Consider the following 228,820-nt stretch of genomic DNA (forward strand, 5'->3'; position numbering starts at 1 on the left):
AGCCTGGGCAACATAGTGAGACCTCTACAAAAAATAAAAAAACAGAAAACTAGCTGGGTTTGGTGGTGTGTGCCTGTAGTCTTAACTACTCGGGAGACCAAGGAAGGAGGATCCCTTTAGACCAAGAGTTTGAGGCTGCCATGAGCTATGATTGTACCACTGTACTCCAGCCTATGCAGAGAGACCCGTCTCTTAAAAAAAAAAAAAGAAGAAGAAGAAAGCAAGAAAAAAAAAGAAACAAAAGGAGAGATAGAGAGAAAGGAAGTATTATGTCTGCTTTTTAGATGAGAACACAAAACTTTACAAGGGAAACTGCCTAAGCCAAGGGCATAGCAAATGAAAGGTAGAGAAAGGACTCAAACCCAAAGCTGCTGCGTAGCTGGGCAGATAGCTGAGTGTCAGACTAAAGTCAGACTGAAGTGTAAGTGAGTGGGTGGATGAGTTTTCAGCTCCTTGTTCAACAAAGGACTTGAGCCGGGTGTGGTGGCTCACGCCTGTAATCCCAGCAATTTGGGAAGCTGAGGTGGGCGGATCACCTGAGATCAGGAGTTCAAGACCAGCCTGGCCAACACCCTGTCTCTACTAAAAATACAAAAATTAGCCAAGCGTGGTGGCACGCGCCTGTAGTCCCAAGTACTCAGGAGGCTGAGGCAGGAGAATCGCTTGAACCTGGGAGATGGAGGTTGCAGTGAGCTGAGATCATGCCACTGCACTCCAGCTGAGGCGACAGAGTGAGACTCCAGCTCAAAAAAAAAGGCCTTGAGGCTGACTGATGTGCTCCTTCAAGATGTTAGAAATTGAGAAACTAATAAGGAGCTTCCCTACCTCTGCCCAACCAGAAATTAGAGTGTGATCCTTGACTCCTTTCTTGTTCACCTCACTCCTTAGCTACCTAGTCCCAGACTACCTCCTAAGTGTCTCCCAATAAAGTTGGAGGGGTAACCAGGAACGAGACCATGCTGGGCCTGGAGGGTCACGTAAGGAATTTGTTCTTCATCCCAGTATCAATGAAGAGGCTGAGCAGAGAGGTGACATGATCAGACATGCATTTGGAGAAGATGCTCTGGCGGATGTGTGAAGAATGGATTGGACGTGCACCAGAAGGGATGCAGACAGGAAGACCAATTAGGACATGGTGTCAGCAATTCAGAGGGAGGGATGATAACTGCATTCCAGAGAGAGGACACACAACAGCTGCAAAGCCAGGAAGGAAGGAAAGGGCACAATGCTTGGGGGAATTCAGATGGATCTGTGGCAAAAGCAGAGTAGTGGGGAGGGACTGGAAAGGAAGATGGGGCCATATCCTGAGGAAGCAGGCTCAGACAAGGCATCTCCCCATACGGCTCAGGGCCTGTTTTAGGTTTGTCTAACAAGATCTCCAGTCCCCATTTTCCTAAGGTGGGATTGTTGGTATTTATCACTAGGTGGACATTTCAATGTTATCTCTTTTTTTTTTTTTTTTTTTTTTTTTTTGAGATGGAGCCTCGCTCTGTCGCCCAGGCTGGAGTGCAATGGTGCGATCTCGGCTCACTGCAACCTCCGCCTCCCAGGTTCGTGCCATTCTCCTGCCTCAGCCTCCGGAATAGCTGGGACTACAGGCGACCACCATCATGCCCAGCTAATTTTTGGTATTCTTATTTTTAGTAGAGACGGGGTTTCACCGTGTTAGCCAGGATGGTCTTGATCTCCTGACCTCGTAATCTGCCCGCCTCGGCCTCCCAAAGTCCTGGGATTACAGGCGTGAGCCACCGTGCCCGGTGTCAAAGTTCTCATTTGTAATCAACAAAAACCAATTCTGGCAGACTTAAACATACAAAAAAATTATTGGCTGTATATTCAGGTAGCTGCCACTGCTGAACAATGGACACCACTGTTCACATCTCCACTATCTCCAGCACCAAACCCAGCCCCATTGCTGCCCCCAGAAACTAGATATGGCCACTGCTGCCTCTGTCACCATGATGGACTCTTTGTTGGCCCTACATCTTTGAGTCAAAGTCCCCCATGCATTTGATTGGCTGAGTCTAGGTTATGTGCTCCCACCCTTGCTTCAAGGATGCTGAGAAACTGTGTAGATGGCATTTGAGATTTCCATTCTGGGAGGTGGGCTTTGACTTACTGTAAGACTCATGGGATAGACAATTCCCCAAACATAAGAAAAGAGTTTAGAGGCTGAGCAGCCAAAAACAATTCAAGTATCCACTTCACTGTGAAATGCAACTGGGTGAGTTATAGGAATAGCTCAGAATGGGAGGCAACATGAAGGGATAGATGTCCTTGCTGACAGGCCTTTGCCAGGATGCCTTAGTATTGCTAGCTTTCTAAAACAGGGAGAAAATGATTCTGACTCTGTTAATTTTGGAGTATTATCCTCCACCATCTTCCAGATAACAATATAAATGTTGGACAAAATATAAAAACAAGGATTTGGCTGGGCATGGTGGCTCCAGCTTGTAATCCCAACACTTCAGGAGGCCAAGATGGGAGGATCGCTTGAGCCCAAGAGTTCAAGACCAGCCTGGGCAACATGCGAGACCCTGTCTCTGAAAAAAAAAAAAATTTTTTTTTTTTGCTGGGTACAGTGGCTCAAGCCTGTAATCCTAGCACTTTGGAAGGCAAGGCGGGTAGATCAGCTGAGGTCAGGAGTTCAAGACCAGCCTGGCCAACAAGGTGAAACCCTGTCTCTACTAAAATATAAAAATTAGCCAGGCATGATGGTGGGTGCTTGTAATCCCAGCTACTCAGAAGGCTGAGACGGGAGAATCGCTTGAACCCAGAAGACAGTGGTTGCAGTGAGCCGAGATCATACCACTGCACTCCAGCCTGGGTGGCTGAGTGAGACTCTGTCTCAAAAAACAATTTTTTTTTTTTAATTCGCCGGGCGTGGTAGCGTGCACCTGTAGTCCCAGCTACTTGGGAGGCTGAGGCAAGAGGATGGCTTGAGCCCAGATTTTGAGGCTGCAGTGAGCTGAGATTGCGCCACTGCACTCCAGCCTGAGTGACAGAGTGAAACGCTGTATTTGAATTAAAAAACAAAAACAAGGATTTGAAAGCACTGCAGAGTAAACAAAAACAGGCCGAAACTGGAGGGGATTCACCCTTGTTAGATGGGAAACACACTGAGGAAATCTCCTTTTCTATACTTTCCTCCTGAAGGTGCTACCCAATCTGGGCAGTGCATGGAAGCTAGGACTCAGGAAGAAATCTCTAGGAAGCAGGAAGCTGCTTGAGATATTAAAGGGTGGAATTAGGGGCTGCTAAAATGGCTAGAAATTGAAGAAGAAATCCTGGAAAGAAGAGGGGCACAAAGGGGGTAAGCCCCCAAATAAGTCTATATACAGATTTGGGGGCTTACCCACTCCATGCCCCTCTTCTTTCCAAAGGTCTGGCCTGACCCTTTAACATATAATCACAGCCAGGTGCAATGGCTCACACCTGTAATCCCAGCACCTTGGGAGGCCGAGGCAGATCACCTGAGGTCAGGAGTTCGAGACCAGCCTGACCAACATGGAGAAACCCCATCTTGTTTATATCTTGTATTTATATTTTTGTAGAGACAGGGTTTCACCATGTTGGCCAGGCTGGTCTTCTTTTTTTTTTTTTGAGACAGAGTCTTGCTCTGTCGCCCAGGCTGGAGTACGGTGGCGCGATCTCAGCTCACTGCAACCTCCGCCTCCTAGGTTCAAGCGATTCTCCCACCTCAGCCTCCCCAGTAGCTGGGACTACAGGAGTGCATCACCACACCTAGCTACTTTTTGTATTTTTAGTAGAGACGGGGTTTCACCATGTTGACCAGGCTGGTCTTGAACTCCTGACCTCAGGTGATCCACAGGCCTCGGCCTCCCAAAGTGCTGGGATTACAGGCGTGAGCCACCACACCTAGCCTATATCTTTTATTCTGAATAAACTGTGATAGGTTATGGAGGTATATTGTAATCCCTAGAGGAACCACTTAAAAATACAGGAAGTAGATATATTTAAATGAAGTACTAAAAATACTTGATTAACCTGAAAGAGGACAGAAAGGAAAAAGAGAACAAAAAACAGATGGGACAAAAAAGAAACACAGCAAAATTGTAGATCTAAATCTTACCGTATAAAAACTGCATTAAGGGGCAGGGTGCGGTGGCTCATGCCTGTTGTCCCAGCACTTTGGGAGGCCGAGGCAGGCGGATCACCTGAGGTCGGGAGTTCGTGACCCACCTGACCAACATGGAGAAACCCTGTCTCTACTAAAAATACAAAATTAGCCGGGTGTGGTAGCACATGACTGTCATCCTAGCTACTTGGGAGGCTAAGGCTGGAGAATTGCTTGAACCTGGGAGGCGGAGGTCACGGTGAGCCAAGATCGTGCCATTACACTCCAGTCTACGCAACAAGAGGGAAACTGTCTCAAAAAAAAAAAAAAAAAACTGCAGTAAGTATATATGGACTAAACCTTCTAATTAAAAGAATAAAAAAGCAAGGCTCAACTTTATACTGCCTTCAAAAAATGTACTTTAGGCAGGGCGCGGTGGCTCACACCTGTAATCCCAGCACTTTGGGAGGCCGAGGTGAGGTCAGGAGTTTGAGACCAGCCTGGCCAACATGGTGAAACCCTGTCTCTACTAAAAATACAAAAATTAGCCAGGCATGGTAGCACATGCCTGTAATCCCAGCTACTCGGGAAGCTGAAGCAGGATAATCACTTGAACCCAGGAGGTGGAAGTTGCAGTGAGCCAAGATCGTGCCACTGCACCCCGGCCTGGGCAATGAGTGAGACTCCATATTTTTTAAAAATGTAATTAATTAAATTAAATATGTATATGAAATAAAAGGCACAAAGATTGAGAAGAAAAAAGTAGAGCTGTCTATATTTGCAGATTACATGAATATTTACATAGAAAATATTAAGGAACATATAAAACTGCTAGAATTAATAAACAATATATGAAAATCTATTGTGTTTCTAAAAGGAAAAAAGAAATTGAGATTTAAATTTCTATTTATAATAGCATCAAAAAACACAAAGTACTTAAGAATAAATTTGGCTGGGCACAGTGGCTCACACCTGTAATCCCAGCACTTTGGGAGGCCAAGGCAGATGGATCACCTGAGGTCGGGAGTTCAAGACCAGCCTGGCCAACATAGTGAAACCCTGTCTCTACTAAAAAAAATACAAAAATTAGCCGGGTGTGGTGGCGCACATCTGTAGGCCCAGCTACTCGGGTGGCTGAGTCAGGAGAATCCCTTGAACCCGGGAGATGGAGGTTGCAGTGAGCCGAGATCGCACCACTGCACTCTAGCCTGGGCAAGAGAGTGAGACTCTGTATCAGAAAATAAATAAATAAATAAATAAATTTAACTAAAGACATGCAAGACCTCTATCTTTACACTGAAAATCATAAAACATTGTTGAAAGTAATCAAAGATCTAAACAAATTAAGAAACATAACAAGTTCATGGTTTGTAAGACACAATATTAAGCTGTTATTTTCCGAAAATTGTTCTATAAATCCAATACAATAAGCTTTGTTGTAGACATTTATATGGAAATAGCAAAAGCAATCTTGGTGGTGAGGGGGAAACAAAGTTGGAGGACACATACTACCTGATTTTAAAATTTATTCTCAAGCTACCATTATGAAGACTGAATGGGGCTGGGCACAGTGGCTCACACCTATAATCTCAGCACTTTGGGAGGCCGAGACAAGCAGATCACTTGAGACCAGGAGTTCCAGACCAGCCTGGCCAACATGATGTAATCCCATCTCTACTAAAAATACAAAAATTAGCTGGGCGTGGTAGCACATGCCTGTAATCCCAGCTACTTGGGAGGCTGAAGTATGAAAATCGTTTGAACCCAGGAGGTGGAAGTTGCAGTGAGCCGAGACTGCACTACTGCACTCCAGCCTGGGTGACAGAGCAAGACTCTGGCACACACACACACACACACAAAAAAAAAAAGACTGAATAGTACTAGTCTAAGGATAGACAAATAGGTTAATGGGATGGAAATAGCCCATAAGAATATGGTCAGTTGTCAGCATCCCCTTTTGGATTGTAAGCTTTGTATCTGTGTCTGTATTTGCCTGGTTTCTAACTGCACCCCCAGAGCCTAGAACAGAGCTGATTACTTAGTGTGTGTATTGTAACTGAATAATCAGAGCCTAGTACATAGTAGGTGCTCAATAAATATTCATTGAATAAATGTATTTCAAGAAATGGGGTGGACATAACAATCTGGTCCTCTCCCAGGGCCAAACTATCTGCTTTTTTAAAAAAAATTATTTATGTATTTATTTATTTATTTTTGAGACTGAGTCTCACTATGTCCCTAGGCTGATGTGCAATGGTGTGATCTTGGCTCATTGCAACCTCTGCCTCTCAGGTTCAAGCAGTTCTCCTGCCACAGCCTCCCAAGTAGCTGGGATTGCAGGTGCCTGCCACCACGCCCAGCTAATTTTTGTATTTTTCGTAGAGACAGGGGTTTCACCATGTTGATCAGGCTGGTCTCAAACTCCTGACCTCAGGTGATCCACCCACTTTGGCCTCCAAAGTGCTGGGATTACACGCATGAGCTACTGCGCCCAGCCCAAACTGTATGCTTTTAGACATGCTAATTCTGGAGGATGAGAGATCACCCTACCTTACTCTATTCCCAATTCTCCTAGTTCCCTTTGCTGGAGTCCTCTCTTGCCTTTCCTTTAACCATCCAGAAAATCAGCCCTACTGGCTCCCTGATCTGCACTGTCCCCAACCCCCCGACTACTGTGGACCCTCCAAAATTCAGAAAGCAGATCATGCTAGGGGCTCTAGAGGTTCTCCTTCAGCAGAACCAAGATGGACGAAGAATGAGAGGCTGGGCTGGAATTGCCCCCTTGGAAGGGTGACCAACTGCACAGGTTTCTGAGATGCGGGGGTTTCCTGGGACATAGGGCTATGAGTTTTTAAACTAGGACAGTCCTGAGGAAACCAGGGATTACATCCGCCTCCTGGGAATCCTCCAGCCTCCTTGATCAGAAAGGGATGGACTATACCTCTCCCATGGTGGGGACTGCCAACCCTAGGGTCAGCAGTCTTTTTGTAATGATGGTTTAAATATCCAGAGCAAAGATGGCTCCATATCCTCACCCCCAAAACAGGGTCTGAAGCTTAGGAAGCGCTAGGTAAATTGTTGGATGATGAGCGTGCTTAGGAGCAGAGGAAAGGGCCCTGCCCTCTGGGACCCCCTGAATCCAAGGTGGGCTGTTTTCTACAGCTCCAACCCCTCCTTCCTGCACACTTTGCACCTCTCCCAAGCAGGGAGACGCCTTTCTTGCCCCATCCAGCCCCATCATATCCCTGCCCACCCTGCACGTTCTATCAAGCACCAGCATGTTTCTGCAGTCAACATTTATGTACATTTTAATTATTTTTATAAAAGCATTACTTTTTAAAAAAAGTTTCAATACAGAATGTTAGTAAGGGAAAAGTCAAAGCCCCACCCAACCTCATCCCACGCTGCCCTATACCCCCTCTTTTTTTTTTTTTTTGAGACGGAGTCTTGCTCTGTTGCCCAGGCTGGAGTGCAGTGGTGCCATCTCGGCTCACTGCAAGCTCCACCCCCCGGGTTCACGCCATTCTCCTGCCTCAGCCTCCCGAGTAGCTGAGACTATAGGCGCCCAACACCACGCCCACGCCCAGATAACTTTTTGTATTTTTAGTAGAGACAGGATTTCACTGTGTTAGCCAGGACGGTCTCAATCTCCTGACCTCGTGATCAGCCTGCCTCGGCCTCCCAAAGTGTTGGGACTACAGGCGTGAGCCTCCGCGCCCGGCGCTTACCCCCTTTCTTAAAAAAACTTTATTTTTACCTTTTCTGCTTTTAGCTATGGTAGTTTGTACCACAAATCTGATTGATATGCATATACCTCAATTTCTTGATCCACTTGAATTAACATTTATTGACTCTTCTCATGAAAAAGGACATTTGCTCATTTACTTTAATGCTCATCTCCCAATCCTTTCTACATTGTGTTGTAGTGTTAGTTTATTCTTCCATTGATTGATAATTGCATAAAACCTTTACTTCCATTCCTATGCACTTTAGATAGTATCTGTCTTTTTTGTCTTTTTTTTTTTTTTTAATAATAGAGATGGGGCTCAACATATTGCCCAGGCTGGTCTCGATCTCCTGGGCTCAACTGATCCTCCTGCCTTGACCTCCCAAAGTGCTGGGATTAAGGCTTGAGCCAACGTGCCTGGCCAAGATAGTATCTCTTGATTTATACTATGTAAAATGAAAAAGCATCTGTGCAGTGTTTGATCTCTCCTCCTCTACTCCAGCCTTCTGACACTGATAGTTATACTCTTATATTGCTGAGAGTTATAATATTTAAATATATTCTGTAACTATAATTAAGTCTTCCATGCTTTATCTAGAGAGTAATTCTGCTCATTTAAATCCAATAAATAGCATTTTCAATATTACAATTAAAAACAAATTCTAATTTGAGATTATATTGGATTCATAAAACAAGAAAGAACTGCTAATAAAGGGATCAATTAGACAACATGAAAGAGTCCTGGAAAATAAAATACATGATTGCCCAGATAACAAATATAATTAAAAAGTCTAGAAGTGGCCAGGCACGGTGGCTCATGCCTGTAATCCCAGCACTTTGGGAGGCCGAGGCGGGTGGATCACGAGGTCAGGAGATCGAGACCATCCTGGCTAACATGGTGAAACCCTGTCTCTACCAAAAAATACAAAAAATTAGCCGGGCGTGGTGGTGGGCGCCTGTAGTCCCCAGCTACTCAGGAGGCTGAGGCAGGAGAATGGCGTGAACCCGGGAGGCGGAGCTTGCAGTGAGCTGAGATAGGGCCACTGCACTCCAGCCTGGGCAACAAAGCGAGACTCCGTCTCAAAAAAAAAAAGTCTAGAAGCTAGTGCCAGAAAATAAGGAAGCACTGAAAAAAAAAAGGAACCTGAAAGAGCTCTCAACAGCCAAAACCGGAACAGTATGAGCAACAAAATAAATAATGTCATATTGGATTATAACCCAAGGTATAAAATAAATAAACATGAGTCCATAGTGGTCTAAATAAATGGTTGAATAAATAAATACATGGTAGGAAAGGACAGATCTTCCTTACAGAGGAATACCAAATAATATATAGATATACTCTCCCCTCTAGATGGAGTTGAATTGGCCCTCCTGCCTTGAATGTGTGCTGGACTTAGTGACTCACTTCCAAAGAACAGAGTATGGATAGGGAAAAAAATAGTAACTTTAAAGTGGAGAAGTCTGGCAAACACTGCTTTAATGAAGTGATCAAGGTTACATCACCAGCTGATATCACGTGATGAGCCAGACACTCCACCGTTGTGATATTCTCCCCCAAGATACCTAACTCCAGCCTAATCATGAGAAAAATTCCAAATTGAGGAACATTCTGCGGAATACCTGACCAGCCCTCTTAAAACTGTGAAAATGATTTTAAAAACAAGGAAAGACTGAGAAATTGTCACAGAGGAGACCAAGGAGACATGAGGACTAAATACGGTGGGAAATACTGGAGTGGGTCCTGGAACAGAAAATGACATTAGTAGGAAAACTGGTGAAAATTTGGAGTTTCATTAATAGTAATATATGAATGTTAACTTCTTAGTTTTGATGGACCACAGTTATGTAATGCCACGGACCCTGGTGGACTGAACAAAGGAGGACGAATGTGGGAATTAAAAACAAAGACAAGGCCTGGCGAGGTGGCTCACACCTGTAATACCAGCACTTTGGGAGGCTGAGGCAGGCAGATCACGAGGTCAGGAGATTGAGACCATCCTGGCTAACATGGTGAAACCCCATCTCTACTAAAACTACAAAAAATTAGCTGGGCGTGGTGGCAGGCGCCTGTAGTCCCAGCTATTCGGGAGGCTGAGGCAGGAGAATGGCGTGAAGCCAGGAGGCGGAGCTTGCAGTGAGCCGAGATTGTGCCACTTCGCTCCAGCCTGGGCGACAGAGCAAGACTCCGTCTCAAAAAAAAAAAAAAAAAAACACACAAAGACAAAAGAGTATAATTGGAAGAAGGGGTTAGGGGGCTCCTTGCTTCAAGTGAACAAGGGCCCTGAGCTTCTAGAGCCCTTTGTATTTATTAAGTAAAGGAGATAAGGAGAAGGGGGTGGTTGTTGGTCAGCTGCTTGACTTAGTACACGGTCTGCATGACTGCATTCTTTTAAGAGTAGGCTCCAGATGTCCCCATAGATAACCTCAAGGAGCACGGCACCAGGGAGTGACTGCCCTCAGCATACCTTCTGGTAGCAGGTGCAGATGCGAGTTTGCCCACATTCTGTATTCATGATAAACAGTTTGCTGTTTGATCATATAGCCTCCAGTGGAATGCTGAGTTGGTCACAGCCCTCAGGCTTCGGCTCCCATCAATGTAAGATGCTCACATTAGAAGAAAGTGGGTGAAGGGTATATGGGAACTTTGTATATTATCTTTGCAACTTTTCTAAAAACCTTTTTTTTTTTTGAGATGGAGTCTCGCTCTGTCACCCAGGCTGGAGTGCAGTGGCACAATCTCGGCTCACTGCAGCCTCTCCCTCCCGAGTAGCTGGGACAACAGGCACCTGCCATCACTCCCAGCTAATTTTTGTGTTTTTAGTATAGATGGGGTTTCACCATATTGGCCAGGCTAGTCTTGAACTCCTAACCTCAAGTGATCCACCCGCTTTGGCCTACCAAAGTGCTGGGATTACAAGCATGAGCCACTGCACCCAGCCTTCTACAAATCTAAAATTATTCCAAAATAAAAAATTTATGTAAAAAAGTGGCCAGGTACAGTGGCTCATGGCTGTAATCCCAACACTTTGGAAGGCTGAGATAGACGAATCACCTGAGGTCAGGAGTTTGAGACCCAGGCCAATATGGAGAACCCCATCTCTCCACTAAAAATACAAAAACTAGCTGGGTGTGGTGGCGCATGCCTGTAATCCCAGCTACTCAGAAGGCTGAGGCAGGAGAGAATTGTTTGAAACTGAGGGGCGGGTGGAGGGGGCAGGTTGTAGTGAGCCAAGATCACACCACTGCAGTCCAGCCTGGGGCAACAGAATGAGGCTCTGACTCAAAACAACAACAACAAAAAAATTCATATAGTTCTCCAAAAATATAGAGACAAAAAATAATTTTTTGACCCGGCGCGGTGGCTCACGCCTGTAATCCCAGCACTTTGGGAGGCTGAGACAGGTGGATCACGAGGTCAGGAGATCGAGACCATTGTGGCTAACACAGTGAAACCTCGTCTCTACTAAAAATACAAAAAATTAGCCGGGCGTGGTGGCGGGTGCCTGTAGTCCCAGCTACTCGAGAGGCTGAGGCAGGAGAATGGCATGAACCCGGGAGGCGGAGCTTGCAGTGACCCAAGATAGCGCCACTGCATTCCAGCCTGGGGGACAGAGCAAGACTCCGTCTCAAAAAAAAAATAATAATAATAATAATAATAATTTTTTATTTTACCTTTTTTTTTTTTTTAAGACAAGGTCTCACTCTGTTGCCCAGGCTGGAGGGCAGTGGCACAATCATGACAGCCTTGACCACCTAGGTTCATATGATCCTTCCACCTCAGCCTCCCAAGTAGCTGGGACTACAGGTGCATGCCACCATACCTGGCTAATTTTTTACCTTTTATAGAGACAGGGTCTCACTATGTTGTCCAGGCTGGTCTTGAACTCCTGGGCTCAAGTGTGAGCCACCATGCCCAGACACAATTTTTTTAAATAGGGAGAAAAAAATCAAGTCATAAAGCATCAATTCAGGAGGTCTGATATCTGTTTAATGAGAATTCCAGAGAGAAAGAAGAGCCAGGTGTGGTGGCTCATCCCTGTAATCCCAGCACTTTGGGAGGCTGAGGCAGGTGGGTCACGAGGTCAGGAATTCAAGACCAGCCTGACCAACATGGTGAAACCCCATTTCTACTAAAAATACAACAATTAGCTGGGCATGGTGGCTCATGCCTGTAATCCCAGCTACTCGGGAGGCTGAGGCAGGAGAATTGCTTTAACCCAGGAGGCAGGGGCTGCAGTGAGCCGAGATCATGCCATTGCATTCCAGTGACAGAGCAAGACTCCATCTCAAAAAAAAAAAAAAAAAAAGAAAATAGAGGTAAGAAAATAATCAGAGAAATACTAGAAGAAAATTTCCCAGAGCAGTAACAACAAAAAAATGAGTCTTTAGATTAAAAGTGTCCATTGAATGCTGAGCAGAATCCTAGGGATTCATGAGGTTTCAGAAAGTCCAAGACCTTCTGGAAATTAGAAACAAATAAACATTATCTGTAAGGGAATAAAGATCAAATTAGCACTGGGCTTCTCTGAAGCTAGAAGCTATAAAACAATGGTCTGTATAGTTCTAAGGGGAAATGGTTTTGAACAGTTAAGCCACAAAACAAGCTTAGGGGCAAAATTCTGAGAACTAATAAAATTTACCTCCCACACATTATTTTTTTTTCTTATCTTTTTTTTTTTTTTTTTTTTTTTGAGACTTGCCCTGTCACCCAGGCTAGAGTGCAGTGACACCATCACAGTTTGCTGCAGCCTTGACCTCCTGGGCTCAACTGATCCTCCCACCTCAGCCTCCCAAGTAGCTGGGACTACAGGCGTACACCACCACACACTTGGCTAATATTTGTATTTTTTATAGAGATGGGGTTTCCCATGTTGCCCAGGCTGGTCTCAAACTTCTGAGGCTCAAGTGATCTTCCCATCCCGGCCTCCCAAAGTGTTGGGATTATAGGCGTGAGCCACCGCACCTGGCCAGCCACGTGCTTTTGCTGAAAAAATTACTTGAGATTGTAATCCAGAAAAAACAAAAAATCAGATATAATGTAGTGCTTTGATTCTCAAGATATCGTTCCAGAAACGGCATCTGGGAACATGTTAAAAATGCAAATGTAGGGCCCATCCCAACCTGTTGAGTCAGAAACTCTGGGGTTTGAGGGCAGCAGTCTGTGTCTTTACCAGCCTTCCAAGTGATGTAGTGCATGCTCAAATTTGCAGACCCCAGAGTTGTGGATGATGCTGTCAGTTCACTCAAATCCCCTTCACCAGGCTGCTGCACCCATTCCCAACTGCTGTGAGTTACTGTACAAAATGCCCCCTGTCTCAAGGTGGCACCAGGCTGAGACCAGTCTCCAGCCAAGAACACTTCCTAGCTTAGCTTTCTTCCCACGCCCTATCCTGCTTCCCTCCCTCCTCTTCTCCTGGGATCACTCCCTCAGTTGGTCACTGTCACCAAAATCCCTATCCCAGCCTCTGCTTCCTAGGAGGCTGGACCTAAGTCACATAGTAACCAAGAAACCACAGAACTAACTCACATGCACATTGAAAAAGAAGTCCCACAATGGTAACTGCCAGGAAGTATTTGATTTAAATTAGAACATGGAAACAGAAGACTGCGATAACAATGTCTTTTAAATGTTTTTTTTTCTCGAGGCGGAGTTGCACTCTTGTTGCCCAGGGTGGAGTGCAATGACGCGATCTCGGCTTACAGCAACCTCCACCTCCCGGGTTCAAGCCTTTCTCCTGCCTCAGCCTCCGGAGTAGATGGGATTACAGGCATGCACCGCCACACCCGGCTAATTTTGTATTTTTAGTAGAGATGGGGTTTCTCCATGTTGGTCAGGCTGGTCTCGAACTCCGGACCTCAGGTGATCTGCCCGCCTCCACCTCCCAAAGTGCTAGGATTACAGGCGTGAACCACCGTGCCAGGCGGGTCTTTAAAATGTTTTTAAGAAAAAAGGGAATTTCAGTCTATAGACAGTACAATTAAGAAGCTAGAAGCTCTTAGTCGTATGATAAAGAAAGCACACAGTTCTTCTCTCAAAAAGGAATAGGAAAAGTGTCAAGAAACTCCAGGAAAAACACAAAACTATACCAGAAAATTGTGATTCAAATATGAAACTGTGGCATGATTTTAAGCAATTGATGATATGGAAGGAAAGAGAAGAACTAGATCTGAACATTTGGAATATTTCATTTTTTTATTGACCTTATTTTATTTTACTTTGAGAAAAATTTCAACATATGCCTAAGTAGAAAAAAATTGCAAAATGAACTTCATGTACCCATCATCACTCAACTTCAATGGTTATCAAGATCAGGTCAATCTGAAATATCTAGTCAATTTTCAAATTTCTCTAAATATCTCATCTTTTTTCTTTTTACAGTTGGTATGTTTAAATCTGGACCCAAAGTATATTTATTGCATTTAGTTATACGTCTCTCTTAAATGTCTCCCAGGCTACAGTGGAACTCTCCCATTTGGACAGCCTCAGTTTAGGGACCTGGAATTACATTTCCTTCTTTACTGATCCAAACAGTATCCAAAATCTACAGTGACTATTTTGTTCTTGCTTGAAGGTCAAATCCCTTGTCTTTTTTTTTTTGAGACAGAGTCTCGCTCTGTCGCCCAGGCCGGAGTGCAGTGGCACGATCTCGGCTCACTCCAAGTTCTGCCTCCCAGGTTCACGCCATTCTCCTGCCTCAGCCTCCCAAGTAGCTGGGACTACAAGCGCCCACCACCACGCCTGGCTAATTTTTTGTATTTTTAGTAGAGACGGGGTTTCACCATGTTAGCCAGGATGGTCTTGATCTTCTGACCTCGTGATCCGCCCGCCTCGGCCTCCCAAAGTGCTGGGATTACAGGCATGAGCCACCACGCCCGGCCAAATCTCTTGTCTTAATCACTATTGCCTCTTGAAATAACCATTTGGATTGCCTTCAAGTTCAGGCTGCTTCAACCTCTCTCAAATCTTCAGGTCTTTTAGAATCAAAAAATTATCTCCAGTTTTTTTAGGTCTTAAAGGACCTTTTCTTGGGGGTCCAGTCAATGTAGAAATTTGGGATCCCCTGTTCCTGCATAAATACTGAAGCAGATGTCCAGGGTCTAGAAATCTTCTGTATTTTTCTGTTTACCAAACTTTGTTAAGAGCTCCCCTGGTTACACAGGCTATGGATACTTGAGTGCCAGATGGGATTGAAGATAGCCAAACAATGCTCTAATTTATCTCTGAACCTCTCAGAAAGTTCAGGAAGTTTAGGTTAGGAGCCAAAAGGTGTTTAGAGCTGCAGCCACAAAAGATCCTCAGAAACAATCTTCAGCCGGGGACCCCAGGTTTTGTTGTAAAGAGCCCTTGACCATGAACATGAATGAGGCGGCTGGCTTTGGGCATAGACTGCCTAATGGAAACTCTGCCTCCTGCCCAGCCCTGAGTCCTGGGGTCTGGACTTTACCCCTTCCCTCTCTTTATTGGGGTGGTTGGTTATGAGGGGTGGGGAGCAGGAAGGGCAGATGGGGCTGGAAGCAATGTGAAGGGAGCTTTAGTCTCAGCTGCTCAAGACCTCTCAGCTAGTAAGTTGTCAGGCCAGGATTTGAACCCAGACTGGTCTGGTTTCAGATTTTAACCCCTTCTCCTGCCTCCTCACTCCCATGGAACCTGGAAGACCAGGAGGGAAAAGCCCTAATGCTGACTTAGATATTCACTCACTCAAGGACTCAGAGAGGAACGCCTAGAATCAGAACGGCCAAGTTCCTTGCAGTTAAACAGTTGACTCAGACAAATATCAACAGACACACCCAGATAGATGAAAGCAAAAGTCAACAAACCAGCTAACAAAAACGGTCCTTTTGACAGATGAGGAAAAATCAAATAATTACTCAGGTCAACCTCTTCACTCTTGTTATAGATGCTTGGGGAACTTAAACCTTAACTAGCTAATTTTTTGTTGGGGGAGGAAAGGCGGGTAGACATTTGGAATGTTCCAGACACTGTGCTGAAAACTGGGACAGCAAGATGAGAAGTTACAGTCCCTGCCCTCAAGACAACTGTTCCTGGGTGCTTTATTCCTGTGAGTGATGAGCTCCCTTGACAGCAGGGACAATTTATCATCCTGTCTCCATCCTCATTGCCTGCATGGGGCTGGTCTGGCACAAAATTACCACTCACTCCATGAATGAATTTCACTTTTGAAAATTATCCCATTTTCTCTGACATCTGATAATTCTTCAAGTATTTGGTGATTTTGTAAATTGTTAGACAATAGGAAATTGGGCCAGGCACAGTGGCTGTCACCTGTAATCCCAGCACATTGGAAGGCTGAGGCGGGTGGATTACCTGAGGTCAGGAGTTCGGGACCAGCCTGGCCAACATGGTGAAACCCCATCTCTACTAAAAAATACAAAAATTAGCTGGGCATGCTGGCAGTCGCCTGTAATTCCAGCTACTCAGGAGGCTGAGACAGGAGAATTGCTTGAACCTGGGAAGCAGAGGTTGCAGTGAGCTGAGATCATGCCACTGCACTCCAGTCTGGGTGATAAGAGCAAAACTCCACCAAAAAAAAAAAAAAAAAAGAGGAAACTGTAGTCAAGGAAGGGAATTTAGAGGTGAAATGATGCATGCTGCTTGGTAGATATACTTTTTCTTTTTTTTTTTTTTTGAGACAACGTCTTGCTATGCTGCCCAGGCTGGTCTTGAACTCCTGGGCTCATGTGTTCCTCCTGCCTCGGCCTCCCAAAGTCCTGAGATTACAGGTGTCAGCCACCGTGCCAGCCGAGACATACTTTTTTTTTTTTTTTATTTGAGATGGAGTCTGGCTCTGTCACCCAGGCTGGAGTGCAGTGGCGCAATCTCGACTTACTACAGCCTCCACCTCCCAGGTTCAACCAATTCTCCTGCCTCAACCTCCTGAGTAGCTGGGACTACGGGTGCACACCACCACGCCTGGCCAATTTTTGTAATTTTAGTAGAGATGGAGTCTCGCCATGTTAGCCAGGCTGGTCTCGAACTCCTGACCTCAGGTGATCCACCCACCTCATCCTCCCAAAGTGCTGGGATTACAGGTGTGAGCCACCACAACTGGCCAAGACATACTTTTTTAATGTCTTCCTGAGTAAAGTAAGGGAAGCAGAGGGATAAAACAGCCAGGCCTTAGAATGGCACCCTGTATCAGCTGAAGAAAAAGCGCTGTGACTTCTGGAATAGGGGATGGGACCATCTGTTGCTTTCAAAGGTCTCTAAGGATCCATAGCCCTGTGGCTGTGAAGGAGACAGAATTTGAAATGGTTGTCAGAAGTAAATCTTCAAACTTCCAGGAGTGGGGCCATTCATTCATTCAACATGTATTTATTTATTTATTTATTTATTAGTTTTTGAGACAAAGTCTCGCTCTTGTCCCCCAGGCTGGAGTGCAATGGCACGATCTCAGCTCACTGCAACCTCCACCTCCTGGGTTCAAGTGATTCTCTCCCCTCAGCCTCCCGAGTAGTTGGGATTACAGGCACCTGTCACCATGCCCAGCTAATTTTTGTATTTTTAGTAGAGACAGGATTTCACCATGCTGGCCAGGCTGGTCTCAAACTCCTGACCTTGGGTGACCCGCAGGCTTCGGCCTCCCAAAGTGCTGGGATTACAGGCATGAGCTACCGCGCCCGACGTCAACATGTATTTATTGAGTACCTACTCTGTGCCATGTCTTTGTTTGAAGGACTGGAGATACAACAATGAGTACAAGTTTAAGAATCCCTGCTCTCCTATGGAACTTACATTCTATTCAGGGAGCAGGAAAAAATTAATACATACAATTACAAATGCACTTATTCCTTGACCCAGCAACCTCATTTCTGAGGCTTTAGCCTAGAGCTTTATCGGCACCGTAAAAAATGATACAGGCACAAGGTTATTCATTGCAGTACTGTTTGAAATAGCAAAAGACTGAGCACAGATTTGAATTTTGAACCACAAAACATATTATCCATTCAAATCAAAAGGAAAGTTTAGAAAATTGTAGTATAGGTTTTGTTGGATGGTGATAAATGTATTATGGAGAAAAATTAAGTAGGGAAGGAGATTCGGTAATGATGAGAGGGGACATTCCTATTTGAAAGTGATTGTTAGGGAAGGCCTAGTGGAGAAGGCCTGCATGTGAGTAAATATCTGAAGGAGATGAGGATATACTGGGGCATCCTTCAGGCAGAAGGAACAGCAAGGGCCAAGGCCCGGAGGCCTTTCAATGGCTGAAGAACAGCAAGGAGGCTAGAGTGAGCTGGAGTGGCCTAGTGGTGGGGAGACGGTGTCCCAGCATTGTCCCCCAGCCGCTGGGGCCTGAAGGCTTGCAGCTGGAAGGCTCATGGCCCTGAGGGACCACCACCATCTCCAGCTCCCCTGCCCACCTCCTAGTGCTGCTTGCAGTGACGGCTTCCTCTTGGAAATTCTCTTCTCCGTTGGCCACCTGACGACAATCCTGAGGTCTCCCTCTGGGTACTTCTTCTTTTTTTCTTTTTTTTTTTTTGAGATAGGATCTCGCTTTGTTACCCGGGCTGGAGCGCAGTAGCACAAACACTGCTCACTGCAGTCTCAACCTTCTGGGCTCAAGCGATCCTCTCGCCTCAGCCCCACAAGTAGCTGGGACTACAGGTGCGCAAGTCACCACTCCCAGCTAATTTTTGTATTTTGTAAAGACGGGGTTTCGCCATGTTGCACCAGGCTGGTCTCCTGGGCTCAAGTAATCCTCCAACCTCAGCCTCCCAAAGTGCTGAGACTACAGGTGTGCGTCACCCTGCCCCTCTGGCTGCCTCTTCTAAGTCTCCCTCACTGCCCTGAAGCCCCAAGCCTCCCGGTTCTGTCCTTGTCCTCTTCTCTCTTGCCGGCTCTTACCATTCCACCCTTCTCCGGGGCTTCTGCCCAGAGTCCACTCCTGAGCCCAGACCCACAGTTCTCCTGGCCTCTGGACATCTGCCTCGGATGTCTCAAGCATCTTGGACTCCACGTATGCCCAGAGCTGACCAAAGCACTCGCTGATCACCCCTCTGCCCCGCAGACCAGAAAGGCTCATCCTCTGGACTCCCACCGTGCATGTCTCCCCTCACAGATGGTGCTGATGGTTCCCCCTTCCTGCCTCCTCCATCTGCCCTGAGCAGGGGCTGGCTTGTTCTGTTTGTTTGCTGAGGCCTCCCCAGCACCCAGCGCAGTGCCTGGTACACAGTGAGTACTCAATAAACAAACTGAACAGGCCAGGTGCGGTGGCTCATGCCTGTAATCCCAGCACTTTGGGAGGGAGGCAGGTGGATCACCTGAGGTCGGGAGTTTGAGACCAGCCTGACCAACATGGAGAAACCCCATCTCTACTAAAAATACAAATAAAATTAGCTGGGCGTGGTGGTGCATGCCTGTAATCCCAGCTATTCAGAAGGCTGAGGCAGGAGAATCACTTGAACCTGGGAGGTGGAGGTTGCAGTGAGCCAAGATCCCGCCATTGCACTCCAGCCTGGGCAATAAGAGTGAAACTACGTCTCAAAAAAAAAAAAAAAAACTGAACAAATAACTGTACAGCTTCAGCCACTGCCTCCAGCTTCTGAATCTGCTCTCCTCTGCTACACCCAGGGGCCTGCCCTCCAGGGTCTCTAAGCTCTGGTGGGGGGCAGTCCCATGGTCCTGCCTCACAGCTCTCCCACACTCAGATGCGTGCTTCTTGCAGGAGATTCAGATTTCAGGAGGCCACCGGCCCCTTGCACCTGCCCCCTGGAGGCTTAGTGTCGCTCTTTTGGTTTCAGTGATTTCTGCCTGCAGGGGACAGAGTGTGACTAGGTCATGGACACCCTTGGGAAGAGCATTTTGAATAGGAGGAAAGAGAAGCGGAACCAGGCATTGGAGGGCCCCGCCTGTCGGGCCCTAAAGATCCATGGTGATGCCTCTCAGTGCAGCATCCTGATGTGTTTGTGTCCCATGATGAGACTGTAAGCCCTAGAGAGTGAGGATGGCCTCAGCTTCTCCTCTATGACTGGTGCCCTATGGCAGTGGTTCTCAACACAGGGCACTCCTCCACCCTCACCCCTAAGATTGCCAGAAAAATGCAGGCCACCCAGTGAAATCTTAGAATCAGATAAATAAGTACTTTTTCAGTATAAGTATGTTCTCTACTCAATATGTCATTTGGGGCATCCTTATACTGAACAGTTATTTGTAGGAACATTCATTCTGTTTTATAGAATGAGGTGTTGTCCAATCCTAGAAAAAAAATTTGTTATATGTATGAAATACAAATTCAAATTTAACTGGGTGGCTTGAATTTTTATTAGCTAAGTCTGGCAACCCTATCCCTGGGTGACATTTGGCAATGTGTGGAGACACTTTTGGTTGTCAAACTGTAGGGGGGTGCAGGGTGCTACTGACATTTAGTGAGAGAGGGGAAGGATGCTACTAAACATCCTGTAGGGCATAGGATACCCCCGCCACAACAAAGAATTCTCCAGACCAAAATGTCAATGGGTACTAGTGCACCCAGAACTCTCCACCTCATACCCTTGACGCACCTGCCTTCCTACCCCCAAGCCATTGTGGCAAGAGACTCATAGACTTACCACAGATGTTGGCTGGGCATGGTGGCTCATGCCTGTAATCCCAGCACTTTGGCAGGCCGAGGCAGGAGGATCACTTGAGGTCAGGAGTTCGAGACCAGCCTGGCCAAAATAATAAAACCCCATCTCTACTAAAAAATACCAAAAAAATTAGCTGAGCGTGGTGAGGGGTCCTTTCTGGACCAGCTCCTGCAGCCTGGTCCCCATGCCCATGCAGAGGTAGCTGCTGCTGCTGAGCTGATGTTGAGCATGGTAGGGACAGAGCTCTACCTTCTGCTTAGAACTGACACTGGAAAATGGGATCCTGTGGTCATGGGGGCAGTGTATTCTACTAGATACTGCTAAGTTGCTTTAAAATTAGCGGTATCAGCTGGGCACGGTGGCTCACACCTGTAATCCCAGCGCTTTGGGAGGCTGAGGCCAGCGGACCATGAGGTCAGGAGTTCGAGACCAGCCTGGCCAATATGGTGAAACCCCATCTCTACTAAAAATACAAAAATTAGTCGGGTGTGGTGGTGAGCGCCTATAGTCCCAGCTACTTGGGAGGCTAAGGTAGAAGAATCGCTTGAATTCAGGAGGCAGAGGTTGCACTAAGCCTAGATCACACCACTGCACTCCAGCCCGGGTGACAGAGCAAGACCCTGTCTCAAAAAAAAAAAAAAAAAAAAAAATTAGCTATACCATTATACTCTACCACCAGCAAGGTATGGCAGGACTGACACCAGGCTTTCAAATGCTGGCCAATCTGACACGCGAAAAGTAGCATCTTATTGTTTTAATTTGCATTTCCCTTACAATGGTAGAGATCGAATATCTTTGGATGTTCATTTTTATTTTTATTTTATTTTATTTTATTTATTTTTGGTGAGACAGAGATTTACTCTTGTTGCCCAGGCTGGAATGCAATGGCGTGATCTCGGCTTACCGCATCCCCGGCCTCCCAGGTTCAAGCGATTCTCCTGCTTCAGCCTCCCAAGTAGCTGGGATTACAGGCATGTGCCACCACGCCCAGCTAATTTTGTATTTTCAGTAGAGATGGGGTTTCATCATGTTGCCCAGGCTGATTTTGAACTCCTGACCTCAGGTGATCTGCCCACCTCGGACTCCCAAAGTGCTGGGATTACAGGCGTAAGCCACTGTGCCCGGCCTTATTTTTTATTTTTTATGTTTTTAAAATTTATTAACTCATATACCTGCACATCATACAACAGTCAAAAAGCATCAGTGAGCCAGGAACGGTGGTTCATGCCTGTAATATCAGCACTTTGGGAGGCTGAGGTAGGAGGATTGCTTGAGCTCAGGAGTTCAAGACCAGCCTGGGAAACATAATAAGATCTCATCTTTACTTTAAAATTTTTTTTAATTAGCCAGATGTGGTGGCACATGCCTGTAGTCCAGCTACTTGAGAGGCTGAGGTGGGAGGATCACTTGAGCCCAGGAGGTCAAGGCTGCAGTGATCTGTGATTGCACCAGTGCACTCTAGACTGAGCAACAGAGCCAGACCCTGTCTCAAAAAAAAAAAAAAAAAGTCAGTAAAAAGTAAATCTCCTTTCTATAGATCTGAAGCCAGCTCCCATTCAAAGACCGTGTCTCAAAGAAGTTTCTGGTGTTTCCTTCCAGAGATATTCAATGCATATATAAGCACTTGGATATACGGGCTTTCCTTTTGGTTTTTAAACAAATTGTTGGCCAGGCATGGTGGCTCATGCCTGTAATCTCAGCATTTTGGGAGGCCGAGGCGGGCAGACCACTTGAGGTCAGGAGTTCAAGACCAGCCTGGCCAACATGTTGAAACCCCATCTCTGCTAAAAATGCAAAAATTAGCCAGCCATGGTGGTGGGCACCTGTAATCCCAGCTACTCAGGAAGCTGAGGCATGAGAATCACTTGAACCCGAGAGGTGGAAGTTGCAGTGAGCCAAGATCATGCCACTGCATTCCAGCCCGGGCAACAGAACAAGACTCCGAGACTCCGTCTCAAAAAATAAACTAAACTAAACAAATTGTAACATTTTCCACACTGTTCTGCACTTTTCTCTTCTTTTTTTTTTTTTTTTATGATACAGGTTCTTACTCTGTCGTCCAGACTGGAATGCAGTGATCTCGGGTCACTGCAGCCACAACCTCCTGGGTTCAATCAATCCTCCTGCCTCAGCCCCCCAAGTAGATGGAACTATAGGCATGCACCACCACACCTGGCTAATTTTTTTTTTTCTATTTTTTGTAAAGATGGGTTTTTGCCCCATTGCCCAGGCTGGTCTCGAACTCCTGGGCTCATATGATCCTCCCGAAAATGCTAGGATTACAGGCATGAGCCACTGCACCTGGAATTTTTTTAAATCCTGGAAAATGGCTTATCCCAATACACATAGAGGTATCTCATTATTGTACATGATTCATAGTATCCCATCTGATGGCCACAGTACAATTTTGAACAGTTCCCTAGTGTTGGACATTTTGGTGGCTTCCAATATTTTGCTATAGTGAATATTTTTGTGCATATACAATATCTCACCTATAGGAATGTATTTGCAGGATAATTTCCTAGAAGCACTAGAAGCGCAACTGCTGGGTCAAAGGGCAAGTGTATTTAAAATGTTTAAGGTTATTACCAAGTTGCCTTTCACATCAATTCACTGTTTATGCTATCTTTTTTTAAATTCAGAGAAAAATGTGACACAGTCATTGTCTTTGATAATAAGAAACCACCATTTATGAAGCATCTACTGTGTATCAGGAACTTTACACATATTGCCAAAAACACTCAGGACCCCTCTGAGGCACAATGAATTAAGTATTTTGTTTGAGGCACCCACAAAGGAGGTGGCAGAACCAGAAACCAAGCCACAGTCTGTCGGGATCCTCAGCTTGGGTCTGGGCTTGCTCCTTGTCATCATGCAGAAGCTGACACCCTGGTATGAGGAACTAGATTCCAGCATAACTCACAGTGATGTCACATGACAGGTGTCTGCATGGAGGCCTGAACCAAGAGCTGGAACACAGACCCAGAGAACAGGGCAGGTCGGGTGGCGGTGGGGTGGCTGAAGGGGCTTCATAGAGGCAAGAGCCTTGAAGGTGAGGCCTAAGGGTTGAGGGAACAGATTTTGCTGGTGAAAAGTAGACAAGGCTGCTCAGGGGAGAGGGATCCACAAAGACATAGAGGCCTGAAAATCAACTGGGGAACAAAGAGCTGGTGTGCACAGAGCAGAGGTTGGTCTGGGGCTGAGGCTGGAAAGGTGGGGTGCAGGCAGGGGGTGAAGAACCCCTTGCAGGCCGCTCTGTGGAGCTTGGGCCTTCCAGTGGGAGGCTGCTCATCTGGGAGGCTGGACAGGGCACATGGCATGGGGTGGAGCTCAGACTCTGGAGCTAATCTTACCTCCACCCCTTCCTGGCTCTGTGCGCTGTCTCCTCCTCTGTGAAACAGAGAATCTAATTCATAACATTGTGGGAATTAAACGTGTTAAAACACGTTTAAAAAATAAAAAACACCGGCTGGGCGTGGTGGCTCACGCTTGTAATCCCAGCACTTTGGGAGGCCGAGATGGGCAGGACGGGTGGATCACGAGGTCAGGAGGTGAAGACCATTCTGGCTAACACGGTGAAACCCTGTCTCTACTAAAAATACCAAAAAAGTTAGCCAGGCGTGGTGGCGGGCGCCTGTAGTCCCAGTTACTCAGGAGGCTGAGGCAGGAGAATGGCCTGAACCCGGAGGGCAGAGCTTGCAGTGAGCCGAGATTGCGCCACTGCACTCCAGCCTGGGCGACAGAGCGAGATTCCGTCTCAAAATAAATAAATAAATAAATAACACCTGACACTTCACAAGCACTCAAGAAGTGGTAGCCATTTATTAGCCAACAATTGAATTGTTTTAAAAAGTTGTTTTTTTAAATGGATAACCTCTTTTTTTTAGGTTGTTAAGAAAAGTCTTAGTTGGCAGAGCATTGGTTCCATTTGGCAGGAGATGACGGGAGGTGATATCATAACAGCCCAGTCCAGGCACCACTGACAAGGGTTTTGATCAGAGAGATGTCAGGTCCATCTCTGGGCAGCACAGCTGCCGAGAGAGCTCTCAGTAGTTTATATGTGTTGCCAAACAATAATTGCCCTAAAGTGTTGAAATACTGTTACGCAAATGCAGATTTTAGAAAGTTAGCATTTATTTAGCTCTTACTATTATAATTAAAGTATCTAATCCTCACACCAACCTTATTGGACAAGTACTTTTATTATCCCCATTCTACAGATGACAAAACTGAGGTCCAAAGAGAGCTTTAGGCCATTTTCCCAAGGCTACACAACTAGGGTCCACACCAGGCTTTGTGAGTCCAGAGCTTGTTCTCATCTCTTTTTTTGTTTTTTGGTTTTTGGTTTTTATTAGAGACAAAGTCTCACTCTGTTTCCCAGGCTGGAGTGCAGTGGCACGATCTTGGCTCACTGCAACCTCCACCGCCTGGGTTCAAGTGATTCTCCTACCTCAGCCTCCCAAGCAGCTGGGATTACGGGCGTGCACCACCACGCCTGGCTAATTTTTGTATTTTTAGTAAAGATGGGGTTTCACTATGATGGCCAAGCTGGTCTTGAACTCCTGACCTCAAGTGACCCTCCCACCTCGGCCTCCCAAAGTGCTGGGATTACAGGCGTGAGCCCCCATGCCCAGTGCTCTCACCTCTTTTTGGATCTGCCTTTCCAGTGGGAAACTGAATCAAGAATCCAGTTGGTGGTGGTGGTGGTGGTGCCTTCCCAACACTGTGGTCTTTGAAGTTGAGCTATCTAAACTCTCCAACCTCCTGAATCCTGAATAGCTCTATTCTCAGACCAGAGGGGAACAGAGAGACAGGGGTAGCCACACAAGTTTCCTAATTTAGGGCATGGCAAGCTAAGCTGCATTTGTTATTTTATTATATATTTTAATTTTTTTGAGACAGGGTCTTGCTCTGTTGCCTAGGTTGGAGTGCAGTGGTGTGATCATAGCTCACTGTAACCTCAAACTCCTGGGCTCAAGTGATTTCCCTGCCTCAGCCTCCCCAGCAGGTGGGGCCACAGGTGCTATATATATATATATATATATTTAAATATAATTTAGAGACAAGATGTCACTATGTTGCCCAGGCCTGTCTCAAATGATCCCCACCGCCTCAGCCTGTCAAAATGTTAGGATTACAGGCATGAGCCACAACCCCAGGCCCATGCATGGCTAATTTTAAAATTGTTTTGTAGAGACGGGGGTCTCACTATATTACACAGGCTGGTCTCAAACTGCTAGGTTCAAGTGATGCTCCCACCTCAGCCTCTAGAGTAGCTGGGACTACAGACATGAGCCACCATACCCGGCTGAAGTTGTGTTTTAGAAAGTAGCTCTGATGTAGCAAGGAGGAGGCCTGAGGGGTGAAGAGAGAGACAGCAAGCGTCCAGGAAGTGTGTGGGGGAGGCGTTGGCTGGCAGGGCTGTGGGCAGGGCCAGGAGAAACCCTGAGCCTAGCCATCTCGCAGGGATGCTCTGAAATCCTCCTAAGCCCTTGTCCCGCAGCAGGTACTTACCTGACTAAAATTATCAATAGCCACAAGTGGCTACTGAGCCCTTGAAATGTGACTAGTCGAAATCGAGAAGGGCAAGAAACAAAAAACATCAGATTTCAAAGACTTAGTATCAAAAAAAGAATGTAAGGTGTCTGAATGATTTTTAGATTAATGGCATGTTGAAATGAGAACATTTTTGGATATATGGGGTTAGATTGAAATACCATTACAATTCAAGTCACCTGTTCCATTCTTTTTTTTTTGAGACAGAGTTTTGCTCTTGTTGCCCAGGCTGGAGTGCAATGCGTGATCTCCGCTCACTGCAACCTCCATCTCCCAGGTTCAAGCAATTCTCCTGCCTCAGCCTCCCGAGCAGCTGAGATTACAGGTGTCCACCACCATGCCCGTCTAATTCTTGTATTTTTAGTAGAGAAGGGGTTTCACCATGTTGGTCAGGCTGGTCTTGAACTCCTGACCTCAGGTGATCCAACCGCCTCGGCCTCCCAAAGTGCTGGGATTACACCGTGAGCCAATGCGCCCGGCCCCTGTTTCATTATTTTTTTCTATGATTCTCTTTTTGAAATTGAGTCTCGCTCTGTTGCCCAGGCTGGAGTGCAGTGGTGCGATCTCGGCTCACTGCAACCTCCACCTCCCGAGTTCAAGCTATTCTACTGCCTCGACCTCCCAAGTAGCTGGGACTATGGGCGTGCACTACCACGCCCGGCTAATTTTTGTATTTTTAGTAGAGGCGGAGTTTCACCATGTTGCCCCGGCCAGTCTCGAACTCCTGACCTCAAGTGATCCTTCGCCTCTGCCTCCCAAAGTGCTGGGATTACAGGCGTGAACCACCGGGCCAGGCCTACTTTACTTTTTTTTTTTTTTTTTTTAAGTGGCTACTAGAAAAATTGAAATTACGCCTATGGCTCACGATGGACAGAGCCACACTTCCCTCCTGGGAACCTGTCTTCCTTACCTTTCACAGAAGCTGGGTGCTCGGGGGCGAAGGCTCGGCATCAGAGGCGTCCTCCTGGGGCCAGGCTCTTTCTGGGTTCGCCCCTGCTGCGGAACCACAGCGCGGCTCCTGCAACCCGCAGGCTCTGCTGTGCTCTGCCGTCCCCTAGCGGCGCCTCTTCCAAGCTGCCCTCCCGCTCTTCAGCGACATCCCATCTTCGTTGATGTGACTGGGCTGGACTCCGTATCCTGAAGCATTTTGGGGTCCCAAGGCGTTCATTCCACTACCCACCATCCTGTGTTGATTTTAGTTGAAAGCCACTTAATATAAAGAATTTAAGGAAAAAATTAGAGTTTAAGGCATGTCCTCGTCCCAGGTCTCAACATAACGAAAATGTCTTAGGTATCTCTTCTCTGATTGTGGCTTCTGGTTGGTGAAGAGTTATCAATGATGTCTGGAAAGCAATATTGCGCCTACTCCATTAAACTCCAGGATGTTAATAAGTAATTTGATTTATGGGACTAGATATTTGGTCTTGGAAGGCAGTTTCCTGATTTTGGTAAAACAGGTTAGTATAGAGATCAGTTAAACTGTACCCTGAGGATTACGGGGCAATAATGTATATAAAGTACTTACAACAGTGCCTAGCACATTATGAACTCTCAACAAAAGTAGCTATTGATAGATGAATTGATTTTTTAATATATATATATGTATATATATAAACAAAAATCAGGCTGGATGTGGTGGCTCACGCCTATAGTCACAGCACTTTGGGAAGCCGAGGCAGGCGGATCACCTGAGCTCAGGAGTTCTAGACCAGCCTGGCCAACATGACAAAACCCTGTCTCTACTAAAAATACAAAAATTAGCCAGGCATGGTGCACACCTGTAATCCCAGCTACTCTGGAGGCTGAGGCAGGAGAGTCGCTTGAACCAGGGAGGCGGAGGTTGCAGTTAGCCGAGATCACGCCACTGCACTCTGGCCTGGGTGACAGAGTGAGACTCTGTCTCAAAAATAAATAAATAAATAAATAGTATAAACAATAATTGTAGGTTTGGGGAGTGTTACTTGCCCCTGCATGCATACTAGAGTCCTGGCTCAGAACCTTTTTGACGAGTAAACAAAGGGAGTGGAAAGAAACGAAATTTCCTTTTTTTTTTTTGAGCTGGAGTCTCACTCCGTTGCCCAGGCTGGAGTGCAGTGGCACAATCTCAGCTCACTGCAAACTCTGCCTCCCAGGCTCAAGTGATTCTCCTGCCTCAGCCTCCTGAGTAGCTGGGATTACAGGTGTACACCATCACACCTGGCTAATTTTTGTATTTTTAGTAGAGACGGGGTTTCACCATGTTGGCCAGGCTGGTCTCGAACTCCTGACCTCAGGTGATCCACCCGCCTTGGCCTCCCAAAGTGCTGGGATTACAGGCGTGAGTCACCGTGCCCGGCCAGGAAGTAAATTTCAATGGGTCACTGGGCTGGGAAAACATCCCGCTGGTCAGGCTCTTCCTGGAAAATTACCCAGTGAGACCAAACCGAAGTCAACTCGGCCACCCTGGGCAAGGGGAGCGAGTGGGGAAGAGGTCATGGATCAACTCCACAGAGAACTCTGGATTTTCCGGAGTGCATGAAGACATTCCCAGGGTTGTGCGGAATAGAAATATAAATTCAAGAAGGAAATGAAACAATGAAAAATGTTCAACTGTTCAAGAAAAGCTTATTTGTGTACTTGTGTATTTTTAAAAGTGGATGATTATGGGTATCAAATCACTGTGGCATTTATATTCCCATGGATACATTTTCATAAGTGACTAACTGCTTTAAAGTGTTGACATTAGAATAGTGCTGGAAATTGGCCGGGCGCAGTGGCTCACGCCTATAATCCCAGCATTTTGGGAGGCTGAGGCGGGCGGATCGTGAGGTCAGGAGGTCAAGATCATCCTAGCTAACATGGTGAAACCCCGTCTCTATTAAAAATACAAATACTAGCCAGGCATGGTGGCGGGTGCCTGTAGTCCCAGCTACTCGGGAGGCTGAGGCAGGAGAATAGCGTGAACCCGGGAGGCGGAGCTTGCAGTGAGCCAAGATCGCACCACTACTCTCCAGCCTGGGCGACAGAGCAAGACTCCGTCTCAAAAAAAAAAAGAATAGTGCTGGAAATTATAGACTTTGCAAGTTTATTTAAACTTACCGCGAAAAGTTCTGCCTATGTCAAGTTTCTACGTAACTTTTTAAAATTTTATTTATTTATTTATTTTGAGATGGGGTCTCACTTTGCCACCCAAGCCAGAGTGCAGTGGTGCCATCTCGGCTCACTGCAACCTCCGCCTTTCAGGTTCAAGCGATTCTCCTGCCTCAGCCTCCTGAGTAGCTGGAATTACAGGCACATGCCACCACACCTGGCTAATTTTTGTATTTTTAGTAGAGATAGGGTTTCACCATGTTGGCCAAGCTGGTCTGGAACTCCTGACCTCAAGTGATCCACCCACCTTGGCCTCCCCAAGTGCTGGGATTATAGGCATGAGCCACCCCACCCTGCCCAAAGTTCTGCATATAACTTTAAACACACAAAAAGAAAAACACATCCTTCAAATTCTTGGAGGGGGAATGTGAGCACACTCTGAATCCCAGGGCTCAGGCTGTATACCTGGGAGTGGTTCGTCTGGGTTGTAGGACTGCAGGATCAACATTCCTTAAGGATATACCAGACTCCACAAAGCAGCTGTGCTGCTGTATTTCCCCCCAGCAGGCTTGGCAAGACCCATTGTTCCACATCCCCACGAAGGGGTAAAAGACACGCCATCCCGAAATATGCCAGATTGGTATATTGATTATTGCAAGATGAAAACACTGGAGAAATTGTAGTTTCTGAAAGGGTGAGCTGATCTGTCTCTTGCTACATGAAGCAAGCAATAAAGATTCCTCTGGGAGGAGTCCCTTCTCCATACCAGACAGAGAAAATAACCATTATCACCAGAGACTGGGAATTGGAGGTCACCATGGACCTGAATAAACATACTTAACAATAACCTTTATCTTCCACTTGGTTCACAGCTCCCCACTACCATGTATCTCCTAGTGACTTCCCTAGAAAATCTACTGCCCCATAGCCAGATTTTCTTGGTCCTGTCATTTCTTCTCAAATGTATCACTCTATCTAAAAAGTATAAAAGTTTCTTGCTTTGGCCACTTCTTCATGCTTCACCCTCTAATGAAGATCCCCATATACATGTAAAATTAATTAAATTTGTATACTTTTCTCTTGTTAATCTGCCTGTTTTTGATTTCGTTTCTAGATCCAGAGGAAGAGCTCACTAAGAGCTAACAGAAGGGGTTAGAGGTGATCTCTGGCTCCCCGACACTCCCCAAGCTTGATGACTGGGTGGGGTCTTGCAGCATTCGTGAGGCAAACACATCCATCATCTCTTTAGGGAAGTCCAAACTAAGCAGAGGTTACTTGGAGCCAGGACCTCAGACTCCCAAGCCTGGTGAGTCAGGTTTTGGGGTTTTTGTATGTGTGTGTCTTGCTTTTTGTGTTTTTTTTAGAGACAGGGTCTTGCTCTGTTGCCCAGGCTGAAGTGCAGTGGTACAACCTTGGCTCACTGCATCCTCAAACTCCTGGGCTCAAGCAATCTCCCCACCTCAGCCTCCTGAGTAGCTGGGACTACAGGCATGGGCCACCATGCCTGACTAATTTTTATTATTATTTTTTTTTTTAGAGGTAGGATCTCACTATGTTGCCCAAGCTAGTCTTGAACTCCTGGCCTCGAGCCATCCTCCTGCCTTGACCTCCCAAAGTTCTGGGATTATAGGTGTGAGCCACCGTGCCTGGCCAAGAGTCAAGGTTTGAACGAGATTAGATGGTTCTAATAGCTTCTCTTTAAGAAAGCCCTCAGCACTCACCCCTAAGTTAAAGCTCTCTCTTCCCTGTCTTACCTGGTTCCTGTCCCTCCCTAGTCAACTTGGCTGCCTGCCAGTCCTTGGCTCTTCCCCTCCCCACTTGCCTCCAAGCTAACCAGCTGCCTGTTCACACAGCCTTATTCTGGGTAGGAAGCTGGGAAGTTGGTAGCATTGGCTTGTTAGTCTCTTGTTCCTGTCCTGCAGCTACCTTAGTGGAGTCACACAGTATATTCAGACCCATATGTGTGGATTTCACTAGTCAAATCCTGGGAAGCCAGCCTCCTGCCTGTTGTTTCTGTGGGGCATGCCCACCCCCCACTATGTACTGTTCTCCATGCTCAGGCCTTTGAATGGAGTTTGAATGGGGTTACCAATGGTGTCCACTTGGCTGGGGGCCAGGTTTGTAATGGCGATAGGATGCGGAGAGCAGCAGCCCCAACCCTTTCTGGGAAACAAATTGACCACATTGCTGTAGTTGGTTGTTATGACCACCAGAGGGCGCAGTATGCACAGTTTTGGGAGAGCCAGTTTAGCAGGGTGGCATTTTAAACCTAAAATTAAGTGATAGCAAAGACGGAACTGATGATGAAAAAAAAATGAAAATAAAATTAAACTGGATAAACCTACTGCCTCTGGGTATTCCAACTGTGTTCCCTGTCTTCAACCTGGGCTCAGTAACAGCGCTTCAAGAAGGGTCCAGCTGGTCTTTCTTACTGCCTAACCACTGAAACTGCCCTCCCGCTCCTGGCCCTTTTTGGCCCTGGGAAGGCCCTTGCAGCTGTCCTTGGGCCCCATCTCTCTAGAACAGATGCTGGTCCCATGCCCCTGCATGACGCCTGATGGGGTTGGGACATCCTTGGCCTTTCTGTTCCAGCAGTCTGATCTCTGGCCGACTTCTTCCCACATTTTTCCTTTGAAGGAGCTTTCTCTGTCCTCTACGTCGTGGTAGTATGGTCCTTTTGCCTGTAACGAAATAGCGCCTGCTGTGTGTAAGAATGAAAGGCTCTGGTGTCTTGTGGTCTTCCGCTAAGAGCAGAGATGTGAGCCACGTGTTTGTGTTGGGTAGCACCTGTTGAAACTGACTCGCTAAACAAAAACACTGAATATTAATGTAAACCTAAATGCCAAATTGTTTGTCTGCATTAAAAGCAATGATAAGCCGGGCGCGGTGGCTCAAGCCTGTAATCCCAGCACTTTGGGAGGCCGAGGCGGGCGGATCACGAGGTCAGGAGATCGAGACCCTCCTGGCTAACACGGTGGAACCGCGTCTCTACTAAAAAAAAAAAAAAAAAAATTTGTCGGGCGTGGTGGCGGGCGCCTGTAGTCCCAGCTACTCAGGAGGCTGAGGCAGGAGAATGGCGTGAACCCGGGAGGCGGAGCTTGCAGTGAGCCGAGCCACTGCACTCCAGCCTGGGCGACAGAACAAGACTCCGTCTCAAAAAAATAAATAAATAAATAAAAATAAAATAAAATAAAAGCAATGATAACCCATTCCATCTAAGAAGGATTTTCCATGTGCTAAGCACTAAGCTAAATGCTTTACAGATACCATTTAATTCAATCATAGAAATTCTATGAAATTAATGATAATTCCTCCATGTTATGGATGAAGACTCTTAGACTCAGAAAGGTTAAGTGACTTGCCTGAGATCACAAAGCTCGTAGGTGGCAGTACTGGGGTAGGAAATAGACTGAGCTGGCTTCCAGTTTGCCCTCTGTTTGCCTCCACCTGAGCTGCCCACTCCCTTTCCACCCTCCAGGCATGGCGCCAGCGTCCCTCACCGCCCGGTGTATTGTGGCGGCCCCATTAGTGTGATATTGCAGGTGCACATTGACTCCTCACAGTGGGTATCGACACCTAGGGAGAGATCCGGAAACTTGTCCCCCCGTAGTTTACACTGCCTTACCAGAACAGTGTCATTTTTATTTTCCTGGGTCTTTTTTCTTTTTTCAGAAAGGAGTCTCGCTCTGTCACCCAGACTGGAGTCTCGCTCTGTCACCCAGACTGGAGTGCAGTGGCACAATCTCAGCTCGCTGCAACCTCCACCTCCTGGCTTCAAGTGATCCTCCTGCCTCAGGCTCCTGAATAGCTGGGATTACAGGCACGCACCACCACGTCCAACTAATTTTTGTTAGTAGAGATGAGGTTTCACCATGTTGGCCAGGCTGTCCTCAAACTCTTGACCTCAAGTGATGTGCCTGCCTTGGCCTCCCAAATTCTGGGATTACAGGCGTGAGCCACCATCTCCAGCCTTTCCTGGGTAACTTTTATTTCCTTCTTTGTTCTTTTCAATATTTTTAAATGCAAGCATTTTATTGTTTAAATCAGAAAACTATTTTCATAATTCAGGGGTGTTCTCTTGCTCCCAAAGTGTTCAACCCATTTATGCTGCCTGGTGTGTCCACTACTCTGGTAAACACCTGAGCCTCTTGTAAGCCTCCACTGAAGAACTGGAACTCTGTGACAGCTTTTCCAACACCCTGACTTCCCCAATGCCTTCTCACTGTAATGCCCCTTATGATGCCTATCACACTCATTTATCTATATCCCCACTCCCAGCTCTGAGCTCCTGGAAGGCAGCAGCGGAGTCAGATTCTTCAGTGACCCTGGGATCTGGCATCGGCACTAGTTCCAAACAAGAATAACTAATGCCAATTGAATATACCACATCACGGGTGCTTTACAATGTGCTAAGCACTTTGCCTGTATTAATTCATTTACTCTTACAACTATTCCAGGGTGTGGGTTTACTATTATTTTCATCACATTTTACAGATGAAGTAACTGATGCAGAGATAATGCACCTGAGGTCGCCTAGCTGGTAACTATAAAAACCCAGACCAGGAATGCGAGACCAGGCTGTTGGGCTCAAACATACACCACACTGAAGAGGTACTTGGTAATGCTTTGCTAAATGAAAAAACCTAGAGTTTCTCCAAAGTATCATTCAATCTGAAAAGTGTTTTGAATACAGCCGGGAGCAGTGGCCACACCTGTAATCACAACTATTTGGGAGGCTGAGGTATGAGGATGGCGTGAGGCCAGGAGTTTGAGAACAGCCTGGGCAACATAGCAAAACCCTGTCTCTAAAATAAATAAATAAATAAATAAATAAAATTGGTCAGGGGGAGTGTCTTGAATAGTCCCAAAGGCAGGAATTTACGCTTATTTTTTTGTGTGTCTTTTTCTTTCTTCCTTTTTGTGAAGAATGGGGTCTCGCTATATTGCCCAGGCAGGTCTCGAACTCCTGGGCTCAAGCTATCCTCCCACCTCTGCCTCCCTGAGGGCTGGGATTACAGGTGTGAGCCACCCCGCCCGGCTTCAAAGGCAGGAATTTAAATCCACATCCCAGCCCGCTGTGCGGATCCAGTGGCCACACAGCCAGTTTGTTCAGGAAAACCTGAACAAGGTTAAGTGGTTGCACTCACTGAGTTCACCTCTCCTCATTTACCAAACCATTTGGACCTCAGTTTATAGAAGAGAAAGAACACGTATATGTGGGTGAGGGGCTGTGGTGGTCTCACTTTCCGGGCCTCCAGGAGCAATCCTGAACTTCGCTTAATCTGCCTCTTCCATCCTTATAAAGCTGATCTTCTAGGTCAGGGTGGGGTCCCAGGAACTCACCTGACTATGAAACTTAACTGTGAGTTTGCTATCAACTGTCTCTAAAAAAGAAAAAGCAAAAGGAATTGCCACAGTCACCCCAGTCTTCAACAACCACCACCCTGATCAGTCAGCAGCCATCAACATCAAGGCAAGATCTTCCACCAGCAAGAGGATGATGACTCACTGAAGTCTCAGATGATCATTAGCATTTTTTATCAATAAAGTATTTTAAATTAAGATATGTACATTTTGGTTTTAGACATAATGCTATTGCACACTTAATAGACTACAGTTAAGTGTGCAATGGTGCAAATATAACTTTTACATGCACTATAGTGTAAATATAACTTTGATATGCACTGGGAAACAAAACAAATTCATGTGACTCACTTTGTTGGGATGTGTCTGGAGCCAAACCTGCAACGTCTCTGAGGTATGCCTGTAGTTCTAAATGTTCTAGTAGCAAAAAGCAAAAAGAAACAGATGAACTTAATTGTAATAACATTTTATTTAACCCAATATATCTAAAGTGTTATTGTTTCAACATGTAATCAATATAAAATATTAATGAGACATTATATTCCTTTTTATATTTCCAAATCTAGTGTGTATTTTATACTTACAGCACTTTTCCATCCAGACTAGCCATTTTTACACGCTCAAAAGCCCCATGAGGTCAATGGCTATGGTATAAGACAGTACAAATTTATAGTCTGAATAACAGACTCTGAGTTTTTTTTTTTTTTTTTTTCCTGAGACGGAGTCTTGCTCTGTCGCCCAGGCTGTAGTGCAGTGGCATGATCTCGGCTCACTGCAACCTCCGCCTTCCAGGTTGAAGCAATTCTCCTGCCTCAGCCTCCTGAGTAGCTGAGATTACAGGTGTGTACCACCACACTCGGCTAATTTTGTATTTTTAGTAGAGATGGGGTTTCACCTTGTTGGCCAGGCTGGCCTTGAACTCCTGACCTCTGGTGATCCACCCGCCTCAGCCTCCCAAAGTGCTGGGATTACAGGCGTGAGCCACGACTCCTGGCCTGAGACTCTGAGTTTTCTATCATAGAACACATTGTAGGTGAAAAGAAAAGTTTTTTTTAAAAAAAGAGACTCTGAGTTTTCAGAAGAAAGGATTATGCCATTTTGTGTTGTAGGAAAAGACATCCCCATTGTTTCAGAAGTGGCCGCATGATCAGAAATCCATATATGTTCGTGTCTCCGTACATTTTTTTTCTTTTTTCTTTGTTTTCATTTCACAAGTAACACATGCATATATATATTTTTTTCTTTTTTGTTTTTTGAGACAGAGTCTTGCTCTGTCACCCAGGCTGGAGTGCAGAGGCACAATCTGGGCTCACTGCAACCACCGCCTCCCAGGTTCAAGCCATTCTCCCACCTCAGTCTCTTGAGTAGCTAGGACTACAGACCCACACGCCCGGCTAATTTTTGTATCTTTTTGTAGAGATGGAGTTTCGCCCAGGCCCGTCTCGAACTCCTGAGTTCAAGCAATCTGCCCACCTCAGCCTCCCCAAGTGCAGGGATTAAAGGCGTGAGCCACTACACCCAGCCAATATATTTTGAGAAAAGTCAAGCCATAAATTGCTCCTTAACCTCCCCTAATACTGCTGCATTCCCCAGAGGTAACCTTAGTTCTCTATCAGTTTAGTATAAATCCTTCCATGCATTTATATGCATAGATATGTTTTATTATATTTTACATAAATATTATAGAGTAATATTGCTCTGCAACTTGCTTTTTTTCACATAGCAGTATTACTTGGTGCTTTTTCCATGCAAGTAAACAGATCTATTTCTTTTTTTTTAGTTATTACATAATATTCCATAACCATTTTCCAACTTCGGGGCTTTTTGGCTGTTTATAATTTATTTTTTCACTATTACTAATAATGTTCTAATAAGCATTCTTGTAATCACCCCACATATATTGTGTGAGTGTTTTTCTGCAGTAGATAAAAAGAAATGTATTTTCTGGGCCAAAGGGAATCTACATCTTCAATTTTAGTGGATAATGCCAAGCTGCCCTCCAAAAAGGAAGTACCAATTCACACCTCACCTACAGAGTGAGGATGCTTGTTTTATCACACCCTTCCATACACTGAATCTTATTTTTATTTTAAGTAGGGGTATTCAGAAGTGTGAGTCTTTTAAGCAATGATACAAAAGCAGTAAAAAAAGATCTGTTCAAATTTATTTGACAGCATTCTTCTATGAATATGCAGAGACTCAATTTGAGACTGAGAGTGAGTCACTGATCAATTTTAACCAAATCACTGAGAATCAAATGACATCACTGTGTCTCTCTGGGGGTGTCAGACTCTAAAGTAAGTGACAACTGAATATGGTCGCTATTGCCCTACAACAGCAATCCCTTAACAGGTTTCATAATGGAGACCCATGTACCCTCTCTCTGTGAACAGTAGAAGCTCCTCTGTCCTCCCACCTCCCTCTGAGCCACTCTGGAGCAGCGAGGCAGGCACACCCACCCTTATTCCCATGACTTCAATTCTCTCTCTTTCTTTGCCAAGCTCATCGAGTGGGATTCAGGTAAGTTTTTCTCTCTTTCTTTTTTTTTTTTTTTTTTCCTGAGACAGAGTCTCACTCTGTTGCCCAGGTTGGAGTGCAGTGGCACAATCTCAGCTCACTGCAAACTCCACCTCCTGGGCTCAAACGAGTCTCCTGCCTCAGTATCCTGGGTAGCTGGGACTATAGGCCTGCCACCATGACCAACTAATTTTTGTATTTTTAGTAGAGACGGGGGTCTCACCATGTTAGCCAGGCTGGTCTCAAACTCCTGGCCTCAAGTGATCTGCCTGCCTTGGCCTCCAAAAGTGCTGGGATTACAGGCGTAAGCCACCATGCCCAGCCTTTGGATTCAGGTAAATTCAATGCTTTCTATGAGGTTCTACTGTTTTCAGACTGTTCCCAGAAACTGTGGGCTGTATTCATTCGACCAGGGCAAATCTCACCTTTGGTTTTCAGGAATTTCAGGAAAGTACCTTTGTGACGCTCAGAGGGCCCCTGCATAGCCCAAGTGTGGCCACAAAGCCATATGTTTCTCAGACACACACAGTCCTCTCTTCACAATCCCAGGGACAATTCTGGGACTCTGTGGGCTAAACAGATAAAGCTTTGCTTTCATTTTGGATACTCAGAGAGAGATTAAGGCACTCTCACTGTCCTTGCTCCTAATTACAACTCAGTGTATTACAACTACTATTGTTTTCATAGCATTATTTTGAGTACTATATTGCCTTTTTCTTATAATAGTCTTAGCAAAGGAAGGGCAGTATGATCAAGACAAAGGCTTCCTTCATGGACTTTCTCCTGGGACTTGGGGGTGACACTCAGGCAGGCAGCCTCCTGGCATCCCTGGGGAAGGGCAGCAGATAAGCTACCACATCATCAAGAGGCATTTACCTCCGAGAACTTGCCACTGTCTGATCCTCAGCTTTGAGCCTCCAGAATTTGGTTTTCTGAACATCCCAAAATAAGATACAGCATGTGCAGGCAAATTCATCTTAGTTCCATGCTACAAGGAACTATCTAAAAACCAGAATCCATGCATTGATTTGTTTGCTCTTCAAACTTTGACTGACACTGGGCCTGAGCCTGTCCAGATCCAAGCTCTGAATAGAATGAATAAAATAGGCTCAGTCCAGGCTCTTACAGAACCTGCAGTCTACTGAGAGAAAAACATAGACCATTCCAACCCAGGGAGATGATGTTACAGGAGGAGATGCACAGAACGCTATCAAAGCAATGAAAGGAGGCACAACCCTGAAGAAGTGGTGTATTTAACATGTGGGCAGCAGGAAAGGGAAAGAGTCAGTATGAAGCGAGATTACCACGGGCAACGGGGAGAATGATTGCTAGAGCAGGGTCTTAAGGAAACAGAACTAAACTGGGACCAGAACACAACAGGAAGGCTGGCCTTGGGAAGAAAGAGGGTCTCTTTCCTAAGCTAGGAAGGAAGGAGGAAAGGATAGCCAGGGACACAAGGGATTATAGGATGGGCGCGAGGCAGTTTCTGGTTGTACAATCTATTGGGGGGCAAGGGGCTAGGAGGGAGGTTGACTACTGAAAGTGAGGAGGAGGTTCTGGGGTTCAAGCTTTGTCAAAGATTATAATAGGGACCGTGGGAGAATGTGAGGCATATGGGAATGAAAAATAGAAGCGATTCACTGAGAGGGTCTAGGAGCCTGCTGTGATTTTACTCTGATCCCAGCACGCAAGGCCGGGTGCTCTCGTTCAGCACCCACATCTCTAGTGAATCCATAGGCAGGTGGATTTACCAGGCTCATGTTTTCAGCAACCTGGCCCCACTCTATAGACAGACCAAGGAGCTGGGTGAAGAGGCACATGAAGAGCAGAGAGAGATAACAGATGGGTGGGGGGTGGGGGGGAAGAAAAACAACCTATTCCTAGGTTCCTCATCTTGGTAAGGGTTGCCGCCAAGCATTCACAACTGAAGTCAGAAACTAGGGCATCTGCTGGGCACAGTGGTTCACGCCTGTAATCCCAGCACTTTGGGAGGCTGAGGCGGGTGGATCATCTGAGGTCAGGAGTTCGAGACCAGCCTGGCCAACATGGTGAGACCCTGTCTCTACTAAAAACACAAAAATTAGCCAGTGGTGGTGCATGCCTGTAATCCCAGCTACTCGGGAGGTTGAGGCAGGAGAATCGCTTGAACCCAGGAGGCAGAGGTTGCAGTGAGCCGAGATTGCGCCACTGCACTCCAGCCTGGACAACAAAGGGAAACTTTGTCTCAAAAAAAAAAAAAAAAAAAAAAGATAGATCCACAGCTACCATCTCTCTGGTTCTTTGGTTCATCCACTTCTTTTCTTTTCTTTTTTTTTCTTTGAGATGGAGTCTCGCTCTGTCACCCAGGCTGGAGGGCAGTGGCTTTGACCATGGCTTACTGCAATTCCACCTCCCGGGTTCAAGCGATACTCATGCCTCAGCCTCCCAAGTAGCTGGGATTACAGGCGTGCACCACCACACTTGGCTAATTTTTGTATTTTTAGTAGAGATGGGGTTTCACTATGCTGGCCAGGCTGGTCTCAAACTCATGACCTTGGGAGATCCACCTGCCTCGGCCTCCCAAAGTGCTGGGATTACAGACATGAGCCACTGCGCCCATCCACTTTTTGTCATCTTCCCTGGTCCCTCTGCTCAGCTCCCATAGAACTCTGTTAATTCCATGATTATAGGGCAGGTCACTTTACATCAGAGTTGTTTTAGTGCTGGAGTTAAACACTCCAATGGCTTCTAGGACCAGGAAATAACTGAGTGATGCTGCCAGGGAGTGTGGCACATTGGAAAGCCTCTTTTTGTATAACAGGGAAGGAGAGCACTGCCCATGAAGAAATGTGGGTTCACTATTTTGCTAGATGTTCTATATCCTTAAGAAAAATCTAAAATAGTTTTAGAGAGAAATACCCTGACTTTTAAATGAAGAAAACTATTCAAACTTAAAATAAAACTGTTGGCTGGGCACGGTGGCTCACGCCTGTAATCCCAGCACTTTTGGAGGCTGAGGTGGGCAGATCACAAAGTTAGGAGTTCAAGACGAGCCTGGCCAACATAGTGAAACCCTGTCTCTACTAAAAATACAAAAATTAGCTGGACATGGCAGTGCGTGCCTGTAGTCCCAGCTACTCAGGAGGCTGAGGCAGGAGAATCGCTTGAACCTGGGAGGTGGAGGTTACAGTGAGCCGCGATCGCGCCACTGCACTCCAGCTTAGTCAACAGAGTGAGACTTCGTCTCAAAAAAAATAAATAAATAAAATAAAACTGTTATTGAAGTGTTTAGGGGTAAAGTTTACCAATGTCTGCAACTTACTTTGAAATGCCTCAAAAGATGTATTGGTGGGTGGCTACAGGGATGAGTAGATACATGATAAAACAACAGGAAAATATTAATTGTAGCATCATTCTCAATCCCCCTCAGCTTGGTGATGCATACATGTACAGTTTTTTCAACTGTTCTGTAAGCTTCATAAAAAAATGAAGGGACATTTTTAATTTTTTTTTTTTTAGACTGAGTCTCACTCTGTTGTCCGGGCTGAGTGCAGTGGCACAATCACGGCTCACTGCAGCCTAGACCTCCTGTACTCAAGCAATCCTCTCACCTCTCCCTCCAGAGTAGCTGGGACTACAGGCACACACCACCACACCTGGATAATTTTCTTTTTTCACTTTTCATAGAGATGAGGGTGTCTCATTCTGTTGCCCAGACTGGTCTCAAACTTCTGGTCTCAAGTGATCCACTTGCCTTGGCCTCCCAAAGTGCTGGGATTACAGACCTGAGCCACTGCACCTGGCTATAATTTTTTTTTAATTGAAAAAGAAGGCCGGGCATGGTGGCTCATGCCTGTAATCCCAGCCCTCTGGGAGGCTGAGGCAGGTGGATCACTTGAGGTCAGGAGTTCAAGACCAGCCTGGCCAACATAGTGAAACTTCATCTCTACTAAAAATACAAAAAGTAGCCAGGTGTGGTGGTGTGTACCTGTAATCCCAGCTACTCAGGAGGCCAAGGCAGAAGAATCACTTGAACCTGGGAGGTGGAGGTTGCAGGAAGCTGAGATCATACTACTGCACTCCAGCTTGGGCAACGGCAGAGAAAAGAAAGAAAGGAGAGAAAGAGAGAGAGAGAGAAAGAGAGAGGAAGGAAGGAAGGAAGGAAGGAAGGAAGGAAGAAAGGAAGGAAGGAAGGAAAGAAGGGCCCATGAGCCACTCTCTGGGACTTCTGTTACAAATTGTAATGGACTTGATGAAAATAAGGTGAGGTAAATGAGAACAACATAAAGGACACAGAACGCAGTCCCTAGGACACTTAGTAAATATCAGGTTTTATTATTATTATTTGGAACGGAGGAAACGGGCACAGACTGGGGGACTGAGTTGCTTTGTTTGTTTGTTTGTTTTTTTGAGACAGAGTCTCACTCTGTGCCCAGGCTAGAGTGCTGTGGTGGGATCTCGGCCCACTGCAACCTCCATCTCCTGGGTCAAAGCAATCCTCCCGCCTCAGCCTCCCGAGTAGCTGGGATTACAGGTGCCCGGCACCACGCCCAGCTAATTTTTCTATTTTTAGTAGAGACGGGGTTTCACCATGTTCGCCAGGCTAATCTCGAACTCCTGACCTCAAGTAATCCGCCCGCCTTGGCCTCCCAAAGAGGAGTCTTAAATGAGTTTCACTGAGGGATTTCTGCAGATTTTCATTACAGTGTCCACTCTGAAAGTGTAGGGACCAGAGTTCCACGCTGGTTAACCTCTGTTGCTGTGTGAACTTATACCTGTAATTTCCACCTCTGCTCCTCACATTGCTTGTTTTTAAACTATGGGAATTGAACTCTAAGGTCCTCTGAGGTTTAGAAGTCCTGCTGGACTTCCTGTTCCTGCCTACACTCTTCTTTCCCTTGACGCCTTATTTACATAAAAACTACATTTCCCATGAGCACCCACAGGCGTCCACGTAGCGCAGCCCTTCGTCGTCGCTCGCGCCCTTTATACTCACTTCCGCCCACGAGCAACTTCCTTTCCTTTCAGCGGAGCGCGGCGGCAAGATGGCCGTGCAAATATCTAAGAAGAGGAAGGTGAGCCTCTGGGGAATGGGTTTGAGGAACGACGGCGCCGTGTGGGTCGAGGGCTTCTCGGAGTGCCACCCCGAGGCCTGCATTTCCGTGGCCTGCCCTGGGAAGCGGCTTAGGCTTCCTGGCGTTCCTGCGGGCCGCGGATGGCGGTGGATTGAGTGAGAGGCCCGAGCCAGGCGGGCGCTGTGTAGCCGGGGAAGGGAGAGACAGGTTTTTCTCTGGTTCCAAGTGAAGCGCAGAGAGATGGGCACCAGGCGCCCCTTCTGTCCTGGAGAAGGCGTTTGTGAGCATTTTTTGGTCAACGGAATTAGTAAACGTTGTATTTTGAGGGCGTGTGTCATTTCTCTCATGTCTTATCCCATGGTTTTAGGAAAGGAAGGCCGCACTGTATTCTTGCCTTAACTGGTCGTGTCTGGGTACAGTCTGCTGGCCCCAGGACCTCAACCTGAAGGGTTGCTGACGGTTGCTTGCTCCGTCTGGGGACCCCGGGAGGAAGCTGCCTCGGATTTAACGCCTTGTCATTCCATGGGGGAGAACTGTGTAAAAATCATTAGCTTTAAAAATAGACAGTTTGTCATTTCATATATACACTTCGATGTTAAAATTAAATCCACAACTTCTCGAGAGAGAGGATTTGCTAGCTCTGTTCGTACCGTAAGGCCAGATAACATGGCTGGGATTCTTTAGACGGTGCAGGTTGTGTCTACAAGTGAGAGAGCTTATATGGTAAGTTTACTATCTATTCCTTAACAGTGACAAGTACAGTGTCTTTGCTGTGCTGAGTGAAGTGTAAATAAGCCATTAGAGCAGTTTCTTGTTTTGCATGTGGAACTGTTTTAAATCCTTCGATGAAGAGATAATGACGAGTCTGACTTGGGGGTGTTCTCTTTGCCCAGGTGGCCTACTCTGTGCTGCGTTCTGTGGCACAGTTTAAAGGGCCCTGGTTGAAGTAATTTCCTAAAGATGACTTAGAGGCATTTGTCTGAGAAGGGTTGCTGCACTCCTGTTGGAACAAGGGTTTGGAACCATTGGTTGGAGGTATTTAGTCTTGGTGAGGGATGCATTGACTAATAAGACTAGACTGGCTCAGGCGAAAGTGAGCCTACACCGATGTCCTAATTTTGAACTTTGCTTTGTTTGGATTAGTTTGTCGCTGATGGCATCTTCAAAGCTGAACTGAATGAGTTTCTTACTCGGGAGCTGGCTGAAGATGGCTACTCTGGAGTTGAGGTGCGAGTTACACCAACCAGGACAGAAATCATTATCTTAGCCACCAGGTAAAACTCATTTGACTGGCCATCACCTATAATTGTTCTAAGTGTTAAGTTGGTTTATTTATTTTTTGAGACGGAGTCTTGCTCTGTCCCCAAAGCTGGAGTGCAGTGGCGCGATCTCGGCTCACTGCAAGTTCCGCCTCCAGGGTTCATGCCATTCCCCTGCCTCAGCCTCCCGAGTAGCTGGGACTACAGGCGTCCGCCACCACACCTTGCTAATTTTTTGTGTTTTTAGTAGAGACGGGGTTTCACCGTGTTAGCCAGGACGGTGTGGATCTCCTGACTTCGTGATCCGCCTGCCTCGGCCTCCCAAAGTGATGGGATTACAGGCGTGAGCCACCGCGCCCGGCCGGTTTATCCTCTATGAACTTAAGGGGACAGACAGACCAGTGAATCTGGGCTTAGTGAATGTAATTGCTTCTTGAAAGATAGATTTTAAGGCCAGGCATAGGATCACTTGAGCTCAGGAGTTCAATATCAGCTGGGGCAACATGGGGAAACCCCCTCTCTACAAAAAATAAAAAAGGGTGTGGTGGTGCATGCCTGTGGTCCCAGCTATTCCAGAGGCTGAAGCAGGCGATGGCTTGAGCTCAAGAGGTTCAGGCTGCAGTGAGCCATTGGTGTGATCCAGCCTGGGGGACAGAGTGAGACCCTGTCTCCAAAAAAAAAAAAAAAAAAAAAGCTGCATTTTAAAAATTTTAGTTTTTGCCAATGAAAATTATATGCTTTGTGGCAGAGATTTTGCTACCACACATATATGCAAGATTTAAAGTTACATCTAGCATTTGTGAGAATCGTGAATTGTCACTTTTTCCCCCCAGAACACAGAATGTTCTTGGTGAGAAGGGCCGGCGGATTCGGGAACTGACTGCTGTAGTTCAGAAGAGGTTTGGCTTTCCAGAGGGCAGTGTAGAGGTGAGTGATTCTGGCATATGCCAGAGATAATGGCTCTTCAGAATGATACTTATAAAAACTTTTCAACTTGGAGACTTTAATTGTTTGTTCAGTACAACTGGACTGGTATAACTTGAAATTCTCTTAATGAATAATGGGCTTAACTTTGTAAGCCTATTCTGCTAATGGCTGATGGTTAAAGGATTTTACATTCAACTTGGGTATAGAAATGATGCATATGATGGACTGACCATCCCCATTGGTGGACTTGGTGTGGCCAAAGGAGCCAGGGTGGGAGGGCAAGGAACCTGCATTGTGTGTAGGTGGTAGAAGTGCTTCAGGAATTGAGGGATACTGAAATTATAGGCTGTATGTGATGGTGGTGTCCAATCTTTTGGCCTCCGTAGGCTACATTGGAAGAAGAAATGTCTTGGGCCACACTACTGGTAGCACAAAAATCACGATGTTGAATTTGTGTTGGGCCACAATCAAAGCCATCTCCTGGGCAGCGTGCGGCCCGTGGGTTGGGCAGGCTTGGTGTAGAAAGTGATACTTGTGTGGCAAATGCCAAATTTTCAACTTTCAGTTGAAAATAATGGTGATGGTAACAGGATATCCCTTGCTTCCTTTAAAGCTTTATGCGGAAAAGGTGGCCACTAGAGGTCTGTGTGCCATTGCCCAGGCAGAGTCTCTGCGTTACAAACTCCTAGGAGGGCTTGCTGTGCGGAGGTAAGTGTCCTGAGACCTAATGGTCATGACCTTTTGTGTGTATCAAAATATATGTCTGCCATTTGTTAATTTAGCAGATGAACTGTTATAAAGTTACAGGATCTGCTAGTCTCCCAGGATTATAATAAAATACTAAGCCATGCCCTCACTGAACTGGCAGGCTAACAAGACTACTAAAGCAGCCAGAACCATAAAGGGTGGTCAGTCCTGTAATGGAGAAGTGTTCTGGGTGCTTTGAGAGTTAAACACAAATAGAACTCTCCAAGGAGGGGACCAACTCCTGTTGGAGAAGGCTTTACAAAGAGCACTGTTGGAGGGGGCAGGGCGGTGGGCAATGAGGAATAATTAGGCCTGTTACTGGGTGTGTGTTAGGTATCCCTAGGTAGAAGTGCCTTAGTACTTGTAGGATACCATGAAACTTCAGTAGCAATCATTCAAATCTGCTTAGTGTGTTCACTCTTAAAATGGTATTGTGAAGAGATAAGATAGACCTGATGAGAAATAGCTTAAAATCTAGACACTTAACCTCTGAGTTGCATGCAGATAGTAGTAGTGTGAGGGTCTACTGGTAAGATTTCAACAGGAAGTTCTTTGTGCAGTTTGACTGTATGTAAAGGCATTGAAATGCCTTGCCTGGAGGAATGACAGGAAAGCTGTGCTGTAGGAAGGTTGACTGGTAGGGATGGGTAGTGTAGGCAAGGCTCTAGGTAAGGACCTAGAAAAGACTGCTTACCTGGTTTGAGTGCCAGCTAGGCTGCTTAGAACAATGGTTCTCAGATTAGTGCCAGTCCCAGACCCACCAAATGAGAAACTGGATGTGTGACTCAGCAATCTGTCTTAATAACCCCTCCACATGCTGTTTGCACACATTGAAGCAAGTTAATGAACTTCGCAGCCTGGGGTCTCCTATCTTCTAAGGTGGACCGTTATACCACCTCTCAGTTGTGGAATATTAAGTAAGATAATGTGAAAGGGCCTGGAGGTGGCTAGCTCTCCAGTTAGTATCTCGCAGAGTGTAAACTACCGAATGAGTTGGGGGGTAGGTCATATTTTAAAATGTTTTATCAGTGTTCTAATAACAAGGTAGCCAGGATCCTAGGTGGGTTAGCTTTCCTAGTGAATGAGACTTTGGAGGTTGCAGAGTATTTCAAGGGACCACAAAGTGGGTAATTGTGGAGTTTAAATGTGGTTCTCAGTTTTGGTTATACATGAGAATCACCCAGGGAGCATTTTTAAATACATATTCCTGGACTTTGCCCATTTAATTGGCCTAGAGTAGGGCCTAGATGTCAGGGTTTCTTTTGTTTTTTATTTTAGCCTTCCAAGGTGATTCCAGTATGCAGCCAGGGTTGGAAAGTACATATTTAGGAGCTTGACATACTTGATGAATATTACCCAAAGGTTTGGAATGATGGGTGTGGAAGAGAATTGGTATTCTTGGGGCCAGACTCTGGTCAGATTTATTCTCCATTAAAGGAACATTGAAAACCAAGTCTTTGTTTTGTTTTTTACACTTGGTGGAGGTCCTTGACAATAACACAAGTGGCTTTCTTCTGTTCTTTTAAAGGGCCTGCTATGGTGTGCTGCGGTTCATCATGGAGAGTGGGGCCAAAGGCTGCGAGGTCGTGGTGTCTGGGAAACTCCGAGGACAGAGGGCTAAATCCATGAAGTTTGTGGATGGCCTGATGATCCACAGCGGAGACCCTGTTAACTACTACGTTGACACTGCTGTGCGCCACGTGTTGCTCAGACAGGGTGAGCAGCTGAGAGTGCTTGGCAAAGGGCATTTGTGGACAGATTTGGTTTTCCACAGACATCTAAGTATTTGGGGGAGTTTATCATGGAAATAGCTGGGCATGTTCATATTCCTTGGTGTATCGATTGCCACATTGATGTGTAAGAATCGAATTGCTAAGATCTGTCAGATCCAAGAGTTGGTTTGTCCTTGTTTTAGCCATCTGTGTACCCTTCAGTGATGACACGATGACGAGTCAGAAAGGTCACGTCCTGCTCTTGGTCCTTGTCAGTGCCATGTTCTGTGGTGCTGTGCACGAGTTCCTTTTGCAGAAGTGTCCTATTTATTGACCGATTTAGAGGCATTTGTCTGAGAAGGGTCCAGACCCAGGGGTGCTTGAGTAAACTGCTTGCTCTCTTTGGTCTTGTGTGATGGGGGCCGGTGAGACCCCAGCTGTGTGCTAACAACTGTGGGGTCCTCTAGGTGTGCTGGGCATCAAGGTGAAGATCATGCTGCCTTGGGACCCAACTGGTAAGATTGGCCCTAAGAAGCCCCTGCCTGACCACGTGAGCATCGTGGAACCGAAAGATGAGATACTGCCCACCACCCCCATCTCAGAACAGAAGGGTGGGAAGCCAGAGCCGCCTGCCATGCCCCAGCCAGTCCCCACAGCATAACAGGTATGTCTGCAGGGTCAGGGGCCTCTTGGGGCAGAATAGGGTCCTTCCGAGTCTTTCTGTTATTACTTGTATCACACATTCTGGTAAGCATTTGGTGAATAAAAATTTCATTTATTTGCTTTAGGTGGGAGAATACAAGTTGAAACCTGGGGTCTATTTAACCCTCGGTTCCATTGGGACAGGTGTTTGCCTTTATTCTTTTCAGAAAGAAGTTCCTGCTTTTACTCGTGTATATGAAATAGTTTTCCCTTATCCTCCCTTATTTGCTCAAATTTTTTGTTTTTTTGAGACAGCCTTGTTCTGTCGCCCAGGCTAGAGTGCAGTGGCACGATATTGGCTCACTGCAACCTCTGCCTCCCATGTTCAAGCAATTCTCCTGTCTCAGCCTCCGGAGTAGCTGGGATTATAGGCACCTGCCACCAAGCCCAGCTAATTTTTGTATTTTTAGTAGAGACGGGTTTCACCTTGTTGGCCAGGCTGGTCTCAGACTCCTGACGTCAGGTGAGCCACTGTGCTTGGCTGCTCAAGATTTTCTAGGCACTTTTGCTGTTTTGTCCTTTAGCAGCCCCTGTAAAACACTAACAAGCCTCCTATGGTCAACACTTGGGGTTTTTTTGTTTATAGGTGTTGTGTCTCTAGGTGCCTTGTGTTTTTTTTTTTTTTTTGGTATGAAAAAGGACAAACCTTTATGTATGTATTCTATTAATGTTGCTGCAAACCCTAAGTGGGAGTGTGTATCCATTTGGTAAATGAGGAACTTAATAACTCAGGTAAAGTTTCTTACTTTTGTGCTTTATTTGGTTTCAGGGTCTCCTTGGCAGCTGTACTCTGGAGTCTGGATGTTGCTCTGTAAAGACCTTTAATAAAATCTTGTACAAAGACACAAGGTCTGACTAGACTGTTCAGTATTCAGACTGAGGGGCACGTTGGCCTCTGGAGCATTACATATCTTCTTGGTTTTAACCATACTTGTGGTATTTGCAAGGGCCAGAACAGTAAGACCCAAGCAGAGCTAACCAGAGAAATATCTTTGTGTGATAGCGAAGGTTGTTAGCAAGCAAGGCAGCACCTTGATTCGTTGTCCTGTAGTTCAGGATTGTAGGTTTAGAAGAGTGATATATTTGAGTTTTTCCTATGCATAAGGCGATCCACGTTGCACATCGAAAGTGAATATAAATGGCCATGATATTTTGTGTCATGCTGTGCTCTAAGTGTTCTTTACATATGTACTCATTAATCAACCTCTCTAAAGTGTAAAGGAAATTTGCTTGCACCACTGAAGGCACTTAAGGCTCAGAAGTAAATTTGCCTAAGCAGTATAAAGCTATCATTAGAATCCACATTCCTAAGTTGTGTTCTCTTAGGGGATCATGGAACCAGTCATTGGTACTATAGGCCATTATGTTCTGGAGAACTGTAAAGAACATTTAAATTGTCTCTGATTTTATCTATAAATGTTTTGAAGTATTTTCTGCCAGTGTCTGTACAAGAAATTCGGCACGATTTTTTCAGGCAAAACTAGTGAGGGACAGGTTGGCTTGAAAATCATGAGACTGATAATCAGATTCTGGTTGATCACAGAGGGGACTTCCAGGGACAGCTGTTACGGGCCTGGAAGGCCTAATCAGGTGGCTGCTTCCTGGTGATGCAGCCTGGCTGATGAGATAACCCTGGCTCCATAGGCCGCTTAGCAGTTGCTGTGATGATTTGGTTGTCTTCTCAATTAGACTGAGCTGTACATGGTGTTTGTATTGCTTGGCACATGGTAAGGGCTTAATATTTGAGGTAATTATGTAGGGCGCACACTGACAAGTATCTGCCCCCCCTTCCTTTTTGACTCATAAATTGGTCATCTTAACCATTTAAGTGTATACTTCTATAGTGATAGAGTCAGCCCTCTGTCCAAGGGATTTGCGTTTGTGGATTCAACCAACTTTGGATCAAAAATAATCAAAAAGGATGGTTGTGTGTGTACTGAACATGTAGACTTATTTTTCTTATTTTCAAAATACTATATTTTCTTGTCACTTATGTTCTTGTACACTGCAGTGTAACAGCTATGTAGCATGTACATTAGGTATTAAAAGTAATCCAGCGAAGATTGAAAGTCTAAGGATGTGCCTAGGTTATCTTAGGTATAAATACTCTCCCATTTTGTATAAGGAATTTAAGCATCTGGGGATTTTGGTATTTGAAGGGGGTCATGGAACCAATCATTGGTACTGCAGGAAGACTGCTGTATATTCTCATTGTGCATCAATCTCCAGAAGTTCATCTTACAGATGTGCTGCCCCTCCCTCACCTTTTTGAAAGAGCCTTTGATGATTATATGGATTCCTGGTTGGTTTGTTTTTTATTTTTTGAGGTGGAGTTTCGCTCTTGTGTATCAGGCTGGAATGCAGTGGTGCTATATCGGCTTACTGCAACCTTTGCGTCCCGGGTTCAAGCCATTCTCCAGCCTCAGCCTCCCGCTAGCTGGGATTACAGGTACCCGCCACCATGCCCAGCTAATTTTTGTATTTTTAGTAGAGACGGGGTTTCCCCACGTTGGCCAGGCTGGTCTCAAACTCTTGACTTCAAGTGATCCCCCCACCTTGGCCTTTCAGAGGCTGGAATTACAGGCATGAGCACCCAGCCAGTTGAACTTACTTGAACATCTGCAAATTATTTTTTATTATTTTTATTTTTTGAGACGGAGTCTCACTCTGTCACCCAGGCTGGAGTGCAGTGGCGCGATCTCTGCTCACTGCAAGCCCCGACTCCCTGGTTCACGCCATTCTACCTCAGCCTCCTGAGTAGCTGGGACTACAGGCGCCCGCCACCAAGCCCGGCTATTTGTGTGTTTTTAGTAGAGACGGGGTTTCACCGTGTTAGCCAGGATGGTCTCGATCTGACCTCGTGATCCACCTGCCTTGGCCTCCCAAAGTGCTGGGATTACAGGCGTAAGCCACCGTTCCCGGCCAAACATCTGCAAATTAAGTGCTGGGAATAGGTTAAGACTATACTGCGCTGTATATCAGATTAGGTGATCTTTTAAATTCCTCATGAGTTTTCTCCAGTCCACTTGGAAGTTCAGTCGGTGGGAGAAGTTAGTGCTGTTAATTCCCACTAGGTGTTGCTGTAACAAAGGAAATGTGCAGTAAGAATAATAGCTTAAGGAGAAAGAAACTTAATGAATTGTGACAGAAAAGTATGCAGATTATTAGCATAATAGATTACTGAATTATTGGGAGAAAGTGCTGTTAATTACCACTAGGTGGTGCTGTGACAAAGGCAATGTGCAGTAAGAGGAACAGCTTAGGGAGGAAGAAATAAACTTAATTGTGACAGAAAAATGAAGATTATTAGTGTATAGATTACTGAATTATGAAAGTGAACACCCCTGTGTAACCATTTAAAAATGGCAAAATGTGTCCAGCTGTGCTGGCTCACACCTGTAATCCCAGCACTTTGGGAGGCCAAGGCAGGTGGATCACTTGAGCCCAGAAGTTCCAGGCCAGCCTGGACAACATGGTGAAACCCTGTCTCTACGAAGAGATTTTAAAAATTTGCCAGATGTGGAGGCTGAGGTGGGAGGATGGCTTGATCCTGGGAGGTGGAGATTGCAGTGAGCCATAATTGTACCACCACTCTCCAGCCCAACCTGGGTGACAGACCCTGTCTCAAAAAAAAAAAAAAGAGACCCCCAGATTTGCCCCCTCCCTTGTATCTAAGAAGATATGGGAGGCCAGGTGCAGTGGCTCATACCTGTAATCTTCAAGAGGCTGAAGTGGGGGATTTTTATTCTTTTTGAGACAGTCTTGCTCTGTCGCCCAGGCTGGAGTGCAGTGGCACAATCTCAGCTCACTGCAACCTCAGCCTCCTGAGTAGCTGCGATTACAGAAGGCCGCCACCACTCCTGGCCAATTTTTGTATTTTTAGTAGAGACGGGGTTTCACCATGTTGGCCAGGCTGGTCTGGAACTCCTGACCTCAAGTGATCCACCTCCCAAAGTGCTGGGATTACAGGCGTGAGCCACTGTACCCAGCCTAGTCTTTTACATCTTTTACAGAAAACTATATAAGACAAATGTAGAGCTCAGGTGAGCACTTGGTAACCAGAGTTTGAGAAGTTTAAATTATGCTGGGACTCCCTCTATATCCCACTCTAAACGCAGCCCCACCCTCCATAAGTTACCTTGATATTCTTTTTTGAGACAGGGTCTGGCTGTATTGCCCAGGCTGGAGTGCAGTGGTAGTGGCACAATTTCACTGCAAACTCCACCTCCTGAGCTCAAGCCATCCTCCCACTTCAACCTTCTGGGTAGCTGGGACTACAGGCATGTGCCACCATCTCTGACTAATTTTTATTTTTTTATTATTTTTTTTTGAGATGGAGTCTCGCTCTGTCACCCAGGCTGGAGTGCAGTGGCAAGATCTTGGCTCACTGCAAGCTCCGCCTCCCAGGTTCACACCATTCTCCTGCCTCAGCCTCCCGAGTAGCTGGGACTACAGGTGCCCGCCACTACGCCTGGCTAGTCTTTTGTATTTTTCGTAGAGATGGGGTTTCACCGTGTTAGCTAGGATGGTCTCCATCTCCTGACCTCGCGATCCGCCCGCCTCAGCCTCCCAAAGTGCTGGGATTACAGGCGTGAGCCACCGCACCTGGCCTAATTTTTATATTTTTAGCAGAGATGGGGTTTCACCATGTTGCCCAGTCTGGTCTCGAACTCTTGAGCTGAAATGATCCTCCTGCCTCGGCCTCCCAAAGTGCTGGGAATACAGATACGAGCCACTGTGCTTGGCATTTACCTTGATTTTCAAAGTAATTGCCTCCCTAGACAGTATAATAAAAACTACTAGCAATTATTTTATTTTATTTTATTTATTTATTTATTTATTTATTTTTGAGACGGAGTCTCGCTCTGTCGCCCAGGCTGGAGAGGAATGGTGTGATCTCGGCTCACTGCAGGCTCCTCCTATTTATTTATTTATTTATTTTTGAGACGGAGTCTCGCTCTGTTGCCCAGGCTGGAGTGCAGTGGTGTGATCTCTGCTCACTGCAAGCTTTGCCTCCTGGGTTTATGCCATTCTCCTGCCTCAGCCTCCCGAGTAGCTGGGAATACAGGCGCCTGCTACCATGCCTGGCTAATTTTTTTGTATTTTTAGTAGAGACGAGGTTTCACCATGTTAGCCAGGATGGTCTCGATCTCCTGACCTCGTGATCCACCCGCCTCGGCCTCCCAAATTGCTGGGATTACAGGCGTGAGCCACTGCACCCAGCCCTTAATATGTCTTAAGTGGGGAGGGAGAGTTGAAAATGCTTGTTGCTTGACCAAATGGCATTACTCTTCCAGCCAGGGCTATGCCACAGGAGTGCTATTCAGTAGAGGAATTAAGTGGTTCCCTGAATTTAGCTGCTGTTAGAGGAGGCGGGAAGACCTCTAAGGTAATTCTTAAAGGCCTTGTGGCTCTTGGTGAAGCAGTCTGACATTGTCAGTGTCCTTTAGGGACAACCATTCAGCCTTACGTATGGTGCTGGACACAGCCAGAGATCTTAGCCTGTAATCTGTGCAAGTAGATGGAATCCTGCTGCAGTAGTGATCATGGCCCCACCCTCAGGACTGCAAAAGGCTTCCAGTTAAATACCCAGGTAAAGCCCATCTACAGCACCCTTGAAGGAAAGGCCAAACAAGGACTCACCTTTCCCTCTTTGTGCTTTTGTACCTGGCTGTTTACACTGCTTGCACCCTTGTGACTGACTCCAGTAGAACTTAGTTGAAACTTGCCTTTGTGAAGCCTTCCCTGATCTGGCTCTTGCTGTTATGGACTGATTTATGTCCCCCCAAATTCTTATGTTGAAGCCCTAACCTCCAGCACGACTGTATTTGGAGACTTTAAGGAGGTATTGTGGCGCTGGCTTGGCTCTTGTCATGGACTCTATTGCCTTTCCTGGCTGGACCTCTCTGCAGCTCCATCTTTCCTACTTCCACAGTGGGGGCTTGATGAATGAGGAGAGACTTGCTTACTTTTAGCTCTCCTGAATGTTCTTCAAGCCAAGGCTATCACTACCTCTCTCTGTTCCTTTTCAATTCAAAATACGGTTTGGGAGAAGGGGGCAAGAAGAGGCATTAAATATGCAGATGGGGGTACATACTGCCCTCAGGGACTCCTGCCACCACCCCACCACACTGCCAGCTCTCCCATCCTCCATCCCACCAGTGATCCCAAAGTAATTGGATGTTCTCTGCAGGAGAGTAGGAGGCTCAGGCCAAAGGAGCCAAGGCTGAGGGCCAGGGGTCACAGGAAAGCTCAAGAGTCATTTTCTTTCTGTCAGGGCTTCAGATATAAAATCTGATTACCAGTGAAATAAAGATGATACTAATCTATGTGTTTTTATTTTTATTTTATTTATTTTTTCTGACACAGTCTCACTCTATTGCCCAGGCTGGAGTGCAGTGGCGTGATCTCAGCTCACTGCAACCTCTGCCTCCCAGGCAAGTGATTCTTGTGCCTCAGACTCAAGAGGTGGGACTGCAGGCATACGCAACCATACCCAGTTAGTTTTTGTAATTTTTCACAGAGATGGGGTTTCACCATGTTGGCCAGGCTGGTCTTGAACTCTTGGCCTCCCAAAGTGCTGGGATTACAGGCATGAGCCACCATGCCTGTCCTGTTTTTATTTCGACTTGTGAAAATTACATGTGTTCCAGATAATATTTTAAAACATGTTGGTCTATTCATAAACATGGTAAAATAAGCCCCTCTCCCACTGCTGAGCTAACCCTCTGCAGAGGCGCTCTCCACTGTGTTTCTTGTATATATGTATGTGTATGTGTGTATATATGTGTGTGTATATACATATATATATATATATATATATTTTTTTTTGAGACAGTCTTACTCTGTCGCCCAGGCTGGAGTGCGGTGGTGCGATCTCGACTCACTGCGATCTCAGCTCACTGCAAGCTCCGCCTCCTGGCTTCATGCCATTCTCCTGCCTCAGCCTCCCTAGTAGCTGGGACTACAGACATCCACCACCACGTCCGGCTAATTTTTTGTATTTGTAGTAGAGATGGGGTTTCACTGTGTTAGCCAGGATGGTCTCTATCTCCTGACCCTGTGATCTGCACTCCTCGGCCTCCCAAAGTGCTGGGATTACAGGCATGAGCCACCGCGCCCGGCCCTTCTTGTATATTCTTAAAGAGATACAGTCCATGTATACACAACTGAGTGTGTGTGTGTATTTTTATCTTTTCCCAGATGCTATTACCTTAAGTATGACAATACTGGCAGCTTAATGCACAATTTGTTCAGAAGCCATTTTAGAAGGAGCAGGCCTGCCCTCTCAGGGTAACCTCACCACAACAGGATTTTAGGGAAGACTCCCACATTGGAGGCAAGAACCCTCTGAGCTGGATGCCGTCCACAGCAAATTAGGTATTGTATCTGCAAGCAAAAGAAGAAACTGGCTAACATAAGCAGCATAGAACTTTATTGGAAGGATCTCAGATAACTCAGAATCTATGAGAAGCCTGGAAAACTCAGCTCTGAAATGAGATCTAGGGAGGCTGGCATCAGGGAACGCAGCCAAGGTCATGGCTGAAAAGCAGTCTGGTCTAGGATGTCATCACCAGACTCTCCCAGTGAATGATTTTTCAGCTGTCCCTTTTTCTTTGTGTCACTCTGAGGTTTAAAGTTGTGGGTGTGAGCATCTGATTGGCCAAGCCTGGTGTCTGACCCAGCTGCTGAAAAAGATAGCTTTGGCTTCTACAGTGGAAATGAGGCCCAGCCCAGTGCCATACTCAATGCCCCTCTCCCCCACCTAGGCAAGGTGTTGATGCTGGGTGGCCAAAACCATGTTGTGAAATTGTTCTTGGAACCCACTGGTAGAAATACAGCTATTGGCAACATGGAGACAAGGGCTGAAGCCTTTCATGGACTTCTCATCAAAGGTTACTGTCAGCCGGGTGCCGTGGCTCATGCCTGTAATCCCAGCACTTTGGGAGGCCGAGGGAGGTGGACCACGAGGTCAGGAGATCGAGACCTTCCTGGCTAACATGGTGAAACCCCGTCTCTACTAAAAGTACAAAAAATTAGCCGGGCGTGGTGGTGGACACCTGTAGTCCCAGCTACTAGGGAGGCTGAGGCAGGAGAATGGCGTGAAGCCAGGAGGCGGAGTTTGCAGTGAGCTGAGATCGTGCCACTGCACTCCAGCCTGGGTGACAAGAGCGAGACAAAAAAAAAAAAAAAAAAAATAGGTTACTCTCAGGCTCTGAAGAGTTAGGTTCTAGTCATTAGGTTTCCTGGCAGCTGGTGACAGACTGGGAGCTGCTTAACTGATCAGCTTGCCCATCAGGCAAGGAGAGAACACCTGCTAGTAATGTGAGTTCTTGGGGATGGACCCAGAGGGTGAGCCAGTCAGGGATGAAAACACCATTAGCGTAGAGAACCAGGAGAAGCACAATGTGTGCTGAGAGGACAGTGGATAAAGGGTTTTTTGGGGGATCCACTCCCAGACAGAAGCTAGGCTGGCAAGGCTGCTGAAGCCCACAGCGTAATATGATAATCTGGAGTCTGCTACCCGCATGTGTGACCTCACACCACCAAGGGGAAGTCCAAGAAATTTCAGCCACAGACCCCACCCAGCCCACCATCTCCAGTCAGCCATGCTCCGCACTCTTACCTGGGAAATTAAGCAAAGGCTATGAGTATCTCAGTGCTGCTGTGGTGGTGAGGCGAGTGGGAACACCTTCCTCTGCAGTGCTTTACTAAGGAGACTTGAGATGCGGGGAGAAGCTGAGCATTGCAATCAGAGACCTGGGATCAAATTCTGGCACCAGCACTGATTGAGTGAGTGGGTGACCTTGAACCTTTCTGATCCTCAGTTATCTCAGGGCTGTTGTGGGAGTTAAAGGAGATGTAACTATTAATACATGTTTCTGTGTTTCTTCTCTAGTGTTTATCATCTAGTATATTCCCTCTGTTTGGAGACATTATAACAGTTAAGAGCCCAGCTCTGGCGGGGTGTGGTAGCTCCCACCAGCATTTTGGGAGGCCTAGGCTGGTGGATCAGTAGAGGCCAGAAGTTCGAGAATAGCCTGGCCAACATGGTGAAACCCTGTCTCTACTAAAAATACAAAATTTAGCCGGGCACGGTGGCTCACGCCTGTAATCCCAGCACATTGGGAGGCCAAGGTGGGTGGATCACGAGGTCAGGAGTTCAAGACCAGCCTGGCCAAGATGGTTAAACCCCATCTCTACTAAAAATACAAAAATTAGCTGGGTGTAGTGGTGGGTGCCTGTAATCCCAGCTACTCGGGAGGCTGAGGCGGGAAAATCTCTTGAACCTGGGAGGCGGAGGTTGCGGTGAGCCAATATCGTGCCACTGCACTCCAGCCTGGGTGGCAAAGCGAGACTCCATCTCAAAAAAAAAAAAAAAAAAAATTTAGCCTGGTGTGGTGGCACATGCCTGTAATCCCAGCTACTCAGGAGGCTGAGGCATGAGAATTGCTTGAACCCAGGAGGCGGAGGTTGCAGTGAGCCACGATTGTGCCACTGCACTCCAGCCTGGGTGAGAGAGCGAGATACTCTGTCAAAAAAAAAAAAAAGACACCAACACTCATTGTAGAAAACTTGGACAATAAAGGAAAACATGGCTAAGAGAAAAATATAAAAGACCCCAGCTCTTCAAGCCCAACAGTTTGGATTCAGCACCGGGTATACAACTTAGCAGTATGAGCACAAGCACATCAGTTACCTCCCTGTTCCTCCCTTTGGTCATCTGCATGTAGAGTGCTTAACACAATGCCTGACCTATCACAGCAAATGCCCAATTAGTGCTAGCTGTTATTATTACCACTACTTAAGCATATCCTCTTGGATTTTAATAGCTAAATTCATGATATTGGATTCTCCCCATCCCAACTGTACATGAACTGACTACAGGTGCCATGCTTTCTGCTTCTACTCAAACGGTGGGCATAGCTGGGTAGATAATCAATATCCCCATTTTACAATGGTGAATTTGGCCTTTTACAGTGCCTTGTTCCATTTTCCATCTTGATTATTTGTAATTTTTTTTTTTTTTTTGAGACGAAGTCTCACTCTGTCACCTAGGCTGGAGTACAGTGGCATGATCTCGGCTCACTGCAACCTCCGTCTCCTGGGTTCAAGTGATTCTCATGCCTCAGCCTCCTGAGTAGCTGGGATTACAGGCATGCACTAGCACACCTGGCTAATTTTTAATTTTTAGTAGAGACGGAGTTTCACCATGTTGGCCAGGCTGGTCTGAAACTCCCAACCTGTGGTGATCCGCCCGCCTCAGCCTCCCAAAGTGCTGGGATTACAGGCATCCATCTAGTGATTATTTCTGAGATCTGATGTTGCTATGTATAAATGCAGCTGTTGTATTTCAAAGTAGGGCCTGCCAACATCAGAGCTGGAAAACATTGAAGTATCATAGTGAATATTTTCAACCTCAGAGATTGTTTTTCTTACTATTCTCCTCCTCAGGGACATTAGATTTTGATATTATTTTATCTACCAAACCATTCTCTTTTTTTCCTTATAACACCCAGACTGGTATGACTCTCTGTTATATTAGCCAAAGCTACATTTATAGCGTAAGCATGACCATGGTGAGAAGATAATTGTTATATGCCCTGAGCTTGCTGTAAACATTTAATCTTCGTGACATCCCTTATAATGGACAGATTTCATTACTAACCTCATTTTACAAGTTTAATCCATGCAGTACATCTTAGGGGGAACTGGTGATTTTTCTTAGGCTTTAAGAAATATTGGCAGGGTATGATGGCTCACATCTGTTATCCCAGCACTTTGGGAGGCCAAAACGGGAGAATCCTTTGAGCTTAGGGGTTCAAGATCAACCTGGGCAACATAGCCAGACTCCATCTCTTAAAAAATTTAGGCCAGGCGCAGTGGCTCATGCCTGTAATCCCAGCACTTTGGGAGGCCGAGCCGGGCGGATCACAAGGACAGGAGATCGAGACCATCCTGGCTAACACGGTAAAACCCCGTCTCTACTAAAAATACAAAAAAAATTAGCCGGGCGTGGTGGCGGGCACCTGTAGTCCCAGCTACTCGGGAGGCTGAGGCAGGAGAATGGCGTGAACCCGGGAGGCGGAGGTTACAGTGAGCTGAGATCACGCCACTGCATTCCAGCCTGGGCGACAGTGAGACTCCGTCACACACACACACACACAAATTTAAAGATTAGTCAGGCGTGGTGGCACATGCCTGTAGTTTCACCTACTGGGAGGCTGAGGTGGGAGGATCACTTGAGCCTGGGAGGTAAGAAACATTGGCCGGTCTCCTGGGCCCCTGCTGAGCCCTCCTGACCCCTTCCCAGAGCCACAGCCCCAGGCCCTTGCTTTCTGAGGTGCTGCTTGTCCCAGGGGACTCAACTGCTGGTGGTGTGCCCCAGGTGCAGGATATTGACACTGGAAAGTACACCTGTAAGGGGATGCTGGGGTCTTGGGAAGGAAGGTGACTGTTAACCTATGGAGATCAGCTTACTGTGTGAGCATTGGCCAAAATGACCAGGCTGCCCAGCCTCGGCCCAGATCAAGATCTAGAGGCCAGGAAGGAAGTGGGCCTACCTCCCCACCATGCCATGCAACTGGTCAGATAAGAGGTGCAGGTATGGGCTCCACCCCTCCAGGACCACCAACCCCCTAGGGTGTTTGCAGCCTCACAGCCTGGTTTTCCACAAGTCTGCCCCATCCCTAAGGCCACACAGCTGAAGTTTTGGCTCCGCTTTCATCCCAGGGATGGGCAGGCTGGCATTGGGCCACCTGCTGCCCCTGGCCCCAGACTCTCTGGGTGGGTGGCTATGTGATCCATCTGGCTGGGGCAATGCCAGGACCACCCCACCCATTTCAGTGTCCTAATTCTTACTTTGTTCTGCCATTGTGGCAATCTGGTGGTAAATATAACCTTTTGACAGAGTTTTTGAACTGCCTGGAACCCAAGATCCTAAACATTTTTTAACCGTATTTGGGTTATCTTTTATTTTGGTTTTTATCCCCAGTGGAGAAAAATCAATATGGAAAAAAAGTTATTTTAAAATACACAATGGGTGGCAGCAGTGGTGGTAGGGGAAAAAGGTAAAAAGAATTTTTTTAAATAAAAAAAAAAGTACAGGATGAAGTGAATTGAAAGATTTGTTTAATGCACTTTTCTTCAAGGATAGTATTTCTGTGTTCGTAAAATTTGAGAATAAATTGGTCTCTAAAAAAAAATATTTAGAATGTCAAGATCCTAACTTCCAATCTGAGAACATGTAACATGAGTCTCTGGATTGGGAATGACTTATGTGATCCCAAACCCTCATTTTCACAAAGAAGATGGAGCCCTAGTAGCTCTGAAATTCAAATGAAGCTATGCCTCTGCTGCCTGGTCCAGTGCTGTGCTAACCCCGCAGCCTGCCCAGGTACAGCTGGGTCTTTGTCCAGCTGTACAAAGGGAGTTCCACTGTGATGTATGCATCCCGCCCTCACTGGCAGGCCATTGACTACACCTGCAACCAGCCTGTTCTCACAGCCCTTTGTGTGGTGAGCAGGAGAGCTGGACTCTGAGCCCTCAGTTGCCTAGAGAGAGGGTAGAGCTGGCCTTTAATTAAGGACTTTTTGGCTTTTTAGAGTGAGCTTCCGGGGAAGCATAGCATAGCTTAGAGCCACTTTCCTGCCAGAGGGGGTGGGTGCCAAAGGAGGTGGATCTTTTGCTCACTGGTTTACCCTCAGCATACCAGGAAAAATAGTCATCCTGATTCACTGTTTGGTCCAGGTTTTTATCACACAGTATTGTGTGATGAAATCCTTCTTGTAGAATAATTTAACTGGATGAAAATAACCATGTTTGTTTTTTGTCTTTAGAAATATGTTACTGTGGCTGGGCATGGTGGCTCATGCCTGTAATCCCAGCACTTTGGGAGGCTGAGGTGGGTGGATCACCTGAGGTCAGCAGTTTGAGACTAGCCTGACCAACATGGTGAAACCCCGTCTCTACTAAAAATACAAAAATTAGCTGGGCATGGTGGCACGCACCTGTAATCCCAGCTACTAGGGAGGCCGAGGCAGAAGAATCTCTTGAACCCAGGAGGCGGAGGTTGCGGTGAGCTGAAATTGCACCACTGCACTCCAGCCTGGGCAACAGAGTGAAACTCCTTCTCAAAAAAAAAAAAAGAAAGAAAATCTATTATATCCATACGGTAATGAATGTTTCCTTTTATTTTGTTTTTATTTTTATTTTTTATTTTTGAGATGGAGTCTCCCTCTCTAGCCCAGGTTGGAGTATAGTGACACAACCTAGGCTCACTGCAACCTCCACCTCCCAGGTTCAAGCATTTCTCCTGCCTCAGCCTCCCCAGTAGCTGGGACTACAGGCATACGCCACCATGCCCGGCTAATTTCTGTATTTTTAGTAGAGATGAGGTTTTGCCTTGTTAGCCAGGCTGGTCTTGAACTCCTAATCTCAGGTGATCCACCCACCTCAGCCTCCCTAAGTGCTGGGTTTGCAGTCATTTTTTTAAAAAAATAAATCTTGTTCTTTGGAAGACCATTAAGAATAGTCATAAAATATCAATCCTTACAAATAGAACTGCTCAAAAAAGAAACTCAAAAACTAAATTTGGGTTCAGTGGCTTCTGAGGGTATACCACAAGTGAAGTCTCTATGTTCTCAACAAGGGCGTGAACGGCAAACCTGCACACCTGAGGGCTCCGTGCTCTCAGGACTCATGGCCTGGCTTCCTGCTAAGTGGTAGCAGGTCCCTCTCTTTCATTTGGACTGAGTGTCCAAAGTGCAGTGGATTGGGAGCCAGGGAGATCCTCCATTTTTGGTCTTTTGGTTTAACCAATAGTCCTAGGAGCTTGGCACACCTGGGGTGTCACTTTTTGCTTGTGTTTGTGAACCTCTCTCATCAGGGACAAGAACCATGTCTCCATCTAGCTGCAGGCCTCTAGGATGGGGACAGTATCCCATCAGACAGGGATTCCCCATGGTGCAAATGATGGTCTCTCTTCCTTCCACACATCTGTGCTGCACTCAAGCCATTTGTCAGGTTAGCAGAGCCTGGGGGAGGCAGTGTGGAGAGAGCTGGCTTCGGAGATAGCCGGGCCCAGGTCTGAATCCTGGCTCTGCTGCCACTCCGCAGCCCAGTGACTTTAGTCACTTCACCTCACAAGGCTGAGTCTGTTTCCTCATTTGTGAGGGGGCAGGTGGGCGTCAATAGTGCCTGCCTTACACTATTACAAGATTTAGTGCAGTCAGTGGGAAGCTTTGTTCCAGGCACTGGAGGACACAGGTGAAACTGACACCTTTCTTGCCTTAAGGGGCATCCTATGGGTGTGTCAGGGGAGACTAGAGAGGGCACATAAAAGAGACCTGGCCATGTGCCCGGTGATAGAGGAGGGCAGCAGATAAGGAAGGGGCACAAGGAGAAGAGGCAACTCGGGTTGGTTATAAGGTGGGCCTGGGCAGACAAAGCAGGAGAGGGCACGTGCACAAAAGCACACTAGAGGCACGAACAGTCAGCACGGGGGAAATGGGGCGCCCTGCCTGGCATGCGGGAAGGGTCCAGCCAGCTAAGATGCCCACGTGTTTGGGAGGAGCGTGCCCTGGATCTGCCCCTGCCTTTTCCCTGGGTAGGCCAGTGATACGGTGCCTTCTTTGCTTTGTCCTGAGCGTTCCCCATAGGGTGGGCACAGGCAGGCTAAGTGTCCCCACTCCCCTCCTCCACTGCCATTATCAGCTGTGTCCAGATGGTCACAGGCTCCCTAATCTGGGATAATCGGCAGGTCGGAGCTCAGCTGGGCCCCGGGCCTTTATGCCTGCCGTGATGGGCCAGCCCCAGCTGGAGAGACCCTGTAGACAGGGCCCTGGGGCTTTGGAAGATGGGGTGGGATGTGGGGCTGGCTCTGTGCTGAAGGGAGATGCAAGGAGCAGATGATCGCTCTTCTTCCAAAGGCAATCTGAGTACAAATGAGGGGGAGCCTGCAGCTGGGGCCTGGCCAGCTCCTCCAGGCCTCACAGCGATATGCACAGAGCCTCTCGGAATCTGACTATGGTGTCTTTTGTTCCCTTTCTCTCCCTCTCTGAGCTCACCCCTCCCTACCCAGCAGTTTGTTGCTGCCCCTAGAGCCCCAGGCTTATAATGACATCAGGGGCTTTTGCCCCCATTGACGTTGGACACCTGACAGGTTCAGGTGCAGAGCCAGGGTGACTGGCTTCTCAGAGGCCCATGGCTACAGTGCCCCCACCCTGGGCCTGCGGTTTGCTGTGATCCTCCACTCCGTAGTTGTTCAGGGATCCATAACTATTTTTGTTTTGTTTCAGCCTCTTCCATGAGTGGGGGAGCCCCCTGCTTGTCTCCAGCTCCTAGCAGTGAGTCCTGATAATCTCAAATTTAAGGACGGTAACTTCGTCTGGGATGAGCGTGGGAAAGGATGTGTTTGGGAACAGACGCGGGCCTACAGAGGTGTTTGTAACCATCTCTTTCTAAGTGGTGGGAAACAGACATTTTATTCTTTAACTGTTTATATATATAGTGTGTGTTTTTTATGCATGAAATATTTTATAGTTTTTTAAAATGCCCACACTACTATTTTGAAAGTAAATGAGGTAATGTATGTGTCAGAACCCAATACCCAAAGCGATCGTAGTAAGAGATGGGGCCTTTGGGAAGGCATTAAATTGCTTAGGGAATGAGGGTGGAACCCTCATGAATGGGATTAGAGCCTTATAGGAGAGGTTGAAGGGAGTTTCCCGGCCTCCCTCTCTCATGTGAAGACTCAGCAAGAGAACATTATTTAGGAAGCAGAGAGCCCTCACCAAACACCAGATCTGCTGGCCACCTGATCTTGCACTTTCCAGCTTGAGAACTGTGAGAAATAAATTTCTGTTGTCTATAAATCACCCAGTCTAAGATGTTTTGTGATAGTAGCCCAGACAGACTGCAATGGTATAAAAGTGCTTCATCAAGAGTAAACACAGGGAGCAAATATTAGACATTCCATCTTCAGGCAGGGCAGACTGCAGCTAGAACACAGACCCAACAAGGTTTTATTTATACAAGAAAAGGGACCATTAAGTTAAGGGCTCTTTGCTTGGAGGTGCCATGAGGGAGCAGAGTGTGCACCTGAGCTCCGCATGCCTCTCCGCCTCCTGGCTCAGGCTGTCCAAATCTGAGTCACCTGCCCAAGCTCTGGATGATGGTGACACAGCCGTGGGAGCTGGTGCAGCGCTGCAGGGATGGCTGGGCCTCCACCTGCCCACTGCTGGGGTCAAAGGTGAAGACCTTATCGGTGCTTTCTCCGCGATCATCCCGCCCGCCAAGTATGTGGACCTTCCCATCACACACAGTGACTCCACAGCTTTCCTGCGTGGACAAACAGAAAGACAACTATCAGGTCCAGCCTGGGGCTTCCTCTGTCCCTGCCTGGCCAGGCCAGATAATAGAACCTTGACCCACAGACTGTGAACAGGCAATCTGGACTGTAGAGAGGCAGGAAACTGGATGGACCTGAGTTCCAGCTCTAGCTTGACCCTTACTCAGTGAATGGCCTTAGGCAAGTCACTTAACCTCTCTGGACCTCAGTTTCCTCATCTGCAAAGGGAGAAGAACTAAAGTGCCTTCTTCACAGGGTTCCCTTAACAGTTAATGGAAGTTAAGCATGTAAAGCATTTTACATAGAGCCTGGAATGTGGTAAGCACACCAATAACAATAATCTCGACTGCTGCCATCTTAGAATCTCAGACTCAAGCCAGAAATCTCACCAAAGGTCAGAACTGGCAGAGACCACCAGTCCAACCATACCTGTGTAGTCTCTGGAGTTTCAGGGGATGGAGAAGGTAGGGGAGGCAGGGAACTGCAGGGGCCAGAGCTTCCAGGACTTGGGCCTCCCCGCTCTGATATCACTAGAGCAGAACTTAGCAACTCCCTTCCCCACATCTTACCTCATGATTGGTTACTAGCAGTGGCCTTTGGGGCAGGAGAGACCACAGGGTCATTTGGACCAAATCCCCACTCAAAGCTATAGCACTTGGGACTGCAGGGTTCTAGGCTCTGCCTTAATTAACAGGGCCTAGTTGTTGGCCTGGGCCAGGTGCTGAACCTCTCTAGGGCCAGTCCCCTCATCTGTGAAATGCATGGTTCACCACCACTGTGAGGAGGAGCTAGAGAGTGATGTATAATAAAACCACCTAGGATGGAGTCACACAAGATTCACAAACTCCAAGATCCAGAGCCGTAGAAGTGGGTTCCGCTTTCCTGCCTTGAAGCCTCCACTTACCACAGGGCTGGGGAGGATAGCTGCCTCCCCCCACACATCTGTGCCTGGATCATAGGTGAAGATTTTGCTCATGAGACCCCCCATGACATAGATGGTGTCCTCAAGGGAGATGGCCTCAAGACACCGCTGTGAGAAGGGTGCTGGTGACCGCAGGCTCCACCGGTCCTCCTTGGGGTCAAAGCACTGCACCTGAGGGGCAAGAGGAGCAGCGGTGATGAAGACTTACCACCCCCCCACAAATGCCCCACTGCCCCCATGCTGCCACCTCTCTCCCTGGGGGCACTCATTCAAAACGACATTTGCCAGTGTCCACCAGGCCCGAGCCAGCATCTGGGAGGGAGGGGGAGATAACACCATCCCTGCCCTCAAGGGCCCTTCATCTGGTCCTATGTTCTGTCCTCTGCCTCTGGACTCCCTTTGTCAAAAGCCTCCTCATCTTTCAAGGTCCTGCTCAAATGCCATCCCATCCTTAAAGGTCTCCCTGGTGTTCCCCCCACCCCCCAAAACACACACAGGAACAGTCTCTTCTTTGATGGAGAACACAGTCGCCTCATGTAAGATTAATCATAGAGCACATCATACTGAGCTGGGAGAGGTACTGTCTGCTTTAGGGTTATAGAGTCCTCAGAGCAGACCCCCGACGGGGATGTGTTCCTAGCTGCATACACTGTCAACTCCCTTCTCTTTTCCTGGTGCTCTCAGGTCATAAGATTCCAGCTGAGGTGTCTTGCTGCCCTATTTCTATAGCTGTCCACATGCCCATGGGTGTTTCTGATGCCCTTAACAGTTTCTGTATTTAGCTGCCTGCTCACCTCACTCTCTGTTTCCTCAACTGTTTCCTTGGAGACCCCCCTCCCCCCACAGCAGCCTATAACAAATCGGTGCTGCATGGATGGTGTTAAATGGGGCCTCCCACCATGAGTGTCCATCACTCAGCTCCAGGAGGGTTTGCTGGAAGAATGTGGTCAGGGAATAAGGAAGGGTGGGCACCCTAATTTGGGAAAGAGTCAAGTCCTAGGACCACAGGCTTATGAGGCCATCAGGGGAGGGAAGGAACTGCTATGATAAATATTTTTATTTGCAAAAAGCCTAAATGTCCAACAATAAAAGATGAGTAGACTCTAGTTCATTCACCATGTGGAATAGTACAGACATTGAAATGATGGCTGTAAAGTTGCTAATCACGTGGAAAGTGCTCATACCTAAATTAGAATAAAATGCAGAATGCAAAATTCTGACAGAAAACAAAACTGTAAGAAAGACAAAAATCAATTCAGTGGAAGCCTGTAAGGCAATGCACCAAAATATGAATAGCAGCTCTGCCTAGATGGTGGGATTATGGGTTATTTTTTTCTATTTTTCTGTGTTTTCTAAATTTTCAGTAATAAGTGTATTGTTTTTGGAATGGAACAAAAGCATTTTAACTATCTTGCCCTCAATTTTTAAAACGTATGAAACTTATATGGCACCAGCCCAAACATTTGAGTCCCAGTGTGCTGCTGACCCACTGTGTGATCTTGGGGTCATTTTTCTGCTCATTTCCTTCCCTGAAACATGGAGGTGACTGGTCTGGGCTGTTGATGGGATTAAGTGAATAAATGGACAAGGGCATGAAAACGCCCAATTCTGCGCCTGGCACACATTGGGCACCCCAGCCTTCAACGCCCTCTCGCGCCCGAGGCCCGCGCCCACCTTGTCTGTGTTGATGCCGCCCTGCCTGGCGCCCCCGATCACGAAGAGCTGGCCCGCGCAGGACGCCACCGCCGCAGAGCTCACGGCCTCAGGGAGGGGCGCGGCGGCCGCCCAGGTGTTGGAGAAGGGGTCGTAGCGCTCCACGCTGTGCAGGCGCCTCAGGCCGTCGAAGCCACCCACCGCGAACAGCTGCAAGTGAGGACATGGGCCGGGGAGCCGGGTGCCAGGGCCTTAGGCCCCTCGGCCTCATCGCTTCAGTCTTACAGTCTTTGAGCTGGAAACTATCCCTGTCCCCAACCCAGCTTCAGGACCAAACTGACCCCGGAGCCCAGTGCTGCCACCACCTGGGTGGCCTCCACCCAGTTGCTGTACCTCCCTGAGCCGGTTTCCTCTCATTTAGCGGGGATGAGACCTGTCTTTAGGATGGGTACTGAATGCGGGTTACAGCTGTAAAATACCTGGCACCAAGCTGATGCTTAATAATAATAACTAGTATTGAGACTTTACCACCCCACTTAATTGATTCTAAGAAGCATCTTTGTTTCTGAATTCGGAATGTGGCTTACAAAGATAATTGACAGATTTTTTTTTTTTTTTTTTTTTTTTTTTTTTTTTTTTTTTTTTTGAGACAAAGTCTCGCTCTGTCGCCCAGGCTGGAGTGTATTGGTGCAATCTCGGCTCACTGCAAGCTCCGTCTCCCGGGTTCATGCCATTCTCCTGCCTCAGCCTCCTGAGTAGCTGGGACTACAGGCACCCGCCACCACGCCTAGCTAATTTTTTGTATTTTTAGTAGAGATGGGGTTTCACCGTGTTAGCCAGGATGGTCTCGATCTCCTGACTTCGTGATCCGCCCGCCTTGGCCTCCCAAAGTGCTGGGATTACAGCCACTGCGCCTGGCCGACAGATTCTTTTATTCTTGAGTGGCACAGTCAAGATTCAAACCTAGACTGTATGGCCCCAGAGCCCACATCCTTGACCATCAGGCTGTTACTATTACAGTAATTGCTATTATTATTAGCATCAGCCATTATTATGTGACCTTGGACAAGTCTCCTTCTTTTTTGGGGGGACTTCAGACCCCTTCTTACAAAGAGAGGGTTTTAGAGAACCTCCTTCCAGCACATCCACAGATCTGTACCTTGGGTCCCAGGGCAGCCGCTGCAGCTCGTGCCTACCTGCCCCTGCACAACTGCCATCTTGTGCCTCCACCTGCCCTTGTGCAGAGAGGCTACCTTGATCCAGGTGTGCAGATGGGAGCTAAACATCCACACATCGTGACTGTTGATGTGGCCGCCTAGGGAGAGAGAAGCAGCTGTTGCCCACAGGCTCTCTTGCTATCCCAAGCATCCCCAAAGAGCTAGAAACTAGGGCACCCAGATCCAAAGGAAGGGTTAAGGGAAGGCAGTAGGAGGACTTCTTGAGCTGGTGTGAGACTCTGGACCTGTGACCCAGTGTGCTTTGAATAAGTAGTGGGAATGTCTGATTTACGACTCTCGAGGGGAGAAGCCTGACAGATTCAGGAAGAAAGGGCTGGTTTTCACCGGGCACCTTGTGGTGGTGGTGGTGGTGTGCCAGGCTCTGTGCTCAGGAAAGCAAAGAGGGGGCCGCTGTACTAAAGGTAAGAGTACAAAGGGTACCTAAGGCAAGCATCTGGAATGTACTGGGGATCCAGGAAAAGCAGAGCCAGCTGCACTGGGAGCCAGGAGAGGTAGAGGGTGACCCAACAACCCTCCCTCCCTTCTGCCTTCACCTGCACAATTTCATTTCTGATCTCATCCCTCCATGAGGTGTTGGGAATATTACACCCAGTTTACATATAAGAAACTCAGATGAGACTTAGAGACCAACAATGACCTGCTGAAGACTACATGGCTTTTTGTCAGAGCCAGAACCAGAGCTTCTGGCTCCAGGCTCAGCATTGGTGCTGCTGGAGGACATGGCATGCCCTATGGGGCCAGGCACTGGGGATGCAGGATGTGGACTCTCCCTTCCCATGTCTGGCCACCCTGGGGATCTTCGCCGAGGATCAACCTCTCAATGGGAGCCTCCCTGGGGACAACCCTAACTGCACCCTTCAGCCTGAGCCTGTGACCAGAGCCACATCTGTTTGGTAGCCCCCATCTTTGTTTATTCCTAGTGGCACCCAACAGAGGCCCCACATGTTGCTCAGAGCCATCAATGGCCTCGGATAAATTGTCCAGTGGTAATCTGTGGCCTGGATGGTCTGTGAGGCCTCCCTGGCTTATTCTCCTGCTCCTTACCCTTTGCAGGCACCCATATATGGTTCCTTAAAACATTAAGGTCAATCCACCTAGCCCCAGGCTCAATGCCTCCCTGATCTGACTCCTGACTCACCTGTGATACTCAACCTGCACTTCAGAGCCCTGAGTCCCCAGGGTTCCTTTCTGCATGTCCCTGCCCTTGTGCCTTTGCCCATACTGTTCCCTCCAACTTTCAAGGTCCAGCTGAAAAGTCTCTTCTATGAACCCTGGCTAGATTCTCTGAGTGGCATTCCAGATCATCTGGGGACTCTGAGAATTCTGATCACATTCTGCCTGGCAGTAAAAGTGAAGTCTCTCTCCTCTCCAGAACACTCCAGGGGAGCAAGGACTGTGTTTTATGCTTCTCTGAGTCTTTAAGGCCTGAGCCTCAGGAAGGACACAGTTTGTTGGTATCAAACAGATGTGTGTTCCTCCTAGCTTTGCCATTTTTGAGACAATGGGGGAAATTCTGAGCCTCTCCAAGCCTTTCTTATCTGTAAAACAGCATTGTAGGGGGATTTAATGATAAGGAATGTAAGCTTCTTAGCATAATGTTCGGCACATAGTAGGCTAGTTGAAGTGATTATTAATACTAATACGAATTGAATTTCCTAGGAAGCCGGCTCAGAACAAAAAGTAATCATACGAATTGAAGTTGACATTGCTGAATAAAGGGCGGGTCACACCCGTAGTTAGCTCTGCTCACTTCAGCCAATAACTGTAGGTTATCAGAAAACATCCCGCCCCTCTCTCCCGATTGGAGGCAAAAGCAAAGGGGGTGGAATGCGGAAGCCACAAGTGAATCCCGTGTGAGCTCCCGTTGCGGCTCCGCCCTCACCGGAGACGTAGACGTCATTGCGGAGAGCACAGGCGGCGAATTCCGAGCGAGTGTAGCCGGGCAGGCTGGGCAGTGGGGTCCACCGCTGGCTCTCTGGGTGGTAGGCATCGGCGAAGGGCAGCTTCAGGAGACCTTTGCGGTCGCAACCGCCGATGACCACGATCACTTCAGCTAGGTCCATGAATCTGGCGTGCGGATAAGCCCAGTGCCTGTTGGGCCACACCCAAGTTCGGCCCTCTCTTACCCTCTCGACCACACTGCACGGTCCCGCTGCCCTTTCAATGCGCTTCTGCCATCACCCCCGCCCACCCGATTCCCCGGCCCCAATCCCGCTAGACTCTGCCACTTCCAACTTTCCCTGTGGGTACTGGGAAGAGAATCGCTAATTCTTAACGCATTCTGCTGACCTCTAAACTACAGAAAAAAACAATCTTTACAGAGCCCTTGCCCTCACCTAGAAAAATCACCTCGTTTAATCCGTATGGCAGTTCTATTAGTAGGAATTATTACCCTTTTCTCAGGGGAGGAAACTGAGGCTCACATACTATGGCGTGCCCAAAGTCATGCAGCCATTAAGCGTCAGAGCTGGAATTCAAGCCCAGGTTTGTCTGTCGCTAACTCATCTTCAACACCCTTTTCTCGCCTCCAACCGCTGATTCTGCTGCCTCCCTCCTCGTATGACATCCCCTCATCCCTAATTCCATTAAGCCGGATAACTCACCCTTTCAGCAAATCATTCTTCCCTCTCATTGACCCCTCAGGCATCTGACCCCACCAGAATTTCCATATCCTTTAGCCACTGGTTTTCTAATTCCTTTGGCACATATTTGAGGATCTCTGTCCCAGGCCCTGTGCTTAGTGTTAGAGACAGTGTCGTCTCTGGGGGCATGATTAAGGGCTACTCTGCCCAGAGCCTCCCAGTCTGGCTTTCCAAAGGTGGAGCAGGCTGCTTTCACTCCTTTCCCATGCCCCTGCCTATTTCTATCCCTCATTAGACTGCGAGCTCCCAGAGGGCAAAGAGTGTTTTCAAATCACTTCCGCATCCCGGAACCCTGCACAGAACTTGAGTATAGTAGTAAGTACTCGGAATTACAGTTGCATGGGCCAAAGAGAGTGTGCGCAGGTGTGGGGTCTCTGCATCTCCCTCACTGGCTTGTTAACTCTTCAAGGACAGAATTATGGGCACCGAGCCTCTAAAATGTTGAACGAATGACTGAATATCATCAAGAGGCAGTACTAAAGGATGATGAAAGAATGAATTAGCGGTGGAAGCAGGCGGGAAGAACGGAGGGCGGGAGGCTAGGGGATGGCGGCCATACCTCCGCGGCCGGGTCCGCAGCGCACCGGCCTCGCGGCCCAGGATGAAGCAGGCGCGAGCCTCGAGCAGCAGCGGGCGGCACTCGCCGCAGGCCTGCAGCAGCTCGTCTGCCTCCACCTTCTCCAGGAAGTAGGCGGGCGCCAGTAGCGGCAGGCGCACGTGCTCCAGCAGGCGTCGTAGCTGCCCGCGGCGGGCCGGCACGTCGTGGCGCACCCAGCGCATGGCCGCTTCAAACACGGCCTCCTCCCGCGTCACGCCCAGCGCGGGGTCCGCCAGCAGCGCCGCCACCTCGTCAGGCGCCAGCTCCAGGAAGTCGGCGTGGCGCGCCACCTCGGCGAAGGCCTGGCGCAGGACGCGGCCGCAGCGCTCGGCCAGCGGGCCCAGCGAGAAGGCGGCGGCCACGCGGCGCAGCGCTAGGCTGTTGGCGGCGCGCAAGCGGCCCTCGAGGAAGCGCACACAGACCTCGCGCAGGCCCGCCACGCCCAGCCGCTCCGCCAGCGCCAGCACGGCCGCCGCCTCGTCCTCCGCGCGCAGCCGCACGCCCGCTCCGTACACGTAGTCGAGCACCACGGCCAGCGCCGCCGCCGCCCCGGCCGGGCTCGTGCCTGGCGCCTCGGGAGCCACCGGCACCACTGGCACCACGGCCGGGCGGCGCTCGGGCCGCCCGGCCGCGAACAAGCTGCGGAAGTAGGCGCTGCCCGCGCTGAGCGCCGCGCGGTGGCACGGAAAGTCGCGGCCTCCGGCGCGCAGCACCACGTCGGTGAGGGTGCCGCTCCGCCGGTAGGCGTTCAGGGTCTGCAGCACGCGCTGCGCGTGGCACGGACCCGCGCACGGCGCCTCGCAGCCCGGCTCCGACTCCTCCGGCCGATGGCCTTGCCGCATCCTGCCGGGGAGAGAACACAAACAGCGTCGGGGAAGCCACCTGGCTACGCCCGGGAGAGGCGACAGCCCTCATCCGTTTATTTCCTTCCTTGACCATTTGTTCAGCGACTCTCCCCTCCGTTCATCATCCAGGTTCCTTGTGGCTACAGTGCCGCAGCCCCTCCTCACCAGCGCGACATTCTGCCCTGCCTACCCACTCAGACACAGTGCCCTTTTCAGTTCTTCAAACTCGCTAAGCGTTTTCCTATCGATATCTGCAGGTGACAGATGGCACGCTCTCAAATAGGGTAATCGGAGGAGGATCTAATAAAGGAACTATTTTCAACAGCGGAGTAGGCGTTAGGGACTCCAGTAGGCGTAGGCTGTGCCCCAGGATACTAACAGCAGGGCACCTTGACCGCCCCGGGGTCTGTAGCGGGAGAGCAGGGAAGTTACTGAAACCTGGAAATATATCTGTGTAAGGAGGGTCCCATGACAGGAGCTGAAGCCCTGGGTCAAGGGACTCAGGCTGCCCCACAGAGACCCAGTGTGTGCATGTGCAGAGAAGAGAGGGTACAATAACTCGACCGCGCTCTGCTCAATCCAGCCTGTCTCCTGCCGATCTCCGGTAGGTGCTGGACACTGACCACACTCTGAGCACTCCCCTGATAAGACAGCATCATACACACAGCATTCGCGCAAACGAATTCGACAAGTATTTATTGGGAGCCCTTTACGTGCCAGGCAGTGAGCAAGGCAACCATAGTTTCGGTGTGCCCGGAGCGCCCAGCCTGGCGGGGGTGCCATGGGAAGGCACCGGGTGTTAGGGGAGTTCATAGAAGGGGCGCTGGACCCAGGTGGAGGGGAGTCAGGGAGGGCGTCCCTGAGGGGAACCTTCCAGCTGAGAAGGATGGGCGAATTCTGAGAGGATGAAAGGTTAGAGCCCAGACTGAGGGAAGCTGGCCCTCTCTCTAGTGAGTTCTCCTGGTGTTCTCCAGGTAGCACCGTCAGGAAGTGGAAAGAACTCTAGGGACAAATGGGGATTCTAACCCAGTCCCTGCCACTGGCTTACGGTGTGGCCGGGGCAAGTCACTCCTCTCACCTGCCCGCCCTGGCCTTAGTTATCTCATCTGAAATGGGATCATAATCCCTACCTCACAGGGCTGTGGTTTCATGACTATTACATGGGCTGTATGAAAAGTGCTAGTACACAGTACGAGCTACATGGGTGTTTCCCTATATTGCTTTTAGTCAAGAGGAAGGGAGGACACTGTGTGTGCCAGTTGCTTTTATAGACATAATTTAATTTCATCCTCACAACCTGAGAAGTTTCTTTAGCCCACCCCTTCCCCTTTAGTTTGTCATAAGGGAAACAAGCACACACAGGACACCTGCCCTTCAGAGGTTTGCGGCGAGGCTCAGCAGAGGGGTGTTTGTGAAGGCGCTCTGCAGACTGAGGGGTTGGGCCATGCTGGTTATGATTTGGCCATTATGAACACAAAGCCTCTGCTTGCACACCTCCAGGGACAGGGAGCTCCCTCCTTTTCATCAGCTTACTCTAGGGGGCTCAGGTCCACCCTCTGCGCCCTGCCTCTCCTTCCATCCTCCTGCTCCCAGCTGCTCTGCTGCCTCTGGAGGTCAGATCCTGCCTAGTGTCAGCCTGGCTTTCATGCCCTGGTCACCCAGGGCAGCGGATCCCTTGGTCAGCATCATGAGAGATGAGCTCCCTGGTGGGCAAGAAAGTTAACTACTTTTGCCCAAGTGGAGCGACTGGATCCTGAATCCACCTGGCTCCAGGGTTTGCATGCCACACTTGCCAGGGTGGGGGGTGTGCCCCAAGGAGCAGCCAGGACCGGTGGAAGGAAGTGAGACCGGTCATCACAGCACGCTGCAACCAGTCTGTCCTCCACTGGCCCAGAAAGCAACCACGCTCTGAGTTAAGACCCAAGAGGGCAGGTCTCATCAGCATAAGGATGGACTTCTTGCAAAGGTGCCCCACAGCACAAGCAGCTCCCTGGGGGAGAAAGAGTCCCCTCCTAGAAAGTGTGTCAGTACTTTTCCATTTTACTATCTACTGCGCTGGGCACTCTGGACACACAGTGACATCAGATCCAGCATTCACTCTGGGGATCCCCAGTCTGGGGGGTCGAACGACACCCAGTTGGAACACAGAAGGTAAAAATTCCCAGGTAGGGTTCAGTGGGTATCCTCCCTTCTTGGCTGAGTCTAGGCACTTCAAGCCAGGGGTCATGATGCAGATTGAAGGGCCCAGCCTATAGAAGCTGACTCGAACATGCCACCATCACTCTTTTACACACCCACATCCACTTGAAGCCATTACCCAAGCACCTCCTCCGCATCCTCCCCATCTCAGACTTGCGGACACCACGCAGCCCGGGCAGCCCTGCAGCCTAAGGCTTCCCCCATGCACTTGGCGCTTACCTGGCCACGCCCTCTCCCAAGTGCTCCGCAGCTGCTGCTCTCACAGGTATCACTCCCGTTTGTGCCTGCCGCCCGCACCCCTGGCAGCCCAAGCTCCAATGTTCGTGCTGCTCTGCCCAGACTCCCGTTTGCTGTTCGCTGGGGCTCAGCTGCGGGAGGACAAAGGGGCTGGACGCCAGGAGGAAGGGGAAGGGAGGGGAAGGGAGAAGCGAGTGGGGAGGGGGATGCTGGGCTTTTGTTCCACTCTTGGACTAGCCCTCGCAGGGAGGGAAAGAAAGACGGGGCATAAGAGTGGGATTGACTGTGTGTGGAACTCCAGGATTTGGTGTACCTGGGTTTGGGGGTGACCTGGTGCTGGCCTTGTCTCGGAATGACGATGGGTTTGAAGGTGTATGGTGCTGGAGTTGGGGTGTGAGAGGGGTGTCATCATGCAGTTGTGGGCATGTAGGTTCCAGGGTGACTGTGTGTGATTGTGGGGGTACATGGAGTGAAGTGACTGTAGCATGGGCTGCGTGTGGACATGTGGCTGTGTGACCATGTAGATGCCCATGTGACTAAGCATGTGGGGCAGGGGCACAGTGGCTCTGAGTCTTACTCCCTCGAGCTCAGGGAGAGGCAGGAGCTGACCTCTGTCCCAGGAAGCGGAGCACTTGCCAGACATTCAGTAGCGGGGCAGGAGGGCCAGTCCTCGAGGTTACTGTGGGGGCCCAGTGGAGCTTCCAACATTTGCAGGGGGCTCTTTTCTTTTTTACCTATAAGGTGCCAGAATCTCCTAGACCCCAAGAATTCTATCCAGAAGATCCCTGTTTGGAAGAGACACGTCCCTTGGCTCCCAGGAAGCATGGAGTTAATTTGATGCAGGCTGGAGCTGGGGCTCAGCTTCCCCCTTTTCCCTCAGGTCATACCCATGACCAGGCAGACTCTTAGGACAAAGAGGGGAGTTACAGGCCTGCTCTGACGCCACCACTGACCCCTGCCCACAGACAGCAGAGGTCCCAAGGACTGGAAGGAAAGGACACCTGTGGTCCCAGGGCTGTACTTTGGCTTTCAGCCCAGGTGCCCCCAGTCCTGGGCATGGGCATGGGCCCTCCTCAGGCAGGTCCAAAGCTCAGAGAAGTCAAAGCCAAACTCCTGGCATGGGGAAGAGGCCTCCCTGTGCTGAGGGCTTGTCCCAACATAGCCGGGAGGCTCAGAATGCCTTCGTGTGGCTGTGGGGGCACCTGCCAATCCCACTCCCAGCCCTACATTGGACCCAGGAGCCCTCCCCCTCTTCGTGTAATTCCTAGCTTATGGAATGACGCGGGTGCCATGGGGGTCATGGCGCACATATGCACTGGGGCCAGAGTCTGGATGGGATTCTGGCTTGGCCTGTTCTAAGCTGTGTGGCTTTTGGAGGTCACTGTACCTCTCCAAGACTGTCTCCCCATCCACCATATGAGGATACCGGCTCCCAGCCACTGGCACCATGGCAGACCCAGGAAAGGGGAGGCACCATCCTGCCACTTTCCCATTCATTCCTGAGAATGGTTCCTCCTCAGATCATAGGGTCAGAACTGAAACCTAGACCCAGCGCACTCGTCCCCACCCTCCTGCTGGCAATTCAGAGACAACACATATCAAGATGGCAGCTTTAATCACATTGGCCAAGGCCCTTGGGTTCCCTCTGTGCAGGCCTACTTAGCCACACACCCACCCTGACCATGTCCAGAACACTTCTACTAGGTGGGCCCTGCCCTGTGGCCACTGATGTGGAAACCTGAGGTCACATCAGTCTGTGGACTCCTGGGTTAAGTGACCCTTCTGCCTTGAGGTCTGCTGGACACCTGGGCATGGGATCCAGTAGTCCTGAGCTCACTCTTCTGGCCATCTCCAGCTGCTCCTAGGGGATGTGGCTCAGGCCCGTTCCTGGGGCAGGGGGTTGGCAGTGGCATGAGGTGGGTTGGGGAGGAGGATGTGTCTCCACATTGCAGCTGGCTTCCTCCTGGGCCGAACCTCCTTGTGCTTTGAGACTGACAGGAAGAGCAGAGTTGCTTCAGGTAGAGGCTTGGCCCAGGCCCTTGGGGCAGGATAACAGCAGAGAACTCAGGTGCCTCGTGGCACAGACAGGAGGACAGACGGCACAGGTGAGCATCCGCACACCCCATTGCCACAGGGGGCATGGCATGGCCCATGACCCATCAAAGCTTCCAGGTCGGGATACAGGAGAGGGCCTCAGAAGAGGGGGACCAAGTCCTAGGCCCCATACTTCCCAGAAGGAGCCCCAGGCCTGCAGGGGCATCTGAAAGGATGGAGTCCTGGCACAGCTGGGCCTCAAGGGACAGGGAGTCCCCCTCAAGAGAGGCTGCGGCTGACAAGGGGCTGGAGCCCACAAGGAGGCTGTGGAGCCCGCTCCCAGAGCACTCCGAGTTCAGACACACTTCCACCAGCTCTCCTAGGCTCCCCAGCTTCTGTGTCAGGTACAGGTGGGACAGACATGTCTTCAGCTAACGCCCACTCCGCTCTATGAGGGTCTTGGCGCGGCTGCCACCCCCTCGGGGGCACACAGGGGTGGCGGTGCTGTTGGCATATGTGTCATAACTGTTGTTTGAACATACGGAGAGCACATCGGAGGCCTCTACACCATCGCTGATCTCTGCTGGGCCAGAGGGAGACAGAACGTGAGTCGGGGAGGAGGCAGTCGTGAGGATGGGTGACAGATGGGGCAGGAAGGCTGCACCACACAGCGGGGCACCTGGAGGTTGATAAAACCACTGGGCTCAGGTCGACACTGAGCCTGGCGCTCAAGGCCCCTTTGGTGTCTGCTGAGCACTCTAGCTTCGCCTTCATCTGCTGTCCCCTGGGACTCCAAGAAAACCACCTGTGCCCCTGAGCTTGGCACCCATGTGTCCAATCTCCTCAGGGCCTTTGCATGTGTCGGCCCCTCTCTTAGGAGTGACTGCCCCAACAACACCTCCTTTTCCTACAGTCTGGCTCAAGTCTTCTCATCTGTCACTCAGCCTCCTGGGAGCCTCATTGGAGCCCTGGGCCGGGTTGGGGCCTCCTCATGGCAACTCCAGCCCCTGCCTCCTTCTGCCCTGGCCACATTCTGTATGGTTGCTGCCTGGGCCCCCAAAATACCTCAAGGACCGGGGTGGGTTCTGGGCATCTATGTCCCCAGGGCCTGGTAGAGTACTGGGCACAGAGCAGAGGCTCAAGAAAGCTCTGCTGAGTGGAGTTCAGCCCTATAGAGGGACACTTAATTCTGGGTGCCCAGGCAAGCGGTGCTGCTTTGCCACCTCTGCGCACGTGCCATGCCCACCTGGAATGCCCTTCCTTCCCTCAGCTCGCTCGGCCCTCATCTTGAAGCCATTACCCAAGCGCCTCCTCTGCATCCTCCCCATCTCAGTGTATCAGGCGCCCAAAGCCTTCCTCACTGCCCAGGCAGCTCTGACCACACCCTCCCCGCCAGCACTCCCGTCGCAGGAACTCAACTTTCCCTGCCTCTGTTTATATAAGTAGCTGCTGCTTCCGTCAGACTGGGAATGTTGACAGGGACTGGCAAAGAGCAAGGGTGAGGCCAATATTGTAGGATCCAAGTACGAACCAGGCAAAGGGGGATGGGCCTTCAAAACAGACTCCTCTCCCTACCCCACCCCTGCCCACCAACCATGGCACTGACACCAAGCCATGGTGGATGACAGGGTGGATGACTGTGTGTGTGGGCGTGTGTGTTTTCACACGTGTACTTATGCCTTTGTATGTGTGTGGGTATAATCCCGGTGGGTTTATGTACGTCTGTGCCCTTGTCCCTACCCGTATGTGCCGCATGTGAATGTGTGTGCATACATATCTGTTTGCATGTGGGGGTACAGAAAGCTGAGCCCAGGGCCTGCCTCCACCTGTCTGCAGGGCTGTGTACCTGAGAAAATGAGCTTCTCCTTCATGATGCTGACGTCCCGGCTGGTCCGGCGCACCGCAGCACTCAGCATGATCTGCTCAGGGTTGTAGCTCCGTATGCCACCCAGGCGCCACCTGCAGAGACGGCCCCATGGGCATCAGGTCCCTCCTCACCCCTCCCTTGGAGCAGAGACCCTGCCTACTTCCAGAGCCTCTCTGGATGTGGCCCGAGAGACCAGCAGGACTCTTTGTCCCACTGTACAATGGGGAAATAGGCCCAGAGAGGGCAGAGTTGGGACTTGAATCAGAGCCTGCTGACTCTCGGCCAGGGCTCCCTGGCCTCCCTCTTACCTCCAGAGCCATCAGTCAGCAGCCCTGGCCCAGGACTAGGGTTGGTTAGTTCTGTCTCAGGTGTCCCCAGTAATGCATCTGGCTCTCTTTGAATGGGACAGATTTGGGAGCAGGAGGAGCTTAGTAGGCATGAGTCTGTTGACCTAAGCTGGGGCACACACCAATCTCAGGGAGTCCCAGCTGATGTTTCTTACAGCTCCACCACCACGACCAGACTAAGCGAAGCCATGGGGGAGACCCCCTGAGAGGGAGGGAAGGAAAGCAGGGGGGTGGGGCCAGGTGGTAGGGGGCTTTGCCCAGAGCTGGTCTGCACAGGTTCCCAAGACAAGGGGGTTAGAGTGACTTGGAGTGGGGCCAACTGCCGCTCTGTCCTGGCAGTCCTAATGGGGAGGGAGGTCAGAGGATGAATCCCTCTGATGGCTGAGACAGGTGCAAGGTGGGGGTAAAATTACTCGAGAGTGGGCTGGGAGGTGGAGCATGCACAGGGCATGCAGGGACCAGGCACTAAGTGGAAAGGACTCAGGTTTCTGTGCCCAGCCCAGGCCACTGTCTTCACTATTGTCATTCCTCTGAACTAGCCCCAGTCCCTGGCCTCTGAACTTAGACCTTTCCTGGGATCTAGGCAGAAGGATCACTGGACTCTCACCCCTGTCCTCACCAAGAGGAGCGGGTGATCAGCTTGGGAAAAAGAACCCAACTGCCTCAGGGACTGAACCCTGCTTGGGGGATGGAAAGAGCCAAGACTACACAAGAAACCATTTGTGAGTTACTAGATGGGGTCAGCGCAGCAGAAGTGGACAGACAGATGGACAGGCGGATGGATGGATGAACAGAGCAGGCAGACAAGGGGAAAGCAGGAGGCGGGGAATGGCACGGACACCCTGGCGAGGCTGGCTGCCCTATGAATCGTTGAGGGCAGTGAGCAAATCTCTCTCTGTTCATCGCTGTGCCCCAGCACCATCAGTGCCTGCCGTGTCCCGGGAGCCTGACCTGTACTTGTTGAGTGAATGAATGGAAGAATAAGGCCCACAGGGAAATGGTATCCTCCCCCGGCCTTGTCCCCCAGGGTCTCTTCCTCCATCAAGCCTCTCCTGATTCCCAGGAGACAATGACACTGCCCTGGCTGTGTCTGAGCAGACCCAGCATGTCTGTGCCAGCCACTGAATCACCATGGGGCGGCCTCCCCAGCACACTGGGGCTCCATGTGAGAAGGCCCAACTCCTGCTGTAGACACAGCATCAGCAGCCAGCGTATGTGGATGCTGGACAACTGGGCGGACAGAGGAATGACTCAAGGAATGTCCCATAGCCAGGGACAGCATCTCCTCCTAGAAGCTGGTTGGTGAAGCTGCCTGACCCAGGAGGGGCTAAAACGGAGGGAGACATGGGTCCCTAAGCTCTAGGTCCCATCCTGGAAATTCATGTTGAAACCCAGAAGGACAGTGTCAGGCCAGGGTCTCTTGGCCAGGCACATCCAGAACAGGAAGCTCAGCCACTGTGGGGTCGTCTGAGGGGAATGAGGAAAAGGCTGTGTGTTGCGGGGAGCAAAGCAGGGATGGGTGTTGGAGACAGAATGTAAAGAAGAGAGAGAAAGAGATGAGAGAGGCAGAGAAAGGGAAACAGGAAGAGTGAACAGTGGGAGAGACAGAGCCAGGGAGGGAGACGATGGGAAGAGAGAGGCAGAAACTTGGTAGGGTCTGCCCTGGGCAAGTGGTGAAGGCCCCTGTGAGTACCAGAGGCAGGGGGATGGGGGTGCCCAGGCAGGGTCCCCTCCCCGAGGGAGACACTTTGGTGCAGAGAGAGGCCAGGTCAGGAAGCTGTCAAGGAAACACTGGTCCCCACCTGCAGAAACGGCCGTGGGAACAGGGAGCAGAGGGACACACACGGCAGTGGGACGGGAGGAGCAGAAAAGAGGATTGCAGGGGTAAGGGAGGCTTCAGGCAAGGGCGCTGTCTGTGAGGTGGCCCAGGCACAGGGCTTGGTGCACGGTGGATTTTTAGACAGAACTGGAGAAGGGGATGGCAAGAGGGAGAAAGAGGAACAGAAGGAGGAGGAAGACGACACCAGAATTACCTGATCAAGTGATAGCTGTGAGATGCCAGAGTGCAGCAGAGAGAGGGGGAGGGGGAGAGAGGAGGGACATGCGCCGATCAGAGCAGGATGGGACAGAGAGAGAACGTCAGTCAAGAATAAAATCCCAGCCCCTTGGTTCCTGGCTGGGTGGGGGCCCCAGGCTGGCCCTAGACCCTCCCTGGGACAACCACACCTCCCCACTGCGAGCACACCCCAGCTATCTTGCTGAGGGCTGGTGGGAACCCATGCCCTGGCTAACAGATGAGCAGGCCAGCCCAGAGAGGAGCTGAAATTCACCTAAGCCCACACAGCCGCTCAAGGCAGAGCTTGGCTCTGGGCTCCCAGCTGCATGTTCATTCCAGAAGCCACCCAGCCTCTGTCTGAGGGAGGATGGGGCCACCGGAGTCCTTCCTTCTTCCCTGGTCAGGCCTGCTCCTGGCTGAGGGCCCAGGGCTCAGGAGCGGGTTCACCTGGCTGGGGTGGGGGCTGGGCCTGCTGCAGGGTAGGGACAGCCATGGAGGTGGTCAGATCCTACTCACTTCTGGAGCACGAAGATGCCCACGATGAGGGTGAAGGAGACCAGGTCGGCAGTGACCCACATGAGACAGTACTCGTCCGGGGGCTGTGGACAGACGGCCCGAGGCCAACTTCCAGTCATGGCCAGTCCAGACTGAGGCTCCAGACTGAGGGTCCGTGGACCAGAGGACCCCACGTGGCCACTGGGGAAGGGCAAGGGAGGACCCTGAGACGGTCTGGGGGCTGAAGATGACATTTTGCAGGTGTGGGCTCCGGGCACTGTGGGCCAGGGGGCCAGGGTGTGTGTGTGCATATGTGTGCACTCTCAGGGTAGGAGGAGACTGTATGGTGCTCAGGGCAGAGGGGGTGTGTGCTAGGCCTGCAGAGTCTGTGTGTCCAGGGGCCTCAAAGCAGGAGCCAGATACTGAAAGACAGTGGCTCTGCTACCACCCCCGCCGACTCTCATCCATCGGTCTCTCCCTTTTCCCCAGGCTGCCTTCCCTTCACCCTCCTCTCCCATAGAACCATCCACAGCTTAGGTCTGATTCATTGGCACTGCATTCTCTCAGCCATAAGGATACCCTCCACCTGCCTTCCGCATGCTCAGGGTGACAGTGGAGCCACCACCTATCTGCAGGTGCCCAGTCAACCAGCTAAAATATTGCTTTATTTGCTGTTCTCTGAGCAGATTTTAATGTTTCCTATTCTTTTTTATTTTTATTTTTTGAGATAGGATCTCACTTTGTCACCCAGGCTGGAGTGATCACAGCTCACTGCAGCCTTGACCTGCTGGGCTCAAGCAATCCTCCCACTTCAGCCTACCGAGTAGCTAGGACTACAGGCGCGTGCCACCATGGCCAGCAAATTAATTAATTAATTATTTTTTTTTTGGTAGAGACAGGGTTTCCCAGGCTAGTCTTGTACCCCTGGGCTCCAGTGATCATCCTGCTTCTGCTTCCCAAAATGCTGAGATTATAGGCGTGAGCCCCGCGCCCCGTCAGTGCTTCCTATTCCTGTCCTTGTTGTTACCCTCCAAAGCAAAGAAACCCGAGCAGCTCTTTACTTCTCTAGAGCCCTTAGTGATGCTTTTCTCCCTGTGGATCAGGCCCAGGGTCCTCCCAGCACCTTAGTGCAGATCCCAGATGCCATGAAACCCTCATGCCTCAAGCCTGCACTCCCACCATGGACTCCCCACCATGCCAGAGACCTCCCAGGGACAGCCCCAAGCACAGAGCTTGCCGAGTGGTCAGGGCAGGCCATAGGCAGCTCCAGCACTGCCCCCCAGGGGCCCTCTGCCCCCCAACTCACCATGATCCAGAGCGGGGAAGGCACCTGGGACAGGGTGTGGGAGTTGTCAGAGGTGACGGATGGGACCCCCGCACACCACAGCAGGGAGAAGAGCCACGGCGCATTGACTGTGTAGAGGTTCACACTCAGGTTCCAGGACGCGTAGTCCCTGTGGGGCAGGGGAGAAGCAGGTCAGCATGCGGACCCTGGCAGCTCCGGGCCCAGTGTAGGGGCTGGTAAAGCACGTCCTCTTCATGACCTCACAGCCATGCCCGGGGGAAGGAATATCGGCTCCAGAGGGCCAAGCTCTGGGACAAGCCCGGGTCTGCCCGACATGCTCACCCTCTCGTCTTTGAAACATGTGTGCCTGATTCCTCTGTGTGCCCATCCCTCTGCCCGACTGTGCGTGTGTTGGGGGGTGGTGGTGGCAGGACTGGGAGAGACTCAGTCCCGCCCTCTCCTGGAGGAGCCCGGGGCAGGGCAGGCACCTGAGCTCCTGGCGGGACACCTGAGTGTAGCGCAGGTTCAGCCGCTGGATGTGGCCTCTCCGCAGGCTGGCGACTGCCTCCTTGGAGCCTGATGTCTGTTGGAAGCCGGGAGCCACCTTCCGCACCAGGGGCCTCTGCCTGCTAGGCAGCCACATGACCTGCAGGCAGGAGAGAGGCAGCCTCAGACTTCTCTTCTGCACAATGGGTAAAAGTACCTACTCCTCCTAGAGCACCTGTGGGGTTAAGAGACAGGACCTGGCAGGCGGTGAAAGCTTAGATGAAGTCATTAGCAGGGCAGGACTCAGTCCCAGCCAAGGCTGCAAAGTGCACTGGCAGCAACTCAGGAAGCTTCCCTTCTGGCCTGCTGTCAGTACGGGAGGGAAAACCCAAACAGCCACTATTCTGCACATGGCCACTAGCACCTCGTGTGCCGACCTAAACTGATGTCAGATTTCTCTGGTCCCAAATTATTACACCACACGACAGGGCAACACTTCACTGAAATAACTTGACGGCTTGGACCTTTCTACATTTTAAAGTGTTTTCTTGTTCCCCTCTTGTCCTATGATGACTCTGCCAGGGAAGTGAGGGGTATGTGATCCCTATTTTACAAATGGGAAAGCTGAAGTCCGGAGTGCAACAGGGAAAGGCTACGCAGCAGCAGGGCTCTAGCCAGGCCAGGGCTCCCAGGGGCAGAGCTGCGTTGCAGGGCCTCACCTGGTGCTGGGGGAAGCCGGAGTGCAGCACGGCCTCCAGAGTCACGTTGAGAAAACTGCTGCGGTAGGGGTGCTCCCGGGGCGGGTCGCGCAGGTTGAGCAGCAGTGTGGCATTGCCCTTGGCCAGCTCCAGGAGCTCTGCCAGGCTGCAGATGGACTGGTTCTGGGCCTCTCTGTGGTCGGAGGGTGACAGGGAGCTGGCCGTCCAGAAGGGGTCAGTCTGGCAGGGACAGGGACACACACATGGCTGTATCATCAGCCCTTTGGGGGCCCCCACATACCCTTCTGGCAACCAAGCGTGGAGACCCCTGGGCTGCCAGAGTCTGCTGGGGTCAGGCAGATTGATGGCTGTGGCCATATGGAGGCTGTAGGAGGCCCCAGCCCTAACCTTTCTAGCCCACACCCTGCTTACCAAGAGGACAGAGGACGGCTTGCTTGGAATCGCTCCCAGACCCACAGCATTTCTCCTTTTAGAGCATTTCAGACCAGAGAGCCAACCCCTCTCCAGAGTTTTACAGAGTTAACAATTCTATTCACTGCTCTCATCCCTGTCAACCTTTTCTAGTGAGGGAAATGGACCCAGAACAAGCAGTGACAACCACGAGTCTGGCAGCAGTGGCAGGAGCCTAGGAGGCCACTAAGCAGCTTGGGTGGAGGTCGGGAAAGCTCTGAGAGTGGGGGTCTCGAAGCTGATGGCCACCCTTGCACCTCTCACTCCTTGCAGTCCCTGCTGGTGTTTTCCATGCCTAAGATTGGGATCAGGTGCAGCCAGACCTTCAGGAACCACTGGCCAGCGTTGAGTCTCTGCAGGGTGGTCCAGTTGAGCATGGAGGCAGGCCTGCGGGCCAGCTCCGGGAACTCCTCCTCCACATTGGTGGTGCGCCGCAGGGTGGCGTCGTGCATGAGGAAGGGCACACCGTCCAGGCTGCAGGGAGGGTGGGGCCGCCGAGTCACTGACCCCCCAGATCCCTTACCTGCCCACCAATGATCGTCACCCCACACAGTCCTCCCCACCCAGCACAGGATCCCGGCTGGCTCTGCCCCTCTCTGGGCCTCAGTCTCCCCATCTGCACAGGGAAGACAGTGGGCTGGTGGGTGACCCTGAAAGGCCAATGCCTTCTGGCTCTCTGTGAGGGTCAGATGGGGGTGGGGACTGCCAAGGAGGGAGGGCTGGGAAAAAGCTGGACCTACTCTCTTAGCAACCTTGGAAGGTAGGTGCTGCCTCATTTGATAATGGAGAAACTGAGGCTGAGAGAGGGAAGTATCTAGCTCAAGGTCCACAGCCTGTAAGTGGTGGAACCCAGTTTGGAACCAAATCCCTGTGATGCTATGAGAACAGTGCAAATGTAGACCTCTTTGGCAAATTCCACCCAACCCCAATCTTTGTCTACTCTACCAGGGTTGCAAATAGCTCATGTGGTGCCTTAGTGTGAAACAGTAAAAGGTACCCGTGCCCTCTGTTCCTCAAGGCATTTTACCATCGTCTGCTAGAAAGTTGTGATAAACACACAATTCTGTCTATACTGGGAACAATGTCCTCATATATGTGATGCCCTTGTCCAGTGCGCAACCTGTACAACTATATATGACAGTGATGCCCTTGTCCAGTGCGCAACCTGTACAACTATATATGACAGTGATGCCCTTGTCCAGTGCGCAACCTGTACAACTATATATGACAGTGATGCCCTTGTCCAGTGCGCAACCTGTACAACTATATATGACAGTGATGCCCTTGTCCAGTGCGCAACCTGTACAACTATATATGACAGTGATGCCCTTGTCCAGTGCGCAACCTGTACAACTATATATGACAGTGATGCCCTTGTCCAGTGCGCAACCTGTACAACTATATATGACAGTGATGCCCTTGTCCAGTACGCAACCTGTACAACTATATATGACAGTGATGCCCTTGTCCAGTACGCAACCTGTACAACTATATATGACAGTGATGCCCTTGTCCAGTACGCAACCTGTACAACTATATATGACAGTCCTGCCCTTCTTCCCTTCTCAGATAACCTCTGTTATGAGATTAGTATGGATTCTTCTGGCCATTTATACTAATACCTACTTATATATGTACATGGAGAAAGTGTATATGTCACTTTTTTGTGGTATTTTAAAACGTAGCTGGAGTGACAGTGAATGTATCACTCTGCAACTTGCTTTATTTCCCCTATGAGAGTGTTGTAGCTCTATCATCTATTTTTCCCTTCAAGTGGCTCTATGGCAGTGCTCCTGCTTGCACCAACAGCATTTGTTCTTTCCTCTATTTTACATCCTGGAGTCTGCAGGAACAGGGTGCCTGCCCTGCTGTGGATAATCTAAGCCTCCCTCCTCCCATCTCAGAGGCTCTGAGACCAGAGGTTCCCCCAGCAGAGACCCAGGTGGATGCCGAAGCGTGTGGGAGAGTTAGAGGAACTATCTCCTCTCCACTACACCTACCTGATGGTAATGTCAGCCTGGAGCCCATACAGCTTCTGCTCGAGGGCCTTCCGGAAGGACATGAGTGTGTGCTCTGGAGCCAGCTGGGGAAGAAGGGGTGGTGAAGGGAGAGCCAAGATTCAGCTGATGTACCCTCCTCAGCCAATGGAAAGTCTTCCATGTTGGGAAGCTGGGCTAGGCCTGGTTCTAATTCTGGCTCCTCCATGGAGTAGCTGTGTGACCCTGGGCACCCACTCAGCTTCTCTGAAGTTCAGCTTCGTCATCTGTTAAATGATGCCTACCTCACTGGTTTCACTGGGGGCGGGGGAGGCAGGGCTGGTTAGTGTTGATGCATATAAATGCCTGACATGTAGCTAGCACTTGATACATGGTAACTATGGTCACTATGTTATCACTGCTCTATCCCAGGCACTGAGCTAGACACTGGGGCTGGAGGACTTTTTTACAGTCCTCTGTGGCTCTCTGGCAGTCTTGGGCCGGGGCTGAATGTGAAACTCCCTCTTGGTTATACCGTGAGACAAGTCCAGGGGGAGACCTGGAAGAAGAGAGGGTAGATGGGATGGTAGAGTTTCAGTGGGGGACCAGTTTTCTCATCTATATAAACATGACAGCACTATTTCCCTCCCTGGACTGTTATGTGAATTAAAAGCCTCTAGCACACTGCTTGATATATACAGTAAGTGCTTAATAAATAGCAACTGTTTTCCCCTTACATGATCCTGGTTCTAGCATTTTTTTAAGAGACAGGGTCTTGCTGTCACCCAGGCTGTAGTGCAGTGACACAATCACAGCTCACAACAGCCTCAAACTCCTGGGCTCAAGCAATCTTCCCGCTTTAACTTCCCAAATAGCTGGGACTACAGGTGCATGCCACCACACCCAGCTCTGGTTCTAGCCTTGACTCTGCCATTAACTATTGTTCTGACTTTGGGTATATTTCTCTGTGGGTCTCAGTTTCCCCGTGTGCCCCTTAGAGATGTGTACTCATGAGGGTCTTTATGCTTAGGACAGTTGGGGTTCAAGCCTCCTTAGTTGGGTCTCATCTGAGGACTGTCATACCCGTTGCTGCCACTGGGGGTCAGCACCAAACCAAGGATTGGGCTAAGACCAGGTCCATGAGGGATGGTCAGAGGGAAGGAGGGAGGGAGGACACCCCCGCTCCCCCACCCGCCCCGCCTCTGTCAGTGAAGGGGTGAGGTGGGAAGGATTCCCATGGCTGATTTCATTCATTCCCACTGAAGACAATCCTGTTCCCACCTTCTCTCCCTCTGGCCACGATGTTCCCCAGCCACTCCCCTCTTTAGTGACACAGCCTAGCACTGGGGAGCCAGGGAGTGGTGAGGGCTTTGGAACGGACTGAAAAGGTGCAGTTTCACTTCCCAGACACAGAGCTGGGGCCTCAGTTTCTTTAGCTGTAAAATGGGCTAACATTATCAACCTCACAGGTGAGATAACAAAAGTCACAGACCCTAGCCCAGGACCTGGCACACAGCAGGGTCTCAGTAATGAGTTTCTTTCTTCCCCTGTCCCTGGCACACAGCACTCTTGGAGGACATGTTACCTGTCTCCCAGTCCAGTGGGTTGTGTGAGGCACTCCCAGGGGGAGCAGGACTACAAAGGCATGGAGAGAGAGGCACAGACTCAGTGGAATACCACCCATCTCTAAATATCCTGTGGCCAGGCCTTCCATCAGTGGCCACTTGACAGGGGCCCATGCTCCCTGCTGCATGGGCTGGGGCTGCAGAAGGCAGAAGCTTGGAAGGGGTTATGAAGACCCTCAGGGCAGAGGAAGTGTTTGGGAAGGGGAAAGTCTTTTTTGGAAGCTTTTAGACACAGTTAAGTTCTCTCTGGGTTAGGTGCTGGCCTCCTGGAGAAAGAGATGTGGAAACCTGGCCCTCCCTGGCCAGACTCAGGACTCCAGGAAGGCCCCAGAAGCATACACGTTGCTGGGGTGAATTCTTAGTTCCCACCTCAGAGCTCGCACCTGCCTCAGGCCAGTCCAAGTGGGGTTCTGTTGTCAGGAGGGTGTGCATAGGTGGGTGGTGGTTACTCAGGTGGGCGGGACACTATGGTTAAGAGACCCAGATTTATAAAACAGCAACTCAAAGTACTATTAAAAAAGAGTCCTAGATTCAGAGTTAGTGCAATCAAATATTAAAGTACACGTACACATATGCACAGAGGGACAGGCCACATCTGCATAGGAACAACACATCCAGGGACACACAGACAGTCTCCAAGACAGAGATGTGCACTTGGGCTCACCACACACAGACATGTGGACCCAGAGTCAGAGCCCCCCAAGGCAATGCACAGGGACACACAGAGGGGACCCTTGCCAGCCCCTCAAAAACTACCACCAGGGCATGATCAGCCAGATGCAGAATGTGAAAAATCCCACAGGACAAATGACTCCATTTCTCAGGACAAATAAACAGCCTAAGGGAAAAAAGGGAGGGGGAATTTTTTTTTTTTTTTTTTGAGACGGAGTTTCACTCTTGTTGCCCAGGCTGGAGTGCAATGGCACAATCTCGGCTCACTGCAACCTCCACCTCCCGGATTCAAGCAATTCTCCTGTCTCAGCCTCCCGAGTAGCTGGGATTACAGGCATGTACCACCACACCCAGCTAATGTTGTATTTTTAGTAGAGATGGGATTTCTCCATGTTGGTCAGGCTGGTCTTGAACTCCTGACCTCAGGTGATCTGCCTGCCTTGGCCTCCCAAATTGCTGGGATTACAGGCATGAGCCACCGAGCCCGGCCAAGGGATTGTTACAGACCAAAAGGCACTCAGGAGACACGCCAACCAGATGCATGCTGTGGACTGCATTTGGATCCTGATTTTTAACAACTAAACTGTAAAAAGATATTTTTGAGACAATAAAGGGAAATTGAACATGGATTCCATTTTAGATAATATTAAGGAATCATTATCCTTAATATTGGCTGGGTGTAATAACAGCTTTGTGGTTATGCATCTTTCTAAAGTCCTCATGTGTTACAGATACATCCTGAAGTGCCTATGGGTAAGATGATGCGATGCCTAAGATTCGCTTTACTACCCCAGAAAAAAAAGTAGGGAACAGATGAAGCAAGAATGGCCAAACGTTGATAAGTATGGGATTGGATTCATTCCATCCTTCTTCATTATGTGAGTCATTATATGCTTTTCTCCACTTCTGCATATATTTGACCTTTTTCTACTAGAGAAAACCATCCTCGCGGGGGCCACCTTCCTGCTTCAGCATACCACTTGTGTCCCCTGGCTGCTGGAGGAAGCCCGGGAGATGGTAATCTCAGTCATGGAGACAGAAGGGGCCATCATTTTGAGCCCCTCAGAAGAGTTCCCCTGCCCCCACTGGGAAGGCTGGGCTCCAATTGGTCCTCACAATAACCAGCAGCATGGGCATCCATACCTTTGAGGCACAGAGGGGACTGGTGACCCCTCCAAGATGCACAGGCAGCATGTGGCCAAACTGGACACCAGATCCAGATCCCCACTGGCTGCCTCTGGGAGGGGCTGGGGTCAGCACTGGAGTCTGGCTCAGGGGCTGGAGTCTTATCGAGAAAATAACACCCACTACATGCAGGCATGCAGGGGGCCAAACTTCCAGAGTGAGTGGCAGCCCGGCAGACCCAGCACCTCCTTCCAAAGCAGTTATGTGAGACCCCCTTCCTACCCTGAGGTCCGACAACAGCCTGGAACACCAGGAAGCCAAGCCCTCAGGAAGTGCTCACACACACCCCCACTTGGCAGGGTGGGGGTGTGTACTGCCTCTGCTGAGAAGCCTGGGTTCAAGGCTTTCATGGAGCAGGAGACCCTGGTCCAGAGAGATGGCCCTGCCCAAGGTAACAGCAGCGTCTGCCTCTTACTTTCTGTGCACCATGTGCATATTTGGGCACTGCACACATGCTAACTCCTGCTCCTCATAGCCCCACAGCAGGTGCTCTCACTAGTCCCATGGTACAAGATAGGGGAACCAGGCAAAGAGATGGAAACTGCTGGGCCTCCCACAGCTGGTGAGGAGCTGTGCTGGGATGCTAACTCAGGCAGCATGGCTCTGGGGTCTGCCCTCTCACCGAAGCTCTCCTGCAGGGCTATGGGGTGCCCTGGTGGCAGAATGTGGCGCTGACTTTGATCCCTTCCTCTCTCTCCAACTCAAGCCGGTTCAGCCGTACTCACTGTCACAGTGGGCTCTGAGCTGCCTCCCAGCTCTCCTGGAGGGTTCTCCTGATGCCTGGTGGCAGCCCCCAGGCCCTACACTCAGCATCCATCTCCTGGGCCTTCCTAACTGGCACCTGGGTCTAGCCTGGGCCTGAAACCCTCCTGCATCTTTGAAGGGCACTTAGGACAAAAGTGAGATCTTTTTAGCAAGATGCCTTCAGGACGCTTCAAGATGTGCTTCCATCCCAGCACTCCCGGCCTTTTTACCAGTCCTTCCCATGTACCTCCCCTCAAAAAGCTACAAATGGTTTCTACCATTACATATATCCATTTCCCAAGAAGGTCCCCCCATCGCACCCCACCCCAACGGGGCTGTTAGGACCCTGAGGTGGCACTCACCATGGGGGCCCCACGGTGGCCAATGAGAGCAGGCTTGGGGCCGAGGTCCTTCTTCTCCATGATGCAGGGAGAGGAGATGGTGAGAGGGGCCAGGTAGAGGGCAAACACCACGGTGAAGAAGGTACAGAGAATGGTCACCTGGGAGGCTGCAGATAAGGGGCCGTGAGTGCTGCCTGGTGAGCCCTGGGTAGGTTGGGGTGTAATGCTGGACCCCTCTACCCCCAACCTGTCAGGATCCAGGTGCTCTAGGGGGCAGCCCTTATTCTTGCTGGGAAGGTGAACCCCGCCTGTAACTCACACAGACACAGGTGCATGCATGCAGAGAGAGAGACGTGGAGGAGCAATAGTGTGAGGCCGACTGAAGCTGTGACCCTCTGTGGACTCTGTGGGCCACTCTGAGCCAGAATCCCCCTCACTGAGTGCAGGGGCCCCACCCCATCCCCAGGCCACCCCCAGGGAAATCCCAGGTCAGGGCAGCGCCAGCTGGTCTTGGCACCTGCAGGGATTGGAGGGGCAGGCCCTTCACAATTCTACTCACAGGTCCGCTCTGCGCGGGCAAACTGTCCTGCCACGATCCAGGAGAGCATGGTGACTGCTGCCAGGGCCCCCACATGCAGGAATGGCGCTGTGCCCTGTTTGCAGGGAGAGGGAAGGGAGATCAGTAACGCCCAGCTCTGCCCAGACCCTGTGTCACCAGCCTCCTACTTCTACCTATGAGGCAGGCAACCCTGTCTCCATCTGCCAACTGAGGACACGGGGAGCCTCAGGACCCTGGTGTCCTCCCTAGTTCTGACCTGCTCTGTGACCCTGGGCCCCTCCCTGCCCTTCTTTGAGCCTTGGTCTGGAGAAAGGGAAGTGACAGAAAGGCTCTTGTTGTGAGGGTCCTGGGGGAGCAGCCGCCCAGGCCCCCTCCTCACTCACCTGCAGGGAGATCAGCAGCACCTCCCACTCGTCCTCCCACAGCTGGGCCACGGCCGACATGGCCACCACCGTGGAAGCCAGGATGACCACCAGCCCGATCTGGAGGGGGAAGAGTCACCAGACAGAGGCTCAGAGCGGGTGGGAGGGTTCCCAGTGTGTCTGTCTGAGAGAGGAGCCAGAGGGAGAGACACAGAGAGCAGGAGAGGCCGATGGAGCAGGGCAGAGGGGAGGGAGGAAAGAGAGGCATGGGCTGCCAGGAAACCAGGGACCGGCAGATGGACACGGCAGGGAGAGACTGAGGCAGGAGGAGGCAGGAGGAGGCCGGCAGACCCAGCGAGGAAGGGACAGTGAGAAATGGAAGGGAGGATGGGGACAGGAGGAGGAGGGAGCTGTGAGGAGGGAGGATATTCAGTAAGGGGGACCTCCCTGGGCCTGGCAGGTTAGTCACATCCAAGGTCCCGCCCAGCCTCCCTGCCACCTCAGCATGGCACAGCAGAGGAGGAAACCCACTTGTCCAGGCCATGCCCAGGCCTCAGGGGAAGGAGGCTGAGGACCTGGGTCTGCTGCAGGAGCCTGGAGTGCAGCCCAGCCTGGCACCCTGGGCTGGGCTCACAGTGGCACTTCAGGCAGGAGTGGGTGGTGAAACACATCACCACCTGCCCCATCTCCACGGCCTGCCCTCTCCCGGACTCCCAGCATCCTGGTCCGCCGTGATGGGGGCCATCCTCCTTGCAGCCTCCAGAAGAAAGCAAAGCACAGCTCTCACGGAGGATGAGGTGGTACCTCTAAGGGACAGAGATCTCTGGTGACAGGTAAGACCTGAAATCTTCAACCACGCGAAGCTCGGCACAGGTTTTCGGCTCCTCGGCCCCCAGCCCCTCGCCCCTAGCTGTGGATCTCACTCCACCTACCCCCCTCCACACCCCCAGGCATGCCTCCCTAAAGCCCAGGTTGTGGCTCTCCTCCAAAGCCTCCCGCAGCTCCCAGTCTCTGGAAGGGTCAGTCAAAGCCGCCACCTCCGTCTCCCTACTTTCTCCAGACTCGTCTCCCACCTCCCTCCAAAGGCCTGTCCTTCTCCCACAGCACTGCCGGCCGCCCTGCCTCCCTGGAGCCGTTCTCGCTGCTGGCAGGGCCCTCACCCCCTTTCTCCCGAGGCAACCTTTCCCAGAGGCAGCAGCGGCCAAGGGCCCTCTGACACCGAGCAGGGACAGTGGCATTTCTAGACGATGAGGGTGGGGCGGTGGCCAGCATCTCCGCTCCCTACCCAGGGACCTTCACTCGCTGGCGGGGAATGCTGAGTCTCGCCTGGGATGAAGTTTCCCTTTGGAGGCTTTTCATTCCAGCCCATCAGCCTGGAAACAAATGTTCCCCCAAGAGACCCGAGCGAGGCAGGTGAGGAGCTGGAAGGGCTGTGACATGCGGGCTCGGGGCGGGAAGAGGCACGGGCGTGCCTGGGCCTATGGGGGCGCTTCGCGTGGTCCCCAGGTTGGTTCCGCGAAGGCATGAGCATCCTCATCTCACACACGGGAAGCGAGGTTCGGGGAGCGGAACAGCTGGCTGGGTCACGGAGCTTTGAAGGGGCAGAACCAGAAACGAACACCTTCTGCCCATCTCAGGGGGTGAGGGGGTGTGCGCTTTCTTGGACAGACAGCACGCTGGTGTCAGAGAGGCTGCGCAGTCTCTGGGAGGCCCAGCTGCGCCTCCGAACCCCTGAGAACCCCGCCCTCGGCACTCAGGCCCCTCCTCCCGGCTGCCCCCGGCGCGCAGCTCCCCCTTGTGGCCATCGTGGGAGGAGGCCCTGCACACAGGGAGTTAAGGATGGTTTCCGGGAGCATCTCATCACAATACCTATTAATGGAAATGACTTGCAATAAAACTGATTCCCCAAACCCTAATACAATTAAAAATGTTATTATCTCTGAGTTCCACAGTTGCTTTGGTGGTAATCATCACGCTCAGCAGCATCACTGCATGTTCAGTGTCTGTGGGACTTCCGCTACCTTGCATCATTAAGTTACAGCAATAGCACTGACGCCCAACAACGCAACCACCATCGCTCCTGAAATCTGACTGAGAAGGATGAATCCCACCCTAGAGGCCCAGAGACAGACCACTGTCCTCCTCTGAGAAAGTGGCCTTGGGTTCTCTGTCCTCATGGGACTGTGGCTTGTGATAGCAATGGTGGGAACAGGGGATACAACAGAGTCTTTCATTCACTCAATGAGTTTGGCCTAGGTGCTGGGACCCGAGAGGATGTGGAACCCCGCCTTGCAGAGGTGCAACAGCTGGCCTCTTAGGGGTATCTGACCTCTGGGTTTTGCAGTCCAAACGGCAGACAGTTGGCCCAGGGTTAAGAGCCTCACTTGAATCACAGTCTTCAGTCAAATCCTGGCTCTGCTACCTACTGGGGATCTTTCCACATCCTCTCCTGGGACTTTTCCAGAGCTGTGAAATAGGGATAGTGAGTACCAACCTGGAAGGGGGTTGGGGAAGATCAATGAGGAAATGCAAGTGAAATGCTTAGTACAACGGCTGGCCAGAAGAAAATGCTTACTAAATCTCAGTGATATCATTTTAAAAAGTGAGCATGATACCATGGGAACAGGATTATTGTGAGGAGTGAAATGATTGTGAAATTCTGAGTGAAAGGTGCCTGACACATGTGGTCAGCACCCGATAAAGGATGGTTACTGCTGTTATGGTGAACGCAGTGCCTGGCACACACAGGAGGTGCTCAGTGAATGCGCCTTCCTTAAGGTGCTGCTGGAGGGACAGAGGCTGGACACCAGGAAAAACCATAAAGCTGGGGCCAGTGCATGGAGAGAAGTCTGAATTCACCAGGAGAGGTGATGAAGTAGACATAGCAGATGGCAAGCAGAGGCTGATGGAGCCTTGTAGGAGGCAGAAGCCCCAGCCCCAGCCCAGCCAGTAACTTGCCTTGGGGCCGTGTGGTACCCAGTGCTCCTCTCTGGGGCTCAGGTTGGGTCGCTGACAGACGCCTCCTCTGTGCAGGTCCTGGGCTGGGGGCTGCTGCCACTGAGGCAGGGGAGTCAGGCGAGGACACAAGAGCAGTGCAGTGTGCTCAGGGCAGCCTGGGGAGGTGTGAGCTATGACCAAAACACCTCACAGAGGGTGATGGGCGGGGCAGGAAGGGGGGCATCTCAGGGAAAGGGCCTCCTGTTTACTGTAAAGCTCCCAAGAACCCTTCAGCCTGCTCCCTAACCTCCTGGGTACCTCAGTTTCTCCTGAACACTCACCTGGGAGAGATTTCTGGGAAACAGGAGATTTTGGCAGACTGGGGAGGAGGAGGAAGGTCCCCACATGAGCACCAGATCTACTCAGCACCCAGCCTGCTGTGAATGGCTCCCTTTCACCCTGTCCTAAGCATCTCTGTCCTCCCCTCCTCAGGACCCAGGGGAACCAGAGACTCTCAAAGTTCATGATTAAAACATACTATAGGCCAGGCACGGTGGATCATGCCTGTAATCCCAGCACTTTGGGAGGCCGAGGTGGGCGGATCACGAGGTCAGGAGATCGAGACCATCCTAGCTAACACGGTGAAACCTTGTCTCTACTAAAAATACAAAAAAATTAGCTGGGCTGGTGGCGGGCACCTGTAGTCCCAGCTACTTGGGAGGCTGAGGCAGGAGAATGGTGTGAACCCAGGAGGTGGAGCTTGCAGTGAGCCGAGATCGTGCCACTGCACTCCAGCCTGGGCGACACAGCAAGACTGTCTCTAAAACAAACAAACAAACAAACAAAAACATACTATAATATAAAACTGTGGTCTTTAGAGTGCTATGTTGCTGATATAAGACCAGATAGATAAATGAAAATAAGCAAAAAATTCAGAAATAGATCCAAATACAGAAAGAAAATTTAGTATATGATAAAAATAGCATTTCAAATGAATAAAGGACAAATTCTCAGTAGAGAGAGTTGGGAACGTTGGGAAGCCATCTAAAAAGAACAGAGTAAGATCACACTATACCCCAAAATAGCTGCCAAAAAGAGAAAAAATTAAATGTTAAAAACGTGGAAATATATAATTACCAAGTGACACCACAGAAAAATTTTTATAATCTTGGAGTGGGAAAGACCTTTCTGAGTCTGACACAAAACCAAGGAGTCATCAAGAGATGACAGATTCAAGCACGTAAGAATAAAAAAATATATATCCCCATGGTAAAAACACAATGAGCAAAGTCAAAGGATGAATGACAAACTAGGAAGAATTATTTGCAGTTTGTTAGCCAAATGGCTAATTTCCCACATCTATAAAGAGTTCCTGCAAATGAATAAGCAAAAAGCAATGGCAAAAATGGCAAAAGATATGAAGAGACAGTTTTATAGAAAAGAAAACACAAGTTACTCAAACGTGAAAAATGCTGAATCTAACTCACCCGAAGGGAAATGCAAATGAAAACTACAGCAAGGTACCACTTTTCACCTATCAGACTGACAAAAGCCAATAAATCAGCTGATGCTTTATGGGCAAGGGTGTTTTTATAGAACAACTATCCATTGCTAAGAGAGCATGAATTGGAGGCATTTGGCAAGGAGGCTATTTGGCAAGATCAAAATGATGAAAGTACACATTCTTCACCCAGAAATTCCTCTCCCAGGTCACCGCCACATCGTCCTGGCAAAAGACAGAAAGCAGCTGGGATGTCGATCTGGTCTATCAACAGGGAACTGGCTAGATGCCTAGGGAATCAGGGAATATCCAGACCAGGGAGCAGGAGCAAGGGATGGATACCAACAGGGATGCTTTAACACAGCGAAGAAGGAGCTCCAAGAATTCTGTTAAGGTGCGGAACAGAGGGTGGAGTAGGCGACTGTTTGTGTTTAAAGAAAAAAGAAAAAGGAAATGCATATGTACATGTGCATGTGCTTAAAATCTGTCTGGAAAGATAGTGAGGAGACTTTCTTTGTATACTTTTTTGTGCTTTTTGTATTTTGAATCATGTCGATGTATTACATGGTAAAAAATTAATTAAAGCAAACAAAAAAGAATAAAGAGTCCTTAGAATTTTAGAATCAAATGACAGAATCTTGGAAACAGAAGAGAATTTCCAGGCCCTGCTGGAACACTCTGAGCTCTGGGGAACTCCCTCCTGGTGGGGCGGGTCCAGCTCTGGGTCAGCTCCACCTGGAAGGACCCTGCTCATGCTGCGATCTCACAGAGGGGGCAGAGGGCAGAGGAAGGCACCCTGGGAGCTGGCACCAGCATGGACAATGGGATCTGCTTCCTTGCGTTGATCTGCCAGCTCCAGCTGGCTCAGCGGCTCTATAGGCCCTCCACTAGAATCAAGCAGGTGTGACCTTACCTGCTGAGAGCCAGGCATGGCCCCAGAAGGTGACCACAGCATGTGCCAGCCCCACCCGGGGTGCCAGCTGGTGCAGTTCTTTCAAATGCCAGCTTTGCGGCCAGGAGAAGAAGCTCCCTCACAGAGGGGATGGTGGAAGCCCAGAGGAGGCCTCTGAGTAGAGTGAGGGGCCGGAGGAAGGTGGGGGTACCAGGGGCTGCTCACGGCTCCTACCACTCTAAGACTTCAGTCTCTGGGGTCTGACTCCCAAGCTCCAGGCCTGTGTAACAAACCGGCCTCGGTGCCTCCCTGGATGCTCACAGGCACCTCCCACTCCACACAGCCCAACCCAGGCTCATGCCGTCCCCTCTTCCTTTCCTGTTCCACATCCATCTTCTAGCTAGAAGTGAGCCCCTCCCCTTAGAGTCATTCTGGCCCCATCTCATAGGCTCATGGTAGTTTCTGAACATTTCTGCCCTTTCCTAAATGGCAGGCCCACAGGGAGCCAGGCTCTGGGGAAAGGGAGATGATCCAGATGTTCCTGGGAGGGAGGGGCTCTGCCTTGGTCAGCTCGGTACCACTCTGTGCCCACCAGGGCCCCAAGAAGGCCAGACATCAGAAACACACTTCAGCACTATGCCTGCAATGGACGTAAGGCAGAGAGTTAAGGCTCCAGAATGGGTGAAGCCTGTCTGCTTTGGGCCCAGCCCTGAGGGGGGCACTGGGAACAGGGAGATGGAGGTTAACTCTGGCCTGCAAGGAGCACCTCGACTGGGTGGGTCAGGGTCAGGGAGCCAGACGAATACTGAAAACACAAAAACACAGCTGTTCAGACATGTAGCAGGGGAGGCTGCAGGGGCTGAGGAAGTCCCGGGAGAGAATCCTGTGTATGTAGGGGAGGTACTGAGGAAGGTGTCTGAGAGAAAAAGGGAGGGCAAGAGCAAAGTGCTAAACGGGGGAAGGAGGCAGACATGCTGGGAGAGTATGAGATGTCTCATGTAGCAAAAGCTGAGGGTGGCTGTCCCATGACGGGTTGGGAGATCAGCAGGGGCCAGATCATGCCAAGTAGGGAAGTTTGGGTCATCCTGGGAGCGGTGGCAGTGGTGGAAAGGCTTTAAGTTGGGGAATGCCATCGCCAGATCAGGGTTTTCAAAAGAGCTCACCAAAGAAGGAAGAGGCAGGTGAGACCTGAGGCAGGGCCCCCAGAGGGTGGGTGCCACAGTATGAGCTGTGAGCTCTGCTGGTTAATCACACGACTACGGGACCCTGGATCTTCCATGTTTAAACTGGGAGACCTTAGGTAAGTCACTTAACCTCTTTGTACTTCAGTTTCCCCAGCCACAAAATGGAATGATAACAGTACCTACATCACAAGGTTGCTGTAAGGGTTAAGTGAATGAAGACAGGCGAGGTTGTGAGAAAAGTGCTTGGTGCATAGTGAGTGCTCAGCCTTAGCTATGAGAACAATTCTAATGGCGATCCAGGGGAGGGACACAGTGGCCAGGCCCTTTCTCTGCTGCTGCTGCCTCCAGCTTCCCGTGCCCTCTCCCAGCCCCGGCCGAGGCGACCCTTACCTTGTGCAGCCAGTGCAGGTTCATCTGCTGCCCCACGGCAATGTGACATAGTGCCAGGACCTGAGGAGGGACCCACAGGGTGATTGTCAGGCCCGTGTGGGCGGGAAGGCTTTGCCAGTTTCTCAGACACCCTGCTCCCCACTGCGGCTCTGGGCCTAACCCTGGGCAGAGGCAGCGAACCTCCCTCCAGGCGATGGGAATGCCCTGCCCTCCCCAGCCCAGCCCAGACTAGCCAGCCTGAGCCTGGCCTCCTCCCAGATGATTCCAGGCCTCTAGGCTCTTCCTCTGTGTGATTCCCCATCAAGAGGTCACTGGGTGCTGCTGTACTTGGACTACCCAGCTTCATTCATCAAACATTTTGGGAGTTCCAGTCCCCGGGATTCTGAAACAGACTTGAGCCTGTCCCCAAGGAGCCCCTAGTCCAGCATGGGGGATCCACCTGCGTCTCAGTGAGTGGAATATCGGGAGCAAGAGCCGGAAGCAGAGGCTCCTGGAAGAGGAAGCCTGCAGTGGGCCCTCTCGGCCAGGACAGCTCTCACTGGGTCTGGGGCAAACATTCCAGGAAGGGGCAGCCTAGAGAGACGGGCAAAAGCAAGAGGACCTCCTGCCCTGGGGGACCCAGGCCTCAGGTGCAGCAGCCCGAGAGGCCCTGGGTAAAATCTGAATTAATGTGCCATATGTAGCCAATTTCCTACTAGTGGCACAAAATAACTTCTGATTAGTTGCTATTATAAATTAAGATAAAAATGAAAATGTTATACATATCTTTCTGTATTTTTGATTACTTCCTTAGGATAGATTCCTACAAATACAATATTCCTACAAATACAGCTTTCCCCTTTATACCAGGGTGGGACCCTCCATCAGCCCGGCACAGGGCCAGTATCCCTTCCCCTGGGAGCAGGGCCACCTGCCCTCCGAAACAGCCCCATGTACCAGGAGGCCAGCAATGTAAGCGAAGGCAGCAGCTGTGGTCACAAGGATGGGCACGGGCCAGTCACTCCAGTAGCCCATGCGGTTGTAGAGGTACCTGCCAGGAGGAGAGGGGGCAGGGGTCAGACCTCCACCAGGCCACTACCTGGCCCAGGAATCAGGATGGCCTGAGCCTCCACACAGACGACAGGCTGGGCTCAGTGACCAGGCCCTGCCCACCCAGCAATAAGGCTCAGCGTCTGCCTGATGCTCTACCATGCCTGCTCAAGACAGCCACCCGGGGACCAAGAAATGTAAAGGAGAATATAATGCCCCATAATCCTACTGGCCAGAAGTAATCATTACCAAGGCTGTACTGGATCTTCCTCCTGTGGGTTGCCCCACCCCCATGCCTATATGTTTGTATAAACAGCAAAGCCAGGACACTGCTGCACAAAGCAACACGGTCAGGAGCACGGGCTTTGGAGTGAGGCACGCAGGCTGGATTCAAATCCCCTCTCGTCTCGGCTTTTCACTGTCTTGTAGGACCTTGTGGAGGACAGGCTTCACTGATTCTAAGATGCCATCAATTGTGACTGTCATCTCAACTTCAATGTTAAGATGTGAAAATGGGGGTCTTAGAATTGATCGAATGTAATATTTGACTTCTCTGAGCCTTAGTTTCCTCACCTATAGGATGGGGATAAGAAAGTGCCTTTTGAGGCCAGGTGTGGTGGCTCACGCCTGTCATCCCAGCACTTTGGGAGGCTGAGGCAGGCGGACCACGAGGTCAGGAGATCGAGACCATCCTAGCTAACACGGTGAAACCCCATCTCTACTAAAAATACAAAAAAAAATCAGCTGGGCGTGGTGGTGGGCGCCTGTAGTCCCAGCTACTTGGGAGGCTGAGGCAGGAGCATGGTGTGAATCTGGGAGGCGGAGCTTGCAGTGAGCCGAGATCGCGCCACTGCACTCCAGCCTGGGGGACAGAGCGAGACTCTGTCTCAAAAACAAACAAACAAAGAAAGTGCCTTTCGGCCGGGCGCAGTGGCTCACGCCTGTAATCCCAGCATTTTGGGAGGCCGAGGTGGGCAGATCACGAGGTCAGGAGATCAAGACCATCCTGGCTAACATGGTGAAACCCCATCTCTACTAAAAACACAAAAAATTAGCCGGGCGTTGTGGCGGGCATCTGTAGTCCCAGCTACTCGGGAGGCCGAGGCAAGAGACTGGCGTGAACCTGGGAGCCAGAGCTTGCAGTGAGCAGAGATTGCGGTACTACACTCCAGCCTGGGCAACAGTGCGAGACTCTGTCTCAAAAAAAAAAAAAAAAAAAAAGTGCCTTTCATGGGGTCTCATGAGGATGAAGTGAGGTGAGATTCATGGTAAGTACTCAATAAACTCTCTTTGTTTTTGTTTGTTTGTTTGAGACAGGGTCTCTGTCACCGAGGCTGGAGTGCAGGGATGCGAACTGAAGCTTTGACCTCCTGGGCCCAAGCGATCCTCCTACCTCAGCTGGGACCATAGGCACCCACCAAAATATCTGGCTAATTTTTTTTGTATTTTTTGTTGAGGCAGGGTCTTGCCATGTTGCCCAGGCTGATCTCAAACTCCTGAGCTCAAGTGATCCTCCTACCTCAGCCTCCCAAAGTGCTGGGATTATAGGTGTGAGCCACCACGCCTGGCCAACTGTCTTCTCAACACAAGCATTTACTTATGCCAGTAAAAATCCTGAGAAAATGTGATTTTTAAAACAGCCACGTGGTTTTCCACTGAATTAATGTACCATATGTAGCCAGCTTCCTACTAGTGGCATGAAACAGTTTCTAATTCTTCACAATTATAAATTAACATAAAAATGAAATTTTTATACATATCTTTCTGTATTTTTCATTACTTCCTTAGGATAGATTCCTACAGATACAATTATAGGGTCAAAGAGAATGAACTTTTTTTTTTTTTTTTGAGACAGGGTCTTGCTATGTTGCCCAGGGTGAACTTGAATTCCTGGGCTCAAGCAATCCTCCCATCTCAGCCTCCCCAGTACCTGGGACTATAGGCATATACCACTGTGGCTGGTGGGATTGAAATTTTTAAGGGGCATGACAGATACTGCTTAGATGCTCTCCAGAAAGAATGAACTACCCACATCCAGCCGGGCGTGGTGGCTCACGCCTGTAATCCCAGCACTTTGGGAGGCCGAGGCGGGCAGATCACGAGTTCAGGAGATCGAGACCACGGTGAAACCCCGTCTCTACTAAAAATACAAAAAATTAGCCCGGCGCGGTGGCAGGCACCTGTAGTCCCAGCTACTTGGGAGGCTGAGGCAGGAGAATGGCGTGAACCCGGGAGGCGGAGCTTGCAGTGAGCTGAGATCGTGCCACTGCACTCCAGCCTGGGTGACAGAAAGAGACTCTGTCTCAAAAAAAAAAAAAAAAAAAGAATGAACTACTCACATCCTCCTTGTAAAAGGGGGAAACTGAGGCCCAAAAGAGGCAGCAACTTGTTCAAGGTCATTAGAAAATCTGAGCGCCAGGCAGCTTCAGCCTGCTGTCATCTGGGACCTTGCCAGACAGCTGGGAAGGGACACCAGGAGGACCCACTGGGGCATCTGCCCTCCCTGGCCCTCATCCTCAGAGTCCAGGGGAAAATCTACTGCCTGGCAGATCACTGAATGCACTCACCTTACCATACAGTTAGGAAACTGAGGCCTGAAGAGGGGCAAGACTTGCTCCTGATAACTATTCCTGAAAGATGTTCTGGTCCCATTTGTCTCTCAAGTGTAACCACTTTTAGCAGGGAGTCCTTGAGGACAGCAACAGCCGAGACAGCCCTCCCTGGCCCTCCTCATCCAGTGCTGATCCCCGGCTGTCACTCACATCCTCTTACTGTATGAATTGAATTATTCCCAGAGATTCTTTTTTTTTTTTTTGAGACAGAGTCTCACTCTGTTGCCCAGCCTGGAGTGCAGTGGTCTCCCAGCTAGAGATGTGGTCTCCCAGGAAGCAGCCCTCATGTTTAGGTAGAGCTTTGAGCCCTCTCATGTTCATCATCTCATTGCATCCTCAGAAAGACCTGATGAGGTCAGAGTTACCCCATTTTACAGAATGGGGTAAAATGTGATCTTGGCTCACTGCACTGCAACCTCCACCTCCCAGGCTCAAGCAATCTTCCCACCTCAGCCTCCCGAGTAGCTGGGACCACAGGCATATATATGCCACCACACCTGCCTAATTTTTTGTAGTTTTTGTAGAGATGGGGTTTTTTCATGTTGTCCAGGCTGGTCTTGAACACCTGGACTCACGTGATCTGCCTGCCTTGGCCTCCCAACGTGCTGAGATTACAGGCATGAGTCATTGTGCCCGGTCCCCAGAGACTCTTGAGACCATCAGGACTGGGCCGGGGCATCCTGAACCCCAGCACTGACTCCAAAAAACTGAGGTGACAGGCTGAAGGAGCTGCAGGTCTCCAGGCATCCCTAAGTGCCAGGCAGGCCTCCCCTTGCCACCTCCTCGACAGGGCGGGAACCCATCCTCTGCTTGGAACTCCCAGTGACAGGGAGCTCACTCTCTGGGTAGAGTGGGTGGCTCCATGGACATGATACAGTCAGGCAGGCTGAAGTCCCTGTCCCAGATCCGTCTGCTTCTTGCTGTGCGACGCTGGAAAGGCTATTTAACCTCTCTAAGCCTTGGTCTCTTCAGTCTGTCCTTAATTCATGTTTTTGGCTCTAACTGGTTGTGTGACCATGAATGAGTCTTCACCCTCTCTGGGCCTCCATTTCCCCATCTGTACATGATGGGGGTAGACTTGATGATCCTCTAGGCAGCAGACTCCAGTTCGGAGGAACTGTCTGGGTCTGCAGTTGAGGGCCAGTAGGGAACGTTCCCATTTACTCATGACAGTGCCCGTGCTTTGGACATCTGCAAAGATGAATAACTGATTTATGGCATTTAATAAAGGCTAGAGGCCACCTCTGGGACTCTGCCGGGGCTCCGGCTCATCTTGCTTGGCTGCCGCAGGGCAGGGGTGGGACCACAGCATATTCTTGATTGTGCTCATTAATAAGAGAGGCACAGCCTGGTGCCATGCGGGGAAAAGTGGACACCCAGCTCCATGAGCGGAGTCCCAGGATCATCACAGAATCCTAACACCACAGCCTGTCAGAAGCCCACGGTCCTGAAAATCCCAAATGCTAACATCACGCTACCTTCCGGCTAGAGATGTGGTCTCCCAGGAAGCAGCCCTCATGTTTAGGTAGAGCTTTGAGCCCTGTTGTGTCCATCATCTCAGTTCATCCTCAGAAAGACCTGATGAGGTCAGAGTTACCCCATTTTACAGAAGGAGAGGCTTAGAGAGTACCAGAGACTTGCTCACGGCCACGCTGACCTGAACATCTGATCAAAAGGAAGGAACAGCAATGGACGGGGAGTGAGGAGCCAGGCTTCCAAGCCCCAGCTGTCCCCAACTGGCTGTGTGACCTGCGCCTGTTTCCTTATCTGTCAATAGAATCCGGGGTCCTTGCCCTCCTCCCGTGACCCCCATGACCTCTCCACTGCTTACCAAAGGCAGGCGATGGAATATGGTGAAGAGGAAAACAGGTGCCCCTCCTGTACCCAGGTAAGTGGCTCAGACAGCCCTGCCTTTGGATCTGAGGTACCCACAAAGGACCTTGAGCTGTCCCCAAACTCATCTGCCAGCCCTGCCCAGGGCCTACCTAAGGGAGTTAGGAGGCCTAGGATCCAGGGCTATCTCCTCTGCAGAGACCTTGGTCTCTCTGAGCTGTAGATTTCTTGTCTACAAAGGGGGTGACCAGAGGCCCTGGCCCCGGTTGAGCCCTGGCCCGGCCTTATGTTCCTATTTTCCATGGTCACAGCACTGGGAAGGAATGCTCTGTGTCTCCCCAGTGGGCTTCGGCTCCTGTAAGCCTTTGTTCTTTGAGGCTCCCCTCCACCTCTTTAGGAGGCCAGGAATGCAGGCTGAATCATCAATGCAAGCACCAAGGGGTCTCCAAGACCAGCAGCTAAAGTTCCCCAGGTTTCAATCCCAGCCATTCTTTAAGGCCCAGTTCCCATGCCTCTTCCTCCAGGAAGCCTTCCCTAAGTTCACAGTAGGACTCCCCTCAGGGCATGGATCTCTCTTTGTTTCCTCCTCCTCTTTCTTGCCAGTCTGCGATACAATCCTCACCCATACCTCTGGCACTTCCCACTATAGTCCCACACCAGCCTCCTCACCAAAGCCCTAGAGGTGAGCAGGACAGAGGCTCCCAGGGAGTAGGCCCTGCCCAGGGCCACACAGAGAGCTGGTGGCAGAGCTCAGAGGGCCAACCTGGGAGACAGGCTCTAACTCCAGCCCCCAGGTCCCAGCTACTGGATACCCAGCTCCGGGCTCCTTCCTCCCCCACCCACTGCCCCTACTCACCAGTTGAATTCATCATAGTCATTGTGGACTTCCCACCAGAAGTAAAGCCAGGTGAGCGTGAGGCCGAAGGTGAAGGTGAGGAGCAGGAACCAGAGGCGCTCCCACTGGAAGAGCAGAGGAGGAGGGGATTAAGTGGGTCAGGGGCCAGCCCCTTAGGCTGCCTCCCACCAGAATGTGTCCCCCTCCCTCCCACTTTGTAGCCAAACCTGCCAGGCAGGAATTCCTGCCCTCTTTACCCTGGGAGAAACTGAGGTTCAGAGAGGGGAAGTGACCTGTCCACCATCACCAAGCCCAAAGTCACAGAACGGTGGAGAGCCAGGGGCAGTCAGGGCTGCCCCCCCGGGGCTGTGCTCTTTTCACTGTGGCCTGCAGCCTTTCCTTCGTGTACTGCTCTCCCTATTCTGGGGACGGCTCCCTTGGCGCTGGCACAGTGATTGGCAGTCTGTGAAGACACATCCCTCACACACATGCCTACAAAGCAGGCACTGTTCTTCTCCACCTTTATCCTGTGCTACCGAGAAAAACACTGAGGCCCAGAGAGGCCAAGTGACTTGCCCAGGTCACACAGCAAGTTAGCAGAGGATTAAGGAAGAAGTACAGAAGTGCCATGTTCTGCTGCCTCCACTGGGCCAGATACTACTGTCTCCAGCCAGGTGGAAGTGGGGTGGCGGGGGACACTGACACCACCACTGCTGTTTCCTGAGGGGCCAGCTCAGGCGTCTGCAGGCACTTCCTCCTGGCCCTCCAGTTTCTCCCTGCTTTCATCCGTCCCCTTATCTTGGAAGCACAAAAAGCTTGGAATATCCTGCATCCCGGGAAACTGCTGAGATCATCAGAACAAGTCAACAGCCCTTGAGGGTAGGTCAGCGTGAGGAAGAACCAAGACTACATTTCCCTTGAGGGTGTGAAGTCACGGAGGCAGCCCTACATCTGGGCTCCCTGCTATGTTTCCAAACCATCCCAGTTTAACCTCTTCATGGCTCCTTACTGATAGCCAAGCAGGAGTGTGGCCCCCTGACCTCTCCAGCTTCGACCTATACAACCAGTTCCCGCAACCCGGAAGGGCCACTGCCTCTGGGCTTGTTCCCTGAACATTCCCACTCACCTTTCAAGTCAGCTCAAATATCACTGCCTCTGTGAAGCCTCCCTGGATCCACACTGCCACCCTCGTGCCCGCCGCGGTGCTCCCGCAGCATTGGCATCCCTCCGTTTAAACTCACACTCTGCACACCATGACCTGCTCACTGTGTCCCCCAGACAAGTGCAAGGACGGAGACTGAGCCGACTTCCACTCCACTAGTACTTTATGACCACATGCAGGATTGGGCAGGAAGGAGAAAGTCCTCTCACTGTCCAGAATCCCTCTATCCCACACCATGCAAAGATACCATCAGTCTGCCCGGGAACCTCAGATCCCTGTCACCACTTACAAGCTGTGTAACTCTGGGCAAAGTACTCATTCTTTCTGTGACTCAGTTTTCACCTCTGTGAAATGAGGGCAATACTAGTACTTATGCCATGGGGTTGATGGAGAATTAAATGGATAATACAAGTCAGGTGGCTTGGCGAGCACTCAGCACACTACCAGTGTATCTGTGACATCCTCTGCCTCTCCAGAATGTAGGAAAGGCCTTCACACCCTAATGGTCCACAACTCCGTACCCACTAAGGGCCTGCTCCGTGCCTCACCCTGGGCAAGAGGGCTGGTGCCTGGGTGACCCTCCTGCCCAGGTGGGTCACTCCAGTTGGGCGACTCATGCTTGGGTGAGCAGCTGCCACCACTCCTTGTCATGTGCAGAGCCAGACTGCCTTGCTTAGCCTCACTTTGTACATAAACAGAGATGCAAAGGTGACGATACCCTGAGGCCCAGTATTTCTAGCAGGTTTAGGCTTGGGGAGGTGGTGGCTTCTCAGAGAGTAGGCCACTTGTAGCTGCCCCAGCTGGACACAGAATGGCACAAGCTCCAGTTCCAGGCACAGCAAAGCCCAGCCTTGGTCAGGAATAGGGAAACCCTGGCTAGGAGCAGGGCAGGACATGTGCCCTTCTAGAGCAATCGAACCCTAGGAGCCACCACCCAGAGAATGGCTGAGTCCCTAGACTCAGTCCTGCCTCCCATGGAGGCAGTCTGGGTCTGCACATGACCGTCTCTCCACCACCCTCCAGCCAGCACCCCAGGACTAGTCCTTCTCAGAATCCCTCTTGCCAGCTCAAATTCTTATTTGCTCATAACAGCCTTCATTTCCTGCAGAGTGCAGCTGATGAGTCCCAGGCCAGCTTAAACACCTGAGTCTCCCAAAGGGTGAACCATGTCTTTAGACTGACACCCATCTGGTCACGTCATGCCCCAGCTTGAGAGTCCCACCGGCCAGAGCTTCCCAGTAGATGTCAGGGCCCACTCTGTCTGGCCCAGGCCAGCTCTGTGCTTTATGCCCCATGCACAGAATTACATACGGTTCCCCAAACAGGCTCTTCAGACCCCAAGCCTTCACACAGCTGGAGCCTCCATCTAGAAAGCAACCTTTCTCTGCTCCATGAGGCAAACTCCTACTCCTTCCAGAGTGTCTCCTCCCTGAAGACTCCCCTGTCTCACAGGGTGAATCCCATCTCCTCAGAGCTCCGTAACCCATGCAGCCATCTCACCTATGGCTCAGACCCCACAGTTCTAGAACTGTCTCTATACATGTCGGTCTCCCTGCTATACATAAATGCCTTGAGATCTGGGCAGTCTTCATGTTCCAGATGGCACAGGAACTTGAGAACGATTTGATAATGAAATGATAGGTGAGGAAACACCCTTTCTCCTACCCTGGCATGAGTACACCCACCCAGGAGAGATCTCCTTGAGGCTTAACACCCAATTCCCACAAAAAAAGTACCTAGTCTTCTATAGAGCCCACGCTGGCAGTGTTAGATGGCTGTCTGTCCACAGAGACCACTTTGCTTCCTCAGGGGCAAGGCCTATGTGCCTCTGACCAGCAGAGAAGGTTCTGAGAGGGACCTAGGCGAGGGGTGAGCCTCGGCCTAGGATGGGTCTGGTCCCAGGCAAGTAGCCTGGAGGTGGGAAGGTAGAGAACCTGCCGTAGGCGCCGGGAAGATGTCCTGTGACCGGGGTGATGCAGGGCCCAGGGGCAAGGCTGACAGGGGGCCAGGAAGACCACAGGGGCCGGGAGGGCCCATGGCAGCCAGGGTCCTATGCCCCAAAGGCCATTGTCCTCAAGTGTCCAGATCCTTACAGTGGAGCAAGGCAGGGCAGGAATGAGGGGCTGCACCTCCCACTCCTGGGAACCAGCCAAGACTAGAGCTGGCAGTGGCTGGGGGTGAGGCATACAGGCATGGAAGGAATGCAGGCAGGGGCTAAGCAACAAGGAGCCAGGAACCCCATGATCAGAACTAGCGCATGAGCTGGGGTTGGGGCAACCTAGGGATTAAAGCCCTGGGAGCTGAAGCCAGAGGCCACAGGGAGCCTGTAGATGGGGATGAAGAGGCCCCAGCACAGAGGGAGGCAGGCAGCGGGGGTCACTCTAAGAACAATCAGAGGAAAACACTGAATGGCAGGGGCTGGAAGGAAGGGAAGGGGAAGGTGAGGAAGTAGTCGGAGGAAGTGGCCTGGGGAGCAGCTCCACTGATAAAGAGGCCCCAATGGCACTAATGGTCCTTGTCAGGGCACATTACAGCAGAGAGAGGCCTGCCCGCTCCCCCCATTAGCAAGCCAATCTGGCCCTGCTTCCAGAGACGCGGAGCAGTGATCGCTGCCTCAATGCCCCGGCCACAGCCCTCCTTCATCTCTCACAGTCTGCATAACACTAGGGGTTGTTTATTTAGGGGTATCTACCCCCATTGCACAGAGGCTCAGAGAAGGGTCACCACATATGGCTGAGCAAGTTATGCACTGCCCCCTAAGAAGTGCCACTCACATCATGGTGACCATCAATGTGCATATTATGACGATTTGCTGGCACATGGCAGGCGGTTGTGTCCTAGAAAAGGGGTGCTTTTTGTTAATTTGCATAAAGGCTCAACACAGATGAGTGGAGAGGAGTCAGAGGGGTCAGCAGGTAGGGGAGGTGTGGCGATAAGATTTGAACCCAGGCATACTAACTAGACTCTGCAGGCCCCCTTGGGAGGCAGCCTGAACAGCTCCCCTCAAAACCCACCTTGCCCTCTGGGACCCAGTATGGCGAACCCAGGCCCAGCCTAGTTCCCTGGATTTCTCTCCTCCATCTCTCTGACCCCTAGGCCAGACCTGATGCTCCTTCAGGAAGCCTTTCCATCCCTCCAGGCCTCAAAAGGTCTCCCCTCCCTGACCATCCTGCACAGATTCTTGGCACCCACCACCGTGACCCTCAATCAAATTGTAAATTGTGGAGATAGAAACAGCACGGGCTCTAAAGAGCTGGCTCTGCCACTCAGCACGTCACTTGGCCCCTCTGAGCCTCGGTCTCCTCGCTGTAAATGGGAATAACAGCCCTTCCCTCAGAGGGAGGCTGTTAAACGAGCTGAAGGGCTTCAAGTGGCACATAGTAGGCGCGTAATGAGGGTGGCTCACTGGGCTGCGGGATCCCTCAGGACAGGGATGGCCTGAGCTGTCTCTATCTCCTGGGCCCAGCATCACGCCAGGCACAAGGTGGTGGTCACCTATGGCGTGAGGGATAGAAGGAGGTATGGATGTGAGACAGGGCGACAGAGGGGTGCTCAGGGCCAGCAGTGGGCAGGGCCATCGCGCAAGCCCCAGACTTACCCTCAGAGAGCAGGAGAAAAGCTGAGTGGGCTGGGGCTGAGGGAGCAACTGGCTCCTGGGGTAGGCACCAGGAGGAGTGTGCTGGAGACTGCCTAAGGAGGGACCAGACAGGGCGAGCAGCTGGGGCAGGAGTGGCCCCTGGCTGTGGATGGGGTAGGATGCTGATTCCTGCCCCAGGGGATGGAGGCTGAGGTCGGGGCTGCTGTGATGGAGAATCCTGGAGGCTCCAACCCAGAGGCCGCTGCGTCTCCTTCCATTCTTACCCTAACCCTCCAGAAACAGGAGCCCCTCCGTAGCAATCTGGGCAATTGTGGGTCAATTTTCCTGAAGGCCAGTCCTTCTCCTCACTGTCTCCTGAGGATGGTCATGTCTTCTCTTCACCCTTCCTTGTCTCTGTCCTGTCCCTCCCACCGCAGAGCCCTCTGTGTTCAGAGAAGAACACAGAGAAAGATCTCATGAGCAGCGGGGGCTCATACAGTCACAGAGCACGACTGCAGCTGCAACCCCGGCCCCACACAGGAAGCACGGGCATGGCCGCTGGGGTGGGACGGCTCTGCTGCTGCCTTTTGCCACTGGCTACAGGCCCCTGCCACTGTAGACTGCAGCCCCAGGCCAAAATGCACACAGCTGCCCCTCCCACTACTAGGGATCCTGAAGGTTATGGAGCACCTCCCCTGGGTCCCTTAACAGAACATGGGGTCTGAAGTCTGCACACATCACTCTGAATGTTACAGACTTTCAGAATCGCAGAGCTCCCCTGCCTGTCCCCTTGCCCTGAGGCAGAGAGCGTGTCTGCAGCTTCCAGGACAGGAGCTCACCCTGTTCTACTCCACTGGCTCCGGGGAAGGGGCCTCTCCTTCCAGATGCTGCCTAGTCCTTCTGGGGACTCAAAATTCTTCCTTCCAAGACATGGAGCCTGACAACGGGAGGCTGGGTTAAGGGAGTCTAGCAATATTGGGTTTGAATCCCAGACCGGCCACAGCTGAGTGACCTTAGGGAAGACATTTACCTTCTCTGCGCCCCAGCTTCCCGCTCTGTAAAATGGGGACAGTATCGGCATGCTGCCCAGACCACTAAAACCTCCCGTGCATGGTGTCTGGTGAGGCTAACCTTCCGGGCAGGGGAGTTACTGCCCTCCCCCGACGCCCCTCCTGGGAGGTAGAGCTGAAATCTGCCTCCTCCACTTCTCTCCTGCAGCTGGTTCTCTGATACCACACAGAACAAGGCCAGCCAAGGGGTAAGAAATATTGGGGTCAAATGACCACAGAGTGAATACACAAAAGAGCTGGATTTTCACCCAGGCCCTTCTCCCTACTGGCTGCGTGGCTGTAGGCCAATCACTCAGGACCTCTGACCTCAGCTTCCTCCTCTGTTCACAGAATGACATCACCACCACCTCACAGGAGGACTGCCAGGCCCCAGCACGATTACAGATGTAAGCTGTAAGTCGCCAAATCCAGGATCGTTCCTGTAATTATCGTTTCGCGTATGACAGCCCTTTAATTATGTGAAGACAGTGATCAAGCCTTTCCTCCCTGCTCTACACCACATCTCTCCAGCTGCTGAGGACAGCCAGGTTGATCGCCTTCCCCCAACCCAGGGTGGGTGCCATGGTCAGCCAGATGCAGAGGCCAGGCCTGGCTCTGTAGCTGCGGCCCTGGGAACCAGCACCAATGGAGGAAGAAGACCCTGGCATGGTAGCTGCCTGATCTCACTCACAGGCTGCATCCCGGGCTGTGGGGAACAGAGTCCTGTGTGAGCTCACTATGGCTTTGGGGGTGGGTGGGGATGGTACTCCTAAGAGACCTTTACTTGCTCCATCTCATCATCCCCACAGTTCTGCAAAGCAGAGGAAACCAAGTCTCAGAGGAAGGAAGGGACTTGCCCAAGGTCACAAAGGGCACACATAATAGTGGAACCACAATTCACAACCAGGTCTGTGTACCTCCAGTGTCCCCAGCTGTCTCGGGGCAACAAGGAGCAGGACATGTAAATTATCCTTGTCTGACCAAGGTGGAAACAGGCTCAGAGGGACAGGGCCTTGCCTAAGGTCACACTTTGAGTCACAGGCTGCGCCAGAGCAGGGACCCTGGGATTTCAGAGTTAACTAAGATGTCAGAGATTATCTCGCCTCATCTCCTAAAGATCCAACTAAGAAATGGTGGAACTGCGATCTAAAGAAGGAGAATGGCCTGGAAATGTGGGCAAGAGATTAGGACATTAGTATATTAGTGCAAAAATGATGGGGACTTCAACTTATGGTGTTGGGACATCTGGATATTTATTTGGTAACAACTATAATTAGACCCCTACCTCACACCCCGTACCAAACTAAATCTGTGTCTCTCCTCTACATCCTCACCACCCTTCTCTTCCAGTCATCTACATACAAGTGTTGAGCCCTTAGACACTCAGAGATAAATCAGGCCACCCTGAGCTAAGACTGGCAGCAAACAGCTCCAATCCTGGGAATTGGTGTGGTGAGCAGGGCAAACACAGGTTGCTTAGGAGCTCACAGCCCGGATCCTTAACACTGTCAGTTATAGGAGGAGGGGTGAGCTAGAAGCCTTCCTGGAGGAGGAGGCACCTGCAGCAAAGTGGAAGGAAAGGGCTTATTGAGAGAACAAGGTTGGGAAACCTCAATCCAGACAGAGAAAAGGAGCAGAGGGTATGACGGCACAGAGCAAAGCAGGCTTTATTTTGGGGAACTGGCTCTTTATAGGCTTATAAAAGCTTTCCCTATGTAAGAGAATTAGCCTTCATACACGCTGTATATTTTTTCTTATATATCATTTGAATTAATTTTATTTACCATGCTTTCTGTGTAGAAATTTAAATTTTTATGTAGTCAAATCTATCCCTCTTTTCCTTTATACATTTTGCCTTTGGTACTGGATTTAAGAAGGGTGGCCCAATATCATATATTTAAGTAATATTTTACACCCACGATTTCTCGGCTTCATTGTTTACATTTCAATCTGCAATCCACCCATCCATCGACATCCATCTATATATAGATCCATATGGATGTCACGTGTGCGGAGAGAGGTTTAAAAGCCTTATCTCTAAAGCATGAAGACTAGAATTTCTTTTACATCTTTCCAAGTTGTTTAAATTTTTTCAACAAATGCGTGCCTTCAAAATGGGAAAAAATTTTAAAAATAGAAAAAAATACATCTTAATCCATCTGGAATTTATTTCGGTGTGAAGTAAAAGGCAGGGATCTAATTTTACTTTCACCAAATGGATGCTTCAGCTGTCCCTACATCATTTGTGATACTGGTAGTAATTTCTACATTCGTTCACCACACAGTGAGTTCTCAGATGCCTGTGGTTGTTACCAGGTTTTCCAACCTGGCCCATGGCAGCCCTTTCCCCCTTGTGCGGGCTCTGCCTGGCACAGCTCCATCCTGCTCAGCCAAGCCCTCTCCCCAGTGGTTCCAGCTCTTCTTTGAGGTCCCAGAGCCCAGCTGCGCCCTCAGCACATGGTCCTACAGAGACCAAGAGGGAGAGATTGAGGAGTGCCTACTCCTGAATCTGCCACCTGCAAGCTAAATCTTGGGCACCTCAGCTCTTCCAATGGTCAGCCTGTTCCACCTTCACCAAGTTCCAAATGGGGGAACTGATGCATGGGAAAGCCTGGGAAATGTCAGCTGGAAAGGGTACAGGGAGCTCCCAAAAGGGAGAGATGGGCAGGCTATGGCAGGATTACCCTGGCCCTGATCCGGGATATTTGGGGGAGGTGGTGGCCTGGGGAGGTTGAAGAGATATTGCAGCATTAGGGCCGAGCAAGGAAAGGGATTAGAATCCCCATCCCCAGCCGGCTCCTGACAGCCTAAGAGGCTGGATTTATTTTTCTGGACTACAGAGAGCTGGGCAATCAGGCCTCTGTCCTTGCTTCTGCTGGGGTGCACTCAGAGTGGTTCATTAGGCAGGAGAATGCAATTAAGTCCTGCCTGGAGCACCCTGTCTCTCCCAGCCTATCCCTTGGCTGGCATCAGCCCCTTGGGGAGACATGAGCAGAAGGGCTGAGGGGCCCTTAGGAAGAACCATCCCAGATCCCTTCATAGGACCCTGACCACGTCACAGGGTGGGTGGCCATAGTCCCCTGGTAATGCCCCATCTCCTGCCCCACCCTTGCTCAAGGTGTTCACAGAGTGTCATCAACAAGACTTAGCCACTTCCCCTGGAGTGTGGCATGGTCATGCCAGGTGCCCTTGGTGCTATTCCGAGAGGAGCTAGGCAGGGTGTGGGGGTTTCTTAAGGCAAGAGACAGCATGGCTTTATTGCAGTGATAAATCCCCACCTCCTCATGCTGCAACAAACCAGCCCCTCCTCTCTCTCTCTCATGGATGTAATAATATCATCTCCTAGTTTCTTATCCTTATAGGAATCCTGCAATTTTAGAAGTGGGAAAAATAAAGCTCAGAGGGCCTCTCTCTCACCCCTGCCGGGTCTCTTTTCCTCAAAGCACTGAAGGAGAGAAAGCCATCACTTTGAAAGTTTGTAGGCAGGGCACGTTTTCTGCAGGGTTGGAACAATGGTCTCCTTGGTACAAGACAGGAGGCAGATTCCTATCCATGATCTAATTGTATCTGTAGGACATAGATTCGTACCTCCACTTAACCCACAAGCAAGCTCAGGCCCAGAGAGGGTCTGGGCCTGACCTGAGATCACACACTCAGTCACTGGGAGGCAGGGTCAAGTTCAGGCTGCAGCTCCCTTGCCAGGAATGCATAGTGGCATCTGGCTCAATCCAGCCACACCCTGGAGCCCATCTCAAAGGCTGCTTCACCACTGAAGCCTGCCCTGATTTCCTGAGTGGGATCCATTCTTTCCAGCTCCATATCCTGGACACAAATCCACATGGCTGACAGGACAAAAAGTGGGGGCCAGCTGGGAACTTATCTCTTCCTCCCTCTTGTGCACTGGCAGAGCCCAATCCCAGCTCCAAGGGTGATCTGGGAGATCCCTCTGGCTGAGGCAGCACCCTCCACTGCCAACCACCACCAGGAGCACAGGAGGCAGCACCAAGAACGCAGCACGCACCCGTCCGCACATGTACGCCTACATTCTCTGCCAGCTCATTAGGGGTCCGGCCGCCCCACCTGGTCAGCAAGATGGCAGTCACATCCCCTAACCGCTTCCTCTCTCACTCGTGAACACATATGCTCAATCCTCTTTCCAGTCGTTTATTCAGTAAATCTTGTCCGAGGACCTCCTCTGAGTCAGGTCCCTGGAGTGTGCAGGCCCAGGCCCTGTCCTAAAAAGAGTCCAGTGGGAAACAAAAAATCACAATCCACCTGGCCAGCACAGGTCAACGTGCTGTGGAACCCCAGGGGAGCGAGGAAGGTGGGGAGAGCGAGCAGTGAGGAGAGAAAGGAAGGAGGAGGGCTATTTTTTGGCAGAAGTTGGGGGCATGGAGGGGGATTTGCAATGAGTCTTAAGGGGCAGAGAGGAGAAAGACAGGGCATTCCAAGCAGAGGGAATGGCAGGAGCAAAGGCCCAGTGCTGTGGCGGGTGAGGTTATCCTGGGGATGCGGAGAAGCTCAGGGTGGCTGGAGTGGACGAGCATGGAGGGGAAGGGGCAGAGGAGCTGGGGATGGATTTCCCTACAGCGAGTGTCTTCCTGCCAGGGTAGGGTGATGGGGGGCTCTCATCATATCCCATCATAGGAGGCAGGCAACTGGGGTTAGGGAGGCTTATTTGTCATTCTGCCCACCCCTCCTGTGCTATTCCTGGACGCTACTGAGACCGCTGTACTCTCACTCGCTCCTGGGGCACAGCATGGGTTCCCATCTCCAGGACCGGCCTCCATCCACCCACGCTGGGCATCATGGGAGGATGGGATTCACTGTCAGATAGTCCTTCATCTGCACCTCAGTCCACAGCCAGTCTGTTGATACCTTCTAGGTGTCTCTGGAATGTCTCCCCGGCCTGCATCCCTGTATATACCTCCTCACTCCCCACACAGACACCTGAGGCCTCACTGGCCCTCCCACCTCTACCTGAGGGCCCTCAGCATCCCCCACAATTTGACCACAGTGTTCCTCACACAGCCCGAGCCTGGCTCAGGCCCCCACTGCCCAGGATGAAGCCTAGACTCCTCAATACAGCTTCAGGCTCAGGCCCACTGAGCAGCACCCTTCCCCGTCCCTGCACCTGAGCCGGTGGACTGAAATCCTTTCAGTTCCTAAACACATGACACTCTCTTGTGCACACAGTTCCCCCTACCCTGAACACTTCCCCTGTCTGGGGAGATGGGGCCGATCCTCCCAGAGGCCAGCTCAGGCAAGCCTTCCCTGCCCCCAGGGTTTCCCCAGGCCTCCAAAATGATCAACCTGGGTGGTCCGGGTGTGTCTGATCTTGTCTGTTCCCCCACAAGCCTGGGGGCCCTTCAAGGGAGGGGAGAACCATGTCTGATATACTTATGACCCCAGAGCAGGTGACAGGACAGGTCTGTTGATTGAATAAGTAATCAGGGCACCCCAGACAAGACTGTTTGGTGTGGAACAGATGAGAAGGCACAGGCCTGGGGGTGTGATCGGGGTCAGTGCAGGCTGTGCCCTCAGCCCCTTGGCCTGAATAACTCCCTTGCTCTTCCTGGAGGAAATCAATTAAGATTATAGCAGCCTTCAAAAGGTAAATGTACTATGAAAGTGCAAGAATTGGCTATGGTAGTCTGTCTCTTTCAATGTCTCTGGCTGGGAAGTTCCTCCAGGCATCTGACCTATATCCCTCTCTATAGAGAAGCTGGTTTTGACACTGCCTTTTGCAGACACAGTCTTCAGGGGACCCTGTGGGGATGGCCTGAGAACAGTCTTCTGTCCTACCAAGTCCTTAATTGGCAGTATTAGAGTAATGAGTCACAGACAACAACCAATTAATTATCCCCAGTTATAAAAAGCTCTACTTCCCCTTCCTGGCTGTTGAGTGAGCCTGGCCTCCTGCTGCCAGGCTCCTCCACGCCTCAGAACTGGGGGCAAGAGAAGAGGCTATTTCACCTCTCTGGTCCTTGGTTTCCTGCTTCTTTATTTGTTCAGTGTGTGTCCTGGGGGGCTGGGGGGCAAAGGCTTGGAAGAGGTGGGAATGTGTCAGGCTGGGGGACAGGAAGGAGGAAGACCAGCGTGGATGGAGAGGAAGGGGCCCTTCCCAGGCTCTCTCCACGCACCCTCTCCATTCCCCAGGATCCACTTCAGGGCCCAGGGCTGGATCATAACCAGGGAAACACTGAGGATTCCAAGCCTGGCATTCAAGGCCACTCCCCATCTTGTCCCAAATGCTCCTGGCCCAGTGCTCTTTCTCCTCCATCAGGCAACTTCCCAAGTCCCCTTGCCTTTCTTCTTCCAGCAAACTCTCACTTAAACCCACATCTTCAACACACGCTATCTTCCCTAGTCTCCAGCAGTTTAGACTGCAAATCTATCATCAGCCTGTGTGACTGATTTCTCCATCTGTAAAATGGGCACACAATTAAACATGGCCCATGGAGATGTTACAACAATGACTAGGGCAATGCATGTAAACGGTTTGCTCCCTGCATACAGTAGGTACTCAATAAATGTTAACAGATACTGTTACTTTCATACTTCATTTTCCAGCCTGAGAATGAGAATAAAATGCCTCGTGACTCTCCCACCTTTCAGCCCATTTCACAGATGAGACCCAGGGAGATCGGGTTTCACAGGAGTTGAACCCAGGCTTCTCTGAGTTGGGAGATACAGGGGGAGAATCCCCCCTGGGGCTGGGGTGGTGAGAATAAGGAGACACACCAGGCCCACTGGAAGAGCCCTCTCCACCACCCCTCAGCTCAGGCAGCTCTCCTCTCCCTACCAGCCCCCGCAGAGCTCACGCAAGACCTCTATTTGTTCAGCGAAATTTCTGGAGCCCCTACCCTGCACCAGCCCTGTCTTTGAGACACCAGATCGCTATTCCTTCATTGTGAGAGTCCAGCCCCACCGCTGCCCTCACTCAGCTGCCTCAGGGAGGAATAGGGAGAGAAAAGAGAAACGGGGAGAGAGAGAAAGGATGAGGGGCAGAGGCTGGGAACCAGGAAGTAGGAGGAGACAGGGGGCGGAGCAAAGTGAGCAACTGCAGGGAGAAAGGGGCGGGGGAGCAGAGGATGCTCATCTTCAGCTGTGAGTTTGGGGTCACCTGAGGTGAGCTCAGCCCTTTCTGCAGAGGCGCTGCCACCCAGAGCTGCTGTAAAGCCCTATACCCTCTCCTAGCCTAGCTCATGGCCCCCTGCTACCCCTCCAGCCTTGGCCCCAGACCCCTGCCTCAGATTGGTGACCCAGACCCTAGCCTTGCAGGGCACATTCTGTTCTGGTTCTCAGTCAGCTCAAAACCAGCCTCAGCCCACTTCCTCCACTCTGGGCCCTATGCTGGCTGCAGCCAAGACCATCACTTCCTGACTCCATGCCTATGACTGGCTGGCCTTGGGACCACCAAGGGGATGAGACTTCTGGGAGATACGCCTTCCCCAGCGTCTGCCCTGATGGCCAAGGGGCTTCCTGCCTCGGAGCTCAGCCATCCTTCTTCTTGCCTTAGCCTCAGCTGTCTCCCCACCCCATTCACACCAGTGGCTGCTGGACCTCCATTGCCCAGGTCCAGATCCAGAACAGAGTGTGGAGCACGGCAGAGTGGCCACAGGATTCTGAAGCCAAGATCTGGAATGACCTGTTTCAATGGCTAGTCATAGCTGGCACTGTGCCGGTCATGTTACAGCCCTCATCACATGTCATGGCCCAGCGGCTCCTTGAGAGGGGTGTGTCTCCCCTCCAGTTCACCGTTGAGGGAGCTCACAGGCAACTAGATTCAAGTAGAGGAGGCAACACCAAAACCTAAATCCATCTGACTCCAGAGCCCATGGCCTGTGCCCCTCCACATAAGAGGGAAAGCTGTGACATATGGTATCTCAGAGGGCTTCCCAGCGGGGGCCTGGAGTGGAGAGACCAGGGCTCTAGTACTGGCGTTGCCAGGGGCCTGCTCTGTGGCCTTGGGCAGCCCCTTCCCTCTCCTTTGCCTCAGTTTGGCCACTTGGCTCCTCTGTGGCCAGGAGTGGGGAGATGGCAATGAATCAGGCCTGGTGCCCACCCTGGCAGTTCCTGCATTTCACTATTTGGAGGTGATGAACTCAGGCTCCTCAGTCTAGGGCTCTATCTGTCATCAGCACAGGCAGAGGAGGGCAGGCAGGTGGATAATCTTCCCCAACCTCCCCAGACAGACAGCCAGGCCTACTGGGCCTCTGACATCAGCGGCAGCCACTGCTCCCCACCCCGGCCCACACCCTGCCACCCCCTGGCCACTCCAGCCTCTTCTGGGGCTGGCTGAATTTAGAGGCTGGCTTCTTTTTCAGACAAGCAGGAAGGAGGAGGAAAGTTGTTCTCCAGACAGTAAAGCTTTTAGATAAACACCACACAGGAATTGGGTTCCTTCAGAGAAGAAACTAGATCCACCGGCTGACAGCGCCCCAGGGACAGGAATGCAGCTTAGGTCTGGCCTGGGAAGCCCAGCACTGAAGGAGGCTTTCTTTATCCGGCTGTGCACCTGCTGCCAGCTCTGGCAAGCCTGTGGCTCAGGTGACTGAGCCCTGGTGCCAGACTGTGGCCCTGCCAGCTCCCAGGCTCCAGGATGGCCAGGCCCACCTCCTCAACCTCTCCTCCAGCACCCGCCTGTTTGCCTGCCTGCCTGCCTGTCAGGATCTGCCAGGCAGCTGAGGACTTCCGCTCACCTTGGGGTGACCCTTCCCTTCTGGAGCAGCCCAACCTCAACAACGTCCGAGGAGAGTTAACAACTTGTCAACAGGACGAACTCCTTCCCTGCCCTCCTGGTCAGTAGATTCTGGAATTACTATGAGCCCATTTTACAGAGAGAGAAACTGAAACCCAGAAAGGCCATTGGCCTGTCCAGGGCGAGTCAGCAGAGACAGAGCTAAGACCCCTCCCCCAGCCCCTCAGGCTTGCTGGGGCTCACTGGGTCCCTCTGACCCTGTTCCAGGGTGGCTCACCGGCGTGGTATCATCATGGGAGCGCTGGTAGCGCTTCCAACGGCAGCCGTAGATGCCCGTGAGGCAGGAGAGGCACAGCTGTGGCTCGTAGTACTGCAGGGGCTGGTGTCTCACCATACTCGTGCCCACGGCCCTGGCGCCTGGCCCTCAGGCGCCCATGGAGGCCCCCAGCTTGTCCTGCAGGAGGAAGCACAGGGCAGTGAGGCAGGGGAAGGGTGAGGAGTCAGGCACCACACAGCAAGTCATTGTAGCCTAGGTCAGGGAGGGTCACCCCTGCTCAAAGCACTGCAGTGGGGCTCCGTCTCACTTGGAGTCACAGGCCCACCCTTGCAGGTCCCCAAGGACCTGTCCTCTGCCTCCTACCCAGGCCCTCATCCTCCCTACTCCTTCCCCTCCAGCCACTCCTGACCTCTTCCATGTTCTTCACTGGCCTAGCATGCTGCTGTTCCCTCTGCCTGGAATGCTCTTCCCTTAGAAACCCACATGGCTTCCTCCTCTTTCCCCTCCTCTCTTCAGGTCTTAGCTCAAATGTCCTTTTCTTTTCTTTTTGAGATAGAGTCTTGCTCTGTCACCCAGGCTGGAGTGCTGTGACACGATCTCGGCTCACTGCAACCTCTGCCTCCTGGATTCAAGCAATTCTCTTGCCTCAGCCTCCCAAGTAGCTGGGATTACAGGTGCCCACCACATCTGGCTAATTTTTGTATTTTTGTAGAGCTGGGGTTTTGCCATGTAGGCCAGGCTGGTCTCGAACTCCTGACCTCAGGTTATCCACCCGCCTCGGCCTCCCAAAGTGCTGGGATGACAGGCATGAGCCATGGCACCTGGCCACATGTCCTTTACTCAATGAGACTGTCCCAGATCACCTTCTGTAAAACTGTAGCCCCTTCCCACATTTCCTAAGTTCCTTCCCACGTTCTCAGCTTTGTTTTCTCAATCATGTCCTTAAATATAACTTGCTTATTTTTCCTGTCTGTCTACCCTACTATAATGCAGTTTTCATGAAGGCAAGGATTTTTGTCTGTTGTATTTTCTGCTGTATTCCCAGTAACTTGAACAATGTTAGCACATAGCAGACTTTCAAAATAAACATTTTAGAAGAAATTATCATATAAGCTGAGATGTGTTGAGCACTTAAAATACACCAGGCACCGTGTAAATACTTTACATTTATTGTTCCATCTCATCAGCACAACCATCTGAAGTGGCAGGTTCTGTGTCCTAAACCCATTTGACAGTTCAACAAACCGAGGCTCAGAGAACAAGGAGTAATGCCTGGCTGCTGTCCCATAACTGGACTGTAGTCAATCTAGGAACTGCTCTAGTGTCCCAAAGTATTCATTCTCCAGACACAGGGAGCCCCCCTAGCCGGGTGGGGCCTGTGAGAGGATGGTATAGCAGCAAGAGGTGTCTTGAGGGTTGAAGTGTGGCTGCCAGAAGCTACTGCCCCAGCCCTGCTTGGCACCCTGGAGATATCTGTGGGAGCCTTGGCCTCTGGGGGCCAGTGTTGGTCAAGTGTGACCAGGTGGCAATGGGCTTGGGGCACCTCACACACCCTGAGTATCAGGTGTCATCCAGTCCTCCACACCACTGTGAGTTATTCTTATTCCATTTTGCCGATAACAAACCTGGGGCTCAGAGCAGAGAAACTACATGCCCAGAGGTGCACAGCTATACTGAGGTGTCAGGACTCCAACACTGGCCTGTGGGACTCCAGAAACTCAGTCATATGTTCTGTACCAGGCCCTGTCCGAGGCCCTGGAGACAATGTGAGCAGGACACACATAGGCTCCTAGGGCCCTGAGAGGGCCAAAGAGGGGAACAACCAGGCATTGTTCCAAGTGCTTTCCATGCAGAAACTATAACAGCAGCCCTAGGAAGGAAGGAAGTATTTGCATTTAAAAAATGGAGATATAATTCACATGCCATAAAATTTACCCTTTTAAAGTATACAATTCAGTATTTAATATACAGTATTCAATTTTTGGTATATTCACAAGTTGTACAACCATCACCACTATCTAATCCCAAAACAGTTTCACCATCCCAACAACCCCCCACCCCTTTCTCATGCACTGTCACTCCCTATTTACCCTGGCCTCACCCCTCTGGCCCTGGCAACTGCTCATCCACTTTCTGTCTCTATGGACTTGCCTATTCTAGAGACTTCGTATAAATGGAATCATACAATACGTGGCCTTTTGTGTCTTGCTTCTTTCACGCAGGATAATGTTCTCAAGGCTCATCCATGTTATAGCATGGATCAGCATTTCATTCCTTTTTATGTCTAACATTCTGTTGTATGGATCTACATTTTGTTTATCCACTGATCAGCTGATGGACATATGGGTTGTTATCACTTTTGGGTTGTTATACATAATGCTTCTATGAATGAGTTTTTTGTGTGAACGTGTGTTTTCATTTCTTTTGGGTACACATTTCTTTTGGGATAGAATTGCTGGTCACAGCACTTTGGAAAGCCAAGGCAGGTGGATCACTTGAGGTCAGGAGTTCGAGACCAGCCTGACCAACATGGTGAAACCCCATCTCTACTAAAAATACAAAAATTAGCTAGGCATGGTGGTGGGCACCGGTAATCCCAGCTACTCGGGAGGCTGAGGCAGGAAAATCGCTTAAATCTGGGAGGCAGAGGTTGTCAAGATCGCACCACTGCACTCCAGCCAGGGTGACAGGGCGAATCTCCATCTCAAAAAAAAAAAAAAAGAATTGCTGTGTCATATGGTAACTTTTGTTTTTGAGATAAGGTCTTGCTCTGTTGCCCAAGCTGGTGTGCAGTAGTGCAATCATCGCTGATGGCAACCTCAGACTCCAGGGCTCAAGTGATCCTCCTGTGTTGCTGGGACTACAGGTGTGTGCCGCCACACCTGGATCTTATGGTAACTTTTATGTTTAACCTTTTGAGGAACTGCCAAACTGTTTTCCAATGTGACTGCACCATGTTACATCCCCAAAGTATCATCATCATCATCCCCATTTTATAGATGAGAACTCTGAAGCACAGAAAGGTTGAGCCACTTACCAAAGGACACCCAGCAGAGCCAGGATTCATATCCACGCAGGCTGGCTCCAGGGACCTTGCTCTAACCCATGGGCCTGCCAAATCTGATCTGCCGCCTATTTTTGTACAGCCCAAAAGCTAAGAATAGTCTTTATGTTTTTAAATGGTTGTGAAGAGTCAAAACAAAAATATCTTGTGACATATGAAAATTATATGAAAGTCAAATTTCAATGTCCATAAATAACATTTCATTGGATGCAGCCATGCTCATTCATTTATGTATTGTCTACGGCTGTTTTAACTGTAACTGCAGTGTTGAGTAGTTGCCACAGAGACCATATGGCTTGCAAAGCCTAAAATACTGACTGTCTGGCCCTTTAGATGGAAAGTTTGCAGACTCCTGCAGTCACTGGGCTCTAATGGCCCACGAGCCTTATGGTAAGTGCAGTGTATGATGGAGGGAGGAAAGGGAGCCTGTGGGCACTGACCAAGGTGCAGGGAGGGTCAGAGTATGCTGCCTGGAGTCAGCACTGAGCCAAGGCCTGGTAGATGAGCTCCTAAGATGCCACTCTCCAAAGCCCCAGGGGCTGCACCGTAGGAGCACGCTGGGCTTCAGGCCCACTCACTACTTCCACCACCAGGTCTCACTCAGGGCCTCTGCCTGTCCCTCCAACACCACCACCCAATGCTGACTTCACCTCAGTGTGGAGATTACAGCCTCCAGTCCGAGGGGGAAGATGCATTAGCGGCTTGCTGGGAATACTGAATGACCCGGAGTCTCCTGAGTGCTGGGAATTGACTGCTGCAGCCTCTGTTCCGGGGAGCCCTGGGGAGGCATGTGGACTATGGTGCAGCTGCTGGGGCTTCCCTGAGCCAGGGCCTGGGGGACAGGCTGGGGTGGGGACACAGCTTGGCTCCCATGGGGCTAGAGAGACCATGGGTGGGGCTTGGTGTAGGGTGCTCTCAGCTTTACTATACTCCAGATTTGGGGAGTGTTGCGTGCCCACATAGGCACCCCCACATTCCCAGCCTTCCCACAGGGGTGGGAGGCCAGGGTCCACAGCCAGGGGAGCCAGATCTCACCCTGTGCACTCCCCAGATGGGGGTCTCTACTGTCATGTCAGCCACTGCATCTGCCCCCACCTCCCCAGGAAGGGAGGAGGCGGGTGCAATGTGGAAAGAAGCCTAGCTTCATGCTGCCTCGCATTGACTTGCTCTGTGGCTGGGGCCACTCAGGCTCTTCCCTGAGCCTTGGTTTCTGAATCTGTAAAAGCAGGTAACAGCTTCTGCCTTGACTTCTATAGGACACACAATTGGAGGCAGGGAGGGGGAAAGGTGCCAGGAGGTACTGCAATGCTGAGGTACAACAGGTGGACATCCTGCAATGCACGTGGGAGCCCGCCCCAGGTTCCCTTGCCTTCACACTCCTTTCCGGGGACTCCCCTGCCCCTGGGACTTATTCCCACATGTCCTCTGCCTGCCCCTCCCCTGTCCCCACGACTGCACGTTCCAACCCACCCAGGAATGGAAATTCCATTTCAAACCTGGAAAAGAGGGAAGTAGAAGTGCGTGCATCATGCCTCGGCCCAGAACTTCGCTGATTCTGGCTCTCAGAGTCTCCTCTCCCCCAGGTGCATTTTTGTCCTGTTCATAACTGTAGGGGATTCTCTGGGACGCAAACCTCTTCTCTTTCTTCTGTATGCTCTCCTGGCTGTGGCCATCTTGTCCACTCTCACGGCTTCAGTTACTAGGTGCTGCCAAGGCCACCCAGGCTCTGCCTCTGATCAAGATAGCCAGCAGCTCCTGGATGTCTCCAGCGGTGTCACCGAGGCCTTGCAGACCCTTTTCTCAAGGCCCTTTTCTCGCCATCCCCACAGCCACTCCCATGTTCAAGGCCTCATCTCCCCTGGCTGGGGACTCCTCCAGATTCCTTGCTATCAGCCCCATCCCTCCAATCCATACTCTTACCTGCAGCTGGACTGAACTTCTTAACAGGCAGTGACCAGGATCTGACCCCTACTGCTTTTCCAGCCTTGCTTCCCTTCACCTGGTGAACACCTCCTGATCCTTCAAGTGTCAGATGTTCCCTCCTCCGTGGAGGCCCGGTTTGGTTAGAGGTCTCCCCAGCCTTCCATATCCCTGGCATGTCCCTCCCTCTTACCTGGGCACACTGTGAGAGCACCGTGGACATGCCTGCCTCCCCCATGGGATGGTCTGCGTTAACCCCATGTCCCCAGGGAGCAACACAGGGCAGCAAGAGCAGGAAGCACTAGGGACTTCTTGGACCATACTTCAGAGAAGTTCCCAGAAGTTCTGCTAACAGAGGCATGCTGCTCACACCACACTCGGCAGCCAGGACAAGCTCTGAGACGGGACTCTCTCCACCATCCCTCACCAGCCCATCACCTCCCCTCCCCTTCCTGCCAGGGATAATGGCATTACTTAGGTCCAGTCGATTTCTCCAAGCTACGTCCCAGGGCTGCTGATACCAGCCAAGTTCCCAGGAAATCCCCTGCCAAGAGCTACTTCTGGCTCTGGGACAAGAGAACGCTCTCACCTCTGAGCCTGATGTCCAAGGCCCCTCCCCAGCCCAAAGTCCTATTTTCTGTCAGAATTCCTGGCCCCTACCCTGTACTTGCACAGCCTCCTGCTTGCACAGGGAAAAGCAAGAGTCCATGACTAAGATGGAGTAAACACGCACTATGGAGCAGAGGCAGGATGCTGGGATGGGCGTGCACCTCCGGCGTCCTGTCCCATCCTCACATCCCAGGACGAACCTGCCTGCTCCCCTACCCTTTTTCCCTCCCATAACTGCCAGGCCCACACTGTGCCCCGCAGACTGCACTGCACTGCTCTCAGCCCCTTTTCTGATCATGAAGTGCCTGGATTCTAGCCTGGTCACCCTCAACTGACTTGCTATGTGACCTTGGACAGGTCACTACCTCTTGCCTGAGCCTTACTTTACCCATCGGGGGAATGAGGACTAAATGGGGTAATACATGGAAGTGCTCAGGTCTGTAATAAAAAGGAATTGAGGCAACAACATGGATCTTGAAGACGTCATGCCAAGTTCACAAAAGGCCACATATTGTATGATTCCATGTATAAGAAATGACCAGAATGGGCAAATACTGAGACAGAAAGTAGCTCAGTGAATGCCAGGGGCTGGGAGGATTGGGGAGGAAAGGCAGAGTGACTGCTAATAGGTGTGGAGTTTCTTTTTGGGCTGGTGAAAATGTCCCTGGCCGGGCGTGGTGGCTCACGCCTGTAATCCCAGCACTTTGGGAGGCCGAGGAGGGTAGATCACTTGAGGTCAGGAGTTCGAGACCAGCCTGGCCAACATGGTGAAACCCCGTCTCTACTAAAAATACAAAAATTAGCCGGGCGGTAGTGGCAGGTGCCTGTAATCCCAGCTATTTGGGAGGCTGAGGCAGGAGAATCACTTGAACCCTGGAGGCGGAGGTTGCAGTGAGCTGAGATGGTGCCACTGCACTCCAGCCTGGGCAACAGAGTGAGACCCTGTGCGCCACCATCCAACCCCCCCACAAAAAAAGAAAATGTCCTGGAATTAGTGGTGATGGTTGCGAACTTTATCTCAATAAAACTTTTTTTGTTTAAGTGCCCAGGTCTGGAAGTCACATGAATGTCTGCACTAGTTGTGAGGTGCTGCGAGGTCAGTGGCAGCTGCACCAGAGGGGACAACAGCCTGGAAACCTTGGCTGTACCTGGGCCCCCTCCACTCCTACCCAGGCAGGGTCTTCAGACCCCTCAGATTCTGGAAACAACTCTAGTTCCTTCCAAGGAACTCTTCTGCCAAATTAACCTGAATTGTTTCTGTTGTTTGCAATCCCAAACCTTGATTGGTATGAGGATATTCACTGTGTTGCCAGCTTTTAACAGGTTTTAAACCCTCAATAAATGTGTTCAAGAACTGATTGAGGTCAGGTGCCGTGGCTCATGCCTGTAATCCCAGCACTTTGAGGAAGCCAAGGCAGGAGGATCACTTGAGGCCAGGAGTTCAAGACCAGCCTGGGCAACATGGTGAGACCTCCATCTCTAAAAAAATAATAATAATAATAAAAAGAACTGGCTGAGCTAACATATGTACAGTGTGAGTACTACCATGCACAATGGTTACTGTTTGTTGTGCTAGCACTTGCTGCTGGGTGGTGTGGGTACTCCAGGTCATTGCTAGGTACTGTGCTGAGCATTGCATAGGCGTCCCCTCCCCTTACAACCTTCCTGAGCAAAGGCCAATGGTCTTACTTAACAGATTGCAAACATGGGCCTGAACGAATGGGCAAACCAACCACAGTGCATCCCACACAATGAGGAATATTATTTGGCAATAAAAAGGAGTCAGCTACTGAGCCACAAAAAGCAATGGAGAGACCTTGAAAGCATATTGCTAAGTGACAGAAGCCAATCTGGAAAGCTATATACCGTACGATTCCAACTAAGTGACGTTCTAGAAAAGGCAAAACTATGGAGGTAGTAAACAGATCAGTGGCTGTCAAGGACTCAGGGGGAAGGGAAAAATAAGTGGTGCTCAAGGAATTTTGAGGGCAGTGAAGCTCTTCTGTATGACACAGTAATGATGGACATGTGTCAAACCCCATAGAGTGTGCAACACGAGGAGGGAACCATAGCGCAAACATGGACTTTAGTCAATCATAATTAACCAATATTAGTTCATCAGTTGTAATAAATGTACCATATTAATATAAGATGTAAAGAATAAGCCAGACTGTGGGGAGGGGGAAGGCGGAGGAGGGTATATGGAAACTCTCTGTACTTTCCAATCAATTTTACTGTAAACCTAAAACTGCTTTTGAAAAAGTGTATTAAATACACACGCACACACACACACACGCACACACACACACACACATGTGTGCACGCGCACCCAAGAGGTTAGGTAATTCACCCAAGGCCAAACAGCTAATCATGGAGGAGGGAGGATTTGAACTCAGGGCTGTTGACTCTAAAGTCCAGACTCTCCATGGTTGCAGCCCCACAGGGTGGGCCTGTTCACATTTCTATCACCTTCCACGTCAATGCCAGCTGCAGCATCTGTAAAACTGCAAATTGTACCTCAAAGGGCCAAGCTCAGTATTTTGGTTGGTATCAGGAAAGCAAGGCAGAATGAGTCTAGGAACATTGGGGAGGAAAGGAAAAACCCCCAACAGTGCCAGGGCTGGTGGGGATGGGAGGCCGACTTTTGGCATTGTGCTAGGGCCCTGGGGAAGGGGGGCAAGCATGCAGATGGAGAGACACCCCCCTTCTCCTTGGCCGTGGCTGCCCTCGCAGGGCCTCAACCCCAGCCCAGCCCTGGGATGATGGTCTGAGGCTGAGCTCGAACACCAGTAGGCTGAGTGACTGCCCCAAGCCTCTGGCCTCAGTTTTCCCATCTGTATCATGGGAGGGTTTGAGCACCCTTGGCTGATCTCTAAGGGCCTTTCCAGCACTCAACTTCTAAAACCCTTTAGCTACCCGCTCTCTCCTCACCCCCAGTAGCAAAGCAGAGAGGGGGCTGCTCGAGGAAAAGGGAAGGCCAATCCCTGATCCCTCCCTGGTCTGACTGGGGAAGAGCCCCCTCTGCTTCCACGGCTAATCACTGGGCATCCTGACAGTCACCCTCCTGGGACACAGTTCAAAACTTGGATGAAAGTGGCAGGAAGGCCCATACCAAGGTTAGGTGCCTGGTTGTCCTCAGCACCAGGGCAGAGCTCTGGCCTCCACCATCTTTGATAGGGATCAAGGTATAGGTACATTGTGGCCTAGATGACTCACAAATAGTGATGACCCCAAACTTCCCTTACAGTAAAATGCCAGGCATGAAAGGTGCAGGGCCATGGTGACTTGTTTCCATAGGGCTCCAGGATCATGGCCTTGGAGCAGGACCAGGGCCTTTCTGTGGTCCTTCCTCACCACTTCATCCATCCCTGCTCCCAACCCAGCTGTTCCTGTGAAACCACCTTAGCCCTGGAGCCCCTCCACCTATCCTCAATGCCTGGCAAACTCCTGCTCATCTCAGCTCAGGTAGCCCCTCCTCCAGGAAGCCCTTCCTGACTGGGTCACGATCTCTTCTGGATCCCACAAATCTGTGTTTCCTGACCACTGTGTAGGGGCTTCCGGGAGATGGTGAGATCGATGCAGAATTCAGAAATGAGAAAAGATTTGCAGCACAAAGGGGAGAAGGAAGGGCATTTTAGGTAAGGAGACAGCACAGCGGAAGCCTAGGTGGCAGGGAGGGCAGTGATTGAGCCTTCTCCCAAGGCAGAGGGCACTCCAAACAGCTCACCAAGTGGACCGTTTCCCAAAACAAAACAACCAAACCCAAACCTACAAAACGAATCTCTGGCCCCAGGGCGAGGGCTGGAGGTGGGTGAGACAGGAAAGATTCTGGAAGAAGCCCAGCCAGTGAAATGTGGAACCCACCCATCCCCGGCCCTGCCCTGTGCTCTCCAGCCCCAGCCTCCTGCAGGTAGCTTTTCCGGGGTGCTCACGACTCAGTCTATTTTCCATTGCATAGCCTCATTCGATGGCTTGAACGGAGAGATCCCGGCTGCCACCAACTCACTGTACAGCCTTGGGGAAGTCGTTCCTCTCTGGGCCTCAGAGAAAGCCCTAGATTCTAATGGAACGTGCAGAGAAGGTAACCAGACCTAGGGGCAGGAAGGAATTCTAAGTCACAGGGGCAGCTGCCAGTGGGGAGAGGCTCGGGGAGGAGGTGCCTGGAAGGAGGCAGGGAGAGAGGCTTTGAGGTGAAGAGGCAGGTGGGGCCTGTGCCACCCAGGCCCTGCAAGCCTCCTCATTCTCTGGGGAAATGTCACTCAGTGGCCAAGGCTGGGGCTCAGCCAGAGCCTCCAAGAATCAATCATGCCATAATTAAGGTCACTATTAATCTCTTTCCATGGTGATGCCAGGGCCTCCTGTTTACCCAACACTTCTGTCCCAAGAGACCTCTGATTGCCATTCCTCTCGGGAGGAGGCTGGCAGGGCCCAGAGGCGAAGGTAGACTAGCTCTTCCCCAGCTCAGGAGCCTTCCCAGGGGCCTTGGGTTCTCTTGGTACAGAAAGGACTTCTCTTTCCCAGGTCAGGGATATGAGCTTGGGCTGAGTAGTCACCAAAAGTGACCTGGCCTTGCCCAGAGGGCACAGCTTAGCATCTCAGAACTCAAAATCTCAGGCTCCAAATGCCCCAAATTGGACCTCTAGAATCACTTCACCCAAGACTCACAGTGTCATGGAATCCTTATTGAATAATTCCACTGGTATCTTCAAATTATCCCTGGATTTCAAACTGCTAAGTCACAAAACATCAGCACCAAAGTCCTGGAGGCACTCCATCCAGCCTCCCCTTCCATTCTCCAGTAAGAGCTGGAGAACTCTTACTGGTGGTTCTCCAGCCTCTCCAGACCGGCCAGTGGCTTCCCTAGACTCACATACTCCTAGTGACAGGCCCCTCCCTCCCTGGAGGGCTGAGTAGTTTTCTCCAAGCCACCAGGACTGTAGGAAGGCCATCCTAAGAAGAGATCCTGCCCCCACCCCCTTCTCCCCCAGTGACACTGACAGGTTCTCTGGGGAGCAGGCAGAGCCAGTGAAGGGCCCTGGGACTACTACTCGGGGGTAGTAGAGACTTTCAGCATCCCCCACCCTCAGTTTGACTTGTGCAAGCCCCTTCCAGGAGCCCAGTGGTTCAGCCGCAGGGGCCAGGCTGGCTTTTTCTGATGGCTCTTCCTAAGTCCCTGGGAGAGGGGAGTGGGAAAGTGGGGCACACCAAGTAAATGAAAGGGGGAGGAGGAGGAGGAACGTGAGTACAGTGGAGACTTGTACAGAGCAATCTGTCCTCTGTCCTCTGTCCTCTCCTGCTCCTCCTCGTACCACTGTGCTCCAAAGACACCACCTACCCAGCTTTCCCACCTCCATGCTTTCACTCAGGTTGGGCCCTCTGCCAGGAAAGCCCTCCCCAAATCTCAATCCAAATCCCATCCATCTTAACAAACAGACCCTGTACAAAGCTTAGGCTACTTCCCCCCAACAAAAGCCCACTGCCTCCTCCTTTTTGTGCTCACATCATCTGGCAGAGCTCCTGAGAATGATCACAGGCCTCAGTGCGCTGTAATTATCTGCTTCCGTGGCTGCCTCGCCCACCAGACTGAGAGCTTCTCCAGGTTCAGACTTCTGATCCACTTGCCCAAGCTTTTCTGAAGACCTATAGTGTCTGCAGCCCCACACCTGGTGATGGGGACACAAGATATGCCAGGCCCTGTCCTTGCTAGAAGAGTCACTGTATAGGGGACCTATGTCCCCTGCACTGGACCTGGCACCAGGGAGGTACCTATTTAGTTGTCAGTCAAAAAGCTGGTTAAATGCGAGACAGAAGGCAAAAAAGAACCAATCAAAGCATCTTACACCTCACAACTGCAGAGCCACTTCTGAAAGCCTGAATTCTGCCTCTGAATAATAATTAGCCTTTTCCCAATTTACAGAAAAAAAAATTAAGTTACTAACAAAAAAAAAAAGACTCAATTAGGTACTTTTCTCTCACAAATTTTTCTTAAACTTCTGATATCCATTTGCACATTTCTATACCATATCTAGTGTAAGATGACCTCAGATCTAGCACAGGATACTAATTTCATCACTGTCATGAACATCACTACTCTTCACAGTCTTCTGCAAAGAGCAGCAGTCTCTCTGCTTCCAGGCAGGTCCGAGAACCTGGGGCCTAAACTTTTCCTCCTTTCCTTCAAATGTCCAGCTTTCGCCTTGGTGACCAATGAAAACCGAGCTTGCTCGAATGCTGAGGAAGAAAGTCCCAGGAGCTGGCTGGCCCACCTTGAAGGTTCATGCCAATTCCATGATATAAGGCCTCCAAATCCACTATTTGTCATTCATTCCTTTGGAGGAAGCATCACTTTCTCTAGGATTCTCTTTTAAAATATAAATCTTCTCTGGAGTTGGAAGCCCATTCAACCCTCAGATTGGAGGTTAAGGAAACTTAGTTTAATGCTGGGCTCTTGAGAGGCAGTAAATCACAGGGTTTGTGAAGAGGTCAGCCTGCCTGGGTTTTCATTTAACTTTTTTTTAGAGACACAGTCTCACTCTGTCACCCAGGCTGGAGTGTAGTGGCACAATCATAGCTCACTGCAGCTCGAACTCCTGGGCTCAGGCAATCTTCCTGCCTCAGCCTCCCAAGTAGCTGGGACTACAGGTGCGTGCCACCATGCCCGGCGACCTGCCTGGGTTTGAAACCCAGCTCTACCATGTATTTAATGGCGCAAGTTTCTAAATGCCTTTATACCTCAGCTTCCTTATCTATAAAGCGGGGATAACCATGGCATGAGCCTCATGGGCTTTCAGACAAGTACCTGGAACACTGTACTAAGCAAGAGACAAGTCTACTCAGAGCTTCAGTTTTTTCCTGTCCATAAAATGGGACAATAATCCCATTTATGCCTTTTTCATAAACTGTAGAGTGCTGCCCCCATGGGGGAGGTGGACATTGTGTAAGAACCCAGTCAGCTGCCCTCTGCAGCCTGTCTTGAACTCCTTTCTCCCTCCCTCCTTTTTTCTTTACCTGGAAGAAGATACCAGTGGCTGTGAGCTGGGCTCCTGGAGGTGTCTTGTCCACAGAGGTGGTGATATCACTTCACTGGGAGAGCTGAGAAGACAAGGGGATAAATCCAGTGAGTTCATTCATCAGTCCATCCTGCCTTCTACTATCCCACTCGACCCTTAGTGAGCACCTATCCTGTTCCCTCCCTGTGCTGGGTGTGGGGCCCAGTGATGGGTGACACCGAGTCCCTGCCCTGGGGAAGCCACAAAGCTGGTGGATGGGCTGACAGGACATACGTGATCTAATCCCCAGCCATGAAACCCGGCACATGAAATCCACCTCCACGCATGCTGCCCACAAACCAGCCCCAGGCCCAGACCCAGACAACCTGTTTCCTGAACCACTCCTGCCCCTCCAGGACCCACGGACCCAGGATCCAAAGCCCAGCCACCCTGGGGGCAGAGGCCCTTTCACGCTGCCCAGGGACCTGCTTCTCTGAGGTAGCTGCCAAACCAGCTGTTCTTCTAAAGCAGCCGCTAAGGGAAGGACGGTAGCCCGGAGGTGGGATCTGGGGCACCACAATTACATGCCTGAGCTCTGACTCATGCACCACCTCCCCCATCACCAGCTCCTGCAGCCAGCAGGGCAACCCCCCACCCAGGAACTGGGAAAAGAGATGGTGCCGACAGGCCACGGGAAGCAGAGGGGCCAGGAGAGGTGAGGAGGAGACTGCAGGCCAGCATTGCAGGCTTCCGAGGATGCTAACACCTTGTCTACTAGGGACACTGAGGCTTCAAGGACGGAGGTCTACCTACATCACATAGAGGCAGAGCCAGGGCTGGGACCTGAGCCTCCTGGTGCCAATATAACAACTCTCCCCAACCCAACTGGATTCTAGAGCCACACACCAGCAAGAAACACATAACCAAACACACACCTCTGTGTGTGAACCAGAGGTGGACAGAGCTGGACTCAGAGACAGCTCGGAAATGACAGCCACCGAGAGACCAGCACTTGAGACACTCCCAGGCCTGCCCCTCTGCACCTCCAGGTTTCTCACAGTGCCCTGAATGTACAGCACTTTACAGTTTATAAAACATACTTATTTCCTCTACCCCCTACAATGATCCTAAGGCCTAAGTGGCAGAGGAAATATAAATAGACCAGCGGCTTCTCCTCTAAACTTTAATGTTTGAGAAGCCATGGTCTATTTATATTTCCTGGGGCCTTGGACCTTGGAAACCTAGGGAACTTGTTAAAATGCAGTCTGACTCAGTTAAGTCTAGGCTGGGGCCTGAGATTCTGCATTTCTGATAAGCTCCCAGGTGACGCTGATGCTGCAGGTCCCTGGACCACAATTTGAGTAGCAAGGCCAGAACAAGTCAAGAGCATGGGACCTGGAGTCAAACTACACAAGTTAGAATCTTGGCTCTTACTGTGTAACCTTGGGCAAATTACTTAACCTTTCTGTGCCTCAATCTCCTTAGGTATAAAATACTACTACTAATAAAACCTACCCCATAGGGTCAATGTGGGGATTAAATTAGTTACCATATGTAAAACACTTAAAGTGACTTATTTCAGATTTTGAAATGGAGGTTCTGAGAAGTGAACACACTCAGCAAGGCGGCAGAGCCAGAATTCAAGCTCAAACCTACAAGCTGCACAAAATGTCATAGCCATCAAGCCCCTCCCTTATTTCAGATTTTGAAATGGAGGTTCTGAGAAGTGAACACACTCAGCAAGGCGGCAGAGCCAGAATTCAAGCTCAAACCTACAAGCTGCACAAAATGTCACAGCCATCAAGTCCCTCCCCCCATCAGACAGACATGGATATTGAGGTCCAGAGAGGGGCAGAAAACTGAAATGACCACCAGAAATTTCTCACCAGTGTGAGAAATACAAGTCCATGACTCCATCCCAGTGCTCCTTCCACCACACCTTACTGCCTGTCAGGAAGGAAAGTACCGCAGAGTCTCCCCAGGGTTCTCAGCTCTGCTGTCAGCCTTACCTGGGCCCACAGCTGCCCTGGAAACTACCTGTGGGGTTGGCTGGACGCAGAGGCCACCCCCATCCCCACTCTGTCCTCTCTCCATCCTGCCCACCAGGCTGGGTGAGGCAGAATGGTCTCACATCCTCCTGCCATTCCCCTCCTCCTACCTCCAGCCTGTGCCCACTGCCCTGTGTCAGGTCACCCAGCTGGGGTCTCGGGTAGAGGGTGACACGCCCGGGTCTGGCTCCACCCCCACCTTGCCTTCCCAGCACGGGGCCAATGGGAGCCTGTGAGTCACCTGAAGGAAGTGCTCGGCCCCAAACAGGAAGTGGCTCTTCAAGCAGAAAACCCCTGCAGGATCCCCCCAGTGCCCTGGAGCAGATGGCTTAGTAGTGGAAGCTGGTGAAGGAAGGGAAGCTGATTGGGACACAGCAATATCTACTCAGATTTTACCTGACATTCAAACTTGGGACTCACCCTCCACTTTTTGCTGCCTGGCCTGAGGACTTTTCTGCTGTGGACTGGCTATGTGTCTTAGGTACATCAGTACCCTCTCTGATCCTCATTCATAGGATCATCGACTGCACTAAAAGACTGCTATAACCTGGTAGTCTACATGAAATGAAGGGTTGGAGCAGGTGAATATAGGGTTTTATTTTATTTTTGAGACAGAGTTTCGCTCTTGTTGCCCAGGTTAGAATGCAATGGTGCAATCTCGGCTTGCTGCAACCTCCGCCTCTCGGGTTCAACTGATTCTCTTGCCTCAGCCTCCCGAGTAGCTGCGATTACAGACACACACCACGCCCAGCTAATTTTTGTATTTTTAGTAGAGACGGGGTTTCACCATGTTGGCCAGGCTGGTCTTGAACTTCTGACCTCAGATGATCCACCCGCCTTGGCCTCCCAAAGTGCTGGGATTATAGGTATGAGCCACTGCACCTTGCAAATATAGGGTTTTAAATGAATGAACAAATGCACATGAGTGAAATGAACGAGTGAATTAAGATACCTAGATATAAAACTCTAGCTACAGTGTAAGATCTATCATTTGTCTATTGTTCATTGTAAGATAGAGAACTCTTTATTGGCAAGAAGACCCAACCCCCGAACACTCTTAGACAGGGAAAAGGGGCCCCCACACATCACACACACACACACATACACACACACTCACAAATAAATTCATTAGAGTACACAGGAGCCTCTGTCACGTTACACTCGTGACCTGTAATCCTAAACATTCGCTCCTGACTTACACCTCTAAGGCCCTAGTTAAACTCTTCTCTGTTTTTTATTTTTTTATTTTTTTAAGGCATGAGTTGCGGCCTGGGTCTCACTATGCTGCCCAGGCTGGAGTGCAGTGGCTATTCTAAGGCAAATCATGGCATACTACAGGCTTGAACTCCCGGACTCAAGCAACCCTCCCACCTCAGCCTCCTGAGTAGCTGGGACTACAGGCATGCTACCATGCCAGGCCTCTCCATTTCTTGAACTTGAAGAACAAAAGGTGATTCTGTTAAGATGCTGTGAAGGTCTATGGGTCGTGTTGCTGCTGAGGAGGGAGATGGATGCTGCTTGGGGGAGGAGTGCAGCGGGGGGGCCTGAGTGGCAAAAATATATAAGAGGGAGACAAGTTAGCTTGTCAAAGCCTTCCTCCCAGACAGCAGCGAGCACCAGTTTCTTGCATAAGCAAGCATCTCTATTCCGGTCTTGCTGTGCATCCTTTATTTTGGCATTTCTTCCTGCTCCAATTTGTGGTTCTAAAAGTACTCATGAATTAGTGTGATATTCACAAAAATGCACAAGGTGGCTGAGGAACATCTTACAATATTCTGCAACTCACATTACTCACATTAATGTAACATGAAGTCTGGTATTAATTCTTTAAATTTGCAACTAGATGGTCATTGAATACTAGAACTGTGAATAGTTTCATTTCTATAAAATTTTCAAGAATTGAATTAATATTTCATGTCTATTTAAAGATTTTATTTAAAAATCTGATCATTAATTGTGATGGGTATTGTTTTAATTTTAACAGATGATTTTATGGAATAAAAACACTCTTGAAAACATAAAATAAATTTTCCTATGTTTATATTTACATTCGTTTACTATTTTTTTTTGAGACAGAGTCTCGCTCTGTCACCCAGGCTGGAAGGCTGGAGTGCAGTGGTAAGATCTTGATTCACTGCAACCTCCGCCTCCCAGGTTCAAGTTATTTTCCTGCCTCAGCCTCCCAAGTGGCTGGGATTACAGGCATGTGCCACCACGCCCAACTATTTTTATATTTTTAGAAGAGATGGGGTTTCACCATGTTGGCCAGGCTGGTCTCAAACTCCTGACCTCAAGTGATCTGCCTGCCTCAGCCTCAGCCTCAGCCTCAGTGCTGAGATTACAGGTGTAAGCCACTGCATGTGGCCACAGTTCATTTTTATTTATTCCATAAAATCTTTACTTTAGCAAGATCACTAATTATATTGTTATAATCAAGATTTTCATCACTTGTGTTCTGTTGATGGCAATAATCTAAAAGACTAAAAGTAAAAGTGATTGTATTTAAAGTATATAAAATTTGATGGCCAGATGCGGTGGCTCACGCTTGTAATCCCAGCACTTTGAGGGCCTAGGCAGGCAGATCACCTGAGGTCAGGAGTTCGAGACCAGCCTGGCCAACATGGTGAAATCCCGTCTCTACTAAACATAAAAAAAATAGCTGGCGTGGTGGCATGCACCTGTAATCTCAGCTATTCAGGAGGCTGAGGCAGGAGAATCGCTTGAATCAGGGAGGCAGAGGTTGCAGTGCACTACCATCATGCCACTGCACTCCAGCCTGGGCAACAGAGTGAGACTCCATCTCAACAACAACAACAACAACAAAATATATATATAGGCTGGACACGGTGGCTCACGTCTGTAATCCTAGCACTTTGGGAGACCGAGGCGGGCAGATCACAAGGTCAGGAGATCGAGACCATCTTGGCTAACATGATGAAACCCCATCTCTACTAAAAATACAAAAAATTAGCTGGGTGTGATGGCACGTGCCTGTAGTCTCAGCTACTTGGGAGGCTGAGCCAGGAGAGTCGCTTGAACCCAGAAGGCAGAGGTTGCAGTGAGCCAAGATTACACCCACTGCACTTCAGCCTGAGTGACAGAGCTGTCACTCTGTCACACATGCACACACACACACACACTATATATATATGTCTGAATTTAATTATATATATATAATTTGAATATATATTCAATATAATCCTAGCTACTCAGGAGGCTGAGGAAGGAGAATCACTTGAACCTGGGAAGCAGAGGTTGCAGTGAGCTGAGATCGTGCCACACTGCACTCCAGCCTGGGTGACAGAATGAGACTCTGTCTCAAAAAAAGAAAAAAAAGAATTGTTAAGTCTTATTATTTATATCTGAACATCATCAGCTTAACAACAATATACTCAGAGATGTGCAATAATTAAATTCAGACATTCTTGATATTTTATCACTCACAGTCAAATAAAACTAAACTTTACACAATGTATATATGTACACAATGTACATATTTCAGTGTACATTGTGAAGGTATATTTGTCAAGGAGGGAAGGAGGGAAAATCAAATCTATTTTATTTAACAGCCTCCTGGCTTGCTTTACAACCTTCAAATATCTGACAAAGATACATGGATCTCTATTTGTATTTTTGCTCTCAGTTATCCAAATTTAGGAGAGGCCGGTCCACTCTCCACCCACCACCTCTCATGTAGTGGGGCCTAGGCCCCCTGTGCTGGTGACTTCACATCTGTGAGCAACTGCTTGTCTGCCAGCCAGCCCTGCCTTCCCCAGTTTGCCTTTTACAAGTGCTTTCCACATGGAAGGTCCTTATGCTTATGCCTTGTGCATGGGGCTGTATTTCCAGGGCAGTAAGCACTCAAATTTCCTCAGGGGCAGTGACCACAACTTGACCGGCCTCTCCCACAGACCCTGTCTCCTTAAAGTCCCTTCAGCTCCAACAGCACCTTGCAGGGGAGCCAGGGTGCCCAGGGTCTTCCATCCCCCTGGAAAGGGAGCCGGGTAGGCTGGGAGGGCCCAGCAGCCTCTGCTGCACCAGGCTAGTAGCCCCCTGCCATCCAGTTGGGCAGTGGTCATGGTGACCCGTAGCCCACAGCTATTTTCCTCCTCCTCTGCACCCCCACTCAGTCTGTCCCCCTCCTGCACCTCTCCTCTTGCCCCCTTACTCTGGACCTACTAGCCACAGTAACCCACTTTGGGCTAAAGCCACCACAATGTACCCTCAGCCCCTGACACCTGGGCTGGCAAATCTCCACATTCCTTGCTCACTGCCTTTCCTAGCATCTTTCACAAAGAGCTTCTAGAGAGCAGGAAGCAAGTTCAGGAGGTGGGGAGCAGAGGAGTGAGCAAGAGACTGAGAGCCAGGAGACCTGGCTTTTCTTCCTGGCTTAGCCACTGGAAGGCAGGTCAACATCTTCCTATGTCATATGGGGACACTGGGATCTGCCCAGATCCCCTCTTGGGATGACAGGGAGAACCAGTGAGCCGGATGTGACAGGACTGTGTAAATTGTACAGTGTGCAGTGGCTGTAACAGGGGCCAGACCCCATCTCCCTCATGTTTCCTGCTCAGCCTGGCACAGTGCCGAGGGCTCATCTATTGTAATACTGCCCAACATTTACAAGGGCTGGACATACTCTCTGTACGAGGCCAAGGTTTCTATGTATGCTATCTTACGCCTCTTAGCCTCCCGCTGCAGACTATTTTTCTTTTTTTTTCCTTTTTTTTTTTTTTTTTTTTGTGACGGAGTCTTGCTCTGTTATTTAGGCTGGAGTGCAGTGGCATGATCACGGCTCACTGCAACCTCCGCTTCCCAGGCTCAAACAATCCTCCCGCCTCAGCCTCCTGAGTCTCTAGGACTATAGGTATGTGCCACCACACCCGGCAAATTTTTGTATTTTTTTTGTAGAGACGGGGTTTTGACATGTTGCCTAGGCTGGTCTTGAACTCCTGAGCTTAAGTGATCTGCCCACCTTGGCCTCCCAAAGTGCTAGGATTACAGGCATGAGCCACCATGTCCGGCTGCAGTAGATATTTTTATAGATGGTAAACAGAGGCTCGAGAGGGTTTAGGGTCTCTTGGATTCATACTCTTACTACCAAGCCAGTCTAGACACCAAAAATCTAGTCACCAACGCACATTTCCTGAGCTCTCCTGTGTGCCCAGCAGACAGATGCAGCCCCTGCTGGAAAAGCCCATGAGCTAAAGGTGTAGACAAACACACCAAGCGCATCATGTGAACAGAGGCGGCAGGACGCATAAGGGGTGGAGGCTTTGATGGTGGATCAAAGTTGTCTCCCAGCCTCATCCCCAGCCTGGCACAGTGCTGGACCCACCACAGGCAGCAGTAATACCCAGGAGTGAACAAACTTGTTTTCCTGACATTCTCCTCCCCAACCTAGCCACTCCCTGCCTGCCTCCTGGACAGTGAGGGGGCTCTGGACTTTTTAGACCACTTTCTCCTCTGGGACCACCACCCTAAGGGCACCCTCTCTCTTGGCGCCTGCAGGTGCCCCAGGCCTTTGCTGTGGCTTGTACGTTAAACCTGGTGAAAGTAAAACTGTACTTATCTGAGCACAGAACCTCTTATACAATAGGTACTCAATACATGCGTATCAGATGAGTTAATGAGTTTGCAGCAGTGACTGACCACTTCGGTGCCTGGCTCAGTTCATCCTGACCACTGGGGGCTTAATTCAAGTTCTGAATCAAAGAGGGATTAGTGGGCCAGGGCAGAGCTGATAAAGAGTAAGATGCTCACTTAACCGGCTGTGGGGCTGGGAGCAGGTCCTGGCCCTCTCTGCTCTTTTGCTGTGTGATCACCAGCAAATCACTTCACCTTTCTGGGTGGCCACTGCGTCAGGCAGGGATTAACACCATGTTACAATCTCCTGATTTTAGGTGAGCACATACAAAACTGGTTACAAACATAGGGCACTGAGGCTCAGAGATGGGAGGTGACTTGGCCAAGGTCACACAGCAGGTGACAGAGTGTGGACTAGCACCCAGGCCTGTCATGGTCTGTTGGGGGGGTTGGTGGAGGGGGAGGTTGACTCCCAGAGGCCTGAGTGGGGAGGCCAGATCATGGGTAACATCTCTTGTGATGTCACAGGGGACAGCAGAGAGTTAAGGGTGGGTCCCATGAGGGCTAACCCAGGCTGACATCACCAGTGAAAGTGAGAGTCACATAGTCAGAGTCTCAGGATTTAGTCAGTACAGCCAGGAAGGGCAACCTGTTTATTCGTTCCTGGAATGTGTTGACCAACGCAAGTTCCCCCAAGCGATCCCTGAGCACCTTCTATGGAAACACAGAGTGGGTGGGCTGGGAAGAAAAGCCAAATTCAACTCAGGTGGGGATGGGCCACAATGGCTTTGATTTCCTCTATGGGCATTTGGTGCCTCCATGGCCTTGAACTAACCTCTGCCCTTAAGCCTTGTCCCACCTCCCACTCGTCACCGATGCCCTCTGGGCTGGGTGGGTGGGCTGGGAGGGAGAACTACAGCAGGGCAGCAGGGCCTCTAGGGCTGGGAGGGACCTGGACTGGTTGGAGAGATTGCCCAAAGCCAAGTCATCTGGGAGAATAATGGGGGCGGGAGCTCTGTGGGATTTTGCCTCTAGAAGCTGACAGAGAAAGACCTGGGGCTAGAGGAGCAGTGGAGCACAGTGGGGGTCTCAGAAGGCACTGCCCCTTGCTGACCACACAGCCTGGGATTCCCCCTTCTGCACACCCCTTTCTCACAGCTGTCACTTGCTGGTGCCAGGTCCTGGGCAATCAGCACCTTACATGCTTTATCTCATATAATCTGTTGACTCAGGGAGGAGAGGTATGAATTCTCCAGCATCTTTGCCCCCGGAGGGCCAGCCCTAGGGTATGACCTACAGTGTCCCTCTGGAAGACAAAGCCAAAGTTCCTTCTATGGAACTTGGCTGGAAATAGCCTCTTGCTTCTCCTCCTTCTCTTTCTGCTTCTACATTTCCTATTCCCTTAGCAGGTTTCCTTTAGCAGGGAAGCTTCCTAATGAATTACTGTCACACGAATCCTTGTCTCAGGGTCTGCTTCTAGGTCTGCTTCAAGTGTCTCAGGTGGGTGCCATCAATGTTTCCATTTCAGAGATGAGGAAACTGAAGCTCAGAGACATGAAGTGTCCTGTGAAAGATCCCCATCTTGCAAGCAGCAGAACATGCACTTGAATTGACGTCTGCCAGGTACAAAGCCAAGCACTGACCCCTCCCCTCAGGCCCCACCCCTTTGTCCACAGCCAGCATCATCTGAGCAGGTTTACATCCCCAAATGCCGCTGTCCCTTCCTGGTCATCTGGTCATCTAGACTAACTTTCCTTCTTTCTTCTTTTCCTTTTTTTTTTTTTTTTTTTTTTAATTGGAAGGAAAGGAGAAGAATGTGCAGATGATCCAAGGGGGATGACTAAGTCCTCAAATTCCTCTGGTTGGCTCAGACCCTGTTTTGGTCAATCCTTGTGAATCAGGGCGGGTCTGACATTCTGGGAATGCAAGGAGACTTCAAATCATCTTCATGAAAACAAGTTGTAAAAATACTGGCCGCCACTCCAAGTGGCCAGCTGATAGGCTTGGCTCCATGGAGCAGGGTTGAACAAGTTCACCAGAAGGGAACACACAGCGGGAAAGACTTAGGCTAGACCCAAAGGAAGAACTTCCCTGTAATTGGGAGCTGGGCCCAGAGATGGGGTTGGGTGTGGCCTCTTTGGAAGCAGGCCATCCACGTCCTGACCGTCCCAGGCCTTTCTTGTTTGCAGTGTCTACGAAACAGCTTTGGTGAGCACTGAAGATGCAAAAACCACCAGACGCCAACCCCACCCAGCCCTGAGCTTCAACTCCTGACCTGAACCTCGTTTACGAGGATGCTCTGAGCTAGTGGGGCTTCTGCCTCCTGGGATCCTCCCCACACCCCAGGGTGGCTGCTACCACCCTACCCTGCAGATGTGAATACTGGCAGAGGTCAGGGCAGGACTGAAGGCTACCTGCACAGCACTGCACCTCCCCCGCCCTCAGCCCTCCACAGCCATTCCTCCAGAAAGCACCACCCCCTCCAGGCACCCTCCCTGCCCCTGGCAGAGGACTAGGCGGGTGTCTAGATGACCACTTCACCCTCCCTCCTCTCTCTGGCCTCTCCTCTCTCCTCTTCTGGCTTCTTCCAGTCAGCAGTGAGCAGGCCTGGGGCTCATGCAGTTCATCCCCTGCACCCCTTCTCAGCTCTCCTCCCTTCCTCTCCTTCCTTCTCATCCAAACTTCTGAGAGTTGTCTGCACCCATATCTCCACTTCCTCCTACCCACTGAAAAACCCATTACCCTCTGCTGCCACCAAGTTCAACAATGGCTTCTGTGTGGGTAAATCCATGGGGCACTTCTCCATCCTCAGCCACTGATTGCCGGGTTGTTTGTCCCCCTTTCTGGCCCCACCTCACCAGCCCCTTCGCTGGCTCCTCTCTCTGCCCAGGCCTGAATGCTGCTGCTCTCAATCCTAAGCCCCCTTTCCCTCCCTTGCCCATCACATCCTTCTTGGCAGTATCATCCACCCCACGTCTTCAACCACCCATCTCTGCCTGCACCAAGTTCAAGACTCAAGTATCCTGCAACCCTCTGGTCATCTGCACCTGGACATCCCACAGGAAGCTCACACCCACAGTGGCCAAATGGGAACTCCTCTTCCTTTCCATGCATTTCAAGGCACCTCCATTCCCTCCAACCTCCAGGCCTGGAAGATGAGGATCACCCTCCCCATTTCTCTTTTCTTCAAACCCTCCAGTGCCATCTGACGCCAAGCCCAGCTCTGTTCTCCATCTCCTTCCTCTCATCCCCCAAACAGCTCTGTAGTCACCACTCAAACTCCTCCTGTAGGAAGCCCTCCCTGACTCTCCAGCAGGCCCGGGCATGCCTTCACCTGTTTTCATGTGCCCTGTACAGCCATCCATTCAGCAGCCACGCTAGTGTCCAACTGCATAGCTGACTGCCTGGGCTGGCTCTGGAAGGTAGGGGCAGGGTCTGATCTGACCCTGGGTCCCTAACACCGAGGCCAAGTGCAGCATGAGGGGTCCCAAAGAGGTTTCTCAAATCTAGGAACTTGTATTTCTGCTGAGTTTGCCACATTGGTGAGGTCTGGATCTTCCCTCAGACCACAGGCCCCCAGGGGCAAGGGCTATACCTTGGCTCGGCCCCTCCTTGCACTTAGCCCCTTTCAGAGTACCCTAACCTGGCTGCCATTTATGAGGAGATACCATGGGGGCCCTGAGAGAGCCTAAGAGGACTGCCTCATACTTGTGCAAACACATGTGAACACACAGAGACATCCAAAAAGACATAGGGCACATATTCGCGGACAGACACAGGTGACACGAGTGGGCACACTGGCGCAAGTATACAGGCTCCCAGAAGTACATGGAGCCGTGCAAAGACAGGTCCACAGGGACACAAACATCCTGGAAACAGGGACCTGGGCCATGGCCTCGCTCAGAGTCACCTGCTCCAGGGGTGAAGCCTTTGGCTGGGCCAGGGCTCCAGGCTGGCGCTCGGAGCTCCAGAGCAGGGGCTCAGGGAGATGTGGCAACAGCCACCTGAACAGTCTGGCCTGTTCCATTTGGACTCTGAGGCTGTGATCAGAGTGGGGAGGGGTGCTGGGAGAGGAGAGGGTGAGAGAGCAGGAGCCACTCTCCACAGACAGGGCTGGGGGCAGAGGAGGAGGACACCGGCCCTGCTAGGCTCCTCCAGACCCCTCTGCCAAGGGAGTTACACTTCCATCCTCCCCTACCAAAGAGCCAATCTGAGCACAGAACAATCATGAAGTTTCTAATATACTGGAAGAGGAGGGAAAGCAAGCCAGGGTAGGTATGTGTATCACATTCAAAACTGATGTAAATGACCCGCGCCAAACACCTGGGTGTGAGCCCCATCAGTCCTGACCTCTCCCTACACCCCCAAGTCCAGTGTCTCCCCAGATCCTGTTGATTTGCCCTCAGAAATGGCTTCCTCATGATGGTACTCAAGCCTCTCATATTGCTGCCTGAGAAACAGAAGGACATCCTGGAACCTACAGGATTAAGTACAAACCTTACACGCAAAACTTTTTTCAACCTGCCCACAACTCACTTTCCAATCACTTCCTTCCCTCCTCACCTCAGGGCAGCCTTGCCACCTGGAGCTAAGTCCCTGCTCCAGGGACTCCCTTTTCCAGCTCAACACTTTTGCAAAGTTAATTTCTTCTGTGTAGAATGCCTTTCCACTTGCCTCAGTTTGGTGAACTCCTATAGATCCCTCAACACCCAAATGGGAAATGCTGCTATTCAGTGGATTGGCTTCCATAGTGGCAGTCACATCCTAAGGTCAGCACCTCACGAATAAGTTGCATATGGTCAAAATCACCCTTGGCTTTATCTAGCTACTATTTATATATGATGCCTAGGCATTGTTCTAGGCATTTCCTGTGTTTACTCATCTAACTCTCACAACTGTAGCAGATGGTATTTCCAAAGACATCTGCAGCAATGTCTCCCATCCTACACCCTCTTCTTACAAAGTGATGCTGACCCCAGTCCCATGGAGAGAAGTGGGGTCTCTGTCCCCCTACTTGAATCTGAGAGGGCTTGGGAGTAATGGCTGAGGTGACACTACGCCACTTTCAGGGACAGGTCATTGAGCGTGAAGCAGCTTCTGCCTCCTTCACCAGGACACTCCTCCTAGAGCCCTGCACCACCATGTAGACACTGTGATTGCTCTGAGACTGCCTTGCTGTGGGAAGGCTCAAACAAGCCTGCAGAGAGAGAGATGAAGGCCTGAGACTACGCAAAGAGCGAGAGAGCCGGGCAAACCTCTGGGTGCCCCAGCTCCTCCCCACTCTAGACGCCACCTGACAGAAACCAAGTGAGAGCCTGAGCCAGAGCCACTGGGCTGAGCCCAAGGCTGAGCTCAACTTAAATTCCTGGCCTATAGAAACTGTGAGATAATGATTGTTCTTTTTTTTTTTTTTTTTTTTTGAGACTGAGTCTCGCTTTATCGCCCAGGCTGGAGTGGGACATCTCAGCTCACTGCAACCTCTGCCTCCCAGGTTCAAGCAATTCTCCTGCCTCAGACTCCTGTGTAGCTAGGATTACAGGTGCGCACCACCATGCCCAGCTAATTTTTGTATTTCTAATAGAGATGGGGTTTCATCATGTCGGCCAGGCTGGTCTCGAACTCCTGACCTCAGGTGATCCGCCTGCCTCGGCCTCCCAAAGTGCTGGGATTACAGGCATGAGCCACCACGCCCAGCCATGATTGCTCTTATATAAAGTCACTAAATTTTGTGGTGATTTGTTACGTGACAACAGTAACTGGACCAAATATAAATTATGAACTATCATTCTCCCCACTTCAGAGAAGGATCTGAGGCAGAGAGGCTAAGCAACTTGTCCAAGGTCATAGAGGTAGTAACTGGCAGAACTGGGATTTGAACCCAGGCAGTGTAGCCTCAGAATCCACACTATTCACTGCTACACCATACTGACTGCCTGCAAGGTCTGATTGGTCTCCCAGCCCACAGCAGGCCTCAGGGAGTGGCTGCTGAATAAATGAGCGAAGGAAGGAATAGGCAAATGAATGAATGAAAGTGAGCGAAGGAAGGAATAGGCAAATGAATGAATGAAAGTGAGTAAAAGCAGAGTGAGCTCCCAGGTGCAAGGCAAGGACCTTGGAGAGCCTGCACCATGTAAATGAGTCTGACATGAGCCCCCGTGTTGCAGAAGCAGCTCCGCTGTCCACAGCCCTGGGGAAAGTCAGGCGATCAGAGGAGACTAGCAGGTGCCAGGTGCCATTGGCCTCCACCCACTACAGATGCTCATCTCTTGAGCCTCCTGAGATGTTCATCTCCCAGCCCCCAGCCCTGAATGCTGCAGGATTAGACACAGGCCCCTGGGGAGCTGATCCCTCCTAAGGACAAGGCTTGCGGATCTCAGGGACTGCAGGGGGAAGGTCCCCAGGCTGGAGAGCCAAGTTTAATCCTGGCATGGCCACTGACTGGCTGGGTGAACTTGAATGAGTCCCTGCCCCTCTCCGTGCACAGGTGCTCTCCAGCTCCAATATTCTGAGACTCACCAGGTGCTCAGCTGCCCTCATGGATGGGGTGCAGGTGAGCTGTGGGTCCTATAGCCATGGGCAAAAGGGACCTGTCCCTAGAGGGAAAGCAGAAAACGAGAATGAATCCCACCTACTACTCACTGCAAGTCTGCTGTACACCAAGCATTTCAACATGAACAATTTCTACTCCTTGCAGCAATCCCACTGGGCACAGTGGCAGGTGAGGAGGGCCTTAGATTCAGCTAAAGGAGGCTAAAAGCCAGGGTCCAACCCAGGCCCATCCAACTTCAAAACTCCCTACTCTTGTTACAAGAGCCAAGAACTGGAAGCAACCCAAGGGTCCATCGACGGGTGAACGGACAGACAGAATGTGGTCTAGCCACACAATGGAGCAGCACTCCGCCTGAACAAAGAAGGGGATCCCGCCACATGCTGCAGCATGGATGAACCATGAGGACACTATGCTAAGTGAAATAAGCCAAATACTGTACGCTTCCACTTATATAAGGTATCTAAAATAGTCAAACTCAGAAACAGAAAGTGGAATGGTGGGTGCCGGGGGCCAGAGAAAGAGGGGGAAATGGGGAGTAGCTGTGTAATAGGTATAGAGTCTCAGTTTTGCAAGATGAAAAAACTCTGGAGATCTGTTGCACAAGAATGTGAATATAGTTAACATACGGAACTGTATTTAACATGGTTACGATGGTGCATTTTATGTTTGTTAACTTAAATAATACAATTTTTAAAAATACTCTCACTCGGCCGGGAACAGTGGCTCACGTCTGTAATTCCAGCACTTTGGGAGGCCGAGGCAGGCAGATCATGAGGTCAGGAGTTCGAGACCAGCCCGACCAACTTGGTGAAACCCCGTCTCTACTAAAAATACAAAAATTAGCCGGGTGTGCGCGTGCCTGTAGTCCCAGCTACTCAGGAAGCTGAGGCAGGAGAATTGCTTGAACCCAGGAGGCAGAGGTTGCAGTGAGCCGAGATCGTGCCATTGCACTCCAGCTTAGGTGACAGAGCGAGACTCTGTCTCAAAAAAAACCAAAAAAACCTCTCACTCGAGGTAGATAGGGAGATTAGAAAGGGTATTAGGAAGGGGAGTCCAGGAAGGCTTCACAGAAGAGGGGGCATTTGAGCTGGACAGGATTTGGGCAAGCACAGATGGGCCTGGGGCACTACAGATAGAGGCTTGGACCTTTGGCCCCTGCCTCCCTCTCAGGATCCAGCTGCCTCCGCCCCCCAGCCCCACCCCCAGCCCTCCAGATCACCACCTAAAAGCAGTGCCCCAGAGGAGGGCAGGCATTGGCTTGGAAGGAAGAAGGGATTTCCTACTATGTGCTCCCGGGCCCACACACTGCATGACCTTGGGCCAGTCCTTTTCCTTGTGGGGCCCCTGTTTTCCTGTCCGTACCATCAGAGAATGACCTGCAATTCCTAGGTGTCCTTCCAATTCTCACACCGGGAATAATCTCTGGGTGGGAGGCAGGAGGCACCAGAGACCTGCAGAGAGCGGGGACCAGGACACTCTCTGATCAAAAGACCAGGAATCTGGAGCCGCAGCCTCATGATCCTGCCCCAGGTGGCCTCTACTCACTTCACAGAAGGGAAATCTGAGACCCACGTGGATTTGGTTTAATTCAAACTTAACCAACATGTGCCTGCACCTACTATATTTGTGATAGGGCCATAATTCCTCCCTCAGTCCAGAACCGTTTCTCCTATTCCATATGCTGCCAGAAGTGGAAAAGACTCTAACATAAGGTAAAGCATGAATCATTGCAGTCGGAGAGACAAAATCCTCCATGCCTAGGGTTCTCTCCAAGAATTCTGACTCTTGCCTCTTTCCCCTAGCTCTCAGGAACCCCCAGTTTCTCCCTCAGAAGGAACGGGGCGGGGCAGTCCTTGGTTCCAATATCAGCTCTGTCAAGTACCAGCTGGGCCTCTGTGTCCTCATCTGCATCATGGGGATAAGGACCCTTCCCAGAGCCCCTCGGGAGGGTCAGATATGGCAAGAGCACAAAATGCTGAGCCAAGGGCTTGGCACACAGTAGGCACTCAATAAAAGGTCGCCATCGTGCGTTCTCTCCTTTCCAGACAAAGATGTTTTCATCGATCTGTTTGTTCCTCTCAGGGACGCTTTGTTTGTTTGAGCTCTTCCCAGAAGACACTCCCCCCAGGAACACTGGGTGATGCTCCCCAACCAGCCCCAGGGAGGAGGAAGGAGGAGGGATGAACTTACTTGATGGGAAAAGGAAAATTCATCATCAGGTAAACACAAGAGAGCAACCCTGGGGAAGTCCAGTGGCTGCCCCTCCACTAGGGAGGACCCAGGGTAGCCCCAGATCCCACTTAATAAGCTCCCTAGGGCCTGGCTGGGAGGCCTGATATGATCCGGCTGCTACCTAAATCGCACAAAGCCTTCTATTCTTAGCTGAGCAGAGGCCTGGTTCCATCCCAGCTGTCCATTAGCACTAACCAGCCCCAGGCACACCATCACAGTCAAGACCACAAGGAAGGGCGGGGGCAGCCCCGTGATCTGACCGAAGTCTGAGACCTACCTGAGGGGGCTACAGATGACTCCCCAGTTGCCAGAGTGTTCACGGAGCCTGCAGAGGGGGCTGCCTGGGTTGGATGAAGGTTTGGATTGTGACCCCTAAGGCCACCTCCAAGTCTGGATTTCATATCACCAAGATTCCATGATCCAGTGCTTCCAAGATTTGGGAACTGAAAGAGTCCACAGTTCCAAGGACCAAGGTTCCAAGATGCCAACAAAGACGGAATGCTGGGCTCTAGAGTGTGCATCCTGCCCCTGCCCCCCTCCCCTTCTCCGTCCAACCCTTAAGAGGCAGAGGATGGCCAGCTCTATCCCAATCCTGGGGTCCCCAGGCAGGGGAGTAGCACAGACAGCATGGTGGACTCGGCACTGAGGTCAGCAACACTTGTTTTACGCCACCCCTAATCCACTGGGGCAAGACTCCCTGGGGAACTTCTGGGCACTGCAGGACAAACAGGGAAAGAAAGAGGGGAAGGGCCAAAGCTGCCCTGGGGCCCACCAATGCCAGACACTGCTGGGCAGAATGTTCAGTGTCTACTCTGTGCCAGCAGGGCCAGCATACCCGTCAGGCGGGCATGGGGAGGCTGGGCGGGCTATCCAAAGTCACAGGCCAGAAAGTGCAGCAGCTGGGCCGAGAACCCCAGGGCAGGCTGGCTTCAGAGATCACTGCTCCCCTCACCCTGCTTTGCTGTAGGCCACAGCTTCCTGGGACCACTTCTTCCAACATCCTCATTTAGAGGGGAAAACTGAGGCCCAGAGGGAGAAAGGGCCTATGATCAAGGTCACATAGAGAATTGGTGGCAGAGCCAGGCAGAATCTTTCCCAGGCTGGGGGGCACTGGCTGCCTCCAAGCCCCACTGGGTCACAGCCACTGAGCCTTCTCTACATTCCTCCTTTCCAGCCCAGACCGGGGTTCTTAAGGCAGGGCTGTCTCCTGTTCCCTTAGTCCCCAACACAGTGGTTGCCCCACGAGGCCATCTGAGTGACAAGCCAAGAATCAGAGGATGGGACAGTGGGTCAATGCCTAACACCCAAGGCTGGCCAGCTGAGCACACACATGGTCTGGAGAGAGCTGACCCTGTCAGATGCTGGGGACACTCACAGGGACACTTGTCAGAAACACTCAGAGGCTAATTAAGCAGCTGTCCCATTAAGGAAAGCAAATCAGGCTCTACACATGCATTGACCATCACAGAGCCTGCCATTCATCAGGACAGGACACCCAGCCTCAGCTGCCTGAGCCCTTAACCTGCACTCTGGGCCATCATTCCCCAACACCCACCCCCAGCACCCACTATCTATCAGTTGCTTTTTTTCCCCCCCCAATAGGATTTTACAGATTATTTCTCATCTGAAGCTCACAATGAGCCTGAGAATTAGGTACTTGTTCCCTCCATTTTATAGGACAGGGAGGACAAGGGACTCGCCCAGGTCACCTGGCTAATATGACAGAGTCAGGACTCACACCCAGTGTGGCTTTACATGGTCCCAGGGGAAAGGTCAACAAATACCTGGGTAATTTTGAAGTCCTTTTGGTGGAGTCACAAGGTACAAAAACATGTCTAAGCTGCACTGACCATTTTGAGGAAGTTGACAAGAATTTCCTCTCTCCTGTTTACAGAGACCACAGATCAAGTATCTAAAAACATCCAATTTCTTTGCTCTGGCTTAGCATTAGATCTGCCCTGCAAATCGGTGGCCTGCCATGTATCTGGTGCCTTCCTGGGTGTGCCACCCACTGGGTTGATTTGATCTCGCACCAGCCTTGTGACGTTGGCCTTATCATCAGCATCTTAAAATGAGGCCAGCTAAGGCTCAGAGAGCCCCAGGCACAAATTCAAGGTTGCACAGGCACAGGGATGGAGCCAGGACAGGAAGCCAGGTATGTTCCTGCTCGGTCTTTTTAAGACAGGGGGAGAGTTGGAGGAGGGGTAAATTGACGTTTGTTCACTAGGATCTTTTAAAAATAATCCGCTTAGGTTTACATCAATATCCCACTATATCTTTCTCCCTGCCTGCCACTCTGCCTCCCCCACTGTGGCCCCCACACCAATCTAAGCAGAGGAAGGATCTATGATGCCTCTGGGTGCCAGCCTCACCAGCTGTCTGCCCCTACTCCCCCCACATAGGGCCAGGACCATCTGGAGCTGCTCAGGAACAAGGGCACTGAGAGGGACCCCCAGAATTCCAGGAGAAGGGATGCTGGGCACAACCTAGCCTTGTCCCTCCAGCACCTACCCTGGGCAGGTGGCTTTGGCTCAGCATGCTGTGACACGCTGCAGGCCTCCCAGAGGGGGTACCTGAGGCCCTGCTGAAATAAAGCAGTGTCCACATTGAAGATCTTGGTCATCCCGACTGACACCTCCTGGCATGAACAGGGAAGTGGAAGGGATGTGGAGTGACTGTCTTGTTCTGCCCCTCAAGCCCTATGCCCATCAGCCACCCAGGGATGCAGGACACAGAGAGGCTCCTGTATGTGGGCAGGCCATGTTAGACCCAGACTGTAAACAGGACAGACAAGTTGGGTGTGGGGGGTGTTCTTGACATGTGCTCTCAGCCTTCCCCAGAGGCCAAGACCCCTGGGTTGCAGCCAGGCAAGGGGTGGTATCTGGTCCCTGGGCCCAGCAGATAGGAAGGACAGCACCATCTTTCTTTCTGTTCAAACACAGACAGGGCTGCAGACACACAGTTCTGGCCTGTGTGTGCGACTTGTACATAATTCAGAGGCTCCTATTGCTCTGGCCTGGATAAAATGTACCAGCAGGGGCAGCTTGCACAGAGAACAGTGAGCTGATGCCAGGGAGCACTTCCTGAAAAGAGGTGAGTGGCCCAGAGGCTTGGGGGATTAATATAAATTAGACAAATGAATACTGTTAATGACAAGAACTGTTTACTTGTTTGTGGAGTAAGGCAGTTTACAATCCATGTTCATAAACTTTATCTCGTTGAACCTTCATAAAAATCCAGTGTGGAAGTTACTATTAACAGACAAGAAGGCAGAGGCTCAGAGGCTGAGTCACTTGCCCATTTTCTTTTTCTTTTTTGAGATGGAGTCTCGCTCTGTTGCCCAGGCTGGAGTGCAGTGGCACGATCTCAGCTCACTGCAATCTCTGCCTCCCGGGTTCAAGCGATTCTCCTGCCTCAGCCTCCCGAGGAGCTGGGATTACAGGCACGCACCACCAAGCCAGGCTAATTTTTGTATTTTTAGTAGAGACAACAGGGTTTCACCATGTTGGCCAGGCTGCTTTCAAACTCCTGACCTCAAGCGATCTGCCCGCCTTGGCCTCCCAAAGTGTTGGGATTACAGGCGTGAGCTACCACACCTGGCTGCCCATTTTCACATAGATGGAAGCAGAGCTCCCTCCCCGTGCTAAGCTGCAGCATGCGCTCAATGCCACTGCCACTCCCAGTCACGGGACACCAAGGAATGTCCTTCTGGGCTCAGGGGGCCAACTGCTGAAGGGAGAAAGCACGAAGGGCAAAGTTCCCTGGCAGCGGGAGGGCTGTCCCCCACTCAGGGCACCATGGCCCCTGCCCTGCTGGGGCAACCCAGAGAACCCTGAGGCAGGGGACAGGGAGAGTGGTCAGGCCTTCCCCTGCACAAGCATCCAGAACTCCTGAGAGCTCTTCAGGGTAGGAAGGGAGGTGCCAGGTGACCTCGCTTGACCACAAATGTGAGGAACCTGAGGCCTACAGAGGAAGAGTCCAGCCAGTCCACAAACACCCACTGGGCACCAGCCAGGTGCTGGGGACACTGGGATGAATGTGACCAGCTCTGAAGAGGCTCCTCGTCAGGTAAGCACCCACTTGGCCGGAGCTCAGACCCTCACAATCCGCCCCAGAAACTTCTCCAGCCCCATCTGACCTCCTTTTCCTCCCTCTGCTCCCGCAGCCACAGGCTCCTTACAGGGTCCTCATGACATAGTGTCATGTGCTGCCTCCTTTCACCTCTGCTCCAGCTGTTGGAAGAATGCCCTTCCCAGCCACCTGGAGCCCATCCACCCCCACTCCCCCATCTCTTCTTCGCAGAGCCTCACTTAAGTGACCCCCCAACCCCAAGCTGAGACTGATGGACCCCAGGAGGAAGCTCGCTCCCTTCTCCCCCTCCCCCTTTCCTCCTCCTCCGGGCCTCCCCATGCTCTTGACCTCCCTTGCAACATCTGTGCACTCTGCCCAAGGTAATGGGTCCTGGAATTGCCTCACTCTCTGCCCCTCAGGACCTGGAACTAAGAAGGTGCAGCTCCACTGAATTGAGTAAATGTGTCACCCACCCAAAGCAACGACCCAGAGCAATTAACAAATCACTTCTTCCTTTTAAGGCATGTAGTTAAGGCTTGTCTTTCTTTGAAAACCCTCGGAGGAAAGAGATACAGCACTCTGGAGGAAAAATGAAATGGAAGAGTCTCAGATTGTCTTGGCATTTGCAAGTGCTGGCTCTGTTCCTGGCACACAGTAGATGTCTGAGATATGTTCGTTTGGTGGATGAAAGAATAAAAATATCTCCACGGCCACTTGCCCCTGCTGCCTGAAGTTCCACCATTATCACTGAATCTTTTCTGGGGCTAAAGAGTATTCCCTGTGATGCTCTCTCAAAATGCAGTCCTGGGCCAGGAAACTAGCTCTAACTGGAGGTTTCCTTGCACAAAACAAGAAGGTTAGGGTTTGCCCATGGGATTTTCTCACAGTGCTTTCTCAAGACGATGTGTCCAGACCCTGCTCTTTGACCAAGGAGTTGCATGTTCAAATAAGCTTAGGAAAGGCTGGCTGCATACTGTGCCACCCATTGGGGTCCCTAATTCATATTAATACATTAAAGACCCTGAGAAGGCCTGTTTGGATTTATGTGACCTAGCGTTTCCCAAATCTGTATGCTCATACATCCTTGAATCCATTCCCATGCCACGGGACTAGGGCTCCTCAGGGGACAGTTTGGGAAGTGTAGACTAGATAGTGCACCTGGGTCCACGTGGGACAAGGTCTGTAGGTTGAAGGGTGTCTGTGGCTGCCACCCAGCCAGGGCCATGCTTCCCTGCACTGACCATTTGACAGAGGCAGAAAGTCCAACCTCAGCCACCACCACCAATAGCTCATGACAGAGACAGATAATGAACATGGCATCAGACAGCTTCCAAACGCAGCACAAAGGAGGGAGAAGGTAACAGCGTAGGCCAGAGACCTGAGTGAGTTCCAACTGCGATTTTGTGCTCACTGCTGGCCACTGGGCGGGGGACCCCATCCTGCTAAGCTTTGTTTTCATCATCTGCAAAATGGGGATAATGCTATTCTCAGGGCTGTTGTGAAGACTGAGTGTGGTAATGCAAGCAGAGGCAGATTATAAACTGTCAAGTCCTGTGCCAGCATTTGCTATGTGCATCATTATTTCACTGCATACATGGCCAAGAGGGTGTGGTAACATCTTGATTGATCACAAGCCACTGCAGAGGTCCTCAGTCAGGACAGATGGATGGATGGATACATGGATGCATGGAAGAATGGACAGACAGAATCCCCAGTGTGACCCAGGCTCACCAATGGCTGACTGGTTGAATAGGTATGAATGAATACATGAACCAATTCTAGTAAGGTCAATTGTGCCATTTCTTAGTCCCCAACTGGTAGAAGCAGCAAATTGGGAAGGACACACACACACACACACACACACACACACACACACGAGGGGAGAGGAAAGAGATGCAGCGCTCTGGAGGCAAGTCTGTGGGCAGCAGAATAAAGGAAGCGACAGGGTGGGAAGAGCCAGAAACCGGAGTTGAACGCGTGCAGCAGCCCAGGGTCATCTGGCACAGGGGTCAAGCCGCGTCGGCATTCTCAGCAAGGCAGGTGGGGTTCCTAAGGCCTGTGCCTCAAGTCATCCATGTTGCCATTGTTCAGGGGAAGAAAGTGATCAATCTCTTTTGCAAAGGTTTCCAACCAAAACTGTTAGAGTTGTTTTTAATGGGATAGAGAGCAGAAAGAAGTCTTTAGGGCTGGGTGTGGTGGCTCACGCCTGTAATCCCAGCACTTTGGGAGGCCGAGGCGGGTGGATCACCTGAGGTCAGGAGTTCGAGACCAGACTGACCAACATGGTGAAACCCTGTCTCTACTAAAAATACAAAATTAGCTGGGCGTGGTGGCGGGCACCTGTAATCCCAGCTATGTGGGAGGCTGAGGCAGGAGAATCACTTGAACCTGGGAGGCGGAGGTTGCAGCCTGGGCAACAAGAGCGAAACTCTGTCTCAAAAAAGAAAGAAAGAAAGAAGTCTTTAGGGCAAGACACAGGCCTCAGCTGCTTCTGGAAAAATGTTTCTTACAGTTTATATGAATTCATCAACACATCTATGCACAGGACATACTGTGTACCAGGCAAGTGCTGTTGGGCACTGGGGACACAACGCCACGTCTAGACAGCATCACACATGGAAGGTTCTGGATAAATGAGGTATTGGGTCACTTAAGGATGGAGAGGGAGGTTTTGTAGAAAAAAAATTCACAGCCAAGAAGTCTGGAGGAACAATTTAAATCATTACATGACCTCAGACAAGTCACCTTCCTTCTCTCAGCCTCCATCTTCCCTTCTATAAAGTGGGTCTGATAAAAATCATGAAAACTATTACATGGCACCAGACACTGACCCAGCAGTTACAGATGTTCTCTTAAGGCACACAGCTAGCAAGGCAGGTGTTGCTAACAATTTGTTGCGGAGTAAATTGTCCCTTTCACAGATGAGCAAACTGAGACTTGGCTGGTTACCAACTTGTCTGAGGTCAGAGAGTCGGTGGGAGTCAGGGTGTAAGCTCCGGTGTGTCTGATTCCAGAGCCCACACTCTCCTGCCCTCCCAAACAAGTCCCACACTTCCTCCTCACAGACTGCTGTGAGGATGCAATGACATCACAGATATCAGAGCACTTCGTAAAGTTAAACTGTTATGTGTCCAAAGGCAACAAGAAGTCAGTCTTGACTCTCCGTGAAACTAAACACTGAAGTTTACAGGGGCACTCAGAACTAGCCACAGCCTAGAACTCCTGGGTTCCTCGCTCTCAACCTCTGGCCTTCCTCGGCTGACCTCCTCCCAGGGAAAGGGACCCAGCAATCCCAGGAACCCCAGATGACCCCTCAAGGCCCACAGAGCAGGGTTCCCCTGGCACCCATAGGGCCTCCTCCTAGACCAGCAGACCACCTGGCTAGTAGCCTCCTGACTCTCCTGTGCTCCACTCTTGCTGAGGACCTAGAGGGCATGGCCTGGCCCAGGTGCCATGGGAGCTGCTGCAGGGACCCTCACCACTCCCCACCGACAGGCTGTGGGACCTCAAGCCAGTCACCTCACCTGTCTGAGCCCGAGGTTTCTCATCTGCAAAATGAGGGATGAAAGCGGATCTCATGTGGGAAAGGATCCACTCCAAGGAGAGACTCAAACATGACTGCCCTTGAGCTGGGTGAGTTCAGCTGAGTGGGTAGAAAGGGGAGCATCAGGCTCTGTTTTGAGGAGGGAGGCAAAACCCTACCTACCAGGAATCACCCATCTAACCTTGAACTCTCAGCCTGCCCTTGGCAGTCCTGGTCTGAGAAATGGACTCAGCTGCTTTACCACTGCCAGCCACCAGCAGGACCCTATCTGCTGTCTTCCCAGGTTGGCTAGGGTCCCGGAGGGGAGAGACAGGAGAAGGGTCTTCAGTCAGAGCTACATATGTCTTCACTGGAGGGACCTGGGCCCTAGAGCACAGACATCCTTGCAGACCCACGGTGGCCCGAAATGGTTGCTAACTGGCCTCGGGCCACACAGTGAGATGGAGGTACTAGGACCCAGGCCTTTAGGCCCAGCCCAGGGCTCTCCGCACTGGCCCAAAGTCACCCCTTTTGGAGCATGGATTAAGCACAGAGAGGAAGAACAGTGTGAAGAGTTAGGATGATGTACCCCCTACCCTGCCGTGGTCAAGAGGCTCTGGCCATTGACGGCTGAACCCCCAAGCTCCAAGGTGAAAATCAACACCTGGTCACCCAGTTCTCTGCTTCACTCACTGCAGGCACTGACAGGGCATATCTGGACGGAGGAGGGGCTCAGTCTGCCTCTGCAGAGTTCCCAGCAAGAGGAAGAAGGCTCCAACTGCAGCAGAGTGGACTTCAATTAGTCTCAAGAAAGAACTTCCTGCAGAGGCATTACGCATGAACAGCACCCAGAGAAGGGGGTCATGATGAGGGCAAATGTAGCATCTCCTCTGAAATACAGGATGCTGTCTCATTATGTCATTTTACTTTCAAACCAGCCTGGAAGGTAAGTGTTGCTGCTCTAATTTTATAGGTGAGCAACTGAGGCTCAGAGAGGCTAAGTGACTTGCCCATGTCTTCTAAGTTCCACTCAAGAGAGGCAGAGCCAGGATTCAAAGCCAGAACTCTGACTCCGAGGCCCACATACCTCCCTTCTCAGGAAGTCTCTGAGGATCCACGTGTTACCACACCTGCCATGGGCATCTCACTGTGTCACCTCAGATGCCAGATGTGTGAGCTGGTGGAGATGCCAGGGGCATTCCTTTCAGGAAGGAGAGAGGGAGTGCTCGCTGGCGGCCAGCTGTAAAGGGCTCTGTATCCTAGGCCTGCCAGCTGTGCCCCTGCAGACAACACCCCGTGGGGGCCTCCCACATGGTTTCCATGCAAAGTGCCATATCTTCTGTCCTTTCCCTGACCATGCCTCCTCTTGGGCAAGGCTCGGTCTCTGGCACCATTATGCCTCCTGCTCCCTGCCTGGCAAGAACCCCACCACCAACCTAACTCCACACTCAGACTCCCCATCACAGGCCCAGCAGCATCTGGTGGCACTTGTTGCACGGCCTGTCCCAGGCCTGCCCAGCCCCACTCTCCTCTTACCTGACATTCATAGGCTCCTGGGAGACCCTCTGAACTCAGAGTGGCATGGCTCATGACACCCTGGACATGGGGAACATGTTCTGGGTCCAGGGCTATCCCCAGAACTGTGGCAATGACTGCCCAGCTCTAAGGAAGGTGTGTGAAGTGGCCACATCAGGGCCAGCTCTGGGCTGGGCAAGTCGCAGCAGGGCTGGGGCTGTTGCTCTGTGCACCTGAACTCACCTGACATTAGCCTACCTGTGACTTCTGCTCCACTCCACAGGTTCCCCTGTCCCTGGCAGGGTCACCCCAGAAGCCATCTGTAGCTTGCTTTGGTGGAGGAGGCAGAGAGGGAGAGATGGGTACCTCCAAAACTCCTCTCGCCGAAGTGTCTGTGGCAGCTGGGCTGCTGATTCATCTTTGGGGTGAGGGCTGAGAGCCCCTTCATTAAGGGGTATGGTAAAAACAGATGATCTTTAAACTGTGTCCTAAGGACAGTGTATTCAGTAGACTCCCGGACTTTCGATGGACAGAGTGAGGAAGTGTCTTTGGTTTGCTTCTCCAGAGCCACTCTCCACCTTGTTTGGGGCCCTGGGAACTGACCTCTGTGGAATGTAATGGGCTCCGTGCTGCTGGCTTCCAGAGAGGTATACCCAACAAGAAGCACAAATGGAGGACTGAAGGAAAGAGGAAAGATAGTTGAAGTTTATCCCCTGTGAGGTCTCCTGGGTTGACTGGGTCCCTGTACTGATGGCCCACAGCCCCTATCCCTATAGCTGCCCACTTCCCTTGCTCCTTCAGCCCTGAGTGGTAACTGCTCCCAGCCACTGCTAGTCCCTCGGTGCTGCACTATCCCGTGCTGATTTGTCACACACCTAATGCCTGAGCCGGTCACTCTGGGTTGGTGCACCCTCTCTGGCTGTGCCCAGGCAAGGAGACCAAGCACTGCCACCGATGGCCCCTTTTGTAGTCTTCCTCTGTCCAGTCCTCAGAGCCTCCTCTGCTCTTAAAGAAGAGCAGTTTGAAGGGATGCCCACGATTACATGTGCAGGCCTCCTCCGTCCTCTTCTCAGCCTGGGCCTGGTGGGGCAAGGGGAACAGACTGGGAGACAGGGAGCATGACCCGCCAGTGAAGGAAGGGGCAGGAGGCAGGGGTCAGCTCCCCAGCGAGTGCATGCACCAACAGCTTTTGAGTGCTTAGTTTACGGTAGGCACTGTGCTCCACATACCAAGAATTTTATTTGCTTCTCAGGTAATCCCAGGAAGTCCTTCCTACTAACGCATTTTACAGGAGAAACAACTCGTGCTCAAAGAGATAAAATGATTCTTCCAGGGTCATCCTGCCAGTAAGTGACAAAGCCAGAATCAACATAAGTTTTCTGTCTTCTGTATGGTAGACACGTTGGACAGTGATACCTGGACTTGAGCAAGCCCTGAGAATGACCTTGTATGGCAGACGCACCTGAATGCAGTTTGGTTCTGAGCTAAGGAATCTGGGAGTAGCCAACCCGGAGATCCATTCCTTATCTATGAGGAACATCTGAGCTCTTGGCCCATCCTATGGAACTTGCGGGCCAAACAGAGGATTGAGGTCTGTTGTTTTGGGGTAAATGGAGGTTGCTAGGTGGAAGTTGTTGGGGGAGGTGCTAAGTGAAAATGCTATAGAAATTGCATGCTTTCAGGCTGGGGGGCGGTGGCTCACGGCTGTAATCCCAGCACTTTGGGAGGCTAAGGCGGGCGGATCACCTGAAGTCAGGAGTTAACATAGTGAAACTCCATCTCTACTAAAAATACAAAATTAGCTGGGTGTGGTGGCACATGCCTGTAATCCCAGCTACTTGGGAGGCTGAGGCAGGAGAATCACTTGAACCTGGGAGGCGGAGGCTGCAGTGAGTGAAGATTGCGCCATTGCACTCCAGCCTGGGCAATAAGAGCGAAACTCTGTCTCAAAAAAAAACCAAAACCAAAACCAAAAACAAAAAAAACTGCACACTTCCTACAAGTGATTGTGGTTCTTTGGTCCAGCCAGCAGCCACTGGACTCTCTCCCCTGTGTGTGAGCCCGTAGTAAAACCCCATGGCTCATTCGCTGGCTCTGGGTCTCCTCTTTGGCCTCTCGAGCCTGGTGCCATCCTCACCGGCACCGATAGGGGTTTGGCTCAACACCTAGTAACTACCTTGAAATAATTTTTGTGAACTGGCTCACAATCACAGCAGAGTTGGATGACTTAAGTGGGGTCAATTATCGGTGAGGATTTGCACAAAGGCCTCCAATGTTCCCTGGACACCCTCCCCTAGATTAAAAAAAAAATCCTCTGACATTCTTCAGTTCTCCCAGGTGGGACAGGGGCCCCAAGCAGGTGGTGCAGTTGGGTGTCCGGGTTGGAAAAACAAGCAGATTCAGACAAGGCTTCATTGTTAAGGAGAGTCTGACACTTTGACCATTAAAGCAAAACTGAACAAAACAAAATGCTTACTGCCTTGTCTTATCTCTTAGAGAGAAAGGGGACAGTGGGAAGGGCCCCCGGGCTGGGTGTTGATCCCACCCTAACCAGCGCCAGTCTCAGAGACCTGGCCTCAGGTGGCTGGGGCAGGGAGTTCAGGGGCTCAGTCCAGCCCGGCGTCAGGTATGGGGTGGGTGCTTGCCATGTGTGGCCTCGTCTGGCCTCTGTGGCCCTTTCAGAGAGATCGTTATTGTCATTTTTCAGATGAGGAAACTGAGGCTCCAAGAAGACACGCAGGGAGCAGCTGCATGCTGGAACCCAGGTTAACTGGATTACCAAGTCTTCCCACTCCCCTCATCTCTCCAGGCAGGGAGGTCCTGGGGGGAGGAAGCAGCCTCGGAAGGAATGAGCTCCTTGTCCTGGGGATGTGCAAGTATTGTCTTGGGACACTGTGGGAGGTAGGCTGCAGAGGGCAGCCAGGTGGCTCTCAAACTGAAATCACCAGGGGAGCTTCATCAACTACTGATGCCTGGGTCTTGCCCCAGAGATTGTGGGGCCTGCAGGACTTTTAAAAGTTTCCCAGATGATTCTAATGTGAAACAAAGTTTGAAAGCCATGGGCTTGGATGCCCACTGCTGCCCTTCCCACCTCTGAAACTCCCCTGCCACACGCCTCTCTAAGGAAAGAAGGGATTTATTACCCTGACCCCATTTTACAAAATGGGCAGAAGCCAAGCAAAATATAAGGGTGTCCTCAAGGCCTCACAGCCAGCAACAAATCGAGGCAGCATGAGGGGTCCCCTGATTTCAGACTGCCCCTGGGGTGAGCTTCTTTAAGACACTTGGGGGTTCCAGCTCCCTTGTCAGTGGGAGAGAAGTTTCTCTTTGAGCCTCCTGGGTGAGAGAGTGAGGCACATTCTTCGTGGCATTTTCTTAAAGAGTCCACTCGTTCAAAAGCTAAACAGCTGCAGGATTAATGCTGGAAGACCCCCTCTGCTTGCTGGCGTGCCTTGGGAGCAAGAAGATAAAAGAACTCAAAGCAGGCCTGTTTATCCTTTTCTGTAGGAGATTTGGTCGCAAGCCTGGGAAGAGCTGGGCCTGTCAGACCAGCAGCCCACACTTCCTCCCCACCTGCCTTTCCGCCTTCCTCATGCCCTGAAAGCAGAATGTCACAGATGGAGAGACGGTGTGGGCTGGTGGGAAGTGAGAGGCCTGTGGAGTCCACTGGTCCTGGGGTCTGCCCAAGCTCTCCTCCTTGCCAGCTACCTTTGGAGAGGAGCTACTCCTCTCTCAGCTCATTCAGTGCTGATCTCACAGAGGTCCAAAGTCAGCAACACGGGCACCACCTCCAGGAAGCCTTCCCTGACTCCCCTCCCCACTCAGCACCGGGCAACCCCAGGCCCCTGGCCTTCCCTGTCACATTCTGTGTTGTCACTGCTTCTGTGTCCTCCCATCCCTACCAGGCTGTTCATTCATTCATTCCACAGAGCAGCTGCCCTTTGCCTGGGATTCACTCCAAACGCCTTTCCCGAGCACCTGTTTTCTCTAAGATCCTCTGTGAGGTGCTGGAGATACAGATCATAACAGCTAACCTGCACTGAGTGCTCATTATGTGCTGGACATTTTTTTGAGTGCTTTACATGTATAATTCATTTCACCCTCACAACTCTATGATGAAGATGCTATAATTATCCCCATTTTATATATGGGGAAACTAAAGCCCAAAGAGGTTAAATCACTTGCCCAAGTCATTTAGCCCTACCCTGTGCCACCAGCCACAGATACTGATGGGACCGGCCCCTGCCTCAGGAGCCTGCTTCTCACAATTTGGAAGTTTTGCATCTGTGTGTTTCCTTGTCTAATGTTGTTTCCCCCACAGACCAGAATCTCCAACCATGTTACATTTTGGTTGGATGTGTGTGTGAGCAGCACCAAATAAATGCTGCTTCCCTTTAAGGAAGAACTCACACTCTCTGCCCAGCATCTGCTAGCTGGACGCCAGACGGCTTCTCCCACCTGGATCATTTCTTCTGCGTAGGCCTGAGAAGAAAACCCAAGTCCCCAGATATCCCAGTCCTGCTCCCTCCCCTGAACCTAGCTGGGGACCCTTCCAGGCCAACAGCACCTGCTTACACACCACTGTTCACAGGGAAGGTGGTGGGAACTGTGAATCTGCAAACCCCAGCTAAGTCCCCCTAAGGGAAGGCCTCCCTGCCACCTGGCACACCCTCCCTCCTGCCATCACTCATTGGACTCTTCCATCAGCTTCTTACTGAGTTGCTCGTTCACGAAGCCATCGAGGGGGTGGGCAAGAGGACTCATGCTGATGGAGTACCCACCTGTGTGCCAGGCCTGGACAGGCACCCCACTTCCTTCATCTCATTTAATAACAGTTATTATCAGCCCCAATTTACAGGGAAAAAACAGAGGTGCAAAAGTTGAGCAAGTTGTCCATGGGGCAGCTTGCACTGCCTCCCCTGGCCTGGAGGATGTGTCTCTGTGCCAGGCACACTGCTAGGCACTCAGAGGGAGGGGAGGATGCGGTGGGGGCACATAGAATCTAGTTTTGACAAGCCAGCATGGGAAGCAGACCAAGCAGAACCCCAATCCACAGACCACAGACCACAGTCAGTGTGCAAAGGGCGGTGAATCAGCAGCAGAGGAGGCTTGGATCCCACCTGCATGGGAGGAGTCCTGGAAGCTTATAGCAGGCAGCATCTTTGGGCCTGGTTGAACTCCTTACTGCTCTTTCCCATGGTTACAGCAGGAGAAAGGGTAAGCCTTGGCCTACAAAGCTCTGGTGCCCAGTGTGTGTTTGCCATCACCCCAAAGGGGGCAAAGGGAGGAGAAGCTGGCTGCCCTGCCAGTGACCCCACTGTGGCCCGGCCAGCCTGCCCGCCAACTTGGCCTGGCCTGGCCCAGCCAGCTCCCAATCACAGGGTCTCCTCTGCCAGCTAATGACCATGCTGCCTGCAGCTCAGGCCACCACCCTCCTTTGGGCGAGGCAGCTACCCACACAGCCTGCTGGCCCAGACAGTGGCCAGGCCAAAAATCACAGCTGCCCGTCATACCACATCCTCTGGCCCTGGTACTGTGGTCTCCTCCTCCTCCTTCCAGGGTCATGAAAGACGATGTAGAAAGCTGGAGCTACAGGGGAGCTCAGAACCCACCCTGCTCCCCATAGACATGGAAACACGGGACCCCAGAGAGGGGCCGACTCACCCCAGGTCACACAGCCAACCAGCCAGCCTGTGCACGGCCTAGGGCCCAGGTCCTTCCTGGGCCCCATGCTCAGTGCAACACTGCCCTTCCTTAGCCTTGAGAAAAAACCTTGTCCAGGCTTTTTACACACAAAGTATGCTTTCGAGGTACTTGGGTGGAGGTGAGGAGACAGGACATCTTCTAAGCACAGATTTACAATTCAAACAGATGCAGCTTGGCTCCCTGCTCCCTACCTTTGAGCTGTGTGACCTTGGGCAAGATCAGGTACCTCTCTGAGCCCCAGTTTCTAGGGGATAACAGTAGCTACCTCAGGGAGTTTGTGTGAACAAGAGTGTCTATAAAGCATTTAGCACATTGTCTGGCTCACAGTAAGTACTCAAGACATCAGCTGTTGTTGATATCACTGTAGTATTGTGTGGATACATTTTACAAACTGCAAAATGTTATGGATGGTAGGTATTATTTTTTACTATTACTGCTGAATGTTAAAGATTCAGAGGGGGCATGACCAGAGGGTTGGGTAATCCAGGAATGTTTCTGAGGGAATTTATGACCTGAGTCAGGTCTTGACACGTGGGGAGGTAAGTGGAGAAGAGGCAGGGATGGCGGTTCTGATGGGAGGAACCACAAATAAAGGGGCTGCGATGGGGCCACATGTGGTGTGTTTAGGAGACAGTGCAAAGCAATGAGCCAGAAGGCCGGGCAGAAGCTATGGTGACCAAGGACCTGAATGACATAACTAGGGCCTGGTCTTCATCTTACAGGCCGTAGGAGCCACAGAGGCTTCTAAATGGGGGCTCCATTAAGCTTTCTGAAATGTGAGTTCTGTCTGACATTCAAGGCCCTCTCCTATATGGGCATTCACCCCTCACTAACCCCACCAAGCCAGCCTCCTCGCCCCAAGTTCTCCCTACCTCTCGGCTTACCACACTATCCCACCTGCCCCGCCACTAGCCCACTAGCTCACACTCATGATGAGGCTCCCCCTTGTTGAGTGCCTATAGTGCCATGTGTTTCACACATGGGACCTCAAGATCATCTGTAACGGCCTTGAGAAGTGGACATTACAACCGTCATTTCACAAAGGGGGAAATGGAGGCCTGGTGGGATCATGTGTCTTGCCCATGCTCTCAGTGAGACGGTGGCACAGCCAGGATTCCTTCTTGGAGGGATGTCAGGACCCCCTGTCTTTGCAGCAAGTTGCCTCTAGCTCCTGCCCAGACAGCCACCTCCCTGACAAAGCCTTCCTGGTTACTCCAGTTCTCAAGGGCCTCCCCTCCACCCCTTTCTGCCCTGTACCCTCCCGCTTACTCCTCCCCCTCACCACCTCTCCGGAATCAGAGGCTCACTTGATCCTAGCCCAGCTAGCTTGGTTCCCAGTGTTGCCTGTGGGACCATCTGGCCCCCAACAGGAGAGACAGGACATCATCAACCCCAGCTCTCTCCTGTTGGGGGCCAGATGACACTTTCTCCCTGTCCTATCCTGCCTGCCCCCCCCCATATCCAAGACTGCTAACAGCACAGACAGGAGCCCCCACCTCCTCTGGTAGGGTTCAGAAGCTCACTGAGCATAGAGCTATTTCCCTGAGCTTGCCCCCAGCTGAGGGGAGTATTAATTATTCACTGCACCTTGGTGCCTAGGGAGGTCAGACAATGGGCCCGAGGGAATGGACACCAGCTCCAGGCACCACAGCCCTGCCAGCAGGAAGCCAAGGGAGGGGGTAAGAATCCAGAGCCCCTTGCCAGTGTCCCCAAGCAGACTGATTCTAGAGGCTATGAGACTAGGGGAATGTGACCCACACAGCAGCCTGAGCTGAGCAAATTCAGGTCTCTGAGCCTGCAACCATATCCTGCGTTCTAATCGAAGACAAGTCTGAGAATTTCCCCAGACTTCCTGGTCAAACTTCAAGCTTCCTTTTCTTCATAGGGATGGAAACGGATATTTGGCCAGGCACTGCATCTTTGTAGCTCATTTAATCCTCAAAACAACCTGCTAAAGGAGGTATTCTAATTTTATAGGCTCAGAGGGATGAAGTGATTTGCTCAGTGCCAGTCAGCTAGTGGGACGCAGAGTAGACTCACGCCCACCTGGTCTGTCTGATTTACCACTATCTGGGATTCACCAGTTACTGTGGCTCGAGGCTGCCGCTTAGCCCGTTTGGGTAACTTCCAGGGCACCTGGTATGCAGTTGGCACTCAAACAGTTCTACAAGCAAACTCAAAGGCCCTGGGGAAGTGGTTTTACCTCTCTGAGCTTCAGTTTCCCACACAAGACTGGGCCATTAATAACCACCCCAGTCTTGGCAAGTACAACATGCCACTTAGCACCTGACAGCCAGATGTGATGGCCCCACTAACTGAGCAGGTAACACACAGCCTGCCATAACCTATTTTAAGGTGGCACTTGGAACCATGGATGCATCAAGAGGTCCCAAGTGACTCTGCAACCCTCCTCTGCTTCACTCTAGGTTCCAGGCTCTCTCCACGTCATGAAAGGAGATCACAGGTGTGAAATTATTTCATCAAAGAGCTTTGTTTAGACATAGAGATTATTGTGAGGATTTGAATCCCTAGATGGAGGTATGGGGTAGAGGGAATCCCAAGCCCCTCAGTCACCTTCTCTTTTGGGTTCCCCTAACCCTTCCATCCCCAGGGATTGAGCTTCAGACTTCCACTGACCTCTCACCACTCTCTCCTTCCGGGGGCTTTCCAAGGTGGTTTCCCTTTGACTCCAGGGAGTTGGGCACATTTAGGGTTAACTAGTCCTAGCCAAGGCCACAGGGCCCAGACCAAGGCCATATCCCCTCCCCCTCCCCACGCAGAACAAGAGCCCACAGAGTCCATGCCAACGGCTCTTTCACAACACCCCTCTCCCTACATGCCTTGGGGGCAGCAGAAGCATCCCCTGCCTGGGAATAAAGACACCTGGGACTGTGCCCCAGCCCTGGGAGACCCCAGCCTTGAGACCTTGAGCAGGTCCCTTCCTTCCTGGGCAGAGGTGTCCTGCAGGTTCCCCTTCCCAGAAGAAAATGAGGTTGGACCTTCCATTTGGGCCAAAGGCTATGGTGTTGCAGGCATTCCTCGCGGCCCCAGCACCAACCACACTGATTCTCACCACAGCCTCATACATGGTCGCCCAGATCTCACATCAGGGATAGGGAAAGCCCCAGCCACCTATCCAGAAGATCCTAACTGGGGAGGAGTGTGGATACCTTGAAGGATGCTCAGGAAGGTTTTCTCAAGTCTACTTCTGGCTCAAGGACTCACTGGCTTTAGGACCAGACAACTGGCACTCCCTTCGGGCGGGCCTCAGTGTCCCCATTAGTAATGTAAGGGAGGTGAATCACGTGAGCCACATCTCGAGCCACCCCAGAGAGGCCACATCTCCAGCTCTGACAGACCCTTACTTGGGGATCTCTGCAGTAAATTCACCAACAGATAAGCACATCTCAGGACCTCCAGAGTGTCTTAGAGACCCTGGAGTCTGACACACAAGGGCCAGGAGCTGCTGCTCTCACATCCTGGGCCAACAGGGAGAGAAGCTTTGGAACTGGGAAGCTTCCCACCTCTGCCCTCAACTCTGAGTCACCTTTCCTCGCGGGTGACATGGCCAGGGAGCGGGAGGCAAGAAGAGGCCACTTCCTCAGCTTTAGGATCAGCGCTCAAGTGCTCTGCCTCTTCCCCCTCTATCCTCTCCCACTTCCCCAGTCTCCTCCCCGCAGTGAAAGAAGGTCACTCAGCCCCGTTAAGCCTCAGTTTCTCCATCTGCAAGCGCCGATAATAATGCACAACACCTATTTCAGGAGTAGCAGTGAGGCTTAGGCGGGGCGGGGCAGGGCGCGGACCCGCACACAATGGGCGCTCAATAAGTACCCGTCTTCTTTCTTTCCCCTCCCCTTCCCGCGCCCCCTCCCAGCCAGTTCCAGCTTCTGCTTGTTCCCCCTGACACTCCCTTCGCTGGCCCCCGCGCTGCCGCGATGGGGTCGGGGACCGCTCCTGCCCCGCATCCGGGGCTCTCACCTGCAGCCTTGGCTCTCGCGGGCCGCCGGGACAGAAGGGGACCCCTGTGTTATCTTCGGGGCAGGCGCTGAACCCCTTGCCTGAGGCGGGACGAAGGTGACAGCCTGGGCTCGCGGCACCAGCCCGGCGGTTCGGTCCGACTGTCCTGCCCGCCTAGGACCCCTCACGGAGCGCACGACCCGGCCAGGGCTTCCCGGGCGCTCGCGCTGCTACAAGCTGTTCCACCTGAAGGTTGGGGTCTCGTGGAGCCAGAGGCTAGGGGCGTCCGGGGTCCCGTGCACCGGAGGCGAGGGCCTGGGGCCACACTGCGCTAGCCTTGGAGCTGGGGTTCCGACCCTCGCTGATGGAAAGGCGCGGAGCGACCCTGCAACCACGGACCCGTACGGCGGGGTTAGGAGCGTCCCGTCCCGGCGCAGCGGGTCAGGGCCGGGGCTTCGCGCGTCCCGGCCGCACGCCCCGGACCGCCGGGCTGGGACGGGCAGGGCAGGGCAGGCGCCGGCGGGGAGGCGCGACGGCCGGAGCCCCGCGGGAAAGTCTTTCCAGGTCCTGACTCGGCTCGCTCTGCAAAACGGGGCGGACCTCGGCGCGGCGGCCGACTCCCGAGCACCCGGCCGCGGCTCCACTTCCTCCTCTTCCCCCGCTCGCTCGCCGCTCGCTCAGCGCCGCGCCGCTGCCACCTCCGCTGTCATCCCTGACACCCACCCCCACCGGAGCCGCAGCCCGAGATCAGCCGAGGCAGCACCGCCCAGCTCCCGAGCGCCAGCCAGCGCGGCCCCGCCCGGACGGGGCGGAGTCAGCAGAGACCCCGCCCCCGGCCGGCTGTGGGCAGGGGCGGGGCGCGCACCCTCTCCTCCTCCCGGGCCCCGCGCGTGGGGCCGCAGGAGCCAATCCGAGGGTGGGAGCGGAGCGGCGCCCTGCGGAAAGCGAATTCTACCTCGGAGAGGGCGGGGCGGACAATGGAGAGGTGCGGCTGCAGGAGGACAATGGCGGGGCTGGGAGTTCTGAACCGGCCGAGTCGCGGAGGGGGGTTGGCCTCGGGACCCGGATGGAGGGAGAGGCGAGAGGGCTGGCTTGTCTGGGACGGGGACATGGGGACTGCTGTGCGGGGATTGCGGGGGTCACGGGGAAGGAGCAGGGGCCAGGGTAGGAAAAGAAGCCGGGGCGAGGCAAGGTGGAGGATATCCGGGGTCAGGGGTCCCAGGGACGCTGGAGCGAGCCCTCCTGGGTGGTGGGATGCCACCGACACCTTGCTTCTCCCTAGCTTCTAGTGCTCGGCGCTCAGAGGTGAGAGTTGGGCTGGGAAGTGTTCAGATTTCAGGAAACGGCGAAAAATAAGTTTTTGGAAATAAGGAGCGAATTTGTCTTCCACAAGCCTCCCTTCCCTGCGCCCATCCCCGAGGAGGAGCGTCGTGGTCAATTTTTAAAAATACGAACTGAAGAGCAGAGTTGTGTGAGGACACACACTTCGAATCGTGATGCATCTGCAGTCCGCTCCCGCCCCTTCCCACCCCGCACATTGGGTGCAGGAGCCGTCTTTATTTTCTATTTCATTTTATTTTGAGACAGGGTCCCGCTCTGTGGCCCAGGCTGGAGTGTAGTGGCACTTTCACAGCTCACTGCAGCCTCGAACTTCCAGGCTAAAGAGATCCTCCCACCTGTGCCTCTGGAGTAGCTGTGACTACAGGCGTGCACCACCACATCCGGCTAATTTTTAAATTTTTTGTAGAGACAGGGTCTCACTACGTTTTCCAGGCTGGTCTCAATCTCCCGGGTTCCAGCGATCCTCCTGCCTCGACCTCCCAAAGTGCTGAGATTACAGGCGTGAGCCTTGTGCTTGGCCAAGGAGCCATCTTCAGTGTGTGCACAGGGCCGGGCGCAGAGAAGGTTTTGGAGGGAATTGATGTATGAATGAAAGTTGAATGTGTGCCGCCTGGGAGTGGGTTAGGGGCCATGTGAAAGCCGCTAACTGGCCTGGGGAGCTAAGGGATGTTGGTGGCACAGTACAGCCTCTTTGTAAGCCTCACACCAACCTTATATTGTGATAGGTACCCCATTTCACAGATGAGGACTCAGCACAGAGAGGCTAAGTGACGTTCCCGAGACCACACAGCTGGCACAGAGTTCTATCCACCCATCACTATCAAATTCTAGAGTAAAGTTGTGTGGCTTTAACAGGTTACTCCCCCTCTCTGAGCCTCTGTTTCCTCATCTATAAAAGAAGAATAAAGGTGCTACCTGGCACGGAACCAGGTGAGGGACTGGGCAGGCAGCAGGCTTCAGAGGGTGAAGCATGGGCATTCCCTGCAAAAGAAATGGCATCAGACTATGGCTGAGAGACTGGTTGGAAGAACAAGGAAGAGGACGAGCTGGAGGCTGAAGTTCAGACTGCAGACTTGAGGGTGCCCTCTCTTCTTCAGGCCCAGGGGTTGGGAGTAGGCAAGTTGGGCCCAGGAAGTTGGGACTGGTCTCTGGAGCCTGAGGGTGGGGAGAAGGCAGTTTTGCCTTTACTTGTTGAACTTGATGCTAAGAAACCTTGTGGCCCTTCCCTCTGTCCAGAGCCTTCTCTGGCTCCCGGTTGCCAGCATGACCAAGCCCTACATCTGTAGCCTGGCGTTCCAGCCCCTTTGTTATTGCCCTCTGCCTGCTGACCCCACCAGCCTCATCTCCCCATTGCTTACTTCCCTCTCTGCTTGCGCCAACTTCTCTCAGCTCCATCAGCAAGCAGGATGCATTCTGTCTCCATGCAGTTGTCTCCATGTGTTGCCTTGCTGTTCCCCTTCTCTCTGGAGTTAACTCCCATTTCCCTGCTGGGCTGAAGGGCAGAACCTCGAGGCCAAATGCCCATCTGTTCTCTTCACTGCTGTATCCCCAGAGCCTAGCACGGAGCCTGGCACATAGTAGGTGCCAAGTAAACAATTGTTGAATAAATGACCCATCTCTCTTGAGATTTATCAAGATTTATCTCCACCAAGATTTATCACCACCTCCGAGAAGCCTTCCTGAACTCCCCCAGGCTGCCTGCCTTTGGTCTGGGCTCCCTCAGCTTGAAGGTTCTGTAATGATTGATTTCCATGTCTGATTTCCCTCCCACCCACCACCATCCAGCCTGGTACATGGCCTGCCCTTGTGAGATCTCGGCGCTGGGAGATGAATGAGGCTCTCAGAGAGTTCTCTGGCTGCCCCTGCTGCGAGAGCCTCCTTAGCCGGGTCAGATGAGCAGGATGTCAGAATAAAAGGAGCTTTTCAGAACAGACCCTCCATGACCCCTGAGGCGCTGGAGGCCTGTCGGGGGGAGGCATGCCCAAGGTCATCAGGAAGTGACTAGCAAACAGGTCTCCGACACCCACATTTGCCCTCTGGCCACTCTTCCAAAGGGGAGGGAGTCTTGTGAGCTGGGGAATCTGGCCTTTTGGTGACCAAGGAGTTCCATGAAGCATGACAGAGGTGGTCATGGTGGCTGGTCTGGGCGGTGGTCGAGGGCGAGGCTACACGGAAACATTAGCCTTTTCTGCCTGATGCCCTACTTCTCCCAAGAACCTTCTACCTTCCTTACATTCTTCTCACCGGAGGCAGCAGCTTCAGCTTCGGGCCCCAGGGCTGTTAAACACAGCTCCTCCCATTCTTATGGCAGATAGACATTCACTTTCACACCTACATTTACATTAGTAATTTTGCAGTTTTTCTTAACAATGGCCACTGAATTGTATGAGGCTCCACACCCCTGGAGATCTACTTCCAACAAATCCTTCCACTGCGTCCATATATGCAGGTCCTGTGTGAGGTGTTGGTAGGGATGCTCTGCCCTCCTGCAGCTCCCTGTCTGGTGGGGTGATTGGGCTCCACTGAGCTCATTGAGCCCTCAAAATGCTTCGTGCCTTCCTACCCCTCTGCCTCCGTGCCTGCCAGCCTGGAGTCCTTTCCCTGTCCCTCTTGCCTGCATGTGTCCCGCTTGCCTAGTGGGGATTTTCTCCATCCTTCAAGGCCCTTCTCACAAGCTGATGCCTCTGAGAACCCTGCCCACTTCTCCCAGTGGCAAGCACGGCCTCTTCCTTTGGAGCCTGTGGCACCGAAGGCCGTTTGCCTCTTCTGATGCCTTTGGATCTGGGCTGCTGTTGATGGGTCAATTTTCCCACCACATTATGAGCTTTTGGAGGGCAAGGGGTGGAGTCTGATTTCTCGCTGCCCCAGTCCCTCATTCACCAACGTTTCCCGAGTTGGACCAAGTCCTATACCAAACATTGGGTATCCAGGGATGGGACAATCAGATGAGAACCTGCCCTCATCATCGAGGAGCCCCCCCAGTCCCAGAGCTGTCTGCATGGAAATGTGTACCAAGTGCTTTCTGAACAGAGGAGGCTGCCTGATTCAGCTGGAGGAGGGCAAGCTGGGTCAAGGGCAGCTTCACAGGGAGGGTGACGCTTGGGTATCTAGAAGCAGAACTTGTCAAGATGAGGAGGGAAGCATCTTCTGGGCAGACGGAACATTGAGCGCAAAGGCATGAAAGTGGGAATGGGCAGGTGGAGGGTGAGAAGTTAGTATATTTAGGGCAACAGAAATGACGGAGGGAGAAGTGGGTTGCACAACAGAGCAGTTAGAGCACAGACTCTGGAGCCATATGGCCTAGGTTCGAATCCTGACACTACCGAGTACTAGCTCTGTTTACTCAGTGCCTCAGTTTCCTTATCTATAGAGTGGGGATAATCCCAGTACTTACTTTGTAGGATATTTATAAGGATTAAGTGAGTTAATTTTTGTAAGGCACCTAGGGTAGTGTTGATGACACACGTAAGTTCCCAGTGTTAGGTAAATGAGGGGGAGCCGGAGAGGCCATGATAGGTGGGGTTCGTGTTTGGAATTTATCCGGAGGACATTGGAGCATTAGCAAGGAGGGAGTGTGAAGGGGAGTGGGAGGCTTGGCTTGGACCCAGCCTGCTCTGCCCACTCACGCACATCCAGAGGGCATCCCTGGGACCCCCACCTGCCTGCCCCTCCTCCTCTCTGCTCTTCCACTGCCCTCAGTGGCCCTGTGGCCTCAACTGACCTCAACTGATGTATAACAGGGCTGTAGGAGCTGGGGCCACACCTACCCCAGTACACCTAGAGGAAACTTTATGTTCCAGTTTATTGCCAAAGGAGGTCAAGTAGGGGTTCCCAGGGAATCCGGGACACCTGTGCAGGGTGAGCATCTGAGCTGTAGCCTGGCTTAACGCATGGTGGATTTGGTAAGAGTGTGTATGTGGAATGGGGAGTGGAGAGGGGCTGGAGGCACTTGCCTGGCCTGGAGAGCTGGTTGGATGTAGGGCACTGTGGGCTGTGATGCTGTGGGCTTGGGAGCCAGGTGCACATCCTGGCCCAGTCACCTTCCCTCTCTGCGCCTGAGATTCCTGTGGGTAAAAGGGAGATGAAAATAGTAGCTCCTTCAGGCCGGTTAGCTCAGTTGGGAAAAAAAAGAAAAAGAAAATAGTGGCTCCTTCAAAGGTGGTAAGGATGAAAAGATCAAATGTTCAGTCAGTGAGGCCTGAGGTACATGGTGTATATCTGGGAGACCAAAATCAGTTTTGTAGTACCAAGGCCGAAAGGTCAAAAGAGCCCGTGGCTGGAGAGCCAGGCAGGGGGACATGCCACACAAGGTCTTGGTCAAGAGTTGGCCTCTTTGCTGAGGGTGGAGGGGAGCGGCGGGAGAGTTTCACAGGGACAACAAGGTCATATGTGCTTCTCAGAGATCACTGAGGTAGAGAGACAGACCGGGGCCTGTTTTAAGAGTCAAGGTGACAAGGAGAGGCGCAGGTCTGAGCCTGGGCCCCGGCTGTGGCCCAAGTGGGTGGGACACATCCAAGAACATTTACAGGGAAAGAGGCTGGAGCTACTGATTTGTGTCCACGTAGGGCAAGAGTGAGCTAGAAATGCCTGGGTGACTCCCAGGGCCCAGCTGGTGGTGCCATTTCCTGGGGCGGGGAGCCTGGAGATGCAGGTATGGGGAAAGGTGATGATGTGGTTTGGGGACACAGTGAGTTTGAGGGACCATTGGGAGATACATGGGATATTCCGCGGTAGAACTCTGGGGGCCGGGGCCGGGCTTGAGTCTACCTCTTGGGAGTGGACAGCCTTTGGGAGGAGAGGGTGAGTAGCCCCTGGGAGGGAAGTGTGGCTCACCATGGATGAAAACCAACAGGGAGGGGATGGGCAGGGGCTGGGGACTGAGGAGGAGCCCTCTGAGGGGAAGAAGAGGACAGTGGGGAGCAGACAGTGAGAGGAGAGTGTGCAGGGAGAGGTTAGCCAGGGCTAACCTCTGGGAGGGCCAGGATGGAGGTGTCCCGTGGGGTGGGCCATTGGGACTGTGGGTGACTTGGAAAGGGTGATGTGCATAGGGTGGGAGGCAGGAGCAGGGGCTCACTTGGTGACATGGTGGACAGCCCCTTTCAGGGCAGCTGACAGGGCAAAATGGTTGGATGGCAGCTGGCGGGGAAGGCAGAGGCAGAGGAGGGTTTTGGTTTTGGTGTTGGTTTCTGGAGGAGGGCTTCAGTTAAAGCTCTGTGAATAAGGGAGGGGCAGGAAGCTGACCTGGGACTGAGGAGAGGCTGTATTTGGGGGTTGGGGGTGAGGTCCACAGTGGGGACAGGAGAGAAAGATCTGAAGCAGCCCCTTCTCACTTCGTAGAGGGGGCTTTGGGAAATGTCTGTGTCAAGTTAGTAAAAAATGATATCATGGCTGGATGGGGTAGCTGATGCCTGTAATCCCAGCACTTTGGGATGCCAAGGCGGATGGATCACTTGAGGCCAGGAGTTCGAGACCAGCCTGGCCAACATAGTGAAACCCCGTCTCTACTAAAAATACAAAAATTAGCCATGTGTGGTGGTGCATGCCTGTAGTCCCAGCTACTCGGGAAGCATAAGGCATGAGGTGGAGGCTGCAGAGAGCCGAGATCATGCCACTTCACTCCAGCCTGGGAGACCCTGTCTCAAAAAAAAAAAAAAAAAGATACCTGACCCCCTTTCTCATTCTCCTGGATCACTGCTCAGGCTCCAGTCTTGCAAGGCTGGGGAGCTTCACATTCCTTTCTGACCCCAGATCCTGGAAGCTTCCTCTCCCACCAGGTCTTGTCGCCAGCCAGTGGGAATAACCGAGGTCACCATAATGCCATGCTGACCCTTCCCCAAAGCCTTTGGATGCTCACTAGAGGAGCTATCTGCTTTGTCCCCACCATTGTCAGTTGCCGGGGCCTGCTTCCCTCCAACCCCCACCATGAACTTGCCAGATTGATTTCTGTGTCCCAGCACAGGGTGTGGCCACACCCAGTAGGCACTCAATACCTTTAACTGTAGAAATGCAGAGGGGATGCCTTCATTTGGCTGCCTCCGCTGCCCCCTGCTGTCTGAGACTGGTTGGTACACCATTAAAGGGCTGGTTCTGGAACTTAATGGTTTCGGGACCCCTTTTCCTGCCTAAAAATTATTGAGGACCCCAAAGAACATCTGTTTATATGTTTTATGTCTATTTGTATTTACATTAATATGAATTTAAATTGATATGTTTTTAAAATATTCATATTATATGATTAAAATAATAAATGTAGTGTAACAACATATTTTTGGGAAAAAAACTATATTTCCCAAAATAAAAAATTAATGAGAAAAGTGGCATTATTTTATATGTTTACAAATTTCTTTAATGTCTTGATAGAAGACAGCTGGATTTTCAAACACACTTCTGCATTTAATCTGATGCAATATGTTTTAAGTGAAGTTTATGAAGAAAATACAGGCTTACGCAAATACATAGTTGGAAAAAGGATATGTTAACAGCCCTTTCAAATAATTGTGGTTATTCTTTTTTTTATTTTGTAGAGGCAGGATCTTGCTCTGTTGCCCAGGCTGGAGTGCAGTGGCATGATCATAGCTCACCGTAACCTCAAACTCTTGGGCTCAAGTGATCCTTTCACCTCAGCCTCCCAAGTAGCTGGGACTACAGGTACTACCACACTCAGCTAATTTTTCTTTTTTTTGGTACAGATGGGGTCTCACTATGTTGCCCAGGCTGGTCTTTTCCTGGCCTCAAGCAATCCTCCTGCCTCAGCTTCCCTAAGTGCTGGGATTACAGGTGTCAACTACTGAGCCTGGCTATTCTTTTCTGATACTAGCCAAAACTTGACAAGTGCTATTTTTTTTTTTGTTGAAGGTTAGTTGTGATTAGAATCTGAAATCTGGCCGGGCGCGGTGGCTCATGCCTGTAATCCCAGCACTTTGGGAGGCCGAGGTGGGTGGATCATGAGGTCAGGAGTTCGAGACCAGCTTGGCCAATACGGTGAAACCCCGTCTCTACTAAAAATACAAAAATTAGCTGGGCATGGTGGCGCCCGCCTGTAGTCCCAGCTGCTCGGGAGGCTGAGGCAGGAGAATCTCTTGAACCCGGGAGGCAGAGGTTGCAGTGAACCGAGATTCTGCCACTGCACTCCGTCTCAAAAAAAAAAAAAATCTGAAATCCTATCAATGAAATTTTTATGTTCAATTACATTAAAATACATTAGACTCTTTTGCATTTTGGATGTATCTTTTGCCCAAGCATGATGTTATAACTTAATGCACTGGCTGTTTGGAAAAAAATGGTTCACCAAGTTATGCAGGTCTTCCAAATATTGACAAATATTAGTATACTATGTTTTAAAAATCACATTAGTTAATATCAACACCGATCTCACCAGAGAAGTCTTTAAGTATTGGGAAGCTGCCAAGGTCACAGTAGTGAACACAAGGTTTCTAAAATTCTAATTTTCACTTGAGCTTGGGTTTCATCATTAGCAATAAATACTGTCAGTTTGCCGTGAAATGACAGATTCATTTTATTCCTTCTAGAGAAAATGTCTGCCAGAGACTCAAGTCTGCATAAGCATAATTTATCTGTCAGTATTTCTTTCAAGTCAAAATGGTGTTCCATGAAAAAAAAAGTGGCTAGTTAAGCTCACAGTTCAAACAAGTGCAAATGCTTTTCTGGAGACAACCATTGTGCTGCATCGGATATGGCAGAAGTGCTCCATGTTGCTTCCTGGAATGTTAAAAAGATGTATATTCGAGGACCAATATATTGTGAATGGGATCATTTTTATTGCTGCATCAAAGACTTTCCTGGTCGATGTTGGCAGTGTTTTCCTACGAGGGCGTGGCAGTGAAAAATGCGATGACTTCCTGTACATCGCATTGGAGGCCGCCGCCTTGGCTTTTGCACCGTCAGGGAAATGTCAACCCAGCAAAAAAGGCAAATGATGCCTTAGTCTCATTATGAAAAGAGTTTTGACCTTGCAGACTTCCCCAGCAGGGTCTGTACTCGGCATTCATGTTTTAATTTAACGTTCTTATACCAGAAGCAGGGCTCAGTCACCCTTGACACAGTTTCCAATATGTGCCCCACCCGAATGGCTCCAGCTGGTGGCTGGAGATAAAACTTAGAGGCTTCTCTCCCACCTAGCAGGCTGGCTCCCGGCTTTCCCGCTCTCTCCTTTAAACGGACCATTCAGACATGAGCTTGTCAACTGGAAGTGACCACCTCTCAGTCACAGTGTGACCAACTGGAACTAGTGCCTGCTTGCTTTAAACCTCCAATTAAAACTCCCTGAGGGAAAGCTGGACACCCTCGACCCAATATAGGCAGTGGCCCATGGGTCTCGTCTCTTCCTGCCTGCACTCCCTGACCTGTGTGTGTGTGTGTGTGTGTGTGTGTGTGTGTCTTTGTGTGTGTGAGAGAGAGACTGCTGTGCCCTCCAGGGTGTGTAAGTACTAAACATTCTTACACTTTCACACTGTGGTTTTGTCCCCTGAAGGTGAGGCCACTGAAGGACCCATGCAGATGGGTCCCCTCCCTACTGGCGCTCTTTTTTTCTGAGCCCCTCCGCTGTTGGGAACAGCTACCAGTTAAGTTGATAGAGTTTCCTTCAAAACATAGCCCTATGACACCCTCTCAGAACAGAGGGGCCTCCTTATCTCCAGGAGCAGCAGGGGAGGGGGAAGGAAGAGGAGAGTTGAGAGAAGACACCTGCCCCTCTCATCATGTGCTTAAGAGGCACCCATGGGCACTGTTCAGGGCCGAAAATTAGAAATACCCCAACCAGCCAGTACCATGGGGGTGGTGATAGGAACCCTGGCTTCCTAGAATAACTCAGTTCCAGGAACCTGTGCTGAGGGCCCAGTCCATGCCAGACCTGAGGCTGGCACTAGAGATGCAAAATGCAATCAGACCCTGCCCCTCTCCCCTTGAGGAGTGTTCAGTTTAGTGGGGGAGAGAAGGGTGCCACATCAGTAATAAAAACAGACCCCTTTATTTTTGTTAACTTTACCAAATGAAATTTTATAAATTCAAAGTGCCATCTACTGCTTCCTCCCGGGTTCTCTTCTTTCCCTCAGCACCCCTGCCCCCCAACACCAGGTTCTCTTCTGATTCTATTTAGTCAGTTCTCTTTGGTTAGTGGCAGAAACCTGAGTTGAATGAGTTTCAGCATAAAGCGGAAGTGACTGCAAGGCTATGAGGGAGTCTCCCAAGTTCCAAGGACAGGGATGAACAACCTTGAGATGAGAACAAAACAGGGTCATCAAACAGGACCGAGATGAATATTATTATTTATTTATTTATTTATTTATTAAGACAGAGTCTTACTGTCTTCCATGCTGGAGGGCAGTGACATGATCTCGACTCACTGCAACTTTCACCTCCTGGATTCAAGCAGTTCTCCCTGCCTCAGCCTCCTGAGTAGCTGGAATTATAGGCACCTGCCACCACACCTGGCTAATTTTTGTATTTTTAGTAGAGATGGGGTTTCGCCATGTTGGCCAGGCTGGTCTTGAACTCCTGACCTCAGGTGATCCACCCACTTCGGCCTCCCAAAGTGCTGGGATTACAGACGTAAGCCACCGCGTCCGGCCAAGATGAATATTATTATGGCTCACCTACCCCAAGAGAAACAGCTTCCCATCTCTGTCCTGGTTCCCAATTCGTAGGAAGAAGGTGGTCGGCCCAGGTTGGCTGTGATCCTCATCCACCCTCACAGGGGCCAAGAACGAAGTCCGTGCTACCTGTATGTGTAGACATAGGGAGGGAGGGGTAGAGGTGATCCCTCGGAGAGGGTGCTTGCAGGCAGCCTACCCAGTGTCCTCCCCTCTGATGAATGCACACACATGCCTTCTGTACAGTCGTAATGAGGTTTGTTTATAATATTGCAGACTTTCCTTATTTTACTCAACATTATTTCATATATATTTCCAAGCAATACACATTCACTCACTTATGACTTAACGTGACCTTCTGTGATTACGTCCCCTACCTTGGTGTATTGGTCAGCTGCAATGATAATGCTATCTAACAACTCAAAAATCTGGGTGGCTGATAAACAATATATACACCTTTTCTTGTCACGGGCTTCAGACAGGCTGGAGTGGCAGGGGAAGCTCTGCTTCTGGCTGCTTCTCAGGTTCAGGGCTGCCTCACGTGTATCTCATTCTGGGATCAGTGGCTCCGCAGAGCATGCTTTTCTCCTGTTGACAGCAGAAACTCAGGAACTGCAAGCAGAAACTCATGATGGCTCTTAAGGCCTGGGCTCAGCACAGTTATGCTATCTCTTTTTGCCCATGTTCCATTGGCCAAAGCAAGCCACAAACCCATTTCCAATCTCAGTAGGGCAAGGAAGTACACTGCCCCCTCCCACCATGGACCGTGGCAGTAGTGGAAGAAAGAGCTGGGGAATAATACGGGCCACCACACTTGATCATGGTTTCCTCAACTACAAACATCAAAAATTGTGAATAGTCATTAGGTCTCATGGGTGCCACCCTCAACTGCCATAACTTTAATTTCTCTCTTTCTCCAGCCCAGACCTCCTCGCTAAGGTCCAGACCCACATTTCCTGCTTCCTTCTGATGATCCACAGGTCTCTTACACTTACTGTGTCTGTTCTACAGTGAGCAGCCCCTGTGCAAACCTACCTCTACCTCCAGAGGCCGGGGACACTGAGAGGCCAAAGAAGGAGGCTGGCAAATCCAGTTTCTCAGAAAGCAACATTTAGTAGGGACCTACGAACAGAGTGATGTCTCTGGCAGCTGCAAGATGGTGGATCTCTGCACCCGCCCTCCCACAAACTATTTTTTTTTTTTTTTTTTGAGACGGGGTCTCGCTCTGTTGCCCAGGCTGGAGTGCAGTGGCACGATCTCGGCTCACTGCAAGCTCCGCCTCCCGGGTTCACGCCATTCTCCTGCCTCAGCCTCCCAAGTAGCTGGGACTAAAGGTGCCCGCCACCACGTCCGACTAGTTTTTTGTATTTTTTGTAGAGACGGGGTTTCACCGTGTTAGCCAGGATGGTCTTAAACTCCTGACCTGGTGATCCGCCCACCTCGGCCTCCCAGAGTGCTGGGATTACAGGCGTGAGCCACTGCGCCCGGCCAAACTATTCTTTATATAGCAAGCTTTTGGGGTAAAATGTGCAGCTGGTCCTGTCTCAGACCCTGCGGAACCCGTGGCCACCTGGCCACTGGGGAAGTTAGATAAGCATCTTTGTAAGGGGTTGTCTATGCTGCAGGCATGTTTCTTCACCTTGCTGCTGAATGCCTTGGTATAGGAACCCCTTGGCCTACAGCATCTCTTAAAGCAAAACATCGGTCATTATGGTAGTTTCACTTCAAGACGGCGTCACTCTTATTATACAATAGGCTGTTTTCCTACGCTGTCCAAAATTGCATCATTGATTCCCCCTACAGCCGCTCCTTCGGTATTCTCCATCTCTGTGACAGATCCCAACATCCTAGACATCACCCCCTATAGCCCGTCAGTCACAGAGATGCAGGGAAGGGAATTCTAAAGCTACTGGAGGCCGGGCATGGTGGCTCACGCCTATAAGCGCAGCACTTTGGGAGGCCGAGGCAGGCGGATCACTTGAGGTCAAGAGTTCAAGACCAGTCTGACCAACACGATGAAACCCCATCTCTACTAAAAATACAAAAATTAGCTGGGCCTGGTTGCGCGTGCCTGTAATTCCAGTCACTCGAGAGGCTGAGGTATGAGAATCACTTGAACCCAGGAGGCAGAAGTTGAGGTGAGCTGAGACTGCACCACTGCACTCCAGCCTGTGTGATGGAGTGACAGAAAGGAAGGAAAGGAGGAAGGGAGGGAGGGAGGAAGGAAGGAAGGAGGGGAGGAAGAGAACGAAAGAAAAAAAGAGAAAGCAAGCTAGCTACTGGAGTGTCCAGGCTCCCAACTCTGGAGTTTCTATCTCCTGAACATCTAAACATTCTTCTTTCCACTCCTTGACCCTGTGGCTCCCATAACCACCTCCCAGGCCAGTGCCCATCGTGTCAGCCTCTTTGTTCCTCTCCCTGCCTCCTCTCTTGCCCTCTCCTATCCACTTCCCACTATTTCAGATCTGAGCGCAGCATTCTCTTGATTAAAACTTCTCAGTGGCTCCCCTCTCTTGGCTCTCAGCAGCACATGCTGGGCCCTCTACACCCAAGTCAACCTGGAAGGCACAGCTCTGTTGTCTCCTCCTCCAGGAAGCCTCCCTCTGACTATGAGGTGGGCCTGCCATCTGGGAAAGGAGGAAGGGAAGGAGGGATTAAGTAGAAAGAGCCTCAGACTGCACTGCAGCTCCGAGAAAGCCTCAGCCAGCCCAGTGGGGAGGCCCAGAGCACAAATTAGCTGTTAGAGGCTGGGCGTGGTGGCTCACACCTGTAGTCCCAGCTACTTGGGAGGCTGAGGCAGAAGGATCACTTGAGCCTGGGAGGCGGAGGTTGCAGTGAGCTGAAATTGTGCCATTGTACTCCAGCCTGGGTGACAGAGTGATACTCTGGCTCAAAAACAAACAAACAAAACAAAAACAAACAAACAAAAAACAGTTAGAGGAGACATCTGCTGGGCAGAAACGGCCAGGCCTCCTTCTCCCACTGAGCTGAGTCATTGGCTAGGGCTGCCTAAGGAGAAAGTGACCTTGTCAGGAATGCAGCAGTAGATCCCAGGGTATTGCTGCTGGGATCTGTTGCTAACGACACTCCTGCTCTACACTCTCTTAAAGGAAGATCTGAGTGGCAAACCTCCATGGCTTGATGGATGTTAAAGTTGGAAGGAATTTAAGAGATGCTCTAGGCCAGCCACTGTCACATTTTACAGATGAGAAAACTGAGGTTGGCCAGAGGAAGTGACTTGCCCAAAGCCACCCAGCATGTAAACCAATATGCAAACCCAGGTTCTGACTCCCAAGTCTGCGCTCTTCTGAATCATTGCTGACTCAGAGTCACAGTGGGGCTAGAGAGCAGTGGGAAGAGAGTGGCAAGGTATGACATCAGGATGCGGCTCAGGTGTCACTTCCTCACAGAAGCCCTGCCTGGACCCAAGCTCTTCTCTGGGCTCCCCGAGGCCTCTGTCCACTCATTTACCAGTCAGTTCTATGAATGTCAGCTTGTGTGTCTGCTTGCATGAGGCTATGTCCCCAGTACCCAGCATGGGACCCAGAACATCGTGCTACATGCGAAGGTACACGCCTCTGGTTTCCACTGCCCTCTCTGGCAGCTCAGCCCTCCAGGACAGAAGAGCAATTGGTTCCGCTATTCATTGCTTCCTTCCTTTCTTCCTGCTTTAAATAAATGTATACTGAGTGATTACTTCATACAGTTCTGGGGACACAGCGGTGAAAAATTTTACCTTCATGAAATTTACTTTCTAGTAGAGGGAGGTAGACAATAAGCAAAACAAATACAAGGAGTGGTGTATTAGATGGGATACATGCTATGGGCAAAAGAAAGAGCCTCAGAGACAGAGGAGACCAGGAGGTATCAGCAAGGGCACTTGCCACTTAAATAGAGGAGTCAAGGAAGGTGACGTTTGAATAAAAACCTGAAGCAGATGACAGGTGTGAAGGCCCCTGGTGTGTTCACACTAGGAGGCCAATGTAGCTGGAATGGAGGGAGTGATTGATGGGGTTGGGAGAGGTAAAAGACGAGCCTACGAGGTCACAGAGATTAAATCACAGAGGGCCTAGAGCCTGCAGTAGGAATTTGACTTTTACTCCAGTTGAAATGGGAAGGCATTGTAGAATTCTGAGTAAAGAGGTGTCATTGTTTGACTTCTAAGTTAGACCTGGGGGATACGGTAAAGGCAGGGGGAGAATGCCGCAATCTGAGGAGAGGTGATGGCGGCTCAGGTCACAGTGACAGCAGGAGCTGTGTAACAGGTAGTCAGATTCTGGGGTGTCTTTTGGAGGCAGAGCCACAGGATTTTCTGATGAATTAAATGTAGGTTGTGAGACAAAGAGATGAGTCAAAGATGACCCCCATGTTTTGGCTTGATCACCTAGAAGGGTGACATCGCCCTTGTCTGACATGAGGAAGACGAGAGGGGTAGGTTTTGGGGAGCAGATCAGAATTCAGGATTGGACACGTTCATTTTCAGATGTCTTAGGCATCCAAGTAAAGATGTCAGGCACACAGTTGGATACACAAGTCTGGGATCTGGGAGAGGTCCGGAAATGTGGGAGTTACAGGCATAGAGAAGGTATCTGAAGCCTTGAACTTGGATGACACTGTCAAGGAAATGGTGGTTGAGGGAGAAGAAAGAGGACAAAGGACTGAGCTCTGGAGCTCCCATATCAGGGCAGGAGGATCCTCTAGGGAGGTGGGAGGAAGAGCACAGTTGTGTGGTGTCCTGGAAGGCAGGTGAGGAAAGTGAAACCAAGGAGGGGCCGTTGGCAGGTTCCCTGCTGCTGCTACTGGTAAGGGAGAGCAGGATTGAGGACTGGCTACTGGATTTAGCAATGTGGAGGTCTTGGTGACCTTGAAGAGTTTCAGTGGAGTGATAAACATGGGATGCTGGTTCAAGTGAGCTTGAGAGAGAACAGGAGGAAGGAACTCGAGACAAAGATAAGGACCATTCTTTTTTTTTTTTTTTTGAGACAGGGTCTTGCTGTCCCCCAGATTGGAGTGCAGCCGCGCAATCATGGCTCACTGCAGCCTCAACCTCCTGGGCTCAGGTGATTCTCCCACCTCAGGCCCCCGGGTAGTTGGGATCACAGGCACATGCCACCATGCCCAGCTAATTTTTTAAAAATTATTTTTAGAGATAGGGGTCTCACCATGTTGCCCAGGCTGGTCTCGAACTCCCGGGCTCAAGTGATCCTCCCACCTCACCCTCCCAAAGTGCTGGGATTACAAGCATGAGCTACCATGCCTGGCCTAGACCACCTTTTTTAGGAGTTCTGCTGGAAAGGGAAGGAAGGAAAGGGGATGAAGAGAAAACTCGAGAATGTTTTTATGAGATAGAATGTGTGTATGCTGACGGGAAAGGTCTAGATGAGAGAACAGTGGAAGATACGGGGGAGATGGAGGGACTCCGCAGCCATGGCCTTGAGTAGCTGAGCGGGTGGAATCCAGCCACATAAGCAGGGGCCGACCTTCTGAGGAGCGCGTGGCTTTATCCATCGAGAGAAGGCAGATGCAGGGAGATTGGTCGGTGTGTTGGTGGAGCCTCTGGAGTTCATTGCTGATTGCGTCCACTCTCTCAGTGAATCAGGAAGCAAGGCCGTCAGCTACAGTGAGAGTAGGGAAGAGGTCTGGGAGATTGGAGGGCAGGGGGCAGCAGGAGAGCAGATGATTAGGGGTGTCTGGGATGACTGTGTGGAAAAGTGCAGGCACCTGGGTCGGTGCATGTGATTAAGCAGCAGGCAGCCTGGAGAGCCTCCAGCCCAGGTCCTTTCACAGACCATGCAGGTTTCTTCCCTCTTGGGTAGCAGTGGGCCAGGCAAGGCAGTGTGGATCTGCAGCTGACCAGGGGCTCAGAGGAAGGAGCATGCCTAGGAAGTCTCAGATTTCCAGGACTGGTTTACATATTTATGCAAAGCCACCTCCTCCCTGTTCCATATTGGAACAAAATGTGTGTGTGGAGGGTGGCATTTAACAGGACCTCTTTGGACTGGTCTTACAATGTCCCCTATGTCAAGGACCGTACTGTGCCCACAGGGGCAGGTCCTGTCACCATCCCATCATTAGAGAACCGGGAACCCATCTCCCTGACGTGGGCAGGGTGGGGCTGCCCTGTCTGTTTTTCATTGTCCTCCTGCTTTGATTTCTGCTTTCTGGCAGAGGCTGCTTTTCCTAGATTACTTCCAACGTCTGTTCACTTGCTTCTAGAATAAAACAGGATAAGTTTGATTCTGATATTTTCTTTTTCCCCAAGGCCGTCTTCAGTGAAGGCCTGGACTCTCTCCAGGTGCCCCACTAGTGCCTTCCCACTCTGGAGTCCGCTGCCTGTGGTGGGCTTTGGGCCCTGCCTGACACCAGCCAAACCTCCTCCCCTCCCTGGATCCTCTCTTGCCTCCAGCTCCTGACTCCTAAGGACTCTTTATGCCCCAGAGCCTTCTTTGCTGAACTGCCTGAGCTAAGGGCCCAGAACTACTGGCCTTCAGATTTGGGGTGGCACATGGTAAGTCCTGGGGCATTGTGATGGGCTGGCCAGGCCCATCCAGGGACATCCCTGCCTCTTACCTCCCAGTCAGTCCCAGCCCCATTCTTCCCTCCCCACACCCCACCAAGGTATACAGGATGCCCTGTGCTAGCTTCAGAGCTAGACCCTCGCCTTTCACAGGCTGGGGAAAGGTCAGCAAATGTGAAAGGTCAGCAAATGTGAAAGAATCACATTTTCTTTTTTCTTTTCTTTCTTTCTTTTTTTTTGAGACAGTCTTGCTCTGTTGCCCAGGCTGGAGTGCAGTGGTGCCATTTCAGCTCACTGCAAGCTCCGTCCCCTGGGTTTAAGTGATTCTCCTGCCTCAGCCTCCCAAGTAACTGGGATTACAGGCACACACCACTATGCCTGGCTAATTTTTGTATTTTTAGTAGAGACCAGGTTTCACCATTTTGGCCAGGCTAGTCTCAAACTCCTGACCTCAGGTGATCCACCTGCTTCGGCCTCCCAAAGTGCTGGGATTACAGGCGTGAGCCACCGTGCCCAGCCCACATTTTCTGAACTCTTCTTCTTCTTCTTTTTTTTTTTTTTTTTTGAGATAGAATCTCACTCTGTCACCCAGGCTGGAGTGGTGCAGTGGCGTGATCTCAGCTCACTGCAACCTCCATCTCTCAGGTTCGAGCAATTCTCGTACCTCAGCCTCTCAAGTAGCTGGGATTACAGGGATGTGCCACCACACCCGGCTAATTTTTGTATTTTTAGTAGAGACGGGTTTTGCCATATTGCCCAGGCTGGTCTCGAACTCCTGGCATCAAGTGATCTGCTCACCTCAGCCTCCCACTATGCTAGGCACATGTGGCTCACACTTGTGCTAGTTCCCCAGTATCCATGCCCTCCTGGTTTTTACCTGGACTTATGGTCTTTGGGAACAAAGAGCACATTTCACAGCTCTCTGTGGCCCCAGGACTAAATGGAATGTAAGCAGCATTGCTGTGTATGTCTTCTGGGAAATGCCCTTAGATAGACAGACATGCACTTTTTCTATTCTTCCATCTGCTGCCTGGGCTCCAGCTGCCATCTTGGTCATTGGAGGCAAGGGCCACACCCTTGACATAGAGGAGTCATGAGTTGGCAGGAGCCTAAAATGCCAGAGGATTTAGCAAAGCAGGGTCCCCACACCACTTCTGGATCACCTATTCCCAGACCCTTACCTGAGTGAGAAACAAACCCTCTTGTTCAAGGCACTGTTATTGTAGGGTTGTGTTATTCACATCTGCTCCTAATCCTAGGGTGACACGTCACTTTTCATGAGTTATGTCATTTTCATCCTCACAACAGTCCTGCCAAGTGGATGTTACCTCGTTTTTAGAGAGAGAAAAAGAGGCTCAATGATTTTATTTTCTATTTTTAATAAAAATTGACTTTCTTTAGTCTGTATTCTGCTGAAGGCTCAGTGATTTTAAGCAAGTGATCCAAGGCCACCCAGCCAGTATGAGGCCGAAGTGGGCTGAAGCCCTGGTTGCTCTGATTCCTGGGCCCTGCTCGCTCTGATTCCTGGGCCCTGCTCTGTGAGCCCTTGGGGTCACACCCAGGCTGACCTCCCTATGTGTACAGACCCAGGTTGATGAACACCCTCTGGTCTTCCCAGGATTCATCTGGGTCCAGAAGCATCTACTGAGCAGGCGGAACTGTTGCAGGGTCAGAGATGTTTCAGGGTGACCCCATTCTGTCCCTGTTTTAGCAGTGAAAGTCGCACATCCCTCATTCCTGGGCAAATCAAGACAGTCACTCTAGAGCTGTGGTCCAGCCAGGTCCTGTTGCTGCCCCTTTGGGCACCCAGACCCTGATCCCTCACAACTTGCTGTTTTCCAGGCATTTGTGCACCACCTCCCAATCCTTGGGATCCTCCAGGCTGTGGTTAGAGGCTGGGGCAGTGGTTAAGGTACTATGAAAATGAGGCTCAGGCTGGGCGCAGTGGCTCACGCCTGTAATCCCAGCAACTTGGGAAGCCAAAGCAGGGGGATGGCTTAAGGCCAGAAGTTTGGGACCAGCCTGAGCAACATAGCAAGAACTTGTCTTTACAAAAAAACAAAACAACAACAACAACAAAACTACCCAGGCATGGTGGCAGGCACCAGTAGTCCCGGCTACTCAGGAGGCTGAGGAAGGAAGACAGGAAGATCACTTGACCCCGGGAGTTTGAGGCTGCAGTAAGCTATGATCATGCCACTGCACTCCAGCCTTGGTAGCAGAGTGAGACCCCGTCTCTTAAAAAAAAAAAATTAGGCTCATCAATGCCAGCAAGAAGTAACAGCCCAAATCAAGTAAGACCTTGATTTGTCTTTACAATGGCCTCAAAAGACAGCAGCCCCCACATTCATTTTGACTCTCCATTGTCCCCTGACTCTCTGTATATCCTGTGACCTCATGATAACAGAGTCCCTGCCTGCTGGTGAGATGGGAAAGCTTCCCTTGAGCCCCTTGCAGGGTGTGCAATACAGGTGTGACTCGCTTCTTCAGTGCCTCGCTGCTCTAACCTCTAGAGCCGGTTGTGGGGCTCCAGGCCCACAGCAGCGTCTAAGGGTGGATGATTACAGCTCCTGAAGCCCCAGCAGGCGTGTGCTACTGTGTTCTTTTAGTTTTGCCATCTATAGGCAGCTTGTGTTAACCAGCTCAATTAGACCCTCTACCTTGTTGCGAGGACAGAGGACTTTCTGTATCCCGGGTTCTGGCCTTGGTGTTCTGGAAGAATCGGATCACACTTGAGCTCAGAGAATGAGTGCAAGGTTTTATGGAGTGGAGGTAGCTCTCAGCAGATGGGGGAGCCAGAAGGGATGGAGTGGGAAGGTTTTCCCCTGGAGTTGACCGCTCAGTGGCCTGGGCTCTTTTCTGACTGCCCCAGCCAAACTCCACCAGGTTCCACCGGTTGATGGCCTACCGGCCTGCTGGCTCTGTGGGTGTGCTCCTTCTGCTGGCATGCTCCAACGTCCTCTTGACTCCCAGCTGCTCGTGTTTTCTTCGGCTGATGTGTTCTCGTCAACATCCAGCCACTTGTGTCTCTGCCTGCTAGGGTTTTGGGGTTTTTATAGGCACAGTATGGGGGGCGTAGCAGGCCAGGGTGGTCTTGGGAAATGCAGCATTTGGGTGTGAAGTCAGGAGTACCTATCCTCACCTAGGTCTATAGGCACAAGCCCGGGGGTGGAGCCCTAGCCAGGGGCAACTCCCACCTCTACCCTGCACTTCCCTGCCCACTTCCATATCACTGGGGCCTGAGGCGATCAGGCTGATCTGCTAGCACTACTCATCCCTGCCTTCATCTAGGAACCGGGCAGGCATGGTGGAGCCCCAACACACTGCAGCATGAGGCCGCTGCACTCAGAAAGGCTTGTGTCACATCCCAGCTCTTCTACCCTTCACCCATGTGACCTTGGCCTGGTGATTTCACCTTTTGAGACTTAGTCTTCTCATCTAGAAAATGGGGATAATAATACCTGCCTCACAAGGCTATAGCAAGGATTGAGATCATACACCGTGAAGTTTGGCTCTGGACCTGCAATACAGTTAACACTTGATAAAGGTTGTCATTGTTGTTGTTACTGTATCGCCACTTCTCTGTGCCAGGCAGCCCTCATGCTGGATACCAGGGACCCTGCAATACACCAGAGCCATTCAGGAACTCCTCAAGGATCTCAGAATCTGATGGGGAGATGTGCCACAAAGACAATTTAAACAAATAAAAGATGATGGCTCATACCTGTAATCCCAGCACTTTGGGAGGCCGAGGTCGGAAGCTCTCCTGAGGCCAGGGGTTCAAGACCAGACTGGTCAAGGTATTAAGACCCCATCTCTATAAAAAAATAAAATAGTAATAATAATTGTTCTAATGGGGGAGTGAACAAGGTATGGTGGGAACACCGGGAGGAGGGGATTGCCACAGAGCAGTCAGGGAGGTTGTCCTGGAGGAGGCAGAGCTTGTGTGGGGGCTCACAGAGGATCACCTTTTGCCAGGTGAAGCTGGGGGGCTAGTGGAAGGAAGCTGGTTGCAACTCCGTAAGTCTAGGATTCTCTAGTTGTGCACTTGAGGTGAAGATGAGGCTCTTCCTGTGGGCTGGAGTCTCAGCAGAGGCTCTAGAAGCTGAGGGGCCCAAGCATCTCACATCCTCCATGGGGAGTTAGATCATCTTGCAGCACAAGCAGAGGGTGCCCTCCCAGGCCTGCCCCACCAACCCCACCAAACACCCACCCATGTTAAAGGCTTTTTTTTGGAGAAAATTGTTATTTTGCTCTGAGCTTCCCTCCCTTCTTTAAACCAAGCGCGGAGGGCTTCAAGACTTTGGGGGACATGGGAACCTGAATTGTCCTCACACATCACAGAGTCTAAAGTCAGTGTGTGGTGGTGGAATGGGGAGAGCCAGGGCCACCCTGGGAATGGCTCACACTGCCAGGCTAGACAAAGGATACCTGATTTTTCCAGTGGACCGGATGAGGGCCTGTGGAGGGAGCTGGAGGCGGGTGGGGTGAGGACCTCCCAACAGAGGGCACTGCTGGAACTGATGCCTGAGGGGAGAGGTTGCAAACCAGAGGGGGCATTGTTCCTTTGGGAGGGGGTGGCAGGGGTGGGGGGGATCTAGATGAGAGGTCCCCAGGGGAGGAGGTTCACTGAAAAACCTCCTGGAGAATCCTGTGAGTTAGAGTAGAATTTGGACATCTACCATGTCTCAGAGGGTCCCCAGGCCAGGTTACAACTGTATCAGGCAAGGAGGGCCTGATCTGCTCTCTCTCCCACTCTATAGACAGATGGTCATGGAGAGGCCGGGTAAGGTGGCTCACACCTGTAATCCCAGCATTTTGGGAGGCCAAGGCGGGTGGATCACCTGAGGTCAGGAGTTTGAGACCAGCCTGGCCAACATGGTGAAAACCTGTCTCTACTAAAAATACAAAAAATTAGCTGGGTGTGGTGGTGTGCACCTGTAATCCCAGCTACTCAGGAGGCTGAGGCAGGAGAATCACTTGAACCCAGGAGTCGGAGGTTGCAGTGAGCTGAGATGGCGCCACTGCACTGAGGGAGAGCAGAGGCAGTCGGCGCCCTCTCCGAGTCTCTAGTTTCTGAGGCAAGCCCAGCCCCTGAGAAGAGTCTTATTCTACATTGGATGAGATTTTGCAGTTTTAATATTACTTTTTGGTTTTATTACTTTGAACTATACTTTAAAAAAAATTAAAGATGGATGACTTCAAACATACCCGAAATTAGAGAGATGAGTCTAATGACCCCACCACGTACCCATCATTCAGCCTCAGCAATAGTGGGTCGTACCAATCCTGTTTCCTCTGTGCCCCCACCTACTTCTCCCAGTGTAATTCGGAATCAAATCTTTGAGAAAGAAAAGAATGACTTCCTCCTTGCTTCTGAAAAATTAAAAATAAGAAGAGCCACTGCCCTCCACTGTTTGATTAGAACACTAAGGTTAGGGCATAAACCCGAGATTAAAGCTGGCAGGATCCATGGAACCATCCCATGGACGGTGGGGTTGGTATATGTGTCCTTCACCATCCAGCTTCCACCACTCCGAACAGTGCTCGGCACATAGTAAGTGCTCAACAGATCATTCTGGTGCTTCTCCTCCACTTGCTCCTCTGTAGCCTTCCCAGGCAGCGGCTTTTCCTCTGTCAGGCATAAGCTGGGGCGGATACTCAGCTCTTCATCTGAGGCTGCAGGCTGGTTCTGCCCACAGCAATCCCATCCCAGGCTTGGCCAAGAGGAGAATTACTTTGCAGAATACACGACATAATGAGGAAAAGCATCTACTTCAGTGCTCTGTAATGGTAGCCACTGGTTATCATAAAAGCAGTGGTGGCCAGGCGTGGTGGCTCATGCCTGTAATCCTAGCACTTTGGGAGGCCGAGGTGGGTGGATCACTTGAGGTCAGGAGTTCGAGACCAGCCTGGGCAACTGGTGAAACCCTGTCTCTATTAAAAATACAAAAATTAGCCAGATGTTGTGGAACATGCCTGTAATCCCAGCTACTTGGGAGGCTAAGGCAGGATAATTGCTTGAACCCAGGAGTTGCAGGTTGCAGTGAGCTGAGATTGCACCACTGTACTCCTGCCTGGGTGACAGAGGGAGACTGTCTCAAAAAATAAAAAATAAATAAAAGCAGTGGGAAGGAGACATCCAGAGAAAAGTTTGGGGCAGGAGGGTGGCATATGGGCAGACATTTTCGGAACTTCACCGTCCTATGTGGAAGCTGGCATAGAAGGGGTGAGAACAGAGGCAGCAAGACAGTGAGGAGACAGGAGCCGCAATCTGAGGAGAAGGATGAAGGTTTGACCCACCTGGGAAGGGAACCCCCAGCACGTGGCAGAGGGAGGAGCTGGGAATCCTTAGAGGCACACCTCAGCTGCCAGAGGTCCCACTCCGCCTGCCTTTGAGCTCCGGATCCTGAATGCCCCCAGGGAGGCTTTGTAAAGATCCTTCCTGGGACTGGCTGCATTTTGTAGGACCCATTGCCAAATGAAAATGCAGGGCTCCTAGTAAAAAAGATTACTAAGAATTTCAAGATGGCGACAGCAGAATACTGAAATAAGAACAGGGTCCTTTGCATAGGGCTGCTGATACAGAAAGAGAACATAGGACATCCAGTTAAAGTTGAATTTCACATAAACAATGAATTTTTTATTTTTTTTTAGTTTGTCTGTCTTGTGCAATACTTGCAATAACATGTTTCTGTCTATCTGAAATTCAAATTTAACTGGGAATCCTGTATTGTACCTGGCAACTCCACCAGGTTGGTCCTGTCTCCTCCCTTAACTGGAGCTCCTGGGAGTGGCTCAGGCTTAGGGTTCTTCCAGGAGAATGGTTTTCAAACTTTAGCCTGCATCAGAAACATCTGGAGGGCTTGGTAAAATCCAGATTGCTTCCCCCCAGCCAGAGTTTCTGATTCATGCCTAGAGTACAGCCCAAGAATTTTCATTTCTGACAGGTACCAAGGTGATGCTGATACAATTGGTCCTGGGACCACACTCCGAGAACCACTGTTGGGGTACATCACCCTTGGAAGCCTCTGAAAGAGATAGAAAATTGTAGTGACCCAAAATGGACACCAGAGAGCAGAAGCGCCCACTGGTCAGGCTATAGGACCTGCCCACTGGCCTGGGGCTGGGCTTACACCTTTGCTGAACATTTGTTCTGTGCCTGACCACGTCCAGGGCCCTCGAGTGGACAAAGAAAGATGTGGGTCAGCATTAGTCTCTTCCCTGAGGGGCTCAGGGTGTGGAAAGGGAGACAGATGTACTAACTGAGAATTACAACTGGTGCTGAGATAGGGGAAGCACGGGCTATGGGAGCCCAAGGGAGGCTGGGGGTGGTCAAGGCCCGCTTCCTGTAGGAGCCTGAACAGAGGGTAGGAGTCATCCATACCAAGAGAAGGGGAGGAAGGGCTTTCTGGGCATAAGAATACAAGGGCGCACACTGGACAGTGCTCGGGACTGCTTGAGGAGGAGTGCAGAGGTAGAGGACAGAATCGGTGGGCAGGTAGCCTGGTGAGGCTGGGGCTTGGCAGATCCTGAAGGTCTCAGTGAGCCCCAGGAGGGTTTTAACTAGATGGTGTGTTAGAATGAAGAGTGTCTGGGAAGAGAGACCAGAGGCAGGGAGGCCTAGTGAGCAGGAGGGTGCAGTGGTCAAGGGAGGAGGTGAATAGGGGAAGCAAGGGTGGCCCAGTCTCTCTCATCTGTTCCTCCATTCCTCCATTGATTGCACGTGTGTATGGAGCAACTGCTCTGAGCCAGGCCCTGGGTTGGGTGCTGGCTGCCAGCTGCTGGGACTTGGCAGTGATGAAGACAGTTCCTGGCTTATGTGGAGAGCTCACATTTTAACTGAGAAGACCACCATCCGACAGCCAACCTCTCAGTGAGCCAGCTGGTTACAGTTGTGGTCCCTGAGGGATGGGTACCAGAGATATCAAGGGAGCCACATGGCAGGGTCTGGGCAGAGTTGGAGTTAGGGTGGGGGTAGGAGGCATCTCCCAAGAGAGACCCTGACCTGGGCATCGTGACCTAGCAAACAGATGCCTCATTCAGCCATACCCTGGTGCCTCCGTGCCACAGCCCAGAGCTAACAATATGGCCATTGACAGCTCCCGCCACTGCCTGAGGTCTAGCTTTCCTGCCCCCATCCATCCTTAGCCACACAATCCTGGCCTTCAGTGGGGAAGAAAGAGCAGGATTATACTCAGGTACTAGGGGCTGGGCCCACCCCTCCGCCAGAGTCAGCCTGGCCCCAGCCCAGGTGAGTGCCCAGCTGGGCACCTTCCTCAAATGTCCAGTGCTCTTGCTCTAAGCATGTGAAGAGTCCGGCAGCTAGAAGCAGAAGGATGCAGGAGATGACCTGAAATGCCAAGGGGATGCCCTGGACTCGCAGGGCTCCTGGACGCACACTGTAGAACATTTGTCGGTAGAGATGGGATTGGCCTCACAAATGACGTAGATGCAAATCAAGCTAACTGGAGCATTACTTTCTAGAAGGCTGACCTTCTTGCTATTCCTAGAGCATGCCTAGTTCATTCCAACTGTGGGGCCTTTGCCCATGCAGCTCTCTGTGCTTGGGATCCCCTCCTCCCACCATAAAGGTCTCCCTCCTCCTTTGGTCGGAGGAAGAATGGCTCCCCAAAGACATCCATGTCCGAATTCCTGCAACCTGTGAGTCCATTACCTTGCATGGTACAAGGGACTTTGCACATGAGATTAAATTACGGATCTTGAGATAGGGAGACTTTACTGGTGGCCCAGTGTCATCAGGGAGGTCCATCTCAAGAGGGAGGCAGAGGGGTCGGAGTCAGAGAAACAGATGTGATGAGGGAAGGAGTAAGCAGAGAGAGAGGGAGATTGGCAGCTGAAACACTGCTGGCTTTGAAGGTAGAGGCAGGGGCCACAAGTCAAGGAATGTGGGTGGCTTCTAGAAGCTGGAAAGGGCAAGGAAGCAGATTCATCCCCAGAGTCTTTAGAAGGAGTTGCTAGCCCATTTAAGTCTTCTGACCTCAAAACCATAAAAGAATAAATTTGTATCATTTGAAGCCACTACGTGTGTGGTACTAGATACAGCAGCCACAGGAAATGATTACAGCTTCTTATTCAGATTTCAGGCTGCCTGGTGTAAAGTAGTCTTATCCACGACACCTGTTTTCGTTTCTTGCTAGCCTTCATTATTACTGGAAATGATCACATTTCTTTCTTAGTTTATTGCCTGTCTCCACTTGCCAGCACGCCAGGCTCCTGGAGGGCAAAGATCTGGTTTTGCCCACTTTTTTATCCAAGTACCTAGAACAGTGCCTGGTAAATTGTGGGTTCTCAATAAATCTTTGCTACATGAGACTGGGAACGGTAGCTCACACCTGTAATCTCAGCACTTTGGGAGGCTGAGGCAGCCAGATCACCTGAGGTCAGGAGTTTGAGACTAGCCTGGCCAACATGGTGAAACCATGTCTCTACTAAAAATACAAAAATTAGCCGGGTGTGGTGGTGCATACCTGTAATGCCAGCTACTCAGGAGGCTGAGGCAGGAGAATCACTTGAGCCCAGGAGCCAGAGGTTGCAGTGAGCCAAGATCCCAACCGCTGCACTCCAGAGTGAGACTCCGTCTCAACAACAACAAATCTTTGCCGGCCGCGGTGGCTCACGCCTGCAATCCCAGCACTTTGGGAGGCCGAGGCGGGTGGATCACGAGGTCAGGAGTTCAAGACCAGCCTGGCCAAGATGGTGAAACCCCGTCTCTACTAAAAATACAAAAATTAGCTGGGTGTGGTGGTGGGCACTTGTAATCCCAGCTACTCGGGAGGCTGAGGCAGAGAATTGCTTGAACCCGGGAGGCGGAGGTTGCAGTGAGCCGAGATCATGCCACTGCACTCCAGCCTGGGTGACAGAGCGAGACTTCATCTCAAAAAAAAAAAAAAAAAAAAAAATCTTTGCTGCATGAAAGGAAGAATGAAGGAGTAAAGGACTTCCTCTGACTCTCTCTTATGTGCACTGAGGGCAGGGAAGGGGGTGACTTGGCTGGTGGAGGAAGGCCTCAGAACCATGAGAATGGAGTGAGGCCTGGAGGGCTGCAGAGATCTGTGGGAACTGCAGAATTTGGGCACGTGCTGTCCAGTTTACAGGCCACTTCCAACCCAGGGTCTTTTTGTTGTCGTTGTTCCTCGGAACTACCTGGAAGAGGAAGACAGGCTTGAAAGGAACCATGGCTCTCACTTTGCAGGTGGGCATCGAGGTTCTGGATGGTGATTTGAGGGTTAGGAAGACACTGCCTCTCCAGCAAGGGTCAGTGGGACCTGAGAGGGGCCTGAAGGCCCTGCCTGCTCCTCAGAGCCTTCCCGGCACCTCATGTGCCAGTTCTCCTTGGCACTTGGGCTGCCAGCCTTTGCGCCTGCTCTTCCCCCTGCCAGGGTGTCTTTCCTCTCGTTGCCTTCTTCCAGGGCTGGGACTAGGGCAAGACAAGTGCAAACTAAAAGGAGCACCAGAAATCTCAGTAATCAGGATTAATCATATTTTCATGTAATTATTGTTATTATTATTATTATTATTATTTTTGAGATGGAGTCTTACTTTGTCGCCCAGGCTAGAGTACAGTGGTGCGATCTTAGCTCACTGCAAGCTCCGCCTCCCGGGTTCATGCCATTCTCCTGCCTCAGCCTTCCCAGTAGCTGGGACTACAAGCACCCGCCACCACGCCCGGCTAATTTTTTGTATTTTTAGTAGAGACGGGGTTTTACCTTGTTAGCCAGGATGGTCTCTATCTCCTGACCTCGTGATCCGCCCTCCTCAGCCTCCCAAAGTGCTGGGATTACAGGCATGAGCCACCCCCGGCCTCTTGTAATATTTTTTAAAAATCAAAACAAATGCAAAAAATCCATGATGAACAAAATATCACATTTTAAATAAGGACTTTTTTATTTTTCCTTTTGTCTCAGGCTCCAATATGGCTTGACACAGTCCATGCTACTAATCCTGTCTGAGACTGGCAATGTAATTTGTGAGGCCCCTTCTTCAAAAATTATTATTATTATTATTTGTTGCCCAGGCTAGAGTGTAGTGGTGTGACCTCGGCTCACTGCAACCTCCACTTCCTGGGTTCAAGCAGTTCTCCTGCCTCAGCCTCCCAAATAGCTGGGATTACAGGCACGTGCCACCATGCCCAGCTATTTTTTTGTATTTTTAGTAAAGATGGGGTTTCACCACGTTGGCCAGGCTGGTCTCGAACTCTTGACCTCAAATGATCCTCCTGCCTCGGCCTCCCAAAGTGCTGGGATTACAGGCATGAGTTACTGCGCCCAGCCTCAAAAGCTATTAAGAATTGCAGCATAAATGACGAGTTAATGGGTGCAGCACACCAGCATGGCACATGTATACATATGTAACTAACCTGCACATTGTGCACATGTACCCTAAAACTTAAAGTATAATAATAATAAAATTAAATTAAATTAAAAAGAATTGCAGCGAAAATTAGCCAGGTGTGATGGCGGGCTCCTGTAATCCCAGCTACTCGGGAGGCTGAGGCAGGAGAATCGCTTGAACCCAGGAGTCGGAGGTTGCAGTGTACATTCCAGCCTGGGCAACAGAGTGAGACTGTCTCAAAAAAAAAAAAAAAAAAAATGCAGCGGCTGGGTAGTGGCTCAAGCCCGTAATCCTGGCACTTAGAGAGGCCGATGTGGAAGGATCGCTTGAGCCCAAAGGATCTCTTGAGCCCAGGAGTTCAAGACCAGCCTGGGCAATAGAGAGACCCCATCACTACAAAAAATACAAAAATAAGGCCGGGCGCAGTGGCTCATGCCTATAATCCCAGCACTTTGGGAGGCTGAGGTGGGTGGATCACAAGGTCAGGAGATCGAGACCATCTTGGCTAACACGGTGAAACCCCATTTCTACTAAAAATACAAAAAAAAAATTAGCCAGGCGTGGTGGCGGGCGCCTGTAGTCCCAGCTACTGGGGAGGCTGAGGTAGGAGAATGGCATGAACCCGGGAGGCGGAGCTTGCAGTGAGCTGAGATCGCGCCACTGCACTCCAGCCTGGGCGACTGAGCAAGACTCCGTCTCAAGAAAAAATAAATAAAATAAGATAAAAATAAAAACAGAATTGCAGGATGTCAGTAGTAACCATCGAACCACTTGCGAGGGTCTGTGAGACTGCACAGGCTGTACACCCATGAGGTTGGCCCTGATCCTGTCTTTATTTAAAACTGTGATATTTTGTTACTCATAGAATTTTTGCATTGATTTAGATTTTTTGAAATATTGCATGAAACATGATTTACTTTGATGACTGAGGTTTTTGGTGCTCTCATTAATTGCGCCCCCAAGGCAAGTGCCTCACTTGCCTCGCCCTATTCCCAGTCTTCTCTGCTTGGTGTGTACTTCTCAACCTTAGGCAGCCTCCTCCAGGAAGTCTTCCCTGACCCCTGGCCCCACACTGGATTGGTACTTCTGGGTTCCTTCTGGCTGGGCTACAGTCCCAGAGCTCCTCTTCTTCCTCCCCTCCGTCCCATTCCTGAGCACCTGGTGTGAGTACCATTGTTTAAGGGAGTAGATTTGGTTTGCTTCTGTGTTCCAGAACAGGGCCTGGCTCGCAACAGTTGCTCAGGAAAAGTGGGTTTTGAGAGAAAATGAGTGGTCTGCCAGTGCTTGGAATTTTGTGTCAACACGATGTCTTTGGGTCAAGCCCTTCTGTCTCCAGAAGTTCCTTGGTAAAACCTCTATGGGGTAATCCTTGGGCAAGACTCTATCTCTGAAAATGCCCAGCGGTGGCAGAGCCAGCTCTGCGGGCACTAGACCTCCTCATCCCCCACCCCACCACCCATGGGCACTATGGCAGAGCCAGCCTCACCCTAGGTGGCAGGGCAGACACCTGGCATGGGTGTGGGGCTGGGCCAGTCCTGTGGACCTGTGATGCTGGCCTGTTGTTGACCCACTTGCTCCTGCACAAACCGTGCCAAGCTCCATCTTCAGGCCAAGCCCTGTAGTTCCTCACCTCAGGGACTCACAGCCTTGCTCCAATAACCTGGCTCCCTGCCTTGTTCCGGGGACCAGACTTGGTGTCTAGATTTGCGTCCGGGACAGAACCTTTCTAGTACTCAGCACCACCATCATTAGTCTTCTAGGTACCCTGTGTCAGGGAGCTGGAAGAAGATGCCCATGAATTCCTGAGCCTCAGCATATGCTCTGATCGGTCCTTTACCCCGACTATGTCCCAGGACTCCCTCAAGCCTGGCCAGTGTTTATCCAGCTCTCCCTTCTTCATTGTTCTAACAATTTAAAGCCTCTGCCTGGGGCCTGGGCAGGGTTAACAAAGTAACCAACTTTAGGCAGTGCCCAAAATGTGGGTGGCTCCCGGAGTCCTTGGCGACACTGACGCCAGCACAAACCTTCTGACACCCTTGCAGGTATGGCCCAGTGGCTGCTATGGACAGAATCCCAGGCCCCAAGCAAGGAGAGCTAGCTTCAAACCCAGCTCTATAATCTCTGCTTGTTTGGGGCTCAGTTTCATCATCTGCAAAATGGGGAGAAAATGCCTACCTCATAGCAGGGTGACGGGAATTAATGGAAAATGCAGGAGCTCCTGGCACACTGCAGGAATTGGGAAATGCTAGTTCCCTTTCTCCTGTGCTTGCTTTTGGTGGGAAGACCAGTCAGCTGTGCTCCCTGGGGACTCCCTTCCCACTCCAGCTCCCAGCCTCTGAGTTCTTTTTCACAACTCTCTGTGCCAACTCAAGAGATGGGGAAACTGAGGCTCAGAGGGATCAGGGACTTGCTGAAAGTCAGGTGTAGAGTCAGAGGCTGAGCAACAGACTAGAATCTAGGAGCTGGGGCTCGGCCAGAGGTCTGGGCTTGGCAGGTGGCCAGCTCCTCCCCTCCGGTGTTTCCCCATCTGGCCCTGGGAATGCTGAGCCTGTGAAGCACAGCTGTATATATAGCATCAGCTATGGGCTCCTCCCACATCACACACACATGGGCACACAGACACACACAGACCCAGCCAAAAGCGCTGGGTGCTTCCATGAAAGGCGTGTTTCCCTCCTGAGTCAGAGCAGACCCCGAACAGACAGCCTTTGGGCCTGGCTGGGCTGCAGTCCCAGAGCTCTAGGCGGCCCTGAGAGCCAGCCCCCTCCCTGCTGGAACCTCTGGGCAGCCGCCAGCACAGCTGCATCCCCTCAGCAAGGCCTGCAACGATAGGCCCACGTTGCATCAGCTCAGCCTGTCTCTGGGCCTGCTCCGGCCCTAACAGCCAATGGGGCCCGGCCGAGTGTACAGACCCCAGCACTGGTCCAGCCCACTCCACCACCATCACCCTGCGGCTGCCTGGTACTCCTTTGCTCTTGGCTAGGAGGAGGGGACTGCTGCTCCATCGCCTGTGGCATGGCCCTCCCTCTGTGCCCCTGCCCCCACCAGTGGCTCTGCCAGCTCAGCCTTGGTTTCCCTTCCAGGAGGTAGCAGGGTCACCCCTTGGCCTGGCGTGGGCCCATTTCTCCACAACCTCTGTTCTCCTCAGACTCTGTGCTTGCTCTGATCCGCATCTTTCACCTGTGGCATCTTTCAGTTACTCTCCTATAACCATGATTCACAAATTGTCATCTTCAGACGGGCCTTCTCTCCTGAGAGCCAGAATTACGGACACTACAGCCTCCTGATGTCTCCAGTCTATGGAGCCCACCAGCTTCCCCCAGAGCTCACTGCCTTCCTCCAGAGTCTCCATTGCAGGAAAGGGACCATTTGCCACTTGTTCACCAGGCCAGGCACCAGAGAGTCCTCCTTCCCCCTTCTCCCAGGCCCTCCGTGCCCAACCCACCGCCACTGGGCCCTCTCCAGCCTGAGGCCCCTGCCTGGTCTGGGCACCAGCATCTCTCTCCAGGTTACCGAGCCATTCTCTCCTCTGGCCTCCCTCTCTCGCTCTCCATGCAGCAGGCAGAGAATGCAAAAACGCAGGGTGACCTGTCACCAACTTCCACAGCTTTAGTCACACGTACCCCCTCCCATGGTGGCCTCTATGGGGTCTCGTGCCTACCCTCCCCTGGCTGCATCCCATGAAATCTTGCCAGGATTTGGCTCTTTAGCCTGAGGCCTAAAGCCAGCAGGTCTGGGCTGGTGGAAAATGCCAGACCTGGCCAGAGGAGCCACAGCCCCAGCCTCCCACCTTCCCCAGGGTTGCAGCGCAGTATCTCTGAGCCCCAGGCTCAGCACCACCGCTTCCCTAGCCACCCTCGGACAAGCTCCCTTCAGGCTGGAGCTTGATACCCTTCTGAGTGTTTCTTTTCTATTCACTTGGTTGATTTTTTTTTTCTTTTGGCTGACTATAAAAGTAATATATGCTATTGAAAACAATTCAGAGAAGCAGAGAAAAGAAAATAAAGATATATATATTCTATCAACAAAGATAAACACTATCAAACGATGTAAGAGTATTTCTTTCTAGCCTTTCTCTATGAATATTTTGTATATCTATGTATTTTGTATTAATTACATATAATACACATTCATTCAATAAAAAACCCATGCTGGGCACAGTGGCTCACACCTGTCATCCCAGCACTTTGGGATGCCAAGGAGGGAGGATCGCTTGAGCCTTTGGAGTCCAAGACCAGCCTGGGCAACATGGTGAGACCCTGTCTCTACAAAATTAAAATATTAGCCAGGGTTGGTGGCGTACACCTGTGGTCCCAGCTACTTGGGAGGATCGCTTGAGCCCATGACATCTAGGCTGCAGTGAGCCGTGTTTGCACCACTGCACTTCAGCCTGGGCAACAGAGTGAGATTCTGTTTCTAAATAAATAAAAAATAAATAACCCCAAATCTTTTAATAGCAGAAACTTTTAAAAAATTAAGTGAAAATCACCCCAAAACCAGCATTAACTTTTTGGTGAAATGTGAACATTCTTCCAGATATCTGCAGCTCTCCCGTGGAATTTTCATAAACAGGCTATTTCATAAACAGCTTTATTTTTTATCCAACAATCCACCAAGCGATCTTTCTGTGCCTGGGGATTACAATAAGCTTTCCCCTTTTTGACATCTGCAAACACTTCATCCCTTATTGACCTTCTCTCCAATTTTTTGTTATTACAGACAAGGCTCTGAAGAACATTCTTCTGCATATATCTATGCTCATATTTTTAAATGTCATTTTCTTAAGTGAAATTTCTAAAAATTGATTTTTTCCAAAAGAACATGAATAATTTCAAATTGTGAAAATGTGTGAATAGGTAATGTACGCTCTGCATGCTGCTCTTCCACTCTAACACCAAATTCAGTATCAGGACATAAAGAACTTCCTGGCTTTTTGTTTTTTTCCAGCTTCATGGTATTCCCACCACCTATGGATGGACAATTAGGTTGTTTCCAATTTTTGCTATTATAAACAGTGTTGCAGGGAATTATTCAATAACATATTTTTATTTAAAAGTGCCAACCACCTTCTAGAAAGCGTGTGCCAATTTTTCCTCCTGTCAGGAGTGTGTACAAATCCTTTTACCTGTTTAAAATTAAATCCTTCAAACTCTTCCAGACCCAGCCCATATCCCATGTTACAGATGAGGAAATTGAGGTGCAGAGAGGTGCAGTGACTTTCCAAGGTCACCAGGGACAGATCCCAACACAAACTTCCTGACTCCAGGCTGGGCTTCTCCTGCTTTGCCAGACTACTATCCTCTGCCTGTGCCTCCCTAGGGAAGTCCCCACTCCAGTCACAGCCCTTTGTTAGCACTGTGTGTATGTGCAAGGTGAGGTGTGAGTAGAACTGATGGGACAGCACTCAGAGGACAGAGCAGGAATGGTCGGAGGACAGGGCAGGAATGGTCAGAGTGGCGTCTACGGGTTGTGTAAGATTTGACCAGTTGGTGAAGATGTGAGCAGAGGTGCGGAGTGGAGAGCCTAACATCACTTAGTGTTCACAAAGTCCTCTCAGATTCACTATTTTATCTGTGTGTCTCATCAGCCTGCAGAGTATCAGTCCTATTTTACAGAGGGGTAATTTAAATCATGGGCACATAGCCAAGAAGTGGCAGACCTGGGGCAGGATCCCAGGTCTCCTAACCCCCAAGTGAGGGCATTTTGCACTCCATAGCACAGCAGGGCTGCACTGGGCTGAAGCAGATTAGAGGTGGTTTGGAAGGGTGTAGGGGGTGGTCAGAGCTCAGGAGTCCCTTTTCTGAGTGTCAGGGATGCTAAGACAAGGGAGGACAGCCCTGTAGCCCACCTGGGCATCACTATTATTACAGGCTCAGCAGCACAAGACGGGAAGGGAAAGGCAGGGCTGTAGTTAACACACATCCTCCATCCCACCAGCCCTTCAGGCCTGGTCTTGCAGGCACTGGAGCTGGTTCCATGGGTTGCCAGAGGAAGCCTGAGAGAGGGAGGCTGGGAGAGGGGGCGGGGAACCTGATCCTGTGTATATGTCAATACCCAGCAAACACTTGTGTAGGGGGGTGGGGTGCATTTGGGTTACTGGAGTTACACAGACATATGTGTACATGGATTGTGTGAAGGGGCTGCTCAAGTGCTGTGTGTGCACCATGTATGTGAGTGCACACACGCCTGTGTATATAGCGAGTCAGTGGGCTTGTGTCTCCTGGGTATTGTGCCAGGCATGTGGGTGAAGGTGCTGGAGTTCCTATGTGGCTTCGCTCAGCACCAGGATTGCAGAGGGGTAGGGGCGGGCCTGCTCTGGGAGGAGGACGCGGGGAGGAATCATGTGCCCACCCATCCCCACATGGACCGGCTGCCCACCCTCCAACGTGGCAGCACGCAGGACAGCCCTTTTTGGATGGAAGGCCCCACGCTCCAAGAGAGAGAATCCGAGATTACAGAAATAGTGTTTTCCTGACTCATGCCTTGGGCTGAGAGCACATTCTTGGCTCCTGGACAGCATCTCAAAGAAGAGCTGCCTACAGCAGCCCTGGCTCCCCGAGGGAGGGGGCCGACCCTGGATTGGCTGTCGGAGCTTTCTGGGCTCCAATTTTATACCAATGTAAAAAGAAGGGGATTAAACTTCCTTCCGATTAACGTTCTATAATTAAAAGTGAGACACTAATGACGGTGCCCAGCACAGGCCTGGCAGCGGCAAAATGGCCCGTAAATGTCACTTCCTTCTCGTCCACTCCCTGCCTTCCTGTGGATATGGCATAAACAGACCTGATTCAAAACCCAGCTCTGACTCTGGCTTGTTGTGTGCCCTTGACCCTGTCGCTTAGTCTCCCTGATCCTCAGTTTCTTCATGCTGAAAATGGGAACATTCTTCCTTACCTGAAAGGAATAAATATGATAATAAATGTGAATGTGTTGCACACTTAAATGACATGCAAGTTTTTGTCCTAGGATTCTGTGGGGTGAAGACTGAGTGAATGAATCTGGCCACTGGGGCCAAAGAAAGCTGTTTCCGCAGCACCTGGCAGAACTGGGCCTACATACCCCCCTGGGTCATTAGAGGGTACTGTAGGAGAAAGAGGGCTGGGAGTGCAGGGCTTAGTCTCCAGCCCACCTCCAACTCTGATTTGCTGTGTGACCTTGGGTAAATTCCTGCCCTCTCTGGGCTTCCGTTTTCCCCTCTGTATAGGGTGGATGCAGCTGGACTTGATGGTTTTCTACTTCCTGCTGTCCACACCTCTCGGGACCTAGGGATCTAGAGGATTTCCAGCCGGCCTCCACGTGCCAGGCACCAGGACCACTTCCTGCAGTGAAGCGAGGCACTGGAGCAGTCCAGAGACAAAATGCTTGAGAGTTTCTCTGCTTATCAGACTCTTCTCCCCCACCCCCTAAAAGAGTGCTTTTTCCAGAAAGCTCTGCCTGGAATGTGGGGGAAGGGCCACAGTCAGTCTGGGCTGGGCTCAGAGCTAAGAATATTGTGGCAAAGGCCCTTGACTTTTTTTTTTTTTTTTGCTGATCTTGGAAATTTAAAGGAGCCGTTGCTTTCCCTTCTTCAGGGAGGCTGTGCTAGGGGCACAGCAGACTCAGGCAGCCACTTCTCATCCCCTGACCGGCCATGCTTACCCAGTGCCTCTTCCATACTGTCCCCTTGCTGGAGCTGGGGACTCACAGTGACAAGGAAAAGGCCCTGCCCTTCCAAAGTCTCCAGTGATGGTTCACTGATAATACAGGGTGATAACAGAGATAATGCAGCAGCGGGATAGGCCACAGAGGAGGCTTCTGACCCGGTGTGAGATTAGTGGGGGTCAGGTGGGGGTCGGGCCTTCAGACCCAGCCCTCCTTAGGCTTCAGCTTCGCTGTCTGTAAAGGCAGGTCCTCTCTCCAGTGACCGCTCATGATACTGGGTCTATTTAACAGCATGAGCTTTGGTTTATCCCTCAAAATGGGACAGTCACAGCACTCTCAGTCTCCCCCTCAGGTGTTGGTGAAGCCTAAAAGAGCTAAGAGATGTAAGAGAGTAGAGGAAGGAAGTCTCATTGGGATTTTGACATCTGAACCTGCTGAAAACCCAGGCGACCCTCCCTGTTTTGCCAGCATTGATGGGCACTCTTTGTTTCTGCTCTGCCCTGCCCTCAGCTCGCTGACCAAGTCACAAGGAAGCCTGAGGACCAATGTGGGGGTGGGAGTAGAGAGTGGGGTCTGGCCTGGGACCCGGGAGGTCTCCTTGGATAAACAAGAATTTATCTTTTTTTTTTTTTTTTTTTTTGAGATCGAGTCTCACTCTGTCACCCATGCTGGAGTACAGGGGCATGATCTCGGCTCACTGCAACCTCCACCTCCCAGGTTCAAGAGATTCTCCCGCCTCAGCCTCCTGAGTAGCTGGGATTACAGGCACATGACACCACAGCTGGCTAATTTTCATATTTTTATTAGAGATGGGGGTTTCACCATTTTGGCCACACTGATCTTGAACTCTTGACCTCAGGTGATCCACCCACCTCGGCCTTCCAAAGTGCTGGGATTACAGGCATGAGCCACCGTGCCCAGCCTAGGATTTATCTTTAAAAGCAATAAACAGTTGAGGCAGGAGGAAGCACATGAGAACCACGACAGCCACCCCAAAGAGATGGACACTATGCCAAGGCTGGAAGGTTTTGTTAATAATCAGACCTGTCCTAAAAAAGAATGCGGGGCTGCCTCTGAAGGAGGTAAGCTCTCTCTACTTAGAGGTGCCTCGGTGCTTGCCTTTTTGAGATACTGAAAAGAGGGCTTCTGCCTGGGGCTGCAGACAGGAACCCCTGACCTCTGAGATGCCTTGCAGCTCAGAGTCTTTAATACATTTATTCCAGAATCCTTCGACTCTGAGATTTTAACATGTCGATTCCTTAGCTGGATTCAAAGACTCCTTGGGGGCTTTGAGTGGAAGTAATCTCTGATTCTTTGACCCTGAATCACAGAGTCTGAAGCTTTTGGGATCTGCGATTTCCCACAGTCCTTGTACTTAAAAGACTCTGAGCGGCAGAAGCCTACCCAGACAGAGAGGATTGTCACCGCCACCAGGCTTCCCCACAACCACTAATGGAGGGCAGGGACCCAGGTGATTGACTCATTTGCTGGGTGCTGGGATTTTTTTTGCTCCCCAGGATCCAGGCAAGCACCTAGAAGAAAGAAGATACTCAACAGAGTTTCTTGACTGAATGAATGAAGAGTCCCTACCCTGTCCCTTCCTCTCCATACTGTGTCCATCCAATAGCTATCATTAAACTACTAAAGAGGACTTTTCGGAGGGTAGGGAGCCTCGCTGGCCAAGTCTTTCCTTTGGCTGCCATCATCTAGGCTGCAAGCTGCTGATCAGAAATTGAGCCACTGTCGCCCAGACTATTTAGGGTTTCCTAAATAATCTGCCTCACTGAATCACTGAATTCCCTACTAACAGGTGCATACTCCGCAGATGGACATCGCACAGGGCAAGGACTTTGTTCAGCTCTCAGCTGTGTCCTCAGCACCTAGAACAGTAATGAATACCTTAGCTTAACTCGGAGGTCAAGGAGCTATCAGTTTGCGAGGGTGGGGTAGGAATTGACAGTGAGACCTGAGGCCTGTGGGAGGGGACCCAAAGAGGGAGGGGATGCAATAGGGAGGGGGCCAGGGGTGGCAAGGATTGAGGAAGGGAGAGAGGGGGGAGAAAAGCAAGGGATGCCTTAGAACTACATTTCACAGCCAAGGGAACAGAGGCCCAGAAAGGGAAAGTAACCTGCTTAGGGTCACACAGCACCTTGCTTAGTGGAGAGCCAGGTTTTCCTTCCTGTGCACTCCTCCAAGCCCAGCCAGACCACCTGAAGTTCCCCAGGCATCTCTGCCTCTATTACTCCAAGACTTGAACTTTCCGGGTGCCGGGCAGGTACCGGGTCTGGTCTGCTCCCTCTGACCATCGCTGAGGTTGAGGTTTTTTGAATGTACAAGCATGGAGAAGGGTACTGCCTTCAGAAGCCTGAACGTCTCCCCTGAGAGGGAGAGGGGTGCACAGGACTCAATTATGTTTCAGCTTGAAAATGGGGGAGAGTGGGGAGAAGGGGAGATGGCTCTGCTTGGGGCAAAGCCCCTGCGGGGAAACGGGCGCCTGAAAGAATGTGCGATTCGGAGTGGGCTAGCTTGTGCAGACAGCCTGGGGGTGGGAGGAAGCTCGCACTCTGAAGGGCACGCTGGTCCCCGTGGGGACTCCCGGCGCCCCGCAGCCCGGGCCGCCGAGGGAGGCAGTAGGACCCAGGGGCCGGGAGGCGCCGGCAGAGGGAGGGGCCGCGGGCCGGGGAGGTTTTGAGGGAGGTCTTTGGCTTTTTTTGGCGGAGCTGGGGCGCCCTCCGGAAGCGTTTCCAACTTTCCAGAAGTTTCTCGGGACGGGCAGGAGGGGGTGGGGACTGCCATATATAGATCCCGGGAGCAGGGGAGCGGGCTAAGAGTAGAATCGTGTCGCGGCTCGAGAGCGAGAGTCACGTCCCGGCGCCAGCCCAGCCCGACCCAGGTGAGGGGCGGGAGACGCCCGCGTGCGTGCGGCCCGGGGGAGCGCCGAGCAATCTGGGGGTGCGCGAGGGAGTAAGAGGGGCGAGGGGACCCTGCGAAGCGTTGGGGGCCGAGCCAGAGCCTGCTAACTGGAGTCCTCGGCACTTTGGGGGCCGCTGGAGAGTTTGGAATCGAGAGCCCAGGGCTAGCCGGTGATGGAGCCAGCTGAGGGCTAGGGCGGAGATCGGAGCCGGCGTGGGAGTCCGTGCACTCGGAGGACTGGGAAAAAGTGCAGGGACCCCTAGAAGGTGGTGGTGGCAGATACGAGACTAGGTGCTGTGTAAAGGGGGCTGGGGGCGGAGAGCAGAGCCTCTGCGGAAAGAAACAGAGGAGGAAGGAGATGGGTCTGGTGCCTCTTCCCGCAAGGGTAGGGAGGACAGGCCGGCCTCGCAGTTCCAGGTCACTTCCGTTCTGGGGTTGAGGCTCAGGGGCAGCAGTGATTGGTGGCCCAGCCTCCTCACAGGCTTGCTGAGGGAATCTGAGCCTCCTGAAGGTAGTAGGGTGGTGGGAAAAGAGGTGAAATCGTCTCGACTCCTGGGGTCCATGTGCTCTGGTAGAAGTGGGCGACGGTGGCTCAATTTCTGATCAGCAGCTTGCAGCCTAGATGATGGCAGCCAAAGGAAAGACTTGGCCAGCGAGGCTCCCTACCCTCCGAAAAAGGGAGTGGGGGTCAGCAGGGTCTGCTCTGCTCTGGGGATTAGGGGGCTGACTAGAAGGATTTGAGTCTTTCCTTCTGTCCACTGCCACAGGGTTCTTGGAGTAACTGCAGGGTTTAAACTGCAGGGTCTAACTTCCAGAGGCTGGGGTTCCCTGCCCCCAGCTTAGAGACATTCCTGAGGTGGCTGGAGAGCAGGAAGGAGAATGAATGCACTTCCAGACTGGCCCAGAGCTTCAGCCCCTCCTCTTCCTTGTTTCCGGCTGGTCCCTCTGGGCTGTAGGGCCCGGATGGAGGCCTGGGGAAAATGAGGGGGCTTTGGTTCTCCGGAATTCCGGCCGGGGCCACACCCTCCTGTCTTCAGATGGTTCACGTACCCATCCCCCCTTCCCGTCCTCTCCTTTGTCTCCTCTTGTCACCGGGACTCCCAGCAGAGATTTTTTTTGTACTGGCTGTGTAACAGGACACCACATGCAGCCCTCAGGAGGGGCTCTATGCTTCTGTGAGGAAGGACCCCTGTGCTGGGAAGGCAGACCCCTGTTTATCCCGAGGGACCTGGGGTGAACCCCTGCCCTGGCCTCGTTTCTCCCATTGTACAGTGAGGTGGTCAACCTCCAAGGTCCCTGTAGATCGGGGACTGGTTGTGCCCTCTACGCCAGGGGCCTCCTCACCATCTCTCCTCTGCCGGCTCCCGCCCTCTTCACTCTTCTGTTTTCTTTCAGAATGAAAAAGGCAGGCATTGACCTCCCTCTGAGGCAGTTCCAGGTACTTTAGACCTCTCAAGTGTTTGGGACCCTCTGGTGGCCCCCATCATCTCCTCCCCTTCCCTTCCAGACCCTGCTCTGTCTGGCTAGCTGTGGGCACAGCCCTGGCTAGGTGATCTTGTATTTTCTTTGTGGGACTGTAACTCAGCTAACCGTGGCCTGAGGGCTGGCATTTCTCTGTGGCAAGATGGGCTGGGCTGTGGGAGGCTGGCCTGCTTGCAGTAACTTGCCTTCCCCGGTTCCTGCTGCTGGGTTCAGTGGGGCTGCCCTTCTCTCCAGTAGCGCATCTCCCTTCAGAGACCCATGTGCGGATGGGAAGGGAACTAAGGCCAAGAAGGCTCCTGGAGTCCCCTGGCAAATACGTGGCACCCCCTGGGACCTGAATCAGGCCTGCTTCCCAGGCTGGAAGCCCCCCTCTGCCGGCCGGTGGAGATAGTTCAGCCTCCTGCCTGCCACGTCACCACCAGGAGCAGGAGCTAAGCTGCTGCGGGCCTAGCGGGCTGCCTGAGGAATCCCAAACCAGTTATTTGGAACTTGCTTGAGAAGCCCCTCCCAGTCCTTTGAGGTTCTGGCTGGTGGGGGTGGGGGCTGTCAAGATGGTATCTGCCACGTGGCATGGCTGGGAGCGGGCTCTTCATCTGCCTCCTCAGGGAAGGCAGGCTGGTGGCCTCTGCTGCGGTCTGAGCTCCAGCATCAATGGTCTGGATCAGAGGTGGCTTTTGAGTAGGGTGGCCATATACCTATTGTCCTGGCATAATAATTAGTAGTGCTCATTTTACTCTTATAAGTGTCCGTGTTTGTGCAATAAATTATATGGTTGCTCTGCCTTTGAGGCTCCAGTTCTGGCAGGGAAGGAGCCAGAGCTGGGAGGGAGGTGTCTTGGGGTTTATTCTAGGCCCCAAGATATCCCCTTCATTTTAGGGTGAGACTCAGATCTCCCCGCTCCTTCCAGACATTTTTAGATCTTTGGGCCTTCCCTCCTCTCCCCACCTCCCTCCCCTTGGACCCTTTGCTTCTCTTATACTGCACCTTCAAGGCTCCGAGGAGGGAGGCAGTCCAGGAAGATGGGGAGCCTGTCCAGGTTTTTGGGATGGCAGCAGTAGAATCTTCCCAGAAATACAGTGGTCCCCAGGCAGCCAGAGTCCTGAGGGTCTTCCACCAGGATCTCAAATGTTCGGTCTTCTTCAAGGATGACTACAAGTTGGGATCTACCAGAGCAGTGGATTCGCAGCCTCCACCAGGATTCCTTCTATCCTTCCCTTTGCCCTGTCATCTCTCCTGTGCTGTCGCATGATGTAGAGGAGGATAATGGCCCGAAGGGAGAGACGGAGTGTGGAAGTATCCCAGGAACAGAGACTGTCCCAATTGGAGGCCCCAGAGAGGGGACTGGGGCTTGTTCTGGGGGCCACTGCTACTGCTGGGGCTTGGGGAGGAGGCCTGAGGGCAACCCTGAAGCCGTGGAGCAGATGGCCTGTGTGGCAGTGGCTGTCAGATGGGAGGGCAGAATGGAATCTGACGTGGCTCCAGCTTCCTTGAAGGCTGAGTGCACATCTGGCCAGCTGCTGATGATGGGGGAGGGGGTCACTGCTCTATTGAGCTGTGTGTGACTCACCCTTTTCCCTAGTATCCTGTCCTTGTGCTATGTCAGGAAGCCTCCTCCCCAGCCCCACCGAGTCTTCAAAGGAGTCGGTTCCCCAGGAGCTTTTGTCCTGGGGATTTCCCATCCGCACTGGGAGCACTGTGGGTAGATGGGCATTCCAAGTTCCTGCCCAGACAGAAGCCGTGGGCATGGAGACCTGGACCCTTCAGCTTGGAAAAGGGAGACTGAGGCTGAGTGGACACAGGACACACACACACTCTCAGGGTCACCCTTGGGGCAACAGAGTGGAGCATCTGGGCTGCCCATTTAATGACTGACCCAACTGGTGACTCATTAACATCCCAGAGCAAAATGAAAGGCATGGGGGTGGGGCAGCCCTCCAGCTCTGTCCCTCATCCCTTGCCCAGGCATCTGGGTTTCCTGCAGATTCTCAGCTCAGCTGCTGCTTTTTCTCACTGGAAAAGGGCTCCCAGGGTTATGTGAGATCAGGGCTGACCACTCTATAAACTGATGAAGACCCCAGGTCTGGCCAAGTGACCCCGTTTTACCTTCGTTCAGGAAGAGCTGAGGCCTACTGTGTACTAGGCACGGGAGATATAGTGGCAACCAGATTGGCTAGCTTTTCTGTCCTGGAGGCCACAGCCTACTTAGGAGCAGAAATAGATATGAAATAAACACACAAATAAGTGGAAGTGTTGGCTGGCCAATGCAGGAAATCAATAAGGTGGTCTGGTGGTGACTTGCTGGGAATGCTTCTTTGAGTAGGGAGGTAACAGAGGCCTCTGAGAGGCTGGCAGCTCTGAGTCAGGTCTGGGATTCCTGGACTGTGGGCTCTGTTGCCCCCATCTCCAGGGGACTTGTGGCAGCCAGAGGGCTGGGGGTGGTTGTTGGGGAGGAAGGCCTTGGGCTTCAAGACCACCCTGGCTGTGCAATCCTCACAGGCCCACCGTGGTGCACGCAAACCACCTCCCGGCCATGCGCTCCCTCCTGCTCCTCAGCGCCTTCTGCCTCCTGGCGGCGGCCCTGGCCGCCGAGGTGAAGAAACCTGCAGCCGCAGCAGCTCCTGGCACCGCGGAGAAGTTGAGCCCCAAGGCGGCCACGCTTGCCGAGCGCAGCGCCGGCCTGGCCTTCAGCTTGTACCAGGCCATGGCCAAGGACCAGGCAGTGGAGAACATCCTGGTGTCACCCGTTGTGGTGGCCTCGTCGCTGGGGCTCGTGTCGTTGGGCGGCAAGGCGACCACGGCGTCGCAGGCCAAGGCAGTGCTGAGCGCCGAGCAGCTGCGCGACGAGGAGGTGCACGCCGGCCTGGGCGAGCTGCTGCGCTCCCTCAGCAACTCGACGGCGCGCAACGTGACCTGGAAGCTGGGCAGCCGACTGTACGGACCCAGCTCAGTGAGCTTCGCTGATGACTTCGTGCGCAGCAGCAAGCAGCACTACAACTGCGAGCACTCCAAGATCAACTTCCGCGACAAGCGCAGCGCGCTGCAATCCATCAACGAGTGGGCCGCGCAGACCACCGACGGCAAGCTGCCCGAGGTCACCAAGGACGTGGAGCGCACGGACGGCGCCCTGCTCGTCAACGCCATGTTCTTCAAGCGTGAGTCGGGGGCGCGTTCAGGGGTCCTCCTCCTCCTCCTCCTCCCAGGACCCCCTACAAGAGTTAGGACGACATTCCGTGCGCTCCATTCTTCACTGCCTCTCATTTATGCTGTGACAACCCAGGGAGGCTGGACTGTCACTCAGCTTTTTGTACAGACTGGAAACTAGATTCAGAGACAGGTAGCAGCGTGTAAAGGAATGGTTCAGGGAGCGGAGGCCCCAGAGGGACTCCATGGAATATATTCCGACCGAATTTCGTCAAAGTGCTCGCCCTTGTATATCTTGGAATGAATAAAATTTAATAATCCATTCTGCCTCAGTAGTGAGCTAAAGAAAGAACCCAAATCCTTTTTTTAAAATTATTTTTATTTTGAGATGGAATCTCACTCTGTCACCCAGGCTGGAGTGCAATGGCACGCTCTCAGCTCACTGCAGCCTTGGCCTCCTGGGTTCAAGCAATTCTCCTGCCTCAGCCTCCCGAGTAGCTGGGATTACAGGTGCCTACCACCACACCGAGCTAATTTTTGTATTTTTAGTAGAGATGGGGTTTCGCCATATTGGCCAGGCTGGTCTTAAACTCCTGGCCTCAAGTGATCTGTCTGCCTCGGCCTCCCAAAGTGCTGGGATTACAGGTGTGAGCCACCACATCTGGCCAAGACCCTGAATCCTTAAAGCAACCTTGGGGGCAGGCAGTGTTACCTTCATTTCACAGTGAGGATACTGAGGCTCAGCAAGGAAGAAGCAGAGCCAGGCCTCAGGCCCAGATGCCTCTGTCTTCAGTTGAAGATTAGATGTAGGGTTAATAAATATTTTTGAGTACCTACATAGACAACACTATTCTCACAGTTTGCTGTGAGAATGAAGTAACCCTCGTTTTACAAATGAGGCCAAGCTAGGAGAGCTGAGGTCTCCCCGAGTCGGTGGCTGAGCTTGGATTGGAACACAGGTCTGGCTGTGAGCAAGGGCAGGGTTCAGACCACTCTCAGACATTTTTTGTTGTTATTTTCTGGTCATGGAGACAGAACTTGCAGAGGAAAATGAAGGGTGGGCCGAGCACAGTGGCTCACGCCTGTAATCCTATCACTTTGGGAGGCCAAGGTGGGTGGATCACATGAGCCCAGGAATTCGAGACCAGCCTCGGATGGCGAAACCCCATGTCTACAAAAAATTAGCCAGGCGTGGTGGTGCATGCTGGTAGTCCCAGCTACTCTGGAGGCTGAGGTGGGAGGATCGCTGGAGCCGGGGAATTCAAGACTGCAGTGTGTCGTGATTGTATCACTGCACTCCAGCTGCAGGATGGAGTGGGAGGGACCTTGTCTCAAAAAGAAAAAGATAAAAAAAAATTAAGGGTGGTCATGGGGCACTCCCTGCCCAGGGCACAGCTGTCCCTCAGGTACCAGGTAGGATAGAAAGCCCACCTCAGAGCATGTTTCCAAAATATCTGACAAGTGCCAGAGCTGGGGGTGGCCATAGAGGTGGCTGAGCTGAGGGCGGAATTAATTCTCTATCATATGGGAGCAGCAGGCACTGACTGTAGGGAACCGCATCCTCAGATGGCATGTCCTGGGGCCAAGACCCCTTCCCAAAGCTGGGAACATAGACTCTGTGGGCTGGGTGCTCTACAGCTGGGCCCTGAAGAATGGAGCAAAGACCTGTGGCAAGGATAAATCAAGGGTCTGCAGCTGGGGGTGGCTGTGGGCTGTGATTGTGTCCGGGGGCGGCCATGTGTCTCTGACCCTGTGTTTTGCCCCAACTACAGCACACTGGGATGAGAAATTCCACCACAAGATGGTGGACAACCGTGGCTTCATGGTGACTCGGTCCTATACCGTGGGTGTCATGATGATGCACCGGACAGGTAGGTTCTGTGAGGAGCAGGGTGTCAAGGTGGGTAGGGGTCCAAGGGTAGTTGGGGTCTGACCCACCCCTGCACACAGGGTGCCCAGTGTCCTTTCCGCTCCTCTCCCAGGCCTCTACAACTACTATGACGACGAGAAAGAAAAGCTGCAAATCGTGGAGATGCCCCTGGCCCACAAGCTCTCCAGCCTCATCATCCTCATGCCCCATCACGTGGAGCCTCTCGAGCGCCTTGAAAAGCTGCTAACCAAAGAGCAGCTGAAGATCTGGATGGGGAAGATGCAGAAGAAGGCTGTTGCCATCTCCTTGCCCAAGGGTGTGGTGGAGGTGACCCATGACCTGCAGGTAAGGGGTGGCCCAGCCTAGGGGCCTGCAGGGCTTGGAGCCAGGGGGAGGTGCTTGGGGGGCCCACTCACCAATTCAGCAGGTCTGTCCCAAGACCCCCTGGATGTCCAGGCAGTGCTGGGCTCTGTGATGGGGGAAGCTGGGGCAGGAGGTGTGGGCTGTGCCCTTGGGAAGATGGTGATAATACCAACAGCTAAATATAACGGAACACTTCCTGTATGCTAGGCGTTCTTCTAAGCACTTTATACGTATTATTATTATCTTTTTTTTGAGATGGAGTCTCACTTTGTTGCCCAGGCTGGAGTGCAATGGTGCCATCTTGGCTCACTTCATCCTCCACCTCGAGGGTTCAAGCGATTCTCCTGCCTCAGCCTCCCGAGTAGTTGGGATTACAGGCATGTGCCACCACCCCCAGCTAATTTTTGTATTTTTAATAGAGACGGGATTTCACCATTGTTGGCCAGGCTGGTCTCGAACTCCTGACATCAAGTGATCCTCCTGCCTCGGCCTCCCAAAGTGCTGGGATTACAGGTGTGAGCCATCGTGCCCAGCCTTTATACGTATTAAACTCTTTTAATCCTCAAAACAACTTTATTAGGTAGGACTCTAAGTTTCATCTTAGAGATGAGGAAACTGAGGCTCAGAAAGGTTAAGTAACCTGTGCAAAGTCACACAGCTAGTAATTCAGACATCTTGCACCAGAGCTAACCCTCGGTCACTGCACTGCCTCTGAGGTCTGAAGTGCCCCCAGTTATAGATTGTTTAAGCTGGAGGATTATCTACCATGCAATAATCAGACTGGTAGCTATGGGTCATCTAGGATGGCCAGAAACTTAACACACATTCTCAAGATTCTCCCCTGCAACCACCCTGGGTAGTGGGCAGAGGCTCAGAGAGAAGCAATGACTCCCTAAGGTTCCCCAGGCTCATAAGTGGTGGAGTTGCAATTAGACCTCAAGGTAAAAACATAATAGCGGCCTTTTTGTCAATCGAGAGATATTTTCGACTTACCCAAAAGAGGAAACTTTCGTGTCATTCTTTCCTTGGATGCCACAAATGGTTCTCACCTGCAGAATCGATCCAGACTTGCCCAGAGAGCTTGGAGAGATAAAGCTGGAGATGAAGTGGGGCTTAGGCTCCAAACCAGGGACAAGTGGAGCTCGTACTGGTCTGTGCTGTAGACCCTGGGAGTTCCTGGAGAGGGGCCCTGATCCTTCCCCACCCCCTTCTCCAGTGGCTGTTGTCCCACCCCCTTCTCCCCTTGTTCCTCTGGTGTCTTCCTGGAACCCTCAGTGGAGACCCCACCCCCTAGTTCATGGGGTAGATTGAGTTGGGAAATTTGAGGCGGATGATGTGTGCGAGGTCATCGGGGTGGGAAGAGCTGGGCCTACCTCGAATGCCTGTCTCAGGACCCCCTGAGTCTCAGGACCTCAGGCCTAGTTCCTGTGTGGCCTTGCCAGGGAGGTGGAGGTCATCCTGCAGAATCCTGGACCCTGGATGCTGCCATTCACTCAGCCAACAGCCGTTTACTGTCCTCTCTCCTGCATTGAGAGCCAGGGAGAGCGCTGGACATGGGCCCCGCCCTCAGGGAGCTCCAAGCCAGGTGGGAGAGGCAGGCAGCACCAGACTGATAACAGAAAGGTCCAGGGAGGCACCACTCATCCTGTGGGCTCAGGAAGGCTTCCTGAAAGAAGTGGTTTCTAAAGAGCCCTAATGGGAGACAGGATGGCCATCCAGGATATAAGCTGTTCTGTGAGGCTGTCTGGAGAGTGGGGTGGGGCGTGCCAAGGGATGTGGCTGGAGGCTGCCACAGAGGCACAGGTGATACGTTAAAGAGCTTATGGTTGGCTTCCAAGAGCTGTGCAGGGCCATGGAAAGATGTGTGTGTATGTGTTTTAACTTTTTACTATCAAACATTGGAAAAATAAAAGTAGATTAGTGTAATGAAACCTCAAGTGTCTATCGCCCAGCTTCAAGCATTATCAGCTCATGGCCAATAGTGATCCATTTATACCCACTAATTCCCCCCTGCATCCGATTATTCTGAAGCAAATTCCAGGCATCCTATCACTCTGGACAGGTTTTCAGCCCCAGAGTGATGTGGACATAGTTGTCCTTAGATCAGTCTTTCTCACACTTGAGTATGCTAAGAAAGCACTTGGGGAGTTTGTGAAAAGGAATCCATGCCCACTCCCAGAGATTCTGATTCAGGGGGTCTGGGCTGGGGTCAGGACATGAGCATTTGAGATAAGCCCCTGGGTGGTGCCCATGCTGCCTGTCCCTGAACTGCAGCTGGGCAGTGCCGGGATATGTTCTCCCTTGTTTTTCTGAGTCTCAGCTTCCTCATCTGTGAAGTGGCGATTAGAAGCCCTTGTAGGGTTGCAGTGAGAATTGAGAAAGCTGTGATTTGAAGTGCCAGTGCCATGCCTGGCATACAGAAGGTGGCCGGGGAGTGGTTCTGTCCTCTCTGAGGAGCAGTCAGGGTAGTATGGGGTGGAGGGTTTGAGGGTGGAGGAGCCTGGCATGCCATGGCCTCACCTGGCACACCTCCTTGTTCCCACAGAAACACCTGGCTGGGCTGGGCCTGACTGAGGCCATTGACAAGAACAAGGCCGACTTGTCACGCATGTCAGGCAAGAAGGACCTGTACCTGGCCAGCGTGTTCCACGCCACCGCCTTTGAGTTGGACACAGATGGCAACCCCTTTGACCAGGACATCTACGGGCGCGAGGAGCTGCGCAGCCCCAAGCTGTTCTATGCCGACCACCCCTTCATCTTCCTAGTGCGGGACACCCAAAGCGGCTCCCTGCTATTCATTGGGCGCCTGGTCCGGCCTAAGGGTGACAAGATGCGAGACGAGTTATAGGGCCTCAGGGTGCACACAGGATGGCAGGAGGCAGCCAAAGGCTCCTGAGACACATGGGTGCTATTGGGGTTGGGGGGGAGGTGAGGCACCAGCCTTGGATACTCCATGGGGTGGGGGTGGAAAAACAGACCAGGGTTCCCGTGTGCCTGAGAGGACCTTCCCAGCTAGAATTCACTCCACTTGGACATGGGCCCCAGATACCATGATGCTGAGCCCGGAAACTCCACATCCTGTGGGACCTGGGCCATAGTCATCCTGCCTGCCCTCAAAGTCCCAGATCAAGCCTGCCTCAATCAGTATTCATATTTATAGCCAGGTACCTTCTCACCTGTGAGACCAAATTGAGCTAGGGGGGTCAGCTAGCCCTCTTCTCCTGACACTAAAACACCTCAGCCACCTCCCCAGCTCTATCCCAACCTCTCCCAACTATAAAACTAGGTGCTGCAGCCCCTGGGACCAGGCACCCCCAGAATGACCTGGCCGCAGTGAGGCGGATCGAGAAGGAGCTCCCAGGAGGGGCTTCTGGGCAGACTCTGGTCAAGAAGCATCGTGTCTGGCGTTGTGGGGATGAACTTTTTGTTTTGTTTCTTCCTTTTTTAGTTCTCCAAAGATAGGGAGGGAAGGGGGAACATGAGCCTTTGTTGCTATCAATCCAAGAACTTATTTGTACAATTTTTTTTTCAATAAAACTTTTCCAATGAAATTTTGTTGGAGCGTGGAAGAAGATTGGATCAGGAGATTCTTACACCATTCTTCCCAGGGGACAAGGTCTCCTGTTAAGGCAGACTCGCTACTGATGGCTCATATCAGGCCCTGGAATGCTGGCAGATCACTGTGCAGACAGCGCCAAGTGGCAGGTGCGTTCCATGCTGACCCGGGAAATGGTTCTGGCTCTGGCAGCCCTGGAGAAGTTGCAGCTGCAGGACCTGAATGCGAGCACTGGACCTGGAGCCAGTCTTCAGCCTCTTCGCCTTTCTTTCTTTCTTTACCCTTTTTTTAAGATGTGGGTCTTGCTATATTGCCCAGGCTGGACTCAAACTCCTGGGTTCCAGCGAACCTCCTTCCTCAGCCTCCTGAGTAGCTGGGACTACAGGGAGGGCTATGGGCATGAGCCACTATGCCCAGCTCCCCTAGCCTTTCTTGCAAGCTGACCTCATGCTACATCCAGGGCCACAGGTACAAACTCAGGCACACATTTAGTAAGTTGCCTGGCTTTGGGCTGGGCTTTGGAAGGAGATTGTAGGGATCCTTGCCCTTAGGTGGCCCGAAGTGTTGGATTTGTAGCAGGGGAGGAGGAGGCACCCAACACAGTCCTTTTTGACACAGTCCTCCAGTTGGATGCCTCATGGTCCTTAGGGCTCCTGACACCGTACCTTAGGGAGAGAGAGGGATGCACAGGATGAGCCAGTGGCCATGGAGGCAGAGGAGTAGAGGATATTGGGCTGGAGGCCCATCTCTGCTGCCTGCTGGCCATTTAACCTAGGACAGGTCATTTTTCTCTCTGGGCACCTCCAGCTTTCCTCTGTCAAAGATTGTAACCTGGGGGTTGTTGGTTCAGGAAGTGACCCCTTACCTGACTGAGCAATCCAGCAGTAGCCACCAAGATGTACATGGGTCTGCAGAAGGGCCAGCTGATTCACTCCCGTCATTGCCACGACAGTTTCAGCAAGACTGCTCAGAGTCCCAGGGCCATCCTGTGCTTCGGCTCAATCATTCAGATCTCTATCCTCAAGGGGCTTTGTCTAGAGGTGGAGACTTAGGGATAGGGTGCTCAGTGCTCACTGTGTTGCAAGCACCTGGATCATTCTGTTCCAGGTGTGCCACGCTTGTCCCCCTGCCTCAGGGCCTTTGCTCTAGCTGTCCTTTCTGCCTGGCAGGCGGTTCTTGTAGATGTTTGCGGGGTTGCTTTTTGTCATCCAGGATTCAGTGTAAACATTGTCTGCTCAGAGAGGCCTTCCCTGACCACCCTACACAACCAGTCCCTCTCCCACCTCAGTTTCTCTACCATGATTTCTCACTTTACTGACTCCTTAGCACTATGAAATTACCCACTTAAGACTTCCCTGCCTGCCTCCCCTCCTAGAATGGAAGCTCCGTGAACAGAGGGTCCATGGCTGTTTGTCTATTGCAGTAAATCCTGCACCTAGCTTTAGCATCATGCACATATTGAGGAAGGCTCCCAGGAGGAGGTGACATGGGGGCTGCTTTAAAGGGTGAGTATGCATTTCTGGATCAGAATAATGCTTTGAGTGAAACCAGCTGGTACGCCTTTGTGTTTTGCTCCTCCTATGTGCCAAATACTTGATATGTACAATTTTATCCAAGCTTCCTAACAGCTTGGCTAGTTAGGGATTATCCCCATTTTACAGGTGAGATAACAGGCTGAGCAGTTAAGTGAGCTGCCTTAGGCCCCACAGTCAGTGGGGGCCGAGCTGGGACTAGATCCTAGTCGGTTGGGTAGTTGCTTTGCCACATAGGAAGGGCAGGAGAGGCCCCTAACACAGTGCCTGGAACCCAGCACTGAGCACAGATTCTAGTAATGAAGGCATGTTAACTTGCATACGATCTGTATCCATCTCACTTAATCCCCGCAATAGCCCCGTTAGGTGGGAAGTCATCCTAACTTTACAAGGTGCAGCTCAGAGAAGGCAGAGACTGGACTGGAACCCAGGCCTCCTGGCCCTGAAGTTCAGCCTGTGACAGCTCCCCCACCAAGTGGGAATGGGCAGTAAAATAAGCCAGGCCTGGGTGTGGGGCCACCGAGAGGACCCAAAGGGGGTCTTGAGGCCACGCTCCTCCATCCTGACTCAGGTGGGGAGGGTGGTAAGAGGTCTGTGCTGTTGCATCTCAAACACCCATCTGTGAGGACTGGAGTTGCTGGTGTGTGAGTGGCAGTGCAGGTGGCAGAGGTGGGTGAGTTAGGGGTGGGGTGGGGTGGGGTCTAGAGGTTGGTCCAGCCAGTGTTGCTGCCCCCAGGGCCCCATCACTGCCCTGTGTGGAGGTTTCCTGCCGCCTGGAGGCCATTGGAGGGATTACCCTGTTTTTCTCACCCTGGTGCTTGTTAAAGTCTCGGGAGATAATGAGCCTGTTGGATTGTGTGGGTCCCAGCTGTGGATGCGGATTAGCCTTCTCCTGAGTGCCTACTGTGTGCCTGGCACTGCCATGTATGATTTCATTTAATTTTCAGACTTCCCTCCGGAGTAGCTATTACTGCCCCCATGTTATGGACAAGAAAACTGGGGCTCAGAGAGGGGAAGTGACCAGCTAAAGGCCACCCAGCAGGACAATGACAGAGCTTGGCTCACATGGGAACCCAGGTTTCCTGGCTGTAGAGGAAGGAGAAGTTACTGACGTGTGTGAGCTCCATGCTCCACAGCTTGCAGGGCGCGGTCACCCATCTTTTCCCCAGTCCCTGCAGCACGGGGCTTGTTGTCCTCCTGACACTCCAGCTGTGACCTCCGCAACAGCATGCCCTTGTCTGCCTGTGTCCTGCAGCATCCCCGCACTTAGCACAACGCCCGGCACACAGGAGGCACCTAATAAATGCTCCTTCTAAGGAAGCAGTCTAGTGGGAGCTGTGGTGTTTAGCAGCAGAGGCGTTGGAGCCTGACAGACCTGACGGGCATCCCAGCTCTGCCACTCCCTAGCTGTGTGACCATGGGTCAGTTACTTACCTTCTCTGAGCTTCAGTTTCCTCAGTAGTAAGGTGGAAATGATAACAGTACTTACCTTATAAGGTTGTGGTGAAAGTTAAATGAGGTAATCCGTGGTACTTGGCAAATACATAGCCAATAAACATTATTAGTAGTTACTAATAAGAGAAGGTAGTGATTCAAAATCATACAGCAGCACTGGGATTTGAGCCTACCTCTCTGCAACTGTAAAAAGCCTGACCCCTTCCATTATGCCACAGTGCCTTGGGTTCAGGCTGGGCTGAAGTGTCAGGGGAGACTCCTGGAAGAAGGGGCTAGAGCTGGATGACAAGAAGGAAAGAGGCATTCCAGATGTGAGGAACAGCTGGAACAGAGGTGCAGCAGTTGGGATGGGCAGGGTGACCGTGGAACACAGGGAGGGGGGTGGTGAGGAGGGTTGAAGTGGGAGATGGAGGATTTAACTGCTACGTGATGGGAGCCCCCTGGATAAGGCACTCAGCGGGTCAGTGAGCATTATTAGAGGCAGGACTGATGGCCCTCGCCACTCAATCCCTCTGAGTTTCCCAATCCTCTGTCCCACCACTCCCACTAACTCTACAGCCCTCCTCTGCCTGGTCCCAGGCCCCTCCCTTCTCTGCCTGTTGAGCCCCCCTCATCCTTAGAGGCCTATTTCAGAGTACTATAACCCCCAGGGAACCTTCCAGGCCCCTAGACAGAAGCATGACAGCATGCACAGCAGTATCCCTTCAGGTGCCCTGGAGACACACCATCCTTCATGCATCTTGCTGCCATCTTCCGTTTTCTCGGTGTGACTTTTCTCAGTCTGCTCAGCTCCACCACGTGGTCGTCTCCAGTGCCCCATCCCTCAGGGCGCACCCAGTTCACACTGACCCGCCTGGCTGCTCCAGCAAGAATGAGGAAGTGGCTTTATATTGAAAATACTGACGCTGAGAAGTGGACAGCTCTTTTCCTTTCTTTTTTTCCATGTCATTTCTCCATTTACCCATTCTTGGTGTAAGCAGAGGTCCCAAGCTTAGCAGGGGAAACTCCAGGCAGAGGAGAGTGCACTGAGCCACATTTCCTGACTTCCTTTTTTTTTTTTTGAGACTCACTCTGTTGCCAGGCTAGAGTGCAGTGGCATAATCTCGGCTCACTGCGACCTCCGCCTCCCGGGTTCAAGAGATTCTCCTGCCTCAGCTTCCCAAGTAGCTGGGACTACAGGCAAGCACCACCACACCCAGCTAATTTTTGTATTTTTAGCAGAGAGGGGGTTTCACTGTATTGGCCAGGATGGTCTCAATCTCTTGACCTCGTGATCCACCTGCCTGGGCCTCTCAAAGTGCTGGGATTACAGGTGTGAGCCACCGCACCCGGCCTTCTGATTTCTTAAGACATGAATTTGAGGCTGCTGTTGCCAAATTACATAGTCAATTTATCAGTTGAATTCATAGTACTGTTCTGTCTTAGGTGAAACTTAGGGCACTGACCTCGATGAGAATGAGACAGTGTCATATGGGAAGATATGGACAATTTAGAGGCCACCCCACCCCGCCCCCGCCCCAACAACCCCTACTCCACAGTGCCTCCTAGTGGCAGAAGCAGTCCCTGCCCCTGTGCCTGCGGAGGCTCCTGCTGCCTTGCCTGAAGATCTTGCAATGACCTTGCCTGGAAGTTATCCTGCAGTGTTTTAGTTATTTATTGCTGAGTAACAAACCACTCCACATGCAGTGACTTAATTGGGTTTGCTCAGATGACTGCAGTCACTGGAGGCTGGGCTCAGCGGGGATAGTTGGGATGGCCGATGCTGGGCCTCTCTGTCTACAGCACCCTTCTTCCCAGTTTCTTCATGGCACCGTGACCTCAGGATTCCGGGAGAATGGAGGCAGGAGCTAAGCATCTGAGGCCTGGGCTCTGCAACTTGCATCATGTCACTTAAAATACATTCTCCTGGTTAAAGCTAGTCATCAGGCCAGCCCAGATTCAAATCTTGAAAACTAGACTCCGCTTCTGGAGCAAAATATGATGGGCATCTGTCACCTGAGGAGAGGCCAGTTCTCTTCATGCCCCACTCACGTTGTCTCCAGCCCCATCATGGGTTAGATCCTTGCCTGCCTAATTCCTGAGTCAAGTCTGGGAGGAGGCAGCACACACATCAAAAGAATTGCAAGATTTTGCTAACTTATATCAGCAAAAATCTGGATAGCATATATCAGAGTGTTTTCTGTGGGTGCTAATCCAGGGAGGGAGGAATATGACTTTCACTGGGCTGAATTTATTAATATAAGCACATTTAGCTGAGATTCTAGATTCAGTGTGCCAGTGTGAGCAGCTAGGAGTGGTTTTGTTTGCTTAGCTGGTTGACTGACTCCTGGATTCAATCAAGGCCTGTGCTCATTGAAATCGAGACGCCAGAAGTTCCTCGTTTTAATATAGAAGATGCAATCCAAAGACCAAGGGAGGGAGGAATGTTGAGGTGACTGTTCCCTGTGTGACCTACTCCCTCTCCTTGGCTAAGCTCCACATGCCTAACTTCCTCTTGTACAGCCTGGAAGACCCCCTTCACCAAGGCACCCAGAAACACATGAGTGAGGGAAGCATCTCTGAAGCATGTTGCAGCGCTTGCTCTCTGCGGGCTGGGCATACTGGTGGGAGATGCTGCCACGAAAATGGACTCCATGATTTCAGTGGAAATGATGGAAGCCCAGGGGAGCAGAGGGCGAGCAGCGCTCGACCACCCAGGACATCACACCTCAGGTGGCAATAAGCATGTTCTGACCATAGATGTCTTCAGCAAAGGCTGATTAATCAAGGACCAAATAAGACCAAGGAGGCCAAACAGATGGGCAGCTCTTAAGGTCCTCCTTAATCTCTCTTTGTTTTTTTTTTTTAAGGCCAAACAGATGGGCAGCTCTTAAGGTCCTCCTTAATCTCTCTTTGTTTTTTCTTTTTAAGATGGGAGTGCAGTGGTGCGATCTTGGATCACTGCAACCTCCACCTCCTGGGTTCAAGCGATTCTCCTGCCTCAGCCTCCCTAGTAGCTGGGATTACAGGCATGCGCCACTACACCCAGCGAATTTTTGTATTATTAGTAGAGACGGGATTTCACCATGTTGGCCAAGCTGGTCTTGAACTCCTGACCTCAGGTGATCCAACCACCTTGGCCTCCCAAAGTGCTGGGATTACAGGTGTAAGCCACCGCACCCAGCCCTCCTTAATCTCTATAACAGAAACAACAAAACAAGACAACCAACCAACAAACACAAACCCTCTAGAGCTGGCAAGTGGAAGCTTGACTTGAGCCACTAAGAACAAGATCTCAACCTCTCACCCAAAGTCCCTAGAATGAAAGAGAGGCCAGTACCCTTCAGAAAAGTCCCTTCAATAGCACCAGAGATACATACTGTAAATCATTCCTTCAGCCTTCTGCAAAAGGTCCTGGGCCATTTGCCAGAAAATTGTGCTCTGTGAAAAGAAAATACTCAAATTTTTCAGGGATTAGTGGAGGTTAAGTCTATTTAATGTTAATTCCTGAGGACTCAGAAAGCTGCTGTGTAGAGGCTCAGGTGGGTCAGGTAATAATTGGAGTTTTGACCCAAGTGCAGTGGGACCCTGAACCCATTCTGCAATTATTATTATTATTTTTTACTTTCATGATATATAATTGGAATTACAGGTAGAATTCATACGTGAGCCTCCAGACCTGTGGAATAAGCGTAATTATGGCAAAATGATCAAGTGGAAACCCCTCAATCTCCCCCTTCTTACCAAAATAATACACCAATAATAAATTCTGGGGAGTAACAGGAACTTGTGCCACCATCAAAGACTTGAAAGATGCAAAGGTGGTTTCTGTCACATTTCATTTAACTCATCTATTTGGTCTGTGCAGAAGGCACGGGTCTTGGAGAATGACATGGCATTACTGTAAGCTTACTCAGGTGGTGAGTTTAGTTGCAGATGCTATTATTCCAGGTGTGGTCTTTTTATGAGAATTATAATTGTTTTTTGTCACGATGTAAAACTATCTGATGAATTATGTTTTCTTGTCCTCTATGGACAGTCCCCTTAGCAGTTTTCTTTCTGTTGGCAGGGATAGCAGTACACCTTTCTCATCTTGTCTTGAAACTCCTCAAGTCTCTGATTTTCTGTCTATGTGGATTTTGATCTTCCTCCCATATCACAGGCCATTATATTTGTCCACTACATTGATTATACTATGTTGCTAGGATTGGGAGAAGGAGAAGCAGTGGGTACTTCAGATGCATCAATAAGACATAAGTGTGCCTGAGAATGGAAGTAAATTTCATGAGAGCATAGGGGCCTGCCACCCACGTGAAGTTCCTGGGTGTTCAGTGATCTGGATCCCTGCAAAATGAAAGACAACTTGCTGGGCTTTCTGCCTCTTACTGCTAATAAGCACAACACTTCTTGGGCTTCTATGTATTTCAGAAGCAACATATATTGGTGTGTTTCTCTGGTCCTTATAAGGTTACTGAGTAACCTATAAGGCTGCAGGGTCGGAGTGGGGTCCAGAGAAAAGGAAAGTTTCCAGGTGGTCCAGTGTGAAAGGCAAGCAGCTCTGCCACATGGCCCTGATAGCCCAGCCAATCCCAAGATGGCTCAAGTGTCTGCAGCAGATGGGACAGTATTTGAACCCATGGCAAACTCTGATAGAAGAATCACAATGGAGTATCTACAATTTAGGAGTGAAGCCTGGTGCTCCTTAGCAAGCAGCTTTCCTCCTTTTGGGGAAGGACTCTTGGCTCACTGCTGGCTGGGCTTAGCTGACAGTGGTCTCAGTGTGGGAGGCACCAAGGGATTGTGAAAGTAATTAATGACTGTAACACACAGTGTGTTCTTTTCTCAGGGATACTTGGGTTACATGTGCTCAGTGGTTGCTAAATGAGATGTCAGTAAATTATGCATCAGGTATGAAAACACACTTGACTTCTCTCCTTTCTTATCCCCCTTATCCGAAATCGGGCTTCTGTTTCTTCTACTCTAGAGAGTCTGCAGTTGCCAAAGTCAGTGATCTCTTTACTGCTACTTTTAAAAAAACAAATTTCAGCCGGATGCAGTGGCTCATGCCTGTAATCCCAGCACTTTGGGAAGCCGAGGCCGGCAGATCACGAGGTCAGGAGATCGAGACCATACTGGCCAACATGGTGAAACCCCATCTCTACTAAAAATACAAAAAATTAGCTGGGCATGGTGGCATGCGCCTGTAGTCCCAGCTACCCGGGAGGCTGAGGCAGGAGAATCACTTGAACCTGGGAGGCGGAGGTTGCAGTGAGCCGAGATCACGCCACTGCACTCCAGCCTGGCAACAGAGTGAGACTCCATCTCAAAACAACAACAACAATAACAACAACAACAACAACAAACTAATTTCATGCCTATGAAAAAAATTCCAACATACATGACAATTAAATAATAGTACCCGTAGCCGGGCGCGGTGGCTCACGCCTGTAATCCCAGCACTTTGGGAGGCTGAGGCGGGCAGATCATGAGGTCAGGAGTTCAAGACCAGCCTGACCAACATGGTGAAAGCCTATTTCTACTAAAAATACAAAAATTAGCTAGGCGTGGTGGTGTGCGCCTGTAGTCCCAGCTACTCGGGAGGCTGAGACAGGAGAATCACTTGAACCTGGGAAGCGGAGGTTGCAGTGAGCGGAGATCTCACTACTATACTCCAGCCTGGCCGACAGAGTAAGACTCCATCTCAAAATAAATAAATAATAGTACCCATCACAAAACTTCAATATGTAACGACATTTTGCCCATTTTGTTCAACAGATTCTAAATCCGTATTGTAGGGAAGTCGTTGTGGTCTCTAACCCTGTTGACTCTTCATCCTTGATGTCTTCCCCAAGGAGACATTCCTTTCTAGTTTTCTTCTGACTCCTCTGCTGCTTTAGGGCAGCCTCCACTGGGGGGCTCCTTCTGCCTGTCCCCTGAATGTGGGTGTTTCCCAGTGCTCTGTCCTGACCCCATCCGTCTCTCGCTTTCCACACTCTTGCTGGGTAAATTCACCCTCTCTCATAGCCTTTTTACCTTCTGTGGGTTGGCGAGGCTCACATTTCAATGAGGTCTGCATCTCCGCCTTCAGCTCAGACCCTTTTCCCAGTCTCAGACCACCATGTCCAGAAGTCTCCTGGACACCAAATTGAGTCCATCCTCCTGCCAAAACAAGCTGTTTCCTGGATTCCCATTAATCCACACAACAATAAAGATCTACTCATATTTATTAGTTACCAATTTGTATGTAAGAAAAAAATGTAAGATTCTGGAACAAGCCAAAGAAATTACTGCTACATGAAAAACATGGACAATAACAAGTGTTGGTGAGGATATGGAGAAACTGGAACCCTCCTACATTGCGGGTGGGAATGTAAAACAGTGGAGCCCTGGCCCACCCAGAACCAGAATCAACCCCGTAGAGGATTTTTCCCCCTTTCTCCCCCCTTCAAGAGATGGGCTCTTGAGCACAGTAGAATGATCAGAGCTCACTGCAGCCTTGAGCTCCTGGGCTCAAGCCTCAGCCTCCCAAGTAGCTGGAACTACAGGCATGCACCACCACACCCAGCAGAGGATGTTGAACTGATGGCCCAAGGTGGAGAGGGAATGAAAGTGCAGGTGCTTTGATGGATGAGGGATGGAGTGGCTTGCCTCCGGGAATGAAGGTGTGCAGAAAGGGCCACGCGCCTGCGGGCTGGGTTGCAGGGCCTCTGAGGGATGGGCTCAGATGTGGAGGCTATAGGAATGCCTGGGCAAACTGGGCAGAAATACCACAATCTGGGCAGGCTTTGGGAGCTCCCCAGCCAAGCCCTAGGGAGAGGGAGAGGGGCTGCCAGCCCCCCCCTGGCTTGGGCTCGGGGAAGCCATAGTGATTCTTCCAGCCTCCTGGAAGACAGGATGAGGCTCCAGGAAAATGACTAATATTAGATTTCCTGTCAACCCTGGCAACGAGAGAAGGGGGATCCCAGTCTATTTAATGAGATTTACCAAAATAAAGACGCGGCATTTCTTACACCTGAGTGCCATGCTGTGCTGCATAGACTATGAATTACAAATTGTGGGATGGGTGAGGTAAGAGGGGGTAGCCACAGAGAAAGTGAAAAGTGGGCAAATTTGCTATTTAGCAGGAAGGCCAGGCAGGTCTTACTGATAGTTTGGAAGCGGAGGGTCGGAGACTGGTACTAAAAAGGATTTCCCGTTTTCTGGCTGAGAACTGGGTCAACCCGAGTGCATTCCCATCCACTTCCTCTAGACCATCCATCCACCCAGCGGCACAGACTCCCGAAAGTGTCGCTCCAGTCCGAGTTGGCTTCTGTCCCTTGTCCACATAGACCGTCTCCCCGCTCCCCCAATATGGCACAAGGTGCCCAGGCCGTGCGGGGCGTCGGCAGGTATCACGGGTGGGGTCCACTGTGTGAGGACTAACATCGCGGCCTTTCCCCAGACCAGCCACCGGGGACTCCAGCAAGGCCTCGGCCCAGCTCCCTGAAAGGGTCTCCCAGCCAGGCCTTCTAGCGGCCCAAGGCGGGTAGGCGGAGCGCAGATACCGGGGCCTCTTTCGCCCACCCTCGCCAGGGCACTGTCCTTCCCACCGGACCGATCCCGCGTCCCGAGGTCTCGCGGGGCCAGGCTGCACGAGCGGCGGAGCCCGGAGCCCGGGGCGGGGCCGGAGATGAGCCTGCAGGCGGGGGGCTGTGCGAGTGCGCGGGGCCAGGGGGCTGCTGTTTCCGAGCCGACAGCCCTGGTAGCGGGGCTCTGTGGGCGGAGACGCCCTCCCGAGCCTGGGCATCTTCGGAGTGGGACTCTCGGGTCGGAGTTCCGCCGCCGGCCCATCCAGTTTCAGCGGGTCGCCTTTGCCCCTGGGCCGGGCGGGGAGCCTCCCATTCCAGAGACCCCCGACTCCCTACCTCTCGCGGCGTAGGGGTGCCCTTTCTGCGACGCCGCGGGGCCGTCCTCTCCCCTCCCCGGGTGGCTGCAGCAGGGGCGCGGGAGCCCGCAGACTGCGGGGTTGCGGTCGCCCCTGCTTTGTGAGTTCCCGCAGCGGGGAGGAAGAAGGAGGGGAGGGAAGAGGGAGACGTGGGGAAGGGGACGCCGCGGGAGACTGGGAAGTGGCTGTCTCAGGGAGGAGCTAGGCCTCGAGTGAAGCCTGCTTGTAAGAAGGGCCAGGAGAGTCGGGTGCGCCCCCGCCCTCCCTGCCCCACCCCAAGATGGGGACCCAGAGCCCCTCCTCCCGCACTGGGCCTTCTTTCTGGGTAGTGGAGGGCTGGACTGGACTGAGCTGGGAAGGCCTGCAGTTCGGAGGCGCTGCTCTCTACGTCAGGACCGGCTTGCAAATGAAGATGTTGAGGGGCTGGCTCTGGGCTCATAGCAGAAGCTGCCAGATCTAGCGGCCACCCCTCAGTCCTCATCTGCGCCGGCCCTCCCAGCTTTCGACCCGGCCTCACTGTCTCCTGATTGAATCACTCCGGGCACCACCGTTCCCTGGTTCCTCCTTACAGCTCATGGCCAGCCCCTCTCAACTTTTTCTGGGCGATTCTCTTCTGACCTTAAGTCCGCAACGCTTGGAACTGGACCCACATCTCTTTCCATTCTGACACTCTGAGGGAGCGCAGCGTCCTTCATGTGGGGCTTGTGACCATCCTCCCCCCAGCCCCAGGGCAGCTGACTCCCAGGCGCTGTTTCCAGAGGTCAAGCCTTGGTAGCCAGTGGCCTGGACATCTGCCCCCGGGTGTCTCGGAGGCCCTCAGGGAAACCTTGTTCTGCTTCTCAGAGATGGCACCACGGTTCGCTTGGCCCGTGGAAACGTGTGTGTCATGGGACCTGGTGTGTGGGTCAGAGGAAGGACCGGGAGGAGGAGGAAGGTGTCCACATGCAATTTTTTTTTTGAGACTGAGTCTTGCTTTATCGCCCAGGCTGGAGTGCAGTGGCTAGATCTCAGCTCACTGCAATCTCTGCCTCCCAGGTTCAAGCGATTCTCCTGCCTTAGCCTCCCAAGTAGCTGGGATTACAGATGCCTGCCACTACACCCAGCTAATTTTTGTATATTTAGTAGAGATGGGGTTTCACTATGTTGGCCAGGCTGGTCTTGAACTCCTGACCTCAAATAATCCACCCACCTCGGCCTCCCATA

At 51.2% G+C, this 228,820-nt stretch overlaps 4 protein-coding genes and 2 non-coding genes across 12 annotated transcripts; 4 read left to right on the forward strand and 2 right to left on the reverse strand.

Moving 5' to 3' along the window:
* Positions 1-41,821: 41,821 nt before the first annotated feature.
* Positions 41,822-48,148, forward strand: RPS3 (ribosomal protein S3). Its single transcript, XM_054438165.2, has 7 exons — positions 41,822-41,953; positions 43,097-43,227; positions 44,046-44,139; positions 44,753-44,847; positions 46,415-46,602; positions 47,066-47,262; positions 48,070-48,148. The coding sequence occupies exons 1-6, from the start codon at positions 41,924-41,926 to the stop codon at positions 47,257-47,259; spliced, it is 732 nt and encodes a 243-aa protein (XP_054294140.1). The 5' UTR covers positions 41,822-41,923; the 3' UTR covers positions 47,260-47,262; positions 48,070-48,148.
* Positions 42,794-42,941, forward strand: LOC129009123 (small nucleolar RNA SNORD15). Its single transcript, XR_008492660.1, has one exon. It is a non-coding gene; the product is annotated as a small nucleolar RNA SNORD15 (small nucleolar RNA).
* LOC129009122 (small nucleolar RNA SNORD15) lies at positions 46,815-46,960 on the forward strand. The gene has a single exon (XR_008492659.1). It is a non-coding gene; the product is annotated as a small nucleolar RNA SNORD15 (small nucleolar RNA).
* A 15,154-nt stretch (positions 48,149-63,302) lies between the features above and the next one.
* KLHL35 (kelch like family member 35) lies at positions 63,303-74,128 on the reverse strand. Its single transcript, XM_054438166.2, has 7 exons — positions 73,968-74,128; positions 70,666-71,547; positions 69,347-69,531; positions 67,423-67,541; positions 66,248-66,436; positions 64,556-64,744; positions 63,303-63,641 (listed from the first exon to the last, which is right to left on the reverse strand). Exons 2-7 carry the CDS (start codon positions 71,544-71,546, stop codon positions 63,453-63,455), a joined length of 1,752 nt encoding a protein of 583 aa, XP_054294141.2. The 5' UTR covers position 71,547; positions 73,968-74,128; the 3' UTR covers positions 63,303-63,452.
* Positions 74,129-75,583: 1,455 nt separating this feature from the next.
* Positions 75,584-167,731, reverse strand: GDPD5 (glycerophosphodiester phosphodiesterase domain containing 5). 6 transcript variants are annotated; one of them, XM_063671222.1, is made up of 18 exons: positions 166,962-167,704; positions 131,772-131,855; positions 119,171-119,347; positions 104,423-104,526; positions 99,029-99,122; positions 98,093-98,152; positions 91,210-91,308; positions 90,827-90,920; positions 90,289-90,434; positions 85,725-85,807; positions 84,048-84,198; positions 83,275-83,493; positions 82,558-82,715; positions 82,091-82,238; positions 80,806-80,888; positions 80,267-80,281; positions 77,866-77,978; positions 75,584-76,602 (listed from the first exon to the last, which is right to left on the reverse strand). In XM_063671222.1, the coding sequence occupies exons 3-18, from the start codon at positions 119,285-119,287 to the stop codon at positions 76,451-76,453; spliced, it is 1,836 nt and encodes a 611-aa protein (XP_063527292.1). In that variant the 5' UTR covers positions 119,288-119,347; positions 131,772-131,855; positions 166,962-167,704; the 3' UTR covers positions 75,584-76,450. The 6 variants fall into 6 exon arrangements, 5 of the variants coding, with proteins under 5 accessions (XP_063527292.1, XP_054296197.2, XP_054296198.2 ...); XM_054440222.2 differs by having other exon boundaries at positions 75,584-76,599; positions 166,962-167,703; XM_054440223.2 differs by lacking the exon at positions 80,267-80,281 and having other exon boundaries at positions 75,584-76,599; positions 166,962-167,731.
* Positions 167,732-206,036: 38,305 nt separating this feature from the next.
* Positions 206,037-216,722, forward strand: SERPINH1 (serpin family H member 1). 2 transcript variants are annotated; one of them, XM_054439830.2, is made up of 6 exons: positions 206,294-206,354; positions 207,711-207,753; positions 210,294-210,949; positions 212,711-212,809; positions 212,921-213,153; positions 215,717-216,722. In XM_054439830.2, the coding sequence occupies exons 3-6, from the start codon at positions 210,328-210,330 to the stop codon at positions 216,017-216,019; spliced, it is 1,257 nt and encodes a 418-aa protein (XP_054295805.1). In that variant the 5' UTR covers positions 206,294-206,354; positions 207,711-207,753; positions 210,294-210,327; the 3' UTR covers positions 216,020-216,722. The 2 variants fall into 2 exon arrangements, with proteins under 2 accessions (XP_054295803.1, XP_054295805.1); XM_054439828.2 differs by lacking the exon at positions 207,711-207,753 and having other exon boundaries at positions 206,037-206,295.
* The last annotated feature ends 12,098 nt before the right edge of the window (positions 216,723-228,820 follow it).

This window comes from Pongo pygmaeus, chromosome 9 (genome assembly GCF_028885625.2).
Source record: "Pongo pygmaeus isolate AG05252 chromosome 9, NHGRI_mPonPyg2-v2.0_pri, whole genome shotgun sequence".
NCBI lineage: Eukaryota > Metazoa > Chordata > Mammalia > Primates > Hominidae > Pongo > Pongo pygmaeus.

Excerpts from the sequence above, each read along its gene's own strand:
- KLHL35 (XM_054438166.2), bottom strand. The coding sequence starts at position 71,546 with ATGCGGCAAGGCCATCGGCCGGAGGAGTCGGAGCCGGGCTGCGAGGCG. Across the intron at positions 64,745-66,247 it reads GCGGCATCAACACAGACAAG|GTGCAGTGCTTTGACCCCAA; the intron begins GTGGGCGCGGGC and ends CTTGCCCCTCAG. Across the intron at positions 63,642-64,555 it reads CTATCCTCCCCAGCCCTGTG|GAAAGCTGTGGAGTCACTGT; the intron begins GTAAGTGGAGGC and ends TTGTCCACGCAG.
- SERPINH1 (XM_054439828.2), top strand. The coding sequence starts at position 210,328 with ATGCGCTCCCTCCTGCTCCTCAGCGCCTTCTGCCTCCTGGCGGCGGCC. Across the intron at positions 210,950-212,710 it reads CAACGCCATGTTCTTCAAGC|CACACTGGGATGAGAAATTC; the intron begins GTGAGTCGGGGG and ends CCCCAACTACAG. Across the intron at positions 212,810-212,920 it reads CATGATGATGCACCGGACAG|GCCTCTACAACTACTATGAC; the intron begins GTAGGTTCTGTG and ends CTCCTCTCCCAG.
- RPS3 (XM_054438165.2), top strand. The coding sequence starts at position 41,924 with ATGGCCGTGCAAATATCTAAGAAGAGGAAG. Across the intron at positions 43,228-44,045 it reads ATCATTATCTTAGCCACCAG|AACACAGAATGTTCTTGGTG; the intron begins GTAAAACTCATT and ends TTTTCCCCCCAG. Across the intron at positions 44,848-46,414 it reads GGAGGGCTTGCTGTGCGGAG|GGCCTGCTATGGTGTGCTGC; the intron begins GTAAGTGTCCTG and ends GTTCTTTTAAAG.
- GDPD5 (XM_063671222.1), bottom strand. The coding sequence starts at position 119,287 with ATGGTGAGACACCAGCCCCTGCAGTACTACGAGCCACAGCTGTGCCTC. Across the intron at positions 90,435-90,826 it reads TGCCCGCGCAGAGCGGACCT|CCTCCCAGGTGACCATTCTC; the intron begins GTGAGTAGAATT and ends CCTTATCTGCAG. Across the intron at positions 82,716-83,274 it reads CCGGCTTCCCCCAGCACCAG|GTCATGTGGCTGCCTAGCAG; the intron begins GTGAGGCCCTGC and ends TCCTGCCTGCAG.